The sequence below is a fragment of the Rutidosis leptorrhynchoides genome, chromosome 10, assembly GCF_046630445.1.
Source record: "Rutidosis leptorrhynchoides isolate AG116_Rl617_1_P2 chromosome 10, CSIRO_AGI_Rlap_v1, whole genome shotgun sequence".
Lineage (NCBI taxonomy): Eukaryota > Viridiplantae > Streptophyta > Magnoliopsida > Asterales > Asteraceae > Rutidosis > Rutidosis leptorrhynchoides.
In genome coordinates this window covers 234,192,253-234,480,610 of record NC_092342.1, presented here as the reverse complement: position 1 = coordinate 234,480,610, position 288,358 = coordinate 234,192,253, and positions in this window count along the sequence as shown.

Genomic DNA, 288,358 nt, shown 5'->3' with positions numbered 1-288,358 from the left:
CCTAAGTCTCACTTTGTTCCTAATCCAGAACGAACTCGTGCTTCAACCACATGACATTTACAAGCTAACACTCCCAATCTCGTACCTAGTTAGCAATTCCCTTAGCATACTCTCACCACGTACATCGATAAAATTAAGTTTGTACCATTAACATAGTCACAAACGACTCAACGGAGTCAACGAAAAATGTATCCTCACAATTGCACGTACGCCAAGTATATACACATACATAGAATGATTCCACTCAACTTGGAATTTCCGCTCGCTAGTTACATGTATCAACATTATGACCTCGCAAGATATCACCTACGTCACCAATAGGTACAAACAATCATTCTCTAAAAGAGAATTCGACATGTCATTCTTCGTCCACGAGGCCTTACATTGCTCGTCGAACCCACTCACTTAACTCTTGATGAGTTATCAATATTACTACCTCAAGTAGTAACTCAAATCTATATTAATAAATACAATTTCAACCTAAATTGTACTTTACCACTATTCGATCAATCTAGGTCTCGATACTAATTCCGAATCTATCACAAGCACCGTTTGGAATTTTCACCTTAAAATTCCTTCGTGCGGGAGTACCACTCCCCCACTTAGGATCTCGTCCCATAACCACATCGTTAAGATAATATCATCCGGCGATAATTATCATTTTCCGAAATACACGACTAATCCTCTTGTCGGTCATAGTCTTCTACTTTCACCATTGGTTTCCAACGATGGAAGTTTGTGATGACCCAGGAATTTCCGACCAAATTTAAACTTAATCTTACTATGATTTCGACACGATAAGCAAAGTCTGTAATATTGGGTCACAAAAATTTTGAACCGTTTTATATATTCGTTTGACTTTCGACCATTCCCAACGATTCACGAACAACTATTCGTAAATAGATAACATATATATTTAAATAGGTGTTTATAATTTGAATTTGAAATATAATTTAGAATATTATATAATATGATTATTAGGATTTATATTGTAAAAAATAAATAAAAATAAAATGCGATGTAATTGAAACTATATTTAGGGATATATGGATGTATGTAAATATGTATATAAATATTACTAGTAAGTATATAAAGTTATAATAAATCTATCTGTTTAAAAATATATAATATATTTTAGTAATAAAATTTGTTATTTTAAAACTGTTTATATATGGAAAGGGAATATAAATGAATTCGAGCTTAATTAGTAAACATCAGTAATACTCGGTTGACATTTCGATAGCGTTCATATAGATTTAATATAAGTTTATGAAGGATTAAAATAAAAGTTGAACTGTAAATCGAATACGAAGATTTTAGATTTGTTAAAAGTATTTTTACCTTTTTAAGTCTAAATATTACTACTCCGTACATATAAATCGGAACAGAAAATAAATAATTTTCACATCTTTTTGATCAGATTTCAAGCAGGTAATGACTGAAATAAATAAACGAACTTAATTTTAAAATATGGAATTTTTCTGAATTATATTATACGTTAACTGTTTAGCAACGGGCACGATATAGTACTGCGTGGGAAAAACGTCGGTAGAATACTCCAAAATTAAATGGCTGCTTCACTATGCATAGAGAGTATGATTGGTTACTGTTTCTATTTTTGACAAACTTATTATTATATAATATCTATATATTAATTAATGCACACATAGACATATATACATGATATATTACATATATGATATGATGATCAATCGGGAAACACATCATCATCCTCAACACCTGTCACTTTGCACCACCAAGCCATCCACATCGCCACCACCGGTTACAACTGTACAACCACCACCGCCACCCTCACCATCAAAATTGTTAACTCGAAGTGTTTCTGTATTATTCAAACCACCACCGAGACCTACACCTGTCACCATACCATGATCATAAACCACAACCAACACCCATAATCACCTCGCCATTCCACCATGAATCACCACTGTAGCTCCATTTTTTTTCCTTTTCTCTCTCTTCTCTCTCTCCTAACCTCAACAGAGAACCATCACCGCTGTTGCTTTGATTTTTAAACGAACCACCTACGTTTTCCTGTCTAATTCCTGTCCGAAAATCACAACCACAACCTGCACAGTTTTTTTATGTGTCCGTCATATTACCATACGGCTACGCTAACGAAAAAGAAGATCTCAAGAAAGATGATAGCGAAGATAATACAATAAATGATGATGAAGAAAACTTGAATGATGAAGATGGGAAGAAGACTACGAATAGTAACTTGAATGATGATGATATATGTAATTCTGTGAGGCTACTAACATTAGTTTATGATCTTTGATGGAAACGATTGATTTATTCTAGTCGACTAATTTAATGAAGAAGATGACAGCTAGATATCGCTTATACTTGTTTATTTGGGGTATAAACCAAAGAAAAGCCAGTTTATGGGTTAAATAAATTTAATCCTAGAACTTATCTAGAAAGCAACAGACGGACTAATGGTATAGGTATGTTTGTGTATTCGAGAGGTCATGGGTTCGAGCCCGTGCAAGGACGTTTATACTTTTTAAAGCTTGTTACACTAAGGTAGCATTCCTACAATCTTATTATTATTATTGATATTATTATTATGATTAATATTATTAGTGTTACAACTATTATTACTGTCATTATTATTATTATTATTATTATTATTATTATTATTATTATTATTATTATTATTATTATTATTATTATTATTATTAGAATTATTATTATTATCATTACTAATAAAAAAATATTAGTTATCACTTAATATTAGTAATATCTAAAAACTACAATTATGATTACTAGTATTATTGTTGAGTTAAGTAATATTATTACTATCATATTAAAATTTATTAGTATTTTCATTAAAATTTATACTTGTATCAGTTTATAATTAATTATATTAACTTTATCATTACTAGTATTATAATTATTATTAGTATTATAATTATCATTATAAGTATTATTATTTATATTATCATGGGTAGTATTATTATGTAATTACTAAAATCCTTATCATAATAATCATTAAATGTAAAAATTAATATTATTTTAGTATTGTTATAATTACTATTTTAACAAACAGATGATATATGTATACATATATACAAAAACACTTATTATATATGACATAACATGATTGATGTTTTTATATACAAAATAAATATATAAAACATATACATATTGATAAAAAGATATAACTAATAAATTTATATATGGATATATATTTGTTCGATTACAATTATGTATATTAATAAAAATACAAATGATATAGGTTCGTGAATTCTAGGCCAACCCTGCATTGTTCAATATAGTCATATGTATTTTTACTACAAAATACATTAGGTGAGTTTCATTATTCCCTTTTTAAATGCTTTCGCAATATATATTTTTGGGACTGAGAATACATGCGCTGTTTTTATAGCTGTTTTACGAAATAGACATAAGTAATTGAAACTACATTATATGGTTGAATGATCGAAATCGAATATCCCCCCTTTAGTCTGGTAATCTAAGAATTAGGGAACAGACACCCTAATTGACGCGAATCCTAAAGATAGATCTATCGGGCCCAACAAGGCCCATCCAAAGTACCGGATGCTTTAGTACTTCGAAATTTATATCATGTCCGATGGAGGATCCCGGAATGATGGGGATATTCTTATATGCATCTTGTTAATGTCGGTTACCAGGTGTTCAATCCATATGAATGATATTTTTGTCTCTATGCATGGGACGTATGTTTATGAGAAATGGAAATATGAAATCTTGTGGTCTATTAAAATGATGGAAATGATTATTTATGTTAAACTAATGAACTCACCAACCTTTTAGTTGACACTTTAAAGCATGTTTATTCTCAGGTACGAAAGAAATCTTCCGCTGTGCATTTGCTCATATTAGAGATATTACTTGGAGTCATTCATGACATATTTTAAAAGATGTTGCATTCGAGTCGTCGAGTTCATCAAGATTATTATTGTGTCAATTATAGTAAGATACATTATGAAATGGTATGCATGTCGTCAACCTTAGATGTAATGAAAGTTTGTCTTTTCAAAACAAATGCAATGTTTGTAAAAAATGTGTCATATAGAGGTCAAGTACCTCACGATGTAATCAACTGTTGTGAATCGTTTATAATCGATATGGACTTCGTCCAGATGGATTAGGACGGGTCTCTACAGTTGGTATTAGAGCGGTGGTCTTAGCGAACCAGGTCCGCATTAGTGTGTATAACTGATAAGTCGTTAGGATACATTAGTGAGTCTGGACTTCGACCGTGTCTGCATGTCAAAATTTTGCTTATCATCTTTGTCGAAAATCATCAGTTTATCATCCTTAGGAAATTACCTACTTATCATTCTTAGTCTAGACACATCTTACTACAATGATTGCATGAATAGTGTATAGACAAAATCCATATCTTAGCGTATCTGTCTCTGTAGACCTTATCTGACACGTTTCCTTAATTCTCTCCGTAATTCACGGGATCTTTGGAAGTATGTATAGATATTCTATATATAATTAGAATATCATTCGATATTCAAAAATTATTTCATATCAAAACCCTTTAACTGATCGTGAGAGATGGATCCTACACCTAGCTTGGATTCCATTAGTTCTGGAAGCGATTTCGAGATGTATATTGAAGCAGACTCCGAAGTGAATGAACCAGAAGTGCCTCAACCATTTAGTTATTTTTCTTTCTGGAGGAGATGGGGGTGGGTCCGAGACTTACTCACTTGATGGAGAAATGAAGAAGGCGAGCCCTACCGCGAACCAAACTTACCTCCTAACATCGGAGAAAATGATGTACTCACCGGTGAACCTATGCACAACACTTTATTCACCCTTCTTGCTAAAATATTCCACCTCGAAGGTCGCATTACTGCAATCTCAGAAAATATTCAACCTCTACTTTCGAATACCAATCGAAGGGGAATTTTAGAAGAAGTTAGGGAACTTCGAATTGATAATCAAGATCTATCGAATCAGATGAGTGGATGGATAGAAATGATAGAGGGTAGGATAGAAAACCTGACAAGAATGGTGCGCGATCTACAAGCTATACTTACTACACCAACATCATCATCAACCTCAGCACCAACAACACTTGTAGCACCGACAGCAACAGTACCACCATCAGCAGCACCAGCAGCATAACCAGTACCAATAACAACATCATCACACGTCTCAACCTTGAAATCTATACCTCAAGCATAATCATCATTCTACGAATCGTTCTACATAAACTATTTCCGTCCTTTATGGCGATTATGTAATCTCTAATATTTTAGAGATTATGTACTCTAGTTCTAGCCGTAAATTTGATGAGTTTAATATCACATTGACTCATTAAATCTATGATTTCGTCTGAAGAAAATATATATGTATATATGTTTTCATAAAGATTGTAATTAAAAGTTTTATTGTACAAACTGTTAATGGTGAAAATAATTTAACGGGTAGGTAATACACGATGAATATTTAGATTTCGCATTAACAAGTTACACTGTACATTCTTCGAATCTGATTCAACGGTCAATTACCATCCTACTTACATCTACAGATATACGAATCTGATTCACCACAGAATAATCATTTTCATTCCATTTCATATTTGAATTTTAATCTATCAGAATCCAACAAGTGGCATAATGAAGAACACATTTGACGAAATAAAAATTTGATAGAAACAAACAAATTAACTATGAGAAATTTTGTTAAGAATCCACGCTAACTGTTCCTAGCTAACTGTTAATTTCGTATTACCTTTTATTTATCGCAGTTTATTTATCGTAATTTATATTCTCGCAATTTTATTTATCGTCATTTAATTTCTGTTATTTATTTTATGCACTTTAAATATCGGGACACGTATACAACGTTTTGACATATCATATCGACCCATCTATATATATATTATTTGGAATAAATATAGACACTCTATATGCAGTAATGCGGGAGTTAGCTATACAAGGTTGAGGTTGATTCTATAATAATATATATACTTTGAGTTGTGATCGAGTCTGAGACGTATACGGGTCACGATACATATTAATTAATTCGAATATTATATATTAAACTATATATAAATTATTGGACTGTTACTGTGGACTATCAACTGTGGACTACCAACACTGTACAATTAAAATGAATTAAAATATTGATTATAACATATGAAACTAAACGATTCTTCAAGTTTGCCACTTGATTTCATTTTAAACCCCATTTGTATCATCACGATTACATTCTGCGTTCAAACCTTTCATGATTCTTGAAAACACCTCAATCTAGAGGATGAACCAACCGCACTTCATCTACGGAAGGAAAGATTGATGCATATAGTTATGCACATGAAAACACTCGAAACCTGGGTAAACATTTAACACGTATCTGTACTAGCTCCTTTGGCATTGTTATTACCGAAATTAACTTTGCAATCTCTTTACAAATTAGCAATTTTTGTCACAACTCCAGCAAGTCAACTTCGACTTTCATTCGGATTAGCCTTATTATAGCCTTGATATATAAGTCTGCCTTTCGTCATCGGTGTCGGGGAACCTTTTATATTCCACCACATTAGCAGTAAACTTACCAGCGACTTCATTACTTAGTAACTTAAGTCATTCCAAAGAACCATTATATTCATTCATTAAAACCCTATCATATACTCATCCGCGTTTTGTAACGATAATTGCCATACCAGTTACCGTGAATCAGCAACCCATGTTTTGAAATCTCGCAGCATGTCTACATCAACAGTTATATGTAAACATATAATATTTATCTCTTAAAATTATGATCTTCCATTCTGAAATTCTGAAAAGCACCCAGTCTACAAATCAATACCACAAATTCAGAAAAAGCTGAATACAGCAGCAAAAACTGTACACGACCTTAACCGTCGAAAGTTTGATGATAAAGAATGGAGTATTGAAAATACTCAATAGAAAATTTAGTACCGCAAAGCGGATTATGCGAAACTATGAAGAAAGCCGTGGACAAATCACAAAGAATAAGTTTGACTTCAAAGAATCCAAATGAATCAATGCCTGCTGAAGTCTTTAGCGAATATCTTGCTCCTTACTCTAAACCCTTGCGGACAATAGTTTCCATCATCCTCTGATCTTAGATATTCTAAGATATTATCGTATCTTTTATTATAAATATCCTCAATATTTATGAAGATATCTTCATAAATATTATCGTTCGATATTAATTATCTCTCCGCATTATCTGTTTTACATTGTAAAAGAAACTGTTTTAGTTTCGAAATCTCTGAAAACTTAGAGTTAGAAGTAAGAATGATTTTGATGTAGTGTTGGAAATTGATGCATGAGTTAGTATAATATAATGATATTTGATCAACGTGATTATATTACAGTAAGTCATGCTGAGTTTCTAAATGGAATATGAGGATTCACAGATTATAAAGTCATCATGTGTCATGTTACGTGACTCTTTCATTCTGATTAACTTCTGAACATATCAAGAAAATATATTCTTGATACTTCTATTCTCAGTTATTCTGGTAATTTGACAAATCAAATCGTGCTATTACGTTCTTTCTTGTTTAGAACTTTAAACTCATTCGAAACTCCATACCTATGAATTCTGGATCGTTATTTGCGAAAAGAAAACCAAAGCATGAAGCTCCGAAATAGAAAGGGGGTATAAATCGCAGCAAAAAAGAAAAAGCATTAACTGTGAATGACAATGATTATAGAAGACGGAAACAGGTACTCCAAAATATAAGAGAAAATATAAAGCCCAATAACAACACGGAGGTTTCAAACCGTGGATATTAATACGAATAGCAATATAAAGACATAGTAGAATTAAGAATAGTATCCCCCCAACGTATTAGTAGAAGTAAACAGATTTTTCTGGTGGAAGATTTAAAAGAAGGATGACAGAAATGATAATTGGGAAAATAATAGGGATTAAAACTGGACTAAGCATTTTCACAATCTTTCGGATGTATGAACTAAGAAAGAAAGTATATGAATGGTGAGAATAATGGAACGGGAGAGCTTAATTTATAATGGAAATATCAGACAGAGTAATCGAGGCAGATTACCGTATTTACTTATAGAGATCTTAATCTCTTTATTCGCCGAAGAATCAAATCTCTTAGATTTCGAAGATTTTCTTTAAATCCCTGGAATTTCGGAAATCCACCGTGACTACGTCAAAAAGTTAAAGCTCTATCTCAATCTCTGTAACAGCTTCACTCGTACGCTTTACATAATCAAATCGTTTTATCTATATTACTCAATAATGATAAAACTCTATTTATCAACTCATATTCATCGCGAAAACATTCTTATTGTTAGCCATGACGACCTCACTCAAATTTCGGGACGAAATTTCTTTAACGGGTAGGTACTGTGATGACCCGGGAATTTCCGACCAAATTTAAACTTAATCTTACTATGATTTCGACACGATAAGCAATGTCTGTAATGTTGGGTCACAAAAAATTTGAACCATTTTATATATTTGTTTGACTTTCGACCATTCCCAATGATTCACGAACAACTATTCGTAAATAGATAACATATATATTTAAATAGGTGTTTATAATTTGAATTTGAAATATAATTTAGAATATTATATAATATGATTATTAGGATTTATATTGTAAAATAAATAAAAATAAAATGCGATGTAATTGAAACTATATTTAGGGATATATGGATGTATATAAATATGTATATAAATATTACCAGTAAGTATATAAAGTTATAATAAATCTATCTGTTTAAAAATATATAATATATTTTAGTAATTAAATTTGTTATTTTAAAACTGTTTATATATGGAAAGGGAATATAAATGATTTTGAATTTAATTAGTAAACATCAGTAATACTCGGTTGACATTTCGATAGCGTTCATATAGATTTAATATAAGTTTATGAAGGATTAAAATAAAAGTTGAACTATAAATCGAATACGAAGATTTTAGATTTGTTAAAAGTATTTTTACCTTTTTAAGTCTAAATATTACTACTCCGTACATATAAATCGGAACAGAAAATAAATAATTTTCAAATCTTTTTGATTAGATTTCAAGCAGGTAATGACTGAAATAAATAAACGAACTTAATTTTAAAATATGGAATTTTTCTGAATTATATTATACGTTAACTGTTTAGCAACGGGCACGATATAGTACTGCGTGGGAAAAACGTCGGTAGAACACTCCAAAATTAAATGGCTGCTTCACTACGCATAGAGAGTATGATTGGTTACTGTTTCTCTTTTTGAAAAATTTATTCATATATAATATCTATATATTAATGCACACATAGACATATATACATGATATATTACATATATGATATGATGATCAACCGGGAAACACATCATCATCCTCAACACCCGTCACTTTACACCACCAAGCCATCCACACCGCCACCATCGGTTACAACCGTACAACCACCACTACAACATCACCGCCACCCCCACCATCAAAATTGTTAACTCGAAGTGTTTCTGTATTATTCAAACCACCACCGAGACCTACACCCGTCACCATACCATGATCATAAACCACAACCAACACCCATAATCACCTCGCCATTCCACCATGAATCACCACCGTAACTCCATTTTTTTCCTTTTCTCTCTCTTCTTTCTCTCCTAACCTCAACAGAGAACCATCACCGCTGTTGCTTTGATTTTTAAACGAACCACATACGTTTTCCTGTCTATTTCCTGTCTGAAAATCACAACCACAACCTGCACATTTTTTTTATGTGTCCGTCATATTACCTTACAGCTACGCTAACGAAAAAGATGATCTCAAGAAAGATGATAGCGAAGATAATACAATAAATGATGATGAAGAAAACGTGAATGATGAAGATGGGAAGAAGACTACGAATAGTAACTTGAATGATGATGATATATGTAATTCTGTGATGCTACTAACATTAGGTGATGATCTTTGATGGAAACGATTGATTTATTCTAGTCGACTAATTTAATGAAGAAGATGATAGCTAGATATCGCTTATACTTGTTTATTTGGGGTATAAACAAAAGAAAAGCCAGTTTATGGGTTAAATAAATTTAATCCGAGAACTTATCTAGAAAGCAACAGACGGACTAATGGTATAGGTGTGTTTGTGTATTCGAGAGGTCATGGGTTCGAGCCCGTGCAATGACGTTTATATTTTTTAAAGCTTGTTACACTAAGGTAGCATTCCTACAATCTTATTATTATTATTGATATTATTATTATGATTAATATTATTAGTGTTACAACTATTATTACTGTCATTTTTATTATTATTATTATTATTATTATTATTATTATTATTATTATTATTATTATTATTATTATTATTATTATTATTAGAATTATTATTATTATCATTACTAATAAAAAATATTAGTTATCACTTAATATTAGTAATATCTAAAAACTACAATTATGATTACTAGTATTATTGTTGAGTTAAGTAATATTATTACTATCATATTAAAATTTATTAGTATTTTCATTAAAATTTATACTTGTATCAGTTTATAATTAATTATATTAACTTTATCATTACTAGTATTATAATTATTATTAGTATTATAATTATCATTATAAGTATTATTATTTATATTATCATGGGTAGTTTTATTATGTAATTACTAAAATCCTTATCATAATAATCATTAAATGTAAAAATTAATATTATTTTAGTATTGTTATAATTACTATTTTATCAAACAGATGATATATGTATACATATATCCAAAAAACTTATTATATTTGACATAACATAATTGATGTTTTTATATACAAAATAAATATATAAAACATATACATATTGATAAAAAGATATAACTAATAAATTTATATATGGATATATATTTGTTCGATTACAATTATGTATATTAATAAATATACAAATGATATAGGTTCGTGAATCCGAGGCCAACCCTGCATTGTTCAATATAGTCATATGTATTTTTACTACAAAATACATTAGGTGAGTTTCATTATTCCCTTTTTAAATGCTTTCGCAATATATATTTTTGGGACTGAGAATACATGCGCTGTTTTTATAACTGTTTTACGAAATAGACACAAGTAATTGAAACTACATTATATGGTTGAATGATCGAAATCGAATATGCCCCTTTTAGTCTGGTAATCTAAGAATTAGGGAACAGATACCCTAATTGTCGTGAATCCTAAAGATAGATCTATCTGGCCCAACAAGCCCCATCCAAAGTACCGGATGCTTTAGTACTTCGAAATTTATATCATGTCTGATGGAGGATCCCGGAATGATGGGGATATTCTTATTTGCATCTTGTTAATGTCGGTTACCAGGTGTTCAATCCATATGAATGATATTTTTGTCTCTATGTATGGGACGTATGTTTATGAGAAATGGAAATATGAAATCTTGTGGTTTATTAAAATGATGGAAATGATTATTTATGTTAAACTAATGAACTCACCAACCTTTTGGTTGACACTTAAAAGCATGTTTATTCTCAGGTATGAAAGAAATCTTCCGCTTTGCATTTGCACATATTAGAGATATTACTTGGAGTCATTAATGACATATTTTAAAAGATGTTGCATTCGAGTCATCGAGTTCATCAAGATTATTATTGAGTCAATTATAGTAAGATACATTATGAAATGGTATGCATGTCGTCAACCTTAGATGTAATGAAAGTTTGTCTTTTCAAAATGAATGCAATGTTTGTAAAATGTATCATATAGAGGTCAAGTACCTCGCGATGTAATCAACTGTTGTGAATCGTTTATAATCGATATGGACTTCGTCCGGATGAAGTAGGACGGGTCTCTACAAAATTTACGCTCACCATCACTCATTGGCGTCATTTAAACAACGACTTAAAACCAACACCATACACACTTGTACATCGACACGTTGCTACTTGCAAAGTAGACTTTCCGAACATTGGGTTCTCTCGACCCGTCACTTCCGAAATCGCCCGACCGACGACACGCATATGTTCACTCTCATGGAAAGAGCGATCATTTCCTTCTCTACGAATGTGTTACCTGCATTATTACCACCCCACTCCGTACTTGACTCGGGTAACTGTCAAGTCCGTTTCTGCTTCACCGGTAACTTATTCAACTAAACTCGTTGAAGATGTATGAAGTTCAACCATCTCGCATCCCACGATACACACGTCACAATACTTTGCTCCAACCTCGAGCATACGAAAGATTTCGAATTATCTTTCATCACTTCATACGAAGATCTCACTACAATTTACACAAGCTTTATATTGCAATTTTTTTCCAATTTCTAATGCTTGTCACTTCTTCACCGTCACACACATACTCAAGGGTTTCTCTTCGGCACCATAAGTACAATGTAAACGCCACTTCATTGGAGTTGTACATTACGCTTGCAGGTATGAAAAAGGCACCTGACGCCGCTTCACCTAGACTCTACTACCAACATCTAACGAAGTTAAAAGACTTAATACCTAGGGTTTCATCCGCCCGAGGACACCCATACCACGACTAGGTTGACTTTAAGTCATGCATACTCGTCAAACCCCATGGTTCATAAATTTACAACATAAAAGCGACCACACACTAACAAGTAACACCAAAGCCTACTCCCATGGCTTGGTAAAATATTTTACTCCACATTAAGGAATGCTTGGGAGCACCAAGTCTTACGCCCTCCATTCATCCTTATCTATCACTCTATAGTTTCGCATCCTAGCATCACCAACCAACTCGGGACACTCCGAATTTCGATGCCCCTCTTTTTTGACACCTAAAACATGTAAACTTATTCGAAGGCGTACTCATACAATCACGTGACAAATGACCCCGTTGTCCGCAATTATAACACACGGGTTGAAAACCCTTCTTGCCACCACTTTTCACACTCCCGACACCTTTGGAGGCACTCTTACTATTTTTGTTCGAACGAAACGTAGCTTCGAACTTTCGTTTACTATCATTGGAACCACTTCTCCTTGGGACAAGTGTCTCAAGACCCCTTGCCACCTCAAATAATCTTTCAAAAGAGTCAACTGACCCTCTACTGATTTTGTTCCGCAAGTCATCATTCAAAGTTCGATAGAAATCTTCCATCAACATACTATCATTCCCGATATACTCCGGGCAAAATCGGGTCTTTGACCAAAAAGGTGGACTTTAGTTCATTCAAGTCCATTGACCCTTGCTCCAAATTTTGCAACTCATCTCTAATCCGAGATAGATTGCCCTGAGTGCGATATTCTTTAAAGAATTCTTCCTTGAACTCTTCCCAAGTTAAACTCAAACATTGTTCTTCACCATAAAATTGGACCTTTCCGTCCCACCACAACTTTGCGTTATCCCGCAACATACTACTACTGTACCTTGTATTCTTATCAAGAGGACACTCACTAGTACAAAACGCCCCTTCAATATCGTTGATCCAACAAGTACTCTCATGTGGATCTCGTTCGCCTTGAAACATAGGAGGTTAGGAGGGTTTGAAGTTCTTGAAATGAAGGTCTCTCCTTCCAACATTACCCGCAAAACCCTCGATGTCCTCAACTCGAAGGTTAGCAAACCTTTTCTCGACTTCTCATTGAACAATAGCGTTCACACGTTCCTCCACGAGGTCGGTTATTTACCCCGCAACCGACTCTTGGAACATCTTCTTGACATCCTCTTGTAAACTCGCCAAACTAGGTTTAATAATGGCCTCAACCTTGGCCTTGGAATCATTCTCGTCGCCTTGATCATTGTTAACTTGTTCGTTTCTTGTCGTCATTCTCAGAAATGAACTTGGTTAGGAACGCAACACGAATAAATTACATACACCTTCACAATCTACACTCACAATCATATAAATATATCACCGTTCGTAAACCCCATCTAGTTCAACACTTGTTGTACATCACTTGCTTGACTTAGTTTGCAACCGTAATAATGGTCGCGAAGCATTATTACGCTCACATGCCATGCCGAGCTCATGAATACAATAACCATCTCGCTAGATGTTCAACACAAAACAACGTGATTAGTAACAACATAATCAATACATCGCTAGTTCACCTATTCTCTAAGGCACTAACTAAAACCCGAACCGACCCGTAATCCTACAAGTCCCGCATAAAAGCACACACAAAAAGTCTAAGTCTAGGCGCCTATCTCAAGTCACCTAAATCCTTTAGACTGATACCACTTCTAATGACCCAACCCGTTATCCAACCGAAAACTCTTAAATTTTTTTTATAAACAGCCCAGTTTCAGACATATGGAGCACCGCTCCATATAGGGGCGCGCCGCTCCAAAGTGGCATTCCCACTTCCTTTTTATGCTCGTTCGTAAAACACGTTTCCCAACACTTTCAAATGAAACAAATTATCATAACACTTCAATATAAGTAAAACTAAGAATTTCCCACAAAACACCGGGCCCACATCGACCCAAATTACGACCAAGTGACCATTTCGACCCATTTTAGTTTAATACAAAATATAGACCGAGCATGACGATTGGGGATACGCTACCCAATCCTAATCAATCCAACATCACGTCTTCTAAAGCAACCTACACAATCTATTAGTTCACACGCTTACCCGAGCCACCACCTCCACGCGAATCTATAAAAATGTAAACAACGAGAGGGTAAGCTAAGAAAGCTTAGTGAATGCAATAATTATACATATACATATATAACCTACTTACTTGCAATCATATACACAATTACCTCATCCCCGCTAGCAATTTATATAGCATACCATCGCAAAGTATAACGCTAAAACTTCAAGACCACAAGCTAGCACAAATAATAGCATATATAACTCGAACAATATAATATGCTACACTACAACACATAACCATGGTTAACCAATCGTACAAGGGAATGATACTCGAATTTCCCATCGGTGTTCATAACAACCATTAGAGTACTTAACACGTCGTACACTAATCCCCACGGGTGGCATCTTAACACGTCGATACTTCAACCCGGGTGATGTCTTAACACGCCGGCACTTTACCCGTGACATTTCTTGGAGTGGCTTCTTAACATGTCGATACTTCACTCCGAGTGGTGTCTTAACACGTCGACACTTCACTCTTCATATTACTTGGGGTGGCATCTTAACACGTCGATACTTCACCCCGGGTGGTGTCTTAACATGTCGACACTTCACCCATCATACTTTCCGGAGTGGTGTCTTATCACGGCGACACTTCACCCCTCATACTTCCCGAGTGGTGTCTTAACACGTCGACACTTTACTCGTCACGTGAAATGTCTTGTCTTAACACGTCAACACTTCACATCTCATGCTATACAAGTAAATACATTCCATACGTACACATATAATTATTTCACTCACCTCGATTACTTGAAGAGCCAATCCCGCTTGAGCTCCTAATCTGTCACGACCCGGAAAATTTCGACTAATTTTGAATCAAACTCTCGATACGATTTAATATTTTTGACACGATAAGCAAAGTCTATTAGGTCGAGTCTCAAAAATTTTGAACTGTTCAATTGATCTTCAATCATTCCTGACGATTCACGAACAATTGATTGTAAATAAATATGTATGTACATGTATATATATAAGTATAAAAATAATAATTAGAAATAGTAAATAAAGTATTATATGAATTGATGATTTGAACTAATTATAATCAACAAAATAATTAAATTGTTATTAAAAGATAATAAATGCAATGTAATTCGAATATAAATGATTTCGAATTTATTATAGCATTTGTTGTCATTCGATTGATAGTTAACAATTTAAAATTCGAAATTTATGAAAATTTAATAATAAACGTTGTTCTGTAATTAGATGATATAAATTTTAGACATGTTAAAAATTATATTTAGATATTTTAAGTTGAGTTTTAATACAACGTACTTTATTAGTTGGGATTGAGCTCTAATATTAGACGAATATTTTTGATCTTATTTCTCACTTCTAATGACCAAAATAAATAAATATATTTAATCTAAAAATATGAGATTTTCCCGTGAATTGTAAATGATTAATATGGAGTTACTGTGTCACCTTTTGATTCTTTCACAAAATTCAATCTCTAGTGTATCTTTCTTAATATATAATATACATAAAGTCGGATAGATAACAAACCACATACAGTGGCTTAACTGTGGCACGTTCCAAGATATTTAATTGACACTATTTTTGTTTTCAATCTATTCCACCAGCTATCTAAAATTTATAAATAATATGCATACTCAATCTAGATATAACATAGACATATACATACAATGCAATTCAATCTTCTTCTTTCTTCGTGATCACAGAGACACTACCACCTCTCTATCCTTTCTTGCTTCCATCGTGAAGACCAACATCCACCACTCTCACAACACCATCAACCGCCACCTTTTACTACTGCGGTGAACCATCACCTTAAACCCACCACTAACCATACCAAGCCGCCACCACCCATAACTACCACCTTCATCACCATTGAAACCCAAAAACCACTACCATCTATGTTGTTTCTGTCCCTTCGAGGCAACCACCCAAGAACCAACACTAACAAATTCCAACTGTTAAACATGTTCGTTATTATTAGTTGGAAAACCACAACCGAAAACATGGAGACTGATTGCCGAAGACCCAAGCCACAACACATGAGTTCCGGTTTATAGTTGCTCGTTAATGACTGTTCCGATTACCTGCCACTCTTCGACACCTTGCATACTATTCGATCACCCCTTAACCTATTGTTGTTCACTACCAAATCGTCACCAAACCCATTTAGAAAACCACCTACAAAATCATCGTTAACACCACTTTCATTAACCACCACAAACCGGAACACCTTCATTAATTTTGATCACCATCCCTCACCTTCAAGAGCACCTACATCATTAAACCATCACCTTGATTCCTCATGCTACTAGTGAACCTCCTTTCTACACCATTCGAACCACTATCACCATCTACATAAATTTTCTCGTTTTCTGGTTCAAACAACCACAACCAACCTATCTCCACCACCCATCGTGAACTACTGCATCTCCTGATTTTCTATTTCATTCGAACAAGGCTACGGCTACTGGTGCAGCCTGCTATATTTCTTTTCCATTAAAAGTAGCTGTTGCTGCTACGTTTACTATCTCCTGTCGTTTTACTGCAGGTTCATTCGTAACCCAAGCAAAATCACCACATTCGATTATTAAAATGATGAGAGATGATAGATCTTGGGAGGATTGCACGTTTCCCTTTTTCTTTTATATTGTGGCCGACACATATATAAAAAAAAACATAACCCCACTTCCAGTTGTTTAAATCACGAGACAAATAACAAATATCAATCAAAGTTTGGACGCTAATTCAGTTCGGGCTGTTATGATTTCATAATTGGGCCTAGAATTTATGTCTGTTGGGCCGTCTCTTCTTTTCCTCTGTTGGGCCAAAGCAACCCACACAATACTAGTTGTTGTTCGATGATAAACTCCATCACCGCCCACTTATGCCGCTGCAACCCTCACGATTAATTGAATCGCCTCTTGATGCTTACTTCTTGGTACTGTTCAAATGACACCCACATGACAAATATTATGAACGTACATGATAATGCTAAAAACGAACATATATTTCATAGCATTATCCCTCAAGAAAGACAAGCTTTTAGTTGCAATTGTTCTATTTACAAGTGATATTCGTTTAAATAATAAAAGGTGAAGACAAAAGACAGATTTGACGAATTGAAGACGCAAACGACCAAAAAGCTCAAAAGTACAAAATACAATCAAAGAGGTTCCAATTATTGATAAGAAACGTCTCAAAATTACAAGAATACAAGATTCAAAACGCAAAGTACAAGATATTAAATTGTACGCAAGGACGTTCGAAAATCCGGAACCGGGACCAGAGTCAACTCTCAACGCTCGACGCAACGGACTAAAAATTACAAGTTAACTATGTATATAAATATAATATAATATATAATTAATTATATGAATTATATATATATTATATTTATATTAAAACCGTCGGCAGACTAGGATCCAAACTTGTGTGAGCTGGTTTTACGAACTCTGCGAGTTGCGGAGTTTGTAGTGCAAAAGTGCCGCGAGTTGCGGAGCAGCCAAATTCGAAAATGCCTATAAAAGGCAACGCATTCTGAACGTTTTATATATCATATATCAATCTCTCTATCTAAACGTATTATATATATATTTATATTTTAAATTTAATTTTAATTTTAATTTCTAATAATAAGGGTATGTTAGTGAATGTTGTAAGGGTGTAAGTCGAATTTCTGTCCGTGTAACGCTACGCTATTTTTAATCATTGTAAGTTATGTTCAACCTTTTTAATTTAATGTCTCGTAGCTAAATTATTATTATGCTTATTTAATACCGAAGTAATCATAATGTTGGGCTAAAAATATTAAAATTGGGTAATTGGGCTTTGTACCATAATTGGGGTTTGGATAAAAGAACGACACTTGTGGAAGTTAGACTATGAGCTATTAATGGGTTTTATATTAACTAAACAATACCTTGTTAATTTAATATACAAACTTATAATTTGACGTATTTATATATAACCACATACGCTTGACTGGGTACGGTAGGCGGGATATCTATAAATACCAATAATTATTCATTTTACCGGACACGAAACTGGATTAATAGTTAATAGACTTGTTGAAACAGGGGTGAATTACATTCAAGGGTAATTGGTTTAATTGTTAACAAAGTAGTAAAACCTTGGTTTACACGCAGTAGATAACCTGGTGTATTCATTAAGCAAAGTATTAAAACCTTGTTACAATTCGAATCCCCAATTAGTTAGAATATTTGACTTCGGGAATAAGAATAATTTGACGAAGGCTTTCACTCTTTATATTTATGACTGATGGACTATTATGGACAAATTCGTATGGACATATTAAATAATCCAGGACAAAGAACAATTAACCCATGGGAATAAACTAAAATCAACACGTCAAACATCATGATTACGGAAGTTTAAATAAGCATAATTCCTTTATTTTTATATTTAATTGCACTTCTAATTATCATACTTTTATTTATTGTTATTGTATTTAATTGCACTTTTAATTATCGTACTTTTTAATTATCGCAATTTTATTTTATCGCACTTTTATTTATCGCAATTTCATTATCGTTATTTACTTTACGCTTTAAATTAAGTCTTTTATTTATTTAATATTTTATATTCGGTTTTAACTACGACTAAATTTTTAAAAATCTACAAACCGGTCATTAAACAGTAAAAACCCCCCTTTAAAATAATAATATTACTTATATATATATATATATATATATATATATATTTGTATTTTTATAAATTAAACTAATATAGCGTTAAGCTTTGTTTAAAGATTTTTCCCTGTGGAACGAACCGGACTTACTAAAAACTACACTTTTGTACGATTAGGTACACTGCCTATAAGTGTTGTAGCAAGGTTTAAGTATATCCATTCTATAAATAAATAAATATCTTGTGTAAAATTGTATCGTATTTAATAGTATTTCCTAGTAAAATATAAGCTATTTCATATACGCCTTTCATAGCAATTGAGTATGTATCTAAATGGGCGGAAGCACAAGCTCTAACAACTAACGATGCACGAGTTGTAGTCTAAAAAACGTCTTTTTGCAAGGTTTGGAACACCGAAAGCTTTAATAAGTGATCGGGGTACTCATTTCTGTAATAATCAACTTGAGAAAGTTCTCAAAAGATATGGAGTAACTCATAAAATCTCCACCGCATATCATCCACAAACAAGTGGACAAGTTGAAAATACCAACCGAGCGTTAAAACGTATTCTAGAGAAAACCGTAGGATCAAATCCGAAGGAATGGTCCATAAAATTGGAGGATGCACTCTGTGCTTTTAGAACAACCTACAAAAATCCAATTGAAACCACACCTTTTAAACTCGTTTACGGAAAAGCATGTCATCTTCCAGTAGAAATTGAACACAAAGCATTTTGGGCTTTGAAGACATGTAATCTTGATTTACATGAAGCCAAACGTCTACGGTTAAGTCAATTAAACGAATTAGAAGAATTAAGACATGAAGCATATGAAAATGCCTTAATCTATAAGGAAAGAACGAAGAAATGGCATGATAAAAGAATCAGAAGTTCAAAAGAATTCAAAGAAGGAGACAGAGTTCTTCTTTTCAATTCACGATTCAAGCTATTTCCTGGAAAATTGAAATCAAGATGGTCTGGACCATTCATAGTCAAAAGAGTTTTCCCATACGGAACAGTAGAATTAATAAATTCAAATGGGATTGAATTTAAAGTTAATGGTCACAGAGTTAAACATTACATACATGGTCCGATGGAAGTTGACAATGAAGTTAATCATAATTTCACCACCCAAGAAAACCTTCAAAATGAAAACATAAATATGTTATCAACAACATATGAAAAATCGAATTTGGAATATAGGGAGGAGTCAAATTTGAGTGATGAAGAAGAATTCTTATACAAACCTCCCATTCCAAGAAACGAAGAAAAATGTGAACAAGAAGTTCAAATAGAAGTGAAAGAACCAAGAAAAGAACACTCAAAAAAGGTTTACAAACCAATTCGACTTACTAAAGCAGGAGACCCGGGTGAATTTATCATTTCTTGCTTGCTTAATGATGGTGCTGTATATAATGGACTCGCAGATTTAGGAGCAAGTGCAAATATTATGCCTCTTTCCTTATACAAAAGATTAGGCATGGGTAAATTAAAACCAACCAAAATAGGTGTTCAATCATTTGACCAAACCATTAAACACTCGGTTGGAATAGCAAATAATTTACTTGTTAACGTGGGAAGTTTGACCTTAGTTGCAAACTTCATAGTGATTAATATGGAGGAAAACCTTGATATTCCTCTAATTCTAGGTCGCCCATTTTTAGCAACCACCGAGGCATTCATTGATGTAAGAGAAGGTAGAATGACACTTAGGGATGGTGATACATTGATCACCTTTGTGAACCGAAAGTTTAGATCTCCACCAACCAAAACTGTTAGACCAATAAAAACGCATAAGTGTGGGGAAGATGAAGAAACACTTAATGATGATCCAATCACAAAGAATGCCGTTGATGATACGAAATTAGATGAAACCATTTTTAACAGTTCAACGAAGAAACTTTATAAACGGATTCACGATGCTATGATTAAAGGAAACTTTAAGTTATGTAACCGATTAGTATCCAATTTATCGCCAAAAGAAAAGGCGATGTTAGTTGAATTTGTGAAAGTTACGGAGGAAATCAACAAATGGATTGAAGTAAAAGTCAAAGATATACAAGTTGTTGATGATTCAATTGAAAATAATGTTAATCACAATTTCAACTAAGTGTAGGGAGGTTTATGTATTTCTGTTAGAGTTAGATTTTCTGTTTTCGTGTAGTTCTCGAAAATGGAACCCGAATGGTCTTTCCCTAGCAGACCCTAAAGAACTAGTCTTCTCCCCCCATTCTGAATTTTTATTTTTTAGGTTTTTTTTTTCGAAATGAAGACTTCCTGTGAATTAAACCATGGTCTAATGCTACACTCTTTGATCACTAAACGTAATAATGACACACTTCCAAGTGAATTGGTATCATTAATAAGAGGTAAATTGGACGGAGTAAGAAAAGAATCCAGTTGCGAAGATAATAAGTTACAATTTTTTAAAGGAAAATCAAAATCCGCAGCGAAAAGAAGAGCACGACACCTTGAAAGATGTCATAAATGCGGAAAATGGTCACACGAAGGTAAATGTTCAAATAATCAAACTTATTCAAACACCGAATTTGTTACTTTATGCAGAGACGGACCGTTCATATGTTTAGAAGAAAAAACATTAAATGCTCAAGGTTACGCCTATGTAGCCATGGAAAATCAATTAGTCCGACTATCTTATGAGTGGACTAGAGCATATCACTAAGAAATATATTTCACAGGTAAGTTTGTACAGTTTTTATTTTTTATTTTTATTTTTAGTTTTAACCTTTTGATAATAAACACTAATTTGTTCGCTATAAAGTATTAAATTGGTATTCGATGAAATTAGGTCTTGCGTCCGAAATTATTGATATCATACAAAAATTTATTACATTACTGCGAAATTTAACGTTTAATCTTAAGGTATAAATATCTTTAATCAATCAACCCAAAATATTTCAAAAATTTGTCACGAGTTAAATTAGGTTATGAAACCAAAATTACTTTACCGAAAAGAGGGGTGCATATTTTTGATAATATTTGATTGATTAAAGTGGGATAAAAGCCAAAAAGATTTTTAATTTTATTTTTACCATGTTTTTAAAAAATTAATAAAATAATATTAAATAAATATTGTAAACTTTTAAAATTGTAAATATTTGGAAAATTAATATTTTTAATATAAGTTTGTATGTATAAAAACAAAAATATAATTTAAGTTTGGTGTGAATTTATAATATGAATTTTTAATTAAGTTTGGTGTGATTTTTTTTAATTTTATGCATTTTAAATTTAAGTTTGGTGTGAATTTAAAAACAAAAATTTACTTTATTTCGTAAGTTAAAAATATGATTTTTAAAATTCATCGTGAGTTGAAGACTAGGTCATTGAACCGAAATTGCTTTATCCGAGGGAGGGACGAGAACTTTTATTATCATTATTTTTAATCTTATTGAATTAAAGTATGCCAAAAACATTAAAAAACCCAAAAATCTTTGCTTTTAAAACAACGCTTCAAAAAGACAAATTTTAAAATTTTGTCGAGGGATGGACTAGGTCAACGTACCGAAACGCCCTCATTCTTAAAAGAAACAAAATTTTAAAATTAATTAATTATTTGTTTTTTAAGTTAAAAAAAAATCCAATATGTTTGAAAACTTTGGTAAAATTTAATCATTTTTCTACGCTAATCATCCTCAATAATTTAAATTATTACTGATTTCTTGCAAATGAGGGTATTGCAAGATCTTAAGTGTGGGAAGGGGTTAAATTCTTTCGAATTTTAAAATTTTTATTTTATACACTTGGTTACCATTAGAAATACTAGTAAAGCAGTAGTTGTATTAGAATCTAGTGCTCTCTGATAATAAAGAACAGCCCTAGTCTTATATACTGACTACCCAATTCTAGTAAAAAAATTTAAAATTTTCAAATAAATGAACTCAAAATCATGTTTATACATATTTATGAACAATAAAACTAGGTGTTAACACCGAAATTATTTTACCTTGGAAAGGACATAAATTGAGAAACAAACTAAAATGTTAGAATTCATTTAAAATGGAATAGAGGACAATAAAAAGGAAAATAAAAGCCAAGTGTGGGAAAATTTACCAAGTTATTTAAAACATAAGTCACATATTTCTGTAACAAATAATTGAAGATACTTTTGCTTTGGACTAAACTAAACAGTTTTACCCGATTTACTGTAAGAAAGATGGATCTACACGATGAATCAATTCCATCATTAAAAGGAAGTAAAGTCTTCCGAAAAAGAAACGCGCTTCTTGATTTAGGTCATGAAGTTATCGTCCAGACCAGCTGTAGGTTGACGAAAAACCTAGAAAAGTCATCTCTAAAATCAGCAGGAAATCCACGAACCTCAGCATCAAACAGGGTCGCCAAGTGGTCAGAGTTATCCTAACCATGAGAGGATCTGTCTCGTAAAATGGGGAGGGCGCCATGCAAATTAGCTTGATAAGACTAATGAATCAGATCCCCAGAAAGGATAATCTCCTTAAAGATCAAAAATCAGCTTTTAAGACTGATATTACTCAATCCTAGAGATTGACCTTAAAGATTGAGAATTACAAACTCATGGAATTCAATGATATCTAAACTCGAGCTTGAACGAGAAAATATTTTGATCAAAATTACAAACCGATTTGTTTTCTGAAAGCCTATTTTCAATGCGTTCATTACCATTGAACGTAAAATCCTAGGAATTCACCTAGAATTCATTAGGTCACCTGAACCAAATCGGGTGTCAACCGTAAGAACGGTGGTTGCATAGCATGGTCGAAGACAGGACCTTGTGCCAGACCGAAAAATTATAAGGGTGAGCTTTATTATTGCTCCTACCAAGGATGGTAATTGCGTCCGACACATTATAGACCATAATTAAAAGTATGTCAGGGGACATTGCCTTAACAGTTGCTTGTTCATCGCTTTCCTTTACAACCGGACGGTAGTTTACCGAAAGGTAATATACGGAGCAAGTATACTGGACGTGTTGCTTTCCTAATACAAGGTTAGCAAGTGGGTGACACAAAACCGCAAGTTTTGAGCTAAAAATTTTCAAATTTGAAACCCACCAAACCCACAAAAATATTTTGCAAACACCGGTGAAGGGTTATTCCGGAAAACTTATCTAGGGTAAAAGCTAGATTTAATTTTCAAAAGATCAAATGTTTTCATAAAGATCCAATTTCCTTAATGGATCTAAATTTTTATAGTCATGTGGGACTGTAAACTACATCGTTACTACCATTGTTTATACCGCCGTAAAGAAATCACTTATGTACAAAGTGTGAAGAATAAAGAAGTGATTCTAGTATTTCAAGACTATATTGCTTGAGGACAAGCAACGCTCAAGTGTGGGAATATTTGATAATGCTAAAAATGAACATATATTTCATAGCATTATCCCTCAAGAAAGACAAGTTTTTAGTTGCAATTGTTCTATTTACAAGTGATATTCGTTTAAATAATAAAAGGTGAAGACAAAAGACAGATTTGACAAATTGAAGACGCAAACGACCAAAAAGCTCAAAAGTACAAAATACAATCAAAGAGGTTCCAATTATTGATAAGAAACGTCTCAAAATTACAAGAATACAAGATTCAAAATGCAAAGTACAAGATATTAAATTGTACGCAAGGACGTTCAAAAATTCAGAACTGGGACCAGAGTCAACTCTCAACGCTCGACGCAACGGACTAAAAATTACAAGTTAACTATGTATATAAATATAATATAATATATAATTAATTATATAAATTATATATAAATAATTTATATAAATAAATTATATTTATATTAAAACCGTCGGCAGACTAGGATCCAAACTTGTGTGAGCTGGTTTTACGAACTCCGCGAGTTGCGGAGTTTGTAGTGCAAAAGTGCCGCGAGTTGCGGAGCAGCCAAATTCGAAAATGCCTATAAAAGGCAAACATTCTGAACGTTTTATATATCATATATCAATCTCTCTATCTAAACGTATTATATATATATTTATATTTTAATTTTAATTTTAATTTTAATTTCTAATAATAAGGGTATGTTAGCGAATGTTGTATGGGTGTAAGTCGAATTTCTGTCCGTGTAACGCTACGCTATTTTTAATCATTGTAAGTTATGTTCAACCTTTTTAATTTAATGTCTCGTAGCTAAGTTATTATTATGCTTATTTAATACCGAAGTAATCATGATGTTGGGCTAAAAATATTAAAATTGGGTAATTGGGCTTTGTACCATAATTGGGGTTTGGATAAAAGAACGACACTTGTGGAAATTAGACTATGGGCTATTAATGGGTTTTATATTAGCTAAACAATACCTTGTTAATTTAATATACAAACTTATAATTTGACGTATTTATATATAACTACATACGCTTGACTGGGTACGGTAGGCGGGATATCTATAAATACCAATAATTATTCATTTTACCGGACACAGAACTGGATTAATAGTTAATAGACTTGTTGAAACAGGGGTGAATTACATTTAAGGGTAATTGGTGTAATTGTTAACAAAGTAGTAAAACATTGGTTTACACGCAGTAGATAACCTGGTGTATTTGTGATGTCCCGGAAATTTCCGAACAAATTTAAACTTTAATCTTTATATGTATCCGACACGATAAGCAAAAATCTGTAATGTTGAGTCTCGAAAGTTTGAAAACTATATTCATGTAATCAATTACCCTTTGACAATGCCTGACGATTCACGAACAATTATGTGTATACTGATAATTGAAAACGTTAACAAAGTATTAGATATATAATACTTTACACAAACGAGTTTGTTTCGATATTTGTTCAATATAGTTATTAACAGAATTAAAAGATAATATCAAATGATTGAATTATCAGATACATTGAATTATGATCACGAGTCTCCGTCGTAAGGTCCACTATGATTTAAGAGACTATTACATTTTTAACGGTATTCGGAAATTTAGTGAAATGATACGCATGCAAGAATGACAGTGTTCTTATCGAGGATTAGTCAAAGGTTGGTGGAGGATTGAATTTCATAACACTTGGTTGATAACTTGCAACGTATATAGAACGTGATTATGTATATTAGATATATTAGTTAAGTAAAAGATAGTAACCCTTGTTCATTGATTCGGTTTATAATTAGATATTTTAACTAGAGCCTTTGAAGAATTAAAGTAAAGATTGGCGCATAAATAAGTTATATCAGATTAAGTTTTTGAGCATAATCGTTAGGTGATATAACAATATCTTGTATTCACACGATTTTAATGTTATATATATATATATATTGATCTTTGAAATATAATTAATTTTGAAAAGTAAAATATTATATTATTAGATAAATATTTCAAACATATGTATTATGTATAAGTTTATAAATTTTAAATGTACATATATTTTATTTTAGTCATAAAACGTTTTGATTCAAACTAATAAGATTAAATATATATTTTGTTATATAACGAGACGTCGATTTATAAAAGGAAATGACCAAAACACTCAAAAGATTAAGTTACACTTTGAGTGGGTTGGTTTTTAATTAATTTAAGTCTAGTTCATAATAAAGGTACATGTCACAAAACGTTTAATTTAAAATAAAATATTTTGTTAAACAACGAGTCACTGATTTATAAAAGTAAACGACCACAACACTCAATTTTATAAATTACATTTTTTATAAGGTAATTTATTGTTGAGTAAGTCTAATTTTTGTAAAAGGTACACGTCACGTAACGTAAAAGGCTAGTTTTCTAAACGTACGAAAGTGCGCCCGAAAAACCGAAAGTGGTACATGAGTCGTGAGACCACGACCGTGTCATTTTTATAAAAATTAAATTTTTACCATGAGCGTAAATATAATATAATATTTAATTAATTCTAAAGATTAAATATAATTTATATTAAATAAAATATAGTTTACGTGTTATGTGTGCAATGTATGTAAATATGAGTGTCGGCAAGTTTTATCCCTTTTTTTTTTATTTTTTTTTTATTTTTTTTATTTTATATGCTGGACAATGATGGGGTTAGGTAGGAAAAAAATGCTATAAGTTGAACGAAATTTGGTTCTAGTTCCATTCATATCAATTGATCGATATCTCTCTAATCTATATATTACTCTTATATTATTTATATTATTAAGATTAATATTATTATTATTATTATTATTAGTATTATTAGGAGTAATATTACTAGTATTATACATAAAATACTACGACAAGGGATACGCGCGAATTATTGCAACATGAGTTTTATGAGTAGGATAGGGCTAAGGAAATTATGGGTTATAGCTTTGGAGATTATGGGTAATGTTCGGGGGTTATGCTCATGAAGTCAATCTAGTGTTTGTCATCTCCATTGCGTCTACGTACCTTTCCTACAATATTGAACCTCAATATTGATACGTGAGCACTCATAACTTAACTTTTATTTACTAATAGTGTATCCCTGACTAGTGCTCGAGAATATAGGATTATGCATGTTTGTACATTTGATATTGCCCTTAGATAGGTTATGTTGAATCTTAAAGGTTGTAATACTAAGGATGAAATAAGATATAAGATATGCATGTCTTTAAAAAGCTAGTGAAAAATTAATAACTTTTCCTTTAGATGGCAAATGGATTTGATGGACGGATTAGAAGTTATAGTCAATTGAAATTTCGTAAAAATGATTATTATCGTCGTTAATATCGTTGTTCCAATTTTTTTTATCTAATTGTTATTATTATTATTATTATTATTATTATTATCATCATCATCATCATTATTATCAATAAAAGAATTATTGTTGAAAATGTTATTTTTGTTATTATCATTAGTATTACTATTATTATTATTATTAAAATATTTATTAGTATTATCATTATCATGTTTAGTAAATATAAATATTGATTGTTATTAATAAAATAATTATTATTATTATTACAAAATAATACGACTTTTACCTATTATTAATATCAATGCTATTTTATCAAATAAAAATGTAATACAAATTATATAATTACCTCAATAGAATCTATCACAATATTTGAACTTTATAAATTTTATTACTTAAGATATATAAAAGTATACTTTAATATAAAATTGTATTAATTAATAAATGAATTATATTATTTACTCTATTAAATCTTTTAAAAATATTTTAAAAATATAAAACGACGATATTTAAAATTATACAATAATCATTTTTTAAATTTTGGAAATTATTTTGAGTCAAACTAATTTTTGTCGACCTTTGCATATTAGACTCGAGCATTAGGATTGTGGTACACTATGACTTAACTTAAGGTATTAAACAAATATTGACAAATACATAAATATTTATAAATAATTTAGGTTCGTGAATTCAAGGCCAACCTTACACTTGTTCAATGATGTTATATGTATTTTTACTACAAAATACAGTAGGGTGAGTTTCATTTGCCTTTTTACCCTTTATATTTTTGGGCTGAGAATACATGCGCAATTTTTATAAATGTTTGACAAAATAGACACAAGTAATTGAAACTACATTCTATGGTTGAATTATCGAAATCGAATATGCCCCTTTTTATTAAAGTCTGGTAATCTAAGAATTAGGGAACAGACACCCTAATTGACGCGAATCCTAAAGATAGATCTATTGGGCCTAACAAACCCCATCCAAAGTACCGGATGCTTTAGTACTTCGAAATTTATATCATGTCCGAAGGAGGATCCCGGAATGATAGGGGATATTCTTATATGCATATTGTTAATGTTGGTTATCAGGTGTTCACCATATGAATGATTATTTTGTCTCTATGCAAGGGACGTATATTTATGAGAACTGGAAATGAAATTCTTGTGGTCTATTAAAATGATGTAAATAAATGATTATGATAAACTAATGAACTCACCAACCTTTTGGTTGACACTTTAAAGCATGTTTATTCTCAGGTGTTAAAGAAATCTTCCGCTGTGCATTTGCTCATTTTAAAGATATTACTTGGAGTCTTTCCTAGCATATTTCGAAGAACGTTGCATTCGAGTCATTGAGTTCATCAAAGATTATTATTAAATCAATTTATAGTTGGATAGTGGATATTATGAAATGGTATGCATGCCTGTCAATTTTCGATGTAAAGAAATATTGTCTTTTAAAAATGAATGCAATGTTTGTAAAATGTATCATATAGAGGTCAAATACCTCGCAATGTAATCAACTATTGTGAATCGTTTATAATGTATATGAACGGGTCCTTTCAGTTGGTATCAGAGCGGTGGTCTTAGCGAACCAGGTCTTGCATTAGTGTGTCTTACTGTTAGTTGTTAAGATGCATTAGTGAGTCTGGACTTCGACCGTGTCTGCATGTCAAAAGTTTTGCTTATCATTTTATGTCGAAAATCATCTACTTATCATCTGTAAGAAACTACCTGCTTATCATTCTTAAGTCTAGACGCATTTTCTTGCATTTATTGCATAATAGTGTATAGACGAAATCTTATCCTAGCATATCTGTTACTGTGAACTTTGACTGACATTTTTCAAAGATTCTTCCGTAATTCATGGGATTTTGGTATCATATATACATATGCAAATTATGTAATTGAAGAATACCAAATCTAAATCCTACAATCTATTTCATAACAAAATTCTTTCCCTAATCATACGAGATGGATCCCTCAACCAGTTCGAACTCCTCAGATTTCGACAGCTATGTCGATATGGATTTCCATTCGAGCTCCGAAAACAGTGTGACCGGAATGGATCAACCAATCAGTCATCATCTATTCTGGATGAAATGGGGATGGGTTCGTAGCCTCCTCAATTATTGGAGACAAGAAGAAGGTGATCCTTTCCATCCACCCCATTGCCCTCTTGGTGATGAACCTGAAGCACTTACCGGCGAACCTGTTCGAGAAACTATTTTCTCTCTCATTTCCAGAGTATCTCGTCACGATTATATACTACACCAAATTCTAGATTATATCTATCCGCTCGTCCGAACTGCTGACCTTCCCGGTGTGATAGAAGAAGTCAACGAGCTTCGTGCTCGGGTGGTGGCTTTGGAGAATACGGTGCGAAGATTACAAACACCATCAGCAGCACCAGCCGCATAACCAGTACCGCCAGTAACATCCACATCACAAGCCTCAGTACTAAAAGCACCAGCAGCATCACCGGCATCAACAGCAACCACCATTACTAACATCAACAGAATCATTACCACCGCCAACAATCACATCTGCACCACACACCTCATTATTCCAACCTGTATATCGGATATCAATGTTACACGCACCAAAGATACCAAGGAGTACCAAAAACAACAAACGATGAAGTATTGATTCATAACTTCATCAGAGAAACATCCTGCGGTGATTATGTAATCTCTAAAATCTTAAGAGATTATTTATCTCAACCTTAACCATAAACCAGTTGAGTGAACAGAGATGATAGAGGAAAGAATCGAAACCCTGACAAGAATGGTGCGCGGTTTACAAGCTAGACTTGTTTTACCAATAGCATCAGCGGTTCCCTTAGCTTCACCAACCCAGTCAGTGATGTCAATATCGTTAGAATCGTCAGCATCTCTAACATCACAAGCTCCGCCAGTTCAAGAAATCACTGTGGAAATCATTACGAATCAACAACGAGTATATTGTATCAACGAGCTATGAAGTATTAACTCATTCATTCCGGAGGATTTATATATATTCAATGTATATGAAATCTGAAACCATAATACATCTTTCTGTACTAAGCTATTATGTATGGAACTTAACTATCCGGTTAATTCATATTACTAATATGCTATGATGCACATCCTTCGTTAACAACTTAACCATCGTTAATTACAATCTCCGTTTCAAATCAATGAATTCAACTTCATAATAAACCAAGTGTATCATTCAATAACATGTTTGATTCTACAATTTCATCATCGATGTACTCGAAACTTACTGGAAGACAACATTCGTATCTTGCGAAGTTAGCAAGAGTTCTATGAGCATCAGCATGATTCACTAAGGAAATACATATAAATATTGAAGTATTGATTTCATTAGTGAAATACTCCGCAAAGATTATGTAATCTCTAATGTTGTAGAGAAAATTCATTTTTAATTCAAGCTGAAAATTAAATGAGCTTAGTATGATATTAACTCATTGAATCTGTATTACATTTGAAGAAAATATACCCACATATATTTTCATAAAGATTGTAATAAAAAAAAAATTCTTGTTCAAAATATTATTTGTGACATTTTTTTTAACGGGTAGGTAATACCTGAGAGATATATAAAATCACAATTAATATGTTACGTTCTTCAATTCTGATTCGACAATCATCAACTATACCAATATACATTCTTCTATAGAAATCAAAACAATCATATTCATTCGAATCTAATTACATATTCTGATTTTGGGAATTTCAGAATTCAACTCGAGATACAACCGAAATCATCACTCTTAGATCCTTATATTTTTTTTCTTTCCAAAACTATACTTTGACTTCAAAACTGTGATAGAACATCACTTTTAATCATAACGCTCAGAGGAATATGAAAATCATTCGAGATTCAGGAAGATTTCACCATCTGGATACTGACTATGACAATCTGCATTTAAAACCCTTCTAAATTCCGGAAGACATTTCAAATAATGAACAATCGAGATGATGATCCAACCACACGTTACCCGAAGTTTTGTACCTGAAAAACTCTCGAAACCAAAGTTATAATCTAACATGTACCTGCGTCGAATTCTTTATCATTTATTAGCAAAAACAACATTTCGATTTCTTTTCAAAGTAGCCAATTTTGTCACAGCTCCAGCAAGTCAACTTCGATTTTTCAATCGGACCAGTCTTATTATAACCCCGATAGATACGTTGCCCTTTCGTCATCATTACTGGGGAACCTTTCATATTTCACCATATTACCACCAGCGTTTAATCATCTAAAACACGATTCTTCTGAACCCACCTCGGATTGATAACTAGAGATTCGGATATTATAGCATTAAATGCAGAGGAAACATAAAAATGGTAGATGGTTTAAACGGTCAAAAGTTTGATGATAAAAGATAGTGAGTTGGTGAAGCTCAGAAAAAGAAAGGATTTGGTACTGAAAAACGGATTGAGCAAAGTATGAAGGAAGCCGTGGACAAATCATAGAGACTGAATCTGCCTTCAAAGGATCCAAATGATTCAGTGCCTGCTGAACTCGTTAGCAAACACCTTACTTCTTATTCTAAACCTTCACAGACAGATATTCTTCATCATCATCTTATCTTAAATATTAAAAGATACCTTTGTATCTTCCACTATATATACTCTCCATATTTCTGGAGATATTATCACAACTATTTTTAACTGAGATCATTTATCTCTCCGTAATATCTGCAACATAAAAGAAACTGTGTTAGTTTCTAAATTCTGAAAAATTCAAATATGAATGTTTTGAAGTAGTGTTGGGAACTGATGCATGGGTTAGTATAATATAATGACACTTGATCAACGTCATTATATTACAGTAATTCATGTTGAGTTTCTAATGGAACGTGATGATTCACAGAACATACCGTCATCATGTGCCATTTACACGACTCTTACATTCTATCTAATCTCTAAACATATCAAGAAAATATTTCTTGATGATTCGGTTCTTTCCAGGGTATTCCGGTAATTTAACAAATCCAGATTTTACCATTTCCATTTCCTTCTTAGAACAATTACTATATTCATTCTGGAATCTATACCTATGAATTCCGGATCATTATAAGAGCTACTTAATCGCAAGAAGAAGAAACGAAAGGACAAAGCTCCGAAACAAAAATTGGGGTATAAACTGCAGCAAATAGAAGAGAACATTAACTGTGGATGACAATGATTATAGAAGACAGAAGCAGGAACATCAAAGTATAAGGGAAGATATAAAACCCAACAACCACCAGTAAATTATAAACCGTAGATGTCAATGCAGATAGCAATATAAAGACACGGGAGGACTAGAAAAACAATAAACCCAAGAGTATAATAGAAGTAAATAGATTCTTCTGGCGGAAGATGAAAGAGAAGAATGACAGATATGAAGGTTAGGAGTATATCAAGGATCAGGATGGGATGGAGCATATTAACGAATAATTTAAAGTAAGAATTGAGGAAGAAAAGGAATAGAAAGTGTGAGTTGTGAGGAAACGAAGACGGTGGATTTATAGTGAAATATCCGACAGGGCAATTAGAACGGATTATTGCATTTAATGAGAAAAGATCCTGATTTCCTGGATCGTCGAAGAACCAAATCGTATTACGAAGATTTTCTTTAAATCCCTTAAACTCCGGAAATCAATCATGACTACGTCATCAGTTAAAACAATCCTACATTTACTCATTTCACACTCTTGCGATAGCTTCACTTATACTCTTCGCATAATCAAATTGTTTTATCTATATTACTCAATGATGATAAAACTCTATTTATCAACTCATATTCGTCATGAAAACATTTTTATAATTAGCCATGACGACTTCGATCAAATTTCGGGACGAAATTTCTTTTAACGGGTAGGTACTGTGATGTCCCGGAAATTTCCGAACAAATTTAAACTTTAATCTTTATATGTATCCGACACGATAAGCAAAAATCTGTAATGTTGAGTCTCGAAAGTTTGAAAACTATATTCATGTAATCAATTACCCTTTGACAATGCCTGACGATTCACGAACAATTATGTGTATACTGATAATTGAAAACGTTAACAAAGTATTAGATATATAATACTTTACACAAACGAGTTTGTTTCGATATTTGTTCAATATAGTTATTAACAGAATTAAAAGATAATATCAAATGATTGAATTATCAGATACATTGAATTATGATCACGAGTCTCCGTCGTAAGGTCCACTATGATTTAAGAGACTATTACATTTTTAACGGTATTCGGAAATTTAGTGAAATGATACGCATGCAAGAATGACAGTGTTCTTATCGAGGATTAGTCAAAGGTTGGTGGAGGATTGAATTTCATAACACTTGGTTGATAACTTGCAACGTATATAGAACGTGATTATGTATATTAGATATATTAGTTAAGTAAAAGATAGTAACCCTTGTTCATTGATTCGGTTTATAATTAGATATTTTAACTAGAGCCTTTGAAGAATTAAAGTAAAGATTGGCGCATAAATAAGTTATATCAGATTAAGTTTTTGAGCATAATCGTTAGGTGATATAACAATATCTTGTATTCACACGATTTTAATGTTATATATATATATTGATCTTTGAAATATAATTAATTTTGAAAAGTAAAATATTATATTATTAGATAAATATTTCAAACATATGTATTATGTATAAGTTTATAAATTTTAAATGTACATATATTTTATTTTAGTCATAAAACGTTTTGATTCAAACTAATAAGATTAAATATATATTTTGTTATATAACGAGACGTCGATTTATAAAAGGAAATGACCAAAACACTCAAAAGATTAAGTTACACTTTGAGTGGGTTGGTTTTTAATTAATTTAAGTCTAGTTCATAATAAAGGTACATGTCACAAAACGTTTAATTTAAAATAAAATATTTTGTTAAACAACGAGTCACTGATTTATAAAAGTAAATGACCACAACACTCAATTTTATAAATTACATTTTTTATAAGGTAATTTATTGTTGAGTAAGTCTAATTTTTGTAAAAGGTACACGTCACGTAACGTAAAAGGCTAGTTTTCTAAACGTACGAAAGTGCGCCCGAAAAACCGAAAGTGGTACATGAGTCGTGAGACCACGACCGTGTCATTTTTATAAAAATTAAATTTTTACCATGAGCGTAAATATAATATAATATTTAATTAATTCTAAAGATTAAATATAATTTATATTAAATAAAATATAGTTTACGTGTTATGTGTGCAATGTATGTAAATATGAGTGTCGGCAAGTTTTATCCCTTTTTTTTTTTATTTTTTTTTTATTTTTTTTATTTTATATGCTGGACAATGATGGGGTTAGGTAGGAAAAAAATGCTATAAGTTGAACGAAATTTGGTTCTAGTTCCATTCATATCAATTGATCGATATCTCTCTAATCTATATATTACTCTTATATTATTTATATTATTAAGATTAATATTATTATTATTATTATTATTAGTATTATTAGGAGTAATATTACTAGTATTATACATAAAATACTACGACAAGGGATACGCGCGAATTATTGCAACATGAGTTTTATGAGTAGGATAGGGCTAAGGAAATTATGGGTTATAGCTTTGGAGATTATGGGTAATGTTCGGGGGTTATGCTCATGAAGTCAATATAGTGTTTGTCATCTCCATTGCGTCTACGTACCTTTCCTACAATATTGAACCTCAATATTGATACGTGAGCACTCATAACTTAACTTTTATTTACTAATAGTGTATCCCTGACTAGTGCTCGAGAATATAGGATTATGCATGTTTGTACATTTGATATTGCCCTTAGATAGGTTATGTTGAATCTTAAAGGTTGTAATACTAAGGATGAAATAAGATATAAGATATGCATGTCTTTAAAAAGCTAGTGAAAAATTAATAACTTTTCCTTTAGATGGCAAATGGATTTGATGGACGGATTAGAAGTTATAGTCAATTGAAATTTCGTAAAAATGATTATTATCGTCGTTAATATCGTTGTTCCAATTTTTTTTATCTAATTGTTATTATTATTATTATTATTATTATTATTATTATCATCATCATCATCATTATTATCAATAAAAGAATTATTGTTGAAAATGTTATTTTTGTTATTATCATTAGTATTACTATTATTATTATTATTAAAATATTTATTAGTATTATCATTATCATGTTTAGTAAATATAAATATTGATTGTTATTAATAAAATAATTATTATTATTATTACAAAATAATACGACTTTTACCTATTATTAATATCAATGCTATTTTATCAAATAAAAATGTAATACAAATTATATAATTACCTCAATAGAATCTATCACAATATTTGAACTTTATAAATTTTATTACTTAAGATATATAAAAGTATACTTTAATATAAAATTGTATTAATTAATAAATGAATTATATTATTTACTCTATTAAATCTTTTAAAAATATTTTAAAAATATAAAACGACGATATTTAAAATTATACAATAATCATTTTTTAAATTTTGGAAATTATTTTGAGTCAAACTAATTTTTGTCGACCTTTGCATATTAGACTCGAGCATTAGGATTGTGGTACACTATGACTTAACTTAAGGTATTAAACAAATATTGACAAATACATAAATATTTATAAATAATTTAGGTTCGTGAATTCAAGGCCAACCTTACACTTGTTCAATGATGTTATATGTATTTTTACTACAAAATACAGTAGGGTGAGTTTCATTTGCCTTTTTACCCTTTATATTTTTGGGCTGAGAATACATGCGCAATTTTTATAAATGTTTGACAAAATAGACACAAGTAATTGAAACTACATTCTATGGTTGAATTATCGAAATCGAATATGCCCCTTTTTATTAAAGTCTGGTAATCTAAGAATTAGGGAACAGACACCCTAATTGACGCGAATCCTAAAGATAGATCTATTGGGCCTAACAAACCCCATCCAAAGTACCGGATGCTTTAGTACTTCGAAATTTATATCATGTCCGAAGGAGGATCCCGGAATGATAGGGGATATTCTTATATGCATATTGTTAATGTTAGTTATCAGGTGTTCACCATATGAATGATTATTTTGTCTCTATGCAAGGGACGTATATTTATGAGAACTGGAAATGAAATTCTTGTGGTCTATTAAAATGATGTAAATAAATGATTATGATAAACTAATGAACTCACCAACCTTTTAGTTGACACTTTAAAGCATGTTTATTCTCAGGTGTTAAAGAAATCTTCCGCTGTGCATTTGCTCATTTTAAAGATATTACTTGGAGTCTTTCCTAGCATATTTCGAAGAACGTTGCATTCGAGTCATTGAGTTCATCAAAGATTATTATTAAATCAATTTATAGTTGGATAGTGGATATTATGAAATGGTATGCATGCCTGTCAATTTTCGATGTAAAGAAATATTGTCTTTTAAAAATGAATGCAATGTTTGTAAAATGTATCATATAGAGGTCAAATACCTCGCAATGTAATCAACTATTGTGAATCGTTTATAATGTATATGAACGGGTCCTTTCAGTATTCATTAAACAAAGTATTAAAACCTTATTACAATTCGAATCCCCAATTAGTTGGAATATTTGACTTCGGGAATAAGAATAATTTGATGAAGGCTTTCACTCTTTATATTTATGATTGATGGACTATTATGGACAAATCTGTATGGACATATTAAATAATCCAGGACAAAGAACAATTAACCCATGGGAATAAACTAAAATCAACACGTCAAATATCATGATTACGGAAGTTTAAATAAGCATAATTCCTTTATTTTTATATTTAATTGCACTTCTAATTATCGTACTTTTATTTATTGTTATTGTATTTAATTGCACTTTTAATTATAGTACTTTTTAATTATCGCAATTTTATTTTATCGCACTTTTATTTAGCAATTTCATTATCGTTATTTACTTTACGCTTTAAATTAAGTCTTTTATTTGTTTAATATTTTATATTAGGTTTTAACTGCGACTAAATTTTTAAAAATCAACAAACCGGTCATTAAACGGTAAAAACCCCCTTTAAAATAATAATATTACTTATATATATATTTGTATTTTTATAAATTAAACTAATATAGCGTTAAGCTTTGTTTAAAGATTTTTCCCTGTGGAACGAACCGGACTTACTAAAAACTACACTACTGTACGATTAGGTACACTGTCTATAAGCGTTGTAGCAAGGTTTAAGTATATCCATTCTATAAATAAATAAATATCTTGTGTAAAATTGTATCGTATTTAATAGTATTTCCTAGTAAAATATAAGCTATTTCATATACGCCTTGCATAACATCAGTACATGAAGATCGTGACACTTCTGTTGAAGCTACTATTATTTGATGAGATAAAAATGATAATGATAATGAAGATCGTACGATGATATCGTAGGATTCATTAGGATGACAATTATGATTTGAAGATAATAATGTTATAATAATAATAATAATAATCCCATGGTGATGATGTTATATGACGAATAGATAATGATAAGTCGATGGAATTAGACGATTCTGTGAAGGGAATGGTTTGATGATAAATGGTGATTAGAAAAATGGATTAGCTTGGATGGTTAAGGGAGTTGTCGGGTTAGCGGGACGTCGCGGGTTCAAACCCGGACTTAGGCATTATTTTAGGGCTACTTCCTTAAGGTAGTTATTTATCTATTTATTAGTATTATTATTATTATTATTATTATTATTATTATTATTATTATTATTATTATTATTATTATTATTATTATTATTATTATTATTATTATTATTATTATTGTTATTATTATTATTAGTATTATTAAAATTATTATTAATAATATCATTAATATTATTATTAGTATCATTTTTATTAAAAACTATCATTTTTATTAAAAGTATCATTATAATTAAAATTATCAAAATTATTATTTTTATTAAAACTATCATTATTATTATCCTTAATAGAATTATCAATATTATTATCATTATTATTATTATGATTAGCATTATTATTTATTAACATCTATATTAATATAATAACAAAATATTATTATTTTATTTTCATATTAACAATATTGTTATAACAAATAAATATTTTCTAGATAAGAATACATTTATTACAAACTAAATATATAAGATATATAAATTAAGAATAAATTTATCCGACTACAATTATATGTGTTAATATATAAATGATATAGGTTCGTGAATCTGAGGCCAACCCTATATTTGTTCAATGTCGTTCTATGTATTTTTACTACAAAATACAGTATGGTGAGTTTCATTTGCTCCCTTTTTAATTGCTTCTGCAATATATATTTTTGGGCTGAGAATACATGCGCTGCTTTTATAAATGTTTACGAGATAGACACAAGTACTTAAAATACATTCTACGTTGAGTTGTACCACTGGCATATTTCCCTGTAGCTTGGTAACTACTATTTACATGGGTATTGTAAACGCGAATTCTGTTGATAGATCTATCGGGCCTGACAACCCCAACCGGGCTGGACGACCAACATTCAATGGTTGCACAGTACTTCGTTTCAGTGACTACACTTGGTACAGTGTAGTGAGATTTCATAATAAAGGGAATATGCAACGTTGATTAAATGTTAAGTATGGTTACTGATGTGTGCGAGGTGTACTAGGAAATAGTATTATTTTTATAACGAAATACTATTAAAAATGATACAATTTTACACAAGATATTTATTTATTTATAGATTGGATATACCTAAACCTTGCTACAACACTTATAGTGTGACAACCCGGAAATTTCCAACCAAATTTAAACTTTAATCTTTATATGTTTCCGACACGATAAGCAATATTTGTTAAGTTAAATTTCAAGAATTTTAAACTATGTTCATACATTCATTCAACCTCGACCAAGTTCCAACGATTCACGAACCATTAAACGAATATGATTATATATGTATATGTGTATATATATTATAATTTGAAACATAAACAAAATATTAGATTAAATACTTTACATGATTGTATCTGTTTCAAAATGTTTATCAATGGAATTAGAAGATAAGATCAAATGATTGAATTATCAGATATATTAAATTATGATTACAAGTCTCTGTTGAAAGGCCCACATTGATTTGAGAAATCTTTCTATTTTAACAATAAATGGTAAAGTGATTTATAAATAAGAACAAATTGTCAATCATTGAGAACTAGACAAATGATAGTGAAAGATTGAATCTCATAAAGACTCGATTGATCTATTTAGTTTCAAACGTACAAAAACATTTTTAGTTTAAAAAGAACTTTATTATTAAAATGTATATAATATATAACTTTTATAAATATCTAGAACCACTTTCGACAACTCATTACTTAACTAGAATGATAAAGATAATGATATTTATATTTTATTTTATTATATATATATAACGATTTAAATTAATATTATATATATTTATACGCGTATTATACGTACATAGTTTTATACTTTTACTATACTTAAACATTACCTTTACTTTATTTTTACTTTACTTTAACTTTAATAATTCACTTTAATAATTCATACTTTAATAATTCACTTTAATAATTCATACTTTAATAATTCACTTTAATAATTCATACTTTAATAATTCACTTTAATAATTCAAAAATCTATTATAAATAGAATTCAATAGGTTTCATTATTTCATAGAAACTTAAAAATATTTTTCTCTAAACTCTCTCAATCGATTTACATATATATATGTACTCCGTATTATTTCAAGATATTATTAGTATACATAAAATATTACGACGGAGTGCTGTCCGAGTGATTTCGAAATTGTTTTTCGAGTAGGATAGGATTAAGAAAATTATGGGTTATAGCTATAGAGGTGATTGAGTATGATTCATGGGTATGCTCGTGAGGTAAATATAGTGTTTATCATTTCCGTTGCGTCTACGTACCTTTCCTGCAATAATGAATCTCAATATTGATACGTGAGTACTCATAATTTAACTTTTACACACTAATAGTGTATCCCTGACTAGTGCTCGAGTATTTAGGATTATGCATGCTTGTACTTTTGATATTTCCCTTAGACAGGTTAGGTTGAATCTTGAATTAGTTACTCTTGCGGTTGAGATAAGGTATAAGATATGCATGTCCTTGGAAAGCTGGCGAAAAATTAAGAACTTTTCCTTTAGATATCGAATGGTTTCGATGAACGGATTAGAAGTTATAATCAATTGAATTTTCGATATTTTTATTAAAAATGATTATTATTATCGTCGTTTTTATCGTCGTTCCAGTTTTATCTTATTATTATCATTATTATTATCTTTATCAATAAAAGGGATTTATCATTAAAAATTGTTATTTTTTTTTATTATTACTATCGTTATTATCGTTAAAGTTATAATTAGTATTATTATTATTATCCAATTATTATTATTATTATTATTATTATTATTATTATTATTATTATTATTATTATTATTATTATTATTATTATTAGTATTATTATTATTATTATTATCATTATTAATATATATATATATCATTATTTAAAAATGGTTATTGTTATGGTTATTATTATTATTACTATATTATCATTAAGATAATTATTAGTATTATCGTTAGTAATGTTATAGTAACTATCATTATTAATATTAGTGTAACTAAAAAAAATATTTGTAACACCTAATTATTTTGATTACTATTATTATATTATTATGAACACGATATAAAAGACGATTAAAAGCTATTAAATGAAATGATTAGGAAATAATGAGTAAGAGTATCATGATGAAATTAAAATATTATAAGATATTGATTTTGATAAAATTATCGTTCTTATTATTTTTTATCATTACTATTATTATTAAAAGTATCGTTAGTATTAAAACTATCATTTTAACAAAAATTATCATTTTAATAGAAATGTCATTGTTACTATAAAATATCATTATTGTTATTATTTTAAATAGAATTATTATTTTAAAGATAATATTAAAAATTATCGTAAATATTAAAGTTATCATAATTAGAATTATCGTTTTATCATAATGTCATCTTAGTAATTATAAATATGGATATTTTTATAATAATAATTATTATTACAAAATAATACAACTTTTACTTACAATCATTATAGATATTATTTTATCAAATAAATATGTGATACCAACATATTTTACTACGTGTAATAACTTACTTTAATAATACCTATCATATTATCTTTATGATATTAAATGAACCCTATAAATTTTATTACTTAATATATATAAAAGTATATTTTATTATATAAATTTAATATAAAATTTTATTTATTAATAAATAAATTATATTATTTACTCTAATAAATCTTTTAAAAATATTTAAAAATATAAAACGACGATATTTAAACTATATATTAATCATGTATAGATTTTTGGAAATTATTTTGAGTCAAATTTACTTTTGTTGACTTTTGCATATTAGTCTCGAGCATTAGGATTGTGGTACACTATGACTTGACCTAATTTGTTAGACAAATATTGACCAACACATAAATATATATAATTAATTTAGGTTCGTGAATCCGAGGCCAACCTTGCACTTGTTCAATGACGTTATATGTATTTTTACTACGAAATACAGTATGGTGAGTTTCATTTGCCTTTTTACCCTTTATATTTTTGGGACTGAGAATACATGCGCTTTTATAAATGTTTGACGAAATAGACACAAGTAATTGAAACTACATTCTATGGTTGAATTATCGAAATCGAATATGCCCCATTTTTATTAAAGTCTGGTAATCTAAGAATTAGGGAACAGACACCCTAATTGACGCGAATCATAAAGATAGATCTATTGGGCCTAACAAACCCCATCCAAAGTACCGGATGCTTTAGTACTTCGAAATTTATATCATGTCCGAAGGAGGATCCCGGAATGATAGGGGATATTCTTATATGTATCTAGTTAATGTCGGTTACCAGATGTTCACCATATGAATGATTATTTTTGTCTCTATGCATGGGACGTATATTTATGAGAACTGTAAATGAAATTCTTGTGGTCTATTAAAATGATGGAAATAAATGATTATGATAAACTAATGAACTCACCAACCTTTTGGTTGACACTTTAAAGCATGTTTATTCTCAGGTGTTAAAGAAATCTTATGCTGTGCATTTGCTCATTTTAAAGATATTACTTGGAGTCTTTCATAGCATATTTCGAAGAATGTTGCATTCGAGTCATTGAGTTCATCAAAGATTATTATTAAATCAATTTATAGTTGGATAGTGGATATTATGAAATGGTATGCATGCCTATCAATTTTCGATGTAAAGAAAGTTTGTCCTTTAAAAACGAATGCAATGTTTGTAAAATGTTTCATATAGAGGTCAAATACCTCGCAATGTAATCAACTATTGTGAATCGTTTATAATGTGTATGAACGGGTCCTTTCAGTTGGTATCAGAGCGGTGGTCTTAGCGAACCAGGTCTGCATTAGTGTGTCTAACTGATAAGTCGATAGGATGCATTAGTGAGTCTGGACTTCGACCGTGTCTGCATGTCTAAAGTTTTGCTTATCATTTTGTGTCGAAAATTAACTACTTATCATCCTCAGAAAATTACCTGCTTATCATTTTTTGTCTAAGACACGTCTTGCTGCATTGATTGCATTAATAGTGTATAGACAAAAATTCATATCTTAGCATATCTGCTAAATCATATCTTATCGTATCTGTTACTTTAAACTTTGCCTGACATATCCCGCAAAGTCCTCCGTAATCTACGAAATCTTTTGATCTATATATATATATATATATATATATATATATATATATATATATATATATATATATATATATATATATATATATATATATATATATATATATATATATATATATATATTCTATGTAATTAGAATACCATCCGTTAGCCAAAATCATTTCATATCGGAAAAAAAAATCCTTTATCCAATCGTACGAAATGGAATTTGTCATCAGTTCAAGTCACTCAGATTCCGAAATGGAATCCCATTGAAGCTCCGAAAGCAGTGTGATCGGAATAGATCAACCAATTAGTCATCACCTATTCTGGATGAATTGGGGATGGGTTCGTAGCCTCCTCAATCATTGGAGACAAGAAGAAGGTGATCCCTTCCATCCACCACATTGCCCTCTTGACGAAGAACCTGAAGCACTTACCGGCGAACCTGTCCGAAACACCATTTTCTCGCTCATTTTCAGAGTATCTCGTCACGATTATATATTACATCAAATTTTAGATTTTATTTATCCGCTCGTCCGAACCGACAATCACCCAGTGTAATAGAAGAAGTCAACGAGCTTCGCGCTCGGGTAGTGGCTTTGGAGAATATGATGCAGAGATTACAAACACCAGCAGTAGCATCAACAGCATAACCAGTACCACCATCCTCAACGCCAACAGTACCAATACCACCTTCAACCACAACCGCGTCGTAAACCTCAACTTCACAATCTGTCCCACTAGTATCAACGTCATACGCACCATAGATACCAAGGAGTACCAACAACAATAACTGACGAAGTATTAATTCATAACTTCATTGGAGAAACATTTCCGCGGCGATTATGTAATCTCTAAAGTCTTAGAGATTATCTAATCTAGCCCTAACCATAAATCAGTTAAGCGAACCAAAATGATAGAAGGAAGAGTAGAAACCCGGACAAAAATGGTGTGTGATTAACAAGCTAAACTTGCTTTACCAACAGCATCAACAGTACCGTCAGCGTTACCAGCATCTTCAGTACAGTCAACATCCGAATCAACAACACCGATAACATCACAAACTCCGTCAGTTCAAGAATCACTGTGGACATCATTACGAATCAATAACGTGTATATTGTATCAACGAGTTATGAAGAATTAACTCATTCCCTCTGAAGAAATTATATGTATATTATATATATATATATATATATATATATATATATATATATATATATATATATATATATATATATATATATATATATATATATATATATATATATATATATTTTGAAATAAATCTTTCCGTGCTAAGCTATTGAGTGTGAATCTTCACTACTCGGTTAATTCGTATTACAAATATGCAATAATGTACGTCCTTCGGCCGCAACTTAACCAGCGTTAACTACAATCTCTGTCGCAACTCAACAAATTCCAATTCATAATAAATCAAGTATATATTTGATTTTACACTTTCATCATCGATGTACCCGAAACTTTTCAGATAACATCATTCGTACTTTGCAAAATTCACAAGAATTCCACGAACCGAACATCATACATCAACACATAACGAAGTATTGATTCATAATTTCAATGTCATTAAAGAAATACTGCGTAAAAGTTATGTACTTTTTAAAGCCTTTAGGGATTATTCAATTCTAGTTTCAACCGTAAATCAAATGAGTTTAATTTAACATTAACTCATTAAATCTATGTTACATCTGAAGAAAATATACATATATATATTTTCATAAAGACTGTAATAAAATTCCTTTGTACAAAATATTAATTGTGAAATTTTTTTGTAACGGGTAGGTAATACCCGAGAGATATATAAATTCACAATTAATATGTTACATTCTTCGAATCTGATTCAGCAAATCATCCATTATGCTCTCTACTTTCACAACAATATACATTCTTTTATAGAAATCAAAACAACCATACTCATTCAAAATTTAATTACATATTCTGATATTGAAATCTCAATATTCAACTTGAGATATGACCAAAATCATCACTCTTAGATCCTTACATCTTTCACAAGCTATATTTTGACTTCAAAACTGTGTTAGAACATCAAATGTATGTTAACGATTACAATCTGTGTTCAAACCCTTCAAAAATTTCTGAAGACACTTCGAATGATGAGCAATCGAGATGATGATCCAACCACATGTTACCCACAGTTATGTACCCGAAAAACTCTTAAAACCAAAGTAAAAGTTTAAACAACGTATCCGCGTCAGATTCTTTGGCATTTATTAGCAAAAATAACTTTGCGACTCCTATTCAAAGTAGCCAGTTTTGTCACAGCTCCAGCAAGTCAACTTCGACTTTTCAGTTAGACTAACCTTATTATAACCTTGAGATATACACCATCGTTACCAGGGAACCTTTTACATTCCACCACATTATTAGCAGATGTACCAACAACTTCATTACCCTTTGACTTTAGCCTCTCCAAAAAGTCATTATAATTATTCATTGAAACCCCATCATTTACTCATTCGCATCTTGTAATGAGAATTGCCATACGAATCATTGGGAATTAGCAATCAGTATTTTGAAATCTCGCAGCATGTCTACGCTAACAGTTATATGTGTATATATATAACGTCTATCTTCTGGACTTAATTTGAATGTGAAGTTTCTGAAAAACACTCCGAACTACGAATTGGTTCTCCGAAAATGGAAAAAAAAAATGCTGATGAATCAGCAAAAACTATAAATGACTTTAAACGGTAAAAGCTGGATGATAATGATGAAGTGTGCTGGCAAAGCACCGAAAAAGAGAAGTTTTGAAACTGAAAAACGGATTGAGCAAAGTAGGAAGGAGGCTGTGGACAAATTACAAAGACTGAACCTGACTTCAAAGGATCCAAATGATTCAGTACCTGCTGAAGTCATTAACAAATACCTTGCTCCTGACTCTAAACCCCTGCGGACAATATTCTTCATCATCCTCTGATATTAGAAATTCTAAAATATCATCATATCTTTCATTATAAATATCCTCCATATTTCTGAAGATATTTTCTTAATTTTTCTTATTTGAAATCATTTACCTCTTCGCGCTATCTGTATTACATCATAAAAGAAACTATTTTAGTTTCTAAATTCTGAAACATTCAAGTTTAAAATAGGAATATTTTGAAGTAGTGTTGGGAACTGAAGCATGAATTAGTATAATATAATGACACTTGATCAATGTGATTATATTACAGTAAGTCATGCTGAGTTTCTAAATGGAACGTGATGATTCACAGATCATAACATCATCATGTGCCATGTTATACGACTCTTGTATTCTATTTAACCTCTAAAATATGAAGAAAATTTTTCTTGATGATTCGGCCTTTTCCAAGGTATTCTAGTAATTTGACAAGTCAAGATCGTGCCATCACAATTTCCTTCCTAGAACATTAACAATGTTCATTCTGAAATTTATATCTGTGAATTCTGGACCATTACAAGCGGTGCTTAATCGCAAGAAGAAGAAACGAAAGGACAAAACTCCGAAATAGAAATTGGGGTATAAATTGCAGCAAATAAAAGAGAGCATTAACTGTGAATGATAATGATTATAGAAGACAGAAGCAGAGATTTGAAATATAAGGGAACATATAAAGCCCAACGACAAACCAGAAATTATAAACCATATATATCGATGCATATAGCAATATAAAGACACGGGAGAACTAGAAACACTATAAACCCAAGAGTATAGTAGAAGTAAATAGATTCTTCCAGCGGTAGATGAAAAAGAAGAATGACCGATATGAAAGTTAGAAGTATATCGAGAATCAGAACTGGATGGAGCATATTGATGAATACTTTAAAATATGAGTTGAGGGGAAAAGAATAGAAGGTGATGAAACATGACTAGGAACTTAGAAATCAACAGATTTAACTCATACAATGGTGGAATAAGTGAATCAAACCCTCTAGTGAATAGGTTAAGTTTTTTTTTGATTAATTTAGTCAAACCACAATTAAATCAAGTGTGATTTGATCAACACCTAGAGCTATTATTCACCACCTGGGTGATTTGGACTGAGAGAGAATCGGAGGAGCTCACTAGATCTGAGTGTGTGTAACAAATGGGAGGCTTAACATAAAATGAAGAACATAAGACTTTATATACCCCTGCTGTTGACTCACCCATACGATTCATTCATCACACGTACGAGTTGGCTTCATCAGCCGTACGGGTGATCACTCACTCGTGTCTTCTCATTTAGGTTGTAATTGTGACTTAGCTCAGCATCAACCGTGCGTATGAGCCTATCATCCGTACTAGTGAGGCTTCACTCGTACGTCTGACTAAGTCTAATATAGTCAAACATCTAAATCTCTTTCCTGCAGTTCCTGTAACCACATACAAACACGGATAGGAAAATAACGAGCAATCATGGTGGCCTGTAAACTGTTGTACCTGCAATGGACGTGGGTAGATGTCTAGGGACTTGCATAAAATGCATCAACAGGAGGTGTGAGTTGTAAGAAAACGAAGGAGGTGAATTTATAAGAAAATCTCCGACAGAACAATTAAAATGGACGATCGCATTTAAAGCGGATCCTAATTCCCTTGATTACCGGATAGTCAAATCTTATTAAGAAGATTTTCTTCAAATCTATTGAAATCTGGGAATCAATCATATCTACGTCAAATGATAAGATGAATCTACACTTACTCATTTCACTCTTCTATGTTAGCTTCATTCGTACTCTTCATATAAATGGATTGTTTATCCAAATTATTCGCTGATGATAAAACTCTAATTTTCAGCCCGTATGCATCATGAAAACATACTTATTATCATTCACGACCTTTCCACTCAAATTTTGGGACGAAATTTCTTTAACGGGTAGGTACTGTGACAACCCGGAAATTTCCAACCAAATTTAAACTTTAATCTTTATATGTTTCCGACACGATAAGCAATATTTGTTAAGTTAAATTTCAAGAATTTTAAACTATGTTCATACATTCATTCAACCTCGACCAAGTTCCAACGATTCACGAACCATTAAACGAATATGATTATATATGTATATGTGTATATATATTATAACTTGAAACGTAAACAAAATATTAGATTAAATACTTTACATGATTGTATCTGTTTCAAAATGTTTGTCAATGGAATTAGAAGATAAGATCAAATGATTGAATTATCAGATATATTAAATTATGATTACAAGTCTCTGTTGAAAGGCCCACATTGATTTGAGAAATCTTTCCATTTTAACAATAAATGGTAAAGTGATTTATAAATAAGAAAAAATTGTCAATCATTGAGAACTAGACAAATGATAGTGAAAGATTGAATCTCATAAAGACTCGATTGATCTATTTAGTTTCAAACGTACAAAAATATTTTCAGTTTAAAAAGAACTTTATTATTAAAACGTATATAACTTTTATAAATATCTAGAACCACTTTTGACAACTCATTACTTAACTAGAATGATAAAGATAATGATATTTATATTTTATTTTATTATATATATATATATAACGATTTAAATTAATATTATATATATTTATACGCGTATTATACGTAAATAGTTTTATACTTTTACTATACTTAAACTTTACCTTTACTTTATTTTTACTTTACTTTAACTTTAATAATTCACTTTAATAATTCATACTTTAATAATTCACTTTAATAATTCACTTTAATAATTCATACTTTAATAATTCATACTTTAATAATTCACTTTAATAATTCATACTTTAATAATTCACTTTAATAATTCAAAAATCTATTATAAATAGAATTCAATAGGTTTCATTATTTCATAGAAAACTTGAAAATATTTTTCTCTAAACTCTCTCAATCGATTTACATATATATATATTTACTCCGTATTATTTCAAGATATTATTAGTATACATAAAATATTACGACGGAGTGATGTCCGAGTGATTTCGAAATTGTTTTTCGAGTAGGATAGGATTAAGGAAATTATGGGTTATAGCTATGGAGGTGATTGAGTATGGTTCATGGGTATGCTCGTGAGGTTAATATAGTGTTTATCATTTCCGTTGCGTCTACATACCTTTCCTGCAATATTGAATCTCAATATTGATACGTGAGTACTCATAATTTAACTTTTACATACTAATAGTGTATCCCTGACTAGTGCTCGAGTATTTAGGATTATGCATGCTTGTACTTTTGATATTGCCCTTAGACAGGTTAGGTTGAATCTTGAAATAGTTACTCTTGCGGTTGAGATAAGGTATAAGATATGCATGTCCTTGGAAAGCTAGCGAAAAATTAAGAACTTTTCCTTTAGATTTCGAATGGTTTCGATGAACGGATTAGAAGTTATAATCAATTGAATTTTCGATATTTTTATTAAAAATGATTATTATTATCGTCGTTTTTATCGTCGTTCCAGTTTTATCTTATTATTATCATTATTATTATCTTTATCAATAAAAGGGATTTATCATTAAAATTTGTTATTTTTTTTATTATTACTATCGTTATTATCGTTAAAGTTATAATTAGTATTATTATTATTATTATCCAATTATTATTATTATTATTATTATTATTATTATTATTATTATTAGTATTATTATTATTATTATTATTATTATTATTATTATTATTATTATTATTATTATTATTATTATTATTATTATTATTATTATTATTATCATTATTAATATATATATCATTATTTAAAAATGGTTATTGTTATTGTTATTATTATTCTTACTATATTATCATTAAGATAATTATTAGTATTATCGTTAGTAATGTTATAGTAACTATCATTATTAAATTAGTGTAACTAAAACAAATATTTGTAACACCTAATTATTTTGATTACTATTATTATATTATTATGAACACGATATAAAAGACGATTAAAAGCTATTAAATGAAACAATTAGGAAATAATGAGTAAGAGTATCATGATGAAATTAAAATATTATAAGATATTGATTTAGATAAAATTATCGTTCTTATTATTTTTTATCATTACTATTATTATTAAAAGTATCGTTAGTATTAAAACTATCATTTTAACAAAAATTATCATTTTAATAGAAATGTCATTGTTAATATAAAATATCATTATTGTTATTATTTTAAATAGAATTATTATTTTAAAGATAATATTAAAAATTATCGTAAATATTAAAGTTATCATAATTAGAATTATCGTTTTATCATAATGTCATCTTAGTAATTATAAATATTGATATTTTTATAATAATAATTATTATTACAAAATAATACAACTTTTACTTACTATCATTATAGATATTATTTTATCAAATAAATATGTGATACCAACATATTTTACTACGTGTAATAACTTACTTTAATAATACCTATCATATTATCTTTATGATATTAAATGAACCCTATAAATTTTATTACTTAATATATATAAAAGTATATTTTATTATATAAATTTAATATAAAATTTTATTTATTAATAAATAAATTATATTATTTACTCTAATAAATCTTTTAAAAATATTTAAAAATATAAAACGAAGATATTTAAACTATATATTAATCATGTATAGATTTTTGGAAATTATTTTGAGTCAAATTTACTTTTGTTGACTTTTGCATATTAGTCTCGAGCATTAGGATTGTGGTACACTACGACTTGACCTAATTTGTTAGACAAATATTGACCAACACATAAATATATATAATTAATTTAGGTTCGTGAATCCGAAGCCAACCTTGCACTTGTTCAATGACGTTATATGTATTTTTACTACGAAATACAGTATGGTGAGTTTCATTTGCCTTTTTACCCTTTATATTTTTGGGACTGAGAATACATGCGCTTTTATAAATGTTTGACGAAATAGACACAAGTAATTGAAACTACATTCTATGGTTGAATTATCAAAATCGAATATGCCCCTTTTTATTAAAGTCTGGTAATCTAAGAATTAGGGAACAGACACCCTAATTGACGCGAATCCTAAAGATAGATCTATTGGGCCTAACAAACCCTATCCAAAGTACCGGATGCTTTAGTACTTCGAAATTTATATCATGTCCGAAGGAGGATCCCAGAATGATAGGGGATATTCTTATATGTATCTAGTTAATGTCGGTTACCAGGTGTTCACCATATGAATGATTATTTTTGTCTCTATGCATGGGACGTATATTTATGAGAACTGTAAATGAAATTCTTGTGGTCTATTAAAATGATGGAAATAAATGATTATGATAAACTAATGAACTCACCAACCTTTTGGTTGACACTTTAAAGCATGTTTATTCTCAGGTGTTAAAGAAATCTTCCGCTGTGCATTTGCTCATTTTAAAGATATTACTTGGAGTCTTTCATAGCATATTTCGAAGAACGTTGCATTCGAGTCATTGAGTTCATCAAAGATTATTATTAAATCAATTTATAGTTGGATAGTGGATATTATGAAATGGTATGCATGCCTGTCAATTTTCGATGTAAAGAAAGTTTGTCTTTTAAAAACGAATGCAATGTTTGTAAAATGTATCATATAGAGGTCAAATACCTCGCAATGTAATCAACTATTGTGAATCGTTTATAATGTATATGAACGGGTCCTTTCATATAGGCAGTGTACCTAATCGTACAGTAGTGTAGTTTTTAGTAAGTCCGTTTCGTTCCACAGGGAATCTTTTAAGCAAGCTTAACGCTATATTAGTTTTAAAGTAATATTATTATTATAAAAAGGGGGTTTTTACCGTTTAATGATCGGTTTGTCGATCATTAAAACTTTAGTCGCAGTTAAAACCTAATGTAAAATATTAAATAAATAAAAGACTTAATTTAAAGTGTAAAATAAATAACGATAATGAAATTGCGATAAATAAAAGTGCGATAATTAAAAAGTACGATAATTAAAAGTGCAATTAAATACAATGATAATAAATATAAGTGCGATAATTAGAAGTGCAATTAAATATGAAAATAAAAGAATTATGCTTATTTAAACTTCCGTAATCATGATGTTTGACGTGTTGATTTTTAGTTTATTCCCATGAGTTAATTGTCCTTTGTCCTGGATTATTTAATATGTCCGTCTGGTTTTTGTCCATAACAGTCCATCAGTCATAAATATAAAGTGCGAGTGTCCTCGTCAAATTATCCTTATATCCGAAGTCAAATATTCCAACTAATTGGGGACTTAAACTGTAACAAGGTTTTAATACTTTGTTTAATAATTACACCAGGTTATTGACTGCGTGTAACCCAAGATTATAATACTTTGTTATCAATTATGCCAAGTGTCCTTGTACATAATTTCACCCCTGTTTTAATAAGTCTATTAACTATTAATCCATTCCCGTGTCCGGTTAAATGAACGATTATTCGTACATATAAATATCCCGCCCATCGTGTCCGATCGAGTGTATATAGTTATTTCTAGGTATGTCCAATTGTAAATCTTTATATTAAAATTAACAAACTATCATTTAGTTAAACAAATATAAAGCCCATTAATAGCCCATAGTCTAATTTCCACAAGTGTCGTTCTTTTGTCCAAACCCCAATTATGGTACAAAGCCCAATTACCCAATTTTAATATTTTTAGCCCAACATCATGATTACTTCGGTATTAAATAAGCATAATAATAACTTAGCTACGAGACATTAAATTAAAAAGGTTGAACATAACTTACAATGATTAAAAATAGTGTAGCGTTACACGGACAGAATTTCGACTTACACCCTTACAACATTCGCTAACATACCCTTATTATTAGAAATTAAAATTAAAATTAAAATATAATATATATATATATATATATATATATATATATATATATATATATATATATATATATATATATATATATATCGTATGATAGAGAGAAAGAAAAAGATGTGTAATTTTGTCCAAAACTCGCGAACTTTATAGGACCAGGCCTGGATTTCAGGGCCATGCGATCGCATGGCTTTTGTGCCTCCAGGCCATGCGATCGCATGGTGGTAGGTAACAGCTCACAATTCTTTGTTTTCTTGTTTGTCGACATTTTATATATAATATATATATATATATATATATATATATATATATATATTAATTTTAAGAATTAATTATATATTATATTATATTCATGTGCATAGTTGACTCATAATTTTTAGTCCGTTGCGTCGAGCGTTGAGAGTTGACTTTGGTCCCGGTTCCGGATTTTCGAACGTCCTTGCGTACAATTTAATATCTTGTATTTTGCGTTTTGCGTCTTGTACTTTTGTAATTTTGAGACGTTTCTCATCAATAATTGGAACCTCTTTGATTGTATTTTGTACTTTTGAGCTTTTTGGTCGTTTGCGCCTTCAATTCGTCGAATTTGGCTTTTGTCTTCACCTTTTATTATCTAAACGAATATCACTTGTAAATAGAACAATTGCAACTAAAAGCTTGTCTTTCTTGAGGGATAATGCTATGAAATATATGTTCGTTTTCAGCATTATCAAATATTCCCACACTTGAGCGTTGCTTGTCCTCAAGCAATATAGTCTTGAAATAAAAATATTAGAATCACTTCTTTATTCTTCACATTTTGTACATCAGAGATTTCTATACGGCAGTATAAACAATGGTAGTAACGATGTGGTTTACAGTCCCACATGACTATAAAAATTTAGATCCATTAAGGAAATTGAATGTTTATGAAAACATTTGATCTTTTGAAAATTAAATCTAGCTTTTACCCTAGATAAGTTTTCCGGAATAACCCTTCACCGGTGTTTGCAAATTGTTTTTGTGGGTTTGGTGGGTTTCAGATTTAAAAATTTTAGCTCAAAACTTTCGGTTTTGTGTCACCCACTTGCTAACCTTGTATTAGGAAAGCAACACGTCCAGTATACTTGCTCCGTATATTACCTTTCGATAAACTACCATCCGGTTGTAAAGGAAAGCATTGAACAAGCAAATGTTAAGGCAATGTCCCCTGACATGCTTTTAATTATGGTCTATAACGTGTCGGATGTAATTACTATCCTTGGTAGGAGCAATAGTAAAGCTCACCCTTATAATTTTTCTTAGGTCTGGCACAAGGTCCTGTCTTTGACCATGCTATGCAACCACTGTTCTTACGATTGACACCCGATTTGGTTCAGGTGACCTTAATGAATTCCAGGTGAATTCCTAGAATTTTACGTTCAATGGTAATGAACGCATTGAAAATGGATTTTCAGAAAACAAATCGGTTTGTAATTTTGATCAAAATATTTTCTCGTTCAAGCTCGAGTTTAGATATCATCGAATTCCATGAGTTTGTAATTCTCAATCTTTAAGGTCAATCTCAAGGATTGAGTAATATCAGGCTTAAAAGCTGATTTTTGATCTTTAAGGAGATTATCCTTTCTGGGGATCTGATTCATTAGTCTTATCCAGCTAATTTGCACGGCGTCCTCCCCATTTTACAAGACAGATCCTCTCATGATTAGGATAAGTCTGACCACTTGGCGACCCTGTTTGATGCTGAGGTCCGTGGATTTACTGCTGATTTTAGTGATGACTTTTCTAGATTTTTCGTCAAGCTACAGCTGGTCTGGACGACAACTTCATGACCTAAATCAAGAAGCGCGTTTCTTTTTCAGAAGACTTTACTTCCTTTTAATGTTGGAATTGATTCATCGTGTAGATCCATCTTTCTTTCAAATGTATTACATTAAATTGGGTAAAGCTGATTAGATTAGTCTAAAGCAAAAGTATCTTCAATTATTTGTTACAGAAATATGTGATATATGTTTTAAATAACTTGGTAGATTTTTCCCACACTTGGCTTTTATTTTAATTTATTTGCCTTCTATTCCATTTTAAATGAATTCTAACATTTTGGGTTGTTTCTCAATTTATGTCCTTTCCGAGGTAACAATAATTTCGGTGTTAACACCTAGTTTTATCGTTCATAAATATATATAAACATGATTTTGAATACATTTAATTGAAAATTTTGAAATTTTTTAATTCTAATTGGGTAGTCAGTATATAAGACTAGGGCTGTTCTTTATTACCAGAGAGCACTAGATTCTAATAAAACTACTGCGTTACTAGTATTTTTAATGGTAACCAAGTGTTTAAATCAAAAATTTTTAAAATTCTGAAAGAATTTAACCCCTTCCCACACTTAAGATCTTGCAATGCCCTCATTTGCAAGAAATCAGTAACAATTTAAATTATTGAGGGTGATTAGCATAGAAAAATGATTAAATTTTATCAAAGTTTCCAAACATATTGGCGTTTGTTTTAAAAGCAAAGATTTTTGGTTTTTTTTTTTTTTGCATACTTTAATTCAATAAGATTAAAAATAATGATAATAAAATTTCTCGTCCCGCCCTCGGGTAAAGCAATTTTGGTTCAACAACCTAGTCTTCAACTCACGACGAATTTTAAAATTCATATTTTTAACTTAGCAAAATAAAGTAAATTTTTTTTTTAAATTCACACAAAACATAAATTTAAAATGCATAAAATTATAAATTCATATTATTAATATTATAAATTCACACCAAACTTAAATTATATTTTTATTTTTATACAACAAACTTATATTAAAAATATTAATTTTTCAAATATTTACAAACTTAAATATATTTATTTATTTTTTTAAAAGGGTTTAAAATATCAATTTAATATTAATTATAAAAACAAAGTAAAAATAAAAATAAAAATCTTTTTGGTCTTTTATCCCACTTTAATCAATCAAATATTATCAAAAAACATACGCCCCTCTTTTCGGTAAAGTAATTTCGGCTATTTTACCTAGTTTTACTCCTGATGAATTTCTGAAATATTTTGGGTTGATTGATTAAAGATATTTATACCTTAAGAATAAACGGTAAATTTTGCAGTGATGTAATAAATTTTTGTATGATATCAATAATTTCGGTCACGCATACCAAATTTCATCGAATACCAATTTAATCCTTTATAGCGAATAAATTAGCGTTTATTATCAAAAGGTTAAAAATAAAAATAAAAATAAAAACTGTACATACTTACCTGTGAGATAGTATTCTTAGTGATATGCTTTAGCCCACTTATAAGATAGTCGGACTAATTGATTTTCCATAGCTACATAGGCGTAACCTCGAGCATTCAACGTTTTTTCTTCTAAACATATGAACGGTCCATCTCTGCATAAAGTAACAAATTCGGTATTAGAATATGTCTGATTTGTCGAACATTTTCCTTCGTGTGACCATTTTCCGCATTTGTGACATCTTTCAAGGTGTCGAGCTCTCCTTTTCGCTGCGGATTTTGATTTTCCTTTACCAAATTGTAACTTATTATTTTCGTTTCTGGATTCTTTTCTTACTCCGTCCAATTTACCTCTGATTAATGATACCAATTCACTTGGAAGGGTGTCATTGTTACGTTTAGTGATCAAAGCGTGTAGCATTAGACCATGGTTTAGTTCACAGGAAGTCTTCATCTCGTAAAAACCTAAAAAAAATAAAAATTCAGAATGGGGGGAGAATACTAGTTCTTTAGGGTCTGCTAGGGAAAGACCATTCGGATTCCATTCTCGGAAACTACAAGAAAATAGAACATCTAACTCTAACAGAAATACATATTATCCTTTAAAGATTTGATTCTCCCCACACTTAGTTAAAATTGTGATTAACTTCATTGTCAACTTCCATCGAACCATGTATGTAATGTTTAACTCTGTGACCATTAACTTTAAATTCAATCCCATTTGAATTTATTAATTCTATTGTTCCGTATGGGAAAACTCTTTTGACTATGAATGGTCCAGACCATCTTGATTTCAATTTTCCAGGAAATAGCTTGAATCGTGAATTGAAAAGAAGAACTCTGTCTCCTTCTTTAAATTCTTTTGAACTTCTAATTCTTTTATCATGCCATTTCTTCGTTCTTTCTTTATAGATTAACGAATTTTCATATGCTTCATGTCTTAATTCTTCTAATTCTTTTAGTTGACTTAATGGTAGACGTCCGGCTTCATGTAAATCAAGATTACACGTTTTCAAAGCCCAAAATGCTTTGTGTTCAATTTCTACTGGAAGATGACATGCTTTTCCGTAAACGAGTTTAAAAGGTGTGGTTCCAATTGGAGTTTTGTAGGCTGTTCTAAAAGCCCAGAGTGCATCCTCCAATTTCATGGACCATTCCTTCGGATTTGATCCTACGGTTTTCTCTAGAATACGTTTTAATGCTCTGTTGGTATTTTCAACTTGTCCACTTGTTTGTGGATGATAAGCAGTGGAGATTTTATGAGTTACTCCATATCTTTTAAGAACTTTCTCAAGTTGATTATTACAAAAATGAGTACCCCGATCACTTATTAAAGCTTTCGGTGTTCCGAACCTTGCAAAAAGACGTTTTAAAAAATTGACTACAACTCGTGCATCATTAGTTGGGAGAGCCTGTGCTTCCGTCCATTTAGATACATAATCAATGGCAACGATAATGTAGAGATTATTATGAGATTTTGGAAATGGACCCATAAAGTCAATACCCCAAATGTCAAATACTTCACATACTTGAATGACATTTTGTGGCATTTCATTGAAATGTCCCGTTCTTATTGATTAAAAACGTTCCATATTAATTAATTTCGTTGCGAGGTTTTGACCTCTATATGAGACGTTTTTCAAAGACTGCATTCATTTTAAAACAAACCATAACCTTTATTTCATCAATAAAGGTTTAAAAAGCTTTACGTAGATTATCAAATAATGATAATCTAAAATATCCTGTTTACACACGACCATTACATAATGGTTTACAATACAAATATGTTACAACAAAATAAGTTTCTTGAATGCAGTTTTTACACAATATCATACAAGCATGGACTCCAAATCTCGTCCTTATTTAAGTATGCGACAGCGGAAGCTCTTAATAATCACCTGAGAATAAACATGCTTAAAACGTCAACAAAAATGTTGGTGAGTTATAGGTTTAACCTATATGTATCAAATCGTAACAATAGACCACAAGATTTCATATTTCAATACACATCCCATACATAGAGATAAAAATCATTCATATGGTGAACACCTGGTAACCGACATTAACAAGATGTATATATAAGAATATCCCCATCATTCCGGGACACCCTTCGGATATGATATAAATTTCGAAGTACTAAAGCATCCGGTACTTTGGATGGGGCTTGTTGGGCCCGATAGATCTATCTTTAGGATTCGCGTCAATTAGGGTGTCTGTTCCCTAATTCTTAGATTACCAGACTTAATAAAAAGGGGCATATTCGATTTCGATAATTCAACCATAGAATGTAGTTTCACGTACTTGTGTCTATTTTGTAAATCATTTATAAAACCTGCATGTATTCTCATCCCAAAAATATTAGATTTTAAAAGTGGGACTATAACTCACTTTCACAGATTTTTACTTCGTCGGGAAGTAAGACTTGGCCACTGGTTGATTCACGAACCTATAACAATATATACATGTATATCAAAGTATGTTCAAAATATATTTACAACACTTTTAATATATTTTGATGTTTTAAGTTTATTAAGTCAGCTGTCCTCGTTAGTAACCTACAACTAGTTGTCCACAGTTAGATGTACAGAAATAAATCGATAAATATTATCTTGAATCAATCCATGACCCAGTGTATACGTATCTCAGTATTGATCACAACTCAAACTATATATATTTTGGAATCAACCTCAACCCTGTATAGCTAACTCCAACATTCACATATAGAGTGTCTATGGTTGTTCCGAAATATATATAGATGTGTCGACATGATAGGTCGAAACATTGTATACGTGTCTATGGTATCTCAAGATTACATAATATACAATACAAGTTGATTAAGTTATGGTTGGAATAGATTTGTTACCAATTTTCACGTAGCTAAAATGAGAAAAATTATCCAATCTTGTTTTACCCATAACTTCTTCATTTTAAATCCGTTTTGAGTGAATCAAATTGCTATGGTTTCATATTGAAATCTATTTTATGAACCTAAACATAAAAAGTATAGGTTTATAGTCAGAAAAATAAGTTACAAGTCGTTTTTGTAAAGGTAGTCATTTCAGTCGAAAGAACGACGTCTAGATGACCATTTTAGAAAACATACTTCCACTTTGAGTTTAACCATAATTTTTGGATATAGTTTCATGTTCATAATAAAAATCATTTTATCAGAATAACAACTTTTAAATCAAAGTTTATCATAGTTTTTAATTAACTAACCCAAAACAGCCCGCGGTGTTACTACGACGGCGTAAATCCGGTTTTACGGTGTTTTTCGTGTTTCCAGGTTTTAAATCATTAAGTTAGCATATCATATAGATATATAAAATGTGTTTAGTTGATTTTAAAAGTCAAGTTAGAAGGATTAACTTTTGTTTGCGAACAAGTTTAGAATTAACTAAACTATGTTCTAGTGATTAAAAGTTTAAACCTTCGAATAAGATAGCTTTATATGTATGAATCGAATGATGTTATGAACATCATTACTACCTTAAGTTCCTTGGATAAACCTACTGGAAAAGAGAAAAATGGATCTAGCTTCAATGGATCCTTGGATGGCTCGAAGTTCTTGAAGCAGAATCATGACACGAAAACAAGTTCAAGTAAGATCATCACTTGAAATAAGATTGTTATAGTTATAGAAATTGAACCAAAGTTTGAATATGATTATTACCTTGTATTAGAATGATAACCTAATGTAAGAAACAAAGATTTCTTGAGGTTGGATGATCACCTTACAAGATTGGAAGTGAGCTAGCAAACTTGAAAGTATTCTTGATTTTATGAAACTAGAACTTTTGGAATTTATGAAGAACACTTAGAACTTGAAGATAGAACTTGAGAGAGATCAATTAGATGAAGAAAATTGAAGAATGAAAGTGTTTGTAGGTGTTTTTGGTCGTTGGTGTATGGATTAGATATAAAGGATATGTAATTTTGTTTTCATGTAAATAAGTCATGAATGATTACTCATATTTTTGTAATTTTATGAGATATTTCATGCTAGTTGCCAAATGATGGTTCCCACATGTGTTAGGTGACTCACATAGGCTGCTAAGAGCTGATCATTGGAGTGTATATACCAATAGTACATACATCTAAAAGTTGTGTATTGTACGAGTACGAATACGGGTGCATACGAGTAGAATTGTTGATGAAACTGAACGAGGATGTAATTGTAAGCATTTTTGTTAAGTAGAAGTATTTTGATAAGTGTATTGAAGTCATTCAAAAGTGTATAAATACATATTAAAACACTACATGTATATACATTTTAACTGAGTCGTTAAGTCATCGTTAGTCGTTACATGTAAGTGTTGTTTTGAAACCTTTAGGTTAACGATCTTGTTAAATGTTGTTAACCCAATGTTTATAATATCAAATGAGATTTTAAATTATTATATTATCATGATATTATCATGTATGAATATCTCTTAATATGATATATATACATTAAATGTCTTTACAACGATAATCGTTACATATATGTCTCGTTTAAAAATCATTAAGTTAGTAGTCTTGTTTTTACATATGTAGTTCATTGTTAATATACTTAATGATATGTTTACTTATCATAGTATCATGTTAACTATATATATATCCATATATATGTCATCATATAGTTTTTACAAGTTTTAACGTTCGTGAATCACCGGTCAACTTGGGTGGTCAATTGTCTATATGAAACATATTTCAATTAATCAAGTCTTAACAAGTTTGATTGCTTAACATGTTGGAAACATTTAATCATGTAAATATCAATCTCAATTAATATATATAAACATGGAAAAGTTCGGGTCACTACAGTACCTACTCGTTAAATAAATTTCGTCCCGAAATTTTAAGCTGTTGAAGGTGTTGACGAATCTTCTGGAAATAGATGCGGGTATTTCTTCTTCATCTGATCTTCACGCTCCCAGGTGAACTCGGGTCCTCTACGAGCATTCCATCGAACCTTAACAATTGGTATCTTGTTTTGCTTAAGTCTTTTAACCTCACGATCCATTATTTCGACGGGTTCTTCGATGAATTGAAGTTTTTCGTTGATTTGGATTTCATCTAACGGAATAGTGAGATCTTCTTTAGCAAAACATTTCTTTAAATTCGAGACGTGGAAAGTGTTATGTACAGCCGCGAGTTGTTGAGGTAACTCTAGTCGGTAAGCTACTGGTCCGACACGATCAATAATCTTGAATGGTCCAATATACCTTGGATTTAATTTCCCACGTTTACCAAATCGAACAACGCCTTTCCAAGGTGCAACTTTAAGCATGACCATCTCTCCAATTTCAAATTCTATATCTTTTCTTTTAATATCAGCGTAGCTCTTTTGTCGACTTTGGGCGGTTTTCAACCGTTGTTGAATTTGGATGATCTTCTCGGTAGTTTTTTGTATAATCTCTGGACCCGTAATCTGTCTATCCCCCACTTCACTCCAACAAATCGGAGACCTGCACTTTCTACCATAAAGTGCTTCAAACGGCGCCATCTCAATGCTTGAATGGTAGCTGTTGTTGTAGGAAAATTCTGCTAACGGTAGATGTCGATCCCAACTGTTTCCGAAATCAATAACACATGCTCGTAGCATGTCTTCAAGCGTTTGTATCGTCCTTTCGCTCTGCCCATCAGTTTGTGGATGATAGGCAGTACTCATGTCTAGACGAGTTCCTAATGCTTGCTGCAATGTCTGCCAGAATCTTGAAATAAATCTGCCATCCCTATCAGAGATAATAGAGATTGGTATTCCATGTCTGGAGACGACTTCCTTCAAATACAGTCGTTTTAACTTCTCCATCTTGTCATCTTCTCTTATTGGCAGGAAGTGTGCTGATTTGGTGAGACGATCAACTATTACCCAAATAGTATCAAAACCACTTGCAGTCCTTGGCAATTTAGTGATGAAATCCATGGTAATGTTTTCCCATTTCCATTCCGGGATTTCGGGTTGTTGAAGTAGACCTGATGGTTTCTGATGCTCAGCTTTGACCTTAGAACACGTCAAACATTCTCCTACGTATTTAGCAACATCGGCTTTCATACCCGGCCACCAAAAATGTTTCTTGAGATCCTTGTACATCTTCCCCGTTCCAGGATGTATTGAGTATCTGGTTTTATGAGCTTCTCTAAGTACCATTTCCCTCATATCTCCAAATTTTGGTACCCAAATCCTTTCAGCCCTATACCGGGTTCCGTCTTCCCGAATATTAAGATGCTTCTCCGATCCTTTGGGTATTTCATCCTTTAAATTTCCCTCTTTTAAAACTCCTTGTTGCGCCTCCTTTATTTGAGTAGTAAGGTTATTATGAATCATTATATTCATAGATTTTACTCGAATGGGTTCTCTGTCCTTCCTGCTCAAGGCATCGGCTACCACATTTGCCTTCCCCGGGTGGTAACGAATCTCAAAGTCGTAATCATTCAATAATTCAATCCACCTACGCTGCCTCATATTCAGTTGTTTCTGATTAAATATGTGTTGAAGACTTTTGTGGTCGGTATATATAATACTTTTGACCCCATATAAGTAGTGCATCCAAGTCTTTAATGCAAAAACAACCGCGCCTAATTCCAAATCATGCGTCGTATAATTTTGTTCGTGAATCTTCAATTGTCTAGACGCATAAGCAATCACCTTCGTTCGTTGCATTAATACACAACCGAGACCTTGCTTTGATGCGTCACAATAAATCACAAAATCATCATTCCCTTCAGGCAATGACAATATAGGTGCCGTAGTTAGCTTTTTCTTCAATAACTGAAACGATTTCTCTTGTTCATCATTCCATTCAAATTTCTTCCCTTTATGCGTTAATGCAGTCAAGGGTTTTGCTATTCTGGAAAAGTCTTGGATGAACCTTCTGTAGTAACCAGCTAGTCCTAAAAACTGGCGTATGTGTTTCGGAGTTTTCGGGGTTTCCCACTTTTCAACAGTTTCTATCTTTGCCGGATCCACCTTAATACCTTCTTTGTTCACTATGTGACCGAGGAATTGAACTTCTTCCAACCAAAATGCACACTTTGAAAACTTAGCGTACAATTCTTCCTTCCTCAATACTTCTAACACCTTTCTCAAATGTTCACCGTGTTCTTGGTCATTCTTTGAGTAAATAAGTATGTCATCAATGAAAACAATGACAAACTTGTCAAGGTATGGTCCACACACTCGGTTCATAAGGTCCATGAACACAGCTGGTGCATTAGTTAAACCAAACGGCATGACCATAAACTCGTAATGACCGTAACGTGTTCTGAAAGCAGTCTTTGGAATATCATCTTCTTTCACCCTCATTTGATGATACCCGGAACGTAAGTCAATCTTTGAATAAACAGACGAGCCTTGTAGTTGATCAAATAAGTCGTCGATTCTCGGTAGTGGGTAGCGGTTCTTGATGGTAAGTTTGTTCAACTCTCGGTAGTCGATACACAACCTGAAAGTACCATCTTTCTTCTTGACAAACAAAACAGGAGCTCCCCACGGTGATGTGCTTGGTCGAATGAAACCACGCTCTAAAAGTTCTTGTAATTGGCTTTGCAGTTCTTTCATCTCGCTGGGTGCGAGTCTGTAAAGAGCACGAGCTATTGGTGCAGCTCCTGGTACAAGATCTATTTGAAATTCAACGGATCGATGTGGGGGTAATCCCGGTAATTCTTTCGGAAATACATCGGGAAATTCTTTTGCAATGGGAACATCATTGATGCTCTTTTCTTCAGTTTGTACTTTCTCGACGTGTGCTAGAACAGCATAGCAGCCTTTTCTTATTAGTTTTTGTGCCTTCAAATTACTAATAAGATGTAGCTTCGTGTTGCCCTTTTCTCCGTACACCATTAAGGGTTTTCCTTTTTCTCGTATAATGCGAATTGCATTTTTGTAACAAACGATCTCCGCTTTCACTTCTTTCAACCAGTCCATACCGATTATCACATCAAAACTCCCTAACTCTACTGGTATCAAATCAATCTTAAATGTTTCGCTAACCAGTTTAATTTCTCGATTCCGACATATATTATCTGCTGAAATTAATTTACCATTTGCTAATTCGAGTAAAAATTTACTATCCAAAGGCGTCAATGGACAACTTAATTTAGCTCAAAAATCTCTACTCATATAGCTTCTATCCGCACCCGAATCAAATAAAACGTAAGCAGATTTATTGTCAATAAGAAACGTACCCGTAACAAGCTCCGGGTCTTCCTGTGCCTCTGCCGCATTAATATTGAAAACTCTTCCGCGGCCTTGTCCATTCGTGTTCTCCTGGTTCGGGCAATTTCTAATAATGTGGCCCGGTTTTCCACATTTATAACAAACTACATTGGCATAACTTGCTCCGACACTACTTGCTCCGCCATTACTCGTTCCGACACCATTTGTTCCTTTCGTTCTATTAACCCCTGGTCCGTAGACATCACACTTCGCCGCGCTATGACCATTTCTTTTACACTTGTTGCAAAATTTGGTGCAGAACCTCGAGTGATACTTTTCACACCTTTGGCATAGCGGCTTCTGATTGTTGTTGTTGTTGCGGTTATTATTGTTGTTGGGATGATTGTTGTAGTTGTTGTTGTTGTTGTTGTTGTTGGGCCGTTTGTTGTAGTTGCGATTGATGTTGCGATTGTTGGGATAATTGTTGCGATTATTGTTGTAATTGCTGTTATTGTTGTATTGGTGATTCTTATCACCGTTTTCCTCCCACTTTCTTTTGACTTGCTTCACATTGGACTCTTCAGCAGTCTGTTCTTTAATTCTTTCTTCAATCTGGTTCACTAGTTTGTGAGCCATTCTACATGCCTGTTGTATGGAGGCGGGCTCGTGTGAACTTATATCTTCTTGGATTCTTTCCGGTAATCCTTTCACAAACGCGTCGATCTTCTCTTCCTCATCTTCGAATGCTCCCGGACACAATAGGCACAATTCTGTGAATCGTCTTTCGTACGTGGTAATATCAAATCCTTGGGTTCGTAACCCTCTAAGTTCTGTCTTGAGCTTATTGACCTCGGTTCTGGGACGGTACTTCTCGTTCATCAAGTGCTTGAATGCTGACCACGGTAGTGCGTACGCATCATCTTGTCCCACTTGCTCTAGATAGGTATTCCACCATGTTAACGCAGAACCTGTGAAGGTATGCGTAGCGTACTTCACTTTGTCCTCTTCAGTACACTTACTTATGGCAAACACCGATTCAACCTTCTCGGTCCACCGTTTCAATCCGATCGGTCCTTCGGTTCCATCAAATTCCAAAGGTTTGCAGGCAGTGAATTCTTTGTAGGTGCATCCTACACGATTTCCTGTACTACTAGATCCAAGGTTATTGTTGGTATGTAGCGCAGCCTGTACTGCGGCTATGTTTGAAGCTAGAAAAGTACGGAATTCCTCTTCATTCATATTCACGGTGTGTCGAGTAGTCGGTGCCATTTCCTTCAAAATAGTTAAATGGAACAAGTTAATCATACAGAATATTAAGAGTAGTTAATAGTATTTCGTAGCATAATATGAACTCATTTATAAAAGCTTTTTCTTCATATTAGCGTTTTATAAGTTTAAATTCGGGTAGTACCTACCCGTTAAGTTCATACTTAGTAGCTAATATACAATTCAACTACTACAATTCTATATGAAAAACTGATTATAATAATATTTAGCGTTCAAACTTTTATACAATATTTTACAAACTTACAATACCGCTTATTTTACATAAAGCATGAAATATAGCACACAATAACTTTGATACAAGATAGTTGTGAAGACAATTCTAGCTAGTACACAAGTCGTTCAGCAAAGGCAATAAAGACACGTAATTCATACGTCCAGAAACAAGTCATGCATTCTGGTTTTACTAGGACTACTTCCCATCCTTGGTCTTGTGCAACATAACCGTTATGGCCATTGATAAGACAGTGTGTTGTAACGTCATCAAAGGGACGAGGGTTACCTAATGTCCAACAGTCCCGTAATAATCTAAAAACCTCATTTCTTACCCCAATTACCGACTCCGTCACTTGTGGAAACGTTTTGTTTAATAGTTGTAGCCCGATGTTCTTGTTCTCACTTTGGTGAGAAGCGAACATTACTAATCCGTAAGCATAACATGCTTCTTTATGTTGCATGTTAGCCGCTTTTTCTAAATCACGAAGTCCAATATTCGGATATATTGAGTCAAAATAATTTCTTAACCCGTTGCGTAAAATAGCATTTGGGTTCCCCGCAATATATGCGTCAAAGTAAACACATCGTAACTTATGGGTTTCCCAATGTGATATCCCCCATCTTTCAAACGAAAGTCTCTTATAAACCAAGACATTCTTGGAACGTTCTTCGAATGTCTTACAAACTGATCTCGCCTTAAATAGTTGTGCCGAGGAATTCTGACCGACTCTAGACAAGATTTCATCAATCATGTCTCCGGGTAGGTCTCTTAAAATATTGGGTTGTCTATCCATTTTGCGTTTTTATACTGTAAAATAGACAAGAGTTAGATTCATAAAAAAAAATACTTATTAATACAAGCAATTTTTACATATATCATAAAGCATAAGCACACTATATTACATATATTACACCACATGAATACAACTATCTTATTCCGAATCGCTTGTTTCTTCTTCTTCTTCGGTTTTGGTTCGTTTTGCCAAGTTTCTAGGGATATATGATTTTCCCCTAATACGAGCCGTCGTTATCCACATTGGTTTAGAAAAACCTGGTGGTTTAGAGGTTCCCGGGTCATTGTTACAACTTAAGGACTTCGGGGGTTGACGATACATATAAAGTTCATCGGGGTTGGAATTAGATTTCTCTATTTTTATGCCCTTTCCCTTATTATTTTCTTTTGCCTTTTTAAATTCAGTTGGGGTAATTTCTATAACATCATCGGAATTCTCGTCGGAATCCGATTCATCGGAGAATTGGTAATCCTCCCAATATTTTGCTTCCTTGGCGGAAACACCATTGACCATAATTAACCTTGGTCGGTTGGTTGAGGATTTTCTTTTACTTAACCGTTTTATTATTTCCCCCACCGGTTCTATTTCTTCATCCGGTTCCGATTCTTCTTCCTGTTCCGATTCTTCTTCCGGTTCTGACTCTTCTTCCGGTTCCTCTTCGGGAACTTGTGAATCAGTCCACGAATCATTCCAATTTACATTTGACTCTTCATTATTATTAGGTGAGTCAATGGAACTTGTTCTAGAGGTAGACATCTATCACATAATATCAAACGCGTTAAGAGATTAATATATCACATAATATTCACATGTTAAAAATATATAGTTTCCAACAAAATTTGTTAAGCAATCATTTTTCAAGTAAACACGGTCGAAGTCCAGACTCACTAATGCATCCTAACAAACTCGATAAGACACACTAATGCAAAATTCTGGTTCTCTAAGACCAACGCTCGGATACCAACTGAAATGTCCCGTTCTTATTGATTAAAAACGTTCCATATTAATTGATTTCGTTGCGAGGTTTTGACCTCTATATGAGACGTTTTTCAAAGACTGCATTCATTTTAAAACAAACCATAACCTTTATTTCATCAATAAAGGTTTAAAAAGCTTTACGTAGATTATCAAATAATGATAATCTAAAATATCCTGTTTACACACGACCATTACATAATGGTTTACAATACAAATATGTTACAACAAAATAAGTTTCTTGAATGCAGTTTTTACACAATATCATACAAGCATGGACTCCAAATCTCGTCCTTATTTAAGTATGCGACAGCGGAAGCTCTTAATAATCACCTGAGAATAAACATGCTTAAAACGTCAACAAAAATGTTGGTGAGTTATAGGTTTAACCTATATGTATCAAATCGTAACAATAGACCACAAGATTTCATATTTCAATACACATCCCATACATAGAGATAAAAATCATTCATATGGTGAACACCTGGTAACCGACATTAACAAGATGTATATATAAGAATATCCCCATCATTCCGGGACACCCTTCGGATATGATATAAATTTCGAAGTACTAAAGCATCCGGTACTTTGGATGGGGCTTGTTGGGCCCGATAGATCTATCTTTAGGATTCGCGTCAATTAGGGTGTCTGTTCCCTAATTCTTAGATTACCAGACTTAACAAAAAGGGGCATATTCGATTTCGATAATTCAACCATAGAATGTAGTTTCACGTACTTGTGTCTATTTTGTAAATCATTTATAAAACCTGCATGTATTCTCATCCCAAAAATATTAGATTTTAAAAGTGGGACTATAACTCACTTTCACAGATTTTTACTTCGTCGGGAAGTAAGACTTGGCCACTGGTTGATTCACGAACCTATAACAATATATACATGTATATCAAAGTATGTTCAAAATATATTTACAACACTTTTAATATATTTTGATGTTTTAAGTTTATTAAGTCAGCTGTCCTCGTTAGTAACCTACAACTAGTTGTCCACAGTTAGATGTACAGAAATAAATCGATAAATATTATCTTGAATCAATCCATGACCCAGTGTATACGTATCTCAGTATTGATCACAACTCAAACTATATATATTTTGGAATCAACCTCAACCCTGTATAGCTAACTCCAACATTCACATATAGAGTGTCTATGGTTGTTCCGAAATATATATAGATGTGTCGACATGATAGGTCGAAACATTGTATACGTGTCTATGGTATCTCAAGATTACATAATATACAATACAAGTTGATTAAGTTATGGTTGGAATAGATTTGTTACCAATTTTCACGTAGCTAAAATGAGAAAAATTATCCAATCTTGTTTTACCCATAACTTCTTCATTTTAAATCCGTTTTGAGTGAATCAAATTGCTATGGTTTCATATTGAACTCTATTTTATGAATCTAAACAGAAAAAGTATAGGTTTATAGTCGGAAAAATAAGTTACAAGTCGTTTTTGTAAAGGTAGTCATTTCAGTCGAAAGAACGACGTCTAGATGACCATTTTAGAAAACATACTTCCACTTTGAGTTTAACCATAATTTTTGGATATAGTTTCATGTTCATAATAAAAATCATTTTCTCAGAATAACAACTTTTAAATCAAAGTTTATCATAGTTTTTAATTAACTAACCCAAAACAGCCCGCGGTGTTACTACGACGGCGTAAATCCGGTTTTACGGTGTTTTTCGTGTTTCCAGGTTTTAAATCATTAAGTTAGCATATCATATAGATATATAAAATGTGTTTAGTTGATTTTAAAAGTCAAGTTAGAAGGATTAACTTTTGTTTGCGAATAAGTTTAGAATTAACTAAACTATGTTCTAGTGATTACAAGTTTAAACCTTCGAATAAGATAGCTTTATATGTATGAATCGAATGATGTTATGAACATCATTACTACCTTAAGTTCCTTGGATAAACCTACTGGAAAAGAGAAAAATGGATCTAGCTTCAATGGATCCTTGGATGGCTCGAAGTTCTTGAAGCAGAATCATGACACGAAAACAAGTTCAAGTAAGATCATCACTTGAAATAAGATTGTTATAGTTATAGAAATTGAACCAAAGTTTGAATATGATTATTACCTTGTATTAGAATGATAACCTACTGTAAGAAACAAAGATTTCTTGAGGTTGGATGATCACCTTACAAGATTGGAAGTGAGCTAGCAAACTTGAAAGTATTCTTGATTTTATGAAACTAGAACTTTTGGAATTTATGAAGAACACTTAGAACTTGAAGATAGAACTTGAGAGAGATCAATTAGATGAAGAAAATTGAAGAATGAAAGTGTTTGTAGGTGTTTTTGGTCGTTGGTGTATGGATTAGATATAAAGGATATGTAATTTTGTTTTCATGTAAATAAGTCATGAATGATTACTCATATTTTTGTAATTTTATGAGATATTTCATGCTAGTTGCCAAATGATGGTTCCCACATGTGTTAGATGACTCACATGGGCTGCTAAGAGCTGATCATTGGAGTGTATATACCAATAGTACATACATCTAAAAGTTGTGTATTGTACGAGTACGAATACGGGTGCATACGAGTAGAATTGTTGATGAAACTGAACGAGGATGTAATTGTAAGCATTTTTGTTAAGTAGAAGTATTTTGATAAGTGTATTGAAGTCATTCAAAAGTGTATAAATACATATTAAAACACTACATGTATATACATTTTAACTGAGTCGTTAAGTCATCGTTAGTCGTTACATGTAAGTGTTGTTTTGAAACCTTTAGGTTAACGATCTTGTTAAATGTTGTTAACCCAATGTTTATAATATCAAATGAGATTTTAAATTATTATATTATCATGATATTATCATGTATGAATATCTCTTAATATGATATATATACATTAAATGTCTTTACAACGATAATCGTTACATATATGTCTCGTTTAAAAATCATTAAGTTAGTAGTCTTGTTTTTACATATGTAGTTCATTGTTAATATACTTAATGATATGTTTACTTATCATAGTATCATGTTAACTATATATATATCCATATATATGTCATCATATAGTTTTTACAAGTTTTAACGTTCGTGAATCACCGGTCAACTTGGGTGGTCAATTGTCTATATGAAACATATTTCAATTAATCAAGTCTTAACAAGTTTGATTGCTTAACATGTTGGAAACATTTAATCATGTAAATATCAATCTCAATTAATATATATAAACATGGAAAAGTTCGGGTCACTACATTCATCATGTTGACTTATCTTTCCGGCCCTTTGACAAGCATCACAGGATTTGCAAAGAAGGTGTGCATCTTTGAAAATTGTAGGCCAATAGAATCCAGCATCGTAAACTTTTCTTGCTGTGAGTTGAGGCCCATAATTCCCTCCTGTTGGTTCTGTGTGACAATGGTTTAAGATTTGACTAGCTTCATCTCCGAATACACATCGGCGTATTATTCCATCGGGACAACTTTTAAACAAATGTGGATCTTCCCAGAAATAGTGTTTTATATCACTAAAGAATTTCTTTCATTTTTGGTACGATAATCCTTTTTCAAGGAATCCACATACTAAGTAGTTGCATAGTCTGCAAACCATGGAATTTCATTATAATCTATCTTCAATAGATATTCATCAGGAAAGTTGTCTTGTATGGCCGATTCATTTAGAACTTCTAATTCGGGATTTTCAAGACGAGAAAGATGATCAGCGGCGAGATTTTCTGCTCCCTTTTTATCTCGGATTTCAATATCGAACTCTTGTAAGAGTAAGATCCAATGGATTAATCGTGGTTTGGCATCTTGTTTCGAAAATAGGTATCTAAGTGCAGAATGGTCGGTATAGACCACCGTTTTAGCTAGAACGAGATATGAACGAAATTTGTCAAAAGCAAAGACAATAGCAAGGAGTTCTTTTTCAGTAGTTGTGTAATTCGTTTGTGCTCCTTGTAATGCCTTACTAGCATAATATATAGGTTGAAATCGTTTTTCAATCCTTTGTCCTAAAACGGCTCCCATTGCAAAATCACTTGCATCGCACATAAGTTCAAAAGGTAGATTACAATTTGGAGTTATCATGATCGGCGCATTAGTGAGTTTCTCTTTAAGTATATTAAAAGATTTGATGCATTCATCTGAAAAGATGAATGGAGCATCCTTTTCTAGGAGTTTATTCATAGGAGTGGCAATTTTAGAAAAATCTTTTATGAAACGTCGGTAAAAACCGGCATGCTCTAGAAAACTCCTAACTCCTCTAACACTGGTGGGATGTGAAAGTTTAGCAATTACATCTACTTTAGCTCTATCCACTTCAATTCCTTCCTTTGAAATTTTATGACCAAGAACGATGCCTTCTTTAACCATGAAATGGCATTTCTCCCAATTAAGAACTTGATTTGATTGTTCGCATCTAATAAGCATTCGTTCAAGATTAACTAGACATGTTTCAAATGTATCACCGAAGACTGAAAAGTCATCCATGAAAACTTCCATGCATTCTTCTATCACGTCGTGAAAAATCGCCATCATCCACCTTTGAAAGGTTGCAGGGGCGTTGCAAAGTCCAAATGGCATGCGTTTGTAAGCAAAAGTACCATAAGGGCACGTGAATGTGGTTTTCTCTTGATCTTCGGGTGCTATTGGAATTTGAAAATATCCGGAAAAACCATCAAGAAAACAATAGTAACTATTTTCGGCTAATCTTTCCAACATTTGATCAATGAAAGGTAAGGAAAAGTGATCTTTTCTGGTGGCGTCATTTAATTTTCTATAATCAATACAAACACGCCATCCTGTTACAGTCCTAGTAGGAATAAGCTCATTTTTTTCATTTGTAATGACAGTCATGCCACCCTTCTTAGGCACGCATTGAACTGGGCTTACCCATGGACTATCAGAAATTGGATACATTAGACCTGCATCTAGTAGTTTAATAATTTCTTTCTTAACAACATCTTGCATATTAGGATTTAGTCTTCATTGGCGTTGCACATACGTTTTATGACCTTCTTCCATAAGGATTTTATGTGTGCAATATGGAGGACTTATTCCTTTACTATCATGAATTTTCCATACAATGGCTGGTTTATGAGTTTTTAGCACAGAAATGAGTTGAGATTTTTCATTTTTAGTAATAGAAGACGATATTATTACAGGTAATTCAGATTCACCATGTAAATAAGCATATTCCAAATGGTTTGGAAGTGGCTTTAACTCTAATGTCGGTGGTTCTTCTATCGATGATTTGTATCGATATCTGTCTTCGTTTTTTAGCATTTGAATTTCTTCTGTTGTTGGTTCATATCCATTTGCCATAAGTGTAGCTAACATTTCAGTTTCATCAATTGGTTTAATTTCTTCTCCTAAAGAACATTCTCCTGTTCCTTGTAATTCTGGAAATTCTTCTAATAATTCTGCATGTGATTCTATAGTTTGAATATAATAACATGTATCATCTGCAGATTGTGGTTGTTGCATGGCTCTATTAACTGAAAAGGTAACAATCTCGTCCTCTATACTTAGGGTCAGTTTCTTACCGAACACGTCTATCATTGCTTTAGCCGTGTTTAAGAATGGTCTTCCTAATATGAGAGGAACTCGAGAATCTTCTTCCATGTCCAGAATAACAAAATCTACTGGAAATACTAAAGTACCGACTTTAACTAGCATGTTCTCCATTATCCCTTTAGGATATTTTACTGATCAATCGGCTAGTTGTATGCTTATTCTTGTTGGTTTCAATTCTCCAAGGTCTAGTTTAGTGTATAGTGAATACGACATTAGATTTATAATAGCACCTAAGTCTGCCAATGCTTCTATTGAACTAAGACTACCCAGAAAACATGGAATTGTGAAACTTCCTGGATCTGATAATTTTTCTGGTATCTTATTCAACAGCACTGCTGAACAATTAGCATTCATAGTAACAGCCGAGAGTTCTTCCATTTTCTTTCTATTTGTGATTAGATCTTTCAAGAATTTAGCATATCTAGGCATTCCTGAAATCACATCAATGAAAGGAAGATTTACATTAATCTGTTTAAACATATCCAAGAATTTGGATTGCTCGGCTTCAAGTCTCTCTTTTCTCATTTTACTCGGGTAAGGAAGTGGTGGTTGGTATGGTTTAACATAAGGTTTTTCCTTAACTGTGTTATCTTCATTAACCTTTTCAACTAACGGTTCTTTTTCCTTATCTTGTTCAGATTGTGGTTCTTGTGGAGTCGGAATAGCTTCATCAGAAATTACAGGTATTTCAGGTGGTTTAAGTGTAATACCACTTCTTGTGGTAATGGATTTAGCTGTTTCATTCCGGGGGCTAGCATTAGTATCACTAGGTAGACTTCCCGGTTTTCTTTCACCTATTAACCTTGCTAGGTTGCTCACTTCTTGTTCCAAATTTTGAATTGTGACGACCCGAAAATTTCTGACCAAATTTAAACTTAATCTTTAAATGAATTCGACACAATAAGCAAAGTCTGTAATGTTGAGTCTCGGAAACTTTGAAATTTTATTCATGTATTCAATTACCCTTTAACTATGCTCGACGATTCACGAACAATTATTTGTAAATTGATACGTGTGTATATATATAAATAATAATTGGAAGTATAATTTGAAATAAAGATGTAAAATAAGATACATGATATTAAAATTCTATTAATGTTTATTAATCCCTATATATATAAAAAGATGCATTTAAACACAGTAAAATATATAAATATACATATATATGAGAACAACTAATTGGACATTAAAGTCTTTAAATGGTACGATCGATTGTAGCCATTATCTATTATTTATTTTCTTTCTTGTTTTATCTTCCTGTTGATATCTGTACCCGATCTGTTTACCATCTCAATCAACTATCTTAAAAATTTGTTTCTGTCTAAAAATTGCTACACATCAATATCAATCGGGTACCAATTTGTTACCAGTCCCTATCTTCTTTAAATTCTTTTTATTTAATTTTGATACCTGCTAATATACCGTCGCCACCTGATTCCCTTATTTAACTTCTTGTGCCATTTCTTTGTGTGATCGTATTCGAATATTTTGAGGAGTGAGATAAATGACGATGATAAAGATAACTTCATAATATGGAAGATATATTTATAACCCTACATGATTATTTAGCTAATTATACAAAAACACTATCATCAACCAAACCATAATCACCTTCAAACAACTTTCACTTTCTAAGACGAAAATGATACTGCTGCACCTTTCCATGTATCTGTTTCAAATTAAACACACCACATATCAATCACCAAGATGAACCTTTCGTACTCTTCTGATCAACAATCACCACAATATTTGAAACTGATTCATTCTATTGTTATTGTCGTGATCAATCAACAACCACCTGCTTTTCCTCATCCGCATTTGATCAAACACTTGATTACTCTCATTGATCACCAACGAAACAACATGAAAGACTGAGGTATATAACTATATCGAACTATCACCTCAACACTCAAGTTTCTAACACCACTTGAAACCGCCACTCCCATCAACCTCTGCTACTATCATCACCTCACCCACATGACACACCACCTTCAAAACCGAGAACCACATTAACCGCTACTTCCTTCTTCATTATCTCTCTCTCTCTCTCTCTAAATCCCTCACCTAATCTCATTTGAAAAACCACCATTTAATTACGTAAATGAGGTACATGTGGGACTTTTAAAGCAACAATGACCGACAAGTCCTGGTTTAATATCTAAATACTCGGCTTGTTTGATTGTGCAAGGTTGCGATGTAAAAGGTGAGGTTACCACCTTTCTTTTCTCTTGTGGCCGACAAAAGGATAGTTAATTGGATACATAATGAGATGTGAATGAGACTAATGGATAAATTATAAAGGTGACGTGTTCTTGGCCTACACTCAAAAAGTTTATAACTTCACTTGACAAATTCGTGAGATGTTGCATTCCTAATTGGATTTCCACTGATGGAATTAAGTAGATAAATTTGATTTTCCTTTTTGATTTCGGACCATAGCTCACCGTGATTTACTCACTAAATTAAAGGCGGGTCCCAAGTGTTATGTTATTATGCCAAAACCATAATAAAAAATAATTATATGTTATCGATTAGTTACTTTTCTGTTTCGAATTCTTAATACCATAACATGAGCCGTAAAGGCCACCATGATCCGTTTGTTAGTTGGGCTCCCGGAAATTCAAACAGGCTTTTGATAGATAGGACCTTAATTGGACTCTTTTTATACAGTGAGGTGTTAGGCCATAATTTACTACGTGGGCTAGTGTACATATAGGTTTCTTTAAAATGCTTGTTGGGCCGATACCTTTAAGATTGGGCTGCTACTTCACTTCACTCGATATTAATGTTGATGTTACTCATTTTGTGTTTAAGTATGTGATAAATACGATGAAGGTACGATGATGGTATGATATATATTGATGATAGTACATAGTGATGCTCACGAAAATGAATATGAAACTGTGATTGTAGGATAGGATATAGATGATGATGATAACTCGGATGATATGGTGATGTTAGGTGATTAGATAATGATGGTGAAGACGATGATAGTGAAGAAATCATGATCGCGAACATGACGAAATAACGTTGATAATGGTTATGTTTACGACTCGATAATAAAATGATGATGATGACGAGGTCTTGATGATAATTATGATAAGGATGATGTTATGATTAGATTATGATGATGATAATGATGGAAATTAAAATAACGATGACGATGGGGTTTGTGGTGTTGAGAAGACAACAAGTAGATACAGGTTAGATAGATGTAGACTACGAGTTATAATAGAAACTATCGGGTAGAGGAGCGGTTTGGTTATGTTAAAGGGTTAGCGGGACGTCGCGGGTTCAGACCCGGACTTGGGCATTTTGTTAAAGGGCTACTTCTTTGAGGTAGTTTATTTATTAGTCATTATTATTATTATTATTATTATTATTATTATTATTATTATTATTATTATTATTATTATTATTATTATTATTATTATTATTATTATTATTATTATTATTATTATTATTATTATTATTATTAATTATTATTAATTAGTATTATTATTATTATTAGTATTATTATTATCATTATTAGTGTCAGTAGTATTATTATTCAAACTAACATTTTTATCAAAATTATCTTTTTAATTATTAAAACTATCATTATTATTATTATTAGAATTATCATTATTATCTTTATCTTTATTATCATTTTTATTATAATTTCCTATCTTTATTATCATTTTTATTATAATTTCCAACACTAATATTATTAACTTTATCATTATTATTATTATTATTATTATTATTATTATTATTATTATTATTATTATTATTATTATTATTATTATTATTATTATTATTATTAATATATCAAATAAAGATTTTCTATATAAAAATATATTATTCATAAAACATAACTATATTAATATTTTTGTAATAAATATTAATTATCTATTTAATGTATATAAAAATAAAAATAGTTTAATTTAGTTATAAATAAAGCATACAAGTTACTAAAATAACAATTACTAATAATATCTAAATTGTTCGATTACCATTATATGTGTTAATATATATACAAATGATTTAGGTTTGTGAATCTGAGGCCAACCCTGTATTGTATTTGTTCAATGACGTCATATGTATTCTTACAATGGAATACAGTATGGTGAGTTTCATTTTCTCCCTTTTTAATTGCTTTTGCAATATATATTTTTGGGCTGAGAATACATGCGCTGCTTTTATAAATATTTACGAAATAGACACAAGTACTTAAAACACATTCTACGTTGAGTTGTACCACTGGCATATTTCCCTGTAGCTTGGTAACTACTATTTACATGGGTATTGTAAACGCGAATCCTGTTGATAGATCTATCGGTCCTGACAACCCCAACTGGACTGGACGATCAGTATTCAACGGTTGCACAGTACTTCGTTTCGGTGACTACACTTGGTACGGTGTAGTGAGATTTCATAATAAAGGGAATATGCGACGTTGATTAAATGTTAAGTATGGTTACCAAGTGCTCAACCACTTAGAATGCTTTACATACACTTGCGAGTGTATTATGTTTATGATTATGAAATCTTGTGGTCTATTAATATATTGAAATGATTGTTATGATAAACCTATGAACTCACCAACCTTTTGGTTGACACTTTAAAGCATGTTTATTCTCAGGTACGAATTAAGTCTTCCGCAGTGCATTTGCTCAATTTAAGGACATTACTTGGACTCGATTATCGCAATGGGACTAAATGTTGATGACTTCGTCCAGGTGGATAAGGACGGGTCTTCACAGGAGGTATCAGAGCGGTGGTCTTAGCGAACCAGGTCTTGCATTAGTGTGTCTAACTGATAGTTGTTAGGATGCATTAGCGAGTCTGGACTTCAACCTTAGCCGCATATTATAAGTTTTGCTTATCTTTTCTTGTCGGAAATTACTTACTTATCATCCTTAAGTTTAGACACGTCTTACTGCCACTATTGCATCGAGAGTGTATAGACAAAATTTGTATCTTAGCGTATCTGTTACTGTAGACTTTGCCTGGCAGTTTCCGTAGATTCCTCCGTAACTTATGGGATTTTAGTATTATATATGCATATATAAATTTTGTAATGCAGGATACTAATCTACATCCTATAATCTATTTCTTATCGGAAATCCTTCATCTGATCGTACGAAATGGATTCCTCAACCAGTTCGAGTTCCTCAGATTCCGACAGCTATTCGACATGGATATCCACTTGAGCTCCGAAAGCAGTGTAACCGGAATGGATCAACCACTTAGCCATCACCTATTTTGGATGAAATGGGGATGGATTCGTAGTCGACTTAACCAATGGAGACGAGAAGAAGGCGATCCTTTCCATCAACCAAATTTCCCTCTTGGCGATGAACCTGAAGCACTTACCGGCGAACCTATCCGAAATACCATTTTTAGCCTCATCTCCAGGGTAGCTCGTCACGAATATCTTCTATCTAAAATTCTAAACCTTATTCATCCGCTCGTCCGAACCGACAATCATCCCGGTGTAATAGAAGAAGTCAACGAACTTCACGCTCGAGTAATCAATTTGGAGAATATGGTGCAAAATTACCAGCTTCAGTAACATCATCGGCATCAACAGTACCACCAACAACCTAAGTTTCAACATCACATGCCTCAATATCTCATTCTGTACCTTGAGCATAATCATCGTTCTACGTATCGTTCTATCTACTTTATCTTCGTTCTACATATCGTTCTACATCGATTATCTTCGCTCGACATGGCGATTATGTAATTTCTAAAGTTTTAGAGATTATGTATTCTATATTTTAACGATAAATCAAATGAGTTTAATATCTTATTGACTCATTAAATCGATGATTACATCTGAAGAAAATATATATGTATGTATATTTTCATAAAGATTGTAATTAAAAATTCTCTCGTACAAACTGTTAATGGTGAAATATTTTAACGGGTAGGTAATACCCGAGGAATATTTAGATTTCACATTAATAAGTTACATTGTACATTCTTCGAATTTGATTCAACAGTCATTTACTATCCTAATTACAATCACCGATATACGTATCCGTTCACCAAAGAATAACTATTCTCATTCAAATTTAATTTCATATTTAGATTTTGACATATCAAAATCCAACAAGTGGCATAATGAAGAAAACATTGGACAAAATAAAATTTGATAGAAATAAACAATTTAACTATGAGAAGAATTCTGTTAAGAATCTACGCTAACTGTTCCTAGCTAACTGTTCCTAGCTAACTGATTACATTTTATTTATCGCAATCTATTTATCGCAATTTATTTATCGCAATTTATTTATCGCATTTAAATTATCGCAATTTACATTCTCGCAATTTTATTTATCGTCATTTAATTTCTGTTATTTATTTTTACACACTTTAAATATCGGGACACATATACAAGGTTTTGACATATCATATCGACGCATCTATATATATTATTTGGAATAACCATAGACACTCTATATGCAGTAATGCGGGAGTTAGCTATACAGGGTTGAGGTTGATTCTACAATAATATATATAGTTTGAGTTGTGATCGAGTCTGAGACGTATACGGGTCACGAAACGTATTAATTAATTCGAATATTATATTAAACAATATATGAATTATTGGAATGTTAACTGTGGACTATCGACTAATAATATTAGACAATTAAAATGAATTAAAATATTGATTATAACATATAAAACTAAACATTTCTTCAAGTTTGCCACTTGATTTCATTTTAAACTTCATTTGTATCTTAGCGATTACAATCTGCGTTCAAACCTTTCATGATTCTTGAAAACACCTCAAACGAGAGGATAAACCAACCACACCTCATCCACGAAAGGAAATATTGATGCATATAACACTCAAAACCTGAGTAAACGTTTAACACGTAGCTATGCTAATTCCTTTAGTATTATTATTACCCAAAATAACTTTGCAGTTCTTCTTCAAAGTAGCAAATTTTGTCACAGATCCAGCAAGTCAACTTCGACTTTTTAGTTGGACTAACCTTATTATAACCTTGATATATACGTTGTCTTTTCGCCTTCATTACCGGAAAACCTTTTATATTCCACCATATTACCATCAACGCTTAATCATCTAAAAACACAATTCTCCTGAAACTACCTCGAATTGATAATCGATGACTCAGATATGGTAGCATTAAATGCAGAGGAAACGGAAAAATTATAGATGGTCTAAACGGCAAAAAGTTTGATGATAAAGAAGGGAGTGTTAGGAACGCTCGATAGAAAATTTGGTACTAAAAAATGGATTGAGCTAACCACAAAGGAGACCAAGGACAAATACAAGGATTAAACTCTGTATTTAAAGAATCTGATGATTCTGTTTCTGATGAAATCTTTAGCGAATACCTTGCTTCCGAATCTAAACCCTTACGGATAAATTCATCATCCATCGATATTAGAAATTCCAAGATATCATCGTATCTTTCATTATAAATATTCTCAATATTTCTGAAGATATTTTTATAACTGTTCTTATCTGAAATCATTAATCTCATCGTGTTATCAGTGTTACATCATATAGAAACTGTTAGTTTCTATATTCTGTAAACTTCCGAGCTTAAAATATGAATGTTATTGAAGTAATGTTGGGAACTGATGCATGACTTAGTATAATATAGTGATATTTGATCAACGTGATTATATTACAGTAAGTCATGCTGAGTTTCTAAATGGAACATGCTAATTCGCAGATTTTAACGTCATCATGTGTCATGTTACATAACTCTTTCATTCAGATTAACTTCTGAACATATCAAGAAAAAATATTCTTGATAGTTCTATTCTCAGTGATTATAGTAATTTAAAAAATCAAATCATGCTATTACGTTCTTTCTTAGAACACTAAGCTCATTCGAAACTCCACACCTATGAATTCTGGACCGTTACTTGCAAAAAGAAAACAAAAGCATGAAGCTCCGAAATGGAAAGGGGGTAAAAATCGCAGCAAATAAGAGAGAGTATTAACTGTGAATGACAATGGTTATAGAAGACGGAAACAGATGCTCCAAAATATAAGAGAAAATATTAAGCCCAATAACAACACGGAGGTTTCAAACCGTGGATATTAATACGAATAACAATATAAAGACATGGTAGAATTAAGAATAGTATTCCCCCAAGGTAATAGTAAAAGTAAACAGATTTTCTTGGTGGAAGATTGAAAGGAATGATGACAGAAATGGTAATTAGGAAAATATCAAGGATTAGAACGGGATTAAGCATTTTCACGATCTTTTGGAGGTATGAACTAAGAAAGAAAGTATAGGAATGGTGAAAACTAATGGAACGGAAAAGGTAAATTTATAATGGAAATATCAGACGTAGTAATCGGGACAGATCATCGCATTTAATTAAAGAGATCATAATTTCCTTAAATCTCAAAGAATCAGATCTTATAGATTTCCAAGATTTCTTTTGAAACCCTTGAATTCCGGAATTCAACCATGACTAGTCAAAAGTTATGATGAAACTTGTCTTTCTCACTTCACTATTTAGTGATAGCTTCACTCGTACTCTTCGAATAATCGAATTTTTTTATCCATATTACTCAAAGATGGTAAAACTATATTTATCAGCTCATATGTGTCATGAAAACATACTTATTGTCATCCATGACCACACCACTCAAATTTCAGGACGAAATTTCTTTAACGGGTAGGTACTGTGACGACCCGGAAATTTCCGACCAAATTTAAACTTAATCTTTATATGAATTCGACACAATAAGCAAAGTCTGTAATGTTGAGTCTCGGAAACTTTGAAATTTTATTCATGTATTCAGTTACCCTTTAACTATGCTCGACGATTCACGAACAATTATTTGTAAATAGATACGTGTGTATATATATAAATAATAATTGGAAGTATAATTTGAAATAAAGATGTAAAATAAGATACATGATACTATAATTCTATTAATGTTTATTAATCCCTATATATATAAAAAGATGCATTTAAACACAGTAAAATATATAAATATACATATATATGAGAACAACTAATTGGACATTAAAGTCTTTAAATGGTACGATCGATTGTAGCCATTATCTATTATTTATTTTCTTTCTTGTTTTATCTTCCTGTTGATATCTGTACCCGATCTGTTTACCATCTCAATCAACTATCTTAAAAATTTGTTTCTGTCTAAAAATTGCTACACATCAATATCAATCGGGTACCAATTTGTTACCAGTCCCTATCTTCTTTAAATTCTTTTTATTTAATTTTGATACCTGCTAATATACCGTCGCCACCTGATTCCCTTATTTAACTTCTTGTGCCATTTCTTTGTGTGATCGTGTTCGAATATTTTGAGGAGTGAGATAAATGACGATGATAAAGATAACTTCATAATATAGAAGATATATTTATAACCCTACATGATTATTTAGCTAATTATACAAAAACACTATCATCAACCAAACCATAATCAGCTTCAAACAACTTTCACTTTCTAAGACGAAAATGATACTGCTGCACCTTTCCATGTATCTGTTTCAAATTAAACACACCACATATCAATCACCAAGATGAACCTTTCGTACTCTTCTGATCAACAATCACCACAATATTTGAAACTGATTCATTCTATTGTTATTGTCATGATCAATCAACAACCACCTGCTTTTCCTCATCCGCATTTGATCAAACACTTGATTACTCTCATTGATCACCAACGAAACAACATGAAAGACTGAGGTATATAACTATATCGAACTATCACCTCAACACTCAAGTTTCTAACAGCACTTGAAACCGCCACTCCCATCAACCTCTGCTACTATCATCACCTCACCCACATGACACACCACCTTCAAAACCGAGAACCACATTAACCGCTACTTCCTTCTTCATTATCTCTCTCTCTCTCTAAATCCCTCACCTAATCTCATTTGAAAAACCACCATTTAATTACGTAAATGAGGTACATGTGGGACTTTTAAAGCAACAATGACCGACAAGTCCTGGTTTAATATCTAAATACTCGGCTTGTTTGATTGTGCAAGGTTGCGACATAAAAGGTGAGGTTACCACCTTTCTTTTCTCTTGTGGCTGACAAAAGGATAGTTAATTGGATACATAATGAGATGTGAATGAGACTAATGGATAAATGATAAAGGTGACGTGTTCTTGGCCTACACTCAAAAAGTTTATAACTTCACTTGACAAATTCGTGAGATGTTGCATTCCTAATAGGATTTCCACTGATGGAATTACGTAGATAAATTTGATTTTCCTTTTTGATTTCGGACCATAGCTCACCGTGATTTACTCACTAAATTAAAGGCGGGTCCCAAGTGTTATGTTATTATGCCAAAACCATAATAAAAAATAATTAGATGTCATCGATTAGTTACTTTTCTGTTTCGAATTCTTAATACCATAACATGACCCGTAAAGGCCACCATGATCCGTTTGTTAGTTGGGCTCCTGGAAATTCAAATAGGCTTTTGATAGATAGGACCTTAATTGGACTCTTTTTATATAGTGAGGTGTTAGGCCATAATTTACTACGTGGGCTAGTGTACATATGGGTTTCTTTAAAATGCTTGTTGGGCCGATACCTTTAAGATTGGGCTGCTACTTCACTTCACTCGATATTAATGTTGATGTTACTCGTTTGGTGTTTAAGTATGTGATAAAGATGATGAACGTACGATGATGGTATGATATATATTGATGATAGTACATAGTGATGCTCACGAAAATGAATATGAAACTGTGATTGTAGGATAAGATATAGATGATGATGATAACTAGGATGATTTGGTGATGTTAGGTGATTAGATAATGATGGTGAAGATGATGATAGTGAAGAAATCATGATCGCGATCATGACGAAATAACGTTGATAATGGTTATGTTTATGACTCGATAATAAAATGATGATGATGACGATGTCTTGATGATAATTATGATAAGGATGATGTTAAGATTAGATTATGATGATGATAATGATGGAAATTAAAATAACGATGACGATGGGGTTTGTGGTGTTGAGAAGACTACAAGGAGATACAGGTTAGATAGATGTAGACTACGAGTTATAACAGAAACTATCGGGTAGAGGAGCGGTTTGGTTATGTTAAAGGGTTAGCGGGACGTCGCGGGTTTAGACCCGGACTTGGGCATTTTGTTAAAGGGCTACTTCTTTTAGGTAGTTTATTTATTACTCATTATTATTATTATTATTATTATTATTATTATTATTATTATTATTATTATTATTATTATTATTATTATTATTATTATTATTATTATTATTATTATTATTATTATTATTATTATTATTATTATTATTATTATTATTATTATTATTATTAATTATTATTATTTAGTATTATTATTATTATTATTATTATTATTATTATTATTATTATTATTTATTATTAATTAGTATTATTATTATTATTATTATTATTATTATTATTATTATTATTATTATTATTATTATTATTATTATTATTATTAGTATTATTATTATCATTATTAGTGTCAGTAGTATTATTATTCAAACTAACATATTTATCAAAATTATCTTTTTAATTATTAAAACTATCATTATTATTATTATTATTATTATTATTAGAATTATCATTATTTTTATCATTATTATCTTTATCTTTATTATCATTTTATTATAATTTCCTATCTTTATTATCATTTTTATTATAATTTCCAACACTAATATTATTAACTTTATCATTATTATTATTATTATTATTATTATTATTATTATTATTATTATTATTATTATTATTATTATTATTATTATTATTATTATTATTAATATATCAAATAAAGATTTTCTATATAAAAATATATTATTAACATAAAACATAACTATATTAATATTTTTGTAATAAATATTAATTATCTATTTAATGTATATAAAAATAAAAATAGTTTAATTTAGTTATAAATAAAGCATACAAGTTACTAAAATAACAATTACTAATAATATCTAAATTGTTTGATTACCATTATATGTGTTAATATATATACAAATGATTTAGGTTCATGAATCCGAGGCCAACCCTGCATTGTATTTGTTCAATGACGTCATATGTATTCTTACAACGGAATACAGTATGGTGAGTTTCATTTGCTCCCTTTTTAATTGCTTTTGCAATATATATTTTTGGGCTGAGAATACATGCGCTGCTTTTATAAATATTTACGAAATAGACACAAGTACTTAAAACACATTCTACGTTGAGTTGTACCACTGGCATATTTCCCTGTAGCTTGGTAACTACTATTTACATGGGTATTGTAAACGCGAATCCTGTTGATAGATCTATCGGGCCTGACAACCCCACTCGGACTGGACGATCAGTATTCAACGGTTGCACAGTACTTCGTTTCGGTGACTACACTTGGTACGGTGTAGTGAGATTTCATAATAAAGGGAATATGCGACGTTGATTAAATGTTAAGTATGGTTACCAAGTGCTCAACCACTTAGAATGCTTTACATACACTTGCGAGTGTATTATGTTTATAATTATGAAATCTTGTGGTCTATTAATATATTGAAATGATTGTTATGATAAATCTATGAACTCACCAACCTTTTGGTTGACACTTTAAAGCATGTTTATTCTCAGGCACGAATTAAGTCTTCAGCTGTGCATTTGCTCAATTTAAGGACATTACTTGGACTCGATTATCGCAATGGGACCAAATGTTGATGACTTCATCCAGGTGGATAAGGACGGGTCTTCACATGAATCGAAGCTTGTTGATTTCTAAATGCTTGAGAATTTTGTTCATTCGTTTGTTTCTAAGATGTGAAAAATTGTGTTTGAGAATCAACTAGCTTCGACATCATATCTTCTAAATTTGGCTTTTTATCTTCGGTTTGTGGTGGTTTGTTTTGAAAATAAGGTCTTTGCTGATTGTAAGTATTGTTGGATACTTGTTGATTGCTAGGTGTAACACCCCGTTTTCCCTTGCGCATCTAAAGGTACGTACTTAATCAATAGTACGCTTATAACTTACTCGTTATGTGATTAAATGAACTAAAGTGTTAGTTAGGTGTAAGTGCATATATGTATGTGTGTGTGTATATATATATCTATATATATATATATATATATATATATATATATATATATATATATATATATATATATATATATATATATATATATATATAGGTATATTCGAATGCGTACGTGTACGCGTATATGAATGTGTCGTGATTTAGCGTCGAGTCATGTGAGACTTAAGGTTGAGGTTTAGACGTGCATAGGAAGGGTGAAAGTTGTTGTGCTTGTGTTTGAACCTTTGTTTTATGATTTGTTGTCGAAGTGACCAGGAACAGGCCAATGCCGCGCCGCGAGGAATGGGGCCGCGACGCGACAATCAAAGCAAATCCAGATCAGAACTTGAGTTAAGAAGGGTGATTTTCCTTCTTTATGTCGCGCCGCGACAATTGAGCCGCGCCGCGGCACTTCTGCAATTCTTATTCCGAATTTTACTCAAATTAAATAAGGTTTAGGGGTAATTTAGTCTTTTTAGATGTAGATCTGGTTGGAGCTTTTAATATCAACCACTTATCCTATATTCTCATTTCTTTTTCATTTTCTTTCATAAATTCCTCTCAAAACTTAAAATCCACTTAGTTTATACTTGGATTTGAAGAAAGAGTTTTGTGAATCAATCCTAGAAGCAAGAATTAAAGTTGTTCTCGTTGCTATTAGTTACAAGAGGATAGTTTTGGTAAGTCTCAACTTTAAGTTTCGAGTTTTATTTAGTTAAGCTAGGGTTTGGTTCATATGGGATTTGTGTGACCCATTTGAGGGTTAAATGGGTGGTTTTTGGGTTAGATTGTTGAAAGGAAACCCTAATTACCATAACCTAGGGTTTGGTCTAATGAAATGGGGTTTTTAAGTGTTAATGGTGTTGTAAGCATTAAATACACTTGTTAAATGTTGGTGAGATTGTGAATAGGTCATGTTTGACAAAGTTTGAATGTGTAAGTGTCAAAATGGGTCATATGAGTCAAAGTTGAACTAATTGGGTAAAATGGGTATGAATTACACCAAGTTTATGTTAGTTGATGTTAATAGACCCTAATCACTAGCTTTTAGTGATTTAAGACAAGGAATGGTCATTAATGGGCGGTTTTGGTGTAGTTGAGTCATTTAATGCAATAGGGTCATTAAATGCTCAAGGGATAGAAGTTGGCATTTAATTTAACTAGATTGTATGTTAATAAATGCATAATGTAATAGGTACGTTACATTGAAGGGTTGCAAGCTCGGTTAGCTTTCACAAGAGACTTGAGGTGAGTGGAATGATTATGCATATGTGTATATAATGTATTTACTTGTACGAGATTCGATGTGGGTTTAAATTCGGGCAGTCGATACCACATTGGGTCAATATATGACATGGGTTTAAGTTCGGGCGTTCGATTCCATGTCATATATGTGTGTGGGCGTGTAGCATGGGTTTAAAGTTCGGGCGTTCGATACCACATTACACGTGACGGGTGGGTTTAAAGTTCGGACGATCGATACCACTCCGGGGTTAGTGTTATAATTCGTTGTACGCTAACGGTTGTTGGGAACACCAATGGGAAATTCGAAGTACCATTCCTTATACCATTGGTTAACCATGGTTATGTATTTTTTGTGTGGTGTTTTCACAATATTCAAGTTATATATGTTATCGTTGTGCTAGCTTGTGGTCTTAGAGATTTAGCGTTATGCCTTGCGTTGGTATGTCTTTTAAATTGCTAGCGTGTATGAGGTAATTGTGTATGTGATTGCATGTAAGTAGGTTATATATGTATGTGTATAATTATTGCATTCACTAAGTGTTAGCTTACCCTCTCATTGTTTATCTTTTTAAATGCAGGCGCAGTTAAGGGCAAGGGGGTTATCGGACATTAGGTGTCCCGTGATGATGCTTTGTTGGAGTTTTGATGTTGGCCTAACGTTTTGGGTAGTTTAGTCCCAAACCATGCTCGAAGTGTCGTTTGGATTGTAAACTATCATTTGTAATGGGTCAAACTTGTACTAAACTTTATTCGCGGCCCTCGTGCCTTTTGTAAATGATAAATTGTTGTGCGCTTTAAATGGAACTCGTAAAATGGGTTACATATTTATTTGGCGTGTAATTGTGTTGTATAAAAAAAAAATTTATCGTATGGATTACGGGTTAGGTTGTTACAAGTGGTATCAGAGCATGGTCTAAGGGATTTAGGTGACTTGAGATAGGCGCCTAGACTTAGACTTTTGTGTTGTGGAATTATATGCGGGACTTGTAGGACTACGGTTCGGTGCGGGGTTTGATTAGTTCTTTGATGTATAGGTGGACTAACTATGCTATGTTATGATGTTACAACTCATGTGTTGTTGTTTTGAACATCGAGCAAGATGGTTGTGACACGTTTGAGCATGGGACGGCATGCGAGCGTAATAGTGAGTCGCGACCACTATTACGGTTGCAAGTCAAGTCAAGCGAGGATGTGCGACAAGTATCGAGTTAGCTGTGGTGTGTGTGCGGTCATATGCATAGGTATATATGTGTATTAAATTGTTGGTGATGTCTAATCCATTTTTAATCTTTAGAATGAAGATGAGAAACGGAACGAATACGAATGGCAACGGTGGTCCTTCTCATGTGGAGTAAACGGACGAGATGACCACCAAAATAGAGGCCGCTCTAGAAAACTATGTTTCGGTTTTCTCTCGAAAGGTTAAGCAAATTCTCGAAGAGTCGGTTTCGGAACAAATTGTCGATATGATTCAAGAACGGATGACTAATGCCGTTAAAGAAGAAGTTGAAAGGAGGTTTCCTATACCTCAAAATGTGGGCGAGTTGGAGTTTAGCTACAAGAACTTCTTGGCGACTAAGCCTCCTCACTTTCACGGGGATCCCGACCCCGTGAAGAGTGCGGCTTGGATTTCCGATGTTGAAGGTTGTTTTCGCATGACTGAGTGCCCTCCAGAAAAGAAAACAAGGCTTGCTACTAGTTTGTTAAGGGGCCATGCTAAAGATTGGCTCGATGGCAAGATTGATATCTTGGGGGATGCGGCTTTTGTGGGGTTATCTTGGGCGGATTTCAAGAAGGAGTTTTTCCTTGAATATCGTACGCAAGCGGACCTTTCCAAATTGCACAACGAGTTAAGGAACATGCGTCAAGGGTCTTTGGACCTAAACACTCTTAAAACCAACTTTCTCGCTAAGGCGCGTTTTTGCCCCGAGTATGTGGGGAATGATCAATTGTTAATGGAAGACTTTCATGCAACCCTTAGAGATGATTTGAAGGGTAAAATTAGTATTGGTCATGTTGAGACTTTTGCAAAGCTTTTGGCGGTGGCGAAAGGGTTTGAAGCGCAAGTTCCGAGTCCGGTTAGTTATGCGCCAAGTAAAAGAAAGTTTGAAACTTCTAGTTTTTCGAACAAGAAGAGTAAGGGAGCAACCGAAAGTGTCGGTTGCGTGAAGAGGGGTGCTTCTTGTGGTTACATGGTCACATGTTTCAATTGTGGGCAAAAGGGTCACTACTCTCGTGACTATCCAAAACCGCCTACTAATACAATCACGTGTTTTAATTGTCAAAAAGAAGGGCACCGGAAGTCAGAGTGCCCCGAACTCCAAAATGACCAAGTTAAGAGAATGGAGAAGGCTGCGGGGTCGGCTAGGGGACGTAATTATTTGATGACCAATGACGAAGCCAAGCAATCCAATGAAGTCGTTTCAGGTACTTTCATTGTTAACTCTAATCCGGCAAGGATTCTAATTGATAGCGGTGCAAATTTATCGTTTGTGTCTCCAAAATTTGTGCATAAACTTAATAAACCGTTAGCTAAGTTAAGTCGTCCGGTAGAAGTCGAAATAGCGGATGGCAAGACGGTGCTAGTGGTTGATGTGTGTAAGAATTGTAATGTCGTGTTTGGTTCCGAGAACTTTAATATTGATCTCATTCCGATGACGTTGGGTGATTTTGATATTGTGGTTGGTGTGATGACCCGGGAATTTCCGACCAAATTTAAACATAATCTTATATGATTCGACTCGATAAGCAAAGTCTATTAAACCGAGTCTCATTATGTTTGAACTATTTCATGATAACATTTGACCTTTAACTATTTCCGACGATTCACGAACCTTTAAATGTAACTAAGAATGTAAATATAAATAATTATATATAAAACTAATTATATTAGTATTAATGAACTATTAAGTAATTTTGTTATTATAAAAGATAACATTTAATAACTAAAGATTTTCATTTTGAATATATATAGTATATTGTATATAAATGATTCAAACATATTTTACCAACGTTATCAAAATATTAAATGTACAATGTTATACTTTGTAGTTAATTGTTTAATATACATAATTAATCATCTACTCAACATTTAAAACATGATTTTATATATATGGTAGTATACATATATACATAAATATAACTATATATATATATATATATATATATATATATATATATATATATGATTTTATACATAATTATTATATTATGTATATGTAGAAATTTATAATATATCTATGATGAAATAATGTACTATTTTAATAAATATATATAATACTTACATATATAAAACATTTATATTTTTCATAATTACATACATAAGTATAATATAATTAGTATGTAAATAAATATTATAATATATTTATATTAAAATGCATAAATATATAATATTCAGTATATGTTACAATACATATTACATAATTATTAAATATTACATAATAATAGATGATATTAATAAATTAAATTTAAATACAAATATAGTTGTTGTAGTAATGTTATTTGTATCGTCAAATATCAATATTTGTATTCATAATATCACTTTATATCATATAAAGATGAAATTGGATGTATAAATTAGATTATTATTACTAATATTATTATTATCGATAAAATATTAATATTATCATAATTAGTATGGTATTATTATTTTTATTATTATTATCATTTTTACAATTATTATTATCATTAATATTATATTTATCATTATTATTAATTTTATTAATATTATTAGATATTAATAGTATTGTTATTATATATTATTATTATTAATTAAAAAAAAACAGTAGGGATCTATATTATACGCTTGACCTCTGTATCCTTTATCTCTATTATTATTATTTTTTTTGTTTCTTTCCTGCTCCCAACTCGTGAACCTGTGTTGACATTTTCTCCATTTTTTATCAACCGATCTCTATTATTACAACATGATTATGTATAATTTCAAATCAAATAAAAAGGAAATCCAATGGGATTAAAGAGCACAGCGATATTTTTGTTTTCTTCTTCTCTGCACGCTCCAATTTTTTTTTCTCTTAATTCAATTTCGAATAAAGTTTCAAAATCTAAAAATGCAGAAAGGTTAGAAATCTTTCTTTGAATCTATCTGCAAAATCTCAACTCTCAAATCTTTATATCGATCTTGAATTTTGAAGTCAAAGTTTAGTTTAAAAAAAGTCAACAATTGTTCTTGAGACAAATTCGCGTTCGTGTATATGTTTCTGATCAAATTGACGATTCCAGTAGTTTTTATACATGTTTAGAAAACTATTTCGTGTTATAAACATTATCTATAATGTTATCTATTACGAAATCAATTTTTTTTGTTTTGTTCCAAGAACCGACGCTGCAGTAGGCCTTAGTGTTTTTTTTTTTATTTTAGAACCCAAATTATTTTTTTTTCTGTAATGTTTTGAAGCTTTAAAGGGAACCCCGATTTTTTATTTTTTTTTGGTTATTGATGTTTTGTTGAATCCATGAGACTTGTGGAGAAGAAGAGGAATAGAAGAAAAACAGTTTATATATAAAATTTAAATTCGATATTAGTACAGAGAATCAGAATTGGTGGGATGGTCGAGAGTGTTTGCGTGTGAGCATGTGGTCACGAGATCGAGTCCAGAGGACGGTAGTTTCTTTTTTTTTTTTGAAACTCTTTTCATGTGAGGTAGTTTTCTTTTCTAATTTTTTTATTGTTATTATATATTAATTATTATTAGTATTATTATTATTATTGTGATTGTTTTGATTGTTATTGTTATTGTTATTATTAGTATCATACTTGTTATCATATTTGAAAGTATTATAGACATTACTATTATTATTATGATAGGTATTAATAATATTATTATTAGTAATAAACTTATCATTTTAGTATTTTATCATCATTAGGATTATGATTATGATTATGATTATTATTATTATGAAGGAAATAAAAATATATTATTATCATCAATATTAGAATTTGTACCGGTTTATAAATAATAGTATCATCAGTACATTTACAATTAATAATATCATATTTATCAGTATCATCATTAATATTTACTAGTATTATTATGATTATCATTTATCATTTTATAAATATTAGAACCCTTATTATTAACATAAGTATGGTATTAGTATTAATATTATTTTAGAGTTATTATTATTAGTATCATTAACAGTTATCATTTTCATTTTTTTTGCTATTAGTATTATCATTATTAATAAAATTATTATTATTATTAGTAAATCATTATTATCTAAATTATTATTTTAACAAATAAATCTTTTGTACACTATATATATACTTATGGTATATACTAGGATTGTATTAATAATTCACATAACAAACTAATAAAATTTCATAAATACAATACTAACCAAAAATATATGTATATAAATATATTAATGTCACTATTTATATAAACGTAAATCATTATAGATATATACATAAAATCGATATATATATATAAAATATAACTTAAAATATAATATAAGTATACGTTTTAAAATAAAGGTTAGAATAAATTCTACAAAACTATAATATATAAATAATACATATTAATAAATGAAATTTTGTAACTTACATTATACGTATTAATATATACACAATTGATATAGGTTCGTGAATCCGAGGCCAACCCTGCATTGTTCAATGACGTCATATGTATTTTTACTACAAAATACAGTATCGTGAGTTTCATTTGCCTTTTTACCCTTTATATTTTTGGGCTGAGAATACATGCGCAACTTTTATAACTGTTTTACGAAATTGACACAAGTACGTGAAACTACATTCTATGGTTGGATTATCGAAGTCGAATATGCCCCTTTTTATTAAGTCTGGTAATCTAAGAATTAGGGAACAGACACCCTAATTGACGCGAATCCTAAAGATAGATCTATCGGGCCCAACAAGCCCCATCCAAAGTACCGGATGTTTTAGTACTTCGAAATTTATATCATGTCCGAAGGAGGATCCCGGAATGATGGGGATATTCTTATATATGCATATTGTTAATGTCGATTACCAGGTGTTCAATCCATATGAATGATATTTTTGTCTCTATGCATGGGACGTATGTTTATGAGAAATGGAAATCTGAAATCTTGTGGTCTATTAAAATGATGGAAACGATTGTTTAAGTTAAACTAATGAACTCACCAACCTTTTGGTTGACACTTTAAAGCATGTTTATTCTCAGGTACGAAAGAAATCTTCCGCTGTGTATTTGCTCATTTTATAGATATTACTTGGAGTCATTCATGGCATATTTCAAAAGACGTTGCATTCGAGTCGTCGAGTTCATCAAGATTATTATCAAGTCAATTATAGTTGGATATATTATGAAATGGTATGCATGCCTGTCAACTTTCGATGTAATGAAAGTTTGTCTTTTCAAAAACGAATGCAATGTTTGTAAAATGTATCATATAGAGGTCAAGTACCTCGCGATGTAATCAACTGTTGTGAATCGTTTATAATCGATATGGACTTCGTCCGGATGGATTAGGACGGGTCTTCACAGTTGGTATCAGAGCGGTGGTCTTATCGAACCAGGTCTTGCATTAGTGAGTCTAACTGATAGTCGTTAGAATGCATTAATGAGTCTGGACTTCGACCGTGTTTGCATGTCAAAAGTTTTGCTTATCATTTAGTGTCAAAAAATTATTTGCTTATCATCCTTAAAGTCTAAGACACGTCTTACTGCCTTTATTGCATAGACAGTGTATAGTTAAATTCATATCTTAGCGTATCTGTTATTGTTACCTTTGCCTGACAGCTTCCGTAGATTCCTCCATAGCTTATGGGATTTTAGTATTATATATGCTTATGTAAATTATGTATTGCAGGGTACTAATCTACATCCTATAATCTATTTCTTATCGAAAATCCTTCATCTGATCGTACGAGATGAATCCCTCAACCAGTTCGAGTCCATCAGATTTCGATAGCTATTTCGATAGTTATTCCGACAGCTATTTCGATATGGATTTCCACTCGAGCTCCGAAAGCAGAGTAACCGGAATGAATCGATCAATTAGCCATCATCTATTCTGAATGAATTGGAGATGGGTTCGTAGTCGACTTAATCAATGGAAACGCGAAGAAGGCGATCATTTCCACTAACCAAATTCACCTCTTGACAATGAACCTAAAACGTTTACCGGCGAACCTGTTCGAGACACCATTTTCTCTCTCATTTCCAAAGTATCTCATCACGATCATATACTATCTCAGATTCTAAACCTCATTCATCCGCTCGTCCGAACCGACAATCATCCCGGTGTAATAGAAGAAGTTAACGAACTTCGCGCATAAGTTGTAGTCTTGGAAAATATGGTGCAAAACGTACCAGCTTCATCCAAATCACCGGCACCAACAGTACCACCAACAACCCAAATTTCAATATCACATGCCTCAACATCTCAATCTATACCTCGAGTATAATCATCATTCTACATGACATTCTACATCAGTTATCTTCGTTCGACATGGTGATTATGTAATCTCTAATGTTTTAGAGATTATTTATTCTAGTTCCAACTGAAAACTAAATGAGTTTAATATCATGTTAACTCATTAAATTCATGATTACATCTGAAGAAAATATATATGTATATATGTTTTCATAAAGATTGTAATTAAAAATTCTTTTGTACAAACTGTTAATAATAAAAATATTTTAACGGGTAGGTAATACCCGAAGAATATTTAAATTTCACATTAATAAGTTACACTGTATATTCTTCGAATCTGATTCAACAGTTATTCACTATCCTATTTACAACCACCGGGATACTTAGCCGTTCACCAAAGAATAACTATTTTTATTCAAATTCAATTTCATATTTGAATTTTGACCTATCAGAATCCAACAAGTGGCATAATGAAGAAATAATGGACACAATAAAAATTGATTAGAAACAGACTAATTAACAATATTAAATTTTATTAAGAAACCACGCTAACAAAATCCTAGCTAACTGTTCCTAGCTAACTGTTAATTCCGTATTACATTTTATTTATCGCAATTTATTTATCGCAATTTATTTATCGCAATTTATTTTATCGCAATTTATATTCTCGCAATTTTATTTATTGTCATTTAATTTCTGTTATTTACTTTATGCACTTTATTTATCGTCATTTAATTTCTGTTATTTATTTTACGCACTTTAAATATCGGGACACGTATACAAGGTTTTGACATATCATATCGACACATCTATATATATTATTTGGAATCACCATAGACACTCTATATGCAGTAATGATCGAGTTCTCTATACAGGGTTGAGGTTGATTCTATAATAATATATATACTTTGAGTTGTGATCGAGTCTGAGACATGTACACGGGTCACGATACGTATTAATTAATTCAAATATTATATATTAAACTATATATGAATGATTGCACTGTCAACTGTGGACTATCGACTGTGGACTAATAACATTGGACAATTAAAATGAATTAAAATATTGAATATAACATATGAAACTAAACAATTCTTCAAGTTTGCCACTTGATTTCGTCTTAAACCTCATTTGTATCTTCACGATTACATTCTGCGTTCAAACCTTTCATGATTCTTGAAAACACCTCAATCGATAGGATGAATCAACCGCACTTTATCTACGGAAGGAAAGATTTATGCATATAGTTATGCACCTGAGAAACTCTCGGCAATTGTGTAAAAGTTCAACACGTAGCCGCGTCAGATCCTTTGGCATTTATTAACAAAAACAACTTTGCGATCCCTTTTCAAAATTAGCCAATTTTGTCACAGCTCCAACAAGTCAACTTCGACTTTTCGTACGAAACAACCTTATTATAACGTTTATATATACGCGTGCTCTTTTATTGTTACCAGGTAACCTTTCATATTCCATCATATTACCATCAGCGTTTAATCATCTAAAAACACAATTCTCCTGAAACTACCTCGGATTAATAACCGATGATTCAGATATCATAGCATTAAATGCAGAGGAAACAGAAAAATGGTAGATGGTCTAAACGGACAAAAGTTTGATGATAAAGAAAGGAGTGTTAGGAACGCTCGATAGAAAATTGGGTATTGAAAAACAGATTGAGTTACCCATGAAGGAGACCAAGGACAAATACAAGGACCAAATCCTATATTCAAAGGATTCAGGTAATTCTGGATCCGTTGAAATCTTTAGAGAATATCTTGCTCCGAAGTCATGTTAAAATCTTGCGGAAAATCTTTCTCCATCAACCGTCGAACTTAGAAATTCCAAAATATCATCATCAATATCTTTGATATTTCTGAGGATATTTTCATAAATATTCTCGTCCGAAATTATATACCTCTTCGTGCTTCCTGTGTATCAATATATTGGAAACATTCAATAGAAAATATAGTGCCGAAAAGCAGATTATGCGAAACTATGAAGAAAGCCGTGGATAAATCACAAAGAATAAGTTTGACTTCAAAGAATCCAAATAATTCAATGTCTGCTAAAGTCTATAGTGAATAACTTGCTCCTTACTCTAAACCCTTGCAGACAATAGTTTCTATCATCCTATGATCTTAGATATTCTGAGATATTATCGTACCTTTCATTATAAATATCCTCCATATTTCTGGAGATATTTTTATAACTATTCTTATCTGAAATCATTAATCTTTTCGTGCTATCAGTATTACATCATATAGAAACTGTTAGTTTCTATATTCTGTAAATTTTCAAGCTTAAAATATGAATGTTATTGTAGTAATGATGGGAACTAATGCATGAGTTAGTATAATATAATGACACTTGATCAACGTGATTATATTACAGTAAGTCATGCTGAGTTTCTAAATGAAACGTGATGATTCACAGATCATAACGTCATCATGTGCCATGTTACATAACTCTTTCATCCTACTTAACTCCGTAACAAATCAAGAAAATGTATTCTTGATGGTTCTATCTTCCGTGATGTTGATAAATTTGAAAATCAAATCGTGCTATCACGTTCCTTCATGCTTAGAACATTATAATCATTCGAAACTCTATATCTATAAATTCTGGACCATTATTCGCTTGACTTGAAGTCGGGAAGAGAAAACAAAAGCATAGAGCTTTGAAATATAAGGGAGAATATAAAGTCCGATAACAACACATAAATTACAAACCGTGTATATCAATGTTTATCGCAACATAAAGACACGGGAGAATTAAAAACATTATAATCCCGTGGGCGAAGTAGAAGAAAGCAGATTCCTCTGGTGGAAGTTGGAAAAGGAGAATGATTGTTGCGATAGTAAGGATGAGGACAAGGATCAAAACTGGATTAATCATTTTCAGAATCTTTTGGATGTATGAACTAAGAAAGAAAGTATAAGAATGGTGAGAATAATGGAAAGGAAGAGCTTAATTTATACTGGAAATATCAGACGTAGTAATCGGGGCAGATCACCGTATTTAATTAAAGAGATCTTAATTTCCATAAATCCCGAAGAATCAGATTTTATAGATCTTCAAGAATTTCTTTAAATTCCTTAAATTCCGGAATTCAACCAAGGCAATGTCAAAAGTTAAGACGCGCCTTATTTTCTAAATTCAAACCTGACTACGTCAAAAGTTAAAAACAAATCTTTGTTTCTCATTTCATCCTTTTGTGAATAGCTTCATTCGCACTCTTCGAATAATCGAATTATTTTTATCCATATTACTCAATGATGATAAAACTCAAGTTATCAACTCATATTCGTCAGGAAAACATATTTATTGTTAGCTATGACGACCTCACTCAAATTTCGGGACGAAATTTCTTTAACGGGTAGGTACTGTGATGACCCGGGAATTTCCGACCAAATTTAAACATAATCTTATATGATTCGACTCGATAAGCAAAGTCTATTAAACCGAGTCTCATTATGTTTGAACTATTTCATGATAACATTTGACCTTTAACTATTTCCGACGATTCACGAACCTTTAATTGTAACTAAGAATGTAAATATAAATAATTATATATAAAACTAATTATATTAGTATTAATGAACTATTAAGTAATTTTGTTATTATAAAAGATAACATTTAATAACTAAAGATTTTCATTTTGAATATATATAGTATATTGTATATAAATGATTCAAACATATTTTACCAACGTTATCAAAATATTAAATGTACAATGTTATACTTTGTAGTTAATTGTTTAATATACATAATTAATCATCTACTCAACATTTAAAACATGATTTTATATATATGGTAGTATACATATATACATAAATATAACTATATATATATATATATATATATATATATATATATATATATATATATATATATATATATATATATATATATATATATATATATGATTTTATACATAATTATTATATTATGTATATGTAGAAATTTATAATATATCTATGATGAAATAATGTACTATTTTAATAAATATATATAATACTTACATATATAAAACATTTATATTTTTCATAATTACATACATAAGTATAATATAATTAGTATGTAAATAAATATTATAATATATTTATATTAAAATGCATAAATATATAATATTCAGTATATGTTACAATACATATTACATAATTATTAAATATTACATAATAATAGATGATATTAATAAATTAAATTTAAATACAAATATAGTTGTTGTAGTAATGTTATTTGTATCGTCAAATATCAATATTTGTATTCATAATATCACTTTATATCATATAAAGATGAAATTGGATGTATAAATTAGATTATTATTACTAATATTATTATTATCGATAAAATATTAATATTATCATAATTAGTATGGTATTATTATTATTATTATTATTATCATTTTTACAATTATTATTATCATTAATATTATATTTATCATTATTATTAATTTTATTAATATTATTAGATATTAATAGTATTGTTATTATATATTATTATTATTAATTAAAAAAAAGCAGTAGGGATCTATATTATACGCTTGACCTCTGTATCCTTTATCTCTATTATTATTATTTTTTTTGTTTCTTTCCTGCTCCCAACTCGTGAACCTGTGTTGACATTTTCTCCATTTTTTATCAACCGATCTCTATTATTACAACATGATTATGTATAATTGCAAATCAAATAAAAAGGAAATCCAATGGGATTAAAGAGCACAGCGATATTTTTGTTTTCTTCTTCTCTGCACGCTCCAATTTTTTTTTCTCTTAATTCAATTTCGAATAAAGTTTCAAAATCTAAAAATGCAGAAAGGTTAGAAATCTTTCTTTGAATCTATCTGCAAAATCTCAACTCTCAAATCTTTATATCGATCTTGAATTTTGAAGTCAAAGTTTAGTTTAAAAAAAGTCAACAATTGTTCTTGAGACAAATTCGCGTTCGTGTATATGTTTCTGATCAAATTGACGATTCCAGTAGTTTTTATACATGTTTAGAAAACTATTTCGTGTTATAAACATTATCTATAATGTTATCTATTACGAAATCAATTTTTTTTGTTTTGTTCCAAGAACCGACGCTGCAGTAGGCCTTAGTGTTTTTTTTTTTTATTTTAGAACCCAAATTATTTTTTTTTTCTGTAATGTTTTGAAGCTTTAAAGGGAACCCCGATTTTTTATTTTTTTTTGGTTATTGATGTTTTGTTGAATCCATGAGACTTGTGGAGAAGAAGATGAATAGAAGAAAAACAGTTTATATATAAAATTTAAATTCGATATTAGTACAGAGAATCAGAATTGGTGGGATGGTCGAGAGTGTTTGCGTGTGAGCATGTGGTCACGAGATCGAGTCCAGAGGACGGTAGTTTCTTTTTTTTTTTTGAAACTCTTTTCATGTGAGGTAGTTTTCTTTTCTAATTTTTTTATTGTTATTATATATTAATTATTATTAGTATTATTATTATTATTGTGATTGTTTTGATTGTTATTGTTATTGTTATTATTAGTATCATACTTGTTATCATATTTGAAAGTATTATAGACATTACTATTATTATTATGATAGGTATTAATAATATTATTATTAGTAATAAACTTATCATTTTAGTATTTTATCATCATTAGGATTATGATTATGATTATCATTATTATTATTATGAAGGAAATAAAAATATATTATTATCATCAATATTAGAATTTGTACCGGTTTATAAATAATAGTATCATCAGTACATTTACAATTAATAATATCATATTTATCAGTATCATCATTAATATTTACTAGTATTATTATGATTATCATTTATCATTTTATAAATATTAGAACCCTTATTATTAACATAAGTATGGTATTAGTATTAATATTATTTTAGAGTTATTATTATTAGTATCATTAACAGTTATCATTTTCATTTTTTTTGCTATTAGTATTATCATTATTAATAAAATTATTATTATTATTAGTAAATCATTATTATCTAAATTATTATTTTAACAAATAAATCTTTTGTACACTATATATATACTTATGGTATATACTAGGATTGTATTAATAATTCACATAACAAACTAATAAAATTTCATAAATACAATACTAACCACAAATATATGTATATAAATATATTAATGTCACTATTTATATAAACGTAAATCATTATAGATATATACATAAAATCGATATATATATATAAAATATAACTTAAAATATAATATAAGTATACGTTTTAAAATAAAGGTTAGAATAAATTCTACAAAACTATAATATATAAATAATACATATTAATAAATGAAATTTTGTAACTTACATTATACGTATTAATATATACACAATTGATATAGGTTCGTGAATCCGAGGCCAACCCTGCATTGTTCAATGACGTCATATGTATTTTTACTACAAAATACAGTATCGTGAGTTTCATTTGCCTTTTTACCCTTTATATTTTTGGGCTGAGAATACATGCGCAACTTTTATAACTGTTTTACGAAATTGACACAAGTACGTGAAACTACATTCTATGGTTGGATTATCGAAGTCGAATATGCCCCTTTTTATTAAGTCTGGTAATCTAAGAATTAGGGAACAGACACCCTAATTGACGCGAATCCTAAAGATAGATCTATCGGGCCCAACAAGCCCCATCCAAAGTACCGGATGTTTTAGTACTTCGAAATTTATATCATGTCCGAAGGAGGATCCCGGAATGATGGGGATATTCTTATATATGCATATTGTTAATGTCGGTTACCAGGTGTTCAATCCATATGAATGATATTTTTGTCTCTATGCATGGGACGTATGTTTATGAGAAATGGAAATCTGAAATCTTGTGGTCTATTAAAATGATGGAAACGATTGTTTAAGTTAAACTAATGAACTCACCAACCTTTTGGTTGACACTTTAAAGCATGTTTATTCTCAGGTACGAAAGAAATCTTCCGCTGTGTATTTGCTCATTTTATAGATATTACTTGGAGTCATTCATGGCATATTTCAAAAGACGTTGCATTCGAGTCGTCGAGTTCATCAAGATTATTATCAAGTCAATTATAGTTGGATATATTATGAAATGGTATGCATGCCTGTCAACTTTCGATGTAATGAAAGTTTGTCTTTTCAAAAACGAATGCAATGTTTGTAAAATGTATCATATAGAGGTCAAGTACCTCGCGATGTAATCAACTGTTGTGAATCGTTTATAATCGATATGGACTTCGTCCGGATGGATTAGGACGGGTCTTCACAGTTGGTATGGATTGGCCCGATCATAATAGAGCCGATATTGCGTGCTATGAAAAATCTATTCGTGTGAAGACCCCAAGTGGGGGAGAGTTAATTATTCATGGTGATAGACGTAGAAGACTTGTACCGATATGTACTTTTGCACGAGCACGTCGTCTCGTTGTTACCGGTGGCATGGTTTTCCTTGCTCATGTTGTTGATACTCGTGATGAGCCACCACCCATTCGTGAAATTCTGGTGGTAAGTGAGTTTGATGATGTTTTTCAGGATGAGTTACCGGGTGTTCCGGCGGAAAGACAAGTCGAATTTCGCATTGAGTTGGTTCTGGGAGCTACTCCCATTGCTAAAACTCCTTATCGTTTAGCACCGACGGAAATGCAAGAATTGTTGAATCAAATTCAAGAGTTACTTGAGAATGGTTTCATAGTGCTTCGCCATGGGGTGCTCCGGTTTTATTCGTGAAAAAGAAGGATGGAAGTATGCGTATGTGCATTGATTATCGGGAGTTGAATAAAGTGACGATCAAGAATCGTTATCCATTACCTAGGATTGACGATTTGTTTGACCAACTCCAAGGTGTGACGTATTTCTCAAAAATTGACCTACGGTCCGGCTATCATTAAATGCGGGTCCGTGAGGAAGATATTGAGAAAACAGCCTTTCGAACGCGTTACGGGCATTTTAAATTTGTGGTTATGCCTTTTGGTCTTACGAATGCACCGGCGGCATTCATGGATCTTATGAACCGAGTGTGCCAACCTATGTTGGACAAGTCGGTAATTGTGTTCATTGACGATATTCTTGTCTATTCTAAGAGCATGACGGAACATGAACACCACTTGCGCGAAGTATTGAAGACGTTGAGAAAAGAGAAGTTGTATGCTAAATTCTCAAAATGTGAATTTTGGCTAAGGGAGGTTCAATTCCTTGGCCATATTGTGAACAAGGATGGTATTCAAGTAGATCCGGGGAAGATTGAGACGGTGAAGGATTGGGGATGACCGATTACGCCTACAGAAATCCGAAGTTCTCTCGGATTGGCCGGTTATTATTGTCGGTTTATCCAAGACTTTTCCAAGATTGCTTCGCCATTAACTAAGTTGACAAGGAAGAATACGAGATTCAATTGGGAGAACGAGCAAGAAATCGCTTTTCAATTGTTGAAAGAGAAATTGTGTAAAGCTCCGGTCTTAGTATTGCCGGAAGGTGTAGATGATATGACGGTCTATTGTGATACTTCTTTGAATGGGCTCGGGTGTGTTCTAATGCAACGAGGTAAAGTCATCGCTTACGCCTCTCGCCAATTAAAGGAACATGAAAAGAGATACCCGACTCATGATCTCGAATTAGCGGCGGTGGTCCATGCTTTGAAAATTTGGCGCCATTACTTGTATGGTGTCAAGTGTACGATTTATTCGGATCACAAGAGTTTGAAACATCTTTTTGATCAACGGGATTTGAATTATCGTCAACGTAGATGGATGGATGTGGTGAAAGACTATGATTGTGAGATACTTTATCATCCGGGCAAAGCGAATGTGGTCGCGGATGCGTTAAGCAGAAAGAGTCACCACCCGGTGTTACGATTGGGATTGTTACGTATGATTATTACTAACGATTTTCTTGAAAAACTTGGTGTGATTCAAATAGAGGCTTACGTTCACAACAAGCATTCGGAACGAATTGTGGGGCAATCGGAATTCATTTCGATGGGTTCGCGTGGTTTATTGTCTTTTCAAGAAAGAGTGTGGGTGCCTAATGTAACGACCCGGATTTTTCCAATCATTTTATACTTATGAGATTAATATTTACATAAATTAAACCTTACCAACATGATATGCAATCCAAATTGTTAAGACTTGTGTTTTTGAAAAGAGTTTTACACAACGTTTGACCGTCCAATTTGACTGATGATATAACGAACTATATAATATATGATAATTATACGTTTATGTATATATATGTGTTTATATATATTTAAAATGATCTAAGGATGGTTTAACATCTCATTGTGTACTAATGACAATGAGTTATAAGTATATTTTGAAACTACTAACTTAAGTTTTCAAAACGATAACTATACGTAACATTCTTTGATATATATACTTATAACCTATAATGCTTATACATGTATCGTATATATAATGTATTTAATCACTTTTTAAGGACTTAAATACATAAAACAATATAAGTATATTCACAAAAGATAGCTATATTTGAATTCTCATTCCGTTTCCTCAAGATTTCTATACGTATATCTAGGGTATATGTACCCGTATCATACCCAGCTTCTATATGTATTTACTATTAGTATATACACATCAAATCAACATCCTAATCAACATTATTACTGCCCTAGATATGAGGTAACTAGGATTTGTCAAGTAGCATGAATTATTAGTAAGAAAACAAAATTAGGAATCCTTTTCTTTCTTTATAAACTAAAAATGTTTTTATGAATGAACACCATTTCTTCACTCTATTTTCTCATAACTACACCCTCATTTCTCTCTCAAAATACTCCTAACTTCATACTTGATCATCTCCAAGCATTTTCCCCATCATTTAGCTTCAATTACAAGCCTTAAACACCATAAGAAAACTCTTTCAAGAACATATCAAAATAACCACCCATTTGAAGAAGTATACTTCCAACCTTTTGATCTAACTCCACCACTCTTTGATTCCAAGATTTTTTCTTATCTCTTATAGTAACTTTGTCCAAGTAACTTGAGGTATTAACCTTGTTCATAATCTTGTTCGATTCATAATTATATAGCTATCTTATTTTATGTTGTAAAATTTTAACAACAAGAACATAGTTTGAATGATTTCAAACTTGTTTGCAAACTAAATAGATCCTTCTAACTTAACTTTTAAAACACTTCAAGACCTGTAATATATCATAATGATATGCTAACTTAACAAGATATAACTTGGTTTTACAAAGAACACCTTAAAAACTGAATCTACGTCGTCGGAGTGCAACCGGGGGCTGTTTTGGGTTGGATAATTAAAAACCATCTTGAACTTTGAATTGGAAGTTCATGTTCTGGAAAAATGATATTTCTTATGAATATGTTAACACATAAAAATTTCATGGTTTAACTCAAAGTGTAAGTATTTTTAGAAAAATGATCATTAAATGTTGTTTTTATGATGGAAAATGATCACTTTCATAAGTTTTACCAAAGTTTGACCTATAACTTGTGATTTCGAATATAAACTAAGGTATTTTCAGTTCATATTCTTAAAATTTGACTCGATCCAAGGAAGTGTCAAGTTGAACCAACAAAAACGGAGTTGTAATGAAGAAACTACGACTAAAACAAGATTGGGTATCCGAAGCTAGTTTAGCTACGAAAATATTTGGAGATAAAGTAAATTAATCATATCTTTTCTAATTAATATGATATTTTATATATAATTACTTATGATTTGATTTTATATATTTTAGGACCACCCGTAAACAACACGAGAAGATTAATTATAAGACCTCATGATTGTACGCAACACGTCATTTGACAACACGGTACTTTATGTACGCAACAAGTCATTTGACAACATGGTACCATGGGTCGAGATTAATTCTGATCAATACGAATACGATGGGGTCTTTATTTATTTTATTTAGCAACTAATTGTGGACCACTAACATCGGACTGCTAACTACGGACTAAGAAAATATTAAAAGTATTATAAGTTTATATATATATATATATATATATATATATATATATATATATATATATATATATATATATATATATATATATATATATATATAACGATTACTTGAAAAGAAAATATGTTGATATATTATATATATATGGTTAGGTTCGTGATATCTATCGGAGACCAAGTCGAATTAAATACCTTCAAGGCAAAAGTGAGTATATAGTCCCACTTTTAAACTCTAAATATTTCGGGATGAGAATACATGCATTTTATGATTTACGTTATGGACACAAGTGATAAAAAAAATATATTCTACGTTGAGTTGTACCACTGGCATACTTCCCTGTAGCTTGGTAACTACTATTTACATGTGGTATTGTAAACGCGAATCCTGTTGATAGATCTATCGGGCCTGACAACCCCAACCGGACTGGACGACCAGTATTCAACGGTTGCACAGTACTTCGTTTCGGTGACTACACTTGGTACAATGTAGTGAGATTTCATAATAAAGGGAATATGCGACGTTGATTAAATGTTAAGTATGGTTATCAAGTGCTCAACCACTTAGAATATTTTTATTAAAACGTTTATGTATATGAAATCTTGTGGTCTATATTTATAACGCTGCTAGCATTAAACCTATATCTCACCAACTTTATGTTGATGTTTAAAGCATGTTTATTCTCAGGTTCCTAGAAGTCTTCCGCTGTTTGAATATATGTTAGAGAAATCATGTGCATGGAGTCATACATGTTTTATTCGAGGAAGCATTGCATTCACAAAATCATCACCGTGTATTTATTTTGACTTCATTGTCAACGGAAGTATTCTTGCAAACTGTTATTTACGGTGATTGTCTATATGTAGAAATCATCAGATGTCGAAAACATTGAATTTTAAATATTCATTTATGGTATATCTTTTTTAAAAGAATTCAATGTTTATAAAATGTATCATATAGAGGTCAAATGCCTCGCGATGTAATCATATGTTATTGTATTCGTCCCTATGGATTGGATCGGGTCATTTCATGTGGTATCAGAGCAGTGGTCTTAGCGAACCAGGTCTGCATTAGTGTGTCTAACTGATAAGTCGTTAGGTTGCATTAGTGAGTCTGGACTTCGACCGTGTCTGCATGTCAAAATTTTGCTTATCATTTTGTGTCGAAAATCATCTACTTATCATCTGTAGGAAATTACCTACTTATCATCTTAAGTCTAAACGCGTCTTACTGCATTCATTGCATGAATGGTGTATAGACAAAATTCATATCTTAGCGTATTTGCTAATTCATATCTACGCGTATTTGTTACTGTAAACTTTGTCTGACATATTCCGTAAATCCCTCCGTAATCTATGAGATCTTTTGTTCTATATATGTGGATACTCTATATAATTAGAATACCACCCGATAGCTGGAAAATCATTTCATATCGAAAAATCCTTTATTCAATCATACGAAATGGAACTCGTCACTAGTTGAATTCCCTCGGATTCCGATATGGAATACCACTCAAGCTCTGAAAGCAGTGTGACCGGAATGGATCAACCAATCAGTCATCATCTATTTTGGATGGATTGGGGATGGGTTCGTAGCCTCCTCAATCATTGGAGACAAGAAGAAGGTGATCCCTTCCATCCACCAAATTTCCCTCTTGACAATGAACCTGAAGCACTTACCGGCGAACCTGTTCGAGAAACCATTTTCTCTCTCATTTCCAGAGTATCTCGTCACGATTATATACTACATCAAATTCTAGATTTTATTTATCCGCTCGTCCGAACCGACAATCACCCCGGTGTAATAGAAGAAGTCAACGAGCTTCGCACTCGGGTAGTGGCTTTGGAGAACACGGTACGAAGGTTACAAACACCATCAGCAACACCAGCAGCATAACCAGTACCATCAATAACATCAACATCGCAAGCCTCAATACCCTAAGCACCAGCAGCATCACCAGCATCAACGTTATCACCATCATCAACATTAATAGGATCATTACCACCACCAACAATCACATCCGCATCACACGCCTCAATATCACCATCCGTACCTCGGATATCAACGTCACACGCACCATAGATACCAAGAAGTACCAACAACAAATGATGAAGTATTGATCCATAACTTCATTAATATTCTGTGAAGAATATATGGTTCCTAATCGTTTTAGAGATTACTTATTCTAGCTCAAATCGAAAAATCAAATGAGTCTAATATTATATTGACTTATTAAATTCATGATTACATCTGAAGAAGATATATATGTACATATATTTTCATAAAGATTGTAATAAAATTCTTTGGTACAAAACATTACTTGTGAAATTTTTTTTAACGGGTAGGTAATACCCGAGAGATATATAAATTCACAATTAATATGATTATATTCTTCGACTCTGATTCAACAATCATCAACTATACTCACTACCTTCACAATAATATACATTCTTTCATAGAAATCAAAACAACCATTCTCATCCATATTTGATTACGACAAAATGAAATCCAAGTCAAGACTTAACAGAAGACATCACTCTTAGGACTCTTACATCTTTCAAAACTATACTTTGACTTCAAAACTATGCTAGAACATCATTCGATTCTTGGAACCCAGAAAAATATTTGTATCATTCAAAGTCCTAAAACATCATATGTATATTAACAATTACAATCTATGATCAAACCCTTCGAAATTCCTGAAGACACTTCAAATAATGGACAATCGAGATGATGATCCAACCACACATTACCCGCAGTCTTGCACCTGAAAAGTTCTCGAAACCAAGGACATAATTTAACACGTATCCGCGTTAAATCTTTTAGCATTTATTAGCAAAAATAACTTTGCGATTTCTTTTCAAAATAGCAAATTTTGTCACAGTTTCAGCAAGTCAACCTCGACTTTCCATTCGAAGTAGCCTTATTATAACCTGTAATACATACAATTACCCTTTTGTTACCAGAGAACCTTTTATATTCCACGACATTATCAGCAGATGTACCAGCAACTCGTTACCCCTTTGGTGGAATCAACAATTGGTATTTTGAAATCTCGTGACATTTCTATTTCGGCAGTTATATATATATATATATATATATATATATATATATATATATATATATATATATATATATATATATATATATATATATATATATATATATATATATATATATATATATATATATATATACAATGTCTATCCCCAAGAATTACATATTTCAAATGTGAAGTTTCTGAAAAATGCTCCAGTCTACGAATTAGTGCTATTAAGTTTTGGAAAAGACTGATAAAGTGGTAAAGACAGTAGACAACAATTACGGTCAGAAGTTTGACAATAAAGAATAATAGATTGGAAAAGCTCGAACGAAAAATTTGGTACTGGAAAATGGATTGAGCAAAGTATAAAGGAGGTCGTGGACAAATCACAATGACGAAATCTACCTTCAAAGGATTCAAATGATTCAGTGTCTGCTGAAACCGTTAGTAAGAACCTTACTCCTTATTCTAAACCTTCACAGACAGATTTTCCGCGTCATTCCCTGATCTTAGATATTCTAAGATATCATCGTATTTTTCATTATAAATATCTCCGATATTCCTGAAGATATATTCCCAACTATCCTCATCAAAAATCATTTATCTCTTCACAATATTTGCGTTACAACATAAAAGAAACTGTGTTAGTTTCTATATTCGGAAAAATTCGAGTTTAAAATATGAATGTTTTGAAGTAGTGTTGGAAACTGAAGCATGAAATAGTATAATATAATGACACTTGATCAACGTGATTATATTACAGTAATTCATGCTGAGTTTCTAAATGGAACATAATGATTCACAGATCATAACGTCATCATGTGCCATGTTACACAACTCTTACATTCTACCCAATCTCCAAACATATTAAGAACATATCTCCTTGATAATTCTATCTTTTCGGACATTCTGGTAACTTACCAAATCAAGATCGTGCAATTACTATTTCCTTCTTAGAACATTAACTATGTTTATTTCAAAAACCATACCTACGAATTCCGGACCATTATTTGCTTGACTCGAAGTCGGGAAGAGGAAACAGAAGTATGGAACTATTGAATATAAAAGAAAATATAAAGCTCGACAACAACAAATAAATTACAAACCGTGTATATCAATACGTATTGCAACGTAAAGGCACGAGAGAATTAACAATACTATAACCCCAAGGTAATAGTAGAAATAAATAAAATCATCCGGAGGTAGATGAAAAAGAAGAATGACAGAGATGAAAGTTAAGAGTATATCCAGGATCAGTACTGGATGAAGCATACTGATAAATGTTTTAAAGTATGAATTGAGGGAGGAAGAATAGAAGGTATGAGTTGTAAGGAAATGAAGGGAGGTGGATTTATAGTAAAAGATCCGACAGAGCAATCAAAATAGATGATCGCATTTAAAGCGGATTCTAATTTCCTTGATTATCGAAGAATCAAATCTCATTATGAAGATTTTACTCCAAATCTCTGGAACTTGGAAATCAATCCTATCTACGTCAAAAGATATGACGAATCTATACCTACTCATTTCACCCTTTGGTGATAGCCTCACTCGTACTCTTCACAAAAATCAAATTGCTTTATCAATATTACTTGATGATAATAAAACTCTAATTTCCAACTCGTATACATCATGAAAACATACTTATTGTCAGCCATGACCATCCCATTCAAATTTCGGGACGAAATTTATTTAACGGTCAGGTACTGTAACGACCCGGATTTTTCCAATCATTTTATACTTATGAGATTAATATTTACATAAATTAAACCTTACCAACATGATATGCAATCCAAATTGTTAAGACTTGTGTTTTTGAAAAGAGTTTTACACAACGTTTGACCGTCCAATTTGACTGATGATATAACGAACTATATAATATATGATAATTATACGTTTATGTATATATATGTGTTTATATATATTTAACATGATCTAAGGATGGTTTAACATCTCATTTTGTACTAATGACAATGAGTTATAAGTATATTTTGAAACTACTAACTTAAGTTTTCAAAACGATAACTATACGTAACATTCTTTGATATATATACTTATAACCTATAATGCTTATACATGTATCGTATATATAATGTATTTAATCACTTTTTAAGGACTTAAATACATAAAACAATATAAGTATATTCACAAAAGATAGCTATATTTGAATTCTCATTCCGTTTCCTCAAGATTTCTATACGTATATCTAGGGTATATGTACCCGTATCATACCCAGCTTCTATATGTATTTACTATTGGTATATACACATCAAATCAACATCCTAATCAACATTATTACTGCCCTAGATATGAGGTAACTAGGATTTGTCAAGTAGCATGAATTATTAGTAAGAAAACAAAATTAGGAATCCTTTTCTTTCTTTATAAACTAAAAATGTTTTTATGAATGAACACCATTTCTTCACTCTATTTTCTCATAAATACACCCTCATTTCTCTCTCAAAATACTCCTAACTTCATACTTGATCATCTCCAAGCATTTTCCCCATCATTTAGCTTCAATTACAAGCCTTAAACACCATAAGAAAACTCTTTCAAGAACATATCAAAATAACCACCCATTTGAAGAAGTATACTTCCAACCTTTTGATCTAACTCCACCACTCTTTGATTCCAAGATTTTTTCTTATCTCTTACAGTAACTTTGTCCAAGTAACTTGAGGTATTAACCTTGTTCATAATCTTGTTCGATTCATAATTATACAGCTATCTTATTTTATGTTGTAAAATTTTAACAACAAGAACATAGTTTGAATGATTTCAAACTTGTTTGCAAACTAAATAGATCCTTCTAACTTAACTTTTAAAACACTTCAAGACCTGTAATATATCATAATGATATGCTAACTTAACAAGATATAACTTGGTTTTACAAAGAACACCTTAAAAACTGAATCTACGTCGTCGGAGTGCAACCGGGGGCTGTTTTGGGTTGGATAATTAAAAACCATCTTGAACTTTGAATTGGAAGTTCATGTTCTGGAAAAATGATATTTCTTATGAATATGTTAACACATAAAAATTTCATGGTTTAACTCAAAGTGTAAGTATTTTTAGAAAAATGATCATTAAATGTTGTTTTTATGATGGAAAATGATCACTTTCATAAGTTTTACCAAATTTTGACCTATAACTTGTGATTTCGAATATAAACTAAGGTATTTTCAGTTCATATTCTTAAAATTTGACTCGATCCAAGGAAGTGGCAAGTTGAACCAACAAAAACGGAGTTGTAATGAAGAAACTACGACTAAAACAAGATTGGGTATCCGAAGCTAGTTTAGCTACGAAAATATTTGGAGATAAAGTAAATTAATCATATCTTTTCTAATTAATATGATATTTTATATATAATTACTTATGATTTGATTTTATATATTTTAGGACCACCCGTAAACAACACGAGAAGATTAATCATATGACCTCATGATTGTACGCAACACGTCATTTGACAACACGGTACTTTATGTACGCAACAAGTCATTTGACAACATGGTACCATGGGTCGAGATTAATTCTGATCAATACGAATACGATGGGGTCTTTATTTATTTTATTTAGCAACTAATTGTGGACCACTAACATCGGACTGCTAACTACGGACTAAGAAAATATTAAAAGTATTATAAGTTTATATATATATATATATATATATATATATATATATATATATATATATATATATATATATATATATATATATAACGATTACTTGAAAAGAAAATATGTTGATATATTATATATATATGGTTAGGTTCGTGATATCTATCGGAGACCAAGTCGAATTAAATACCTTCAAGGCAAAAGTGAGTATATAGTCCCACTTTTAAACTCTAAATATTTCGGGATGAGAATACATGCATTTTATGATTTACGTTATGGACACAAGTGATAAAAAAATATATTCTACGTTGAGTTGTACCACTGGCATACTTCCCTGTAGCTTGGTAACTACTATTTACATGTGGTATTGTAAACGCGAATCCTGTTGATAGATCTATTGGGCTAGACAACCCCAACAGGACTGGACGACCAGTATTCAACGGTTGCACAGTACTTCGTTTCGGTGACTACACTTGGTACAATGTAGTGAGATTTCATAATAAAGGGAATATGCGACGTTGATTAAATGTTAAGTATGGTTATCAAGTGCTCAACCACTTAGAATATTTTTATTAAAACGTTTATGTATATGAAATCTTGTGGTCTATATTTATAACGCTGCTAGCATTAAACCTATATCTCACCAACTTTATGTTGACGTTTAAAGCATGTTTATTCTCAGGTTCCTAGAAGTCTTCCGCTGTTTGAATATATGTTAGAGAAATCATGTGCATGGAGTCATACATGTTTTATTCGAGGAAGCATTGCATTCACAAAATCATCACCGTGTATTTATTTTGACTGCATTGTTAACGGAAGTATTCTTGTAAACTGTTATTTACGGTGATTGTCTATATGTAGAAATCATCAGATGTCGAAAACATTGAATTTTAAATATTCATTTATGGTATATCTTTTTGAAAAGAATGCAATGTTTATAAAATGTATCATATAGAGGTCAAATGCCTCGCGATGTAATCATATGTTATTGTATTCATCCCTATGGATTGGATCGGGTTGTTTCACCTAAGATGGGTGATTTCCGAAAGGTGCTCCTTGATGAGGCACACAAGTCTAAGTATTCCATACATCCGGGTGCGACAAAGATGTACCATGATTTGAAGAAAGATTATTGGTGGCCGGGCATGAAACGCGACGTTGTTAAGTATGTTGAGCAATGCGTCACGTGTTTGCAAGTTAAAGCCGAACACCAAAAGCTGTATGGTAAGTTGCAACCGCTAGAAATTCCGATGTGGAAGTGGGAGCATATTACCATGGATTTTATTACCAAGTTGCCGAAAACGGCAAGAACCCAATTTGACACTATTTGGGTGATTGTCGATATATTGACGAAGAGTGCGTTGTTTCTTCCTATTAAAGAAGCAATTTCGTCGAAGGCACTCGTGAAGATGTTCATTAAAGAGGTGATATCGAGACATGGTGTTCCCGCGTCTATCGTTTCGGATCGGGACACACGTTTTACTTCTCGATTTTGGAAGAAATTTCATGAAGATATGGGTACGAGGGTAAATATGAGTACGGTGTACCATCCTCAAAGGGACGGTCAAACTGAACGTACGAATCAAATATTAGAGGACATGTTACGTGCGTGTATCATTGACTTCGGTGGTAGTTGGGATGAACATTTACCTTTGGTGGAATTCTCATACAATAATAGTTTTCACTCTAGTATTGGAATGCCACCGTATGAGATGTTGTATGGTAGAAGGTGTCGAACCCCGATTTGTTGGGGCGAAGTGGGACAAAGGGAAGTCGGGAGCTCCGACTTGGTTTTGGAGACAAATGATAAAATCGTGATGATTCGGGAACATTTGAAAAAGGCGCAAGATAGGCAAAATTCTTATGCCAATAAGCGTAGACGTTTGATCGAATTCCAAGAAGGTGATATGGTGATGCTCAAGGTTTCGCCATGGAAGGCTATTATTCGGTTTCGGAAACGAGGAAAGTTAGCTCCTCGGTTTATTGGGCCGTTTAAGGTTTTAGCTCGTGTTGGTGAAGTCGCGTATCGTTTGGAATTACCTGAAGAACTTGCGGGGATCCATAACAAGTTTCATATTTCCCACCTCCGTAAGTGTCTTTCGGATGATTCTTCATGGATACCTTTAGACGAAATTGAGCTAAACAACAAGTTAGAATACGTTTAAGAGCCGATTGCTATACTCGATGAGAAGGTTAAAATGTTGCGTAACAAAGAGGTGAGGACCTTAAAGGTCCAATGGGGTCGTAGTAAAGGTTCCGAGTTTACTTGGGAGCCCGAAGAATTCGTGTTGGTTTACCTTCCCTCGTGTCATGCGGCTTGGATCGTGAGGACGTGCTCCGATTTAAGTGGGAGAGAGTTGTAACACCTCGTTTTCCCGTGCGCGTCTAAAGGTACGTACTTAATCAATAGTACGCTTATAACTTACTCGTTATGTGATTAAATGAACTAAAGACTAGTTAGGTGTAAGTTCATATATGTATATGTGTGTATATATATATATAGGTATATTCGAATGCGTGCGTGTACGCGTATATGAATGTGTCGTGATTTGGCGTCGAGTCATGTGAGACTTAAGGTTGAGGTTTAGACGTGCATAGGAAGGGTAAAAGTTGTTGTGCTTGTGTTTGAACCTTTGTTTTATGATTTGTTGTCGAAGTGACCAGAAACAGGCCAATGCCGCACCGCGAGGAATGGGCCGCGACGCGACAATCAAAGCAAATCCAGATCAGAACTTGAGTTAAGAAGGGTGATTTTTCCTTCTTTATGTCGCGCCGCGACAATTGAGCCTCGCCGCGGCACTTCTGCAATTCTGATTCCGAATTTTACTCAAATTAAATAGGGTTTAGGGGTGATTTAGTCTTTTTACATGTAGATCTAGTTGGAGCTTTTAATATCAACCATTTATCCTATATTCTCATTTCTTTTCCATTTTCTTTCATAAATTCCTCTCAAAACTTAAAATCCACTTAGTTTGAAGAAAGATTTTTGTGAATCAATCCTAGAAGCAAGAATTAAAGTTGTTCTCCTTGCTATTAGCTACAAGAGGATAGTTTTGGTAAGTCTCAACTTTAAGTTTCAAGTTTTATTTAGTTAAGCTAGGGTTTGGTTCATATGGGATTTGTGTGACCCATTTGAGGGTTAAATGGGTGGTTTTTGGGTTAGATTGTTGAAAGGAAACCCTAATTACCATAACCTAGGGTTTGGTCTAATGAAATGGGGTTTGTAAGTGTTAATGGTGTTGTAAGCATTAAATACACTTGTTAAATGTTGGTGAGATTGTGAATAGGTCATGTTTGACAAAGTTTGAATGTGTAAGTGTCAAAATGGGTCATATGAGTCAAAGTTGAACTAATTGGGTAAAATGGGTATGAAATACACCAAGTTTATGTAAGTTGATGTTAATAGACCCTAATCACTAGCTTTTAGTGATTTATGACAAGGAATGGTCATTAATGGGCGGTTTTGGTGTAGTTGAGTCATTTAATGCAATAGGGTCATTAAATGCTCAAGGGATAGAAGTTGGCATTTAATTTAACTAGATTGTATATTAATAAATGCATAATGTAATAGGTACGTTACATTGAAGGGTTGCAAGCTCGGTTAGATTTCACAAGAGACTTGAGGTGAGTGGAATGATTATGCATATGTGTATATAATGTATTTACTTGTACGAGATTCGATGTGGGTTTAAGTTCGGGCGGTCGATACCACATCGTGTCAATATATGTCATGGGTTTAAGTTCGGCCGTTCGATGCCATGTCATGTATGTGTGTGGGCATGTAGCGTGGGTTTAAAGTTCAGGCGTTCGATACCACATTACACGTAACGGGTGGGTTTAAAGTTCGGGCGATCGATACCACTCCGAGGTTAGTGTTATAATTCGTTGTACGCTAACGGTTGTTGGGAACACCAATGGGAAATTCGAAGTACCATTCCTTGTACTATTGGTTAACCACGGTTATGTGTTTGTTGTGTGGTGTTTTCACAATATTCGAGTTATCTATGTTATCGTTGTGCTAGCTTGTGGTCTTGGAGATTTAGCGTTATGCCTTGCATTGGTATGTCTTTTAAATTGCTAGCGTGTATGAGGTAATTGTGTATGTGATTGCATGTAAGTAGGTTATATATGTATGTGTATAATTATTGCATTCACTAAGCGTTAGCTTACCCTCTCGTTGTTTATCTTTTTAGATGCAGGCGTAGTTAAGGGCAAGGGGGTTATCGGACATTAGGTGTCCCGTGATGATGCTTTGTTGGAGTTTTGATGTTGGCCTAACGTTTTGGGTAGTTTAGTCCCAAACCATTCTCGAAGTGTCGTTTGGATTGTAAACTATCATTTGTAATGGGTCAAACTTGTACTAAACTTTATTCGCGGCCCTCGTGCCTTTTGTAAACGATAAATTGTTGTGCGCTTTAAATGGAACTCGTGAAATGGGTTACATATTTATTTGGCGTGTAATTGTGTTGTATAAAAAACAAAATTTATCGTATGGATTACGGGTTGGGTTGTTACACTAGGACCTTGTTGGTTGTTGTATGGAACATTTCGGTTATAATTCTGATTTTGATTGTAGATCGGTCTTGGCGGTTGATAATTATTCTGATAATTATTTCCAGGCCTTTGGTTTATGTATGAAACATTCCCTCTTTGTTCCATTGTTAGTTCAATACTGAGACAATATTTTGTCAAATGTGGTCCTCCACACTGCTCACAACTAATTCGTATTGAGTATATATCTTTAGTCATCTTTTCCATTCGTCTCTCGACAGCATCTATCTTTGCGGAAATGGAATCTAAGTCATGGCTAGAATCGGCTCTAGCTGCTTTAGATGATCTAATGATATCTTTTTCTTGGTGCCACTCATGTGAGTGGGAAGCAGTGTTATCAATAATTTTGTAAGCATCAGTTGCTGTTTTCTTCATAATGGGACCACCAGCTGCTATATCGATGTCTTTTCTTGTAGTGATGTCGCATCCTTGGTAGAATATTTGTACTATTTGACAGGTGTCTAAACCATGTTGCGGACATCCTCTCAATAATTTTCCAAATCTGGTCCAAGCCTCATATAAAGTTTCATTTGGCTTTTGTGTGAACGTAACAATTTCTCCTTGAAGTCTCACGGCTTTAGATGCCGGAAAGAATTATTTAAGAAATTTTTCAACTAAAACGTCCCATGTATCAATCGCCCCTTCAGGTAACGATTCCAACCAATCTTTAGCTTCTCCCTTTAAAGTCCTAGGAAATAACAAGAGATATAGCTGTTCATCCTCAACTTCTCGAATTTTAAATAGAGTGCAGATCCTATTAACGGTACGAAGATGTTCATTTGCATCTTCCTTCGGTGCACCACTAAATTGGCATTGATTAGTTACCATGTGTAGAATTTGTCCTTTGATTTCATAATCTGGCGCATTAATGTCTGGTTGAGTAATTGCGTGACCTTGGCCAGTGCGTTTAGCTCGCATTCGGTCTTCCATACTTAGAGGTTCCAGATTCTCCATGATTGAATTTGTTGAATCTGAATCACTATAGGATTCTGATTTAATGGTAGGTTCCTCAACAATCTCTGTTTGAATGATTGGTGGTTCCGGAGGAAAGATTAATGGTTCAGGATCTCAAAATCGTCCCTGAATATTCTCCGGATTCTCAATTGTGAGGTCGGGTTCAAAAAATGGATTATCGGAAATTTGAATTGGAGTACTTGGCCGACTAGATGACGATTCTAAAGAAAAATCAACGGCGACAATATTTGCTAGATGTCTTGATCGAGTTACAGGTGGTGAACGTACAAAAGGTGGTGAACATTTTGCTCCGTGCATTCACTGAATATCCTATTAGTTTTTTAAAAAGAAAGAAAAATTATATAAGTTATCAAATTAATAGACTTTTCTGATTTTGCCCACGTTTCGAATAGCCAAAAGATGCAGCAGAGGGGCAGGATTCGTTTAGTCTCAATATAATTGAGTACTGTTTGGCTCCAATAACCCGGTCCACGTACAAATCCAACTATTACTACGAACCAGAAAATTTTGATGTCTATCAATTTAACCACTTAAAATAATTTTTCATTATTTAAAGAAATTTTAGAGAAGAAATAGAAAAAAATCTAAGTCCTAAAACTAGAATGTCGAGAAATAAGAAAGAAAAAGAGCGCGTCGAAAAAGGTCGAAAAATAAAAGATCGAAAAATAATAGGCGTCAAAAAATAAAAATAAGAAAGTAGCGCGTCGTAACTTAAATGGGAATTAAAAACTAAGAATTAAAAGTTGTGTCTAAAATATTAAAGCCTAAAAGAAAAACTATATCCCAAATGGCAATGACTTAAAAAGGGTACTATAATCTTAAAAAGGCGTCACAAAATTCTAAAGCACCTAAATCTTAGTCTAAAGAAAAAGCACTTAAGGGATTTTACGGTAAAGCCTAAAAATCTAGAAATAAAAATAACTATGGCAAAAACTATATCTTAAAACTAAAAACGAGCGAAAAAAATACAAATATTACGCTAAAACAATTAAAAGGGTACAAAATATAAAAATAAACTTAAATTTGTAAAAAGTACAATTTTTATAAAAATATTATTTTTATATTATTTATTTTATAAAACTATTAATTTTATAATTTAATTAAACTAAATAAACTTAAAATACAAATTAAATAAAAACTAAATTAACTAATTAAATAATCTAACCCTAATTAGGGTTTAAATTAAATAATAATAATAATAATAATAATTACCGTAATGATTGCTGTTTTAGGGTTGTTTGTGGCGTGTCTGTCAGGGCCATGCGATTGCATGGTCCTCACCTTAAAAATCCATGCGATCGCATGAAGTAGGTTTTCGGGCCAGGTGGATTGGGCTGCTACAGTATAGCCCGTAAACTTTTATATTTTTTTTATATAGCGTTGCGCTTCCGGCGTTTAAGCAGAATTGTCCCCGGCAGCAGCGCCAAAAATACTTGATGTGTGCGAGGTGTACTAGGAAATAGTATTAATTTTTATAACGAAATACTATTAAATATGATATAATTTTACACAAGATAATTATTTATTTATAGAATGAATATACCTAAACCTTGCTACAACACTTATAGGCAGTGTACCTAATCGTACAGTAGTGTAGTTTTTAGTAAGTCAGGTTCGTTCCACAGGGAATCTTTTAAACAAGCTTAACGCTATATTAGTTTTAAATTTATAAAAATACAAATATATATAAGTAATATTATTATTATAAAAAGGGGGTTTTTACCGTTTAATGACTGGTTTGTCGATTTTTAAAACTTTAGTCGCAGTTAAAACCTAATGTAAAATATTAAATAAATAAAAGACTTAATTTAAAGCGTAAAATAAATAACGATAATGAAATTGCGATAAATAAAAGTGCGATAATTAAAAAGTACGATAATTAAAAGTGCAATTAAATACAATGACAATAAATAAAAGTGCGATAATTAGAAGTGCAATTAAATATGAAAATAAAAGAATTATGCTTATATAAACTTCCGTAATCATGATGTTTGACGTGTTGATTTTTAGTTTATTCCCATGGGTTAATTGTCCTTTGTCCTAGATTATTTAATATGTCCGACTGGTTTTTGTCCATAACAGTCCATCAGTCATAAATATAAAGTGCGAGTGTCCTCGTCAAATTATCCTTATATCCGAAGTCAAATATTTCAACTAATTGGGGACTTAAACTGTAACAAGGTTTTAATACTTTGTTTAATAATTACACCAGGTTATCGACTGCGTGTAACCCAAGGTTTTAATACTTTGTTATCAATTATGCCAAGTGTCCTTGTATATAATTTCACCCCTGTTTTAATAAGTCTATTAACTATTAATCCATTCCCGTGTCCGGTTAAATGAACGATTATTCGTACATATAAATATCCCGCCCATCGTGTCCGATCGAGTGTATATAGTTATTTCTAGGTACGTCCAATTGTAAATCTTTATATTAAAATTAACAAACTATCATTTAGTTAAATAAATATAAAGCCCATTAATAGCCCATAGTCTAATTTCCACAAGTGTCATTCTTTTGTCCAAACCCCAATTATGGTACAAAGCCGAATTACCCAATTTTAATATTTTTAGCCCAACATCATGATTACTTTGGTATTAAATAAGCATAATAATAACTTAGCTACAAGACATTAAATTAAAAAGGTTGAACATAACTTACAATGATTAAAAATAGCGTAGCGTTACACGGACAGAATTTCGACTTACACCCTTACAACATTCGCTAACATACCCTTATTATTAGAAATTAAAATTAAAATTCAAATATATATATATATATATATATATATATATATATATATATATATATATATATATATATATATATATATATATATATATATATATATATATGATAGAGAGAAAGAAAAAGATGTGAAATTTCGTCCAAAACTCGCGAACTTTATAGGACTAGGCCTGGATTTCAGGGCCATGCGATCGCATGGCTTTTATGCCTCCAGGCCATGCGATCGCATGGTGGTAGGTAACAGCTCACAATTCTTTGTTTTCTTGTTTGTCGACGTTTTATATATAATATAATATATATATTAATTTTAAGAATTAATTATATATTATATTATATTCATGTGCATAGTTGACTCATAATTTTTAGTCCGTTGCGTCAAGCGTTGAGAGTTGACTTTGGTCCCGGTTCTGGATTTTCGAACGTCCTTGCGTACAATTTAATATCTTGTATTTTGCGTTTTGTGTCTTGTACTTTTGTAATTTTGAGACGTTTCTCATCAATAATTGGAACCTCTTTGATTGTATTTTGTACTTTTGAGCTTTTTGGTCGTTTGCGCCTTCAATTCGTCGAATCTGTCTTTTGTCTTCACCTTTTATTATTTAAATGAATATCACTTGTAAATAGAACAATTGCAACTAAAAGCTTGTCTTTCTTGAGGGATAATGCTATGAAATATATGTTCGTTTTCAGCATTATCAGTTACCAAGTGCTCAACCACTTAGAATGCTTTACATACACTTGCGAGTGTATTATGTTTATGATTATGAAATCTTGTGGTCTATTAAGATAATGAAATGATTGTTAGGATAAACCTATGAACTCACCAACCTTTTGGTTGACACTTTTAAGCACGTTTATTCTCAGGTACGAATTAAGTCTTCCGCTGTGCATTTGCTCATTTTAAGGACATTACTTGGAGTCGATCATCGCAATGGGACCAAATGTTGATGACTTCGTCCAGGGGGATAAGGACGGGTCCTCACATAATCATCCAAATGTAAATCACCTAAGAGATTCACAACAAATAAGCTTTACAGCTAAGCTTATACTCAAATCACCATAAGTGCAATTTCGACCATTTACACATGTACTAACTTTGACTAAGTCAAAACTCAACCAAACCACCCATAATCACAATCAACTAGTGATTATGTTCCATTAGCACATTTTACACGAGGTTTGACCAACCAATCACCCACTTGGACTCTTGACCCGCCCAAATTAACGTAAACTGAAATATACACCCTTTTTGCACTTTTAACGTTACCCGAAGGTCCAAAATTATCGAGACTAGTTCCCGCGTTCCCGAAATACCCAATGACACCCCATTTAGTCAATAAACACTCGTTAGCCAGAGTTTCGCACAAAAACCCATTTTAACCCTTACAAAGTCAAATTCCAACATTTGTTAGTTTCGATACCAAAACACTTTTAATTCAAGTTTGTCTTCTTAACTTAACAATTATAAGTTAATAAACTTTACAAAATCGAAAACCGATCCGAAATCACCAACTAACCCTAATTTTGACTCATTACAAAATTAGTCAACAAAATATACTCAAATGGTTTCCAACACTTCTATAATTCCTAATACTAGTGATTATACACCATTTACAAGCTTTAAACAAAGCTAAATTGTTCACTAACCCAAAACCCACCAACAACAATAATAAAACCCGATTACTAGTTCCAATCTTCCATTAATGAACTAATTGGGTTATCTCAAGAACATACAAGTTAAAACCCCAAATTGATTATCAAATCAAATAATGAAAACTTGGGGTCAGAACTTACCAACACTACCACAACGTAGCCGTGAACGAGGAGAACAACGTTAACTCTTGTGACCCGACCGAAACACACTTCTTCTTCCCCAATTCAAGCTTTCTCTCTCAAGAGCTCTACCCTCTCTCTAGGGTTTGGTATGTGTCTGGATGTGAGTGAGGAGGAAGAAAATGAGGTTGGATAAGGTTTTGGATCAGTTTCATGGCTCCAAATCCGTCCATATGCGAAAGGACTATAATACCCTTCATTTAAACCCTTTAAAAATGCTGAAAAATGCATCAGAGGCAATCAGAGGCAATCAGAGCGCCGCTCCAACCTTCAGATACTGGAAGCCGAGCAAAACAGGTTTCAGCAACTTGTTTTGGCCATAACTTTTCAACCGTAACTCCGTTTTTGATGAAACAAATATCGTTGGAAACATAATAAGATATTCTTTCCAATGGTAAGGCTTTGAAATATCAACTAAAACTTTATTTTGGGTTGAAAAGATACGTACACACCTTGTAACTCAACAACGTCTAGTTTTCTTCAACATTTGAGCAAGCAACACGTACATGCTTCGTACACTTCATACACACATCGTACACCATAAATACATTATGTACAATAAATATTTGGGTCTTACATGGGATAACATCGGGTTCAATTTTAGGTAGACTGGGAGCAGTATCGTTAATGAGAAACAAAACCCGAGAAATCATAAGGGGCCTTAAGGACAAGAGCGACAAACATGCTGATAGTGCTCCAAACGAACATATATTTAGTCACAATATCATCCCAATATGTAAAGTTTTTAGTTGTAATTATTATATTTTTAAGTTGTAATCGTTTAAATAAATAAATGTGAAGACAAAGCACGAAGATTAAAGAATTGAAGAAAAAGTGCCACTAAAGCCATAGTGCACTCAAAAGTGCCACTAAAAGTGAGTTAAAGACTTGCGCGGATTTTGGGAGTTAAGGAAAATAATTTTTTGTGCAAAAAAAAAAATAAATATATAATAATATATATAAATTACTCCCTCTGTTTAAGTATAATATAAAGGTTACAATTTGGCGTAGTTATAGATAACCACATACGCTTGATCGGGTACGGTAGGCAGGATATTTATAAATACGAATTATTGTTCATTTGATCGGACACGGGGATGAATTAATAGTCACTGGACTCATTAAAACAGGGGTAGATTACATTCAAGGATAATTGGTGTAATTGTTAACAAAGTATTAAAACCTTGGATTACACGCAGTCGATAACCTGGTGTATTCATTAAACAAAGTATTAAGACCTTGTTACAGTTCAAATCCCCAATTAGTTGGAATATTTGACTTCGGGTATAAGGTTAATTTGGCGAAGACCCTCGCACTTTATAATTATGACCGATGGACTATTATGGACAAAACCAGATGGACTTATCAAATAATCTAGGACAGAGGACAATTAACCCAGGGTAATAAATTAAAATCAAAACGTCAAACATCATGATTACGGAAGTTTAAATAAGCATAATTGTTTTATTGTATTTTTCATCGTACTTTTATTTACTTGCTATTTTATTTAACGTCATTTATTTATTGTCATTTATTTTTTCGCTACTTTAATTATAGTCATTTATATTTTGCATTAGGTTTTAATTGTGACTTAAAATATAAAATCGACAAACCAGACATTAAACGGTAAACTCCCTTTCATATATTATTAATATAATATGTTTTGTACAGATATAATTGTTTAAAAATATAGTGTAAAATAAGTCGTCTCCCTGTGGAACGAACCGGACTTACTAAAAACTATACTACTCTACTATTAGGTACACTGCCTATAGTGTTGTAGCAAGGTTTAGGTATTTCCCATTTGTAAATAAATAATTAAAACTTGTGTAATTTTTAATAGTATTTCGCAATAAAAAATATAACTATTTCGTACCCCTTCGCTTTAACATCAAGTTTTTGGCGCCGCTGCCGGGGACTCGATGAAATGCTATATTTTTAATATATATTTGTGTAAATATATTTATATATAATTTTTTGAAAAACAATATAAAAAAAAAAAAACCTGAAACCCAGGACCATGCGGTCGCATGAGCCGGGTGCCTTAAAACCATGCGGTCGCATGGCCTGATCTGACACGCCAGAAACCCTTATTCAGCATTTATTACGGGGTATTATTTATTATTATTATTATTTAGGGTTATTTATTTTAATATTTAGTTTTAGTTTTAATTTAATTTGTAAATAAAGTTTTAATTAGTTTTATAATTATACAAAAATTAATACTTTTATAAAATATATAATATAAAAATAATATTTTTATAAAATTTGTATTTTTATCATTTTAATTACAATTTTTATTTTTATCGTTTATTCGTAATATTTGTATTTTTATCGTTCGTAATTAGTTTTAAGACTAGTATTTTGCCATAGCTTATTTTATATTTCTAGATTTTTAGGCTTTGCCGTAAAATCCCTTAAGTGCCTTTTCTTTAAATTAAGATTTAGGTGCTTTAGAATTTTGCGACGCTGTTTATAAATTCTAGTGCCTTTTAAGTTACGACGCGCTACTTTCTTATTTTTATTTTTCGACATTTTTCGACGCGTAATCTTTTTCTTTCTTATTTATCGACACGCTGGTTTTTAGGACATAGATTTTCTATTTCTTCTCTAAAATTCCAAACGAAAAATTATTTTAAGCGGTTATATTGATAGACATCCAAATTTTCTGGTTCGTAGTAATAGTTGGATTTGTTAGTGGCGAGTTGTGGGCTTCCGATTTAAAGGGTCCTGCCTACCTGCTGCATCTATTGGCTATTCGAAACGTGGGCAAAATCAGAAACGTCTATTAATTTGATAACTTATATAATTTATAACTAATAGGATAATTAGTAAATGCACCACATTGTAGCTAAAATTTGGTAATAAGTGCATTATGGAAAATCTTGAGAATATTTTGGAAACTCTTTATGACATCCGAAATCAATTTAATCAATACTCTCAAACGGGTGTTGATGACAATTTGTTCGGTCAATCTTGGATCACGAATGACGAAACAATAACTGGTTGTGAAATCTGTGGAGATTATCACTCAACAAGGGAATATTATTATTACGTTCCTATGGAAAATTATGCACCAATGGAACCTGAATGGAATGATTATGAGGAATACAATTCTAATTGGGATTATTCCCAAGAATATATCCAAACTCAACAACCAGAAGACGAGGAAAATTATGTGCCTGAAAATTCTTTAGATTATATGAAAATCAAACTCGAAGAACTTGATGCTCAAAATGAACAAATGAGAGAGTTTGTAAATCGGCAAGCTGAAACTCTATCAGATTACACACCTGTTGATCTGAGGAGTCGTGTGCAAGAAAATATCATATCATCGAATTTTGATGAATTCGAGAGCTCCGAAATCACCAACTATCCCGATGATACTTTTTATTCAGTCTTACCAATTTCACAACATATCGACACATTAGCCTCTACCGACGAAATCATCGATCCATCAATAGATGAAGAAGAAGTAAGGGTGACAAATTGGTACTCTTGGGAAAACGATAACGTTGAAAATTTACCCCCGAGACCAAAGTGGAGGAACCGATAAGGACCGTTAATGAAAAAGAATTTGCTTCAATTCAGCCACAACCTTCCAACCCAATATTCTCAATAGACGAGTCATCTACCGAAGATGAACTACGAGCTGTAATAGATAATGACACCTCGGATTTCACCCAATTGGGTAATAGAGGTGAAAACTTTGATCCCGAGAATAAACGGAAGGAAATCTTAGGAATTGTCCACCTTATAGAAATATGTATGTCGGTGTATATCGATCCATTTGACCAAGAACCAGAAAAGAGACATATCCATTTACTAAAAGCTACACTTAAAAAAGAATTAAGTAGTGACAATCGGGTGAGTCTAAACTTTAAACCCATTGATTTATTATACACCACCCGAGATGTAAATAACTGGCTCACTATTCTAATTCGTGGAACTTATTCTACCGACTTTACATGTCGTCAGCTAAGTGTGGGGAAGTCTAACCCCACTTAACATTAAATTAGGGGTTCTGGTTAGTGCATAACTCGTTAATAAAAATGCACGATTAGGGTAAAAGACGCATTTTCAAATATTAGCAAACAGTTCAGAAAAGCAACCGTTTTTGAAGAAAAACATGTGTGATAAAATAAGAAGGAATGAACGATGAGGCGCGCCATCTATCATTCGACGAGCTTTGTAATTACAAAATGGGTATTTTCAATCACTTTTCTATACTAATCACCCTCATGAATTTATAATTAGAGTCTGATTTCATGCAAATGAGGGCATTGCATGATCTTAAGTATGGGGAAGGGTTATAAATTCTCTCGGGTTTATATTTGGCTTATTTTCTAAATATTGTGAAAATTTTAAAATTTTTCAACTAAATAAATTCAAAAGCATGTTTATACATATTTATGAACGATAAAACTAGGTGTTAATGCCGAAATTATTGTTACCTCGGAAAGGACATAAATTGAGAAACAACTAAAACGCTTGAATTTATTTATTAGGATATAAAAAGATGCATGAAAAAAAAAAGCCAAGTGTGGGGAGAATGTACCAAGTTATTCAATTAAAAACTATCTATCACATGTTTCTGTACAGATTATTGCAGGTACTTTTGCTTTGAGCTAAACTAATCAGTTTTACCCGATTTATTGTAATACCTTTGAAAGAATAGATGGATCCACGCGATGAATCAATTCCATCATTAAAAGGAAGTAAAGTCTTCCGAAAAAGACACGCGCTTCTTGATTTAGGTCAGGAAGGTGTCGTCCAGACCAGCTGTAGGTTGACGAAAAATCTAGAAAAGTCATCTCTAAAATCAGCAGGAAATCCACGGACCTCAGCATCAAACAGGGTCGCCAAGTGGTCAGACTTATCCTAAACATGAGAGGATCTATCTCGTAAAATGGGGAGGGCGCCGTGCAAATTAGCTTGATAAGACTAATGAATCAGACCCCCAGAAAGGATAATCTCCTTAAAGATTAAAAATCAGCTTTTACGCCTGATATTACTCAATCCTTGAGATTGACTTTAAAGATTGAGAATTACAAACTCATGGAATTCAATGATATCTAAACTCGAGCTTGAACGAGAAAATATTTTGATCAAAATACAAACCGATTTGTTTTCTGAAAACCTATTTTCAATGCGTTCATTACCATTGAACGTAAAATCCTAAGAATTCATCAAAATTAATTAGGTCACCTGAACCAAATCGGGTGTCAACCGTAAGAACGGTGGTTGCATAGCATGGTCGAAGACAGGACCTTGTGCCAGACCAAAAAACTATAGGGTGATCTTTACTATTGCTCCTACAAAGGATTGTAATTGCATCCGACACATTTTAGACCATGAACATCTGCATTTCATTAGAAATTGCCTTAACAGTTACTTGTTCAATGCTTTCCTTTACAACCGGACGGTAGTTTACCGAAAGGTAATATACGAAGTAAGTATACTGGACGTGTTGCTTTTCCAATACAAGGTTAGCAAGTGGGTGACACAAAATCGCAAGTTTTGAGCTAAAATTTTAAAATATGAAACCCACAAACCCACAAAAACATTTTGCAAACACCGGTGAAGGGTTATTTTGGAAAACTTATCTAGGGTAAAAGCTAGATTGAATTTTCAAAAGATCAAATGTTTTCATAAAGATCCAATTTCCTTAAAGGATCTAAATTTTTAATAGTCATGTGGGACTGTAAACCACATCGTTACTACCATTGTTTATACCGCCGTATCAAACTCACTAATGTATAAAGTGTGAAGAATAAAGAAGTGATTCGTGTGTTTTAATTTCAAGTTCTGTATTGCTTGAGGACAAGCAACGCTCAAGTGTGGGGATATTTGATAGTGCTCCAAACGAACATATATTTAGTCGCAATATCATCCCAATATGTAAAAATTTTAGTTGTAATTATTCTATTTTTAAGTTGTAATCGTTTAAATAAATAAATGTGAAGACAAAGCACGAAGATTAAAGAATTGAAGAAAAAGTGCCACTAAAGCCATAGTGCACTCAAAAGTGCCACTAAAAGTGAGTTAAAGACTTGCGCGGATTTTGGGAGTTAAGGAAAATAATTTTTTGTGCAAAAAAAAATATATATATATATATTACTCCCTCTGTTTAAGTATAATATATATATATATATATATATATATATATATATATATATATATATATATATATATATATATATATATATATATATATATATATATATATATATATATATATATATATACATATAAAATATATAGTATAGGTTAGTTTTATATTAGATTAGTTTGGGTAATGTAAATGTTATTTTACGGGTTTTAAAGTCGAAGCTCTGTCCGTGTAACACTACGCGATAAATAATCAATGTAAGCTATGTTATCCTTTTTAAATTAATGTCTCGTACTTAAGTTATTATTATACTTATTTAAGCCGAAGTAATCATGATGTTGGACTAAATATTAAAGACGGGGTAATTGGGCTTTGGACCATAATTGGGGTTTGGACAAAAGAATGACAATTGTGGAAATTAGACTATGGGCTATTAATGGGCTTTATGTTAACTAAACGATAACTCGTTAATTTAATATAAAGGTTACAATTTGACGTAGTTATAGATAACCACATACGCTTGATCGGGTACGGTAGGCGGGATATTTATAAATATGAATTATTGTTCATTTGACTGGACACGGGGATGAATTAATAGTCACTGGACTCATTAAAACAGGGGTGGATTACATTCAAGGATAATTGGTGTAATTGTTAACAAAGTATTAAAACCTTGGATTACACGCAGTCGATAACCTGGTGTATTCATTAAACAAAGTATTAAGACCTTGTTACAGTTCGAATCCCCAATTAGTTGGAATATTTAACTTCGGGTATAAGGTTAATTTGGCGAAGACCCTCGCACTTTATAATTATGACCGATGGACTATTATGGACAAAACCAGATGGACTTATCGAATAATCCAGGACAAAGGACAATTAACCCATGGTAATAAATTAAAATCAAAACGTCAAACATCATAATTACAGAAGTTTAAATAAGCATAATTGTTTTATTGTATTTTTCATCGTACTTTTATTTACTCGCTATTTTATTTAGAGTCATTTATTTATTGTTATTTATATTTTGCATTAGGTTTTAATTGTGACTTAAAATATAAAATTGACAAACCAGTCATTAAACGGTAAACCCCCTTTTATATATTATTAATATAATATATTTTGTACAGATATAATTTTTTAAAAATATAGTGTAAAATAAGTCGTCTCCCTGTGGAACGAACCGGACTTACTAAAAACTATACTACTCTACGATTAGGTACACTGCCTATAGTGTTGTAGCAAGGTTTAGGTATTTCCCATTTGTATATAAATAATTAAAACTTGTGTAATTTTTAATAGTATTTCGCAATAAAAAATATAACTATTTCGTACCCTTCGCTTTAACATCACATGCTTTACATCTTCTCATTCAGCTTGTCAAAACCAGCCTTTCTACCTCAAAGACAATGGATTAAAACATGTGCCAAGTAGCGATACTATGGTGGTAGAAGTGTCTTCATCAACTCAGAATTACCAATCAAAACACCGGACTATCTGCATCTCTTGAAGCAACCGTGGATCCTATCTTTATTCAGTGTCATGTGAGAACAGTGTTCATCATTAAACCCTAGAATCTGTTGGGATTTAACATGTTTCAAAATACTTAAACCCATTTAAGAAATAAACTTTGCGGAAGCGTGTAAAACCGATTTTATACATGTTATTCTTTAACCGATTAAAGTCAAATCCCATATAGGATCAAGTTGTGAAATATGATTTTACAAACTACAAGTGGGTTAGTAGATTATACCTTCTCCAAGTTAGGAGGTAATGGTGAGTGATCAAGATGATGATGAAAAGTAAAGCTCCAAACGTATGAAGCCTCAAGTAGCTATACCCCAAGCTTGTGCACCAACACCCACTAGTTTGGTTAGGATTTTTAGCACTTGATTTACCTTGCAAAAACTAAAAGAAAACCCCATTTCTTTTCTCTAAAATTCGGCCAAAAATGGGGAAAAATGAGAGAGAGTTTTTTTAAGTAACTTGATATATTTAATGTGTGTGTAAGTGTGCTCTTTTGGTGGGTTAAATGCACATGCACATGGAAAGAGAAGTACTTCTACCATTGACCAATCAAAATGCATGCAAATCCCCTTCTCCCATGCCACTTACTTTGTTATAAATTTAAATTTATAAAAGTAAACTTTTATAAATAGATTTATAATACTTGCTCATTATTTTTATGTATACATTATTTTATAAAAACCAATTTATAAAATGTAACATAAAATAATTAATTATTTAACCTATAAATAATTAAATCCTATATATATAAATTATTCCATAATTTATATATATACATATCAAGTAATTTAAGAAAACCATTTTTCTTATAATTCAAGTGTCGTATAGTTTGATCAATGAACCAATCGCTTAAGATCAAATACGAATAAGGTGTCGGTAAGCTTGTTATTGGGTATGACCTGACTTGGATCAAAACATACTAGCCACATTAATTTAATATATCTCTCGGGCATACGAAATACCTTTAATCTCCCACTTGCACGAGAAATATAAGAAATTAATGCAAGTGATGGATACCACCTAACGACCGTCCATCACCCCTAATATGTTATAACTTTGTGCCATTCAATAACATCATCCCCTTCGAGATCCCAACTCGACCATGAATAGGTGAATCTTTCATTACATTCTTTTGTCCTAGATGTCATGTTAAATCTAAGAGATATAGAGTGATCACTCTCTTCTAGATTTAACTTTCTCAGGCCTTAGACATCCGACTCTCAACGAATAAGAGGGACAAATTCCATCTTGACTACATACGTCCTAAATATATACCTTGTATCATACCTGAGCTCTTCCTTATGAACTACCATATTTCAGAATAGCGAAGGAAAGAATCAAGGCACAATACTTGGCAAAATATCCGAACCCAATATGTATCTCAGGCCAGAGGATAGAATGACATTCGCCTTTACTCCAGATTACATGTGATCAACCACAAAGGTTCCGTTCAGTAAATCTTGAGAGCGGGTCTTCCAATATTTGTATCCCACAAATATCTATGAACCTTGGTAGCAACCTTGCCCCACATTCAACCTGAATGTATACCAATCCAAGTTCATAATAGTCTAGACCTCACACTCGTTCCCACAAATGTGATCGACTACGGAATTTATAATAATAGCTTATTCGTGGATAAAATATGCAAAATAGGAACATGACTCAAAATAAATTAACGCTATAGTTATATTAATGAGTTTGAACCACTTTGTTTCGTTACAATACTTAAAACAGATCATGACCAATCACTAGAATATCGAAGCCCTAATGCACAAACATGTCCCTCTTGTTTTGCTCCATGTAAGAGCTTCGTGAGTGGATCCACTATATTAAGATCTGTGTAAACTTTGCGAATACATGTCTTTCCCTTTTTAACTTCATCCCGTATGTAGTTGAAACTTCACTCAATGTGACGGGTCTTTTGGTGAGCACGAGGTTCCTTGATTTGAGCAATCGCACCCTCGTTATCATAAAAGATCTCAAGAGGGTCCTGAATGGAAGGGACCACTCCTAAGTCGTCGATGAATTTCTTCATCCATGCAGCTTCCTGAGCTGCCAATGAGGCGGCAATGTACTCTGACTCTGTAGTGGATAATGCAACAACATCCTGTTTTAAACTCTTCCAAGAGACCGCACCTCCATTTAACATGAAGACAAAATCGGATTATGATCGAGAATCATCTCGATCAGTTTGGAAGCTCGCGTCCACGTAACCTTTTACTGCGAGTTCCTCCTCACCAGACCCATATATGAGAAACATATCCTTAGTCCTCCTAAGGTATTTCAATATACTTTTAACCGCAATCCAATGATTGTTTCCAGGGTTTTTCTGGTATCTACTTGTCAAGCTAAGAGTGCATGACACATCCGGTCTAGTGCATATCATTGCATACATGATTGACCCAATAGCAGACGCGTATGGGACATTCTTCATTCTCTCCTGTTCATCTTTCGTGGTGGGGCACTGAGATGAACTGAGAAGTGTTCCTCTTTGAATAGGTACCAAACCTTTCTTAGAATTCTCCATCTTTAACCTTTTCAAGACCTTTTCAATGTATGCACTTTAATTCAAACCTATCAATTTCTTGGATCTATCCCTGTAGATCTCAATCCCCAAAACGTATTGTGCTTCTCCAAGATCCTTAATGGAGAAGCATCTACTTCGCCAAGTTTTGACACCTTGCATTGTGGGAATATCATTTCCAAATAATAATATATCATCCACATACAGCACAAGGAACATGATAGTGCTCCCACTAGCTTTCTTGTATACACAAGCTTCATCACCATTTTTAATGAAGCCAAATTTCTTGGCCTCCTCATTAAAACGATGATTCCACATTCTAGATGCTTGTTTCAATCCGTAGATTGACTTCTTTAACTTGCATACTTTGTTAGGATATTTCGGATCAACAAAACCTTCGGGCTGAACCATATAGACATCTTCCTCAAGATATCCATTTAGGAAAGCGGTCTTGACATCCATTTGCCATATTTCATAATCATAATGAGCAGCAATGGCAAATAATATCCTAATAGACTTAAGCATTGCCACAGGCAAAAAAAGTTTCATCATAGTCAACCCCTTGAGTTTGAGTGAAACCTTTTGCTACAAGTCTAGCTTTATATTTATCCAAGTTTCCATGCATGTCAGTTTTCTTCTTGAAAATCCATTTACAATCAACTAACTTGGAGCCAGTTGGTTATATAATCAGTTCCCAAACTTGGTTGTCATACATGGATTGCATCTCAGCGTTCATGGCTTCCTGCTATTTATCTTTATCAATCCTTGATAAAGCATCTTGGTAGTTTGTTGGTTTATCCAAATCAACTACATAGCAACCATCCATGAGATACCCATATCTCTCAGGAGGATTACTAATCCTACCAGATCTACGAACGTCTTGTATACTTTGATAACCCATGTGATCATTCTCAACATTTTGATGTTGAGTGCTAGTGTCAACCAATTGTGTATCATCTTCTTGATCATGAACCTCTTCAAGATCCAACTTCCTTTCACTATTACCTTCCATAAGGAACTTAGTTTCAAGGAATTCTGCCTTCCGAGCAACAAATACATTTTGCTCGATTGGATCATAGAAATAGCATCCCATATCATCCTTGGAATATCCTATGAAGATACACTTTGTACATCGATCATTCGGCTTATTAGCGACAAAATGCTTAGGATAAGCTTCACATCCCCATACTTTCAAGTATGATGGTGTAGGAGGTTTTCCAAACCACATCTCATGAGGAGTTCGTTCCACTTTCTTGGTTGGGGCCATATTTAGAATACGAGCCACGGAGCATAGACAATAAACCCAAAATGATAGAGGTAACGAGCTTCTTGCCATCATAGATCGAACCATATCCATTAGGGTTCAGTTCCTCCTTTCGGATACTCCATTAAGTTGGGGTGTTCCAGGAGGAGTAAGTTGCGAGATAATCCCACAACTTTTAAAATGATCTTGGAAAGCCTCGCTTAGGTATTCACCTCCTCTATCGGTACGATGTACCTTGATTGTAACGTCCTCCCAATAGGGTCTGAAAGGAACGTCACTAATATCAAAACATACCAACATATTATAATAAACGAGAACAATACTAAATGATGAATTTAACTTTAATGAGTACGCATCGGAAAATGAAGTATCGTTACATTGACAGGAATAACAATATCGTAAATGTTCACATGCAGAAGTAATAAATGCGATATCTCTTGATCCTATGTCCAAGTAGCATCACATAAGCAGTAAGTATAAGAGCTTGAATCAAACAGTACCTGAGACAAAACATGCTAAAGTGTCAACCAAAAAGGTTGAGTAAAGTTCATAGGTTTAACAAAAAGTTTGTCGTTGTTTTAGACCACAAGATTTAGTTTGTAAAGTTGATCTCCCGCAGGATCAAAAAGTTATGCCAATGCGTGATATTTGACTAAACGTTCAAGTTTGCCCCATGACAAGTTGTGTCTGTCCTTGTCGGTTTAATTTCATTATTAAGTAATACAATGACTTGGTCAAATGTATCGGAGACGTTACTCCCGATAGGCCTATCCCCAATAATTAAGCATGCCGCAGCAATTAAAAATATCACTGTAGGGACTTAGTCGGATATAACCGGGTATAGCATAGTTTAACAGTTTGGTACTTGTGTCTAAAGTGTAAAAAGTAAAAACAGCATGTGTCTCACCCCAAGTAAAGTAAGTAAGTTTGCTAGCAATAAAGAGGGGCTATGAATTCACCTTAGTAAGTAGAGAGAGAGTTATTCCTCGGAATAAAGAGTTGAACGAGTGAGCAGGAAAGTCAACCTATTGACATTTAAGAGTAGTTAAGTGTTTTGCCCATGTTTAAGTTTAAGTATGTGTTTAAGTATAGTTTGTTTTACTAAGTTTCTATTCCTAGTAAGTTACTATTTTTATAAAGTTTTCATTTTTAGAAAGTTTCTTACTTTACTAAGTTTCTATGACTAGAGAGTTTCTACTTTTATCAATGTTTTCCATTTTAGGATACTTGCCGTATTAGATAAACTTCCAATCACCCCTTTCCCTTTGAATGGCTAATTTAGATCTAGGGGCTTGAGCCATAGGACCCTTTAAATCGGAAATCCAAACCCTCTGCCTAGAATCTCATAGAAACCATTCGTCAAGAAAGTTCGAAGATCTATACATCTCTAATACATATCCCAAAATATTTTTATGTTACAATATAAGTAGTAGGTTATAGGTGCTAGTAATAGTAATAGTGTATACATGTTATTTATTTTATTTTTAATTGCATATAATTTATAACATTATTTACATATTTCGGTAAAAATAATAACCGAAGTAAAAAGTAAAAAGTAAAAAGTAAAAAAGTAAAAAGTAAAAAGTAAAAAAAGTAAAAAGTAAAAAGTAAAAAAAATAAAAAGTAAGAAAAGAATACTTACTTGTAGTAATTCTTCAAAGAGAGAATGAGAGAAATTTTAGTGTGGATTTGAATGAGAAATGAGGGGTATTTATACTTGAAAAAATTAGGTAAAAAGAATAAAATAATTAAAAGAAAAAGAAATATTTAATTCTTAATGGGATTTTAAAATTAAAAAGTATTAAATGTTATATCATGGGATAATGCACAAAATAAAATAATAAAAGCAGTTTTTCCATTAAATTTTTTAATTAAAAAGTAATTTATTTATTTATTTATTTTTTATTTATTTTAAGGATTTTTTTTATGTAAATAAACAAATTTATTTAATGTTTTTCCAAGAATATTTGTCAATAATATTTTATTTTATTTCTTTATTTTATTTTATTTTATTTAATTAATAAATACAAATTTTGCATAAAAATAATAAATAATTCGTTATTTTGTATTTTTAATAATAATTATGATTTTAATTATTAAACTATAGCTTTAGTAAGTTTGTAAATATTATTACATTTATATATAATTGGATTTATTATATAGTTAAATATATAATACATTAACTAAATAATAAAAGTGATACAAAGTTTATATACTTAGTTAATTATTTCAAATTATATAAATTAATAATATATTATTTATTTAAGCGTACATTGTTGACTAAAAATTACTATTCGGTCAATATTTAATTGTATATAACAGCCCTTAATACATATAGTCAGACATATAACCCTACGGTTAATTCAGTAATTTAGAAGTCGAAAAGTGAGGGTTGTTACATTGATTGTCTTGTTGAGTTGATTTTGCACTTCGTTTTGATATTCTTTGAATGCTTCAAAAGTTTCGTCCTTATGTCTTAACAAGTAGACATATCCGAAATGACTGAAGTCATCAATGAAAGTAAGAAAGTATCTTTCACCATTCCTAGTCATGGGCTTAAAGGGTCCACATACATCCGAATGTATTAATCCCAATAAGTCTTTAGCCCTTTCATAGGTCCCTTTGAAAGGTGCTTTAGTCATTTTGCCTTGTAAACAAGATTCGCATACATCAAACGAGTCTAGCTCACTTGATTTCAAAAGACTATTCTTTTGAAGTGTATGCATTCGGTTCTTGTTTATGTGACCAAGGCGACAATGCCATAGGTAGGAATCACTCAAATCCCTTTTGAGTTTCTTGGTGTTTGCATAGAACATTGAGTTATCATATGATGTGTCATCATGAACCAATTCATAAATACCATTCAAAGGCGAAGCCTTGAAATAGAACACATTATCTAAAGAAACGTGGATATCATCATTAATAAAATTAAGATCAAAACCACATTGTCTTAAATGGGATATAGAAATAATGTTTCGAGTTAAATCAGGAGCATAAAAAACATTTTTCAAATTAAGCTCCAAACCAGTTTGTAGCTTTAAAACAAAGTCTCCATGAGCTTCTACGTGCACCTTTGCACCATTTCCCATAAAGAGACTTGTTGTTCCCGCATTTTGATTACTTCTTTTGAACCCCTGCAATGAATTGCAAATATGAGTTCCAAATCCCGTGTCTAATACCCATGTATTAGAAGAAGTAATACTAAGCCCAACGTATACCATGTATACATTACCTGAGGTTTGCCCTGCATCCCTCTTTTCTTTCAACTCCTTTAGGTAGATCGGGCAGTTGCATTTCTTGTGACCCATTTCACCGCAACCAAAGCATGGATCTTCCTTGAGGTTTCCTTTTCAAGTAACCTTTTGCTTCTTGTTTTTGTTGGTTGGGGTAACCATCTTCCCCTTTCCCTTGCCCTTGCCTTGGTAGGCGGTTCCTTTCCTCTTAGCCACCTTTGACTTTGAAGTAGAATCATCCTTGGACCCACCTTCATTGATCATAAGTACGGGTGAAGCCCTTTTACCCATGCTTGATTCGGCCGTCCTAAGCATGGCATGCAATTCGCCAATGCTTTTATCCCAACCGTTCATGTTGTAATTCAACACGAATGTGTCAAATCTTTATGACAAAGAGTTGAGGATAAGGTCCGTGGCTAATTCATTAGACACATTACAGTTTAGACGGTGCAATCGATCAATTAGGCTTTTCATTTTAAGAACATAGGATGAGACGGATTGGGAGTCGTCCATTCGACAAGCATGAAGCGCTCGAACCGTTTCGAAGCGCTCAATACGAGATTGTTGAAGGAACATCTCCTTCAACTGAGTGATCATCTCGTATTCCCCATGATGCTCAAAGTCCTTTTGGAGCTCGGGGATCATGGTCCCAAGTATAAGGCAAGAAACTTGCACCAAATCGGCGCAATATTTCTCCCAATATGCCATACCTTCGACATCATCCTCCTCGGATTGATTGGGAATGGGGTCTTCCAACACATACGCCCTGTCCTCAAGCTTGAGGACAATTCTTAGATTGCGATACCAATCCATGAAATTCGTATGGTTGAGTTTTTCTTTTTCGAGTAAGGACCTCAATGATAGGTTATTAAAGTTGATTGGTGCATTTGGAATGTTGTTGTTATTGGCGGCCATCTACAAAATTTAACAAAGTTCATTTAAGTATCAATTTTAATTTAATAATCAATACCCTTTTATATCCAATTGATATATTAAATTTTAGAATCTAACGGTAAACCAAATTCCGGTTAGGTGACCTTTATCCCGTTATTTGATTTAGCTAGGTAGTAATTATATGACAATTGCAACCCTTTGCAACTTCTAAGGTATGGGATCATGCAATCCTTTTGCATGGCATATTTAGCCCATCAACTGAAGCGCCCCGTCCTAATCCATCTAGACGAAGTCCATATCGATTACAAATGATTCACAATAGTTGATTACATCGCGAGGTATTTGACCTCTATATGATACATTTTACAAACATTGCATTCATTTTTTAAAGATAAACTTTCTTTACATTGAAAAATTGACATTCATGCATACCATTTCATAATATCCACTATCCAACTATAATTGACTTAATAATAATCTCGATAAAATCAATGACTCGAATGCAACGTCTTTCGAAATATGCCATGAATGACTCCAAGTAATATCTTTAAAATAAGCAAATGCACAGCGGAAGATTTCTTTAACACCTGAGAATAAACATGCTTTAAAGTGTCAACCAAAAGGTTGGTGAGTTCATTAGTTTATCATAATCATTCATTTTCATCATTTTAATAGACCACAAGAATTTCATTTCCAGTTCTCATAAATATACGTCCCATGCATAGAGACAAAAATCATTCATATGGTGAACACCTGGTAACCGACATTAACAAGATGCATATAAGAATATCCCCTATCATTCCGGAAAATCCTTCAGACATGATAAAACAACATCGAAGTACTAAAGCATCCACTACAACGGATGGGGTTTGTTAGGCCAAATAGATCTATCTTTAGGATTCGCGTCAATTAGTAGATCGGTTTACTAATTCTTAGGTTACCAAGCAAAAGGGGCATATTCGGCTTCGATCATTCACCCATATAATATAGTTTCAATTACTTGTGTCTATTTCGTAAAACATTTATAAAAATTGCGCATGTATTCTCAGCCCAAAAATATAAAGGGTAAAAAGGCAAATGAAACTCACCATACTGTATTTTGTAGTAAAAATACATATGACGTCATTGAACAAGTGTAAGGTTGGTCTCGGATTCACGAACCTATATTATTCATATATTTATTAAAGCATATACTTGTAATCGAACAAATTTAGATATTATTATTAATTGTTATTTCAGTAACTTGTATGTTTCATTGGTAACTGTATTAACTATATTTATTTTATATACTTTAGATAAATAATTAGTATTTATTATAAAAATATTAAGGTTGTTATGCGATATGTTTTAAATATATTCTTATATAGCTATTTATTTGGTAAAACAATATTAATAATCATAATAAATAAAAATTTGTATCTTTTTATGATAATAATAATAATACTAAAAGTAATTAGATTTAGTAATGATTCTGCTATTAATAGTTTTGATAATAATACTGATAATAAAAATAATGTTAGTAATAATAATAATTTTAATGAAAAGATAATAATGATAAGATAAAAATGTTAGTTTTCATAAAAAATAATATCTTAAATAATAATGGTACTTTTAATAAAAATAATGATTCTAATAGAAATTTTAATAGTCATATTAATAATAATACTATATGTTTTAATAATAATAATAATGATAATAATATTAATTATACTAATAATCTTATTTCTAATATTAGTAATAATAATAATTACCTAGTAACAATCAATAATAAATAATAATTATAATAAAAATAAAAATAATAATGAAATAATAATAGTAAGAGTATTAGTAATAACTACCTCAAAGGAGTAGCCCTTAAAAAAAATGCCCAAGTCCGGGTTTGAACCCGCGACGTTCCGCTAACTCGATAACTCTCCTAACCATTAATCCGTCTGTTTCAATCTGATTTAATTGATACGTAAAATCTTTTAACCCCTTTTATTCTGTTTGAATTCTTCTTTAACCGTATCATTATTCTAATCTAATCCACATCTCATCATTCTCTTAACATAAACATCACCATTCACTACATCATCATAACCTAATCATCAACATCTATCATCTGTCGACATACAACATGAACCTACATATCATCATAATCATTCATAAGTATCATCACCATTATAAACACCTCATCATCTATTTAAAGCTCGATTATTAACAAACACATTCGAATTTCAGGATCATCATCCCCATCGTCTTTGTGATCACCTTATCATCATCATTTGATATCATCATCATTTCAGCCCCAAAAGAAATAAACAAAAAAAAAATAATGATAGGCTTTGCAATCATGACCCGTGTACAATTCAGCCCAACAGTCAGGAACCGGCCCAACAACCACTTTGATTCTCAGCCCAACACAAAATATAAAGGCCTGCAGCCTGGGTTCCAGTAAGTAGAAAAAGAATCGTTAAATAAAATTTGGCAATGAATTAGAGGGTATAATATTGGTTTTGTTTAATTTCCAACGTCCCAAAAACTCCATACAGTGACCAACCTGATCCGACTTCTTCTCCTTTTTATATTATTATTAATCTCTTTTTTTTAAAGAAACCAAAAGTAATCGAATAGCATGGAGCAATACCAAAATGTCGGCTAACTAATAAAAGTAGGAGCAGTTATACATCACTTACAAGTTATCAATTATTCATATCAATCATCATCTTTATTAAAGTTTTATTTGCTGCAGAAATATGTAGAAGAAAGATGACGATAGAAAGCTGTAAATTAACGTGTAACAAAAGCAGTTTAGCAGTCGGTTGTGTAGCAGTTTAGTGATGGTTTTTCGAATGTTGAAATAGAGATAGAAACAGCGTGTACAAGTAACCGTAAGTGGTTTGTCGCGGTGTTGGCGTTCAACTTGAAATAAGAACAGAAACAATATAGTACTAGTAGCTAATGAACAATGATGGAGATTAAAGTGGTGTTCAGTTGTGAAAACAGAAATATGGAAACTATAGCAGCGGAAGTTTTATGTGGGTCTTGGTTGAGTTGATTGTAAAAATGGGTGGTTGTTGTGGTAGTGTTTCGAAGGTTTCTTGATGGTTCGATGGCTTGGAAATCAAAAACATTTACAGTAGCTTGATTGGTTTGTTGTGAGTTTATGGAGGTCGATCAAGTAATAGAAATAAAATCAAGTGTGAATGAGGGTGGTGATTTGTCACGACCCTACTTTTTCCGTTATCTTTTACCGTTAATTATTTAACGAACGTTAACTATTATTTGTGCTACGTCATTTCTATGACCTATATTATTATATTAATAATAATAAATTAATTATTAATTGTTATGTAAATAATTGTATTCATATTTTAATTTATGCGTTTCTACGTGTCGCGGATTTCTATCCGGCGAATCTTTTCGGTTTTCAAATCAACGGTCGCGTTTTTGGGATATTTAAATCCTAATTATTTTAAATATGATATTTTAAGATCATATAATTATATATAGTATTTATATTTATTTTTCCTCGCGCGTTTGTTATCCCTCCGAATTTTTAGTCGCGTAAGCGTGTTTTCGCGTTTCGGGATTCGTTCGGGCTTTTGGGCCACTAGGATTTAATCACATTAGCCAGATGGCCCACAAGTGGGGCCCACCCCATCCAAATCAGCCGAACCCCATAGGGGGGGAGCCTTTCTCTTTTTTTCCATTTTCACATTACACCTTATTTTGATAAACCTAAAATTCTAATTTTGCTCTCCTTCCTCCCTTTCTCCCTTTTTGGTGACGGCACCCACACCCCACAACATCATCTTCATCAACCAATTTTATTACTTGGATCATCAAATCGTTTATACAATCGGATTCCTCATTCCGTTCTCTACGCGATTATACTTCTCGTTTCTCGATTAGGGTATAAACCCTAACCCTAGAACTTTTGAATTTTCTTTATTTTTCTGTATTTTGATTATATATTAATTTTATGATGATTACTTGTTGTTGTAATGGTGTTTGTATGCATAGAATTACTCATAAACACATGCTTTCGGTTTGATAAAATTGGGACAGCAGATATTTCGTGTACTTCTGATATTGTGACTATTATAAAAGTTAAAATAAAGTATCTAGATGAGTTCCTCTCATCAAGACATTAATTTTAGACTCCAGATTCATGTCGTTTCGATTCCCGGAGCCCTAAATATGATCAAAATGGTATTTTGTTAAGATTGAATTGTGATATTGGTATGAACCAGGTTTGGTCCTACTTTGTGACCATATTTTTTGACTTTAGGGTGTGTTAGTGTGTTAGGACTGATGGTGGGACGGACTTTCATGTTCGGGTCATCTCAATCCGAGCCACGAATCACCCGTTACGTCTAAAACATGATTTTGATTGAATTGAAGTTCCAAGGAGTGTATTGGCTGTACATCACGACTTGTGGGCTGTTCTTGGTGTGTTCTTGAGTGTACCAAAGTGTCGAGTGGTTTGATTAGGCGGAGATATATGTAAGGCTGGCTGAAAACCGACACCCGGGGCTCAAGATACGACCCGATGAACTTTTGATTTAAAACTTGTGATTAATTATTAAACTTATGATATAAACAATGGGTTTCATTATCATTTAATTACTTATGATAAAAAAAATTAATTATTATTATTTAAGACTTATGATATATATTTATTATATCATTTAATTAATACTTATGATTTAATTAACATTTTAATTAAACATATGATTAATAATACTTTATTATTAATGGAAAATACTTATGATAAGTATTAAAGTTATTTTATGAGATTATTATAATAAGACTTATAATAAGGCTTAATTAATTATTTAATTATTATAAGGCTTAGTTATTATTTAATTATAATTTAATTATGAAATACTTATGATTTAATGGTTATAATTAGAAACTTATGATTTGATTAATAATTCATTATTAACTAATAATACTTATGATATGATTTAAAATTTATTATTAATTAATAATAATTATATTATGACTAATATTTAATTAATTAATTAATTAAATACTTATGTTATATTAATTATATTATTTAAACTTATATTAACTTTAATAATTCATTTTAATCTAATTAAACTTATGTTATGACATAATTAGACATATTTAACTTTAATAAACATTATAACTTACATTATTATTACAACTTACACTTTTAAAATTAACGTTGACCATGTTTGACCAAGGTTGACTTTTGAGTTGACTTTCGATTGACTTTGAATTTCAGTTGACTTTTGTTGACTTTCTAATTAAGGAAACTTTCCTAACTTATAAACTTTCCTAAAATAGCAACTTTCTAAATTTGGAAACTTTCCAAAAATAGAAAGTTTCCAAAAATAGAAACTTTCCAAAAATAGAAACTTTCCAAAAATAGAAACTTTCCAAAAATAGAAACCTGCTAAAAGTAGAAACTTTCTAAAAATAGAAAGTGTGTGTCCGTAAGCTGTTCCGATCAAACCGATGCACATTGAGTATTATTCTATGACTACTTGCAACATGTACAATAGCTATCATACTAAGACTTGACCTAAGTTAGTTAGTTATTTATATCGACTTGCTTTATTTATAGGTCGGCGTTGTGATCATTCCTGATCACTGTACTACATTTGCTGTTCGCTTAATTGTATTGGTTACTTCGTTACTATTAAGGTGAGTTATAGTCCCATTTTTACATACTTTTCAAAGTATATTTTTTGGATGTGATTACATGCATTTTATTTCACGTTTAGACATAAGTGACAATTAAATTTAAATTATTCATTGTGAGTTGGACAAAAATAATCCCTAGTCTGGTAACTGTAATTATTGGTTTCTACCGGTGAACGCGAATCCTACGGATAGATCTATCGGGTTTGACAACCCCATTTCGAGCTAGTCGCACTAGCAATTTATAATCGGAATGTTTAGTACTTCGCATTTTGTTGTAGATACACTGTCCAGTGTATATTATTATTGTGTTTGGCAAGGGTAAATAAAGGGTTAAGTGGTTACCAGGTGGCTCATTGATAATGGAATAATGTTTAATGTTTTCTAACATTTTTAAATCTCGTGGTCTAAAGTTTATTCAATTATTTAAACCTATAATTCACTCAACCTTTGTGTTGACAGTTTACTCGCATGTTTTCACAGGTACTTGAGTTTATGTGATGCTTCCGCTGTATTTAAAAGAGTCTGCATGCATTTGGGCAGATTTTAATGAAACAATTTATGAAACTTTGGCTTGCATTCGGTTTTTGAATAATTAATACTTGTGGGTTGTTGACAATGTTTTGTGTCAACTTTGGATTATTAATATGTTGGGTTACTTTTAAACTACATATTTTGGTATGCTTTCCTTTTTGGAAAACTTTTGAAATAAAAGAATGCAATGTCGTTTGTTAAATTCATTTAAGTTCGATCAAGCTGTGGGACCAAGTGACGGAGCCGTTAAGCGTATTGATGGGGCCTTCACAGTTGGTATTAGAGCTCTGGTTGTAGGGAACTAGGCGGTCTTAATGTGGTCAAGCCGTGGTTCTTAGGGTGCATTAGAGTCTAGTCTACAGCCCGACCCTTTTACTATAGCATTATTATGCATTTCATCTCGTATGAGATATATCATAAGCATTTATTCCTATTTGGTATATGGTTTGTGGTTTTACTGTTTGCAGATGTCAACTTCGAGCGATAACTCCGTTGCTGCTCCTGCTCCTCCGGATGCTGCCAGACGTCGTGCTGGTCAACCTTTGATCGATGATCCTGTTCACTACTACTTTTCCACCCTTACTCACATGAACAGGGCTTACAATGAAGTGACGCGTATTAATACTCTTAGTGATTGTATGCGTACTTTGCCACATAACGAGATGATGGACCAGATTCGAGCTAGTATGGATTCATTTTTTAGCTTCAAGAACAATGTTGGGTTCGAGAATCGTAAGCGTAACCGTGAAGTTGATGCTAGGTGAAGCGACCCGTCCTAATCCATCCGGACGAAGTCCATATCGATTATAAATGATTTACAACAGTTGATTACATCGCGAGGTACTTGACCTCTATATGATACATTTTACAAACATTGCATTCGTTTTTGAAAAGACAATCTTTCATTACATGAAAAGTTGACAGGCATGCATATCATTTCATAACATATCCAATTATAATTGACTTAATAATAATCTTGATGAACTCGATGACTCGAATGCAACGTCTTTTGAAATATGCCATGAATGACTCCAAGTAATATCTATAAAATGAGCAAATGCACAGCGGAAGATTTCTTTCATACCTGAGAATAAACATGCTTTCAAGTGTCAACCAAAAAGGTTGGTGAGTTCATTAGTTTATCATAAATAAACATTTCATAATTTTAATAGACCACAAGATTTCATATTTCCATTTCTCATAAACATACGTCCCATGCATAGAGACAAAAATATCATTCATATGGATTGAACACCTGGTAACCGACATTCACAATATGCATATAAGAATATCCCCATCATTCCGGGATCCTCCTTCGGACATGATATAAATTTTGAAGAACTAAAGCATCCGGTACTTTGGATGGGGCTTGTTGGGCCCGATAGATCTATCTTTAGAGTTCGCGTCAAATAGGGTGTCTGTTCCCTAATTCTTAGATTACCAGACTAAAAAGGGGCATATTCGGTTTAATAATCCAACCATAGAATGTAGTTTTAAGTACTTGTATCTATTTCATCAAACATTTATAAAGCAGTGCATGTATTCTCAGTCCCAAAAATATATATTGCAAAAGCATTTAAAAAAGGGAGAAAATGAAAATCACTTAATGTATTTTATAGTAAAAATACATATAACGACATTGAACAAAAGTAGGGTTGGCCTCGGATTCACGAACCTATATCAAGTACATATATTAACACACATAATAATAATTAATAATTTTATATATTAATATTTATTAATAAATAACTTAGTTACATCTAATTATATATTTTAAATAATATTTAATATTTATATATTATATATTTAATTTGTGTATATATTCCAAACTGATTAATATTTATTTATTTACTTTGTTATGTTTAAAATCAATAGTTTGTTATGTATAAGTATTTATATAAATAATATTATTAGGTTTGATATATATATATATATATATATATATATATATATATATATATATATATATATATATATATATATATATATATTTAGTTATGTGAAATATTTTTATAATATTGGTAATAAGTATATTTTATGTACAAATAGTTATGTGTTTAAAAAGATAATTTTTATGATAATAAAGATTTACTAATAATAATAATAACTTTAATACTAATAATACTAACAATTATAAAAACGATATTAATATTAATATTAGTGAAAATAATAATAATAGCAACTTGTATTATTCTTATAACAACCATAATAATAATAATCCTAATTATATTCATAATAATAATATATACGTCAACATTAATAATACTAAAATTTTTAAATGATACTAATACTAATATTAACAAAAATACTATTAAGTCTTATTATTTTAATAATAGTAATAATATTAATGTTTATAATCATAATAATTATAATAATAATTAATACTAAGAATAATAATAATAATTATAGTAGTAATACTACCTTTAAAGTAATAATCTCCAAAAATAAAATTTGTTGTTGCTCAGGCTCGAACCTTAGACCTCTCGTTCACCCAAACACCTCCTAACCACTAATCCATCTCAGCTTTTCTAACTTAATTTCCATACTATTTTTATTTAACTTATTTCATATCTTCTTCATTTCTCTTTATCATCTTAAGTAAATTTTTAATCGATCAAATCAACCCTTCATAATCTTATACGTACACCACGATTATATTCCTCAGTGCAACTCCTGATCGGCCCAACAGCATGTAAACTGGATCACAGCCCAATTGTAAAGCCCCAAACTTATTCTGTTGTTAATAATAAAAAAAATGCAATGGCCGGGGATTGAACCCGCGACCTCTAGATCTAAATAAACACCCTCAACCATTCCACTATTCTCTTTTTTTTCTGATACATAATCATACCTATAATTAATAACCCGCTATGCATCTGTTTCTTTTCCTTCTCATTAATCACAGCTCATCGATTCGTCACCTTCCATTAAGGTGTCTTTACAGCTCACCTTGATCATTAAGAACATTAAGTAGGAACCTTTGCTTTATACTTAACGGTTAGAAAGACAAAAAAAATTAACATCATCATAATCATCTTGAACATCAAGAACCATCAATCGTAACCATCATCATTATGATGTCGTCACAGAAACATATTCATCATTTCATCATCTTATCTCGAATCGACTATTATCACCACGGTCATCATCATTTTCATTTTCATTATCATTTAAAACAGAAGCGGATGTAAGTAGTAGCAACTATGCAGCGTGAAGAAGAAAAGAAGAATATATATATATATATATATATATATATATATATATATATATATATATATATATATATATATATATATATATATATATATATATATATATATATATATATACACGATAACACTGTTCATAGTCTTCTTCGATGGACAGTAGAAGGGTGCAGTGAGCTAAGGCGATTTTGGATGGCTGTTAATGGTTAGTTTATAGCTACAGCAACAGCAGTAAAAAAAAATAGTCGTAGTATAACAGTTGTAGCAACAACATGAAATAACCGTTGTTTTTCCTCAATAGAAAGAAAAAGACAGAAGTAGTGAGATTAGAAGTTTGCAAGGTGGTTCTCGGTGGTTGGACGGTGGTGTTTGGATAGAATATAGATAGAAAGATGTGATTAGAGTTGGTGGTTTGCATGTTTGTAGGTGATGGCGATGTTCACGAATAGAAAATAAAAATGAAAGAGATATGAGAGAGAGATGAGAGATGATGGTGGTAAAGGTGGTGATGGTGGCCGGAGGTGGTGGCCGGACAGTAGTCATAGTCGGTGGAGGAATGTGATCATATAATGTAATGAAGAGGAGAAATGAATGGGTCTCACTTCAATATCTATATCTAATACTTATTAACATAATTCTAGTAATAATTAATAATAATAATAATTTATATTATAATAATGATAAATTTTAAACATGTGATAGTGGATGGATGAATGAAACAAAAAGAAACAGTTCTCAAACAATTTAGCAGCCTCCTTCTTGTTCTTTTCTACCGATAGTTTTTACGGGGTGTGTCCATTGCTAAATAGTTAACGTATAAAAGTGTTCCGAAAAACCCCAAATTTTTATGTTAAATATATTTAATTATTTCACTCATTAATTGTTTGAAACCTGATCAAAAAGGTTCAATAATTATTTATTTTCTGTTCCAATTTATATGTACGGAGTGCTAATATTAAATCTTAAAAAGGTAAAAATATTTTTGACAAATCTAAAATCTTCGAAATCAATTTACAGTCCAACTTTTATTTCAACCAATCATGAACATATATTATATCTATATTAAAACTAACGAAAGGTCAACCGAGTGTTACTGACGTTTACCAATTAAGCTCGAAATCATTCATTTTCCATTCTCTCTCTCTCTAAATATAATCAGTTTTAAATAACCAATCTTTTCATATAAATATATATTATATATTTCTAACCAAATATATTTAATATTATTTTAAATATTTACAAGTACTATTTATATACATATTTATATTTGTAATAGTAGTTTTCATTATAACACATATTATTTTACATATTTACTTCTACTGATTAAATTGAATTTTTACTATTCCAAATTATTATATATACTTATTTTTATATATTTATATATATACATATTTATTTACAAACAAGTGTTCGTGAATCGTCGGACATAGTCAAAGGTCAAATGCATTCATGCAAATTGTTCCAAAATTTTGAGACTCAACTCTACAGACTTTGTTTATCGTATCGAAATCATGTAAAGATTAAGTTTAAATTTAGTCGGAAATTCCCGGGTCGTCACACTAGGTTCGAGGCTCTAGAGAGCACAGTTTGTGGTTTGAAGGCAGAGTTGGAAGAAGTAAAAGGAAAGTTGCGGAAGTATGAGCCTTCTACCGAGACTCATGCCGGCCCAGCTTATCACACCCGCTCTAAGCAGATGTGATATGATGATTCATGATTGATTACTTATTTCATAAGACTTAATGTCCTTTCATACATACATTTTTGGGTTATGTACGGCGTTTTGCCGAGGATTTTATTAAGATTTTGTTATGGGATGTTTTTCATTATGTATGGATGGTTATTTTTATGACATCTATTATCATTATCACATTTTATTTCTGATGTTGTGACTCTTGGCATGTTATATTATGCGTAATGTAGATCATGTATGTTAGGTGCTATGTATGTTGTATGATGTTATCATAAAATATGTATGCATGTGGTGGTTATTTCTATAACAATCATAACTATCATGTTATTACTCATAGTGGTTACTGACTATTATTTTAATGGTTAATCTTTTCGTGTTCGATCTATTCCTTTATAACACTAGTATTATTCTTAGTACTAACGGTTGTGTTATTCTATTTTAAAGATCATGCCTCCTAGAGAGTCCAACGAAGCCCGTATGCAACGTCTTATTAATGAAGGGATAGCTGCTGCTATGGCAGCGAATGCTAATGCTAATGCTAATGCGAACAACAATCAGGTGGGATGCTCCCACAAAACGTTCATGGAAAGTCGTCCACAGGAATTCAGTGGTACAAAAGGACCTATAGGACTCACCCGCTGGTTCGAGAAAATCGAGTCTTTTTTTGGGTTAGCCATGTCCGAGAGGAGGACAAGCTTAGTTTTGCTAGCTGCACTATGAAGGATAGTGCATTGACCTGGTGGAACAACTTGGTTAACAGTTTGGGAAATGATGTGGCTTATGGTTTAACTTGGAATAATTTCAAGGAAAGAATGATCACCCGCTACTGTCCTAGGGGTGAGCTTAAGAAGTTAGAGGTTGAACTTAAAAACTTGAAAATGAAGGGCACCGAATTAGATGCCTACGAGCAAAGATTCTTTGAGTTGACTTTGTTGTGCCCTAATGTTTATGCCGATGAAAATCTTAAGATCGAAGCTTACATTGATGGGTTGTCCGAGAAAATTGAACATGGGGTTGAATCTAGTGAGCCCCAGACTATTGAGGCCACGATGTCGATGGCTCATAAGTTGAATGATAAGATCTTGAGAAGAAGCAAGGCTGCTGTAACCGAACCCAGTGAAGAGACTGTTAAGAAAGCTGATAATGGGAAGAGAAAGTGGGATAATAACCGCAATCAAAGCCAAGGTCAGCAGAAAAAGCAGGATACTTCTAGTTCAAATAACCGCAGTCAGCGTGTGTGTCCTTGTTGTTACAAGGCTCATGATGGTTTCTATACCGTGACTTGCAAGAGGTGTTCCAAACAGGGACACATTGCTAAGGATTGTACGGTGCTTGTGTCAGGTTCTGCTACTCCTGCTGCAGGTGGTAATAATGGTAATAATGCTGGTAATAGAGGTGGGAATGGTAATGGTAATGGGAAGTTGAATAATGGTGCTAATCCGAGGGTTTGTTACGAGTGTGGGAAGCCGGGGCATTTCCGTGATGCCTGTCTCAACAAGAAGACTGCAGAGACTACACGTAGTAGAGCGTTCAACATTAACGCTAGGGATGCTGAGGAAGATCCTAAACTTGTTACTGGTACGTTCTCGGTCAACGATTTATCAGTTTATGTACTATTTGATTCAGGGGCTGATTTGAGTTTTTTGTCGAGTAAATTAAATCCAAAAATCAAAACACCGTTAAATCCTTTAGATAATACTTATGTTGTTGAAATAGCTAATGGTAAAGTGCTTACTGCTAAGACTGTGTATCGTAAGTGTAACATTAATCTGGCAGGTAGAGATTTTGAGATAGATTTGGTACCGATTGAACTTGGTAGTTTTGACATTGTTATTGGGATGGATTGGTTATCTGCGAATCGTGCTGAGATTGTGTATTATAATAAAGCTATTCGTATTACTAATGTGGTTGGAGAGCCGCTAATGGTTTTTGCAGATAAGAAATGCCAACAGTTAAATCTTATTAGCTGTTTGAAAGTTCTTAAACATCTTCGCAAAGGCTGTCATGCTATTCTAGCCCATGTTGTTGATTCCGAAAAAGAAACAAAGAGTGTTGGAGATGTTCATATTGTTAGAGATTTTCCCGAGGTATTTCCCGAAGATTTACCTGGCCTTCCGCCGCAACGCGTGGTAGAATTTCAAATTGATCTTATTCCCGGTGCTGCTCCTGTAGCACGTGCTCCTTATCGTCTTGCACCTTCTGAACTTCAAGAATTGTTGAGTCAACTCCGTGAGTTGTTAGACAAGGGTTTTATTCGTCCTAGTTTGTCCCCTTGGGGAGCTCCTGTTCTGTTTGTTAAGAAGAAGGATGGTTCTTTTCGTTTGTGCATTGATTATCGTGAGTTGAACAAGCTTACTATTAAAAACCGTTATCCTCTTCCGAGAATTGATGATCTGTTCGATCAGCTTCAGGGTTCATCTGTTTATTCAAAAATCGATCTTCGTTCCGGCTATCATCAGTTGCGTGTTAAGGAATCTGATGTTTTGAAAACTGCTTTTCGCACCCGTTACGGTCACTTAGAGTTTCTTGTTATGCCGTTCGGATTGTCAAATGCACCTGCTATGTTCATGGACCTCATGAACCGTATGTGTAGACCCTAACTGGATAAGTTCGTTATTGTGTTCATTGACGACATCCTTATTTATTCGAAGAGTGATGAAGAGCACGAGGAACATTTGAGGTTAGTGCTTGATCTGTTGAGAAAAGAAGAGTTGTACGCTAAGTTCACTAAGTGTACATTCTGGTTACGAGAAGTTCAATTCCTTGGACATATTGTTAGTAAACAAGGGATACAAGTTGATCCTGCTAAGATTGAGGCGAATGAAAGGTGGAAAATCCGAAAACTCCTACTCATATTCGTCAGTTCCTAGGATTAGCAGGTTACTATCGAAGTTTCATTCAAGATTTCTCTCGTATCATGAAACCTCTGACTGCTTTAACGCATAAGGGGAAGAAGTATGAGTGGAAGGATGAACAAGAGGCTGCTTTTCAGATTTTAAAGAAGAAGTTGACTACTGCTCCGATATTGTCACTACCTGAGGGTAATGATGATTTTGTTGTTTATTGTGATGCTTCGCGTCAAGGCTTTGGTTGTGTTTTGATGCAACGAAAGAAGGTCATTGCGTATGCATCACGTCAATTGAAGATTCACAAACAGAACTATACAACCCATGATTTAGAGTTGGGGGCCGTTGTTTTTGCGCTTAAGATTTGGAGACATTATTTGTATGGGGTCAAGAGTACTGTGTACACAGATCACAAAAGTCTTCAACATATCCTTGATCAAAAACAGTTGAACATGAGACAACGAAGATGGATTGAGACGTTGAACGATTACGATTGTGAACTTTTGTATCATCCGGGTAAGGCCAATGTTGTGGCAGATGCGTTGACTTGTAAAGAAAGGGCTGAACCTCGTAGGTTTAGAGCCTTGAATATGACAATTAGAACAAACCTCGCAAGGCAGATTCTTGAGGCACAACAAGAAGCCTTAAAGGAAGAGAATTTTGTGAAAGAGAACGTAAGAGGTATGGCTAAGAAATTTGAGATTCGAGCAGATGGTACTAGGTACTTTGCAGGACGTCTTTGGGTTCCAAAGTTTGGGGAACGGCGACAACTTGTTTTGGATGAGGTTCATAAGTCTAGGTACTCTATTCATCCTGGTTCAGGAAAGATGTATCATGATCTTAAGGAGCTGTATTGGTGGTCAAATTTGAAAGGTGATGTAGCTACGTATGTGGCTAAGTGTTTGACCTGTGCTAAGGTTAAAGCTGAACATCAAAAACCGTCTGGACTTTTGGTGCAACTCGAGATTCCCGAGTGGAAGTGAGAAGGAATTACAATGGATTTTATTACTAAGTTACCGAGAGTTGGGGGTGGCTATGACACTATTTGGGTGATTGTAGATCGACTCACTAAGTCGGCTCACTTTTTTCCGATTAGGGAAACAGATTCAATGGAGAAGCTTACTCGTTTGTACTTGAAGGAGATTGTTTCTAGACATGGTGTTCCTGTATCCATTATTTCGGACCGAGACAATCGATTTGTATCAAGGTTTTGGAGATCTTTACAGGAAGCCTTAGGAACTAGGTTAGATATGAGCACCGCTTATCATCCTCAAACAGATGGTCAGAGTGAAAGGACTATTCAGACGTTAGAAGATATGTTACGAGCGTGTGTTATTGATTTTGGTAATGTGTGGGATAAATACTTGCCGCTAGCTGAGTTTTCTTATAACAACAGTTATCACGCAAGTATTCAAGCCGCACCGTTTGAAGCTCTGTATGGTAGGAAGTGTAGGTCTCCTTTCTGTTGGAATGAGGTTGGGGATGCTCAACTCACAGGTCCAGAAATTATTCACGAGACTATCGAGAAGATTGTACAGATTAAGGAAAGATTGAGAACTGCTAGAAGTCGGCAAAAGAGTTATGCCGACAGGGGAAGGAAAGATGTAGAATTTCAAGTTGGTGATGGTGTTATGTTAAAGGTTTCACCTTGGAAGGGTGTGATCTGTTTTGGTAAGAGGGGAAAGTTAAGTCCTCGTTTTGTTGGACCGTTTGAGATTGTTGAGAGAGTTGGACCGGCGGCATATCATTTGAAATTGCCACAAGAACTCAGTTCTGTTCACGATGTTTTTCATGTGTCGAACTTAAAGAAGTGTTTGACTGAGACCGACAAGACTATTCCTCTGGAAGAACTTCATGTTGATAAGCAACTACACTTTATTGAGGAACCTATTGAAATTATGGATCGAGAAGTTAAGACTCTTAAGCAGAGCCAAATTCCTATTGTCCGAGTTAGATGGAACGCTAGACGCGGTCTCGAGTTCACGTGGGAGCGTGAAGATCAGATGAAGCAGAAGTACCCGCATTTGTTCCCAGATGCTCAGTCAACCCCTGCACCTGCTTAAATTTTGGGACGAAATTTCCGTAACGGGAAGGTACTGTCACGACCCTATTTTTTCCGTTATCTTTTACCGTTAATTATTTAACGACCGTTAACTGTTATTTGTGCTACGTCATTTCTATGACCTATATTATTATATTAATAATAATATATTAATTATTAAGTGTTATGTGAATAATTGTATTCATATTTTAATTTATACGTTTCTACGTGTCGCGGATTTATATCCGGCGAATCTTTTCGGTTTTCAAACCAACGGACGCGTTGTTGGGATATTTAAATCCTAATTATTTTAAATATGATATTTTAAGATCATATAATTATATATAGTATTTATATTTATTTTTCGTCGCGCGTTTGTTATCCCTCCGAATTTTTAATCGCGTAAGCGTGTTTTCGCATTTCGGGATTCATTCGGGCTTTCGGGCCACTAGGATTTAATCACAATAGCAAGATGGCCCACAATTGGGGCCCACCCCATCCAAATCGGCCGAACCCCATAGGGGAGGAGCCTTTCTCTTTTTTTCCATTTTCACATTACACCTTATTTTGATAAACCTAAAATTCTAATTTTGCTCTCCTTCCTCCCTTTCTCCCTTTTTGGAGATGGCACTCACACCCCACAACATCATCTTCATCAACCAATTTTATTACTTGGATCATCAAATAGTTTATATAATCGGATTCCTCATTCCGTTCTCTACGCGACTATACTTCTCATTTCTCGATTAGGGTATAAACCCTAACCCTAGAACTTTTGATTTTTCTTTATTTTTCTGTATTTTGATTATATATTAATTGTATGATGATTACTTGTTGTTGTAATGGTGTTTGTATGCATAGAATTACTCATAAACACATGTTTTTGGTTTGATAAAATTGGGTTCCTCTCATCAAGACATTAATTTTAGACTCCGGATTCATGTCGTTTCGATTCCCGGAGCCCTAAATATGATCAAAATGGTATTTTGTTAAGATTGAATTGTGATATTGGTATAAACCAGGTTTGGTCCGACTTTGTGACCATATTTGTTGACTTTAAGGTGTGTTAGTGTGTTAGGACTGATGGTGGGACGGACTTTCATGTTCGGGTCATCTCAATCCGAGCCACGAATCACCCGTTACGTCTAAAACACGATTTTGATTGAATTGAAGTTCCAAGGAGTGTATTGGCTGTACATCACGACTTGTGGGCTGTTCTTGGTGTGCTCTTGAGTGTACCAAAGTGTCGGGTGATTTGATTAGGCGGAGATATATGTAAGGCTCGCTGAAAACCGACACCCGGGGCTCAAGATACGACCCGATGAACTTTTGATTTAAAACTTGTGATTAATTATTAAACTTATGATATAAATAATGGGTTTCATTATCATTTAATTACTTATGATAAAAAAGTAATTATTATTATTTAAGACTTATGATATATATTTATTATATCATTTAATTAATACTTATGATTTAATTAACATTTTAATTAAACATATGATTAATAATACTTTATTATTAATGGAAAATACTTATGATAAGTATTAAAGTTATTTTATGAGATTATTATAATAAGACTTATAATAAGTATTTATTTAATAATTTAATTATTATTAGGCTTAGTTATTATTTAATTATAATTTAATTATTAAATACTTATGATTTAATGGTTATAATTAGAAACTTATGATATGATTAATAATTCATTATTAACTAATAATACTTATGATATGATTTAAAATTTATTATTAATTAATAATACTTATATTATGACTAATATTTAATTAATTAATTAAATACTTATTTATATTAATTATATCATTTAAACTTATATTAACTTTAATAATTCATTTTAATCTAATTAAACTTATGTTATGACATAATTAGACATATTTAACTTTAATAAACATTATAACTTACATTATTATTACAACTTACACTTTTAAAATTAACGTTGACCATGTTTGACCAAGGTTTACTTTTGAGTTGACTTTCGGTTGACTTTGACTTTCAGTTGACTTTTGTTGACTTTCTAATTAAGGAAACTTTCCTAACTTATAAACTTTCCTAAAATAGCAACTTTCTAAATTTGGAAACTTTCCAAAAATAGAAACTTTCCAAAAATAGAAACTTTCCAAAAAATAGAAACTTTCCAAAAATGGAAACCTGCTAAAAATTGAAACTTTCTAAAAATAGAAAGTGTGTGTCCGTAAGCTGTTTCGATCAAACCGATGCATATTGAGTATTGTTCTATGACTACTTGCAACATGTACAATAGCTATCATACTAAGACTTGACCTAAGTTAGTTATTTATATCGACCTGCTTTATTTATAGGTCGGCGTTGTGATCATTCCTGATCACTGTACTGCATTGCTGTTCGCTTAATTATATTGGTTACTTCGTTACTATTAAGGTGAGTTATAGTCCAGTTTTTACATACTTTTCAAAGTATATTTTTGGGATGTGATTACATGCATTTTATTTCACGTTTAGACACAAGTGACAATTAAATTTAAATTATTCATTGTGAGTTTGACAAAAATATTCCCTAGTCTGGTAACTGTAATCATTGATTTCTATCGGTGAACGCAAATCCTACGGATAGATCTATCGGGGTTGACAACCCCATTTCGAGCTAGTCGCGCTAGCAATTTATAATCGGAATGTTTAGTACTTCGTATTTTGTTGTAGATACACTATCCAGTGTATATTATTATTGTGTTTGGCAAGGGTAAATAAAGGGTTAAGTGGTTACCAGGTGGCTCATTGATAATGGAATAATGTTTAATGTTTTCTAACATTTTTAAATCTTGTGGTCTAAAGTTTATTCAATTATTTAAAACTATAATTCACTCAACCTTTGTGTTGATAGTTTACTTGCATGTTTTCACAGGTACTTGAGTTTATGTGATGCTTCCGCTGTGTTTAGAAGAGTCTGCATGCATTTGGGGAGATTTTAATGAAACAATTTATGAAACTTTGGCTTGCATTTGGTTTTTGAATAATTAATACTTGTGGGTTGTTGACAATGTTTTGTGTCAACTTTGGATTATTAATATGTTGGGTTACTTTTAAACTACATATTTTGGTATGCTTTCCTTTTTGGGAAACTTTTGAAATAAAAGAATGCAATGTCGTTTGTTAAATTCATTTAAGTTCGATCAAGCTGTGGGACCAAGTGACGGAGCCGTTAAGCGTATTGACGGGGCGATCACATGATTAGGTGTAGCAGGTTGTTCAAGCAGCAAATTGAAGGTTATGATGGTGGTTTGTTTTGATGATGATGTCGAGGAATAAACAAGAAACATAGGTACTAGTAACAGTTGAATAATTCGAACATGTGGTTTTCGTGGGGTTCTAATGGTGGTTGTTTGAGATCTTCATCGAATTAGAGAAAAATGTAAATATGGCAGTAGCATGCCATGGTGTTCGTAGGTGGTTTATGGTGTAAGTTAAAGATGTCTCGATGGTAAAGTGGGTTTGATAGTTCTTCGATGATACTTGTATGAATTTGATGATGGTTTTAGATTGTTTAATCATCAATAGGAAATGATATAATTTGATGGTGAGTGGTGATAGAATGGTAAGTGTTAGAAGGTAGTGCAAGGTGGTGGTTGTGATACGGGTGGTTTTCTCTTCGAATAGAAACTGAAACAGGGACGAGAAACGAGTTGTAGATGTGTGTTTGCATGGTGATTCATGATGGAAACAGAAAACTGTATTGTAATAGCTGTGAATGGTGTAGTGGTCGATGTGTTAGTGGTGGTGAAGTAATTGTAGGAGGCCTTGAAATGGTGTTCGAAGTTAGAATCATGAGGAAGGAGATGGGTTGGTTTTCTGGAGCACGTATATGTATATGTTCATTATATTATAAATACATATATTAAAGTAGATAAGATGAATCAATCACTCAACTAATCAATTTCAAACAGTGTCGATTAATCATATCTTACATAATTGTCAAAGAAGAAACAGTAATTGTTGCATTAATAAAAATGGATCCTTTTGATTTGTTGACATAATATCACGAGAAAGCAAGAAAGAAGTTGACAGTTGGTAAGAACGGATTTGCATAATATCTCTGACTTTACAATTCATATGTACTTAATATTAATAAATATAATTATTTTGTTAATAATATTGATAATGTTATCATACTAAAATACTAATAATAATAATAGAAGTAATAATAACATTAATGATAATAATATCTCAATAATTCTAATAATAACAAGAATAATGATTAAAGGTAATAGAAGTAATGATAATAATAATAAAAAAATGATAATTTTTAGAAATAATAATGTATAGCAAATTACATGTTTTAAATTTCATATATTATATATTGAAAATAATGAAATAACTAATACTGATATTAATATTAATATTAATATTAATCATAGTAATATACTTAATAATGGTATTAGTATGACGACTGTATTTTTTACTAGTCTGAAGTTTACGTAGTCTATTAACGAGCTTTCGTTTGTTTTAAAATGACATAAGTTTGAATCACTTATTTAATTACCAACGAATCGACAAATGAGTATTACTATTATAATTATATTTAATATACTTTATATATATATAAATTCCTAACAACTTTTATATTTTATATTATTTTAAATTACAATTTAAATTATTATATATATATATATATATATATATATATATATATATATATATATATATATATATATATATATATGCATCTATTTACAAATAGTTGTTCATGAATCGTTGGACACAGTCAAGGTTAAATGATTATATGAAATAGTTCAAAGTTTTTAAGATTTCAACATTACAGACTCTGCTTATCGTGTCGGAAACATATAAAGATTAAGTTTAAATTTGGTCGGAAATTTCCGGGTCGTCACAGTACCTACCCGTTAAAGAAATTTCGTCCCGAAATTTGAATGAGGTGGTCATGGCTAACAATAAAAAAAATTTCATGACGAATATGAGTTGATAAATAGAGTTTTATCATCATTGAGTAATATGGATAAAACAATTCGATTATAAGAAGAGTATAAGTGAAGTTATCGCAAAAGAAAGAAATGAGTAAATGCAAGTTCGTCTTAACCGGTGACATAGTCACGGTTGATTTTCGGAATTTAAGAGATTTAGAGGAAATCTTCGAAATCTAAAAGATTTGATTCTTCGGCGAGTAAGGAAATTAAGATCTCTAATATTAAATACGGTGATCTGCCTCGATTACTCTGTCTGATATTTTCATTATAAATTAAACTCTTCCGTTCCATTATTCTCACCATTCCTATACTTTCTTTCTTAATTCATACATCCAAAAGATTATGAAAATGCTTAATCCAGTTCTAATCCTTGATATTTCCTAATTTTCATTTCTGTCATCCTTCTTTTCAATCTTCCACTAGAAAATCTGTTTACTTATACTATTACCTTGGGGTGATACTATTCTTAATTCTACCGTGTCTTTATATTGCTATTCGTACTAATATCCATGATTTGTAATCTCCGTGTTGTTATTGGGCTTTATATTTTCTCTTATATTTTGGAGCTCTTTGCCTTTTCATTCTCTTCTCGACCTCTAGTAAAGCGATTAACGGTCTAAAATTCGTAAGTATGGAGTTTCAAATGAACTTAATGTTCTAAACGAGAAAGAACGTAATAGCACGATTTGATTTGTCAAATTACCAGAATAACTGAGAATAGAACTATCAAGGAAATATGTTCTTGATATGTTTGGAGATTAGGTAGAATGTAAGAGTCGTGTAGAATAGTACATGATGATGTTATGATTCTGTGAATCATCACGTTCCATTAGAAACTCAGCATGACTAACTGTAATATAATCATGTTGATCAAGTGTCATTATATTATACTAACTCATGCATCAGTTCCCAACATTACTTCAATAACATTCATATTTTAAGATCGAAAGTTTACAGAATATAGAAACTAACAGTTTCTATATGATGTAACACTGATAGCACGAAGAGATTAATGATTTCAGATAAGAATAGTTATGAAAATATCTTCAGAAATATGGAGGATATTTATAATGAAAGATACGATGATATCTTAGAATTTTTAATATCGAAGGATGGTGAAGAAAATTTGTCCGCAAGAGTTTGGAGTTAGAAGCAAGGTATTCGCTAAAGATTTCATCAGAAACAGAATCATTAAGATTCTTTATGTACAATTTTAGTACTTGTGATTTGTCCCTAACCTCCTTCATGATTTGCTCAATCTGTTTTCCACTTCCAATTTTTATGAGCTTTGCCAACATACTATTCTTTATCATCAAATTTCCGATGATTAAGGTCGTTTACGGTTGCCTACAGTTTTCTGCTGCTTCATTCAGCTTCAAAGTTCAATGTATTGATTCGTAGGCTAGGTGCTTTTCAAAATTTAAGAATTGAAGATCGTAATTCTAGAAGATAATTGTTATATGTATACATATAACTATTGATGTAGAAAGGCTACGAGATTCGAAATACTGATTGCTGATTCTTGGTAATTGGTATGGCAATTATTGTTACAGGGTATAGATGAATACACGATGGGGTTTCATTGAATATAATGATTTTTCGGAAAGTTCAAATTCATTGAAGTTTCTGGTAAGTTTACTGCTAATGTGGTGGAATATAAACGGTTCCCCGGTAACGATGACGACAGGAAAAATTATATATCAAGGTTATAATAAGGCTAATTCGAATGGAAGTCGAAGTTGATTTGCTGAAGCTGTGACAAAATTGGCTAATTTAAAAAAAAGTGGAAATGTTATTTTCGGTAATAACAATGCCAAAGGAGCGAGTGGTTTCAGGTGCATAACTATATGCATCAATCTCTTCTTCCGTAGATGAAGTGCGGTTGGTTCATCCTATCGATTGAAGTGTTTTTCAAGAATTATGAAAGGTTTGAATCGCAGATTGTAATCATCAAGATACAAATGAGGTTTAAGATGAAATCAAGTGGCAAACTTGAAGAATTGTTTAGTTTCATATGTTATAATCAATATTTTAATTCATTTTAATTGTCCAATGTTGGTAGTCCTCAGTTGATAGTCCACAGTTAACAATATATAATATTCGAATTAGTTAATACGTGTCGTGACCCGTGTACATGTCTCAGACTCGATCACAACTCAAATTATATATATTATTGTAGAATCAACCTCAACCCTGTATAGCTAACTCCAGCATTACTGCATATAGAGTGACTATGGTTATTCCAAATAATATATATAGATGCGTCGATATGATATGTCAAAACCTTGTATACGTGTCCCGATATTTAGATGCGTAAATAACAGTATTTAAATGACGATAAATAAAGTGCGTAAAATAAATAACAGAAATTAAATGACGATAATTAAAATTGCGAGAATTAAAATTGCGATAATTAAATGTAATAAGGAAGTAACAGTTAGCTAGGAACATTTAGCTAGGATTTTGTTAGCGTGGATTCTTAACAAAAATTTTCTCATAATTAATTTGTTTGTTTCTAACAAATTTTATTTTTGTCCAATGTTTTCTTCATTATGCCACTTGTTGGATTCTGGTAAGTCAAAATCCAAATATGAAATTGAATGAAAATGGTTATTCTGTGGTGAACGGATTCATATATCTGTGGATGTAAGTAGGATAGTAAATGACTGTTGAATCAGATTCGAAGAATGTACAGTGTAACTTATTAATGTGAAATCTAAATATTCCTCGGGTATTACCTACCCATTAAAATATTTTTCATCATTAACAGTTTGTATGAAAGAATTTTTAATTACAATCTTTATGAAAACATATATACACATATATTTTCTTCAGATGTAATACAGATTTAATGATTTAATATAATATTAATCTCATTTGTTTTACTATTAGAACTAGAATACATAATCTCTAAAACATTAGAGATTACATAATCGTCATGTCGAATGAAGATAAATGATGTAGAACGTCATGTAGAATGATGATTATGCTCGAGGTACAGATTGAGATGTTGAGGCATGGATTGTTGATGGTACTAGTGCTATTACTGATGGTACTGTTGGTGCCGGTGATGTTGCTGAAGCTGGTAAATTTTTCACCATATTCTCCTAATTAATTACTCAAGCACGAATTTCGTTGACTTATTCTATTATTCCGGGATGATTGTCGGTCGAAACAAGTGGACGAATAACGTTTAGAAATTTAGATAGAATATAATCGTGGCAAGATATTCGGGAAATGAGAGTGAAAATGATGTTTCACACTGGTTCACTGGTAAGTGCTTCGGGTTCTTCGTCAAGAGGGCAATTTGGTTGGTGGAAAGGATCGCCTTCTTCGCGTCTCCATTGATTAAGTCCAATACGAATCCATCTCCAATTCATCCAGAATAGATGATGGCTAATTGGTTGATTCATTCCGGTTACACTACTTTCGGAGCTCGAGTGGAAATCCATATCGGAATAGCTGTCAGAATAACTATCGAAATAGCTATCGAAATCTGAGGGACTCAAACTGGTTGAGGGATTCATCTCGTACGATCAGATGAAGTACTTTCGATAAGAAATAGATTATAGGATGTAGATTAGTACCCTGCAATACATAATTTACATATGCATATAATACTAAAATCCCATAAGTTACGGAGGAATCTACGGAAGCTGTCAGGCAAAGGTAACAATAACAGATACCCTAAGATATGAATTTATCTATACACGGTCTATGCCATAGAGGCAGTAAGACGTGTCTAGACTTTAAGGATGATAAGCAAATTATTTTTGACACAAAATGATAAGCAAAACTTTTGACATGCAGACACGGTCGAAGTCCAGACCCACTAATGTATCAAAACAACTATCAGTTAGACACACTAATGCAAGACCTGGTTCGCTAAGACCACCGCTCTGATACCAACTGAAGCGCCCCGTCCTAATCCATCTGGACGAAGTCCATATCGATTACAAACGATTCACAATAGTTGATTACATCGCGAGGTATTTGACCTCTATGTGATACATTTTACAAATATTGCATTCATTTTTAAAAGATAAACTTTCTTTACATTGAAAAATTGACATTCATGCATACCATTTCATAATATCCACTATCCAACTATAATTGACTTAATAATAATCTCGATAAAATCAATGACTCGAATGCAACATCTTTCGAAATATGCCATGAATGACTCCAAGTAATATCTTTAAAATGAGCAAATGCACAGCGGAAGATTTCTTTAACACCTGAGAATAAACATGCTTTAAAGTGTCAACTAAAAGGTTGGTGAGTTCATTCGTTTATCATAATCATTCATTTTCATCATTTTAATAGACCACAAGAATTTCATTTCCAGTTCTCATAAATATACGTCCCATGCATAGAGACAAAAATCATTCATATGGTGAACACCTGGTAACCGACATTAACAAGATGCATATAAGAATATCCCCTATCATTCCGGGAAATCCTTCGGACATGATAAAACAACATCGAAGTACTAAAGCATCCGCTATAACGGATGGGGTTTGTTAGGCCCAATAGATCTATCTTTAGGATTCGCATCAATTAGTAGATCGGTTTACTAATTCTTAGGTTACCAAGCAAAAGGGGCATATTCGGCTTCGATCATTCACCCATATAATGTAGTTTCAATTACTTGTGTCTATTTCGTAAAACATTTATAAAAATTGCGCATGTATTCTCAGCCCAAAAATATAAAGGGTAAAAAGGCAAATGAAACTTACCATACTGTATTTTGTAGTAAAAATACATATGACGTCATTGAACAAGTGTAGGGTTGGTCTCGGATTCACGAACCTATATTATTCATATATTTATTAAAGCATATACTTATAATCGAACAAGTTTATATATTATTATTAATTATTATTTCAGTAACTTGTATGTTTCATTGGTAACTGTATTAACTATATTTATTTTATATACTTTAGATAAATAATTAGTATTTATTATAAAAATATAAAGGTTGTTATGCGATATGTTTTAAATATATTCTTATATAGCTATTTATTTAGTAAAATAATATTAATAATCATAATAAATAAAAATTTGTATCTTTTTATGATAATAATAATAATACTAAAAGTAATTAGATTTATTAATGATTCTGCTATTAATAGTTTTGATAATAATACTAATAATAAAAATAATGTTAGTAATAATAATTTTAATGAAAAGATAATAATGATAAGATAAAAATGTTAGTTTTCATAAAAAATAATATCTTAAATAATAATGGTACTTTTAATAAAAATAATGATTCTAATAGAAATTTTAATAGTCATATTAATAATAATACTATATGTTTTAATAATAATAATAATGATAATAATATTAATTATACTAATAATCTTATTTCTAATGTTAGTAATAATAATAATTACTTAATAACAATCAATAATAAATAATAATTATAATAAAAATAAAAAATAATAATGAAATAATAATAGTAAGAGTATTAGTAATAACTACCTCAAAAGAGTATTAATAATAATTTCAATCTGATTTAATTGATACGTAAAATCTTTTAACCCCTTTTATTTTGTTTGAATTCTTCTTTAACCCTATCATTATTCTAATCTAATCAACATCTCATCATTCTCTTAACTTAAACATCACCATTCACTACATCATCATAACCTAATCATCAACATCTATCATCTATCGACATACAACATGAACATACATATCATCATAATCATTCATTATTATCATCACCATTATAAACACCTCATCATCTATTTAAAGCTCAATTATTAACAAACACATTCGAATTTCAGGATCATCATCCCCATCGTCTTTGTGATCACCTTATCATCATCATTTGATATCATCATCATTTCAGCCCCAAAAGAAATAAACGAAAAAAAAATACTGATAGGCTTTGCAATCATGGCCCGTGTACAATTCAGCCCAACAGTCAGGAACCGGCCCAACAACCACTTTGATTCTCGGCCCAACACAAAATGTAAAGGCCTGCGGCCTGGGTTCCAGTAAGTAGAAAAAGAATCGTTAAATAAAATTTGGCAATGAATTAGAGGGTATAATATTGGTTTTGTTTAATTGCCAACGTCCCAAAAACTCCATACAGTGACCAACCTTATCCCACTTCTTCTCCTTTTTATATTATTATTAATATTTTTTTTAAAGAAACCAAAAGTAATCTAATAGCATGGAGCAATACCAAAGTGTCGGCCAACTTATAAAAGTAGGAGCAGTTATACATCACTTACAAGTTATCAATTATTCATATCAATCATCATCTTTATTAAAGTTTTATTTGCTGCAGAAATATGTAGAAGAAAGATGACGATAGAAAGCTGTAAATTGACGTGTAAAAAAAGCAGTTTAGCAGTCGGTTGTGTAGAAGTTTAGTGATGGTTTTTCGAATGTTGAAATAGAGATAGAAACAGCATGTACAAGTAACCGTAAGTGGTTTGTCGTAGTGTTGGCGTTCAACTTGACACAAGAATAGAAACAATATAGTACTTGTAGCTAACGAACAATGATGTAGATTAAAGTGGTGTTCAGTTGTGAAAACAGAAATATGGAAACTATAGCAACAGAAGTTTTATGTAGTTCTTGGTTGAGTGGATTGTAAAAATGGGTGGTTGTTGTGGTAGGGTTTCGAAGGTTTCTTAGTGGTTCGATGGCTTGGCAATCGAAAACATTTGCAGTAGCTTGATCGGTTTGTTGTGAGTTTATGGAGGTCGATCAAGTATTAGATACTAAATCAAGTGTGGATGAGGGTGGTGATTAGGTGTAGCAGGTTGTTCGAGCAGCAAATTGAAGGTTATGATGTGGTTTGTTTTGATGATGATGTCGAGGAATAAACAAGAAATACAGGTACTAGTAACAGTCGAATAATTCAAACATGTGGTTTTTGTGGGGTTCTAATGGTGGTTGTTTGAGATCTTCATCGAATTAGAGAAAAATGTAAATATGGCAGTAGCATGCCATGGTGTTTGTAGTTGGTTTATGGTGTAAGTTAAAGATGTCTCGATGGTAAAGTGGGTTTGATAGTTCTTCGATGATACTTGTATGAATTTGATGATGGTTTTGGATTGTTTGATCGTCAACACGAAATGATATAATTTGATGGTGAGTGGTGATAGAATGGTAAGTGTTAGAAGGTAGTGTAAGGTGGTGGTTGTGATACGGGTGGTTTTCTCTTCGAATAGCAACTGAAACAGGGACGAGAAACGAGTTGTGGATGTGTGTTTGCATGGTGATTCATGATGGAAACAGAAAACTGTATTGTAATAGCTGTGAATGATGTAGTGGTCGATGTGTTACTGGTGGTTAAGTAATTGTAGGAGGCCTTGAAATGGTGTTCGAAGTTAGAATCAAGAGGAAGGAGATGGGTTGGTTTTCTGGAGCATGTATATGTCTATGTTCATTATATTATAAATACATATATTAAAGTAGATAAGATGAATCTATCACTCAACTAATCAATTTCAAACAGTGTCGATTAATCATATCTCACATAATTGTCAAAGAAGAAACAGTAATTGTTGCATTAATAAAAATGGATCCTTTTGATTTGTTGACATAATATCACGAGAAAGCAAGAAAGAAGTTGACAGTTGGTAAGAACGGATTTGCATAATATCTCTGACTTTACAATTCATATGTACTTAATATTAATAAATATAATTATTTTGTTAATAATATTGATAATGTTATCATATTAAATACTAATAATAATAATAGAAGCAATAATAATATTAATGATAATAATATCTCAATAATTCTAATAATAACAAGAATAATGATTAAAGGTAATAGAAGTAATGATAATAATAATAATAATAAATGATAATTTTTAGAAATAATAATGTATAGCAAATTACATGTTTTAAATTTCATATATTGTATATTGAAAATAATGAAATAACTAATACTGATATTAATATTAATATTAATATTAATCATAGTAATATACTTAATAATGATATTAGTATGACGACTGTATTTTTAACTAGTCTGAAGTTTACGTAGTCTATTAACGAGCTTTCGTTTATTTTAAAATGACATAAGTTTGAATCACTTATTTAATTACCAACGAATCGACAAATGAGTATTACTATTATAATTATATTTAATATACTTTATATATATATATAAATTCCTAACAACTTTTATTATATTTTATATTATTTTAAATTACAATTTAAATTATATATATATATATATATATATATATATATATATATATATATATATATATATATATATATATATATATATATATATATATATATATATATATGCATCTATTTACAAATAGTTGTTCATGAATCGTCGGATACAGTCAAGGTTAAATGATTATTTGAAATAGTTCAAAGTTTTTAGGATTTCAACATTACAGACTCTGCTTATCGTGTCGGAAACATATAAAGATTAAGTTTAAATTTGGTCGAAAATTTCTGGGTCGTCACATCAACGCCTATTTGTTCCTCATGCTTCGGTGACCCTAAGTTCATGATCCCCAAATCAAGTCGTCCTACTTGTGTAAACATGTAAACTTAACATACAAGTGGTTAGGTGACCTTTATCCCACAATCATGCAAAATTCACCTTAATCATACTAGTTTGCTCATAACGGTTAGGTGACCTTTATCCCATCATGAGTTCCCTAATATGCCTAAATGTCACACAAAAGGATGGCATCAAACTTGTTTCCTTTGCATGTAAAAGGGTTTTTAAGGTTTCTTTATTCTAGTTCAAGAAAACTTTTATACCATACACTAACATGCATTTAGTGTGTGGTACATGTGAAAATCCATTTTCATGTCATGTAATAAAACCAATTTTATTACTACTAAATCCTTTTAGCATACAACCATACAATTAAATTTTAGCTTAATTCTTTGCGAGTTGTTAACATGTAAGATAAACTTGTAGCATACAACCATACAATCCATAATCAAATAATAAACAACCAAGCATGCAAAGAATATGTTCACAATCAAGCCAATTTAGTAGACATTTGTTTAGCCGAAAACAAATGTCACCGGTCAATGGGGACAAACACAAATTTGGAGATTCCAAAATCTCCCACTAAATCTTGCATCCAATTACTTCCTCTTTGTGTTCTTCCTTGTCTCCATCTTGTATCTTCATTTTGTTACAAAAAAAATATATCCTAATACATTTTTCTCTAGAAAATGAAAATACAACCTAATCTATTTTACATACCAAATATAAAATAAATTACATGACCCAATGTGAAATATTTATTACAAACCAATTGAATAATAACAAATCAACCAAACATACAACCAACCACAAGGTCAAGGCTAAGTGATGTGCATAGAGGTGTATACAAAATAGTTATATTTTTACTATGAAAAACTATTAAATACGATACAATTTTACACAAGTTATTTATTTATTTATAGAGTGGATATACCTAAACCTTGTTACAACACTTATAGGCAGTGTACCTAATCGTACAGTATTGTAGTTTTTAGTAAGTCCGGTTCGTTCAACAGGGAGACTTAGCCAAGTTTAACGCTATATAAAAATACAATTATATATATATATATATATATATATATATATATATATATATATATATATATATATATATATATATATATATATATATATATATATATATATATATATATATATATATATATATATATATATAAAAGTAGTATTATTATAATAAAAGGGGGTTTTTACCGTTTAACGACCGGTTTGTCGATTTTAAAACTTAAGTCGCAGTTAAAACCTAATGTAAAATATTAAAAATAAATACAACTTAATTTAAAGAGTAAAGTAAATAATGATAATGGAATTGCGATAAATAAAATGACAATAAATAAAGTGCGATAATTAGAAAGTACGATAATTAAAAGTGCAATTAAATATAATGACAGTAAATAAAAGTGCGATAATTAAAAGTGCAATTAAATATGAAATATATAAATTATGCTTATTTAAACTTCCGTAATCATGATGTTCGACGTGTTGTTTTTAGTTTAGTACCATGGGTTAATTGTCCTTTGTCCTGGATTATTCGATTTGTCCATACGGATTTGTCCATAATAGTCCATCAGTCATAATCATAAAGTGCGAGAGTCTTCATCAAATTATTCTTATTCCTGAAGTCAAATATTCTAACTAATTGGGGATTCGAATTGTTACAAGGTCTTAATACTTTGTTTAATGAATATACTAGGTTATCGATAAAGGTATTTCGTATGCCCGAGAGACATATTAAATTAATGTGGCTAATGTGTTATGATCCAAGTCGGGTCATACCCAATAACAAGCTTACCAACACTTTATATGTATTTATTTTAACGGTTGGATTGTTAAATAAATACGCGACACTTGAACTTTAGAAAAATCGGTTTTCTAAATAATAATCACTTGAGATAAATTATTTGGATAATTTATATATGATGTGGATTTAATTATTTATAGGTTTAAATAATTATGTTATGTTATATTTTATAAAATGGTTTTTAAAATTATTGCAAGTAACAAATACATGTTTATTTTATACAAGTTTTATAAAATTATTACAAGTTTTATAAAATTCTTTCTTGTTATAAAATAATGGATGGTGGGCAGATTTTGGAGCCCGAAGAAAGTCTATCCCATGCTTATTCTTGTTGCTTTCCATAACACAATTCCACATATACATGTCCTTTGACTAGTAGCAATACATAGATGCAATTGTATATCAAAATTCTGAACAAAAACTCTCCTAAAACCCAGCTGAATTTTGTGGCCTTTTGGGAGGAAGAAAGGGTTCTTCATTTGGTTATTGCAAGCTCAATTCAAGTGTTATTAAATCCTAACCAAAGGCTAGGTGTTGGTGCAAAAGCTTGGGGTATTTCTCCTTGAGATTTCATCACTTTGAAGCTCCATTCTTCATCATCTTCATCATCTTCTTTTGAACTAACCCTCAACTAGCTTGAGGAGGTATAAACTCTAAACCCACTCTTAGTTTGTAAGTATGTTTCACAACTTGATCCTTATTGGGATTTAACTTTAATTGGTTAAAGATTTACAAGTTTCAAAATGGTAATCTACACGCTTCCGTAAATCTTATTTCTTGAATGATTATAAGTATTATGAAACTTGTTAAATCCCAACAATGGTATCTAGAGCCGAAGTTGTTGAAATATGCTTCGAGATGGTTATTAAACCCACTATAATTTTACATTCTATGAACATGCATGAAGTAGAATGTAAAATTTTCGGTTTTGGGTGGTTTGTCATTTTGGCCAAAATCACTTGTGATTCTGCATTCTGTACTGCCAATCACTTGTGATTCTGTACTGCCAATCACTTGTGATTCTGTACTGCCAATCACTTGTGATTCTGTATTGCCTATCTCTTATGTAGTTAAAGTTCACAATCTAAGCCTTGACCTTGTGTTTGGTTTCATGCATGGTTGATTGATATTTATTCAATTGGTTTGTAATAATATTTATTCATTTGGCATGTAATAATTCATTTGGTTATGTAATTTATTTTATATTTGGTATGTAAAATAGATTAGGTTGTAATTTCATTTTTTAGACAAAATGTATTAGGATATATTTTGTAAAATGATGAAGAATGATGAAGACTTGAAGAACACATGAAGAAACATTTGGATGCAAGGTTAAGTGGGAGATTTGAAATCTCCTACTTTGTGTAATTACCCCTTATCCGGTGGCATTTGTTTTCGGCTAAACAAATGTCTACCAAAATGGCTTGATTGTGAACATATTTGTTTTGCATGCATGGTTGTTTATTGTATGATTGTAGATTGTATGTTTGTATGCTACAAGTTAATCACACAAGTTAACAACAAGCAAAATGGAAATTTAATTGGTTAAATTATACATTAATTAACGACATGCAAAACGACAATTTAATTGGTTAAATTAAAAATGGCTAAAAGGACATTAATAAACGGTTATTAAGAACATGATTAGGATCATATATATAAAATGGTTTATAGACATGAAAATGGATTTTCATAAGAACCATACACTAAATGCATGTTGGTGTATGGCATAAAAGTTTTCTCAAACTAGAAATAATGAAAACTTAAAATCCCTTTAACACACTAGGTTAACAAGTTTAAACGCCATCCTATTGTATGACACTTAGACGTATTAAGGAACTTATAATGGGATAAAGGTCACCTAACCGTTATGAGCAAACTAATATGATTAAGGTAAATTTCGCACACTTGTGGGATAAAGGTCACCTAACCACTTGTATGTTAAGTTTACATGTCTAAACAAGTAGGACGACTTGATTTGGAAATCATGAACTTAGGGTCACCGAAGCATGATGAACAAATAGGCGTTGATGGGATAATATGTCATGCAAAAGGATTGCATGATCCCATAACTTAGAAGTTGCAAAAGGATTGCAATTGTCATATAATGACTACCTAGCAAAATCAAATGACGGGATAAAGGTCACCTAACCGAAATTTGGTTTACCGTTGGATTCTAAAATTTAATATATATCAATTAGATTTAAAGGGTATTGATTGTTAAATTTAAAATCGATACTTAAATGAACTTTGTTAAATTTTGTAGATGGCCGGGAATAAAAACAACATGCAAAACGCACCTATTAACTTGAACAACCTATCGTTAAGGTCTCTCCTCGAGAAAGACAAACTCAACCATACGAACTTTATGGATTGGTTCCGCAATCTTAGGATTGTCCTCAAACTTGAGGATAAGGCGTATGTGTTGGAAGACCCCATTCCCGATCAACCCGACAAGGATGATACGGAAGGCATGGCTTATTGGGATAAGTATTGCACCGATTCGGTGCAAGTCGCTTGCCTAATGCTTGGGACTATGATACCCGAACTCCAAAAGGATTTCGAGCATCATACTACATACGACATGATCACGCAATTGAAGGAGATGTTCCTTCAACAAGCTCGTGTCGAGCGCTTTGAAACGGTCCGAGCGCTTCATGCATGTCGTATGGACGACTCCCAATCCGTTTCATCTTATGTCCTTAAGATGAAAAGCCTCATTGATCGCGCAAACCGTCTTAATCTCAACATATCTAATGAGCTAGCCACGGATCTTATCCTAAACTCCTTGTCAAAGAGGTTTGATCAATTTGTAATTAATTACAATATGAATGGGATGGATAAGACCATTGGCGAACTTCATGGCATGCTTAGGACGGCAGAAACTAGCATGGGTAAGAAGGCTTCACCCGTGCTAATGATCAATGATGGTGGGTCCAAAGGTAATAACACCTCTAAGCCAAAGGCGGCTAAGAGGAAAGGACCCGCCCATCAAGGCAAGGGAAAGGGGAGGATGGTTACCCCAAACAAAAACAAGAACAAGAAGCAAAAGGTTGCCGGACAAGCAAACCCCAAGGAAGACCCGTGCTTCGGTTGCGGTGAAATGGGTCACTGGAAACGAAACTGCCCGGTCTACCTTAAGGAGTTGAAGGAAAAGAGGGATGCGGGGCAAACCTCAGGTAATATATATATGGTATATATAGAGCTTAGTATTACTTCTTCTAATACATGGGTATTAGACACTGGATGTGGAACTCACATTTGCAATTCTTTGCAGGGGTTCAAAAGAAGTAGCAAGCAAATGGGAACATCAAGTCTCTTTATGGGTAATGGAGCCAAAGTGCAAGTGAAGGCTCAAGGAGACTTTGTATTAAAGCTTCCAAGTGGTTTGGAACTTATTTTGAACAATGTTTTGTATGCACCGGATTTATGTCGAAACATTATTTCAGTTTCCCGTTTAAAACAATGTGGTTTTTATCTTAATTTTGTTAATGATGATATTCACGTTTATTTAGATAATGTATTCTATTTTAAGGCTTCGCCTTCAAATGGAATTTATGAATTGGTTCATGATGACACATCATCTAGTAGCTCAATATACCATACTAGCACCAAGAAACTCAAAAGGGATTTGAGTGATTCCTACTTATGGCATTGTCGCCTTGGTCACATAAACAAGAATCGAATGCATACACTTCAAAAGAATGGCCTTTTGAAATCAAATGAACTAGACTCGTTTGATGTATGTGAATCTTGTTTACAAGGCAAAATGACTAAAGCACCTTTCAAAGGGACCTATGAAAGGGCTAAGGACTTAATGGGATTAATACATTCGGATGTATGTGGACCCTTTAAGCCCATAACTAGGAATGGTGAAAGATACTTCGTTACTTTCATTGATGACTTCAGTCGTTTCGGATATGTCTACTTGTTAAGACATAAGGACGAAACTTTTGAAGCATTCAAAGAGTATCAAAGCGAAGTACAAAATCAACTCAATAAGACAATCAAGGTACTTCGTACCGATAGAGGAGGTGAATACCTAAGTGATGCTTTCCAAGATCATCTTAGAAGTTGTGAGATTATCTCGCAACTCACTCCTCCTGGAACACCCCAACTGAATGGAGTTTCCGAAAGGAGGAACCGAACCCTAATGGATATGGTTCGATCTATGATGGCTAGAAGCTCGTTACCTCTATCATTTTGGGGTTATTGTCTATGCTCCGCGGCTCGTATTTTAAATATGGCCCCAACCAAGAAAGTGGAACGAACACCTCATGAGATGTGGTTTGGAAAACCTCCATCTCTATCATACTTAAAGGTATGGGGATGTGAAGCTTATCCTAAGCGTTACGTCCCTAATAAGTTGAATGCTCGATCCACGAAGTGTATCTTCATAGGATATCCCAGGGATAATATGGGATATTATTTCTATGATCCATCCGAGCAGAATGTATTTGTTGCTCGGAAGGCGGAATTCCTTGAAACTAAGTTCCTAATGGAAGGAAGTAGTGAAAGGAAGATAGATCTTGAAGAGGTTCAAGATCAAGTAGATGATACACAATTGGTTGACACTAGCACTCAACATGAAAATGTTGAGAGTGATCAAATGGATGATCAAAATACACAAGACATTCGCAGATTAGGTAGGATTAGTAATCCTCCTGAGAGATATGGGTTTCTCATGGATGGTTGCTATGTGGTTGATTTGGATGAACCAATAAACTACCAAGATGCTTTATCAAGGATTGATAAAGATAAATGGCAGGAAGCCATGAACGCTGAGATGCAATCCATGTATGACAACCAAGTTTGGGAACTTGTTACACAACCTGCTAGCTCAAGGCTAGTTGATTGTAAATGGCTTTTCAAAATGAAAACCGACATACATGGAAACTTGGATACATATAAAGCTAGACTTGTAGCAAAAGGTTTCACTCAAACTCAAGGGGTTGACTATGATGAAACTTTTTCACCTGTGGCAATGCTAAAGTCTATTAGGATATTACTTGCCATTGCTGCTCATTATGATTATGAAATATGGCAAATGGATGTCAAGACCGCTTTCCTAATTGGATATCTTGTGGAAGATGTCTATATGGTTCAGCCTGAAGGTTTTCTTAATCCGAAATATCCTAAACAGGTATGCAAGTTAAAGAAGTCAATCTACGGATTGAAACAAGCATCTAGAATGTGGAATCATCGTTTTAATGAGGAAGCCGAGAAATTTGGCTTCATTAAAAATGGTGATGAAGCTTGTGTATATAAGAAAGCTAGTGGGAGCACTATCATGTTCCTTGTACTATATGTGGATGACATATTGTTATTTGGAAATGATATTCCGGCAATGCAAAGAGTTAAAACTTGGCTAAGTAAATGCTTCTCCATTAAGGATCTTGGAGAAGCACAATACGTTTTGGGGATTGGGATCTACAGGGATAGATCCAAGAAACTGATAGGTTTGAATCAAAGTGCATACATTGAAAAGATCTTGAAAAGGTTCAAGATGGAGAACTCTAAGAAAGGTTTGGTACCTATTTAAAGAGGAACACTCCTTAGTTCATCTCAGTGCCCCACCACGAAAGATGAACAAGAGAAAATGAAGAAGGTCCCATATGCGTCTGCCATTGGGTCAATCATGTATGCAATGATATGCACTAGACCGGATGTGTCATGCGCTCTTAGCCTGACAAGTAGATACCAGAATAACCCAGGAAACAGTCATTGGATTGCTGTCAAAAGTATATTGAAATACCTTAGGAGGACTAAGGATATTTTTCTGATATATGGGTCTGGTGAGGAGGAACTTGCTGTAAAAGGTTACGTGGATGCGAGTTTCCAAACTGATCGAGATGATTCTCGATCACAATCCGGTTATGTCTTCACAATAAATGGAGGTGCGGTCTCTTGGAAGAGTTAAAAACAGGATGTTGTTGCTTTATCCACTACAGAGTCGGAGTACATCGCCGCATCATTGGCAGCTCAGGAAGCTGCATGGATGAAGAAATTCATCAACGACTTAGGAGTAGTCCCTTCCATTCAGGACCCTCTTGAGATCTTTTGTGACAACGAGGCTGCGATTGCTCAAATCAAAGAACCTCGTGCTCACTAAAAGACCCGTCACATTGAGCGGAGATTCAACTACATAAGGGATGAAGTTGAAAAGGGAAAGATATGTATTCGCAAAGTTCACACAGATCTTAATATAGCGGATCCTCTCACGAAGCTCTTACATGGAGCAAAACATACTGGACATGTTTGTGCATTAGGGCTTCGATATTCTAGTGATTGGTCATGATCTGTTTTAAGTATTGTAACGAAACGAAATTGTTCAAACTCATTAATATAATTATGGTATTAATTTATTTTGAGTTATGTTCCTATTTTGCATATTTTATCCATGAATAAGTAATTATTCTAAATTCCGTAGTCGATCACATTTGTGGGAGCAAATGTGAGGGTTAGACTATTATGAACTTGGATTGGTATACATTCACGGACTGAATGTAGGGCAAGGTTGCTACCAAGGTTCATAGATATTTGTGGGATACAAATATTAGAAGACCCGCTCTCAAGATTCACTAAATGGAGCCTTTGTGGTTGATCACATGTAATCTTGAGTAAAGGCGAATATCATTGTATCCTCTGACCTGAGATACATATTGGGTTCAGATATTTGCCAAGTATTGTGCCTTGATTCTTTCCTTCGCTATTCTGAAATATGGTAGTTCATAAGGAGGAGCTCAGGTATAATGCAAGGTATATATTTAGGACATATGTAGTCAAGATGGAATTTGTCCCTCTTATTCGTTGAGAGTCAGATGTCTAAGGCCTCATAAAGTTAAATCTAAAGGAGAGTGATCACTCTGTATCTCTTGGATTTAACATGACATCTAGGATAAAAGGATGTAATGAAAAGATTCACCTATTCATATTCGAGATGGGAACTCGAAAGGAATGATGTTATTGAATGGCACAAAGTCATAACATATTGGGGGTGATGGACGGTCGTTAGGTGGTATCCATCACTTGCATTAATTTCTTATGTTTCTCTTGCAAGTGGGAGATTGAAGGTATTTCGTATGCCCGAGAGACATATTAAATTAATGTGGCTAATGTGTTATGATCCAAGTCGGGTCATACCCAATAACAAGCTTACCAACACTTTATATGTATTTATTTTAACGGTTGGATTGTTAAATAAATACGCGACACTTGAACTTTAGAAAAATCGGTTTTCTAAATAATAATCACTTGAGATAAATTATTTGGATAATTTATATATGATGTGGATTTAATTATTTATAGGTTTAAATAATTATGTTATGTTATATTTTATAAAATGGTTTATAAAATTATTGCAAGTAACAAATACATGTTTATTTTATACAAGTTTTATAAAATTATTACAAGTTTTATAAAATTCTTTCTTGTTATAAAATAATGGATGGTGGGCAGATTTTGGAGCCCCAAGAAAGTCTATCCCATGCTTATTCTTGTTGCTTTCCATAACACAATTCCACATATACATGTCCTTTGACTAGTAGCAATACATAGATGCAATTGTACATCAAAATTCTGAACAAAAACTCTCCTAAAACCCAGCTGAATTTTGTGGCCTTTTGGGAGGAAGAAAGGGTTCTTCATTTGGTTATTGCAAGCTCAATTCAAGTGTTATTAAATCCTAACTAAAGGCTAGGTGTTGGTGCAAAAGCTTGGGGTATTTCTCCTTGAGGTTTCATCACTTTGAAGCTCCATTCTTCATCATCTTCATCATCTTCTTTTGAACTAACCCTCAACTAGCTTGAGGAGGTATAAACTCTAAACCCACTCTTAGTTTGTAAGTATGTTTCACAACTTGATCCTTATTGGGATTTAACTTTAATTGGTTAAAGATTTACAAGTTTCAAAATGGTAATCTACACGCTTCCGCAAATCTTATTTCTTGAATGATTATAAGTATTATGAAACTTGTTAAATCCCAACAATCGACTGCGTGTAATCCAAGGTTTTACTACTTTGGTAACAATTACACCAATTACCCTTGAATGTAATCCACCCCTGTTTCAACAAGTCTATTGATTATTAATCCATCCCCGTGTCCGGTTAAATGAACAATTATTGGTATTTATAGGTATCCCGCCCACCGTACTCAGTCAAGCGTATGTGGTTATATATAAATACGTCAATCAACGAGGTATCATTTAGTTAATATAAAGCCCATTAATAGCCCATAGTTTAATTTCCACAAGTATCGTTCTTTTGTCCAAACCCCAATTATGGTACAAAGCCCAATTACCCAATTTTAATATTTAGCCCAACATCATGATTACTTCGGCATTAAATAAGCATAATAATAACTTAGCTACGAGACATTAATTTAAAAAGGTTGAACATAACTTACAATGATTAATAATAGCGTAGCGTTACACGGACAGAATTTCAACTTACACTCTTACAACATTCGCTAACATACCTTTATTATTAGAATTTAAAATTAAAATTAAAATTAAAATTAAAATATAATATATATATATATATATATATATATATATATATATATATATATATATATATATATATATATATATATATATACACACACGTTGAGTGATAGATAGATGGAAAAGATATGTAAAAATTCGTCCAAAACTCGCGAACTTTATAGGACCTGACCTGTCACTATTCACCATGCGATCACATGGAGTTATGGTGAAAGGACCCGTTCATATACATTATAAACGATTCTCAATAGTTGATTACATCGCGAGGTATTTGACCTCTATATGATACATTTTTCAGACATTGCATTCGTTTTTAAAAGATAAACTCTCTTTACATCGAAAATTGACAGACATGCATACCATTTCATAAGATTCGACTATAAATGACCTAATCTGTCATTTACTTAATAATAATCTCTATTGAACTCAACGAGTTGAATGCAACGTCTTTTGAAATATGCCATAAATGACTCCAAGTAATATCTTTAAAATGAGCAAATGCACAGCGGAAGATTTCTTTAACACCTGAGAATAAACATGCTTTAAAGTGTCAACCAAAAGGTTGGTGAGTTCATTAGTTTATCATAATCATTTATTTCCATCATTTTAATAAACCACAAGAATTTCATTTCCAGTTCTCATAAATATACGTCCCATGCATAGAGACAAAAATAATCATTCATATGGTGAATACCTGGTAACCGACATTAACTAGATACATATAAGAATATCCCCTATCATTCCGGGATCCTCCTTCGGACATGATATAAATTTTGAAGTACTAAAGCATCCGGTACTTTGGATGGGGTTTGTTAGGCCCAATAGATCTATCTTTAGGATTCGCGTCAATTAGGGTGTCTGTTCCCTAATTCTTAGATTACCAGACTTTAATAAAAAGGGGCATATTCGATTTCGATAATTCAACCATAGAATGTAGTTTCAATTACTTGTGTCTATTTCGTTAAACATTTATAAAAGCGCATGTATTCTCAGTCCCAAAAATATAAAGGGTAAAAAGGCAAATGAAAATCACGCATATAATTATTGTAAAACAGTTAATAAAGCATTTGCATGTATTCTCAGCCCAAAAATGTAAAGAGTAAAAGGGGCAATGAAACTCACCATACTGTATTTCGTAGTAAAAATACATATAACGTCATTGAACAAGTGCAAGGTTGGCCTCGGATTCACGAACCTAAATTAATTATATATATTTATGTGTTGGTCAATATTTGTCTAACAAATTAGGTCAAGTCATAGTGTACCACAATCCTAATGCTCGAGACTAATATGCAAAAGTCAACAAAAGTAAATTTTGACTCAAAATAATTTCCAAAAATCTATACATGATTAATATATAGTTTAAATATCGTCGTTTTATATTTTTAAATATTTTTAAAAGATTTATTAGAGTAAATAATATAATTTATTTATTAATAAATAAAATTTTATATTAAATTTATATAATAAAATATACTTTTATATATATTAAGTAATAAAATTTATAGGGTTCATTTAATATCATAAAGATAATATGATAGGTATTATTAAAGTAAGTTATTACACGTAGTAAAATATGTTTGTATCACATATTTATTTGATAAAATAATATCTATAATGATAGTAAGTAAAAGTTGTATTATTTTGTAATAATAATTATTATTATATAAATATCAATATTTATAATTACTAAGATGACATTATGATAATACGATAATTCTAATTATGATAACTTTAATATTTACGATAATTTTTAATAATATCTTTAAAATAATAATTCTATTTAAAATAATAATAATAATGATATTTTATAGTAACAATGACATTTCTATTAAAATGATAATTTTTGTTAAAATGATAGTTTTAATACTAACGATACTTTTAATAATAATAGTAATGATAAAAATAATAAGAACTATAATTTTATCTAAATCAATATCTTATAATATTTTAATTTCATCATGATACTCTTACTCATTATTTCCTAATCGTTTCGTTTAATAGCTTTTAATCGTCTTTTATATCGTGTTCAATAATGATAATAATAGTAATCAAAATAATTAGGTGTTACAAATATTTGTTTTAATTACACTAATGTTAATAATGATAGTTACTATAACATTATTAACGATAATACTAATAATTATCTTAATGATAATATAGTAATAATAGTAATAATAATAATAACAATAACAATAACCATTTTTAAATAATGATATATATATTAATAATGATAATAATAATAATAATAATTGGATAATAATAATAATACTAATTATAACTTTAACGATAATAACGATAGTAATAATAAAAAAAATAACAATTTTTATTGATAAATCCCTTTTATTGATAAAGATAATAATAATGATAATAATAAGATAAAACTAGAACGACGATAAAAACGACGATAATAATAATCATTTTTAATAAAAATATCGAAAATTCAATTGATTATAACTTCTAATCCGTTCATCGAAACCATTCGATATCTAAAGGAAAAGTTCTTAATTTTTCGCTAGCTTTCCAAGGACATGCATATCTTATACCTTATCTCAACCGCAAGTGTAACTAATTCAAGATTCAACCTAACCTGTCTAAGGGCAATATCAAAAGTACAAGCATGCATAATCCTAAATACTCGAGCACTAGTCAGGGATACACTATTAATATGTAAAAGTTAAATTATGAGTACTCACGTATCAATATTGAGATTCAATATTGCAGGAAAGGTACGTAGACGCAACGGAAATGATAAACACTATATTGACCTCACGAGCATACCCATGAACCATACTCAATCACCTCCATAGCTATAACCCATAATTTCCTTAATCCTATCCTACTCGAAAAACAATTTCGAAATCACTCGGACAGCACTCCGTCGTAATATTTTATGTATACTAATAATATCTTGAAATAATACGGAGTAAATATATATATGTAAATCGATTGAGAGAGTTTAGAGAAAAATATTTTCAAGTTTCTATGAAATAATGAAACCTATTGAATTCTATTTATAATAGATTTTTGAATTATTAAAGTGAATTATTAAAGTATGAATTATTAAAGTGAATTATTAAAGTATTAATTATTAAAGTGAATTATTAAAGTGAATTTTTAAAATATGAATTATTAAAGTGAATTATTAAAGTATGAATTATTAAAGTAAATTATTAAAGTTAAAGTAAAGTAAAAATAAAGTAAAGGTAAAGTTTAAGTATAGTAAAAGTATAAAACTATGTACGTATAATACGCGTATAAATATATATAATATTAATTTAAATCGTTATATATATTTAATAAAATAAAATATAAATATCGTTATCTTTATCATACTAGTTAAGTAATTAGTTGTCAAAAGTGGTTCTAGATTTTTATAAAAGCTATATACATTTTAATAATAAAGTTCTTTTTAAACTGAAAACGTTTTTGTATGTTTGAACTAAATAGATCAATCGAGTCTTTATGAGATTCAATCTTCCACTATCCTTTGTCTAGTTCTCAATGATTGACAATTTGTTCTTATTTATAAATCACTTTACCATTTTCTGAATATTGTTAAAATGGAAAGATTTCTTCAAATCAACGTGGGCCTTTCAATAGAGACTTGTAATCATAATTCAATATATCTGATTATTCAATCATTTGATCTTATCTTCTAATTTCATTGATAAACATTTTGAAATAGATACAATCATATAAAGTATTTAATCTAATATTTTGTTTACGTTTCAAGGTATAATATATATACACATATACATATATAATCATATTCGTTTAATGGTTCGTGAATCGTTGGAACTTGGTTGAGGTTGAATGAATGTATGAACATAGTTTAAAATTCTTGAAATTTAACTTAACAAATATTGCTTATCGTGTGACGACCCCGTCAAAACACTTAACGGATCCGTCAGTTGGTCCCATAGCTTGATCGGACTTAAATGAATTAAATAAACAAAGTTGCATTCTTTTATTTCAAAATGTTGCCCAAAAAGGAAACAAACCCAATTAAGTAGTTTAAAATCAACCAACCATAGTAATGAACCAAAAGTTGACACAAAACATTGCCAACAAACCCACAATTTGAATTATCCAAAATAGAATGCAAACTTAAGTTTCATAAATAGTTTCATAAAATCTGCCCAAATGCATGCAGACTCTTCTAACGATAGCGGAAGCATCAAATAACTCAAGTACCTGTGAAAACATGCAAGTAAACTGTCAACACAAAGGTTGAGTGAATTATAGGTTTAAATAAATAAGTAAACTTTAGACCACAAGATTTAAAATGTTAGAAAGCATTAAACATTATTCCATTATCAATGAGCCACCTGGTAACCACTTAACCCTTTATTTACCCTTGCCAAACACAATAAAAATATACACTTGGACAGTGTATCTACAACAAATTACGAAGTACTAAACATTCCGATTATAAATTGCTAGCGCGACTAGCTCGAAATGGGGTTGTCAAACCCGATAGATCTATCCGTAGGATTCGCGTTTACCGGTAGAAACCAATGATTACAGTTACCAGACTAGGGAATATTTTTGTCCAACTCACAATGAATAATTAAACTTAACTGTTACTTGTGTCTAAACGTAAATAAAAAATGCATGTAATCACATCCCAAAAATATACTTTGAAAAGTATGTAAAAACGGGACTATAACTCACCTTAAATAGCAACGGAAGAAATCTCACAAACAAGCGAACAGCAAGTAAAGTAAAGTGATCAAGAAAGATCACAACGCCGACCTATAAATAACGCAGGTCGAAATAAATAACTAACTTAGGCCAAGTCTTAGTATGATAGCTATTGTACATGTTGCAAGTAGGCATAGAACATTACTCAGCAAGCATCGGTTTGATTGGAACAGCATAAGGACACACACTTTCTATTTTTAGAAAGTTTCTATTTTTAGCAGGTTTCCATTTTTGGAAAGTTTTCTATTTTTGGAAAGTTTCTATTTTTGGAAAGTTTCCATTTTTGGAAAGTTTTGAAGTTAGGAAAGTTTCCTTATTTAGAAAGTCAACAGAAGTCAACTGAAAGTCAAAGTCAACCGAAAGTCAACTCAAAAGTCAACCTTGGTCAAACATAGTCAACATTAATTTTAAAAGTGTAAGTTATAATAATAACATAGGTTATAATATTATTTAAAGTCAAAAGTGTATAATAATGTCTTAACATAAGTTTAATTAAATAAAATGAATTATTAAAGTTAATATAAGTTGAAATGTTATAATTAGTATAACATAAGTATTTAATTAATTAATTAAATATTAATCATAATATAAATATTATTAATTTATAATAAATTTTAAATCATATCATAAGTATTATTAATTAATAATGAATTATTAATCATATCATAAGTTTCTAATTAAAATTATTAAATCATAAGTATTTAATAATTAAATCATAATTAAATAATAATTAAGTCTTATAATAATTAAATAATTATTTAATATTTATTATAAGTCTTTTAATAATTTCTCCAAAACAAATTTAATACTTATCATAAGTATTTTCCTTTAATAATAAAAGTATTATTAATCATAAGTTTAATTAAAATGTTAATTAAATCATAATTAATAATTAAATGATATAATAAATATTTATATCATAAGTTTTAAATAATAATAATTACTTCTTTTATCATAAGTAATTAATTAATAATGAAATCCATAAATTTTAACATAAGTTAAATCATTAACCATAAGTTTTAAGTTTAAAAGTTCATCGGGTCGTATCTTGAGCCCCGGATGTCGGTTTCGGGCAAGCCACATATGCAACTTCACCTACTCAAACCACCCGACACAATTATGAACTCAAGAACACTCCAAGAATAGTCCCTAGGTCGTGGATATCAGCCATGACAACATTTGGGAAATCAATTTACTCAAAACAGTAATTCGGGCACAACGGGTGAACCGTGGCTCGGATTTAGGTGACCCGAACATGAAAATTCGTCTCACCATCAGTCCTAACCAAATGACACACCCTAAAGACACCAAGGATGGTCACAAAGTCTGACCCAACCTTGTTCATGCCAAGAACACCTTTCAATCTTTAACAAAAATCAAATTAAGCATATCTAGGGCTCCGGGAATCGAAACGACATGAATCCGGAGTCTAAAATTAATGTCTTGATGAGAGGAACTCATTTATATACTTTATTTTAACATTTATATCAGTTACAAAGTCAGAAAACACGAATCAAACTGCTGTCCAAATTTTACAAACCGAAAACATATGCAAACGAGTAATTCTACGCATCCAAACAACATTACAACAACTAATATACATCATACTAATAATATAAACACAAAATACAGAAATATGAATAAAAATTAAAAGTTCTAGGGTTAGGGTTTATACCCTAATCGAGAATCAAAGAATATAGATGTGTAGAGGAGATCGTGTAGAACGCGTTGGTGTTAATTATTTCTTGATCCAAGCAATAATTTTGATGAAGATGGTGATGATGGTTGGTGTTGGCGACGGCAAGACAGGGAGAGGGAGAGAGGAGAGCTCAAAATTAGAATTAGGTTTTAGGGAAATAAAATAAAATATGGAACAAAATAAATGGGAAAAAGGAAACAAAAGGGGGATACCCCCTCCCCTTGGTTTCGGCCGAATGGGAGGTGGGGAGTGGGCCCCACTAGCCCGTCTTGCTAAAAGCTCAAGTCCTTGTGGCCCGAAAGCCCGAACGAATCCCGAAACGCGAAAACACACTTACGCGATTAAAAATTCGGAAATATAATAAACGCGCGACGAAAAATAAATATAAATACACCTAATAATAATATGACCTTAAAATATCATATTTAAAATATTTAGGATTTAAAAATCCCGAAAGCTCGACCGTTGGTTTAAAAACCGAAAAGATTCGCCGGATGGAAATCCGCGAGACGTAGAAACGTATAAATTAAAATATGAATACATATATTCACATAATACATAATATTTAATATATATATATATATATATATATATATATATATATATATATATATATATATATATATATATATATATATATATATATATATATATATATATATATATATATTACAAAAATAATAATATAGGTCATAGAAATGACGTGGCACACTAACAGTTAACGGTCGTTAAATAATTAACGGAAAAAGATAACGGAAAAAGTAGGGTCGTGACAGTACCTCCACGTTACAGAAATTTCGTCCCGAAATTTAAGCAGGCGCAGGGGTTGACTCGGCATCTGAGAACAAATGCGGGTACTTCTGCTTCATTTGGTCTTCACGCTCCCAAGTGAACTCAGGACCGCGTCTAGCGTTCCATCGGACCCGAACAATAGGAATTCTGCTCTGTTTAAGAGTCTTAACCTCTCGGTCCATGATCTCAACTGGCTCCTCAATAAAATGCAATTGCTTGTCAACTTGAAGTTCCTCCAAAGGAATAGTCTGATCAAATTCAGCCAAACACTTCTTTTAGTTCGAAATATGGAAAACATCGTGAACAGCACTGAGTTCTTGTGGCAACTTCAAACGATAAGCCACCGGTCCAACTCTTTCAATGATCTCAAACGGTCCCACGAAACGAGGACTTAACTTCCCTCTTTTACCAAAACGAATAACACCCTTCCAAGGCGAAACTTTTAACATAACACGATCACCAACTTGAAATTCAACATCTTTCCTTCCTTTGTCGGCATAACTCTTTTGCTGACTTCTAGCAGTTTTCAATCTTTCCTTAATTCGTACAATCTTCTCGGTAGTCTCATGAATAATTTCTGGACCTGTAAGTTGAGCATCCCCAACCTCATTCCAACAGACAGGAGACCTACACTTCCTACCGTACAAAGCTTCAAACGGTGCAGCTTTAATACTTGCGTGATAACTGTTGTTATAAGAAAACTCAGCTAACGGCAAATACTTATCCCACCCATTTCCAAAATCAATCACACAAGCTCGCAACATATCTTCTAATGTCTGAATGGTCCTCTCACTTTGACCATCCGTTTGAGGATGATAAGCGGTGCTCATATCCAATCTAGTGCCCAAGGCTTCTTGCAACGATTGCCAAAATCTCGATACAAATCGACTATCTCTGTCAGAAATTATAGAAACGGGAACACCATGCCTCGAAACAATCTCTTTCAAATACAAACGGGTGAGTTTCTCCATGGAATCAGTTTCCCTAATTGGCAAAAAGTGAGCCGACTTAATGAGTCGATCTACAATCACCCAAATCGCATCATAACCACCCGAAACTCTTGGTAACTTAGTGATAAAATCCATAGTGATACCTTCCCACTTCCACTCGGGAATTTCTGGTTGTACCAACAATCCGGACGGTTTTTGATGTTCAGCTTTGACCTTAGAACAGGTCAAACACTTAGACACATACTTAGCTATGTCACCCTTCAAATTATGCCACCAATAAAACTCCTTAAGATCCTGATACATCTTTCCTGAACCAGGATGAATAGAGTATCTAGACTTATGAGCTTCATCTAGAATTAACTGTCGAAGACCTCCAAATTTTGGAACCCAAAGACGTCCCGCAAAGTACCTAGTACCATCAGCTCGAACTTCAAACTTCTTAGCCACCTTGGCTACATTCTCTTTCACGAAATTCTCCTCCTTTAAGGCTTCTTGTTGTACCTCAAGAATCTGCCTAACGAGGTTTGATCTAACTGTCATATTCAAAGCTCTAACCCTTCGAGGTTCAGCCCTTTCTTTACGACTCAAAGCATCAGCCACAACATTGGCTTTACCCGGATGATACAAAAGGTCACAATCATAATCATTCAACGTCTCAATCCATCTTCGTTGTCTCATGTTCAAATGTTTTTGATCGAGAATATGTTGAAGACTCTTATGATCGGTGTACACAGTACTCTTAACACCTAAAAGATAGTGTCTCCAAATCTTCAGTGCAAAAATAACAGCTCCCAACTCTAAATCATGAGTTGTATAGTTCTGTTCGTGAACCTTCAACTGACGTGACGCATACGCAATAACCTTCTTTCGTTGCATCAAAACGCAACCATAGCCTTGTCGTGATGCATCGCAATAAACAACAAAATCATCATTACCCTCCGGTAGAGACAATACCGGAGCGGTAGTCAGTTTCTTCTTCAAAATCTGAAAAGCATTCTCCTGTTCATCCTTCCACTCATACTTTTTCCCCTTATGCGTTAAAGCAGTCAGAGGTTTCGCTATACGAGAGAAATCCTGAATGAACCTTCGATAGTAACCTGCCAATCCTAAGAACTGACAAATTTGAGTAGGAGTTTTCGGAGTTTCCCACTTTTCAATCGCCTCAATTTTAGCAGGAGCAACTTGTATTCCTTGTTTGCTAACAATGTGACCAAGGAACTGAACTTCTCTTAACCAAAAAGCACACTTAGAGAACTTAGCGTACAACTCTTCTTCCTTTAACAAATCAAGCACTAACCTCAAGTGTTCTTCGTGCTCTTCATCACTCTTTGAATAGATAAGGATGTCGTCGATGAAAACAATAACGAACTTGTCCAGATAGGGTCTACACACACGGTTCATGAGGTCCATGAACACAGCAGGTGCATTTGTCAATCCGAACGGCATAACAAGAAATTCAAAGTGACTGTAACGGGTGCGAAAAGCAGTTTTTGAAACATCAGATTCTTTAACACGCAACTGATGATAGCCAGAACGAAGATCAATTTTTGAATAAACAGAAGAACCCTGAAGCTGATCGAACAGATCATCAATTTTCGGAAGAGGATAACGATTTTTAACAGTGAGCTTATTCAGTTCACGATAATCAATGCATAAACGAAAAGAACCATCCTTCTTCTTAACAAACAGAACAGGAGCTCCCCAAGGGGACGAACTAGGACGAATAAAACCTTTGTCTAACAACTCACGGAGTTGACTTGACAATTCTTGAAGTTCAGAAGGCGCAAGACGATAAGGAGCACGTGCTACAGGAGCAGCGCCGGGAACAAGATCAATCTGAAATTCTACCGCGCGTTGCGGCGGAAGGCCAGGTAAGTCATCGGGAAACACCTCGGGAAAATCCCTAACAATATGAACGTCATCAACGTTCTTTACTTCCTTACTAGGATCAACAACATGAGCAAGGATAGCATGACAGCCTTTGCGGAGATGTTTTCGAACTTTCATACAGCTAATAAGGTTTAACTGTGTGCATTTCTTATCTCCAAAGACCATCAGTGGCTCTCCAATCACATCAGTAATTCGAATAGCCTTATCATAACACACGATCTCAGCACGGTTTGCAGACAACCAATCCATACCAATAACAATATCAAAACTACCAAGTTCAATCGGTATCAAATCTATCTCGAAATCCCTACCACCCAGATTAATGTTACACTTACGATGTACAGTCTTAGCAGTAAGTTCCTTACCATTAGCTACTTCAACAACATAAGTATTGTCTAAGAGAGTTAACGGCGTTTTGATTCTCGGACTTAATTTACTCGACACGAAACTTAAATCAGCCCCTGAATCAAATAACACATAAACTGATAAATCGTGGACTGAGAACGTACCAGTAACAAGCTTAGGATATTCCTCCGCATCCTTAGCATTAATGTTGAACGCTCGGCCGCGTGCAGTCTCTGCAGTCTTCTTGTTGGGACAAGCATCTCGGAAATGCCCCGGCTTCCCACACTCATAACAAACCCTTGGATTACCTCCATTATTCGATTTCCCATTACCGTTACCGTTACCACCTTTATTACCAACATTATTATTATTACCACCAGTCGCGGGAGTAGCAGACCCCGGCAAAAGCACTGTACAATCTTTAGCAATGTGCCCTTGCTTAGAGCACCTCTTACAAGTAACTGTGCAGTAACCATCATGAGCTTTATAGCAACGAGGACACATACGCTGATTTCTGTTGTTAGCACCTGAGGTATCCTGTTTCTTCTGCTGATTTTGGTTTTGATTGCGGTTGTTATCCCACTTTCGTTTCCCATTATCAGCCTTCTTGACAACCTCCTCACTACTTTCAACAACTGTAGTCTTGCTTCTTCTCAACACCTTGTCATTAAGTTTTTGGGCCATAGGCATAGCTGCCTCAATAGTCTGGGGTTCACTGGACTCAACCCCGTGTTCAATCTTCTCGGACAAACCATCAATGTAAGCCTCAATTTTGCGGTCCTCATCCGCATAAACCCTAGGACACAGCAAAGTTAACTCGAAAAACCTTCGTTCATAGGCATCTAACTCGGTGCCATGCATTTTCAAATTCTTGAGCTCAACCTCTAGCTTCTTAAGCTCACCCCGAGGTCTATAGCGGGTGATCAATCTTTCCTTAAAATCATTCCAGGCCAAACCATAAGCTACATCGCTTCCCAAACTACTAACCAGATTGTTCCACCATGTCAAGGCACTATCCTTGAGAGTGCAACTAGCGAAACTAACTTTGTCCTCTTCACGGACCCGACTGACCCTGAAAATAGATTCGATTTTCTCGAACCAACGAGTAAGCCCTATTGGTCCTTCCGTACCACTGAATTCTTGGGGTCGACCAGCCATAAAAGTTTTGTGGGAGCATCCCACGTTGTTGTTCACATTGGCGTTAACATTAGCATTTGCTGCCATAGCAGCAGCAATTCCTTCATTGATCAGGCGTTGCATACGCGCTTTAATGGACTCTCTTGGAGGCATGATCTTCAAAATAGAATAACACATCCGTTAGTACCAAGAATAATACTAGTGTCATAAAGGAATAGATCAAAACACGAAAAGACTAACCATTAAGATATTAGTCAACTAACACTATGAGTAATAACATGACAGTTATGATTGTTATAGAAATAACCATCACATGCATACATATTTTATGATAACATCATACAACATACATAGCACCTAACATACATGAACATATATTACGCATAATACAACATGCCAAGAGCCACAACATCAGAAATAAAACATGATAATGATAATAGATGTCATAAAAATAACCATCCATACATAATGAAAAATATATCCCATAACAAAATCTTAATAAAATCCTCGGCAAAATGTCGTACATAACCCAAAATGTATGTATAAAAAGGACATTAAGTCTGATGAAATAGATAATCAATATGAATAATCACATCACATTCGCTTAGAGCGGGCGTGATAAGCTGGTCCAGCATGAGTCTCAGCAGGATCCTCATACTTACGCAACTTCCCTTTCACAACATCCAACTCTTCCTTCAACACACGAACAGTGCTCTCGAGAGCCTCGAACTTAGCATTAACTTCTCGATCACGCTTGCGGTTCGCATCCTCAACCCTATGCTTGAAAGTGATAAAGTTACCCATGTCGGCACGGATCTCGTCCATAACTTCATTATGTGGCAAAGTGCGCAAACAATCACTAAGGGCGTTAATACGTGTCACCTCATTATAAGCCCGGTTCATATGAGTAATGGTAGAAAAATAGTAATGAACAGGATCATCGATCTCTGGTTGATTAGCACGACGTCTAGCAGGAGACAGTGGAGCAGGAGCAGCAACAGAGTTATCGCTCGAAGTCGACATCTGCAAACAGCAAAACCGCAAACCACATACTAAAAAGATATGAAAGCTAATAACATAACTTATACGAAATGAAATGCATAATAATGCTATAGCAAAAAGGTCGGGCTGTAGACTAGACTCTAATGCACCCTAATAACCACGGGTTGACCACATTAAGACCGCCTAGTTCCCTACAACCAGAGCTCTGATACCACTTGTGACGACCCCGTCAAAACACTTAACGGATCCATCAGTTGGTCCCATAGCTTGATCGGACTTAAATGAATTAAATAAACAAAGTTGCATTCTTTTATTTCAAAATGTTGCCCAAAAAGGAAACAAACCCAATTAAGTAGTTTAAAATCAACCAACCATAGTAATGAACCAAAAGTTGATACAAAACATTGCCAACAAACCCACAATTTGAATTATCCAAAATAGAATGCAAACTTAAGTTTCATAAATAGTTTCATAAAATCTGCCCAAATGCATGCAGACTCTTCTAACGACAGCGGAAGCATCAAATAACTCAAGTACCTGTGAAAACATCCAAGTAAACTGTCAACACAAAGGTTGAGTGAATTATAGGTTTAAATAAATAAGTAAACTTTAGACCACAAGATTTAAAATGTTAGAAAGCATTAAACATTATTCCATTATCAATGAGCCACCTGGTAACCACTTAACCCTTTATTTACCCTTGCCAAACACAATAAAAATATACACTTGGACAGTGTATCTACAACAAATTACGAAGTACTAAACATTCCGATTATAAATTGCTAGCGCGACTAGCTCGAAATGGGGTTGTCAAACCCGATAGATCTATCCGTAGGATTCGCGTTCACCGGTAGAAACCAATGATTACAGTTACCAGACTAGGGAATATTTTTGTCCAACTCACAATGAATAATTAAATTTAACTGTTACTTGTGTCTAAACGTAAATAAAAAATGCATGTAATCACATCCCAAAAATATACTTTGAAAAGTATGTAAAAACGGGACTATAACTCACCTTAAATAGCAACTGAAGAAATCTCACAAACAAGCGAACAGCAAGTAAAGTAAAGTGATCAAGAAAGATCACAACGCCGACCTATAAATAACGCAGGTCGAAATTGTAGTGACCCGGAAATTTCCGATCAAATTTAAACTTTAATCTTTATATGTATCCGACACGATAAGCAAAATCTGTAATGTTGAGTCTCGAAAAGTTTGAAAACTATATTCATGTAATCAATTACCCTTTGACCATGTCTGACGATTCACGAACAAAAATGTGTAAATAGAAATGTATGTGTATGTACATATGTGTATTTTTTTTAAGCTAAGAAATATTGATAAAACATTTAAGAGCTTGGTGATACAAAAATAGATTATGAGATTATTATGTGACTTGAAAGCATTGAACGAATTAGTTGATATGAATATAAGCTACGAGATCTATTTTATGAACATAGAAATGCTATCACAGTAGTTAGTGAATAATACTTTACTTGAACGTATTTGTTCGATGTAAGTTTATCAATGAGATTAAAAGATAATATCAAGTGATTGATTTATCAGGTACATTGAATTATAATTACGAGTCTTTGTTATGAGGTCCACTTGAATTAGAAAACTCTTACTTTTAACGGTATTCGGAATATTTAGTAAAGTGATTCCATGTAAGAACAAAAGTGTTATTATTGAGGATTAGACAGAGGTTAGCGGAGAGTCTCGTTTAATTATCAAAAGCGTACCTTGCAATGATTGACTTGTGTCACTTGGTAGGTTAATTATTTAGTTTTCTTAATATTGAAGACGTTTTACGATATAGATGAAACCTTTTAAAGAATGATTTTGAATATAACTAATTCTGGAAAACTAAATTATATTTATTCAATTTAGTACAAACACATTTTTTTCGATATAATAGAATTTGATTATAAAATATTTTTATGGATTTTCAATGATATAAAAATAAAAATAAATATAAAATAAAGATTTCTAATGAGCACCAAAAGACTACAACATTTCATCACAAGATTGAAAGTTAAAATGTTGGAAATCACTAAACCTGCGCACTTGCACGAGAAAAATCATAACTAAATCATACTGACTCGAAAAAGGGTGATTCCGGTGTCCAAACGACCGTAACTCAAAAATCTACAACTTTCATGAAGACACCATACACGAATCGTGTACCTATCTACACGAAACGTGTAATCTTGTGCCGACATATTTTGGTGGCGGCTCACTATGCAACATGTTTTTAATTTTTATTAATATTATATTATATTATTATATTATTTATAAATCTATAAATATAGGATCGATCATAATTGTTTTCTAACTATCTATCTCTCACACTCTCTCTATAATTATATTTATTATTATTATTGTTAGTGTTATTATTATTATTATTATTAGTATTATTATACATAAAATACTACGACGAGGTCATGGGCGAGTTATTTCAAAACGGGTTTTATGAGCGGGATAGAGCTAAGGAAATTATGAGTTATGGTTATGGAGGTGATGGGTATTGTTCATGGGTATGCTTGTGAGGTTAAACTAGTGTTTGTCACCTCCATTGCGTCTACGTACCTTTCCTACAATATTGAACCTCAATATTGATACGTGAGTACTCCTAATTTAATTTTTACATACTAATAGTGTATCCCTGACTAGTGCTCGAGAAAATAGGATTATGCATGCTTGTAAATGTGATAGTGCCCTTAGATAGGTTATGCCGAATCTTAAAGGTTGTTATATTATAGTTGAAGGAAGATATAAGATTTGCATGTCCTTAAAAAGCTAGAAAAAAATTAAGAACTTTTCCTTTAGATGCCAAATAGATTTGATGGACGGATTAAAAGTTATAGTCAATTAAAATTTCGTAAAAATGATTATTATCGTCGTTAATATCGTTGTCTTAATTTTTTTATCAAATTGTTATTATTCCAAAATAACACGACTGTTACTTATTATTATTATCAATACTATATTATTAACTAGAAATGTAATACAAATTATATAACTACCTTAATAGAATCTATCGCAGTATTTTTATGATATTAAATGAACTTTATAAGTTTTATTACTTAAGATATATAAAAGTATATTTTAATATAAAATTTTATTTATAAACGAATTATATTATTTACTTTATTAAATCTTTAAAAAAAAAATATTTTAAAAATATAAAACGACGATATTTAAATTATATAATAAAACATTTATAAAGTTTTGAAATCATTTGGAGTTAAACTAATTTTTGTCGACCTTTGCATACTAGACTCGAGCATTAGGATTGTGGTACACTATGACTTAACTTAATGTATTAAGACAAATATTGACAAATACATAATTATATATAAATAATTTAGGTTCGTGAATCCAAGGCCAACCTTACACTTGTTCAATGATGTTATATGTATTTTTACTACAAAATACAGTATGGTGAGTTTCATTTGCCTCCCTTTTACTCTTTACATTTTTGGGCTGAGAATACATGCAAATGCTTTATTAACTGTTTTACAATATTTATATGCGTGAGTTTCATTAATCCCTTTTTAAATGCTTTTGCAATATATATTTTTGGGACTGAGAATACATGCGCTGCTTTTATAAATGCTTTACGAAATAGACACAAGTAATCGAAACTACATTCTATGGTTGGATTATCTAATCGAATATGCCCTTTTTATTAAAGTCTGGTAATCTAAGAATTAGGGAACAGACACCCTAATTGACGCGAATCCTAAAGATAGATCTATTGGGCCTAACAAACCCCATCCAAAGTACCGGATGCTTTAGTACTTCGAAATTTATATCATGTCCGAAGGAGGATCCCGGAATGATAGGGGATATTCTTATATGCATATTGTTAATGTCGGTTACCAGGTGTTCACCATTTGAATGATTATTTTTGTCTCTATGCATGGGACGTATATTTATGAGAACTAGAAATGAAATTCTTGTGGTCTATTAAAATGATGGAAATAAATGATTATGATAAACTAATGAACTCACCAACCTTTTGGTTGACACTTGAAAGCATGTTTATTCTCAGGTTTGAAAGAGATCTTCCGCTGTGCATTAGCTCATTTTAAAGATATTACTTGGAGTCATTCATGACATATTTCAAAAGACGTTGCATTCGAGTCGTTGAAGTTCATTAAAGATTATTATTAAGTAAATGACAGATTAGGTCATTTATAGTTTGGATATTATGAAATGGTATGCATACATGTCAATTTTCGATGTAAAGAAAGATTGTCTTTTAAAAACGAATGCAATGTTTGTAAAATGTATCATATAGAGGTCAAATACCTCGCAATGTAATCAACTATTGTGAATCGTTTATAATGTATATGAACGGGTCCTTTCAGTTGGTATCAGAGCGGTGGTCTTAGCGAACCAGGTCTGCATTAGTGTGTCTAACTGATAAGTCGTTAGGATACATTAGTGAGTCTGGACTTCGACCGTGTCTGCATGTCAAAAGTTTTGCTTATCATTTCGTGTCGAAAATTACCTGCTTATCATTTTTAAGTCTAGACGCGCTTTCCTGCATTTATTGCATAATAGTGTATAGACGAATTCTTATCTTAGCATATCTGATACTGTGAACTTTGACTGACATTTTTCAAAGATTCTCCGTAATTTATGGGATTTTGGTATTATATATACATATGTAAATTATGTATAGAAAGATATCAAATCTAACTCCTATAATCTATTTCATATCAAAAATTCATTCCCTTGATCATACGAGATGGATCCCTCAACCAGTTCGAATTCCTCAGATTACGACAGCTATTCCGATATGGAGTCTCATTCCAGCTCCGAAAGCAGTATGACCGGAATAGATCAACCAATCAGTCATCACCTATTCTGGATGAAATGGGGATGGGTTCGTAGCCTCCTCAATTATTGGAGACAAGAAGAAGGTGATCCTTTCCATCCACCAAATTGCCCTATTGACAATGAACCTGAAGCACTTACCGGCGAACCTGTTCGAGAAACCATTTTCTCTCTCATCTCCAGAGTATCTCGTCACGATTATATACTACACCAAATTCTTGATTATATTTATCCGCTCATCCGAACCGACGATCACCCCGGTGTAATAGAAGAAGTTAACGAGCTTCGTGCTCGGGTAGTGGCTTTGGAGAATACGGTGCGAAGGTTACAAACACCATCAACAGCACCAGCAGCGTAACCAGTACCGCCAGTAACATCCACATCGCAAGTCTCAATACTAAAAGCACCAGCAGCATCACCGACATCAACATCAACCACCATTATTAACATCAACAGGATCATTACCACCACCAACAATCACATCCGCATCACACACCTCAATATCCCAATCTGTATATCGGATATCAATGTCACACGCACCAAAGATACCAAGGAGTACCAACAACAACAAACGATGAAGTATTGATTCATAACTTCATCGGAGAAACATTCTGTGGTGATTAGGTAATCTCTAAAGTTTTAGAGATTATCTATCTCAGCCTTAACCGTAAACCAGATGAGTGGACAGAGATGATAGAGAGAAGAACCGAAACCCTAACAAGACTGGTGCGTAAGGTACAAGCTAGACTTGTTTTACCAACATCATCAGCAGTACCAATAGCCTCACCAACACAGTCAATGCTGTCAACATTGTTAGAATCGTCAGCACCTCTAACCTCACAAGTTTCGCCAATTCAAGAATCACTGTGGAAACCATTACAAATTAATAACAAGTATATTGTATCAACGAGTTATGAAGTATTAACTCAGTTCCTCCGAAGAATTTATATGTATATTCTATAAAAAAATTTTTTTACCATAATAAATCTTTCTGTACTAAGCTATTATGTATGGAACTTAACTATCTGGTTAATTCATATTACTAATTTGCTATGATGTACATTCTTCGTTAACAATTTAATCATTGTTAACTACAATCTCTGCTTCAACTCAATGAATTTTATTTCATAATAAATCAAGTGTATCATTCAATAACATGTTTGATTATACACTTTCATCTTTGATATACCCAAAATTTACGGGAAAACAATATTCGTATCTTGCGAAGTTAGCAAGAGTTCCATGAGCATCAGCATGATTCACTAAGGAAATACATATAAATATTGAAGCATTGATTACATTAGTGAAATACTCCGCAAAGTTTATGTAATCTCTAATGTTTTAGAGAAAATTCATTTCTAATTCAATCCGAAAATCAAATGAGCTTAGTATGATATTAACTCATTGAATCTGTACTACATCTGAAGAAAATATACCCACATATATTTTCATAAAGATTGTAATGAGAATTCTTATTCAAAATATTATTTGTGAAATTTTTTTAACGGGTAGGTAATACCCGAGAGATATATAAAATCACAATTAATATGTTACATTCTTCAATTCTGATTCAATAATCATCAACTAAACCAATATACATTCTTCTATAGAAATCAAAACAATCATACTCATTCGAATCTAATTACATATTCTGATTTTGGGAATTTCAGAATTCAACTCGAGATACAACCAAAATCATCACTCTTAGATCCTTATATTTTTCAAAGCTATACTTTGACTTCAAAACTGTGATAGCACATCACTTTTAATCGTAACACACAAGATGGATATGAGAAATCATTCGGGATTTAGGACGATTTCATCATTTGGATATTGACTATGACAATCTGCAATCAAAACCCTCCGAAATTCTAGAAGACACTTCAAATAATAAACAATTGAGATGATGATCCAACCACACGTTACCCGAAGTTTTGTACCTGAAAAACTCTCGAAACCAAAGTCATAATCTAACATGTACCTGCGTCGAATTCTTCTAACAAGAACAACATTTCGATTCCTTTTCAAAGTAGCCAATTTTGTCACGGATCCAGCAAGTCAACTTCGATTTTTTCAGTCGGACCAGTCTTATTATAACCCTGATAGATACGTTGCCCTTTCGTCATTATTACTGGGGAACCTTTCATATTCCACCATATTACCACCAGCGTTTAATCATCTAAAACACGATTCTTCTGAACCCACCTCAGATTGATAACCAGAGATTCAGATATTATTGCATTAAATGCAGAGGAAACATAAAAATGGTAGATGGTTTAAACGGTCAAAAGTTTGATGATAAAAGATAGTGAGTTGGTAAAGCTCTGAAAAAGAAAGGATTTGGTACTGAAAAATGGATTGAGCAAAGTATGAAGGAAGCCATGGACAAATCACAGAGACTGAATCTGCCTTCAAAGGATCCAAATGATTCAGTGCCTGCTGAACTCGTTAGCGAACACCTTATTTCTTATTCTAAATCTCCACAGACAAATATTATTCATCATCATCATATCTTGAATATTCTAAGATATCATAGTATCTTTCATTATAAATATCCTTGATAATTCTGAAGATATTTTCATAAGTATTCTCATTTGAAATCAATTATCTCTCTGTAATATCTGCAACATAAAAAGAAACTGTGTTAGTTTCTAAATACTGAAAAATTCGAATATGAATGTTTTTGAAGTAGTGTTGGGAACTGATACATGAGTTAATATAATATAATGACACTTGATCAACGTCATTATATTACAGTAGGTCATGTTAAGTTTCTAATGGGATGTGATGATTCACAGCACCATCATCATGTGCCATTTACACGACTCTTACATTCGATCTAATCCTTAAACATAGCAAGAAAATATTTCTTGATGATTCGATCTTTTACAGGATATTCTGGTAATTTGACAAGTCAAAATCGCATCATTAAGATTTCCTTCTTAGAACATTAACTATGTTCATTCCGAAATTCATAACTGCAAATTCTGGACCATTACTCGCTTGACTCGAGGACGGGAAGAGGAAACGAAAGAATGAAGCTCCAAACTAGAAATTGGAGCATAAACCGCAGCAAATAAAAGAGAATATTAATTATGGGTGACAATGATTATAGAAGACAGATGCAGGGGCATCGAAATATAAGGGAAGATATAAAACTCAACAACCACCCTGAAGCTACAAACCGTGCATATCAATACGTATTGCCACGTAAAGGCACGGAAAAATTAATAACACTATAACCCCAAGATAATAGTAGAAGTAAATAAAATCTTCCGGTGGTAGATGAAAGAGAAGGATGACAGATGTAAAAATTAAGAGTATATCAAGGATCAAAATGGGATGGAGCATATTGACGAATGTTTTAAAGTATGAACTGAGGAGAAAGAATAGAAGGTGTGAGTTGTAAGGAAACAAAGAGGGTGGATTTATAGAAAAATATCCGACAGAGCAATCGGAACAGATTATTACATTTACTCAAAGAAGATCCTGATTTCCTAAGTCGCCGAAGAACCAAATCTTATTACGAAAATTTTCTTTAAATCCCTTAAATTCCGGAAATCAATCATAGCTACGTCATCAGTTAAAACAAATCTACATTTACTCATTTCGCTCTTTTACGATAGCTTCACTCATACGCTTCGAGAAATCGAATTATTTTATCCGTACTTCTTAATCATGATAAAACTCTATGTATCAGCTTATATTCGTCATAATAACATTCTTACTATTAGCTATGACGACCTCTATCAAATTTCGGGACGAAATTTCTTTTAACGGGTAGGTACTGTAGTGACCCGGAAATTTCCGATCAAATTTAAACTTTAATCTTTATATGTATCCGACACGATAAGCAAAATCTGTAATGTTGAGTCTCGAAAAGTTTGAAAACTATATTCATGTAATCAATTACCCTTTGACCATGTCTGACGATTCACGAACAAAAATGTGTAAATAGAAATGTATGTGTATGTACATATGTGTATTTTTTTTAAGCTAAGAAATATTGATAAAACATTTAAGAGCTTGGTGATACAAAAATAGATTATGAGATTATTATGTGACTTGAAAGCATTGAACGAATTAGTTGATATGAATATAAGCTACGAGATCTATTTTATGAACATAGAAATGCTATCACAGTAGTTAGTGAATAATACTTTACTTGAACGTATTTGTTCGATGTAAGTTTATCAATGAGATTAAAAGATAATATCAAGTGATTGATTTATCAGGTACATTGAATTATAATTACGAGTCTTTGTTATGAGGTCCACTTGAATTAGAAAACTCTTACTTTTAACGGTATTCGGAATATTTAGTAAAGTGATTCCATGTAAGAACAAAAGTGTTATTATTGAGGATTAGACAGAGGTTAGCGGAGAGTCTCGTTTAATTATCAAAAGCGTACCTTGCAATGATTGACTTGTGTCACTTGGTAGGTTAATTATTTAGTTTTCTTAATATTGAAGACGTTTTACGATATAGATGAAACCTTTTAAAGAATGATTTTGAATATAACTAATTCTGGAAAACTAAATTATATTTATTCAATTTAGTACAAACACATTTTTTTCGATATAATAGAATTTGATTATAAAATATTTTTATGGATTTTCAATGATATAAAAATAAAAATAAATATAAAATAAAGATTTCTAATGAGCACCAAAAGACTACAACATTTCATCACAAGATTGAAAGTTAAAATGTTGGAAATCACTAAACCTGCGCACTTGCACGAGAAAAATCATAACTAAATCATACTGACTCGAAAAAGGGTGATTCCGGTGTCCAAACGACCGTAACTCAAAAATCTACAACTTTCATGAAGACACCATACACGAATCGTGTACCTATCTACACGAAACGTGTAATCTTGTGCCGACATATTTTGGTGGCGGCTCACTATGCAACATGTTTTTAATTTTTATTAATATTATATTATATTATTATATTATTTATAAATCTATATATATAGGATCGATCATAATTATTTTCTAACTATCTATCTCTCACACTCTCTCTATAATTATATTTATTATTATTATTGTTAGTGTTATTATTATTATTATTATTAGTATTATTATACATAAAATACTACGACGAGGTCATGGGCGAGTTATTTCAAAACGGGTTTTATGAGCGGGATAGAGCTAAGGAAATTATGAGTTATGGTTATGGAGGTGATGGGTATTGTTCATGGGTATGCTTGTGAGGTTAAACTAGTGTTTGTCACCTCCATTGCGTCTACGTACCTTTCCTACAATATTGAACCTCAATATTGATACGTGAGTACTCCTAATTTAATTTTTACATACTAATAGTGTATCCCTGACTAGTGCTCGAGAAAATAGGATTATGCATGCTTGTAAATGTGATAGTGCCCTTAGATAGGTTATGCCGAATCTTAAAGGTTGTTATATTATAGTTGAAGGAAGATATAAGATTTGCATGTCCTTAAAAAGCTAGAAAAAAATTAAGAACTTTTCCTTTAGATGCCAAATAGATTTGATGGACGGATTAAAAGTTATAGTCAATTAAAATTTCGTAAAAATGATTATTATCGTCGTTAATATCGTTGTCTTAATTTTTTTATCAAATTGTTATTATTCCAAAATAACACGACTGTTACTTATTATTATTATCAATACTATAGTATTAACTAGAAATGTAATACAAATTATATAACTACCTTAATAGAATCTATCGCAGTATTTTTATGATATTAAATGAACTTTATAAGTTTTATTACTTAAGATATATAAAAGTATATTTTAATATAAAATTTTATTTATAAACGAATTATATTATTTACTTTATTAAATCTTTAAAAAAAAAAATATTTTAAAAATAAAAATGACGATATTTAAATTATATAATAAAACATTTATAAAGTTTTGAAATCATTTGGAGTTAAACTAATTTTTGTCGACCTTTGCATACTAGACTCGAGCATTAGGATTGTGGTACACTATGACTTAACTTAATGTATTAAGAAAAATATTGACAAATACATAATTATATATAAATAATTTAGGTTCGTGAATCCAAGGCCAACCTTACACTTGTTCAATGATGTTATATGTATTTTTACTACAAAATACAGTATGGTGAGTTTCATTTGCCTCCCTTTTACTCTTTACATTTTTGGGCTGAGAATACATGCAAATGCTTTATTAACTGTTTTACAATATTTATATGCGTGAGTTTCATTAATCCCTTTTTAAATGCTTTTGCAATATATATTTTTGGGACTGAGAATACATGCGCTGCTTTTATAAATGCTTTACGAAATAGACACAAGTAATCGAAACTACATTCTATGGTTGGATTATCTAATCGAATATGCCCTTTTTATTAAAGTCTGGTAATCTAAGAATTAGGGAACAGACACCCTAATTGACGCGAATCCTAAAGATAGATCTATTGGGCCTAACAAACCCCATCCAAAGTACCGGATGCTTTAGTACTTCGAAATTTATATCATGTCCGAAGGAGGATCCCGGAATGATAGGGGATATTCTTATATGCATATTGTTAATGTCGGTTACCAGGTGTTCACCATTTGAATGATTATTTTTGTCTCTATGCATGGGACGTATATTTATGAGAACTGGAAATGAAATTCTTGTGGTCTATTAAAATGATGGAAATAAATGATTATGATAAACTAATGAACTCACCAACCTTTTGGTTGACACTTGAAAGCATGTTTATTCTCAGGTTTGAAAGAGATCTTCCGCTGTGCATTAGCTCATTTTAAAGATATTACTTGGAGTCATTCATGACATATTTCAAAAGACGTTGCATTCGAGTCGTTGAAGTTCATTAAAGATTATTATTAAGTAAATGACAGATTAGGTCATTTATAGTTTGGATATTATGAAATGGTATGCATACATGTCAATTTTCGATGTAAAGAAAGATTGTCTTTTAAAAACGAATGCAATGTTTGTAAAATGTATCATATAGAGGTCAAATACCTCGCAATGTAATCAACTATTGTGAATCGTTTATAATGTATATGAACGGGTCCTTTCAGAAATAAATAACTAACTTAGGCCAAGTCTTAGTATGATAGCTATTGTACATGTTGCAAGTAGGCATAGAACATTACTCAGCAAGCATCGGTTTGATTGGAACAGCATAAGGACACACACTTTCTATTTTTAGAAAGTTTCTATTTTTAGCAGGTTTCCATTTTTGGAAAGTTTTCTATTTTTGGAAAGTTTCTATTTTTGGAAAGTTTCCATTTTTGGAAAGTTTTGAAGTTAGGAAAGTTTCCTTATTTAGAAAGTCAACAGAAGTCAACTGAAAGTCAAAGTCAACCGAAAGTCAACTCAAAAGTCAACCTTGGTCAAACATAGTCAACATTAATTTTAAAAGTGTAAGTTATAATAATAACATAGGTTATAATGTTATTTAAAGTCAAAAGTGTATAATAATGTCTTAACATAAGTTTAATTAAATAAAATGAATTATTAAAGTTAATATAAGTTGAAATGTTATAATTAGTATAACATAAGTATTTAATTAATTAATTAAATATTAATCATAATATAAATATTATTAATTTATAATAAATTTTAAATCATATCATAAGTATTATTAATTAATAATGAATTATTAATCATATCATAAGTTTCTAATTAAAATTATTAAATCATAAGTATTTAATAATTAAATCATAATTAAATAATAATTAAGTCTTATAATAATTAAATAATTATTTAATTATTATAAGACTTAATTATTATTTAATTATGATTTAATTATTAAATACTTATGATTTAATAATTTTAATTAGAAACTTATGATATGATTAATAATTCATTATTAATTAATAATACTTATGATATGATTTAAAATTTATTATAAATTAATAATATTTATATTATGATTAATATTTAATTAATTAATTAAATACTTATGTTATACTAATTATAACATTTCAACTTATATTAACTTTAATAATTCATTTTATTTAATTAAACTTATGTTAAGACATTATTATACACTTTTGACTTTAAATAACATTATAACCTATGTTATTATTATAACTTACACCTTTAAAATTAATGTTGACTATGTTTGACCAAGGTTGACTTTTGAGTTGACTTTAAGTTGACTTTGACTTTCAGTTGACTTCTGTTGACTTTCTAAATAAGGAAACTTTCCTAACTTCAAAACTTTCTAAAAATAGAACTTTCTAAATTTGGAAACTTTTCAAAAATAGAAACTTTCCAAAAATAGAAACTTTCCAAAAATAGAAAACTTTCCAAAAATGGAAACCTGCTAAAAATAGAAACTTTCTAAAAATAGAAAGTGTGTGTCCTTATGCTGTTCCAATCAAACCGATTCTTGCTGAGTAATGTTCTATGCCTACTTGCAACATGTACAATAGCTATCATACTAAGACTTGGCCTAAGTTAGTTATTTATTTCGACCTGCGTTATTTATAGGTCGGCGTTGTGATCTTTCTTGATCACTTTACTTTACTTGCTGTTCGCTTGTTTGTGAGATTACTTCAGTTGCTATTTAAGGTGAGTTATAGTCCCGTTTTTACATACTTTTCAAAGTATATTTTTGGGATGTGATTACATGCATTTTTTATTTACGTTTAGACACAAGTAACAGTTAAATTTAATTATTCATTGTGAGTTGGACAAAAATATTCCCTAGTCTGGTAACTGTAATCATTGGTTTCTACCGGTGAACGCGAATCCTACGGATAGATCTATCGGGTTTGACAACCCCATTTCGAGCTAGTCGCGCTAGCAATTTATAATCGGAATGTTTAGTACTTCGTAATTTGTTGTAGACACACTGTCCAAGTGTATATTTTTATTGTGTTTGGCAAGGGTAAATAAAGGATTAAGTGGTTACCAGGTGGCTCATTGATAATGGAATAATGTTTAATGCTTTCTAACATTTTTAAATCTTGTGGTCTAAAGTTTACTTATTTATTTAAACCTATAATTCACTCAACCTTTGTGTTGACAGTTTACTTGCATGTTTTCACAGGTACTTGAGTTATTTGATGCTTCCGCTGTCGTTAGAAGAGTCTGCATGCATTTGGGCAGATTTTATGAAACTATTTATGAAACTTAAGTTTGCATTCTATTTTGGATAATTCAAATTGTGGGTTTGTTGGCAATGTTTTGTGTCAACTTTTGGTTCATTACTATGGTTGGTTGATTTTAAACTACTTAATTGGGTTTGTTTCCTTTTTGGGCAACATTTTGAAATAAAAGAATGCAACTTTGTTTATTTAATTCATTTAAGTCCGATCAAGCTATGGGACCAACTGACGGATCCGTTAAGTGTTTTGACGGGGTCGTCACATATCGTGTCGGAAACATATAAAGATTAAAGTTTAAATTTGGTTGGAAATTTCCGGGTTGTCACAGTACCTACCCGTTAAAGAAATTTCGTCCCGAAATTTGAGTGGAAAGGTCGTGAATGATAATAAGTATGTTTTCATGATGCATACGGGCTGAAAATTTGAGTTTTATCATCAGCGAATAATTTGGATAAACAATCCATTTATATGAAGAGTACGAATGAAGCTAACATAGAAGAGTGAAATGAGTAAGTGTAGATTCATCTTATCATTTGACGTAGATATGACTGATTCCCAGATTTCAAGGGATTTGAAGAAAATCTTCTTAATAATATTTGAATCTCCGGTAATCAAGGGAATTAGGATCCGCTTTAAATGCGATCGTCCATTTTAATTGTTCTGTCAGAGATTTTCTTATAAATTCACCTCCTTCGTTTCCTTACAACTCACACCTTCTGTTGATGCATTTTATGCAAGTCCCTAGACATCTACCCACGTCCATTGTAGGTACAACAGTTTACAGGCCACCATGATTGCTCGTTATTATCCTATCCGTGTTTGTATGTGGTTACATGAACTGCAGGAATGAGATTTAGATGTTTGACTATGTTAGACTTAGTCAGACGTACGAGTGTAGCCTCACTAGTACGGCTGACAGGCTCATACGCACGGTTGATGCTGAGCTAAGTCACAATTACAACCTAAATGAGAAGACACGAGTGAGTGATCACCCGTATGGCTGATGAAGCCAACTCGTACGTGTGATGAATGAATCGTATGGGTGAGTCAACAGCAGGGGTATATAAAGTCTTATGTTCTTCATTTTAGGTTAAGCCTCTCATTTGTTACACACACTCAGATCTAGTGAGCTCCTCCGATTCTCTTTCAGTCCAAATCACCCAGGTGGTGAATAATAGCTCTAGGTGTTGATTTAATCACACTTGATTTAGTTGTGGTTTAACTAAATTAATCAAAAAAAAAAACTTAACCTATTCACTAGAGGGTTTGATTCACTTGTTTTGCCATTGTGTGAGTTAAATCTGTTGATTTCTAAGTTCCTAGTCATGTTTCATCACCTTCTATTCTTTCCCCCTCAACTCATATTTTAAAGTATTCATCAATATGCTCCATCCAGTTCTGATTCTCGATATACTTCTAACTTTCATATCGGTCATTCTTCTTTTTCATCTACCACCGGAAGAATCTATTTACTTCTACTATACTCTTGGGTTTATAGTGTTTCTAGTTCTCCCGTGTCTTTTATATTGCTATATGCATCGATATATATGGTTTATAATTTTTGGTTTGTCGTTGGGCTTTATATGTTCCCTTATATTTCAAAGTCTCTGCTTCTGTCTTCTATAATCATTATCATTCACAGTTAATGCTCTCTTTTATTTGCTGCAATTTATACCCCAATTTCTATTTCGGAGTTTTGTCCTTTCGTTTCTTCTTCTTACGATTAAGCACCGCTTTTAATGGTCCAGAATTCACAGATATGAATTTCGAAATGAACATTGTTAATGTTCTAGGAAGGAAATTGTGATGGCACGATCTTGACTTGTCAAATTACTAGAATACCTTGGAAAAGGCCGAATCATCAAGAAATATTTTCTTGATATTTTAGAGGTTAAATAGAATACAAGAGTCGTATAACATGGCACATGATGATGTTATGATCTGTGAATCATCACGTTCCATTTAGAAACTCAGCATGACTTACTGTAATATAATCACATTGATCAAGTGTCATTATATTATACTAATTCATGCTTCAGTTCCCAACACTACTTCAAAATATTCCTATTTTAAACTTGAATGTTTCAGAATTTAGAAACTAAAATAGTTTCTTTTATGATGTAATACAAATAGCGCGAAGAGGTAAATGATTTCAAATAAGAAAAATTAAGAAAATATCTTCAGAAATATGGAGGATATTTATAATGAAAGATATGATGATATTTTAGAATTTCTAATATCAGAGGATGATGAAGAATATTGTCCGCAGGGGTTTAGAGTCAGGAGCAAGGTATTCGTTAATGACTTCAGCATGTACTGAATCATTTGGATCCTTTGAAGTCAGGTTCAGTCTTTGTAATTTATTCACAGCCTCCTTCCTACTTTGCTCAATCCGTTTTCCAGTTCCAAAGCTTCTCTTTTTCTGCGCTTTGCCAGCACACTTCATCATTATCATCCAGCTTTTACCGTTTAAAGTAGTTTATAGTTTTTGCTGCTTCATCAGCATTTTTTCCATTTTCGGAGAACCAATTCGTAGTTCGGAGTGTTTTTCAGAAACTTCACATTCAAATTAAGTCCAGAAGATAGACGTTATATATACACATATAACTGTTGGCGTAGACATGCTGCGAGATTTCAAAATACTGATTGCTAATTCCCAATGATTCGTAATGCAATTCTAATTACAAGACGCGAATGAGTAAATGATGGGATTTCAATGAATAATTATAATGACTTTTTGGAGAGGCTAAAGTCAAAGGGTAATGAAGTTGTTGGTACATCTGCTAATAATGTGGTGGAATGTAAAAGGTTCCCTGGTAACGATGGTGTATATCTCAAGGTTATAATAAGGTTAGTTTGACTGAAAAGTCGAAGTTGACTTGCTGGAGCTGTGACAAAACTGGCTACTTTGAATAGGAGTCGCAAAGTTATTTTTACTAATAAATGCCAAAGAATCTGACGCGGATACGTTGTTTAAACTTTTACTCTGGTTTCAAGAGTTTTTCGGGTACATAACTGTGGGTAACATGTGGTTGGATCATCATCTCGATTGCTCATCATTCGAAGTGTCTTCCGAAATTTTCTAAGGGTTTGAACACAGATTGTAATCGTTAACATACATTTGATGTTCTAACACAGTTTTGAAGTCAAAATATAGCTTGTGAAAGATGTAAGGATCTAAGAGTGATGATTTTGGTCATATCTCAAGTTGAATTTTGAGATTTCAAAATCAGAATATGTAATTAAATTTTGAATGAGTATGGTTGTTTTGATTTCTATAAAAGAATGTATATTGTTGTGAAAGTATGGAGTATAATGGATGATTTGCTGAATCAGATTCGAAGAATGTAACATATTAATTGTGAATTTATATATCTCTCGGGTATTACCTACCCGTTAAAAAAAAATTCACAATTAATATTTTGTACAAAAGAATTTTATTACAGTCTTTATGAATATATATATATATATATATATATGTATATATATATATATATATGTATATATATATATATATATGTATATTTTCTTCAGATGTAACATATATTTAATGAGTTAATGTTAAATTAAACTCATTTGATTTACGGTTGAAACTAGAATTGAATAATCCCTAAAGGCTTTAAAAAGTACATAACTTTTACGCAGTATTTCTTTAATGACATTGAAATTATGAATCAATACTTCGTTATTTGTTGATGTATGATGTTCGGTTCGTGGAATTCTTGTGAATTTCGCAAAGTATGAATGATGTTATCTGAAAAGTTTCGGGTACATCGATGATGAAAGTGTAAAATCAAATATATACTTGATTTATTATGAATTGGAATTTGTTGAATTGCGACATAGATTGTAGTTAACGCTGGTTAAGTTGCGGTCGAAAGACGTACATTATTGCATATTTGTAATATGAATTAACCGAGTAGTTAAGATTCATACACAATAGCTTAGCACAGAAAGATTTATTTCAAAATATATATATATATATATATATATATATATATATATATATATATATATATATATATATATATATATATATATATATATATATATATATATATAATATACATATAATTTCTTCAGAGGGAATGAGTTAATTCTTCATAACTGGTTAATATAATATATACGTTATTGATTCGTAATGATGTCCACAGTGATTCTTGAACTGACGGAGTTTGTGATGTTATCGGTGTTGTTGATTCGGATGTTGACTGTACTGACGATGCTGGTAACGCTGACGGTACTGTTGATGCTGTTGGTAAAGCAAGTTTAGCTTGTTAATCACACACCATTTTTGTCAGGGTTTCTACTCTTCCTTCTATCATTTTGGTTCGCTTAATTGATTTATGGTTAGGGCTAGATTAGATAATCTCTAAGACTTTAGAGATTACATAATCGCCGCGGAATGTTTCTCCAATGAAGTTATGAATTAATACTTCATCAGTTATTGTTGTTGGTACTCCTTGGTATCTATGGTGCGTATGACGTTGATGCTCGTGGGACAGATTGTGATGTTGAGGTTTACGATGCGGTTGTGGTTGGAGGTAGTAATGGTACTGTTGGCGTTGATGATGGTGGTACTGGTTATGCTGCTGATGCTGCTGCTGGTGTTTGTAATATCTGCACCATATTCTCCAAAGCCACTACCCGAGCGCGAAGCTCGTTGACTTCTTCTATTACACCGGGGTGATTGTCGGTTCGGACGAGCGGATAAATAAAATCTAGAATTTGATGTAGTATATAATCGTGGCAAGATACTCTGGAAATGAGAGAGAAACTGGTGTTTCAGACAGGTTCGCCGGTAAGTGCTTCAGGTTCTTCGCCAAGAGGGCAATGTGGTGGATGGAAAGCATCGCCTTCTTCTTATGTCCAATGATTGAGGAGGCTACGAACCCATCCCCAATTCATCCAAAATAGATGATGGCTGATTGGTTGATCCATTCCAGTCACACTGCTTTCGGAGCTTGAGTGGGATTCCATATCGGAATTCTAGGGACTTGAACTAATGACAAATTCCATTTCGTACAATTGGATAAAGGATTTTTTTTTCGATATGAAATGATTTTGGCTAACGGATGGTATTCTAATTACATAGAATATATATATATATATATATATATATATATATATATATATATATATATATATATATATATATATATATATATATATATATATATATATATATATATATATATATATATATATATAGATCAAAAGATTTCGTAGATTACGGAGGACTTTGCGGGATATGTCAGGCAAAGTTTAAAGTAACATATACGATAACATATGATTTAGTAGATATGCTAAGATATGAATTTTTGTCTATACACTATTCATGCAATCAATGCAGCAAGACGTGTCTTAGACTAAAAATGATAAGCAGGTAATTTCCTGAGGATGATAAGTAGTTAATTTTCGACACAAAATGATAAGCAAAACTTTTGACATGCAGACACGGTCGAAGTCCAAACTCACTAATGCATCCTATCGACTTATCAGTTAGACACACTAATGCAGACCTGGTTCGCTAAGACCACCGCTCTGATACCAACTGAAAGGACCCGTTCATATACATTATAAACGATTCTCAATAGTTGATTACATCGCGAGGTATTTGACCTCTATATGATACATTTTTCAGACATTGCATTCGTTTTTAAAAGATAAACTCTCTTTACATCGAAAATTGACAGACATGCATACCATTTCATAAGATTCGACTATAAATGACCTAATCTGTCATTTACTTAATAATAATCTCTATTGAACTCAACGAGTTGAATGCAACGTCTTTTGAAATATGCCATAAATGACTCCAAGTAATATCTTTAAAATGAGCAAATGCACAGCGGAAGATTTCTTTAACACCTGAGAATAAACATGCTTTAAAGTGTCAACCAAAAGGTTGGTGAGTTCATTAGTTTACCATAATCATTTATTTCCATCATTTTAATAGACCACAAGAATTTCATTTCCAGTTCTCATAAATATACGTCACATGCATAGAGACAAAAATAATCATTCATATGGTGAATACCTGGTAACCGACATTAACTAGATACATATAAGAATATCCCCTATCATTCCGGGATCCTCCTTCGGACATGATATAAATTTCGAAGTACTAAAGCATAAGGTACTTTGGATGGGGTTTGTTAGGCCCAATAGATCTATCTTTAGGATTCGCGTCAATTAGGGTGTCTGTTCCCTAATTCTTAGATTACCAGACTTTAATAAAAAGGGGCATATTCGATTTCGATAATTCAACCATAGAATGTAGTTTCAATTACTTGTGTCTATTTCGTCAAACATTTATAAAAGCGCATGTATTCTCAGTCCCAAAAATATAAAGGGTAAAAAGGCAAATGAAAATCACGCATATAATTATTGTAAAACAGTTAAAAAAGCATTTGCATGTATTCTCAGCCCAAAAATGTAAAGAGTAAAAGGGGCAATGAAACTCACCATACTGTATTTCGTAGTAAAAATACATATAACGTCATTGAACAAGTGCAAGGTTGGCCTCGGATTCACGAACCTAAATTAATTATATATATTTATGTGTTGGTCAATATTTGTCTAACAAATTAGGTCAAGTCATAGTGTACCACAATCCTAATGCTCGAGACTAATATGCAAAAGTCAACAAAAGTAAATTTTGACTCAAAATAATTTCCAAAAATCTATACATGATTAATATATAGTTTAAATATCGTCGTTTTATATTTTTAAATATTTTTAAAAGATTTATTAGAGTAAATAATATAATTTATTTATTAATAAATAAAATTTTATATTAAATTTATATAATAAAATATACTTTTATATATATTAAGTAATAAAATTTATAGGGTTCATTTAATATCATAAAGATAATATGATAGGTATTATTAAAGTAAGTTATTACACGTAGTAAAATATGTTTGTATCACATATTTATTTGATTAAATAATATCTATAATGATAGTAAGTAAAAGTTGTATTATTTTGTAATAATAATTATTATTATAAAAATATCAATATTTATAATTACTAAGATGACATTATGATAATACGATAATTCTAATTATGATAACTTTAATATTTACGATAATTTTTAATATTATCTTTAAAATAATAATTCTATTTAAAATAATAATAATAATGATATTTTATAGTAACAATGACATTTCTATTAAAATGATAATTTTTGTTAAAATGATAGTTTTAATACTAACGATACTTTTAATAATAATAGTAATGATAAAAATAATAAGAACTATAATTTTATCTGAATCAATATCTTATAATATTTTAATTTCATCATGATACTCTTACTCATTATTTCCTAATTATTTCGTTTAATAGCTTTTAATCGTCTTTTATATCGTGTTCATAATAATGATAATAATAGTAATCAAAATAATTAGGTGTTACAAATATTTGTTTTAATTACACTAATATTAATAATGATAGTTACTATAACATTATTAACGATAATACTAATAATTATCTTAATGATAATATAGTAATAATAGTAATAATAATAATAACAATAAAAATAACCATTTTTAAATAATGATATATATATTAATAATGATAATAATAATAATAATACTAATAATAATAATAATAATAATAATAATTGGATAATAATAATAATACTAATTATAACTTTAACGATAATAACGATAGTAATAATAAAAAAAATAATAATTTTTAATGATAAATCCCTTTTATTGATAAAGATAATAATAATGATAATAATAAGATAAAACTAGAACGACGATAAAAACGACGATAATAATAATCATTTTTAATAAAAATATCGAAAATTCAATTGATTATAACTTCTAATCCGTTCATCGAAACCATTCGATATCTAAAGGAAAAGTTCTTAATTTTTCGCTAGCTTTCCAAGGACATGCATATCTTATACCTTATCTCAACCGCAAGTGTAACTAATTCAAGATTCAACCTAACCTGTCTAAGGGCAATATCAAAAGTACAAGCATGCATAATCCTAAATACTCGAGCACTAGTCAGGGATACACTATTAATATGTAAAAGTTAAATTATGAGTACTCACGTATCAATATTGAGATTCAATATTGCAGGAAAGGTACGTAGACGCAACGGAAATGATAAACACTATATTGACCTCACGAGCATACCCATGAACCATACTCAATCACCTCCATAGCTATAACCCATAATTTCCTTAATCCTATCCTACTCGAAAAACAATTTCGAAATCACTTGGACAGCACTCCGTCGCAATATTTTATGTATACTAATAATATCTTGAAATAATACGGAGTAAATATATATATGTAAATCGATTGAGAGAGTTTAGAGAAAAATATTTTCAAGTTTCTATGAAATAATGAAACCTATTGAATTCTATTTATAATAGATTTTTGAATTATTAAAGTGAATTATTAAAGTATGAATTATTAAAGTGAATTATTAAAGTATGAATTATTAAAGTGAATTATTAAAGTGAATTTTTAAAGTATGAATTATTAAAGTGAATTATTAAAGTATGAATTATTAAAGTGAATTATTAAAGTTAAAGTAAAGTAAAAATAAAGTAAAGGTAAAGTTTAAGTATAGTAAAAGTATAAAACTATGTACGTATAATACGCGTATAAATATATAATATTAATTTAAATCATTATATATATTTAATAAAATAAAATATAAATATCGTTATCTTTATCATACTAGTTAAGTAATGAGTTGTCAAAAGTGGTTCTAGATTTTTATAAAAGTTATGTACGTTTTAATAATAAAGTTCTTTTTAAACTGAAAACGTTTTTGTACGTTTGAACTAAATAGATCAATCGAGTCTTTATGAGATTTAATCTTCCACTATCCTTTGTCTAGTTCTCAATGATTGACAATTTGTTCTTATTTATAAATCACTTTACCATTTTCTGAATATTGTTAAAATGGAAAGATTTCTTCAAATCAACGTGGGCCTTTCAATAGAGACTTGTAATCATAATTCAATATATCTGATAATACAATCATTTGATCTTATCTTCTAATTCCATTGATAAACATTTTGAAATAGATACAATCATATAAAGTATTTAATCTAATATTTTGTTTACGTTTCAAGTTATAATATATATACACATATACATATATAATCATATTCGTTTAATGGTTCGTGAATCGTTGGAACTTGGTCGAGGTTGAATGAATGTATGAACATAGTTTAAAATTCTTGAAATTTAACTTAACAAATATTGCTTATCGTGTCGGAAACATATAAAGATTAAAGTTTAAATTTGGTTGGAAATTTCCCGGTTGTCACATATAGCCTCCAGGCCATGCGATCGCATGGCCCCTTTTTCCAGCTCACAAGAGTTTGTTTGCATTCTGTCGACGATTTATATAAATATATGTAATATATAAATAATTTTAAGAATTATTTAAGTATTATATTATATTTATGTGCATAGTTGACTTGTAATTTTTAGTCCGTTGCATCGAGCGTTGAGAGTTGACTTTGGTCCCAGTTCCGGATTTTCGAACGTCCTTGCGTACAATTTAATATCTTGTATTTTGCGTTTTGCGACTTGTACTATTATAATTTTGAGACGTTTCTCACCAATAATTTGAACCACTTTGATTGTACTTTGTACTTTTGAGCTTTTTGGTCGTTTGCGTCTTCAATTCGTTGAATCTGTCTTTTGTCTTCACCTTTTATTATTTAAACGAATATCACTTGTAAATAGAACAATTGCAACTAAAAGCTTGTCTTTCTTGAGGGATAATGCTATGAAATATATGTTCGGTTTTAGCATTATCAAATATTCTCACACTTGAGCGTTGCTTGTCCTCAAGTAATATAGTCTTGAAATAAAAATACTAGAATCACTTCTTTATTCTTCACACTTTGTACATCAGTGATTTCTATACGGCGGTATGAACAATGGTAGTAACGATGTGGTTTACAGTCCCATATGACTATAAAAATTTAGATCCTTAAGGAAATTGGATCTTTATGAAAATATTTGATCTTTTGAAAATTCAATCTAGCTTTTACCCTAGATAAGTTTTCCGGAATAACCCTTCACCGGTGTTTGCGAAATTGTTTTTGTGGGTTTGGTGGGTTTCAGATTTGAAAATTTTAGCTCAAAACTTGCGGTTTTGTGTCACCCATTTGCTAACCTTGTATTCGGAAAGCAACACGTCCAGTATACTTGCTCCGTATATTACCTTTCGGTAAAATACCGTCCGGTTGTAAAGGAAAGCGTTGAACAAGCAACTGTTAAGGCAAGGTCCCATGACATGCTTTTAATTATGGTCTATAACGTGTCGGATGCAATTACTATCCTTTGTAGGAGCAATAATAAAGCTCACCCTATAGTTTTTTGGTCTGGCACAAGGTCCTGTCTTTGACCATGCTATGCAACCACCGTTCTTACGGTTGACATCCGATTTGGTTCAGGTGACCTAATGAATTCCAGGTGAATTCCTAGGATTTTACGTTCAATGGTAATGAATGCATTGAAAATAGGTTTTCAGAAAACAAATCGGTTTGTAATTTGATCAAAATATTTTCTCGTTCAAGCTCGAGTTTAGATATCATCGAATTTCATGAGTTTGTAATTCTCAATCTTTAATGTCAATCTCTAGGATTGAGTAATATCAGGCTTAAAAGCTGATTTTTAATCTTTAAGGAGATTATCCTTTTCTGGGGGTCTGATTCATTAGTCTTATCAAGCTAATTTGCACGGCGTCCTCCCCATTTTACGAGACAGATCCTCTCATGGTTAGGATAAGTCTGACCACTTGGCGACCCTGTTTGATGCTGAGGTCCGTGGATTTCCAGCTGATTTTTGAGAAAACTTTTCAAGGTTTTTCGTAGACTCTACAACTGGTCTGGACGATAACTTCCTGACCTAAATCAAGAAGCGCGTTTCTTTTTCGGAAGACTTTACTTCCTTTTAATGATGGAATTGATTCATCGTGTAGATCCATCTTTCTTTCAAATATATTACAGTTTTCCGGGTAAAATAGATTAGTTTAGTCCAAAGCAAAAGTATCTTCAATTATTTGTTAAAAAATATGTGATATATGTATTAAATAACTTGGTAAATTTTTCTCAAACTTGGCTTTTATTTTCCTTTCTTTACTTTTTTATTGTCCTCTATTCCATTTTAAATGAATTTTAACATTTTGGGTTGTTTCTCAATTTATGTCCTTTCCGAGGTAACAAAAATTTCGGTGTTAATACCTAGTTTTATCGCTCATAAATATGTATAAACATGATTTTGAGTTCATTTAATTGAAAATTTTGAAAAATTTTACTAGAATTGGGTAGTCAGTATATAAGACTAGGGCTATTCTTTATTATCAGAGAGCACTAGATTCTAATACAACTACTGCATTACTAGTATTTTTAATGGTAACCAAGTGTATAAGTTAAAAATTTTGAAAATCCGAAAGAATTTAACCCCTTCCCACACTTAAGATCTTGCAATGCCCTCATTTGCAAGAAATCAGTAACAATTTAAATTATTGAGGTTGATTAGTGTAGAAAAATGATTAAATTTTACCAAAGTTTCCATACATATTATCGTTTATTTGTTGAATGATAAATGATGCACATTATTTGTTCATTCCGTCTTGTTGTTACATCACATTTGTTTTTCGTTTTGTCGTCAAAACTAGTAGCTTTTGCTGAACTTAATGCCAGTCTTTGAAAATGCGATGTTTTACCCTGTTGTGTATATGAAATAAAATACATACAATACAAATATAAACATGCATGGTAATTTGAAATGGGACTTAAAATCCCACTTTCAAATCAAATATGAAATATTAGTACAAAATAATAAAAATATTAAACAATACATTAATGTATCACAATATCATATGTTTAAACATAAATAAATATCATAAAAAGATAAAAATCATAGAAATCACCAACAGGAACTATATCAATCTGGATAGGGGTTCAAGTTCATGTCGTCGTCCGGGTTTCATGGTTGGTGATAGGTGTACTGGTAGGCCTGGTTAGGGTCGTAGAGAGTATATGGTGGTCTCATCTCGGGATGGTGTGGAGGATAGTAAGCGGGTCGGGTCGGTACATAGTGATCCTCAGGTGACAGCCGGCTCATAATCCGACGCTGATGATAGTCCCATCTATCATGCTGTCGTTGCCTGGAATGCTCGTAATCATTTCGGGCTTGCCACTGATCCATCTGATTAAATCTCTCTGCATTTTTCATATCTACCTCATCTACACGCTGGTAAACGTCAGTCATAGCCTCCCTAATGACATCCCTAATGTCATCCGCTTCCTTCATTTCCTCAAATAATCCTCTCTCTACCTGTGGATGACGACCTTCATAGGGTACTGCCTGGTTGCGTCTGCTCTTTAATACCTTAGCACCCTGATAGACCTTCAATCCTAAAGGCTCAACCTGTTCCCTACATTCCAAAAGTGGACCCCCTTAGTCCCTGTCTACACCCAAATACTCTACAATGAGAGTAACAAAAATACCTCCTCCTATTATTCCCCCTTCCTGTATTCCTTCCACCATCTTAGCCAAATAAAAACCAACACAGTAAGGGATATTAACAAAGCCTCTTGGGTCTCGAATACACTTTAAGTAAAATAAATCAAGTAAGGTCATTTTCTCCTTGTTGTGACCTCTCTGTGTAATCGAGTTAGCCAGAAATCTATGAATTATACGAAGCTCGGCTTTGTTAATATGTAAGTAGGAGTGTTTTCCTCCTAGTGTAAAAACATTATAATTTGACATACGCCTCCAGACGGCGTTCGCGTCAAAATTCCTATCTACCCTTTTACCACGATAAATCAAATTCATACAATCGGGTAGTAGTAATTCACCAGGAGTATATATCTGTAAAGCCCTGGCCATGTCCAGCATGGACATCTTGTACATCCTACGGCCAAGTATAAATCTAAGAAAACTTCTATCATCTAATCTATCTACATCTGCATTTAACGCTATAGTACTCATAAGCTCAATACACCATTCCTTATATACAGGTCAACGAATGGTGAATAAACGTTCCTAATCGTGAAAAGAAGAGCTGCCATACCTTTGGATTAAATGTTGTCTAACTGAGTTAGCAAGTTGGACCCTTTCTAAAGGCTCCCAATCGATTACCCTCAGAACTTCTACATTTTTTGGTATCAGTTTGAATTTGTTACTTTGATATGTTGGGTAATCTCTCCAGCTTCTATCGAATCTCAGATTAGGATGCAACATGTGTTCAGGAATCGTTGGGTATTCTACTGGCGGATGCATCGGAAATACTATGAAGGCATCAACAAATTGCAGCGGATTATAATATGGAACGTGTTCATCAGGTTGTTGTTATGGTTCCTGTTGTTGCTCCGGTTCAGGTTCATATTGCATTTCTGGTTCAGGTTCTGGAGCAGGTTGCCTGGATGATGATGTTGCACCATCAGTATCTGTAAATCTCTGTAAAATACATTAAACACAAAATTTGTGCATCCAAATATGCATTAGTGTTAGCAAAATAACAAATTGAAACAATTACAATAACATGTTAAATCAAAATTAAACTTATACACATTTTCACAATTTTTTTTTACAATTCTACACTTTTTCAAATAAGCATATATGAAAATGTTTACAAAGTTCATAAGCATTCAATTCATATAACATGTTAAAATAACCATTACTAGCAATTAAACAAGTTTCAAATGGCATTTATATCAATTTAATCAAGTTCATGAATTTTATACCTAAAAAGTCCACTTTAATTCTCAAAAATCATGTTTAGGATCAAAGTTTGGATTATTTAGCTACCTAAACATGTTACACTACTTAATTTAGCAATAATTCATGATAAAAATCGGCCATAACCTGTTTATATCAAAAAGCCCCAAATTGCTCAAAAACACAAACCCTAGATTTCTAAAATTTTTGAAGTTTTTGTCTTCAAATCATGTTAAATAGCATCAATCTAGGTTATACATGCATAATATACTAACAATTTAACTCTAATTACACTAGAAATTAACAAAATCAAATTAGGTAAATTATAGCTTAAGAACACTAAAAATCAAATTTAAAGAGGTTTAGGGTTGAAATTGTTACCCTTCTTGATAAACTTCTTATCAAATTCATGTTTAGAGCGGATTATAGCGAGAAATTTGGTTGAATTTGGTGAAAATTTGATGAAAATTGAGAGGTTTTGGGGTGTATGTTCGTGTATATGTGTGTGTGTTGTGTGGAGAGCAGAACTCGACTGCCTTTTTGATCCTGGCCTGAATTCCAGCCTCATGCGATCGCATAAGGTTACAGGGTAAATCTCATGCGATCGCATGAGGTCCCCTTTTATCTTTTTTTTTTTATATGAAAACCTTATAACTTTTAAAACATAAATTAATAAAATTTTAAAAATTTGTTTCTTTTTAGGAGTGAGGGTGTTTTAGATCGTTGTCCTAGTCCGTCCCTTGATAAAATTTTAAAATTTGTCAATTCTAAGCGTTGTTTTAAAAGCAAAGATTTTTGGGGTTTTTAAATGTTTTAGGCATACTTTAATTCAATAAGATTAAAAATAATGATAATAAAAGTTCTCGTCCTTCCCTTGGGTAGAGCAATTTCGGTTCAACGACCTAGTTTTCAACTCACGATGAATTTTAAAAATCAATTTTTAACTTAACGAAATAAAGTAAATTTTTTATTTTTTTTTAAAATTCACACCAAATTTATATTATATTTTTGTTTTTATACATACAAACTTATATTAAAAATATTAGTTTTCAAATATTTACAAATTTAAATATATTGATTTTAAAATGTTTACAATAATAATTTAATATTAATTTTAAAAAAAAACAAAGTAAAATTAAAATTAAAAATCTTTTTGGTCTTTTATCCCACTTTAATCAATCAAATATTATCAAAAATATACGCCCCTCTTTTCGGTAAAGTAATTTCGGCTATATTACCTAGTTTTACTCCTGATGAATTTTTGAAATATTTTGGGTTGATTGATTAAAGATATTTATACCTTAAGAATAAACGTTAAATTTCGCAGTGATGTAATAAATTTTTGTATGATATCAATAATTTCGGTCGCAAAACCTAATTTTATTGAGTATCAATTTAATACTTTATAGCGAACAATTTAGCGTTTATTATTAAAAGCAATAAAATAAAAATAAAAACTGTAGATACTTACCTGTGAGAAAGAATTCTCAGTGACCTGATTTAGCCCACTCATAAGATAGTCGGACTAATTGGTTTTCCATAGCTACATAGGCATAACCTCGAGCATTCAATGATTTTTCTTCGAAACATATGAACGGTCCTTCTCTGCATAAAGTAACGAACTCGGTATTGGAATATGTCTGATTCGTCGAGCATTTTCCTCCGTGTGACCATTTTCCGCATTTGTGACATCTTTCAAGGTGTCGTGCTCTTCTTTTCGGTGCGGATTTTTATTTTCCTTTACCAAAATGTAACTTATTATGATCGTTTCTGAGTTCTTTTCTTACTCCGTCCAACTTTGCTCTTATTACTGATACCAGGTCACTCGGGAGTGTGTCATTATTACGTTTAGTGATCAAAGCGTGTAGCATTAGACCATGGTTTAGTTCACAGGAATTCTTCATCTCGTAAAATCTAAAAAAAAATAAAAATTCAGAATGGGGGGAGAAGACTAGTTCTTTAAGGTCTGCTAGGGAAAGACCATTCGGATTCCATTCTCGAGAACTACACGAAAACAGAATATCTACTCTAACAGAAATACATATTACCCTAAAAAGATTCGAACCTCCACACACATAGTTAGATGTGGTGTTGAAATTGTGATTAACGTTATTTTCAATTGGATCATCAACAACTTGTATATCTCTGACTTTTGCTTCAATCCATTTGTTGATTTCCTCCGTAACTTTCACAAATTCAACTAACATCGCCTTTTCTTTTGGCGATAAATTGGATACTAATCGGTTACATAACTTAAAGTTTCCTTTAATCCTAGCATCGTGAATCCGTTTATAAAGTTTCTTTGTTGAACTGTTAAAAATGAATTTATCTAATTTCGTATCATCAATGGGGTTCTTTGTGATCCGATCATCATTAAGTGTTTCTTCATCTTCCCCACACTTATGCGTTTTTATTAGTTTAATAGTTTTGGTTTGTGGAGATCTAAACTTTCGGTTCACAAAGGTGATCGATTTATCACCATCCCTAATTGTCATTCTACCTTCTCTTACATCAATGAATGCCTTGGTGGTTGCTAAAAATAGGCGACCTAAAATTAGAGGAATATCAAGGTTTTCCTCCATATTAATCACTATGAGGTTTGCAACAAAGGTCAAACTTCCCACGTTAACAAGTAAATTATTTTCTATTCCAACCGGGTGTTTAATGGTTAGGTCAAATGATTGAACACCTATTTTGGTTGGTTTTAATTTACCCATACCTAATCTTTTGTATAAGGAAAGAGGCATAATATTTGCACTTGCTCCTAAATCTGTGAGTCCATTATATATAGCACCATCATTAAGCAAGCAAGAAATAATAAATTCACCCGGGTCTCCTGCTTTAGTAAGTCGAGTTGGTTTGTAAACTTTTTCGGGTGTTCTTTTCTTGGTTCTTTCACTTCTATTTGAACTTCTTGTTCACATTTTTCTTCGTTTCTTGGAATAGGAGGTTTGTATAAGAATTCTTCTTCATCACTCCAATTTGAATCCTCCCTATTTTCCAATTTTGATTTTTCATATGTTGTTGATAACATATTTATTTTTTCATTTTGAAGGTTTTCTTGGTTGGTGAAATTATGATTGACTTCATTGTCAACTTCCATCAGACCATGTATGTAATGTTTAACTATGTGACCATTAACTTTAAATTCAATCCCATTTGAATTTATTAACTCTATTGTTCCGTATGGGAAAACTCTTTTGACTATAAATGGTCCAGACCATCTTGATTTCAATTTTCCAGGAAATAGCTTGAATCGTGAATTGAAAAGAAGAACTCTGTCTCCTTATTTAAATTCTTTTGAACTTCTAATTCTTTTATCATGCCATTTCTTCATTCTTTCCTTATAGATTAAGAAATTTTCATATGCCTCAAGTCTTAATTCTTCTAATTCATTTAGTTGACTTAATCTTAGACGTCCGGCTTCATGTAAATCAAGATTACATGTCTTCAAAGCCCAAAATGCTTTGTGTTCAATTTCTACTGGAAGGTGACATGCTTTTCCGTAAACGAGTTTAAAAGGTGTGGTTCCAATTGGTGTTTTGTAGGCTGTTCTAAAAGCCCAGAGTGCATCCTCCAATTTCATGGACTATTCCTTCGGATTTGATCCTACGTTTTAAAGCTCGGTTGGTATTTTCAACTTGTCCACTTTTTTGTGGATGATAAGCGGTTGAGATTTTATGAGTTACTCCATATCTTTTGAGAACTTTCTCAAGTTGATTATTACAAAAATGAGTACCCCGATCACTTATTAAATCTTTCGGTGTTCTGAACCTTGCAAAAAGACGTTTTAAAAAGTTGACTACAACTCGTGCATCGTTAGTTGGGAGAGCTTGTGCTTCCGCCCATTTAGATACATAATCAATGGCAACGAGAATGTAGAGATTATTATGAGATTTTGGAAATGGACCCATAAAGTCAATACCCCAAACGTCAAATACTTTACATACTTGAATGACATTTTGTGGCATTTCATCACGTTGACTTATTTTTCCGGCCCTTTGACAAGCATCACAGGATTTGCAAAGAAGGTGTTCGTCTTTGAAAATTGTAGGCCAATAGAATCCAGCATCGTAAACTTTTCTTGCTGTAAGTTGAGGCCCATAATTCCCTCATGTTGGTCATGTGTGATAATGGTTTAAGATTTGACTAGCTTCATCTCCGAATACACATCGGCGTATTATTCTATCGGGACAACTTTTAAACAAATGTGGATCTTCCCAGAAATAGTGTTTTATATCACTAAAGAATTTCTTTCGTTTTTGGTACGACAACCCTTTTTCAAGGAATCCACATACTAAGTAGTTTGCATAGTCTGCAAACCATGGAATTTCACTATAATCTATCTTCAATAGATATTCATCAGGGATGTTGTCTTGTATGGCCGATTCATTTAGAACTTCTAATTCAGGATTTTCAAGACGAGAAAGATGATCAGTTTCGAGATTTTCTGCTCCCTTTTTATCTCGGATTTCAATATCGAACTCTTGTAAGAGTAAGATCCAACAGATTAATCTTGGTTTAGCATCTTGTTTTGAAAATAGGTATCTAAGAGCAGAATGATCGGTATAGACCACCGTTTTAGCTAGAATGAGATATGAACGAAAATTATCAAAAGCAAAGACAATAGCAAGGAGTTCTTTTTCAGTAGTTGTGTAATTTGTTTGTGCTCCTTGTAACATCTTACTAGCATAATAAATAGGTTGAAATCGTTTTTCAATCCTTTGTCCTAAAACGGCTCCCATTGCAAAATCACTTGCATCGCACATTAGTTCAAACGGTAGATTCCAATTTGGAGTTAGCATGATCGGTGAATTAGTGAGTTTTTCTTTAAGAATATTAAAAGATTTGATGCATTCATCTGAAAAGATGAATGGAGCATCCTTTTCTAGGAGTTTATTCATAGGAGTGGCAATTTTAGAAAGATCTTTTATGAAACGTCGGTAAAAACCGGCATGCCCTAGAAAACTCCTAACTCCTCTAATATTAGTGGGATGTGGAAGTTTAGCAATTACATCTACTTTAGCTCTATCCACTTCAATTCCTTCCTTTGAAATTTTATGACCAAGAACGATGCCTTCTTTAACCATGAAATGGCATTTCTCCCAATTAAGTACTAGATTTGATTGCTCGCATCTAATAAGCATTCGTTCAAGATTAACTAGACATGATTCAAATGTATCACCGAAGACTGAAAAGTCATCCATGAAAACTTTCATGCATTCTTCTATCATGTCGTGGAAAATAGCCATCATGCACCTTTGAAAGGTTGTAGGGGTATTGCAAAGTCCAAATGGCATGCGTTTGTAAGCAAAAGTACCATAAGGGCACGTAAATGTGGTTTTCTCTTGATCCTCGGGTGCTATTGGAATTTGAAAATATCCGGAAAAACCATCAAGAAAACAATAGTAACTATTTTCGGCTAATCTTTCCAACATTTGATCATTGAAAGGTAAGGGAAAGTGATCTTTTCTGGGGGCGTCATTTAATTTTCTATAATCAATACAAACACGCCATCCTGTTACAGTCCTAGTAGGAATAAGCTCATTTTTCTCATTTGTGATGACAGTCATGCCACCCTTCTTAGGTACGCATTGAACTGGGCTTACCCATGGACTATTAAAGATTGGATAAATTAAACCTGCATCTAGCAGTTTAATAATTTCTTTCTTAACAACATCTTGCATATTAGGATTTAGTCTTCGTTGGCATTGCACATACGTTTTATGACCTTCTTCCACAAGGATTTTATGTGTGCAATACGAAGAACTTATTCCTTTAATATCATGAATTTTCCATGCAATAGCTGGTTTATGAGCTTTTAGCACCGAAATGAGTTGAGACTTTTCATTTTCAGTAAGAGAAGACGATATTATTACAGGTAATTCAGATTCACCATGTAGATAAGCGTATTCCAAATGGTTTGGAAGTGGCTTTAACTCTAATATCGGTTATTCTTCTATCGATGATTTATATCGATATCTGTCTTCTTCTTTTAGCATTTGAATTTCTTTTGTTGTTGGTTCATATCCATTAGCCATAAGTGTAGCTAACATTTCAGTTTCATCAATTGGTTCAGTTCCTTCTCCTAAAAAACATTCTCCTGTTCCTTGTAATTCTGGAAATTCTTCTAACAATTCTGCATGTGAATCTATAGTTTGAATATAATAACGTGTATCATCTGCAGATTGCGGTTGTCGCATGGCTCTATCTACTGCAAAGGTAACACTCTCATCCTCTATACTTAGGGTCAGTTTTGTTACCAAACACGTCTATTATTGCTTTGGCTGTGTTTAAGAATGGTCTTCCTAATATGAGAGGAACTCGTGAATCTTCTTCCATATCCAGAATAACAAAATCTACTAGAAATACTAAAGTACCAACTTTAACTAGCATGTTTTCCATTATCCCTCTAGGATATTTTACTGATCTATCTGCCAGTTGTATGCTTATTCGTGTTAGTTTCAATTCTCCAAGGTCTAGTTTAGCGCATAGTGAATACGGCATTAAATTTATACTAGCACCTAAGTCTGCCAATACTTCTATTGAACTAAGACTACCCAGAAAACATGGAATTGTGAAACTTCCTGGATCTGAAAGTTTTTCTGGTATCTTATTTAACAGCACTGCAGAACAATTAGCATTCATAGTAACAGCCGAGAGTTCTTCCATTTTCTTTCTATTTGTGATTAGATCTTTCAAGAATTTAGCATAACTAGGCATTCCTGAAATCACATCAATGAAAGGAAGATTGACATTTATCTGTTTAAACATATCCAAGAATTTGGATTGCTCAGCTTCAAGTCTTTTTTTTCTCATTTTACTCGAGTAAGGAAGTGGTGGTTGGTATGGTTTAACATAAAGTTTAGCCTTAATTGTGTTATCTTCATTAACCTTTTCAACTACCGGTTCTGTTTCCTTATCTTGCTCAGGTTGTGGTTCTTGTAGAGTAGGAATATAATCATCAGAAATTACAGGTATTTCAGGTGGTTTAAGTGTAATACCACTTCTTGTGGTAATGGATTTAGCTGTTTCATTCCGGGGGTTAGCATTTGTATCACTAGGTAGACTTCTCGGTTTTCTTTCACCTATCAACCTTGCTAGGTTGCTCACTTCTTGTTCCAGATTTTGAATAGAAGCTTGTTGATTTCTAAATGCTTGAGCATTTTGTTCATTGGTTTGTTTCTGAGATGTGAAAAACTGAGTTTGAGATTCAACTAGCTTTGACATCATGTCTTCTAAATTTGGCTTTTTATCATGGGTTTGTGGTGGTTTGTTTTGAAAAACAGGTCTTTGCTGATTGTAAGTATTGTTGGATACTTGTTGATTGCTAGGACCTTGTTGGTTGTTGTATGGAACATTTCGGTTATAATTCTGGTTTTGATTGTAGATTGATCTTGGCGGTTGATAATTATTCTGATAATTATTTCCAGGCCTTTGGTTTATGTATGAAACATTCTCTCTTTGTTCCATTGTTAGTTCAATACTGAGACAATATTTTGTTAAATGTGGTCCTCCACACTGCTCACAACTAATTCGTATTGAGTGAATATCTTTAGTCATCTTTTCCATTCGTCTCTCGACAGCATCTATCTTTGCGAAAATGGAATCTAAGTCATGGCTAGAATCGGCTCTAGCTGCTTTAGATGATCTAATGATATCTTTTTCTTGATGCCACTCATGTGAGTGGGAAGCAGTGTTATCAATAATTTTGTAAGCGTCAGTTGCGGTTTTCTTAATAATGGAACCACCAGCTGCTATATCTATGTCTTTTCTTGTAGTGATGTCGCATCCTTGGTAGAATATTTGTACTATTTGACAAGTGTCTAAACCATGTTGCTGACATCCTCTCAATAACTTTCCAAATCTTGTCCACGCCTCATATAGAGTTTCATTTGGCTTTTGCGTGAACATAACAATTTCTCCTTGAAGTCTCACGGCTTTAGATGCCGGAAAGAATTGTTTAAGAAATTTTTCAACTAAAACGTCCCATGTATCAATCACCCCTTCGGGTAATGATTCTAACCAACCTTTGGCTTCTCCCTTTAAAGTCCAGGGAAATAATATGAGATATATCTATTCATCCTCAACTTCTCTTATTTTAAATAAAGTACAGATCCTATTAAAAGTACGAAGACGTTCGTTTGGATCTTCCTTCAGTGCACCACTAAATTGACATCGATTAGTTACCATGTGTAGGGTTTGTCCTTTGATTTCATAATCTGGCGCATTAATGTCAGGTTGAGTAATTGCGTGACCTTGGCCAGTGCGTTTAGCTCGCATTCGGTCTTCCATACTTAGAGGTTCCAGATTCTCCATGATTGAATTTGTTGAATCTGAATCACTAGAGGATTCTGATTTAATGGGTTGTTCTTCAACAATCTCCGTTTGAATGATTGGTGGTTCCGGAGGAAAAATTAATGGTTCAGGATCTCTGAATTGTCCCTGAATATCCTCCGGATTCTCAATAATGAGGTCAGGTTCAAAAAATGAATTATCGAAAATTTGAATTGGAGTACTTGGTCGACTGGATAATGATTCTAAAGAAAAGTCAACGGCGACAATATTGGCTAGATGTCTTGATCGAGTTACAGGTGGTGAACGTACAAAAGGTGGTGAACGTTTTGCTCGGTGCATTCACTGAATATCCTATTAGTTTTTAAAAAGAAAGAAACATTATATAAGTTATCCAATTAATAGACTTTTCTGCTTTTGCCCACGTTTCGAATAGCCAATAGATGTAGCAGGGAGCCAGAACCCTTTAAATTGGAAGCTCACAACTCAGCCACTAACAAATTCAACTATTACTACGAACCATAAAATTTTGGATCTCTATCAATTTAACTACTTAGAATAATTTTTCGTTGAAATTTAAAGAAAATTTAGAGAAGAAATAGAAAATTCTATGTCCTAAAAACTAGAGCGGCGAAAAATAAAAAAGAAAAAGAGCGCGTCGAAAAACGTCGAAAAAAATAAATGGTCGAAAAATAATAGGCGTCGAAAAATAAAAATAAGAAAGTAGCGCATCGAAATTTAAAAAGGAACTAAAAACTAAGAATTAAAAGTTGCGTCTAAAAATATTAAAGCTTAAAAGAAATACTATATCCAAAACGGCAATAACTTAAAAAGTACTAAAATCTTAAAACGGTGTCGCAAAAATTGAAAGCACCTAAATCTTATTCTAAAGAAAAAGCACTTAAGAGATTTTACGGCAAAGCCTAAGAATCTAGAAATAAAAATAAAACTACGGCAAAAACTAAGACTTAAAACTAAATACGAGCGAAAAATACAAATATTACGCTAAAACAAATAAAAAGATACAAAATATAAAAATAAACTTAAAGTTGTAAAAAGTACAATTTTTATAAAAATATTATTTTATATTATTTATTTTATAAAACTATTACTTTTATATATTTATGAAACTAATTAAACTAAAAATACAAATTAAATAAAAACTAAAACAAATTATTATTAAATATAACCCTAATTAGGGTTTAATAATAATAATTATTAATAATTTAAACCCTAAACTGGTCAGCTGAGGTTTCAGACTTGTCAAATCAGGTCATGCGATCGCATGGCCTGACCGTTGTAATACCATGCGGTCGCATGGTCTGCGAATTCGGGCCAGAACCTGGGCTTCTACAGTACCGGGCAGATTACTTTTATTATTTTTTTTCTGTTTTAATTTTCTGTTTTAATATATATATAAAATAGATGGTAAAAATTAAATAAAAACTTAATTTTTAAATAAAAATAAAAACTTTATAATTTTATATATATTTAACAAACTATTAAAAATGTATAATTCTTTTGTTTTTCTTTTCTTTTTATATTTTTATATTTTCAATATTTAAAACGTATTTTTACAAAAGCGTATTTTTACAAAAGTAAACTAAAATTTTTCTATATAGCGTTGCGCTTTCGACGTTTATGTCTTCCCCGACAGCGGCGCCAAAAATACTTGATGTGCGTAGAGGTGTATACAAAATAGTTATATTTTTACTACGAAAAACTATTAAATACGATACAATTTTACACAAGTTATTTATTTATTTATAGAGTGGATATACCTAAACCTTGCTACAACACTTATAGGCAGTGTACCTAAGCGTACAGTAGTGTAGTTTTTAGTAAGTCCGGTTCGTTCCACAGGGAGACTTAGCCAAGTTTAACGCTATATAAAAAATACAAATATATATATATAAGTAGTATTATTATAATAAAAGGGGGTTTTTACCGTTTAATAACCGGTTTGTTGATTTTAAAACTTAAGTCACAGTTAAAACCTAATATAAAATATTAAAAATAAATACAACTTAATTTAAAGCGTAAAGTAAATAATGATAATGGAATTGCGATAAATAAAATGACAATACATAAAGTGCGATAATTAGAAAGTACGATAATTAAAAGTGCAATTAAATACAATGACAGTAAATAAAAGTGCGATAATTAAAAGTGCAATTAAATATGAAATATATTAATTATGCTTATTTAAACTTCCGTAATCATGATGTTCGATGTGTTGTTTTTATTTTAGTACCATGGGTTAATTGTCCTTTGTCCTGGATTATTCGATATGTCCATACGGATTTGTCCATAATAGTCCATCAGTCATAATCATAAAGTGCGTGAGTCTTCGTCAAATTATTCTTATTCCCGAAGTCAAATATTCCAACTAATTGGGGATTCGAATTGTAACAAGGTCTTAATACTTTGTTTAATGAATACACCAGGTTATCGACTGCGTGTAATCCAAGGTTTTACTACTTTGTTAACAATTACACCAATTACCCTTGAATGTACTGTAGTGACCCGAACTTTTCCATGTTTATATATATTAATTGAGATTGATATTTACATGATTAAATGTTTCCAACATGTTAAGCAATCAAACTTGTTAAGACTTGATTAATTGAAATATGTTTCATATAGACAATTGACCACCCAAGTTGACCGGTGATTCACGAACGTTAAAACTTCTAAAAACTATATGATGACATATATATGAATATATATATAGTTAACATGATACTATTATAAGTAAACATATCATTAAGTATATTAACAATGAACTACATATGTAAAAACAAGACTACTAACTTAATGATTTTTAAACGAGACATATATGTAACGATTATCGTTGTAAAGACATTTAATGTATATATATCATATTAAGAGATATTCATACATGATAATATCATGATAATATAATAATTTAAAATCTCATTTGATATTATAAACATTGGGTTAACAACATTTAACAAGATCGTTAACCTAAAGGTTTCAAAACAACACTTACATGTAACGACTAACGATGACTTAACGACTCAGTTAAAATGTATATACATGTAGTGTTTTAATATGTATTTATACACTTTTGAAAGACTTCAATACATTTATCAAAATACTTCTACTTAACAAAAATGCTTACAATTACATCCTCGTTCAGTTTCATCAACAATTCTACTCGTATGCACCCGTATTCGTACTCGTATAATACACAGCTTTTAGATGTATGTACTATTGGTATATACACTCCAATGATCAGCTCTTAGCAGCCCATGTGAGTCACCTAACACATGTGGGAACCATCATTTGGCAACTAGCATGAAATATCTCATAAAATTACAAAAATATGAGTAATCATTCATGACTTATTTACATGAAAACAAAATTACATATCCTTTATATCTAATCCATACACCAACGACCAAAAACACCTACAAACACTTTCATTCTTCAATTTTATTCATCTAATTGATCTCTCTCAAGTTCTATCTTCAAGTTCTAAGTGTTCTTCATAAATTCCAAAAGTTCTAGTTTCATAAAATCAAGAATACTTTCAAGTTTGCTAGCTCACTTCCAATCTTGTAAGGTGATCATCCAACCTCAAGAAATCTTTGTTTCTTACAGTAGGTTATCATTCTAATACAAGGTAATAATCATATTCAAACTTTGGTTCAATTTCTATAACTATAACAATCTTATTTCAAGTGATGATCTTACTTGAACTTGTTTTCGTGTCATGATTCTGCTTCAAGAACTTCGAGCCATCCAAGGATCCATTGAAGCTAGATCCATTTTTCTCTTTTCCAGTAGGTTTATCCAAGGAAATTAAGGTAGTAATTATGTTCATAACATCATTCAATTCATAGATATAAAGCTATCTTATTCGAAGGTTTAAACTTGTAATCACTAGAACATAGTTTAGTTAATTCTAAACTTGTTCGCAAACAAAAGTTAATCCTTCTAACTTGACTTTTAAAATCAACTAAACACATGTTCTATATCTATATGATATTCTAACTTAATGATTTAAAACCTGGAAACACGAAAAACACCGTAAAACCGGATTTACGCCGTCGTAGTAACACCGCGGGCTGTTTTGGGTTAGTTAATTAAAAACTATGATAAACTTTGATTTAAAAGTTGTTATTTTGAGAAAATGATTTTTATTATGAACATGAAACTATATCCAAAAATTATGGTTAAACTCAAAGTGGAAGTATGTTTTCTAAAATGGTCATCTAGACGTCGTTCTTTCGACTGAAATGACTAGCTTTACAAAAACGACTTGTAACATATTTTTCCGACTATAAACCTATACTTTTTCTGTTTAGATTCATAAAATTGAGTTCAATATGAAACCATAGCAATTTGATTCACTCAAAACAGATTTAAAATGAAGAAGTTATGGGTAAAACAAGATTGGATAATTTTTCTCATTTTAGCTACGTGAAAATTGGTAACAAATCTATTCCAACCATAACTTAATCAACTTGTATTGTATATTATGTTATCTTGAGATACCATAGACACGTATACAACGTTTCGACCTATCATGTCGACACATCTATATATATTTCGGAACAACCATAGACACTCTATATGTGAATGTTGGAGTTAGCTATACAGGGTTGAGGTTGATTCCAAAATATATATAGTTTGAGTTGTGATCAATACTGAGATACGTATACACTGGGTCGTGGATTGATTCAAGATAATATTTATCGATTTATTTCTGTACATCTAACTGTGGACAACTAGTTGTAGGTTACTAACGAGGACAGCTGACTTAATAAACTTAAAACATCAAAATATATTAAAAGTGTTGTAAATATATTTTGAACATACTTTGATATATATGTATATATTGTTATAGGTTCGTGAATCAACCAGTGGCCAAGTCTTACTTCCCGACGAAGTAAAAATCTGTGAAAGTGAGTTATAGTCCCACTTTTAAAATCTAATATTTTTGGGATGAGAATACATGCAGGTTTTATAAATGATTTACAAAATAGACACAAGTACGTGAAACTACATTCTATGGTTGAATTATCGAAATCGAATATGCCCCTTTTTATTAAGTCTGGTAATTTAAGAATTAGGGAACAGACACCCTAATTGACGCGAATCCTAAAGATAGATCTATTGGGCCTAACAAACCCCATCCAAAGTACCGGATGCTTTAGTACTTCGAAATTTATATCATATCCGAAGGGTGTCCCGGAATGATGGGGATATTCTTATATATGCATCTTGTTAATGTCGGTTACCAGGTGTTCACCATATGAATGATTTTTATCTCTATGTATGGGATGTGTATTGAAATATGAAATCTTGTGGTCTATTGTTACGATTTGATATATATAGGTTAAACCTATAACTCACCAACATTTTTGTTGACGTTTAAAGCATGTTTATTCTCAGGTGAATACTAAGAGCTTCCGCTGTTGCATACTAAAATAAGGACAAGATTTGGAGTCCATGTTTGTATGATATTGTGTAAAAACTGCATTCAAGAAACTGATTTCGATGTAACATATTTGTATTGTAAACCATTATGTAATGGTCGTGTGTAAACAGGATATTTTAGATTATCATTATTTGATAATCTACGTAAAGCTTTTTAAACCTTTATTTATGAAATAAAGGTTATGGTTTGTTTTAAAAATGAATGCAGTCTTTGAAAAACGTCTCATATAGAGGTCAAAACCTCGCAACGAAATCAATTAATATGGAACGTTTTTAATCAATAAGAACGGGACATTTCATTTGGTATCCGAGCGTTGGTCTTAGAGAACCAGAATTTTGCATTAGTGTGTCTTATCTAGTTTGTTAGGATGCATTAGTGAGTCTGGACTTCGACCGTGTTTACTTGAAAAATGATTGCTTAACAAATTTTGTTGGAAACTATATATTTTTAACATGTGAATATTATGTGATATATTAATCTCTTAACGCGTTTGATATTATGTGATAGATGTCTACCTCTAGAACAAGTCCCATTGACTCACCTAATAATAATGAAGAGTCAAATGTAAATTGGAATGATTCGTGGACTGATTCACAAGTTACCGAAGAGGAACCGGAAGAAGAGTCGGAAACAGAAGAAGAATCGGAACCGGAAGAAGAATCGGAACCGGATGAAGAAATAGAACCGGTGGGGGAAATAATAAAACTGTTAAGTAAAAGAAAATCCTCAACCAACCGACCAAGGTTAATTATGGTCAATGGTGTTTCCGCCAAGGAAGCAAAATATTGGGAGGATTACCAATTCTCCGATGAATCGGATTCCGACGAGAATTCCAATGATGTTATAGAAATTACCCCAACTGAATTTAAAAAGGCAAAAGAAAATAATAAGGGAAAGGGCATAAAAATAGAGAAATCTAATTCCAACCCCGATGAACTTTATATGTATCGTCAACCCCCGAAGTCCTTAAGTTGTAACAATGACCCGGGAACCTCTAAACCACCAGGTTTTTCTAAACCAATGTGGAAAACGACGGCTCGTATTAGGGGAACATCATATATCCCTAGAAACTGGGCAAAACGAACCAAAACTGAAGAAGAAGAAACAAGCGAGTCGGAATAAGATAGTTGTATTCGTGTGGTGTAATATATGTAATATAGTGTGCTTATGCTTTATGATATATGTAAAAATTGCTTGTATTAATAAGTATTTGTTTTTTATGAATCTAACTCTTGTCTATTTTACAGTTTAAAAACACAAAATGGATAGACAACCCAATATTTTAAGAGAACTACCCGGAGACATGATTGATGAAATCCTGTCTAGAGTCGGTCAGAATTCCTCGGCACAACTATTTAAGGCGAGATCAGTTTGTAAGACATTCGAAGAACGTTCCAAGAATGTCTTGGTTTATAAGAGACTTTCGTTTGAAAGATGGGGGATATCACATTGGGAAACCCATAAGTTACGATGTGTTTACTTTGACGCATATATTGCGGGAAACCCAAATGCTATGTTACGCAACGGGTTAAGAAATTATTTTGACTCAATGTATCCGAATATAGGACTTCATGATTTAGAAAAAGCGGCTAACATGCAACATAAAGAAGCATGTTATGCTTACGGATTAGTAATGTTCGCTTCTCACCAAAGTGAGAACAAGAACATCGGGCTACAACTATTAAACAAAACGTTTCCACAAGTGACGGAGTCGGTAATTTGGGTAAGAAATGAGGTTTTTAGATTATTACGGGACTGTTGGACATTACGTAACCCTCGTCCCTTTGACGACGTTACAACACGCTGTCTTATTAACGGCCATAACGGTTATGTTGCACAAGACCAAGGATGGGAAGTAGTCCTAGTAAAACCAGAATGCATGACTTGTTTCTGGACGAATGAATTACGTGTCTTTATTGCCTTTGCTGAACGACTTGTGTACTAGCTAGAATTATCTTCACAACTATCTTGTATCAAAGTTATTGTGTGCTATATTTCATGCTTTATGTAAAATAAGCGGTATTGTAAGTTTGTAAAATATTGTATAAAAGTTTGAACGCGAAATATTATTATAATCAGTTTTTCATATAGAATTGTAGTAGTTGAATTGTATATTAGCTACTAAGTATGAACTTAACGGGTAGGTACTACCCGAATTTAAACTTATAAAACGCTAATATGAAGAAAAAGCTTTTATAAATGAGTTCATATTATGCTACGAAATACTATAACTACTCTTAATATTCTGTATGATTAACTTGTTCCATTTAACTATTTTGAAGGAAATGGCACCGACTACTCGACACACCGTGAATATGAATGAAGAGGAATTCCGTACTTTTCTAGCTTCAAACATAGCCGCAGTACAGGCTGCGCTACATACCAACAATAACCTTGGATCTAGCAGTACAGGAAATCGTGTAGGATGCACCTACAAAGAATTCACTGCCTGCAAACCTTTGGAATTTGATGGAACCGAAGGATCGATCGGATTGAAATGGTGGACCGAGAAGGTCGAATCGGTGTTTGCCATAAGTAAGTGTACTGAAGAGGACAAAGTAAAGTACGCTACGCATACCTTCACAGGTTCTGCGTTAACATGGTGGAATACCTATCTAGAGCAAGTGGGACAAGATGATGCGTACGCACTACCGTGGTCAGCATTCAAGCACTTGATGAACGAGAAGTACCGTCCCAGAACCGAGGTCAATAAGCTCAAGACAGAACTTAGAGGGTTACGAACCCAAGGATTTGATATTACCACGTACGAAAGACGATTCACAGAATTGTGCCTATTGTGTCCGGGAGCATTCGAAGATGAGGAAGAGAAGATCGACGCGTTTGTGAAAGGATTACCGGAAAGAATCCAAGAAGATATAAGTTCACACGAGCCCGCCTCCATACAACAGGCATGTAGAATGGCTCACAAACTCGTGAACCAAATTGAAGAAAGAATTAAAGAACAGACTGCTGAAGAGGCCAATGTGAAGCAAGTCAAAAGAAAGTGGGAGGAAAACGGTGATAAGAATCACCAATACAACAACAACAGAAATTACAACAATAATCGCAACAATTATCCCAACAATCGCAACATCAATCGCAACTACAACAAACGGCCCAACAACAACAACAACAACAACAACAACAGCAACTACAACAATCATCCCAACAACAATAATAACCGCAACAACAACAACAATCAGAAGCAGCTATGCCAAAGGTGTGAAAAGAATCACTCGGGGTTCTGCACCAAATTTTGCAACAAGTGTAAACGAAATGGTCATAGCGCGGCGAAGTGTGAGGTCTACGGACCAGGGGTTAATAGAACGAAAGGAACAAATGGTGTCGGAACGAGTAATGGCGGAGCAAGTAGTGTCGGAGCAAGTTATGCCAATGTAGTTTGTTATAAATGTGGAAAACCGGGCCACATTATTAGAAATTGCCCGAACTAGGAGAACACGAATGGACAAGGCCGTGGAAGAGTTTTCAATATTAATGCGGCAGAGGCACAGGAAGACTCGGAGCTTGTTACGGGTACGTTTCTTATTGACAATAAATCTGCTTACGTTTTATTTGATTCGGGTGCGGATAGAAGCTATATGAGTAGAGATTTTTGTGCTAAATTAAGTTGTCCATTGACGCCGTTGGATAGTAAATTTTTACTCGAATTAGCAAATGGTAAATTAATTTCAGCAGATAATATATGTCGGAATCGAGAAATTAAACTGGTTAGCGAAACATTTAAGATTGACTTGATACCAGTAGAGTTAGGGAGTTTTGATGTGATAATCGGTATGGACTGGTTGAAAGAAGTGAAAGCAGAGATCGTTTGTTACAAAAATGCAATTCGCATTATACGAGAAAAAGGAAAACCCTTAATGGTGTACGGAGAAAAGGGCAACACGAAGCTACATCTTATTAGTAATTTGAAGGCACAAAAACTAATAAGAAAAGGTTGCTATGCTGTTCTAGCACACGTCGAGAAAGTACAAACTGAAGAAAAGAGCATCAATGATGTTCCCGTCGCAAAAGAATTTCCTGATGTATTTCCGAAAGAATTACCAGGATTACCCCCACATCGATCCGTTGAATTTCAAATAGATCTTGTACCAGGAGCTGCACCAATAGCTCGTGCTCCTTACAGACTCGCACCCAGCGAGATGAAAGAACTGCAAAGCCAATTACAAGAACTTTTAGAGCGTGGTTTCATTCGACCAAGCACATCACCGTGGGGAGCTCCTGTTTTGTTTGTCAAGAAGAAAGATGGTACATTCAGGTTGTGTATCGACTACCGAGAGTTGAACAAACTTACCATCAAGAACCGCTACCCACTACCGAGAATCGATGACTTATTTGATCAACTACAAGGCTCGTCTGTTTATTCAAAGATTGACTTACGTTCCGGGTATCATCAAATGCGGGTGAAAGAAGATGATATTCTAAAGACTGCTTTCAGAACACGTTACGGTCATTACGAGTTTATGGTCATGCCGTTTGGTTTAACTAATGCACCAGCTGTGTTCATGGACCTTATGAACCGAGTGTGTGGACCATACCTTGACAAGTTTGTCATTGTTTTCATTGATGACATACTTATTTACTCAAAGAATGACCAAGAACACGGTGAACATTTGAGAAAGGTGTTAGAAGTATTGAGGAAGGAAGAATTGTACGCTAAGTTTTCAAAGTGTGCATTTTGGTTGGAAGAAGTTCAATTCCTCGGTCACATAGTGAACAAAGAAGGTATTAAGCTGGATCCGGCAAAGATAGAAACTGTTGAAAAGTGGGAAACCCCGAAAACTCCGAAACACATACGCCAGTTTTTAGGACTAGCTGGTTACTACAGAAGGTTCATCCAAGACTTTTCTAGAATAGCAAAACCCTTGACTGCATTAACGCATAAAGGGAAGAAATTTGAATGGAATGATGAACAAGAGAAAGCGTTTCAGTTATTGAAGAAAAAGCTAACTACGGCACCTATATTGTCATTGCCTGAAGGGAATGATGATTTTATGATTTATTGTGACGCATCAAAGCAAGGTCTCGGTTGTGTATTAATGCAACGAACAAAGGTGATTGCTTATGCGTCTAGACAATTAAAGATTCACGAACAAAATTATACGACGCATGATTTGGAATTAGGCGCGGTTGTTTTTGCATTAAAGACTTGGAGGCACTACTTATATGGGGTCAAAAGTATTATATATACCGACCACAAAAGTCTTCAACACATATTTAATCAGAAACAACTGAATATGAGGCAGCGTAGGTGGATTGAATTGTTGAATGATTACGACTTTGAGATTCGTTACCACCCGGGGAAGGCAAATGTGGTAGCCGATGACTTGAGCAGGAAGGACAGAGAACCCATTCGAGTAAAATCTATGAATATAATGATTCATAATAACCTTACTACTCAAATAAAGGAGGCCCAACAAGGAGTTTTAAAAGAGGGAAATTTAAAGGATGAAATACCCAAAGGATCGAAGAAGCATCTTAATATTTGGGAAGACGGAACCCGGTATAGGGCTGAAAGGATTTGGGTACCAAAATTTGGAGATATGAGAGAAATGGTACTTAGAGAATCTCATAAAACCAGATACTCAATACATCCTGGAACGGGGAAGATGTACAAGGATCTCAAGAAACATTTTTGGTGGCCGGGTATGAAAGCCGATGTTGCTAAATACGTAGGAGAATGTTTGACGTGTTCTAAGGTCAAAGCTGAGCATCAGAAACCATCAGGTCTACTTCAACAACCCGAAATCCCAGAATGGAAATGGGAAAACATTACCATGGATTTCATCACTAAATTGCCAAGGACTGCAAGTGGTTTTGATACTATTTGGGCAATAGTTGATCGTCTCACCAAATCAGCACACTTCCTGCCAATAAGAGAAGATGACAAGATGGAGAAGTTAGCACGACTGTATTTGAAGGAAGTCGTCTCCAGACATGGAATACCAATCTCTATTATCTCTGATAGGGATGGCAGATTTATTTCAAGATTCTGGCAGACATTACAGCAAGCATTAGGAACTCGTCTAGACATGAGTACTGCCTATCATCCACAAACTGATGGGCAGAGCGAAAGGACGATACAAACGCTTGAAGACATGCTACGAGCATGTGTTATTGATTTCGGAAACAGTTGGGATCGACATCTACCGTTAGCAGAATTTTCCTACAACAACAGCTACCATTCAAGCATTGAGATGGCGCCGTTTGAAGCACTTTATGGTAGAAGGTGCAGGTCTCCGATTTGTTGGAGTGAAGTGGGGGATAGACAGATTACGGGTCCGGAGATTATACAAGAAACTACTGAGAAGATCATCCAAATTCAACAACGGTTGAAAACCGCCCAAAGTCGACAAAAGAGCTACGCTGACATTAAAAGAAAAGATATAGAATTTGAAATTGAAGAGATGGTCATGCTTAAAGTTGCACCTTGGAAAGGCGTTGTTCGATTTGGTAAACGAGGGAAATTAAATCCAAGGTATATTGGACCATTCAAGATAATTGATCGTGTCGGACCAGTAGCTTACCGACTTGAGTTACCTCAACAACTCGCGGCTGTACATAACACTTTCCACGTCTCGAATTTGAAGAAATGTTTTGCTAAAGAAGATCTCACTATTCCGTTAGATGAAATCCAAATCAACGAAAAACTCCAATTCATCGAAGAACCCGTCGAAATAATGGATCGTGAGGTTAAAAGACTTAAGCAAAACAAGATACCAATTGTTAAGGTTCGATGGAATGCTCGTAGAGGACCCGAGTTCACCTGGGAGTGTGAAGATCAGATGAAGAAGAAATACCCGCATCTATTTCCAGAAGATTCGTCAACACCTTCAACAGCTTAAAATTTCGGGACGAAATTTATTTAACGGGTAGGTACTGTAGTGACCCGAACTTTTCCATGTTTATATATATTAATTGAGATTGATATTTACATGATTAAATGTTTCCAACATGTTAAGCAATCAAACTTGTTAAGACTTGATTAATTGAAATATGTTTCATATAGACAATTGACCACCCAAGTTGACCGGTGATTCACGAACGTTAAAACTTGTAAAAACTATATGATGACATATATATGAATATATATATAGTTAACATGATACTATGATAAGTAAACATATCATTAAGTATATTAACAATGAACTACATATGTAAAAACAAGACTACTAACTTAATGATTTTTAAACGAGACATATATGTAACGATTATCGTTGTAAAGACATTTAATGTATATATATCATATTAAGAGATATTCATACATGATAATATCATGATAATATAATAATTTAAAATCTCATTTGATATTATAAACATTGGGTTAATAACATTTAACAAGATCGTTAACCTAAAGGTTTCAAAACAACACTTACATGTAACGACTAACGATGACTTAACGACTCAGTTAAAATGTATATACATGTAGTGTTTTAATATGTATTTATACACTTTTGAAAGACTTCAATACACTTATCAAAATACTTCTACTTAACAAAAATGCTTACAATTACATCCTCGTTCAGTTTCATCAACAATTCTACTCGTATGCACCCGTATTCGTACTCGTATAATACACAGCTTTTAGATGTATGTACTATTGGTATATACACTCCAATGATCAGCTCTTAGCAGCCCATGTGAGTCACCTAACACATGTGGGAACCATCATTTGGCAACTAGCATGAAATATCTCATAAAATTACAAAAATATGAGTAATCATTCATGACTTATTTACATGAAAACAAAATTACATATCCTTTATATCTAATCCATACACCAACGACCAAAAACACCTACAAACACTTTCATTCTTCAATTTTCTTCATCTAATTGATCTCTCTCAAGTTCTATCTTCAAGTTCTAAGTGTTCTTCATAAATTCCAAAAGTTCTAGTTTCATAAAATCAAGAATACTTTCAAGTTTGCTAGCTCACTTCCAATCTTGTAAGGTGATCATCCAACCTCAAGAAATCTTTGTTTCTTACAGTAGGTTATCATTCTAATACAAGGTAATAATCATATTCAAACTTTGGTTCAATTTCTATAACTATAACAATCTTTTTTCAAGTGATGATCTTACTTGAACTTGTTTTCGTGTCATGATTCTGCTTCAAGAACTTCGAGCCATCCAAGGATCCATTGAAGCTAGATCCATTTTTCTCTTTTCCAGTAGGTTTATCCAAGGAAATTAAGGTAGTAATGATGTTCATAACATCATTCGATTCATACATATAAAGCTATCTTATTCGAAGGTTTAAACTTGTAATCACTAGAACATAGTTTAGTTAATTCTAAACTTGTTCGCAAACAAAAGTTAATCCTTCTAACTTGACTTTTAAAATCAACTAAACACATGTTCTATATCTATATGATATTCTAACTTAATGATTTAAAACCTGGAAACACGAAAAACACCGTAAAACCGGATTTACGCCGTCGTAGTAACACCGCGGGCTGTTTTGGGTTAGTTAATTAAAAACTATGATAAACTTTGATTTAAAAGTTGTTATTCTGAGAAAATTATTTTTATTATGAACATGAAACTATATCCAAAAATTATGGTTAAACTCAAAGTGGAAGTATGTTTTCTAAAATGGTCATCTAGACGTCGTTCTTTCGACTGAAATGACTAGCTTTACAAAAATGACTTGTAACATATTTTTCCGACTATAAACCTATACTTTTTCTGTTTAGATTCATAAAATATAGTTCAATATGAAACCATAGCAATTTGATTCACTCAAAACGGATTTAAAATGAAGAAGTTATGGGTAAAACAAGATTGGATAATTTTTCTCATTTTAGCTACGTGAAAATTGGTAACAAATCTATTCCAACCATAACTTAATCAACTTGTATTGTATATTATGTAATCTTGAGATACCATAGACACGTATACAACATTTCGACCTATCATGTCGACACATCTATATATATTTCGGAACAACCATAGACACTCTATATGTGAATGTTGGAGTTAGCTATACAGGGTTGAGGTTGATTCCAAAATATATATAGTTTGAGTTGTGATCAATACTGAGATACGTATACACTGGGTCGTGGATTGATTCAAGATAATATTTATCGATTTATTTCTGTACATCTAACTGTGGACAACTAGTTGTAGGTTACTAACGAGGACAGCTGACTTAATAAACTTAAAACATCAAAATATATTAAAAGTGTTGTAAATATATTTTGAACATACTTTGATATATATGTATATATTGTTATAGGTTCGTGAATCAACCAGTGGCCAAGTCTTACTTCCCGACGAAGTAAAAATCTGTAAAAGTGAGTTATAGTCCCACTTTTAAAATCTAATATTTTTAGGATGAGAATACATGCAGGTTTTATAAATGATTTACAAAATAGACACAAGTACGTGAAACTACATTCTATGGTTGAATTATCGAAATCGAATATGCCCCTTTTTATTAAGTCTGGTAATTTAAGAATTAGGGAACAGACACCCTAATTGACGCGAATCCTAAAGATAGATCTATTGGGCCTAACAAACCCCATCCAAAGTACCGGATGCTTTAGTACTTCGAAATTTATATCATATCCGAAGGATGTCCCGGAATGATGGGGATATTCTTATATATGCATCTTGTTAATGTCGGTTACCAGGTGTTCACCATATGAATGATTTTTATCTCTATGTATGGGATGTGTATTGAAATATGAAATCTTGTGGTCTATTGTTACGATTTGATATATATAGGTTAAACCTATAACTCACCAACATTTTTGTTGACGTTTAAAGCATGTTTATTCTCAGGTGAATACTAAGAGCTTCCGCTGTTGCATACTAAAATAAGGACAAGATTTGGAGTCCATGTTTGTATGATATTGTGTAAAAACTGCATTCAAGAAACTGATTTCGATGTAACATATTTGTATTGTAAACCATTATGTAATGGTCGTGTGTAAACAGGATATTTTAGATTATCATTATTTGATAATCTACGTAAAGCTTTTTAAACCTTTATTTATGAAATAAAGGTTATGGTTTGTTTTAAAAATGAATGCAGTCTTTGAAAAACGTCTCATATAGAGGTCAAAACCTCGCAACGAAATCAATTAATATGGAACGTTTTTAATCACTAAGAACGGGACATTTCATGTAATCCACCCCTGTTTCAACAAGTCTATTGATTATTAATCCATCCCCGTGTCCGGTTAAATGAACAATTATTGGTATTTATAGATATCCCGCCCACCGTACCCAGTCAACGAGGTATCATTTAGTTAATATAAAGCCCATTAATAGCCCATAGTCTAATTTCCACAAGTGTCGTTCTTTTGTCCAAACCCCAATTATGGTACAAAGCCCAATTACCCAATTTTAATATTTAGCCCAACATCATGATTACTTCGGCATTAAATAAGCATAATAATAACTTAGCTACGAGACATTAATTTAAAAAGGTTGAACATAACTTACAATGATTAATAATAGCGTAGCATTACACGGACAGAATTTCAACTTACACTCTTACAACATTCGCTAACATACCTTTATTATTAGAATTTAAAATTAAAATTAAAATATAGTGTATATATATATATATATATATATATATATATATATATATATATATATATATATATATATATATATACGTTGAGTGAGAGATAGATGGAAAAGATATGTAAAAATTCATCCAAAACTCGCGAACTTTATAGGACCTGGCCTGTCACTGTTCACCATGCGATCGCATGGAGTTATAGCCTCCAGGCCATGCGATCGTATGGCCCCTTTTTCCAGCTCACAAAAGTTTGTTTGCATTCTGCCGACGGTTTATATAAATATATATAATATATAAATAATTTTAAGAATTATTAAAATATTATATTATATTTATGTGCATAGTTGACTTGTAATTTTTAGTCCGCTGCATCGAGCATTGAGAGTTGACTTTGGTCCCGGTTCCGGATTTTCGAACGTCCTTGCGTACAATTTAATATCTTGTATTTTGCGTTTTGCGACTTGTACTATTGTAATTTTGAGACGTTTCTCACCAATAATTTGAACCACTTTTATTGTACTTTGTACTTTTGAGCTTTTTGGTCGTTTGCGTCTTCAATTCGTCGAATCTGTCTTTTGTCTTCACCTTTTATTATTTAAACGAATATCACTTGTAAATAGAACAATTGCAACTAAAAGCTTGTCATTATCCTATGTTCGTTTTTAGTATTATCACTAAGATTGTGAACATCATCATACAACCAAGTATGACCAAAATGGAAACACCCAAAACCCATTTTTGGGTTCCCAATTTTTGGCCTAAATCAAAACCCACCCAAAACCCGAAAAGTTTTGCATTCTACTTTCATGCATGTTAATAGAATGCAAATATAGTGGGTTTAATAACCATCTCGAAGCATATTCCAACAACCTCGGCTCTAGATACCATTGTTGGGATTTAACATGTTTCAAAATACTTAAACCCATTTAAGAAATAAACTTTGCGAAAGCGTGTAAAACCAATTTTATACATGTTATTCTTTAACCGATTAAAGTTAAATCCCATATAGGATCAAGTTGTGAAATATGCTTACAAACTACAAGTGGGTTAGTAGATTATACCTTCTCCAAGTTAGGAGGTAATGGTGAGTGATGAAGATGATGATGAAAAGGAAAGCTCCAAACGTATGAAGCCTCAAGTAGCTATACCCCAAGCTTACGCACCAACACCCACTAGTTTTGTTAGGATTTTTAGCACTTGATTTACCTTGCAAAAACTAAAAGAAAAACCCCTTTTCTTTTCTCTAAAATTCGGCCAAAAATGGGGAAAAGGAGAAAGAGTTTTTTAAGTAACTTGATATATTTAATGTGTGTGTAAGTGTGCTCTTTTGGTGGGTTACATGCACATGCACATGGAAAGAGAAGTACTTCCACCATTGACCAATCAAAATGCATGCAAATCCCCTTCTCCCATGTCACTTACTTTGTTATAAATTTAAATTTAAAAAAGTAAACTTTTATAAATAGATTTATAATACTTGCACATTATTTTTATGTATACATTATTTTATAAAACCAATTTATAAAATGTAACATAAAATAATTAATTATTTAACCTATAAATAATTAAATCCTATATATATAAATTATTCCATAATTTATATATATACATATCAAGTAATTTAAGAAAACCATTTTTCTTATAATTCAAGTGTCGTGTAGTTTGATCAATGAACCAATCGCTTAAGATCAAATACGAATAAGGTGTCGGTAAGCTTGTTATTGGGTATGACCCGACTTGGATCAAAACATACTAGCCACATTAATTTAATATATCTCTCGGGCATACGAAATACCTTCAGAATCCGCCTGATCACAGACTTAGACCCAATAACCTCGTTCCCTTGAACGGTACTGATCAACTTAACTTCATCACCAGATACATCAAACTGTACATTCTTCCAGAATTCTCTCTGATGGTTGTAATAAGCTGTGCACGGTGTAGAGATGGCTGTGTGGATCCTTGATCTCTTGAGAAACTTGATAATATCCTTGAAATGTTTTCCTTTCTCCAGAGAAGTGTCATAAAGAGCAACCTGATTGTTCTACTTTCCCATTTCTAGTAGATCAGATAAATCGATAACTTCATGATGAATCACTGGTGGATTCACTAGAGGATTAGGAATTTGCTCCCCCTGGATTTCTGGATTCCCTTGAGAGTCTGCCATGAATCTTAACAGTCTGAATTTAATAGTTAGTTAGAAACAGAAACCAGAATAATGAGAGATCATAAACAATTGCAACAAAGTATCATATATATCAATACAAGACAAACCGTGCGAGTGACAAACTCACACGTGTGGCTGAAAGATTAGTCGTGCGGTTAACAATGTCATTCGTGTCAATGTTAACACATTTGAGCAAGAACACACGTGTCAGACAATCTACACGGTTGGTGCAATACATAAACGAGTGATGGTCAACCGTGTGGTGACTCGTGTGATTAGACACACGTGTCAGCTCAGGTATACGAGTGAGTAACTTAATTCACACGAGTAAGATCAAGTGTTTACACGGTTGAGACCCAACCGTGCACTGACTCATGCGAGTCATGTCTCACGCGTGTGAGTGAATTCACTCGTGCATGTCTGAACGAAAGCACATTAAATGCACTTTTCAAAATTTCTAGATCTCATGTTTGCTTGTTATACGGTTCGATTCTTATCACAATAGCAGGTTTAATATTCGTCTAACGTATAACAATAGCAAACTGGAACCAAAACACATCAAAAATTGATAAATTGACACCTCAAATTAACACCTCAAATCTTGATGAAATCTTACCAAATAAGTGGCGATAGAGTCGGCTGGGTGTGCTTAACAAATCCTACGGTGGAAATTTGAAATGGAAACAATTGAATTTTTGAGAGAAAATGAGTGTGGAGGGAAAAACGTGACTGTCAGTGTTCATCTCCCCATATTTATACTCCCAAGTTCAACCGTACGGTAAAGCACGAGTTTCACAATCCAAGCGTGCGACTCACCTATCACTCGTGCATTTGGCCTAGAAGTCTCAGAGACTACCATAAGGTTTGGCCATCCGTACGGTTCACTTCAAACGTATGGTCATCCATATGGTTCAACTCTCAAGCGTGCGAGTGAGCCACTTTGGCAATTCAACTTTTCACAACTTAGGATTTCGAATCATTTGAATAATCTTAGAGCAAACTAGCACCTTAAATTTAAGTCAAAAATTACTATTCATCAAGGTATGAACATTAACACTTAGGCAATCTCAACATTTTGACCAAATCAAATTTATTTCTCTAAGGACTCTGGTTCACAAAATGTATATCCTTACAGTGTAATGTCATCTTAAGGTAACTAACTCCCTTAATGATTAAATCCTTCAAACAAACACATGCTTCACAAACTTCTATCTCATGAATTGGGTGGACAGATATATCTTGATCTCAACAAAGTTCTTTAAGATGTCATTTCACTTTCAGAGGATAATCAGAAAATAAATGGGATTATAAAATCTTTATAAATTTTCCGAAAGATAATGTCATGCAACTAAAATCATGCAAAAGAGAGACATTCTATTATGAAATGTAATAACATACAAAATTAAAAATCTTTTTATTGTTTTGAGATTATCAATGCAAAGTATCTAACATAAGCATACATCTAAGCATATCTGAACATAAATCCACATTCTTTTTGTGAGCAAGATGATTAGCAATTTAAAAATGGATCAGAACTGACATATTGAATCAACTTTTATTGTTCATTCCCAATTGTCCATTCTATATCTATCATCATGCAATTACTAATATCAATCCTCATTAAATATGAACAGACTCTTCCGGACACTTGGACAATCATGTTGGCATTAATTACTTAAACACTATAGAGCAATGATTTTTGAGATCACGTTGAGTTCATTAATCCTTGATTCTTCCATCACTTATGATTGTGCGTTGTTTTTAGGTTGCCAATTCATTAATGTAACTTTCCGTTATCTCTATCCATGTACTTCATTCAAATTGAACGGGAAGGTTCTCATGGCATTTTGAATAACCTTGTCAATCTTTGGCTTCTACCAATGTGTTGATAATCTTCAAGCTAGTTGGCACGGCAGATCTCAGAATATATTGGATTATCCGGATAGGCGCATAAATTACCACGGGAATTGGTCTACAGTTAAAGCAGACATACCTGATGACCAGTTGTCACACGAAATGAATCTCAGGGCCCTTAACTTCTTTATGTTCAAGTTGACATGGAAAATGTAATCGAAAGTTAAACATTCACTTATATGCCTCTTATATGCCTTTTTTGAGTATATCTAGTGTAACGACTCGGATTTTTCTAACTACTTGATTATACTGTTTACATGATTTAAAAATTCCAACTTGATAAGCAATGAATTTTAATAAGTCTTGAACCTCCGAAAAGAGTTTTACACAAGCTTTTTGTCACCCTTTTATTCCGACGATTCACGAACGTCATAACTTGATTTAATTGTTTAATTATTGTGTATATATATGGATTTATATATATTTAACTTGAAAATATGATAATTAAATATCTCATTATGTATATTAACAAAGTATTATATATATTTTTTCATACTACTAATTTAAAGTGTTTTTGAACAATATATATGTTACTATTTAAACGACGTAATTAACTTATGTTAAAATGTATGTACATATAATATATTACAAGTGTAAATACATCCTTACAAGTATTGAATATACTTTATAATATACCCATACATATAAGGGATAGCTATACTAGTATTTTCGTCCAATTTCCTCAAGAAATCTACTCGCATTCATACGGTATTTTTACCTGTATTATACACAGCTTCTAGAAGTATTTACTATTGGTATATACCAATAGAAATCTGCAATTATTTGTGTAATATGTCATCCATGACCTAATCAATTTAATATGTCATCCATGACTTAATACATTTTAACTTATCTTAGATATTTTCACTAAAAACCAAATTTTCAAGCCTATAAATAAGCACCATTTCTAACTCATTTTTACACATTCATTTTCCAAATTTTACTTCCAATTTTCACACACACTTGCAAGAACTCTCTCAAGTTTTATTCTACTACTTCTTTCTAGCAACTTTACATTCTAAACTTGAGGTAAAAGCTCTACTTCAACTCTTGTTCAATTCATATGTCTATAGCTATCTATATAAGAGTTTATAAACTAGAACATAGTTTAGTTAATTCTAAACTTGTTCGCAAACAAAGTTATTCCTTATAACTTTACTATTAAAAACAAATTAACACATGTTTTATATCTATATGATATACTAACTTAATGAGTTAAAACTTGGAAACACGAAGAACACCGTAAAACCGGACATACGCCGTCGTAGTAAAACAGGGGTCTGTTTTGGGTTGGATAATTAAAAACTATCATAATCTTTGATTTAAAAGTTGTTGTTCTGGGAAAATGATATTTCATATGAACATGATACTATATCCAAAAATCATGGTTAAACTCAAAATTGAAGTATGTTTTTCAAAATGGTCATCAAGATGTCGTTCTTTCGACGGAAATGACTACCTCTTACAAATATGGATTATAACTTGTAATTTTGACTATAAACCACCACTTTTTCAGTTTATTTTCACAAATTACAGTTCGTTATGAAACCATAGCAATTTGATTCACTCAAAATAGATTTATAACGAAGAAATTATGGGCAAAACAATATTGGTTAGAAATGGATAATTTGATTACGGGATTAATTCATTAAAATCTATACTAACCATATCCTAGCTAACTTTTCTTATATTATACATGTATTCTAACATTTCATGGTTACACAATACGTCGGATAAATCAAAAGACACCACATACACAATACGTGTAACTACAATAGCGGTATTGTGGGTCATGATTGAGTCTTATACAACACGTGTATACTATGTACTACTAATTGTGGACTACTAACTGTGGACTACTAACTATGGACTACTAATTGTGGACTACTAATTGTGGACTACTAATGTTGGACTGCTAACATTACAACTTAAACAATCACACGTGATTGAAAATATAAACTAAAACAATCACACGTGATTGAAAATATGAACTTAAACAATCACATGTGATTGAAGATATGATATGAATAATAGTTGTATTACATTTTGATATACATATATATTTGTTACAGGTTCGTGAATCCAAGGACGATGGCCATATTTTTAATAAGTTGAAAACTTATTATTAATATACTTTTACTACTGTGAGTATATATCTAATGACCTGTCCTAATCCATCCGGATGAATACATTACAATTGATTACATCGCGAGGTACTTGACCTCTATATGATACATTTTACAAACATTGCATTCGTTTTTGAAAAGACAATCTTTCATTACATCAAAAGTTGACGGCATGCATACCATTTCTTAATATATCCAACTATAATTGAATTAATAATAATCTTGATGAACTCAACGACTCGAATGCAACGTCTTTTGAAATATGTCATGAATGACTCCAAGTAATATCTCTAAAATGAGCAAATGCACAGCGGAAGATTTCTTTCATACCTGAGAATAAAAATGCTTTAAAGTGTCAACCAAAAGGTTGGTGAGTTCATTAGTTTATCATAAATATTCATTTCCATCATTTTAATAAACCACAAGATTTTCTTTATTCAATAATCATACACTCGCAAGTGTTTAAAAAAAATTATTCATATGAATTGAACACCTGGTAACGGACATTAACATAATGCATATAGAATATCCCCAAAACATAAATCCTTCTGTATAATATAAACTCGAAGTACTAAAGCATACCATTTTCCAGTATGAGGGAGTTAGTGCCCGTAGATCTACCATTAGGATTTCGCGTCAATTAGGGTGTCTGTTCCCTAATTCTTAGGCTACCAAGCTAAAAGGGGTGATATTCGATTCGATAATCCAATCATAGAATGTAGTTTTGATTTCTTGTGTCTATTTCGTAAAACATTTATAAAAATAGCGCATGTATTCTCAGTCCCAAAAATATATATAAAAAGGGATTAATGAAACTCACTCTACAATATTTTGTAGTAAAAATATTCATACAACGGAACTGAACAATGCAGGGTTGACCTCGGATTCACGAACCTATATCATTTGTATATATATATATATATATATATATATTAACACACGTGATTGTAATCGAACAAATATACATATTATTATTATTAATATGATTTTTATATTCCTAACTTATATATTTTATTATTTAGTTTAATAACTCCATTTTATATATGAAAATATTTATATAATTAAGTTATATATGTTAAATATCTTTTTATATAAGGATCATTTGTTTGTGAAATTAATAATTTTGATAATACTAATATTAGTAATAATAATGATATATATAATAATGATATATATAATAATGATAAAAGTACTAATAATAATGTTAATAAGGATAATGATATTAATAATAATAATGATACTAGTAATAATAGAAGTGATAATAATAATGATGATAAAAATAATAATTTTGATGTTAATACTTAATGTCTATTAATAATTATAACAATCTTTTTACGAATGGTAATCTTAATAGTAATACTTTTGTTAATAAAATTAATACGTCTAAAATGATAATGATACTAATATTAATGATAAATTTAATGGTTATAATACTTATAATAATACTAATGATAATATTATTAATAATAATACTACTTAATAATAATACTAGTAGTGATAATAATATTAGTAATATCATTAATAAAAATCATATTTGTAACTATAACCTTAATAATAATAATGTATGAAAATTTCTGTCATAATTTTTATATTAGTAATAAATATTAATGTTAATAATAATAACAATAATAATAATATTAATGGTGATAATAATTATGATATTCATAATACTTAATAATAATAATAATTATAATAATAATAATAATAACAATAACAATAACAATAATAATAATAATAACAATAAAAATAATAACAAAGGATTACAACCTTTGGAGAAAAAAACAAAATAAACGCCACTGCCGAGACTCGAACCTGCGACCTCTCGCTTAACGAACGCCTTACTAAACCATTGAGCTGCTTACTCATTTCCGTTTAAAAACACGAGTTATATTCATATAACCCGTATATTCTCTACTTGGCCCAACAAGAAAACTTAAATATGGCAGCCCACTTTTCATTTCTGCGAGCCCAACTAACAGTTTAATGTTCAATAATCGATTCGTGTATTTAGTAGGTTAACGCGACAGGAACACAAACGGTGGGGTCTTCGGTTTATCATTCCAGATCATCATTATCATATTTATCTAACCACTTTTATCATTATTGATTTATTCATCATCATTTATATTCATCTCATCTTCTTCAACAATCACCATCCTCTTATTTTCTGTTTCATCATCGTTTAATTTCTCTATTCATCATCTTTATTCGTCGCTATATTAATAGGATTGGAAATAGAATAGAAACGCAGTAGTTTAAGTTTAATTGGGTTTAAGGTTGTCGGTTTAGACTGTTAACAATGGTAGCAGTTTATTGTTGAAGCTAGGTGATTGGTTATGGTTGTAGGTGAAAGTGGTGGTGGTAGTTACGAAGATAAACAGTAATAGTAACGAATAATAGGAATAATCGAGTAGAACAGTGGTACTTTGTGAAGGTTGATGATGATTGCAGGTGGTATACGAAGGTGATTGTGATGGTCTAAGGTGATCTTAAGATGGGTTTACAGCTGCAAATAATAGACACAAGGGGTGATGGTTCTCTGCTATATATATATATATATATATATATATATATATATATATATATATATATATATATATATATATATATATATATATATATATATATATATATATATATATATATATATATATATATATTTCATGGTGGTTTGCGAGGTAACAGAAGTAGAATGCGAGTACAGTAGTAATAACAGTCATCGTGTTTATAGGTAGGTTTCGTTGGTGGTTTCGACGGTTAGGGTGGTTGTATGCGTGAATGGAAACAGAAAGATGCAGTTGGTTTTTGTTCTTAAATGGTGGAGTGGTGAAGATGGTCATGGTAGGGTTTCGTTGAGTGGTTCACGAGTTAAAAAGAAAGAAGGGAGGTAACAAGGGTGATGTTTGATCCGCAAGAAAAAAAATATAGTAGCAACTATACTATAGTCAAGGTGGTTGGGTGACGGGTTTATAGTGTAAACGGGAATCAGAAAATCAAACAGCAACGATGGCGATGGTTGGCATAAACAATCGTTTTACAGCAGCTGCTATATGTAGTTGTAGTAATTACCTTGTAGGGTGTTGTAGTAGGCGACGATTAAATAGAGGAATAAGAGTGTTGGTGTTTTAAATTGAAGTGATATTGTTGGGAGTTTTGTCGATCAATAGAAGGCAAAGAAAAGGGGTTGTTCTTGTAATGAAAGAAAAAAACATAAAGGTTGTAAATGGTAGATTTTAGTTTATATATGCATTTGTATATTTGTATAAAGAAGAGAGGTGAGTGATTGATAAGCACTATAATGGCTCGTTTGAAATGGAAAGAGAAAAGAGAGTGTGTCAAATATTGCAGATCATGGGTATTTGATTTGGTGTTTTACATAAACTAGAAACTGATGTATGTATTAGTTTATATGTAATATATTTACACATATCATCTAAAAGTTTTAAGAGTGGACATGAATTTGGAAAAGCAAAACAGTTAGACAGTGACAATAATAATTCATTCATAGCAGCTGTGTAATTGGAGTTATCTTACCGACAGTATTCCACGGACTGAAATATCGTACCCCGTTGTTACTCAGTGGCGGATAAAAGTTCCCAGAAAAATTCCAAATTTTTACATTAATTATATTTATTTATTTTGATCATTATGGTATAGAATTTGGTCATTCACAATTTAAAATTATTAAATAAAAATTAAATCAACTGTACACGTTCGATCCTAGGTAAAATATAAAAAGTGTTAAAATTTAACAAATAGCTCTTAAATACATTTTTAATAAGTCTATACTTTATATATCTCATTTTTTGGATCACCGTTTATTTTAAAATCACCTGAGTTCATTTTTAACTTGTTTAATATCCAACGAATGACAATTGAGTGTTACTGTTGTTTACTAAATAGATTCGAAATCACAAAATACATATTTAGCATACTTTATATATATATATATATATATATATATATATATATATATATATATATATATATATATATATATTTTAAATAATAATTATCAAAATATCATATTTTTATTTTATTTTTTACATAATTAATTTTAATAACAACATATAATATTTAATATTATATTCCCAATTATTATTTATATATATGTATATATATACACACATATCTATTTGCAATTTAATTGTTCGTGAATCGTCAGAAATGGTCGAAGGTCAATTGAATGTATAACAACAGTTCAAAATTTTGAGACTCAATCTAACAGACTTTTCTTATCGTGTTGAAAACATATAAAGATTAAGTTTAAATTTGGTCGGAAATTTCCAGGTCGTCACAGTACCTACCCGTTAAAGAAATTTCGTCCCGAAATTTGAGTGTGATTGTCATGGTTAACAATAAGAATGTTTTCATGACGAATATGAGTTGATAAATAGAGTTTTTGATGGAATTCAACATAACATCAAATTCATATGTTTAATTTGATCACAAAACCAATTTATGAAAATTAAGACAAGCGGAAGCATTATGTTATTTATAAACAAGTGTATATGTTAAACCCATTTAAATGAATTCCATTATGTGTTATCAAGCCTTGAACATATACTTACAAACTAAAAGAGGGAACAAGAATTTACCTCCTCAATATAAATTGAGTGCCGAAAATGGACATCAGCAAGTTTGGAAGATGATGATGAATGTAAGCTCCAAAACTTTGAAACCTCAAGAGATAATACCCCAAGCCAACTTCCAACACCTAGTACTTTAGTTAGGATTTAATTAGACACTTAATGTGAGCTTGAAAATCAAACTTGGAACCTCCTTTGATGTACAAAACCCCACGGTTTTTGGACAGCAGCAGGAGCTGAAAATCCATTTTTTTTCAAGCTTGGAAATACTAGTTACACTTGAGAGAATAAGTCTAGCTTTGGTCCAAGAGTTCCCCATGCTTATATGGACTTTTTATGTTCTTAAAAGTAACAATAACATGGCATGCATATGAGTCTTGGAGACCCAAAATCTGCCACCATATATTTTATTTAACAATGTCTTTACATATATATAAACTTGATATATATATATATATATATATATATATATATATATATATATATATATATATATAAAACATGTATATTTTTATGTTACTTTCATATTTTATAAACCTTTTATAAAATATAACACAATATAATCATTTAAAACTTATAAACAATTATATATAAATTATTCAAATAATTTATCTCAAGTGATAACATTTTTGAAAACCGATTTTTCTAAAATCCAAGTGTCGCGTATTTACTTAATGATTTAATCGTTAAGCTTGAATACGTTTAGGGTGTCGGTAAGCTTGTTATTGGGTATGACCCAACTTGGATCATAACATATCAGCCACATTAAATTAATATGTCTCTCGGGCATACGAAAAACCTTCAATCTCCCACTTGCACGAGAAACATAAGAAATTAATGCATGTGATGGATACCACCTAACGACCGTCCATCATCCCAATATGTTATGAATTTGTGCCATTCAATAACATCATCCTTTTCGAGTTCCCATCTCGAATATGAATAGGTGAATCTATCATTATATCCTTTCGTCCTAGATGTCATGTTAAATCCAAGAGATACAGAGTGATCACTCTCTTTTAGATTTAACTTTATCAGGCCTTAGACATCTAACTCTCAACGAATAAGAGGAACAAATTCCATCTTTACTACATACATCTTAAATATGTACCTTGCGTTATGCCTGAGCTCTTCCTTGTGAACTACCATATTTCAGAATAGCGAAGGAAATAATCAAGGCACAATATTTGGTAAATATCTGAACCCAATATGCATCTCAGGTCAGAGGATAAAATGATATTCGCCTTTACTCAAGACTACATGTGATCAACCACAAAGGCTCCATTTAGTAAATCTTGAGGGCGGGTCTTCCAATATTTGTATCCCACAAATATCTATGAACCTTAGTCGCAACCTTGCCCCACATTCATACCGTGAATGTATACCAATCCAAGTTCATAATAGTCTAAGCCTCACACTTGTTCCCACAACTGTGATCGACTACGGAATTTAGAATAATTACTTATTCATGGATAAAATATGCAAAATAGGAACATAACTCAAAATAAATTAATACCAAAAATATATTAATGAGTTTGAACAATTTCGTTTCGTTACAATACTTAAAACAGATCATGACCAATCACTAGAATATCGAAGCCCTAATGCACAAACATGTCCTGCATGTTTTGGTCCATGTAAGAGCTTCGTGAGAGGATCTGCTATATTAAGATCCGTGTGAACTTTGCGAATACATATCTTTCCATTTTCATCTTCATCCCTTATGTAGTTGAATCTCCGCTCAATGTGACGGGTCTTTTGGTGAGCACGAGGTTCCTTGATTTGAGCAATCGCACCCTCGTTGTCACAAAAGATCTCAAGAGGGTCCTGAATGGAAGGGACTACTCCTAAGTTGTCAATGAATTTCTTCATCCACGCAGCTTACTGAGCTGCCAATGATGCGGCGATGTACTCTGACTTTGTAGTGGATAAAGCAACAACATCCTGTTTTGAACTCTTCCAAGAGACTGCTCCTCCATTTAACGTGAAGACATAACCGGATTGTGATCGAGAATCATCTCGATCAGTTTGGAAACTCGCGTCCACGTAACCTTTTACAGCGAGTTCCTCCTCACCAGACCCGTATATAAGAAACATATCCTTAGTCCACCTAAGGTATTTCAATATACTTTTAACAGCAATCCAATGACTGTTACCTGGGTTATTCTGGTATCTACTTGTCAGGCTAAGAGCGCATGACACATCCGGTCTAGTGCATATCATTGCATACATGATTGACCCAATGGCAGATGCATATGGGACTTTCTTCATTCTCTCCTGTTTATCTTTCGTGGTGGGGCACTGAGATGAACTGAGAAGTGTTCCCTTTTGAATAGGTACCAAACCTTTCTTAGAGTTCTCCATCTTGAACCTTTTCAAGATCTTTTCAATGTATGCACTTTGATTCAAACCTATCAGTTTCTTGGATCTATCCCTGTAGATCCCAATCCCCAAAACATATTGTGCTTCTCCAAGATCCTTAATGGAGAAGCACTTACTTAGCCAAGTTTTAACACCTTGCATTGTCGGATTATCATTTCCAAATAACAATATATCATCCACATATAGTACAAGGAATATGATAGTGCTCCTACTAGCTTTCTTATATACACAAGCTTCATCACCATTTTTAATGAAGCCAAATTTCTCGGCCTCCTCATTAAAACGATGATTCCACATTCTAGATGCTTGTTTCAATCCGTAGATTGACTTCTTTAACTTGCATACCTTTTTAGGATATTTCGGATCAACAAAACCTTCAGGCTGACCATATAGACATCTTCCTCAAGATGTCCATTTAGAAAAGTGGTCTTGACATCTATTTGCCATATTTCATAATCATAATGAGCAGCAATGGCAAGTAATGTCCTAATAGACTTTAGCATTGCCACAGGCAAAAAAGTTTCATCATAGTCAACCCCTTGAGTTTGAGTGAAACCTTTTGCTACAAGTCTAGCTTTATATGTATCCAAGTTTCCATGTATGTCGGTTTTCATTTTGAAAAGCCATTTACAATCAACTAGCCTTGAGCCAGTAGGTTGTTCAACAAGTTCCCAAACTTGGTTGTCATACATGGATTGCATCTCAGCGTTCATGGCTTCCTGCCATTTATCCTTATCAATCCTTGATAAAGCATCTTGGTAGTTTGTTAGTTCATCCAAATCAACCACATAGCAACCATCCATGAGAAACCCATATCTCTCAGGAGGATTACTAATCCTACCAGATCTGTGAACGTCTTGTGTATTTTGATCATCCATTTGATCACTCTCAACATTTTCATGTTGAGTGCTAGTGTCAGCCAATTGTGTATCATCTACTTGATCTTGAACCTCTTCAAGATCTATCTTCCTTTCACTATTTTCTTCCATTAGGGACTTAGTTTCAAGGAATTCCGCCTTTCGAGCAACAAATACTTTCTGCTCGGAAGGATCATAGAAATAATATCCCATATTATCCTTGGGATATCCTATGAAGATACACTTCGTGGATCGAGCATTTAACTTATTAGGGACGTAACGCTTAGGATAAGCTTCACATCCCCATACCTTTAAGTATGATAGAGATGGAGGTTTTCCAAACCACATCTCATGAGGAGTTCGTTCCACTTTCTTGGTTGGGGCCATATTTAAAATACGAGCCACGGAGCATAGACAAAAACCCCAAAATGATAGAGGTAACGAGCTTCTAGCCATCATAGATCGAACCATATCCATTAGGGTTCGGTTCCTCCTTTCAGAAACTCCATTAAGTTGTGGTGTCCCGGGTGGAGTAAGTTGCGAGATAATCCCACAACTTCTAAGATGATATTGGAAAGCATCGCTTAGGTATTCACCTCCTCTATCGGTACGAAGTACCTTGATTGTCTTATTGAGTTGATTTTGTACTTCGTTTTGATATTCTTTGAATGCTTTAAAAGTTTCGTCCTTATGTCTTAACAAGTAGACATATCCAAAACGACTGAAGTCATCAATGAAAGTAACGAAGTATCTTTCACCATTCCTAGCTATGGGCTTAAAGGGTCCACACACATCCGAATGTATTAATCCCAATAAGTCCTTAGCCCTTTCATAGGTCCCTTTGAAAGGTGCTTTAGTCATTTTGCCTTGTAAACAAGATTCACATACATCAAACGAGTCCATCTCATTTGATTTCAAGAGTCCATTCTTTTGAAGTGTACGCATTCGGTTCTTGTTTATGTGACCAAGGCGACAATGCCATAGGTAGGAATCACTCAAATCCCTTTTGAGTTTCTTGGTGCTAGTATGGTATATTGAGCTACTAGATGATGTATCATCATGAACCAATTCTTAAATTCCATTTGAAGGTGAAGCCTTAAAATAGAATACATTATCTAAATAAACGTGGATATCATTATTAACAAAATTAAGATAAAAACCACATTGTTTTAAACGGGAAACTGAAATAATGTTTCGACATAAATCCAGTGCATACAAAACATTGTTCAAAATAAGTTCCAAACCACTTGGAAGCTTTAATACAAAGTCTCCTTGAGCCTTCACTTGCACTTTGGCTCCATTACCCATAAAGAGACTTGATGTTCCTGCTTGCTTGCTACTTCTTTTAAACCCCTGCAAAGAATTGCAAATGTGAGTTCCACATCCAGTGTCTAATACCCATGTATTAGAAGAAGTAATACTAAGCTCTATATATACCATATATATATATTACCTGAGGATTGTCCCGCATCCCTCTTTTCCTTCAACTCCTTAAGGTAGATCGGGCAGTTGCGTTTCCAGTGACCCATTTCACCGCAACCGAAGCACGGGTCTTCCTTGGGGTTTGCTTGTCTGGCAACCTTTTGCTTCTTGTTCTTGTTTTTGGTTGGGGTAACCATCCTCCCTTTTCCCTTGCCTTGATGGGTGGGTCCTTTCCTCTTAGCCGCCTTTAGATTAGAGGTGTTGTTACCTTTGGACCCACCATCATTGATCATTAGCACGGGTGAAGCCCTCTTAACCATGCTAGTTTCCGCCGTCCTAAGCATGCCATGAAGTTCGCCAATGGTCTTATCCATCCCATTCATATTGTAATTAATTACAAATTGGTCAAACCTCTTTGACAAGGAGTTTAGGATAAGATCTGTGGCTAGCTCATTAGATATGTTGAGATTAAGACGGTTTGCGCGATCAATGAGGCTTTTCATCTTAAGGACATAAGATGAAACGGATTGGGAGTCGTCCATATGACATGCATGAAGCGCTCGAACGGTCTCGAAGCACTCGACACGTGCTTGTTGAAGGAACATCTCCTTCAATTGCATGATCATGTCGTATGCATTATGATGCTCGAAATCCTTTTGGAGTTCGGGTATCATAGTCCCAAGCATTAGGCAAGCGACTTGCACCGAATCGGCGCAATACTTATCCCAATAAGCCATGCCTTCCGTATCATCCTCGTCGGGTTGATCGGGAATGGGGTCTTCCAACACATACGCCTTATCCTCAAGTTTGAGGACAATCCTAAGATTGCGGAACCAATCCATAAAGTTCGTATGGTTGAGTTTGTATTTTTCGAGGAGTGACCTTAACGATAGGTTGTTCAAGTTAATAGGTGCGTTTTGCATGTTGTTGTTATTGGCAGCCATCTACAAAATTTAACAAAGTTCATTTAAGTGTCGATTTTAAATTTAATAAACAATACCCTTTTAAATTTTAATTGACATTTATTAAATTTTAGAATCCAACGGTAAATCAAATTTCGGTTAGGTGACCTTTATCCCGTCATTTGATTTAGCTAGGTAGTCATTATATGACAATTGCAATCCTTTTGCAACTTCTAAGTTATGGGATCATGAAATACTTTTGCATGGCATATTATCCCATCAACGCCTATTTGTTCTTCATGCTTCGGTGACCCTAAGTTCATGAGTCCCAAATCAAGTCGTCCTACTTGTGTGAACGTGTAAATTTAACATACAAGTGGTTAGGTGACCTTTATCTCACAAGTGTGCGAAATTCACCTTAATCATATTAGTTTGCTCATAACGGTTAGGTGACCTTTATCCCATTATGAGTTCCCTAATATTTTTAAGTGTTGCACAAAAGGATGGCGTTTAACTTGTTTGCCTTGTTAATAAGGGATTTTAAGTTTTCATAAATTCTAGTTTGAGAAAACTTTTAAGCCATACACCAACATGCATTTAGTGTATGGTTCATATGAAATCCATTTTCATGTCATGTAATTAAGCCAATTACTTGATATAAACCATTTTATATATATGATCCTTATCATATTATTAATAACCGTTTATTAATGTCCTGTTAGCCATTTTTAATTTAACCACTTAAATTGTCGTTTTGCACGTCATTAATAATTTTTAATTTAACCAATTAAATTGTCATTTTACTTGTTGTTAACTTGTGATTTACTTGTAGCAACCAAACATACAAACACAATAAACAACCATGCATGCAAAACAAATGTGTTCACAATCAAGCCATTTTGGTAGACATTTGTTTAGCCGAAAACAAATGTCACCGGTTAAGGGTTAATACACTAAGTAGAAGATTTCAAAATCTCCCACTTAATCTTGCATCCAAATGCATCTTCCAAGTCTTCATCTTGTATCTTCATTTTTACAAAAAATATATCCTAATACATTTTGTCTAAAAAATGAAATTACAACCTAATCTATTTTACATACCAAATATAAAATAAATTACATAACCAAATGAATGAATATTACAATCAAATGAACGAATTAATTATTACATACCAAATGAATAATACAAATCATTCAAACACACATGCATTCAATCACAAGGTCTTGGCTATGATTGTGAACAATAACATATGAACAAAATATGAACCAAATGGCAAACCAAAACCATATTTGGAGCCCCAAACAATTCGGCACATAGATTAACCCACCCAAAACCAATAATATTTGCATTCTATTTTCATGCTTGTACATAAAATGCAAAGTTATGGTGAGTTCAAAAACCATCTCGAAGCATATTTCAAGACTTCGGCTCTAGATACCATTGATGGAATTCAACATAACATCAAATTCATATGTTTAATTTGATCACAAAACCAATTTATGAAAATTAAGACAAGCAGAAGCATTATGTTATTTATAAACAAGTGTATATGTTAAACCCTTTTAAATGAATTCCATTATGTGTTATCAAGCCTTGAACATATACTTACAAACTAAAAGAGGGAACAAGAATTTACCTCCTCAATATAGATTGGGTGCTGAAAATGGACAGCAGCAAGTTTGGAAGATGATGATGAATGTAAGCTCCAAAACTTTGAAACCTCAAGAGATAATACCCCAAGCCAACTTCCAACACCTAGTACTTTAGTTAGGATTTAATTAGACACTTAATGTGAGCTTGAAAATCAAACTTGGAACCTCCTTTGATGTACAAAACCCCACGGTTTTTGGACAGCAGCAGGAGCTGAAAATCTGTTTTTTTTCAAGCTTGGAAATACTAGTTACACTTGAGAGAATAAGTTTAGCTTTGGTCCAAGAGTTCCCCATGCTTATATGGACTTTTTATGTTCTTAAAAGTAACAATAACATGGCATGCATATGAGTCTTGGAGACCCAAAATCTGCCACCATATATTTTATTTAACAATGTCTTTACATATATATAAACTTGATATATATATATATATATATATATATATATATATATATATATATATATATATATATATATATAACATGTATATTTTTATGTTACTTTCATATTTTATAAACCTTTTATAAAATATAACACAATATAATCATTTAAAACTTATAAATAATTATAAATAAATTATCCAAATAATTTATCTCAAGTGATAACATTTTAGAAAACCGATTTTTCTAAAGTCCAAGTGTCGCGTATTTACTTAATGATTTAATCGTTAAGCTTGAATACGTTTAGGGTGTCGGTAAGCTTGTTATTGGGAATGACCCGACTTGGATCATAACATATTAGCCACATTAAATTAATATGTCTCTCGGGCATACGAAAAACCTTCAGTTTTATCATTATTGATTAATATAGATAAAACAATTCGATTATTCGAAGAGTACGAATGAAACTATCACAAAAGAGTGAAATGAGTAAAGTAAAGTTTCGTCATATATTTTGATGTAGACAAGGTTGAATTTTCGGAATTCAAGGGATTTGAAAGGTAATCTTGGAAATCTTATAAGATCTGATTCTTCAGGATTGAAGGAAATTAGGATCTTCTTTGGTTAAATACAATAATCTATTTCGATTACTCTGTCGGATATTTCACTATAAATCCATTCCCTTCGTTTCCTTTATATTTTGGAGTTCCATCCTTTTGTTTTCCTCTTCCCGACTTTAAGTCAAGCGAATAATGGTCCAGAATTCGTAGGTAAGAAGCTTTGAATTAACACAACTAATGTTCTAAGAAAAAAATTGTAATAGTACGATTCTTGATTGGTTAAGTCACCAGATTTCAAGAGAAAAGATAGAACTATCAAGAAAATATGTTCTTGATATGTTTGGAGATTAGATAGAATGTAAGAGTCGCGTAACATGGCACATGATGATGTTATGATCTGTGAATCATCACGTTCCAATAGAAACTCAGCATAACTTACTGTAACATAATCACGTTGATCAAGTGTCATTATATTATACTAACTCATGCTTCAGTTCCCAACACTACTTCAATATCATTCATATTTTAAGTTCGAATATTTCAGAATTTATAAACTAAAACAGTTTCCTTTCTGATATAACACGGATAGCGTGGGGAGATAATTAATATCGGACAAGAATATTTATGAAAATATCTTCAGAAATATTGAGGATATTAATAAAGGAAGATACGATGATATATTAGAATTTCATAATCAAACTGTGATGAAGAAATTCATTCACGATGATTTAGAGCGGTTAAGGAGTATGGTATACGCTAAAGATTTCATCAGATGCAGAATCCTCAGGATTATTTATGTACAAGTTTAGTCCTTGTGATTTGTTCAGAGTCTCCTTCATGGTTTGTTCAATCTAATTTTTCCAGTTCCAACTTTTCTGGGCTTTGCCAACATACTATTCTTTATCATCAAACTTTTGACTGTTAAGGTCGTTTACGGTTGTCTATAGTTTCTGCTGCTTCTTTAAGCTTTTTCACAATTTGGAGTATTGATTCGTAGGCTGGATGTTTTTCAGAATTTCATAATGGAAGATCATAATTCTAAAAGATAAATGTTATATGTATACATATAACTGTTGATGTAGAAACGCTGCGAGATTCAAAATATGGATTGCTGATTTCCGGTAATTGGTAAGGCAATTCTTTTTACAAGATGCGGATGAGTATATGATAGGGTTTCAATGGATGTAATGATTTTTCTGAAAGTCAAAGATCAACAAAGTTGTTGGTAAGTTTACTGCTAATGTGGTGGAATATAAATGATTCTCCGGTAACGATGATGATGGGGTAATCTTAATAATACGGTTTATTCGAATGAAAACTTGAAGTTGATTTGCTGGAGCTGTGACAAAATTTGTTAATTTGAAAATGAATTGCAATGTTATTTTCGGTAATGACAATGCCAAAGGAGCTAGCACGGATACGTGTTAAATGTTTACTCAGGTTCTGAGTGTTATCAAGTGCATAACTATATGCATCAATCTTTTCGTCCGTAGATTAAGTGCGGTTGGTTCATTCTCCCGATTGAGGTGTTTTTAAGAATCATGAAAGGTTTGAACGCAGATTGTAATCGTCAAGATGCAAATGAGGTTTTAAGATGAAATCAAGTGGCAAACTTGAAGAGATGTTTAGTTTCATATGTTATAATCAATATTTTAATTCATTTTAATTGTCCAATGTTGGTAGTCCACAGTTGATAGTACATAGTTAACAGTCCAATAATTCATATATAGCTTAATATATAATATTCAAATTAATTAATACGTATCGTGACCCTTGTATGATGTGACCCGTCCTAATCCATCTGGACGAAGTCCATCTCGATTACAAACGATTCACAATAGTTGACTACATCGCGAGGTACTTGACCTCTATATGATACATTTTACAAACATTGCATTCGTTTTTAAAAGACAAACTTTCTTCACATTGAAAGTTGACGGCATGCATACCATTTCATAATATATCCAACTATAATTGACTTAATAATAATCTTGATGAACTCAACGACTCGAATGCAACATCTTTTGAAATATGTCATGAATGACTCCAAGTGATAACTCTCTAAAATGAGCAAATGCACAGCGGAAGATTTCTTTCATACTTGAGAATAAACATGCTTTAAAGTGTCAACCAAAAGGTTAGTGAGTTCAGTAGTTTAACATAAATAATCATTTCCATCATTTTAATAGACCACAAGAATTTCATTTCCAGTTCTGATAAATATACGTCCCATGCATAGAGTCAAAAATATCATTCATATGGATTGAACACCTGGTAACCGACCTTAACAAGATGCATATAGAATATCCCCATCATTCCGGGACACCCATCGAATATGATAAAATCGAAGTACTAAAGCATTCCAAATTCCAGAATGGGGCTTGTTGGGCCCGATAGATCTTTCTTTAGGATTCGCGTCAATTAGTAGACTGGTTTACTAATTCTTAGGTTACAAGTAAAAGGGGCATATTCGACTTCGATCATTCACCCATATAATGTAGTTTCAATTACTTGTGTCTATTTCGTAAAACATTTATAAAAATTGCGCATGTATTCTCAGCCCAAAAATATAAAGGGTAAAAAGGCAAATGAAACTCACTCTACAATATTTTGTAGTAAAAATATTCATACGATGATACTAAACAATGCAGGGTTGGCCTCGGATTCATGAACCTATATCATTTATATATATATATTAACACATAAAATGGTAATCGAACGAATTTATATATTATTAGTGATTTAGTTGTTATTTTAAATCATATGTCTCATTAATAACCTAATTAATTATATTCACTTTATTTATCTTAAATAAATAATTACTATTTAATATAAAAATATTACTATGATTGTATTAAATATAATTTTATATAATTAATTCTTATATGATAAAACAAAAAGTTGTTTTATTTTATAATAATAATAATAATAATAATAATAATAATAATAATAATAATAATAATAATAATAATAATAATAATAATAATAATAATAATGATAATAATAGTACTATTAGTAATAATAATAATAATAACTAAATGATAGTTTTAATAATAAATGTCAATTTTAATAATATTAATCATAATAGTAATAATAATAATTAATTACTAATAATAATTATATGTTTATCATAATCATAACTATATAATATATAAATCAAAATTTCCAATATCGAAAATAAAAGGATTGAATTATAGTTTATACCCTTCGAGAGAACGAGAGATCGAACGATCACGTGTGATCGTGGTGAAATCGAACGGAAAACAAACAGGGTTATCATCATGATCATAATTATAATCATAATCATAACTTCGCCAATATTATTATTCATATATCATCATCATCATCATGAACTAACATCATCATCATTACCTAAACTATATCAACTCATCATCATAAACATATATAACATAAAATCACCATCGTTCACATCATCGATAAATCATAATTATCATCTCCATTCATCTTATCACATCATCATAATCATGATTATCATATACTGTGATCATATGCTCATCATCATACCCATCCATAAATATCACGACATAAACCTCTTCATAATCACCATACATAAACATGATCAACATCATATCGTTAACTACTATCATCTTCCTAGATCATAACCATAATCATCAACTTATTCGTATCCTAATTATTATCATCATTTTCATTTATCTTATATTATCATTATCTAATTCGTCACCTACTCTAGTCTGTCCCAAATTTCTAAAACAAAGTTCATGACCCAATAACCAGATTAAGGTTCACGGCCCAATTACTATCTCCATGTTCACGGCCCATTAAATATCATAAACAGCCATTCGGCCTAAGTTATTGTGTTTCAAAAGCCTGCTATCATGTGTCAATATTAAAATGAGATGTGGGGTTATTTGTAGCATGGTGGTCGGCCACCATAGAGAAAAGAAAGAACAACTAGACAATGATGTGAATGTTTATTATTTAAAACACAGTATAGGAAAAAGGATGCATTATCGTCGTTCATCATGATTTGCATCATCAATGGTTTTATTTTGAAATGGACTGAAACAAAAATGGTACTGCAGTAGCAGTTTTTAGAAAGCAGAAACAGAAGAGATCGTGCTTGTACCCGCAGCAAGTTGTAGGAGATGGTGTTCATTTAAACTGAAAGGTGACAGAATTATAAGAGCAGCAGCAACCCACGGCTGCAATAGCTATTTTTGGCAGTCTGTTTCGATAATTGAGGACACGCAGAAACAGAAAAAAAATGCAGCAGTTTGATGAGGTTATTCGTGAGTGGAACACAAAAAAAAATGATTACTCGATGAAGAAGATGGTGCGGTGGTTTAGTTTCTGGCACAAAACAGACGCGTATAGCAGCAGTGATGGTGGTATGGTTCAAAAAGAAATGGAACAGGAAAGGTAACAGGTGCAGGAACAATGACAGTTATAAGATGGTATTTGAGAGAGAGGAAGAAAGAAAGTGATGGTACTCGTTTGTTCTTCGACTTTTGCAGCAGAAAATATTGGTTTGGATTTGTTGTTTTACTAGTTTAAAAAGAAACAAATAAGTGGCAGTAGCAGATGTTAATGGTGACGATGGTGATTAGATGGTAAAAGTGACCGTTGGTGAGTGTGATGGCGGGTTGATCAAAAGAAGGAAAACATTATTAGTTTCAATTTTTGTGGTAGTTCCCGTTTGTTCTCGAGTAGTAGAGGGTGATGGAAATGAATTTGGTGCTCGATCATTTGCACAAGAAATCATTAGAAGGTTTAAAAGAAAATATAAGAGTTGATAAATGGTGCTATGGGTTTTGTTGATGGGTTTGATGAAAAAAAATGGTTGCTCATCCTTAATTATACATATAAGTATGTATATATATAAAAAGAGAGTGGTAAGGATGAATATAAATAAGAAAAGAAAAGATATAATAAACTAAAAGAAAAGACCATAAATTCAACTAGTAATACAGTGTATCAATCGGACCACAATTTCAATTGTGGGGTTTTAACTTAAAGTTAATTGCATCTAGAATGCATGCATCAAAATGGGGTTTAATAATTGAAGCATACAGCAAAAGAAAAATATATATCGTGTAAATTATTCTTGCCATGTGGTACATATATAATATAATATATAAGTGATAAATGATGAAGGACAACTGGATTTCGTTAAATGTATGATCACATAATAATCACTAATAATAGTAATTATAACATAATAATTATTATATTTAATGAAAAACTAAGAAAACGTGCAAGCAGCCTAAGTCTTGGAATTATATTACTGACACTTTTATATACAGATAATATCTCGTGCTCCGATGATAAACAGTGGCGGATAAAATCTTCAGAAAAATCCCAAATTTTTACAATAATTATCTTTATTTATTTCAGTTGTTTTGGTATAAAATTCGGTCAATAATTATTAAATAAAAATTACATTAATTATTCACTCCCAACCCCAAGTAAAATATAAAAAGTTTTAAAATTCAATAAATAGCTCCTAAATACATTTTTAATAAGTCTATAATTTGTAAAACTCATTTTAGAATCACAGTTTATTTTAAAATAATATATGTTTGATTTTAACTTACATATTATCGATCGAGTGACAATTGATGAAATGTCCCGTTCTTATTGATTAAAAATGTTCCATATTAATTGATTTCGTTGCGAGGTTTTGACCTCTATATGAGACGTTTTTCAAAGACCGCATTCATTTTAAAACAAACCATAACCTTTATTTCATCAATAAAGGTTTAAAAAGCTTTACGTAGATTATCAAATAATGATAATCTAAAATATCCTATTTACACACGACCATTACATAATGGTTTACAATACAAATATGTTACAATAAAATAAGTTTCTTGAATGCAGTTTTTACACAATATCATACAAGCATGGACTCCAAATCTCGTCCTTATTTAAGTATGCGACAGCGGAAGCTCTTAATAATCACCTGAGAATAAACATGCTTAAAACGTCAACAAAAATGTTGGTGAGTTATAGGTTTAACCTATATATATCAAATCATAATAATAGACCACAAGATTTCATATTTCAATACACATCCCATACATAGAGATAAAAATCATTCATATGGTGAACACCTGGTAACCGACATTAACAAGATGCATATATAAGAATATCCCCATCATTCCGGGACACCCTTCGGATATGATATAAATTTCGAAGTACTAAAGCATCCGGTACTTTGGATGGGGCTTGTTGGGCCCGATAGATCTATCTTTAGGATTCGCGTCAATTAGGGTGTCTGTTCCCTAATTCTTAGATTACCAGACTTAATAAAAAGGGGCATATTCGATTTCGATAATTCAACCATAGAATGTAGTTTCACGTACTTGTGTCTATTTTGCAAATCATTTATAAAACCTGCATGTATTCTCATCCCAAAAATATTAGATTTTAAAAGTGGGACTATAACTCACTTTCACAGATTTTTACTTCGTTGGGAAGTAAGACTTGGCCACTGGTTGATTCACAAACCTATAACAATATATACATATATATCAAAGTATGTTCAAAATATATTTACAACACTTTTAATATATTTTGATGTTTTAAGTTTATTAAGTCAGCTGCCCTCGTTAGTAACCTACAACTAGTTGTACACAGTTAGATGTACAGAAATAAATCGATAAATATTATCTTGAATCAATCCACGACCCAGTGTATACGTATCTCAGTATTGATCACAACTCAAACTATATATATTTTGGAATCAACCTCAACCCTGTATAGCTAACTCCAACATTCACATATAGAGTGTCTATGGTTGTTCCGAAATATATATAGATGTGCCGACATGATAGGTCGAAACATTGTATACGTGTCTATGGTATCTCAAGATTACATAATATATAATACAAGTTGATTAAGTTATGGTTGGAATAGATTTGTTACCAATTTTCATGTAGCTAAAATGAGAAAAGTTATCCAATCTTGTTTTACCCATAACTTCTTCATTTTAAATCCGTTTTGAGTGAATCAAATTGCTATGGTTTCATATTGAACTCTATTTTATGAATCTAAACAGAAAAAGTATAGGTTTATAGTCGGAAAAATAAGTTACAAGTCATTTTTGTAAAGGTAGTCATTTCAGTCGAAAGAACGACGTCTAGATGACCATTTTAGAAAACATACTTCCACTTTGAGTTTAACCATAATTTTTGGATATAGTTTCATGTTCATAATAAAAATCATTTTCTCAGAATAACAAATTTTAAATCAAAGTTTATCATAGTTTTTAATTAACTAACCCAAAACAGCCAGCGGTGTTACTACGACGGCGTAAATCCGGTTTTACGGTGTTTTTCGTGTTTCCAGGTTTTAAATCATTAAGTTAGCATATCATATAGATATAGAACATGTGTTTAGTTGATTTTAAAAGTCAAGTTAGAAGGATTAACTTTTGTTTGCAAACAAGTTTAGAATTAACTAAACTATGTTCTAGTGATTACAAATTTAAACCTTCGAATAAGATAGCTTTATATGTATGAATCGAATGATGTTATGAACATCATTACTACCTTAAGTTCCTTGGATAAACCTACTGGAAAAGAGAAAAATGGATCTAGCTTCAACGGATCCTTGGATGGCTCAAAGTTCTTGAAGCAGAATCATGACACGAAAACAAGTTCAAGTAAGATCATCACTTGAAATAAGATTGTTATAGTTATAGAAATTGAACCAAAGTTTGAATATGATTATTACCTTGTATTAGAATGATAACCTACTGTAAGAAACAAAGATTTCTTGAGGTTGGATGATCACCTTACAAAATTGGAAGTGAGCTAGCAAACTTGAAAGTATTCTTGATTTTATGTAACTAGAACTTGTAGAATTTATGAAGAACACTTAGAACTTGAAGATAGAACTTGAGAGAGATCAATTAGATGAAGATAATTGAAGAATGAAAGTATTTGTAGGTGTTTTTGGTCGTTGGTGTATGGATTAGATATAAAGGATATGTAATTTTGTTTTCATGTAAATAAGTCATGAATGATTACTCATATTTTTGTATTTTGATAAGTGTATTGAAGTCTTTCAAAAGTGTATAAATACATATTAAAACACTACATGTATATACATTTTAACTGAGTCGTTAAGTCATCGTTAGTCGTTACATGTAAATGTTGTTTTGAAACCTTTAGGTTAACGATCTTGTTGAATGTTGTTAACCCATTATTTATTATAACAAATGAGATGTTAAATTGTTATATTATCATGATATTATGATATATAATATATATTAGTATGATATATATACAGTTAAATGTCGTTACAACGATAATCGTTACATATATGTCTCGTTTCGAAATCATTAAGTTAGTAGTCTTATTTTTACATATGTATTTCATTGTTAATACACTTAATAATATATTTAATTATTATTTAACATAATTAACCAAGTGTATCAATATCTTAATATGATTCATATGTACCTAGTAAGACGTTGTTATAACGATAATCGTTATATATATCGTTTTCGAGTTTCTTAAATTAATAGTCTCATTTTTATGTATATAACTCATTGTTAAAATACCTAATGAGATACATACTTATAATAAAATCATATTAACTATATATATAACCATATATATGTCATCGTATAGTTTTTACAAGTTTTAACGTTCGTGAATCACCGGTCAACTTGGGTGGTCAATTGTCTATATGAAACCTATTTCAATTAATCAAGTCTTAACAAGTTTGATTGCTTAACATGTTGGAAACATTTAATCATGTAAATATCAATCTCAATTAATATATATTAACATGGAAAAGTTCGGGTCACTACAGTACCTACCCGTTAAATAAATTTCGTCCCGAAATTTTAAGCTGTTGAAGGTGTTGACGAATCTTCTGGAAATAGATGCGGGTATTTCTTCTTCATCTGATCTTCACGCTCCCAGGTGAACTCGGGTCCTCTACGAGCATTTCATCGAACCTTAACAATTGGTATCTTGTTTTGCTTAAGTCTTTTAACCTCACGATCCATTATTTCGACGGGTTCTTCGATGAATTGAAGTTTTTCGTTGATTTGGATTTCATCTAACGAAATAGTGAGATCTTCTTTAGCAAAACATTTTTTTTTAAATTCGAGACGTGGAAAGTGTTATGTACAGCCGCGAGTTGTTGAGGTAACTCAAGTCGGTAAGCTACTGGTCCGACACGATCAATAATCTTGAATGGTCCAATATACCTTGGATTTAATTTCCCTCGTTTACCAAATCGAACAACGCATTTCCAAGGTGCAACTTTAAGCATGACCATCTCTCCAATTTCAAATTCTATATCTTTTCTTTTAATGTCAGCGTAGCTCTTTTGTCGACTTTGGGCGGTTTTCAACCGTTGTTGAATTTGGATGATCTTCTCGGTAGTTTCTTGTATAATCTCCGGACCCGTAATCTGTCTATCCCCCACTTCACTCCAAAAAATCGGAGACCTGCACTTTCTACCATAAAGTTCTTCAAACGGCGCCATCTCAATGCTTGAATGGTAGCTGTTGTTGTAGGAAAATTCTGCTAACGGTAGATGTCGATCCCAACTGTTTCCGAAATCAATAACACATGCTCGTAGCATGTCTTCAAGCGTTTGTATCGTCCTTTCACTCTGCCCATCAGTTTGTGGATGATAAGCAGTACTCATGTCTAGACGAGTCCCTAATGCTTGCTGTAATGTCTGCCAGAATCTTGAAATAAATCTGCCATCCCTATCTGAGATAATAGAGGTTGGTATTCCATGTCTGGAGATGACTTCCTTCAAATACAGTCGTGCTAACTTCTCCATCTTGTCATCTTCTCTTATTGGCAGGAAGTGTGCTGATTTGGTGAGACGATCAACTATTACCCAAATAGTATCAAAACCACTTGCAGTCCTTGGCAATTTAGTGATGAAATCCATGGTAATGTTTTCCCCTTTCCATTCCGGGATTTTGGGTTGTTGAAGTAGACCTGATGGTTTCTGATGCTCAGCTTTGACTTTAGAACACGTCAAACATTCTCCTACGTATTTAGCAACATCGGCTTTCATACCCGGCCACCAAAAATGTTTCTTGAGATCCTTGTACATCTTCCTTGTTCCAGAATGTATTGAGTATCTGGTTTTATGAGCTTCTCTAAGTACCATTTCTCTCATATCTCCAAATTTTGGTACCCAAATCCTTTCAGCCCTATACCGGGTTCCGTCTTCCCGAATATTAAGATGCTTCTCCGATCCTTTGGGTATTTCATCCTTTAAATTTCCCTCTTTTAAAACTCCTTGTTGCGCCTTCTTTATTTGAGTAGTAAGGTTATTATGAATCATTATATTCATAGATTTTACTCGAATGGGTTCTCTGTCCTTCCTGCTCAAGGCATCGGCTACCACATTTGCCTTCCCCGGGTGGTAACGAATCTCAAAGTCATAATCATTCAATAATTCAATCCACCTACGCTGCCTCATATTCGGTTGTTTCTGATTAAATATGTGTTGAAGACTTTTGTGGTCAGTATATATAATACTTTTGACCCCATATAAGTAGTGCCTCCAAGTCTTTAATGCAAAAACAACCGCGCCTAATTCCAAATCATGCGTCGTATAATTTTGTTCGTGAATCTTCAATTGTCTAGACGCATAAGCAATCACCTTCGTTCGTTGCATTAATACACAACCGAGACCTTGCTTTGATGCGTCACAATAAATCACAAAATCATCATTCCCTTCAGGCAATGACAATATAGGTGCCGTAGTTAGCTTTTTCTTCAATACCTGGAACGCTTTCTCTTGTTCATCCTTCCATTCAAATTTCTTCCCTTTATGCGTTAATGCAGTCAAGGGTTTTGCTATTCTGGAAAAGTCTTGGATGAACCTTCTGTAGTAACCAGCTAGTCCTAAAAACTGGCGTATGTGTTTCGGAGTTTTCGGGGTTTCCCACTTTTCAACAGTTTCTATCTTTGCCGGATCCACCTTAATACCTTCTTTGTTCACTATGTGACCGAGGAATTGAACTTCTTCCAACCAAAATGCACACTTTGAAAACTTAGCGTACAATTCTTCCTTCCTCAATACTTCTAACACCTTTCTCAAATGTTCACCGTGTTCTTGGTCATTCTTTGAGTAAATAAGTATGTCATCAATGAAAACAATGACAAACTTGTCAAGGTATGGTCCACACACTCGGTTCATAAGGTCCATGAACACAGCTGGTGCATTAGTTAAACCAAACGGCATGACCATAAACTCGTAATGACCGTAACGTGTTCTGAAAGCAGTTTTGGAATATCATCTTCTTTCACCCGCATTTGATGATACCCGGAACGTAAGTCAATCTTTGAATAAACAGACAAGCCTTGTAGTTGATCAAATAAGTCGTCGATTCTCGGTAGTGGGGAGCGGTTCTTGATGGTAAGTTTGTTCAACTCTCGGTAGTCGATACACAACCTGAATGTACCATCTTTCTTCTTGACAAACAAAACAGGAGCTCCCCACGGTGATGTGCTTGGTCGAATGAAACCACGCTCTAAAAGTTCTTGTAATTGGCTTTGCAGTTCTTTCATCTCGCTGGGTGCGAGTCTGTAAGGAGCACGAGCTATTGGTGCAGCTCCTGGTACAAGATCTATTTGAAATTCAACGGATCGATGTGGGGGTAATCCCGGTAATTCTTTCGGAAATACATCGAGAAATTCTTTTACAATGGGAACATCATTGATGCTCTTTTCTTCAGTTTGTACTTTCTCGACGGGTGCTAGAACAGTATAGCAACTTTTTCTTATTAGTTTTTGTGCCTTCAAATTACTAATAAGATGTAGCTTCGTGTTGCCCTTTTCTCCGTACACCATTAAGGGTTTTTCTTTTTCTCGTATAATGCGAATTGCATTTTTGTAACAAACGATCTCTGCTTTCACTTCTTTCAACCAGTCCATACCGATTATCACATCAAAACTCCCTAACTCTACTGGTATCAAATCAATCTTAAATGTTTTGCTAACCAGTTTAATTTCTTGATTCCGACATATATTATCTGCTGAAATTAATTTACCATTTGCTAATTCGAGTAAAAATTTACTATCCAAAGGCGTCAATGGACAACTTAATTTAGCACAAAAATCTCTACTCATATAGCTTCTATTCGCACCCGAATCAAATAAAACGTAAGCAGATTTATTGTCAATAAGAAACGTACCCGTAACAAGCTCCGGGTCTTCCTGTGCCTCTGACGCATTAATATTGAAAACTCTTCCGCGGCCTTGTCCATTCGTGTTCTCCTGGTTCGGGCAATTTCTTATAATGTGGCCCGGTTTTCCACATTTATAACAAACTACATTGGCATAATTTGCTCCGACACTACTTGCTCCGCCATTACTCGTTCTGACACCATTTGTTCCTTTCATTCTATTAATCCCTGGTCCATAGACCTCACACTTCGCCGCGTTATGACCATTTCTTTTACACTTGTTGCAAAATTTGGTGCAGAACCCTGAGTGATACTTTTCACACCTTTGGCATAGCTACTTCTGATTGTTGTTGTTGTTGCGGTTATTATTGTTGTTGGGATGATTGTTGTAGTTGCTGTTGTTGTTGTTGGGCCGTTTGTTGTAGTTGTGATTGATGTTGCGATTGTTGGGATAATTGTTGCGATTATTGTTGTAATTGCTGTTGTTGTTGTATTGGTGATTCTTATCACCGTTTTCCTCCCACTTTCTTTTGACTTGCTTCACATTGGCCTCTTCAGCAGTCTGTTCTTTAATTCTTTCTTCAATTTGGTTCACTAGTTTGTGAGCCATTCTACATGCCTGTTGTATGGAGGCGGGCTCGTGTGAACTTATATCTTCTTGGATTCTTTCCGGTAATCCTTTCACAAACGCGTCGATCTTCTCTTCCTCATCTTCGAATGCTCCCGGACACAATAGGCACAATTCTGTGAATCGTCTATCGTACGTGGTAATATCAAATCCTTGGGTTTGTAACCCTCTAAGTTCTGTCTTGAGCTTATTGACCTCGGTTCTGGGACGGTACTTCTCGTTCATCAAGTGCTTGAATGCTCACCACGGTAGTGCGTACACATCGTCTTGTCCCACTTGCTCTAGATAGGTATTCCACCATGTTAACGCAGAACCTGTGAAGGTATGCGTAGCGTACTTCACTTTGTCCTCTTCAGTACACTTACTTATGGCAAACACCGATTCGACCTTCTCGGTCCACCGTTTCAATCCGATCGGTCCTTCGGTTCCATCAAATTCCAAAGGTTTGCAGGCAGTGAATTCTTTGTAGGTGCATCCTACACGATTTCCTGTACTGCTAGATCCAAGGTTATTGTTGGTATGTAGCGCAGCCTGTACTGCGGCTATGTTTGAAGCTAGAAAAGTACGGAATTCCTCTTCATTCATATTCACGGTGTGTCGAGTAGTCGGTGCCATTTCCTTCAAAGTAGTCAAATGGAACAAGTTAATCATACAGAATATTAAGAGTAGTTAATAGTATTTCTTAGCATAATATGAACTCATTTATAAAAGCTTTTTCTTCATATTAGCGTTTTATAAGTTTAAATTCGGGTAGTACCTACCCGTTAAGTTCATACTTAGTAGCTAATATACAATTCAACTACTACAATTCTATATGAAAAACTGATTATAATAATATTTCGCGTTCAAACTTTTACACAATATTTTACAAACTTACAATACCGCTTATTTTACATATAGCATGAAATATAGCACACAATAAATTTGATACAAGATGGTTGTGAAGATAATTCTAGCTAGTACACAAGTCGTTCAGCAAAGGCAATAAAGACACGTAATTCATGCGTCCAGAAACAAGTCATGCATTCTGGTTTTACTAGGATTACTTCCCATCCTTGGTCTTGTGGAACATAACCGTTATGGCCGTTGATAAGACAGCGTGTTGTAATGTCGTCAAAGGGACGAGGGTTACGTAATGTCCAACAGTCCCGTAACAATCTAAAAATCTCATTTCTTACCCCAATTACCGACTCCGTCACTTGTGAGAACGTTTTGTTTAATAGTTGTAGCCCGATGTTCTTGTTCTCACTTTGGTGAGAAGCGAACATTACTAATCCATAAGCATAACATGCTTCTTTATGTTGCATGTTAGCCGCTTTTTCTAAATCACGAAGTCCAATATTCGGATATATTGAGTCAAAATAATTTCTTAACCCATTGCGTAAAATAGCATTTGGGTTCCCCGCAATATATGCGTCAAAGTAAACACATCGTAACTTATGGATTTCCCAATGTGATATCCCCCATCTTTCGAACGAAAGCCTTTTATAAACCAAGGCATTCTTGGAACGTTCTTCGAAAGTCTTACAAACTGATCTCGCCTTAAATAGTTGTGCCGAAGAATTCTGACCGACTCTAGACAAGATTTCATCAATCATGTCTCCGGGTAGGTCTCTTAAAATATTGGGTTGTCTATCCATTTTGTGTTTTTATACTGTAAAATAGACAAGAGTTAGATTCATAAAAAAATACATATTAATACAAGCAATTTTTACATATATCATAAAGCATAAGCACACTATATTACATATATTACACCACACGAATACAACTATCTTATTCCGACTCGCTTGTTTCTTCTTCTTCAGTTTTGGTTCGTTTTGCCAAGTTTCTAGGGATATATGATGTTCCCCTAATACGAGCCGTCATTTTCCACATTGGTTTAGAAAAACCTGGTGGTTTAGAGGTTCCCGGGTCATTGTTACAACTTAAGGACTTCGGGGGTTGACGATATATATAAAGTTCATCGGGGTTGGAATTAGATTTCTCTATTTTTATGCCCTTTCCCTTATTATTTTCTTTTGCCTTTTTAAATTCAGTTGGGGTAATTTCTATAACATCATCGGAATTCTCGTCGGAATCCGATTCATCGGAGAATTGGTAATCCTCCCAATATTTTGCTTCCTTGGAGGAAACACCATTGACCATAATTAACCTTGGTCGGTTGGTTGAGGATTTTCTTTTACTTAACCGTTTTATTATTTCCCCCACCGGTTCCGATTCTTCTTCCGGTTCCGATTCTTCTTCCGGTTCCGATTCTTCTTTCGGTTCCGACTCTTCTTCCGGTTCCTCTTCGGGAACTTGTGAATCAGTCCACGAATCATTCCAATTTACATTTGACTCTTCATTATTATTAGGTGAGTCAATGGGACTTGTTCTAGAGGTAGACATCTATCATATAATATCAAACACGTTAAGAGATTAATATATCACATAATATTCACATGTTAAAAATATATAGTTTCCAACAAAATTTGTTAAGCAATCATTTTTCAAGTAAACACGGTCGAAGTCCAGACTCACTAATGCATCCTAACAAACTCGATAAGACACACTAATGCAAAATTCTGGTTCTCTAAGACCAACGCTCGGATACCAACTGAAATGTCCCGTTCTTATTGATTAAAAACGTTCCATATTAATTGATTTCGTTGCGAGGTTTTGACCTCTATATGAGACGTTTTTCAAAGACTGCATTCATTTTAAAACAAACCATAACCTTTATTTCATCAATAAAGGTTTAAAAAGCTTTACGTAGATTATCAAATAATGATAATCTAAAATATCCTATTTACACTCGACCATTAGATAATGGTTTACAATACAAATATGTTACAACAAAATAAGTTTCTTGAATGCAGTTTTTACACAATATCATACAAGCATGGACTCCAAATCTTGTCCTTATTTAAGTATGCGACAGCGGAAGCTCTTAATAATCTCCTGAGAATAAACATGCTTAAAACGTCAACAAAAATGTTGGTGAGTTATAGGTTTAACCTATATATATCAAATCATAATAATAGACCACAAGATTTCATATTTCAATACACATCCCATACATAGAGATAAAAATCATTCATATGGTGAACACCTGGTAACCGACATTAACAAGATGCATATATAAGAATATCCCCATCATTCCGGGATACCCTTCGGATATGATATAAATTTCGAAGTACTAAAGCATCCGGTACTTTGGATGGGGCTTGTTGGGCCCGATAGATCTATCTTTAGGATTCGCGTCAATTAGGGTGTCTGTTCCCTAATTCTTAGATTACCAGACTTAATAAAAAGGGGCATATTCGATTTCGATAATTCAACCATAGAATGTAGTTTCACGTACTTGTGTCTATTTTGCAAATCATTTATAAAACCTGCATGTATTCTCATCCCAAAAATATTAGATTTTAAAAGTGGGACTATAACTCACTTTCACAGATTTTTACTTCGTCAGGAAGTAAGACTTGGCCACTGGTTGATTCACAAACCTATAACAAGATATACATATATATCAAAGTATGTTCAAAATATATTTACAACACTTTTAATATATTTTGATGTTTTAAGTTTATTAAGTCAGCTGCCCTCGTTAGTAACCTACAACTAGTTGTCCACAGTTAGATGTACAGAAATAAATCGATAAATATTATCTTGAATCAATCCACGACCCAGTGTATACGTATCTCAGTATTGATCACAACTCAAACTATATATATTTTGGAATCAACCTCAACCCTGTATAGCTAACTCCAACATTCACATATAGAGTGTCTATGGTTGTTCCGAAATATATATAAATGTGCCGACATGATTGGTCGAAACATTGTATACGTTTCTATGGTATCTCAAGATTACATAATATATAATACAAGTTGATTAAGTTATGGTTGGAATAGATTTGTTACCAATTTTCACGTAGCTAAAATGAGAAAAGTTATCCAATCTTGTTTTACCCATAACTTCTTCATTTTAAATCCGTTTTGAGTGAATAAAATTGCTATGGTTTCATATTGGACTCTATTTTATGAATCTAAACAGAAAAAGTATAGGTTTATAGTCGGAAAAATAAGTTACAAGTCGTTTTTGTAAAGGTAGTCATTTCAGTCGAAAGAACGACGTCTAGATGACCATTTTAGAAAACATACTTCCACTTTGAGTTTAACCATAATTTTTGGATATAGTTTCATGTTCATAATAAAAATCATTTTCTCAGTATAACAACTTTTAAATCAAAGTTTATCATAATTTTTAATTAACTAACCCAAAACAGCCCGCGGTGTTACTACGACGGCGTAAATCCGGTTTTACGATGTTTTTCGTGTTTCCAGGTTTTAAATCATTAAGTTAGCACATAATATAGATATAGAACATGTGTTTAGTTGATTTTAAAAGTCAAGTTAGAAGGATTAACTTTTGTTTGCGAACAAGTTTAGAATTAACTAAACTATGTTCTAGTGATTACAAATTTAAACCTTCGAATAAGATAGCTTTATATGTATGAATCGAATAATGTTATGAACATCATTACTACCTTAAGTTCCTTGGATAAACCTACTGGAAAAGAGAAAAATGGATCTAGCTTCAACGGATCCTTGGATGGCTCGAAGTTCTTGAAGCAGAATCATGACACGAAAACAAGTTCAAGTAAGATCATCACTTGAAATAAGATTGTTATAGTTATAGAAATTGAACCAAAGTTTGAATATGATTATTACCTTGTATTAGAATGATAACCTACTGTAAGAAACAAAGATTTCTTGAGGTTGGATGATCACCTTACAAGATTGGAAGTGAGCTAGCAAACTTGAAAGTATTCTTGATTTTATGTAACTAGAACTTGTAGAATTTATGAAGAACACTTAGAACTTGAAGATAGAACTTGAGAGAGATCAATTAGATGAAGAAAATTGAAGAATGAAAGTGTTTGTAGGTGTTTTTGGTCGTTGGTGTATGGATTAGATATAAAGGATATGTAATTTTGTTTTCATGTAAATAAGTCATAAATGATTACTCATATTTTTGTAATTTTATGAGATATTTCATGCTAGTTGCCAAATGATGGTTCTCACATGTGTTAGGTGACTCACATGAGCTGCTAAGAGCTGATCATTGGAGTGTATATACCAATAGTACATACATCTAAAAGCTGTGTATTGTACGAGTACGAATACGGGTGCATACGAGTAGAATTGTTGATGAAACTGAACGAGGATGTAATTGTAAGCATTTTTGTTAAGTAGAAGTATTTTGATAAGTGTATTGAAGTCTTTCAAAAGTGTATAAATACATATTAAAACACAACATGTATATACATTTTAACTGAGTCGTTAAGTCATCGTTAGTCGTTACATGTAAATGTTGTTTTGAAACCTTTATGTTAACGATCTTGTTGAATGTTGTTAACCCATTATTTATTATAACAAATGAGATGTTAAATTGTTATATTATCATGATATTATGATATATAATATATCTTAGTATGATATATATACAGTTAAATGTCGTTACAACGATAATCGTTACATATATGTCTCGTTTCGAAATCATTAAGTTAGTAGTCTTATTTTTACATATGTATTTCATTGTTAATACACTTAATAATATATTTAATTATCATTTAACATAATTAACCAAGTGTATCAATATCTTAATATGATTCATATGTACCTAGTAAGATGTTGTTATAACGATAATCGTTATATATATCGTTTTCGAGTTTCTTAAATTAATAGTCTCATTTTTATGTATATAACTCATTGTTAAAATACCTAATGAGATACATACTTATAATAAAATCATATTAACTATATATATAACCATATATATGTCATCGTATAGTTTTTACAAGTTTTAACGTTCGTGAATCACCGGTCAACTTGGGTGGTCAATTGTCTATATGAAACCTATTTCAATTAATCAAGTCTTAACAAGTTTGATTGCTTAACATGTTGGAAACATTTAATCATGTAAATATCAATCTCAATTAATATATATAAACATGGAAAAGTTTGGGTCACTACAATTGAGCGTTATTGTTTCTTACAAAATAAATTCAAAACTATATATATATTCATTATACACTATTTACATATGTAGTTATATTTTAAATAATATTTATTATATATTATTTTATTTTACATTATTAATTCTAACAATTACGTCATATAATATTTTATTTCATATTTCAAATTCATATATTTTAAATATATATGTATCTATTTACAAATAGTGGCTCGTGAATCGTCGAGAGCAGTCGAAGGTCAATTGTATATATGAAACAGTTCAAAATTTTTGAGACTCAACCTAACAGTCTTTGCTTATCGTGTCGAAACATATAAAGATTAAGTTTAAATTTGGTCAGAAATTTCCGGGTCGTCATAGTACCTACCCGTTAAAGAAATTTTGTCCCGAAATTTGAGTGAGGTCGTCATGGATAACAATAAAAAATGTTTTTATGACAAATATGAGTCGATAAATAAAGTTTTATCATTATTGACTAATATAGATAAAACAATTCAATTATGTGAAGCGTACGAGTGAAGCTGTCACAAAAGATTGAGATAGAGATTTTAACTTTTGACGTAGTCACGGTGGATATTCGGAATTTAAGGAATTTTTAAAAAAAAACTTTTGGAGATCTATAAGATCTGATTCTTCGGCGAATAAGGAAATCATGATTTCTCTAATTAAATGCGGAGATCTACCTTGATTACTTTGTCTGGTATTTCCATTATAAATTAAACTATTTCTTTCCATTATCCTCACCATTCATATACTTTCTTTCTTAGTTCATACATCTAAAAGATTGTGAAAATGCTTAGTCTAGTTTTAATCCCTAATATTTTCCTACTTATCATTTCTGTCATCCTTCTTTTCAATCTTCCACCAGAAAAATCTGTTTACTTTTAATATAACCTTGGGGTGATACTATTCTTAATTATGCCGTGTCTTTATATTGCTATTGCTATTAATATCCACGGTTTGTAATTTCCTTGTTGTTATTGAGCTTTATTTTTTCTCTTATATTTTGGAGCTGTTTGCCATTTTATTATCCTCCCGACCTCTAGTAAAGCGAGTAATGGTCCAGAATTCGTAAGTATGAAATTTCGGATAAACATCATGTTCTAAATAAGAAAAAAAAATGTATTAGCACAATTTGATTTGTCAAATTACCATAATCACTGAGAATAGAACTATCAAGAATATACTTTCTTGATATGTTCAGAAGTTAAGCATAATGAAAGAGTTATGTAACAAGGCACATGATGACGTTATGATCTGTGAATCATCACATTCCATTAGAAACTCAGCATGACTTACTTTAATATAATCACGTTGATCAAGTGTCATTATATTATACTAAATCATGCATCAGTTCCCAACATTACTTCAATAACATTCATATTTTAAGCCCGAAAGTTTACAGAATATAGAAACTAACAGTTTCTATATGATGTAACACTGATAGCACTAAGAGATTAATGATTTCAGATAAGAATAGTTATGAAAATATCTTCAGAAATATGGAGGATATTTATAATGAAAGATACGATGATATCTTGGAATTTCTAATACCGAAGGATGATGAAGAAAATTTGTTCGCAAGAGTTTGGAGTCAGAAGCAAAGTATTCGCTAAAGATTTCATCAGAAATAGAATTATCAAGATTCTTAATGTACAAGTTTAGTCCATGTGATTTGTTCAGAGACTCCTTCGTAGTTTGCTCAATCAGTTTTTTTTTCAAACTTTTTCTGAGCTTTGCTAACATACAATTCTTTATCATCAACTTTTGGCTGTTGAGGTCGTTTACAGTTCTTGTTGCTTCATTCAACTTTTCAAAATTCAGAGTATTAATTCGCAGACTCGGTGCTTTTCAAAATTTCAGAATGGAAGATCATAGTTCTAAGAGATAAATGTTATATGGATACATATAACTGTTGTTTTGGAAACGTTGCGAGACTCACAATACAGATTTGCTGATTTCCGGTAATTGGTATTTCAATTCTTGTTACAAGATGCGGATGAGTACATGATAGAGTTTTAATGAACAAATATAATGGTTTTTCGGAGAGACTTAAACCAATGAGTAATGATGTTGCTGATAAGTTTACTGCTAATGCGGTGGAATATAAACGGTTCTCCGATAACGATGATGAAAAAGGCAATCGTATACATCAAGGTTATAATAAGACTAGTACGATTGAAAAGTCGAAGTTGACTTGCGGGAGCTGTGACAAAGTTGACTACCTTGAAAAGGGATTATAAAGTTATTTTCGAGAATAACAACGCCAAAGGAGCTAATAAAGATACATGTTAAACATTTACTCAAGTTCTGAGTGTTTTCAAGTGCATAACTATATGCATCAATCTCTTCTTTCGTAGATGAAGTGCGGTTCATCCTCTCGATTGTGTTGTTTTCAAGAATTATGAAAGGTTTGAACGCAGATTGTAATCGTCAAGATTCAAATGAGGTTTAAGATGAAATCAAGTGGCAAACTTGAAGAAATGTTTAGTTTCATATGTTATAATCAATATTTTAATTCATTTTAATTGTCCAAAGTTATTAGTCCATAGTCGATAGTCCACAGTTAACAGTCCAATAATTCATATATAGTTTAATTTATAATATTCGAATTAATTAATACGTATCGTGACCCGTGTACATGTCTCAGACTCGATCACAACTTAAAGTATATATATTATTGTAGAATCAACCTCAACCCTGTATAGCTAACTCCAGCATTACTGCATATAGAGTGTCTATGGTTATTCCAAATAATATATGTAGATGCGTCGATATGATATGTCAAAACCTTGTATACGTGTCCCAATATTTAAAGTACGTAAAATAAATAACAGAAATTAAATGTCGATAAATAAAATTGCGATAAATAAATGTAATATGGAATTAACAGTTAGCTAGGAACAGTTAGCTAGGATTTTGTTAGCGTGGATTCTTAACAAAATTCCTCATAGTTAATTTGACTGTTTCTAATAAATTTTATTTTGTCAAATATTTTCTTCATTATGCCACTTGTTGGATTCTGATAGGTCAAAATCCAAATATGAAATTGAATGAAAATGATTATTCTACGGTGAACGGATACGTATACCAGTGGTTGTAAGTAGGATAGTAAATGACTGTTGAATCAGATTCGAAGAATGTACAGTATAACTTATTAAAGTGAAATCTAATTATTCCTCGAGTATTACCTACCCGTTAAAATATTTTCACCATTAACAATTTGTACAAGAGAAATTTTAATTACAATCTTTATGAAAGTATATATACATATATATTTTCTTCAGATGTAATCATGGATTTAATGAGTCAATGTGATATTAGAGTCATTTGATTTACCGTTAGAACAAGAATATATAATCTCTAAAACATTAGAGATTACATAATCGCCATGTCGAACGAAGATCAAGAATGTAGAACGATGAACGAAGATAATCGATGTAGGACAAGATGTATAACGTAAATTATGCTCAAGGTATAGATTGTGATGTTGAGGCATGTGATGTTGAAACTTGGGTTGTTGGTGGTACTGGTGTTGTTGTTGTTGCTGAAGCCGGTAAGTTTTGCACCATATTCTCCAAATCATTACTCGTGCGCGAAGCTCGTTGACTTCTTCCATTACTCCGGGATAATTGGCGGTTCGAACGAGCGGATGAATAAGGTTTAGAATTTTAGATAGAATATAATCGTGGTGAAATATTCAAGAAATGAGGGTGAAAATGGTATTACGAACAGGCTCGCCGGTAAGTGCTTCAGGTTCTTTGCCAAGAGGGAAATTCGATTGGTGAAAAGGATTGCCTTCTTCGAGTCTCCATTGATTAAGTCAACTATGAACTGATCAGATGAATTGGGGATGGATGATTGGTTGATTCATTCTGGTGACGCTGCTTCCGGAGCTTAGGTGAATATCCGTGTCGGAATAACTGTCGGAATCTGAGGAATTCGAACTGGTTGAGGGATCCATATCGTACGGTCAAATGAATGATTTTTGATAAGAAATAGATTATAGGGTGTAGATTAGTACCCTGCAATACATAATTTACATATGCATATATTATACTAAAATCCCATAAGTTACGGAGAAATCTACGGAAGCTGCCAGGCAAAGGTAACAATAACAAATACGCTAAGATATGAATTTATCTCTACACTGTCTATGCAATAGAGGTAGTAAGACATTGATGTGCATAGAGGTGTATACGAAATAATTATATATTTGTTATGAAATACTATTAAATACGATACAATTTTACACAAGTTATTTATTTATTTATAGAGTGGATATACCTAAACCTTGCTACAACACTTATAGGCAGTGTACCTAATCGTACAGTAGTGTAGTTTTTAGTAAGTCCAGTTCGTTCCATAGGGAGCTAGCCAAGTTTAATGCTATATTTTTAAAACTATATTTATAAATATATATATATAAGTAGTATTATTATTTTAAAAGGGGGTTTTTACCGTTTAATGACCGGTTTGTCAATTTTAAAACTTTAGTCGCAGTTAAAACCTAATGTAAAATATTAAAAATAAATATAACTTAATTTAAAGTGTAAAGTAAATAACGATAAATGAAATTGCGATAAATAAAATGACAATAAATAAAATTGCGATAATTAAAAAGTACGATAATTAAAATTGCAATTAAATAAAATGACAGTAAATAAAAGTGCGATGAAATATGAAATAAAGGAATTATGCTTATTTAAACTTCCGTAATCATGATGTTTGACGTGTTGATTTTAGTTTATTACCATGGGTTAGTTATCCTTTGTCCTGGATTATTCGATATGTCCATCTGATTTTTGTCCATAACAGTCCATCAGTCATAAATATAAAGTGCGAGTGTCCTCGTCAAATTATCCTTATATCCGAAGTCAAATATTCCAACTAATTGGGGACTTAAACTATAATTGCACCAATTTTTCTTGTATATAATTCACTCTTGTTTTAATAAGTCCATTGACTATTAATCTATTCCCATGTCCGGTTAAATGAATGATTATTAGTACTTATAAATATCCCGCCCATCGTGTCCGATCGAGTGTATATGGTTATTTATAGGTACGTCCAATTGTAAATCTTTATATTAAATTAACGAACTATCATTCAATTAAACAAATATAAAGCCCATTAATAGCCCACAGTCTAATTTCCACAAGTGTCATTCTTTTGTCCAAACCCCAATTATGGTACAAAGCCCAATTACCCCGTCTTAATATTTAGCCCAACATCATGATTACTTCGACTTAAATAAGCATAATAATAACTTAGCTACGAGACACTAAATTAAAAAGATTGAACATAACTTACAATGATTAATAATAGCGTAGCGTTACACGGACGGAATCTCGACTTACACACTTACAACATTCGCTAACATACCCTTATTATTATTAAATTAAAATTAAAATTAAAATTATAATATATATATATATATATATATATATATATATATATATATATATATATATATATATATATATATATATATATATATATATATATATATATATTACGTGAGAGATAGAGAGAATAGAAAAAGATGTATTACATTCGACCAAAACACGCGAAATTTATAGGATGTTAGCTGTTACTGTTCACCATGCGATCGCATGGGTTTATAACTGCCACGCCATGCGATTGCATGGCCCCCTGGGACAGCTCACATTTGCTTATTTTCTTCTTGCCGACGGTTTTAATATATAATATAATATATATTTAATTTTTAAGAATTAATTATATATTATATTATATTCATGTGCATAGTTGACTTGTAATTTTTAGTTCGTTGCGTCGAGCGTTGAGAGTTGACTCTGGTCCCAATTCTGGATTTTCGAACGTCCTTTCGTAGTATTTAATATCTTGTACTTTGCGTTTTGCGGCTTGTACTCTTGTAACTTTTAGACGTTTCTCATCAATAATTTGAACCTCTTGGATTGTACTTTGTACTTTTGAGCTTTTTGGTCGTTTGCGTCTTCAATTCATCGAATCTGTCTTTTGTCTTCACCTTTTATTATTTAAACGAATATTACTTGTAAATAGAACAATTGCAACTAAAAGCTTGTCTTTCTTGAGGGATAATGCTATGAAATATATGTTCGTTTTTAGCATTATAAAATATTCCCACACTTGAGCATTGCTTGTCCTCAAGCAATATAGTCTTGAAATAAAAATACTAGAATCACTTCTTTATTCTTCACACTTTGTACATCAGTGATTTCTGTACGGCGGTATAAACAATGGTAGTAACGATGTGGTTTACAGTCTCACATGACTATAAAAATTTAGATCCTTTAGGAAATTGGATCTTTATGAAAACATTTGATCTTTTGAAAATTTAATCTAGCTTTTACCCTAGATAAGTTTTCCGGAATAACCCTTCACCGGTGTTTGCAAATTGTTTTTGTGGGTTTTGTGGGTTTCAGATTTGAAAATTTTAGCTCAAAACTTGCGGTTTTGTGTCACCCACTTACTAACCTTGTATTGGGAAAGCAACACGTCCAGTTTACTTGTCCCGTATATTACCTTTCAGTAAACTACCGTCCGGTTGTAAAGGAAAGTGTTGAACAAGCAACTGTTAAGGCAATGTCCCGTGACATGCTTTTGATTATGGTCTATAACGTGTCGGATGCAATTACTATCCTTTGTAGGAGCAATAGTAAAGATCACCCTATAGTTTTTCGGTCTGGCACAAGGTCCTGTCTTCAACCATGCTATGCAACCACCGTTCTTACGGTTGACACCCGATTTAGTTCAAGTAACCTAATGAATTCCAGGTGAATTCCTAGGATTTTACGTTCAATGGTAATGAACGCATTGAAAATGGGTTTTCAGAAAACAAATCGGTTTGTAATTTGATCAAAATATTTTCTCGTTCAAGCTCGAGTTTAGAAATCATCGAATTCCATGAGTTTGTAATTCTCAATCTTTAAGGTCAATCTCAAGGATTGAGTAATATCAGGCTTAAAAGCTGATTTTTGATCTTTAAGGAGATTATCCTTTCTGGGGATCTGATTCATTAGTCTTATAAGCTAATTTGCACGGTGCCCCCCATTGTACGAGACAGATCCTCTCATGGTTAGGATAAGTCTGACCACTTGGCGACCCTGTTTGATGCTGAGGTCTGAAATGTCCCGTTCATATTAATTATAAACGTTCCATATTAATTGATTTCGTTGCGAGGTTTTGACCTCTATATGAGTCATTTTTCAAAGACTGCATTCATTTTTAAAAACAACCATAACCTTTATTTTATCAATAAAGGTTTTAAAAAACATTACGTAGATTATCAAATAATGATAATCTAAAATATACAGTTTACACATGACCATTACATAATGGTTTACAATAGAAATATATTACATCGACATATGTTTCTTGAATGCAGTTTTTACACAATATCATACAAACATGGACTCCAAATCTTGTCTTTATTTTAGTATGCAACAACGGAAGCTCTTAGTATTCACCTGAGAATAAACATGCTTTAAACGTCAACAAAAATGTTGGTGAGTTATAGGTTTAACCTATATGTATCAAATCGTAACAATAGACCACAAGATTTCATATTTCAATACACATCCCATACATAGAGATAAAATCATTCATATGGTGAACACCTGGTAACCGAAATTAACAAGATGCATATATAAGAATATCCCCATCATTCCGGGACACCCTTCGGATATGATATAAATTTCGAAGTACTAAAGCATCAGGTACTTTGGATGGGGTTGGTTAGGCCCAATAGATCTATCTTTAGGATTCGCGTCAATTAGGGTGTCTGTTCCCTAATTCTTAGATTACCCGACTTAATAAAAAGGGGCA